General features: G+C 40.7%; 1 protein-coding gene and 2 pseudogenes across 2 annotated transcripts; 2 read left to right on the forward strand and 1 right to left on the reverse strand.

The window, feature by feature from the left end:
• Window positions 1-18,670: 18,670 nt before the first annotated feature.
• On the reverse strand, window positions 18,671-19,977 carry LOC138435945 (large ribosomal subunit protein eL28-like; annotated as a pseudogene).
• A 17,153-nt stretch (window positions 19,978-37,130) lies between these two features.
• ST8SIA1 (ST8 alpha-N-acetyl-neuraminide alpha-2,8-sialyltransferase 1) lies at window positions 37,131-224,483 on the forward strand. Of its 2 annotated transcripts, XM_069585585.1 has the most exons (6): window positions 37,131-38,041; window positions 104,635-104,779; window positions 150,955-151,064; window positions 159,182-159,274; window positions 209,771-210,023; window positions 223,788-224,483. In XM_069585585.1, the coding sequence occupies exons 1-6, from the start codon at window positions 37,806-37,808 to the stop codon at window positions 223,848-223,850; spliced, it is 900 nt and encodes a 299-aa protein (XP_069441686.1). In that variant the 5' UTR covers window positions 37,131-37,805; the 3' UTR covers window positions 223,851-224,483. The 2 variants fall into 2 exon arrangements, with proteins under 2 accessions (XP_069441686.1, XP_069441685.1); XM_069585584.1 differs by lacking the exon at window positions 223,788-224,483 and having other exon boundaries at window positions 209,771-212,698.
• LOC138435230 (large ribosomal subunit protein uL16-like) lies at window positions 116,995-117,550 on the forward strand (annotated as a pseudogene).
• Window positions 224,484-254,658: the final 30,175 nt, after the last annotated feature.

Consider the following 254,658-nt stretch of genomic DNA (forward strand, 5'->3'; position numbering starts at 1 on the left):
ACATGTGTGGAAAGCTGCTCAGAAAATGCAGTAAGCTAAGATGACTGGGATGCTGTTATAGTCTTGGCTAATACTTTCTTTACTGTCCCAGTCTTAGAAGCAAGTCACGCAAAATTCTCCTTTTTCATAAAAATCGCTGATATACATTCACCATCCTCTCCCAAGGGTTATTGAATTTTCCAGTGCCTTTTGACAACCTGGGGAAGTTTAGCCCAACCACAGTCAAAGGCTAAGTGAATATGTGCATTAAAGATCATGTAAAGGTTTCCCTCTCAGAGAAGGAAGACTCCAGGATTTGAAAACAGCACTGGTACATATGACTAGTTGAAGATGGTTAATATGTGTGGCTAAGACACAGAGCTGAGCTCATCAGCTAAATGACGCAGAGCTGAGTTCCTCACCTAAATGCTTGGGAATTCCTTGGGTTGGAGACCATGACAGGCCACCCAAGGCAGGGAATAAACTGATATATTTGCCAAGCCCTGCTAATAAGGTAGTCTTCGCTGGTGGCTCTAGTGGTAAAGAACCCACCTGCATTGCAGGTTAGACGTAAAAGACACAAGTTCAGTCCCTGGGTTGGGAAGATCCCCTGGAGGAGGAAACAGCAACCCACTCCAGTATTCTTGCCTGGAGAATCTCATGGACAGAGGAGCTAATAAGATACAGAACTTGTGGGGCACTTTGGGTTTGGGGGGACACCATTGACTGTTCCTAAGCATCTTGCAAGCATAAATATATTAAATGACAAGAAAGAAATGTGAATGAGATCCAAAACAAAACCAGGCTTTGAGAGATTTGCAGAGAAGGGTTGTGGCCTCAAATAGTATCATTTGGGTTACCCTAATGCACAGATTATTGTGGAGGCTTTTACTATCTAAATACACACAGAATAGTCTCTTGCAGAAGTCTTTAACACTACCTTTCCCTGCCCAAGTGGTAGTTGCTGAAATATTAGATTCAAGGTTCCCTGATGCTGAAAAGAGATATGACTCTTGAGAGATAATTATCAGCCTTTTCCTGGGCATTAATGGATATTGTTCCTGCCACTCAGGGATTTAAAATAATTCTGAGATCCAAAATACCTTCATGTCTTGGGCAATGTCAGAATCATGCCATTCAGGAACAAGCAGCTCAGAAGAGCTTGGTGTTAAAATGGAAATGATATAAATAGGAATATCCCACAGGCCATGGCCCTGGGGATGTATTAAGACATTGCATCCATAATTATATCACCACCCTGCTCTTAGAGCCAACCACAGGAGCCTCCCAAATTGGCAGCTCTTAGTGCTAAATGGTTTGAATCACTGGTTTCTCTTCTTGTTAAAGCAAAGTTGATTTCCTGATTTACTGATAGAAGTTCTCAAACTGGAGAATGCTTTGCAGTCTTGAAATTTGCCCCATTTGATCAGTGGGTCTGAAAACCTGGGCTGCAAAAAGCAAGGATGAGTTTGAACAGTGGTCAAAATTGAGGGTAATATATCTGTGGTACAGCAAGATCTTGGTCTTACCAAGATCTTAATGTATAGTCAGGCAATGCTTTGAGGAGAATGTAGTTATGAAAATTCCTATAGGAATTCCAAGGATGAATTGAAGTGGCCTACGTAGATGCCAATGAGGGAAGCCCAGTGGGTGCCTCAGAAGGGGACTGGAATGTAGACCTGTCTTTGTCCAGCCCCTGGAAAAGCGACCCAGATACATGACCTGAGCTACATGATAGATGCTCAAGTTATGAAATGTCAATGGAAACATGACAAATTCCTTTGCCTCCTCCTGAAGCTGCTAATGAACTAAAAGATTGTAGAAAACGTCAAGAAGAAAAGATGGCTGAAGACGGCTTTGGATAACAGTCTCCGAGTTCAAGAGCCAGCATTTAGCCGACAGGTGGATAGTAGGACTCTCATGAGTAGCCCTAGCTGGCTTCCAGTGGGTCCTCCCTGGAATAGAATGTGGTTTTCTTTGGCCTGTGCTTCCCCAGTGACCTCAGCAATGGCTGAGAAGCTCATCTAAGGTATGGGGCACCAGTTATGCATTAGCTGGTCCCCTGGACCAGAGTTCATTGGACTCTGTAGTTAGCTGCTGGTTATGTACAGAACTGGACTAAAGAAAGTAATAACATGTGGACAGATGTCCCTGACCACACGCAGAGTAGAAGTTTGGTTGAGAGCTAGAATGAGCAATTAAAGCACCTAATAACTGGGGGTGATTAGGCAAGAAAAGGTGGCTGACTCGTAAGATGAATGTGTGTTTCATCTGATTATATGGGTAGTAAAGGGGAGACACCTTTGGACAAGTTTCTGGAATGCGGATTGGGAAGAAAGGAGCAGAGTTTGATGCACTCACAGCAATTCTGCTTTCTTCCTGTCTCACAACATTTTTTTCTTGTTTTCCCTCATTCAAATGGGCTGGTTCTGAGACTGCTCTTGTGGGTCTGGAAAAGGAAATTAGTATTCAGAACACTATTTTTTAAAAAAGAAATGTTTTTAAAAATTATTTACTTATTTACTACTGGCTGCACTAGATCTTCGTTGCTCTGTGCGGACTTTCTCTAGTTAGAGCAAGCGGGGGCTACTCTCTAGTTGTGGTGTGCTGGCTTCTCATTGTGGTGGCTTCCTTGCCGCAGAGCACAGGCTTGAGGCGTGTAGGCTTCAGTAGTTGCGCCTCCCAGGCTCTGGAGCTCAGGCTCAGTAGTTGTGGCACATGCAGTTTGTTGTCCTGCAACATGTGGGATCTTCCTGGACCAGGGATCAAACTCATGTCTCCTGCCCTGGCAGGCTGATTCTTAACCACTGCACCACGAGGGAAGTTCCAGAACACTGTTTTAATTGCTTTGAATTTGACTCAGTGTACTCTTAAGGGAACAGTGAGTTGAGTAGCATTTCATGTGCTTAAACCAGGCTGTCTCACTGCCTAGTGGTGGAAACAGGCTCATCACGCTTACTCTTTCTAACTCTAGTCCTGTTTCCTCAGCATGGACAGAAGAGGAAACTCTGGCAAGACTGTGCCTGCAGCCTGCTCTATGGTTAGGCTGGGAATCTCAGCTAGGAAGGCTGAAAAAAAGGTAATAAATGAAAGCAAATGGAAACTGCAGAGGATGGAGAGGAGTTAGGTAGCTGGGCGATGATGCTAGGAATAAGCCTCATCACATTTTTCCTGGGAGAACAATCTCAGAACAAGAGAATCAATACTTGTAGCTGTTTCAGATGTACTGTTGAGTCATGGCCAAGGCTAGGCAAAGCCCCCAGATTTGTTTTCCCCTGAGAAGGAGAACTGGACTGAAGCCATACTATAAGATTCATCTGGAAAATGTACTTGGGAAACTTGGAGAAAAGCTTAATCAACAGCATCTTATGATGAATCACTTGAGTGAGAGCAGGTTGCAAGTGCCATTTGGGTGATGTTCTATTGATTGTGTTTATTGTATTGAATCTTTTGTGGTTTTAAAAGGAACCTATCTTTGAACTGGAAGAGGAATCACAGGTGTAGCATCTATAGCTGATACCATGGCCTGCTGTGAACCAAGATGACAGCCTGCTGAGGCAGCTGGGTGTGATGGGAGATGATTTGCTGCCTGCCTTAGATATCAGGATCTACTTTACTCTTTCAACAATACCAGATGTGAATGCAGATAGAGTGCTTTACAAGCCTGTCTTGATGGAATCAGGATGATCCTCCAAAGGGCGAATCCTGGTTTGATATGATTATCATATATCATTGGTAATTTATGCCTGGAACTTCAAAAAGAAAAATTATGGAGAGTTTTATGATTTACTTAAAATTAACTGTATCTAGGAGTTTCATAGGCTCAATGAACACAGCTTCTGAATGTCACTCAAACCACAATCATATGGTGGGAAACATCTGTTGTGCCTTAATCAATATTAGCCACAATCTACTAAGAGGAACTTTTGGGTTTGGGGCGTTGGATTTGGTACATGAAGACAAGCGGAGATAGGGGGTGGCATCATGATAGTAAAGATCTGTTAAGCTGGAAAATGACAACTAGTGAGATAGCTACAGGCTTGGCATTGGGTCTGGAAAGATGATGAGGCAACAAGAGAATGGGCTTTTCTTATTTCTAATCTGATGGAGGGCCAGGCTTGATAATATCTCTGGGGGAAGGCATGAGCCTTGGCACGTTGCTTACAACAGAATCTGATATAATTAAAAGGGCAGTGCCCGAGGATACAATAGAGATTCAGTCTAGGAGGGGTCATTTGCAGAAAAACTGAACCCAGCCTAAGCTATGGCAAGATATCACCAGAAAGTAGGTTCAGTTTTTTGGTTCCATTACACCATGGTGCCATTAATTAAAAATATACTTATATTTCCTGTGGCATATGTTGGTTAGATTTTGACAAGTTAAGGATCATTGTTGACCACATGGAATAGCAGGCCTGGACTTCAAACCTTACGAAATTGAATCTGCATTTTAACAAGACCCCCAGGTGAACAGTATGTGCATTTAAGTTTGGGAGACACTGAAATAAGCTTTTTAAAATCCTTCTTATGATATAGGATTGCTTCTATTTCTGTCAGTGGATCTGAAAGAATAACTAGGGACCTTGCCTGGTTTTGATATTTGTGTATGTGTGTACTCAGTTGTTCAGTCGTGTCTGACTCTTTTGCAATCCCATGGTCTGTAGTCTGCCAGGCTCCTCTGTCCGTGGAACTTTTTAGGGAAGAATACTGGAGTGGGTTGCCACGCCCTCCTCCAGAGGATCTTCCCAACCCAGGGATCAAACACATGTTTTTTGTGCCTCCTGTATTGGTAGGTGTATTCTTTACCAATAGCGCCACTTGGGTCAAGTGCCAAATGTTTATCCCTTCCCTTGTTTATCAGCTTCCCTTGTGGCTCAGCTGATAAAGAATCCACCTGCAATACAGGAGACCTGGGTTAAGTCCCTGGGTTGGGAAGATCCCCTGGAGAAGGAAAAGGCTGCCCACTCCAGTTCTCTAGCCTGGAGAATTCCATGGACTGTATAGTCCATGGTGTTGCAAAGAGTCGGACACGACTGAATGATTTTCACTCATTCACTCAAATGTTTATCCACAACACCCAGGTTAAGTTTTTCTTGCTTCATTTCACCCAAACATCTCTATTGGTAGATGGTTGGGGACAGCTCTAAGTTTCACTCAGACCACAAATACATGGTAGGAATATCTGTTGTGCCCAAATCAATACTGGCCACTATATACTAAGAGGGACTTGTGGGTTTGTGGAGTTGGACATGGCTACATCTAAATCCTCTCCTGGCTCCTTTGACTTCATCTTCCCTTTCATTTAATCTTACAACTTGTATTAGAGTTCTCCTGAAACACGGAACCAATGGAAAATGCATTCATGCATATATATATATATGCATATATATATGCATATATATATATGCATCATGCATATATATATATGTATATATATATATATATATTCCTATATATAGGAATTGTCTTGCAAGATTATGGAGGCTGAGAAGTGCTGTGATCTTCCATCTATCTGCAAGCTGGGGACACAGGAAAAAAGTTGGTGGTGTAATTCCAGTCTGAAGGCTGGAGAATCAGGGTAGTTGATGGTATAAATTCCAGTGCAAGATCAAAAGACGAATAATCCAGCTTGAGCAAGTAGGCATAAAGATAAAAGGGAAAAATTCCTCCTTTCTCTGCTTTTTGTTCTGTTTTGGCCCTAAATGGATTGTATAATGCTTATCCATATTGCAGAGGCCAGTATATACTTTACTTAGTCCACTGATTTTGAAGGAGGAAACAGAACAGGCTCTATCTTGAAAGCAGGACTCCATCTTGGGTTGGACTGTAGACTTTGAGCTATATGCCCAGTATCTATGGAAACGACATACCAACTGAAAAACCAGGCCCCCAGAAGGAAGAGCCCCAGGGCTCTCCATCACCTAAAAGAATACCCTAATTATTTGTTTAACTGAATAGAATCATTTATTCTATTATGCTTATTGAGGTATGAGCACAGTTCAGTTCAGTTCAGTCGATCAGTTCTGTCTGACTCTTTGCAACTTTGCATGGTTGCAACTCTTTGCAACCATGAACTGCAGTAAGCCAGGCCTCCCTGTCCATCACCAACTCCTGGAGTCCACCCAAACCCACGTCCATTATGTCAGTGATGCTATCCAACCTCATCCTCATCTCATCCTCTGTCGTGCCCTTCTCCTCCTGCCCTCAATCTTTCCCAGTATAAGGGTCTTTTCAAACTAGTCAGCTCTCTGCATCAGGTGGCCAAAGTATTGGAGTTTCAGCTTCAGCATCAGTCCTTCCAATGAACACCCTGGACCGATACCCTTTAGGATGGACTGGTTGGATCTCCTTGCAGTCCAAGGGACTCTCAAGAGTCTTCTCCAACACCACAGTTCAAAAGCATCAATTCTTCAGCACTCATCTTGCTTTATAGTCCAACTCTCACATCCATACATGACTACTGGAAAAACCATAGCCTTGACTAGACAGACCTTTGTTGGCAAAGTAATGTTTCTGCTCTTTAATATGCTGTCTAGGTTGGTCATAACTTTTCTTCCAAGGAGCAAGCATCTTTTAATTTCATGGCTGCAGTCACCATCTGCAACGATTTGGGAGCCCAGAAAAATAAAGTCTGACACTGTTTCCACTGTTTCCCCATCTATTTGCCATGAAGTGATGGGGCCAGATGCCATGATCTTCGTTTTCTGAATGTTGAGCTTTAAGCCAACTTTTTCACTCTCCTCTTTCACTTTCATCAAGAGGCTCTTTAGTTCTTCTTCACTTTTTGCCATAAGGGTGGTGTCATCTGCATATCTGAGGTTATTGATATTTCTTCTGGCAATCTTGATTCCAGCTTGTGTTTCTTTCAGTCCAGCGTTTCTCATGATGTACTCTGCATATAAGTTAAATAAGCAGGGTGACAATATACAGCCTTGACATACTCCTTTTCCTACTTGGAACCAGTCTGTTGTTCCATGTCCAGTTCTAACTGTTGCTTCCTGACCTGCATACAGATTTCTCAAGAGGCAGGTCAGGTGGCCTGGTATTACCATCTCTTTCAGAATTTTCCGGTTTATTGTGATCCACACAGTCAAAGGCTTTAGCATAGTCAATAAAGCAGAAATAGATGTTTTTCTGGAACTCTCTTGCTTTTTCAATGATCCACCAGATGTTGGCAATTTGATGACCACAGGCCTATTGATAATTGTCCACTGTTAACTACCTAGGCTTAAAGGCCTATGATCACAGGTTAGCTTTGATTGTATCTTGTTTTTTTCCTTTGTTCAGACTAGTTTCAAGGAACCTTACACACTTAGGGTTAAGGTTTTCACAAAAACTGGTCAGGGTCTTTGGCTAAGAGAAGATTCTGCCTTGGGCCCACTGGTGTAATAATCTGCATTCCACTATCTGCATTGTCCTTCTGAGTGAGTTTGTTTCCTGGAACACATGGCTACAACAATTTCAATGCTAATCTCATGAAGAAACACATAGACACACCCAGAAATAAGGCTTAATTCTGGGCACCCTGTTGGTACAGTCAGGTTGACAAAGAAAATTAACCATCACACAAAGAAATTTTTTTGTTCTCCACCTTTTCTATGTTTATCACTCCAATTTTAACTCTAGGTGGTGTGAATGTAAGAATAATTGTAGAATTATTATAGATTATCATTCCAATTGTATTATTATAGAATTATTATTATAATTGTAGAATTGTAGAATAATTTATAACTAGAGGCACATTCAAGATAAGCAGGCATAATTTCCTAATTTTAGAAGAGAGAACTATGTGGCCTAGAAAAATTAAGTGACTTTGTAATCTATTTTGGGTGAAATTTCATATAGTGTACATATTGACATTTAGGAAAAATAAATTATGCCAGATGGAGTGGGCAATAGTCTCCAATGGGTCTTATAAAATAGATTATCTTACAAGGTACACAAAGAATCTATTTGAAAAAGGCCCTGTGATAAAAATCACCATAGGCCACTGAAACAGCATTCAATACAAGCTTCCCTCTGGATGTTTTTACTGACAGGAGCAAAGGTATTGGACTGTGGAAGGCGGCTAGACTCACCACTATACCATCAATGCCCTAAGGTATTTGACTCTGAAAGAAAGGAAATGTCTTTGCTTTAGGCTGTGAATTTGGGAATACAAACTTGTCTTGATAAACACATTTTTTCCTGTTTCACAAGCACTTTGTATAACAAAATTCTGTCTTAGGTTATTTCAGCGGAATTACGGGTAGGTAAAGTCACTGAATACCTGTTTTATCTCCATTAATACACAAAAGAAAATTAGTGCCCAAAAGGATGGGATTTAAGCAGTGTGTGAACTGGGACTGTGTCTGTTTTGTTCATAGTTGTATTTTTATACCTACGTAGTGGTTTGGCCTTAAAAGATAGCCTTTTATTTGTATTTGATGTTACCTAAGTCATTTAAAATTTAACTGAGAAGGCAAATCATGTAAATTTAATATATAGGTAGGAAGCATAAGGTATAGTTTGGGCCAAGGCAGAAAAGAAAGAGACGTTCTCAATGGAAGCAAGTTACCTTTATTTAGGCAAGGAGGGGTGACAGTCGGCCTAACAACCAGACTGAGAGCAAGAGGGATCAGGGAGGCTTCATATGTTAGGACCAAACTGAAGCCAGGACAGGCTCTAAGGGGCAGGCTAGGCCTGAGGTTTAGTCTCTAGGAAAGCTGAGGCACTGGGAACTCCTGCAGGCAGTGTAGCTAGACCAATCAGAAAAATCCCCGTAGCCCCCCCCCACCCCCCCCACCCCGCCTGCGCCAGACCCGAGCCAATCCAGATAGGGATGCGAGGTTTAAAAGTCCCGCGCGCGCATACGGTTTAACCAATCAGCTATGCTGTTACAGAAACAAAGAACCGTCTGTATAAAAGTATATGTGATTCAGGGCTCGGGCCTCTTGTCGGATTCCACTGTGCCGGATAAGACTTGGGCCCCAACTCGAGCTAGCAATAAACCCCTTTATGCTTTTGCATTGCTGTGGACGTCTTATTCTCTCAGTTTTGGGGACTCAGACTCTGGGCATAACACATATTTAAAGGGAGGTTTGTGGAAGCAATAAGGGAAACTTTAGTCAGGCGGGATGTTTTGGGTATTCTTTAGTTAAGATGGCATTTGTAGTTGGGCAGAGGGGTGATAAGCCCTCTGGGCAGGGGGTGATAAGTCCCTGGCAGATGTAGGGGGTGGAAGGTTTCTGAACAGGGAGTGATAAGTCCCTGGTAGATACAACTGGTCTGGAGCATCAGGGCGGGACCTAAAGTTCAGTTTTGTTTTCTCAGAAGTTAGATGATTCAGCAAGGGCCTTTGAGACTGTTGTTTTCTTTTCTGGGCCCAAAAACTCCTTCAGGAAGACAAAGTGAAAATTCAAACCGTGTTGAAATTGTTCTAGAAGCACTACTAAAAGAGGTTTATAGATACTGGCATGAAATCAAGTAGGGGAGATATGATCATGGCTTAGAATATTGTGGGGTGAATGAACATTCATGAAAAAGATGGGATTTGAAGACGGGCAAGATCTACACAGGCAGAATGTTAAATGAAACATGTATAAACAAAGTAAGCACAGGAAAAGTAGGAACATGAATAGAATGACTTGGTTGGAGGCAGAGTCTTGCATGGGAATACAAGTCTGAGAATAATGATTGGTGAGATTATGGTGCATGCAGCCTGCTTGACTATGGATTTATACACACATACTTGGAAACTGGGAGTCCTTGTTTAATGGCAGGATGACAGAATTGAGAGTTTCTTAGAAAGATAAGCATGTCAATAGTCCCCAAGATGGAGGAGCAAAAGGACTGCAGGCAAGGGTTAGTTTAGGAGATAAAATCAGAAGCAGACTCTTGGGAACAACTCAGGAAGATTGGATTCTAAAGACACACAAAGAATTAGCTGAACTTAGTACCCATTAGATGAGCTACATTCACTAATGCTTCATTCTTTCTACCTGTAACCTAGGGACTTAGAATTTTCTTAAAGAAAGATGAATATCATATGTAGAGTTAATCAATAATATAGTCTTTTCAGTGTGAACAGATTAACACACTTTTATTAGCAATCTCTGAAGGTATGGGGGAAGAATAATATCCCAATACCCTTCAGTTCTGCTGCTTAGGGTTACTCCATGAGGGAACTACCCCTTTTTAAAAAGTTTTTCTCAAGATATTTCTAGGCAGATCTTGAAAAAGAATAAAATGTTGTAAATTATTGAGCCTCTATATGCCTCAGATTGCTCCTTTGAAAAATGGGGATAACAACATATAAGCACCCCAGGAGCTGTCCTGAGGATTAAATGAGTTAAAACATGTGAAATGTCCCACAAAGTATCTCAGGAAGTCTTAGCTCTCCTCCCCTGCTCTTCCTCCTTTTTATATTTACTGCACCTGAAGTAGCCGTTTTTGAAATCATGCAACTGTTATACCGAAATGGCATTTCATCCCAAGTATAGTTTCTTAAAATTGTATAGTATCAAAATGATTAACTGTCAGTTCACCAAATTTTGATGTTCCATGACCAGATTTCTCAGACCACCTCAAAAGTACGTACCACTCAAAGGAAAATGTGTTCTTTTTTATACACCATGGGTCAGGCCTTCCTCTGTTCTCATACTCTCAGTTCAGTTGCTCAGTCGTGTCTGACTCTTTGTAACCTCCATGGACTGCAGCACGCCAGGCTTCCCTGTCCATCACCAACTTCTGGAGCTTGCTCAAACTCATGTCCATTGACTTGGTGGTGCCATCCAACCATCTCATCCTCTGTTGTTCCCTTCTCCTCCTGCTTTCAATCTTTTCCAGCATCAGGGTCTTTTCCAATGAGTCAGTTCTTCACATCAGGTGGCCAAAGTATTGGAGTTTCATGCGTTATCCTTTATTTATTGGAGTCTCATACTTTATTCTCTTATATTCTGTGGCACTAGACCCTCTGGGGTTTCATTCCACCTCTTGGACCAATCCATTTATAATTCTTCTACAGACTCACTCTCTTCTATCTGGCTGCCTGAATGCAAAGTATTCATCTCTCAATCCTGGACACTGTTTTCTCCTCTGTGTTTTCCTTCACTAAACAGTTTCATCTATGCCAACCTCTGCATGCATGCATGCTAAGTCACTTCAGGCTGTAGCCCATAATGCTCCTTGTCCATGGGATTCTCCAGGCAAAAAGGGGATCTTCCTGATCCGGGATTGAACCTGCATTCTTACAGCTCCTGCATTGGCAGGCGGATTGTTTATCACTAGCACCACCTGGGAAGCCCCATACAGGTCTACAATTCCCAAGTATATATTATGCCCAAACCTCTCCTCTGAGTTCCACATACAAATGAGTCCCTGCCTAGAAGATATTTCTCCTTGGATTTCTCAAAGGCACCACAAATCCACATGTCCAAAACAAAACTTAAGTCCTCAGATCCAACTTGCTCCTTTTCTAGTATTTGCTGTCTTTAAAAATAGCACCTTTTATTATTTAGCCAGAAAACTATGAGTTATTCTCAACACATATCACTCTCATGTCTGTTACCAAATTCATCACCAGCTGCCATCAATTTTACCTCCTAAATGTTTCTCTAATCAACCCTCCTTTTAAAAAAAATATCTGTTTATTTGGCTGCGCCACATCTCAGCCACAGCATGGGGGATCTTCAATCTTTGTTGTGGCGTGCAGCATCTTTCAGGTGTGGTATGTGAAATCTGGTTCCCTGACCAGGGAACAAACCTGTGCCCCCTGCATTGGGAGGGAAGTGCCCCTTGCAATGGGCCACCAGGGAAGTCCCAGTTCTCTTTTCTTAATTTCCACTGCAAACATCCCAGACTCAACGATCTCCCTGAACATCCTTTGGTTTCTCTACTGTTTATTAATATTTTCTTTCTTTTAAGAATTTATTTTCTATTTTACAAAATGAATATACACATCAGGTAGTAGCTTAAAACAGTAAATGAATTCAAAAAACAAACACACAAATAAATAAGTGCTCCCTGCTCCATCCATTATTCCTTACTCCACAGTGTAAATCAGTTTCAGCTTTTTTGTTGTTGTTTCATTAGATAATACTCCATATTTCTAAATAATGTGCTTATGTTGCCTTTTCTTGGTCTTAAAAAACAGATTATGGATTATATTCTTTCTGAGGATTTTGTTATTTTACACCCCCATTATACCTTACCCTTAATACCTTCGTAGCCCCCCCTTTTTTTGGTTAAATTAGTATTTATTATTTATGTTATTAAGATTATGGATTGAGTGGATGAAAATGTTTCTTTTCTTGCATAACTTTTTGCTTTGATCAGGAGTTAGTTATTACATTATTTTCACATTGGTTTAATTTTTTATGTACCTATTCGTATTTTAACTCCAAACTAGTTAACATAAGTGTCTAATCTCAACACATTCAAACAGAACAGGAGGTCACTCAGGTTCTTTTTCTTTCCTTTCTTCCTTATTTTTCTTCTTCTTCTGTTTTTTTGAGAACTCCTTTCTCAGACCCTCTGTATTCTGGGTCCAGTTTAGATTGGCTACTCTCTTTCCTTCTCTTTTCCAGTTCTCTATGGTTTTAATTGAGCATTCTTCTCCTCTCTTAACATATTATTAATAGTTATACTTCTTTCTAAAAATTCTTTGTTACCGCAGAGATTACAATACACATTTTTAGTTCATCTCAGTCCATCTTTCAACAATGCTATGGTGATTCATGTGCAGTGCAGGTACCTTAGAGCAGTGTTTCCAGTTCCTCCCTCCTGATCCTTCCTATGACATTGCTGGCATTCATTTTACTTACACATCTGCTATAAATACCCTGTAAACTGATACTGCTATTACTTTTAGCAATTATCTTTAGCTAAAATCAGAATAAGAAAGATAAAACATTTTCATTGTACCTTCATTTATTCCTTCTCTGATGCTCTTCTTTCCTTTCTGTAGCTCTGAGTTTCTGACCTATAACATTTCCTTCTCTCAAAGAACTTCTAACAATATGTTCTGCAGGGTAGATCTACTGGTGATGAATTCCCTCATTTTTTGTCTGGGAAAGTCTCTTTGATTTTTTTTTTTTTTCACTTTTGAAGAATACTTTCACTGACTAGGTGAGTGACTTTTTTTTCCTCAACACCTTAAATATTTCACTACATTATCTTCTTGCTTGTATAGTTTCTGATGAGGAACTGTTTGTAATTCTTATTGTATTTTCTCTGTATGTAAGGCAATTTTTCTCCTTGTTGACTTATTTCAAGATTTTATGAGAAAGTGTCTTTGATTTCTATAGTATATGATAAGTTTATATGCAGTTTTTTTTGTGTGTATATTTTTCTGGCTTGGTGTTTGCTGAGCTTTCTGGATCTGTGGTTTGGTGTCTATTATTACTTTTGGAACATTTAAACTATTATTACTTCAAGTATTTCTTCTGTTCCTTTCTCTCTTAGTTTTCTTTCTGGTATTGCAATTAAACGTATTTAACACCTTTAAAAAAGTTGTTTTTGGTTGTTTGGTTTTTCTTCTAGTTTTATTGAGATATAATTGACATACTTCACTGTATAAGTTTAAGGTGTACAATGTAATGATTTGACATATGCATCATGAAATGATTATCAAAATAAGCTTAGTGAACATTCATTATCTCATATAGAAACAAAATTAAAGATAAAGAAAAAATTTTCCTTGTGATAAGAACTCTTAGGATTTACTCTTTAAATCACATTCATGTATAACATATAGCATTGTTAATTAAATTTATCATGTTGTATGGTATATCGCCAGTATACTTATTAATCTAATAGCCACAAGTTTGCACATTTTAACCACCTTCATCCAATTCTTCTCTCCCATATTCCAGAACTGGTAACCAAAAATCTGATCTCATTTTATATAAGTCTGTTTGTTTTCGAGGTGTAACTGATCTATAACATTATGCTAGTTCCTGTTACAAAGCATAGTGATTTGATACTTCTATACATTTCTATACAAAATGATCACCTTGATAAATCTAGTTACAATATGTTTCCATACAAAGATATTGCATAATTATCGACTATGATCACCACAGTGTACATTTCATATGCATGACTCATATATTTTGTAACAAAGTTGTATCTCTTAATCTCCCTCACCTATTTCTTTCCTCCCTTGACCCCCTCCCCTCTGGAAACCAATCACCTGTTCATTCTTCATGTCTATGACTCTGTTTCTATTTTGTATTTATTCATTTGTTTTTTAGGTTCCACATGTAAGCAAAATAATATAGTATTTGTCTTTCTTTTATGATTGATTTCAGTTAGCATAATACTCTCTAGGTCCATCATGTTATTGCAAATGGCAAGATTTCCTTCTTTTTTTATTCCATAGCATATATGCATATATATTACATCTTCTTTATTTATTCATCTATCAGTTGACACTTAGGTTCGTCCATATCTTACCTTTGTAAATAATGCTGCAGTGAACATAAGGGTGCATATAGCTTGTTTAATTAGTGTTTTGGTTTTCTTCAGATATATACCCAGATGTGGATTTGCTGTATCAGATTGTAGGTAAATTTTTAATTGTTTGAGGAATCTCCATACTGTTTTCCATTGTGATTGCATCAGTTTATATTTTCACCAGTGGTGCATGAGGGTTCTCTTTTCTCTGCATCCTTGCCAACACTTGTGATATGTAGACTTTTTAACAATAGCAATTTGACAGGTATAAGTTGATATCTCATTGTGGTTTTGAGTTGCATTTCCCTGTGGTGTTGGAGAAGACTCTTGAGAGTCCCTTGGACTGCAAGGAGATCCAACCAGTCCTTTCTGAAGGAGATCAGCCCTGAGATTTCTTTGGAAGGAATGATGCTAAAGCTGAAGATTCAGTACTTTGGCCACCTCATGCAAAGAGTTGACTTATTGGAAAAGACTCAGATGCTGGGAGGGATTGGGGCAGGAGGAGAAGGGGACGACAGAGGATGAGATGGCTGGATGGCATCACGGACTCGATGGACGTGAGTCTGAGTGAACTCCCGGAGTTGGTGGTGGACAGGGAGGCCTGGCGTCGGGGATTCATGGGGTCGCAGAGTCGGACACGACTGAGCAACTGAACTGAACTGAAGTGAACTGATGACTAGTGATGTTGAGCATCTTTTCATATACTCATGGGCCATCTCTATGTCTTCTTTGGAAGAAAAGTTTATTCAGATCCTCTTCCCATTTTTTTAAATTGAATTACTTATTTGTTTGGTGTTGGGTTATATGAGTCTTTGTATATTTTGGATATTAATTCATTGTCTGATACATTGTTTGCAAATATCTTCTCCAACTCAGTAGACTGCCTTTTCATTTTGTTGATAGTTTCCTTTGCTGTGCAAAGCTTTTTAGTTTGTTGTAATCCCATTTGCTTATTTTTGTTTTTGTTTCCCTTGCGTGAGGAAACATCCAAATATATATTGCTTAAGACTAATGTGAAGGAGAGTACTGCCTATATTTTATTCCAGAAGTTTTCTGTTTGGGTCTTAGATTTCAAGACTTTAATCCATTTTGAGTTTACCTTGCATATAGTGTGAAATGGTAGTGCAGTTTGATTCTTTTGCATATAGCTCTCCAGTTTTCTCAACCCCATTTATCGAAGATACTGTCTTTTCTTCATTGTATATTCTTGCCTCATTTCTCATAGATTAATTGCTAAAAAATGGATTATTTAAAATATGAATTTATTTTTTTTAATTGGAGGTTAATTACTTTACAATTAATTGCCCATATAAGTGTAGGTCCACTTCTGGTCTCTCTATTCTGTTCCAATTAGTCCTTGTGTCTGTTTTTGTGCCAGTACCATGCTGTTTTGATTATTGTAGCTTTGTAGGATATTTTGAAATCAGGTTGCATTATACTTCCATCTTTCTCAAGATTGTTTTGGCTCTTTGGGGTCTTTGGGCTTCCATACATATTAGAATTAGTTGTTCTAGTTCTGTGAAAAATGCCATTGATATTTTGATAGGGAATATGGTCATTTTAATATTATTAATTATTCAAATCCAAGGAAACAGTATATCTTTCCATATGTTTGTATCATCTTCAATTTCTTTCATCAGTGTCTTTTGGTTTTCTGAGGACAGGTCTTTTGCCTCCTTAGTTAGATTTATTCCTATGTATATTATTATTTTTTATGTGATCATAAATGGGATTGTTTACTTGGTTTCTTTCTGATAGTTTGTTGTTAGTGTATAGAAATGCAACAGATTGCTCAATTAATTGTAATTGCAACTTTACTGAATTTACTGAACCCTCATAGTTTTTTGGTGGCATCTTTAGAATTTTCTATGTATAGTAGCATGTCATTTGCAAACAGTAACAGTTTTACTTCTTTCCTTCCATTTTGTCTTCCTTTAACTTTTTTTATTTTTTCACTCCAATATCTGTGGCTAGGACTTCCAATACTATGTTGAATAAAGTTTGAAAGAAAGGACATCCTTGTCCTGTTTACTCTTAGGGCAAATGCTTTCAGCTTTTCACCACTGAGGATGATGTGAGCTGTGGGCTTATCAAATATGGCCCTTATTATGTTGTGGTATGTTCCCTTCATGCCCACTTTATGGAAAGTTGTTTGTTTTTTTTTTAATCATAAACAGATGCTGAATTTTGTCTAAAGCTTTTTCTGCATCTATTGAAAAACATTTGACTTTTAGTTTTCAGTTGGTTTGTGTGGTGTATTACATGGGTTGATTTGCAGATATTGAGCCATTCTTTGATCCCTAACATAAAACCTACTTTAACATGCTGTTTGTTCCTTTATTGTATTGTTGAATTCAGTTTGCTGATATTTTGTTGAGGATTTTCCACGTATGTTCATCAGTGATATTGGCCTGTAATTCTCTTTTATATGGAATCTTTGTCTGGTTTAAAAAGTGATTTCACTTTAAAAAGTGAAATTCACTCAGTCGTGTCCGACTCTTTGTGACCCCACAGATGGACAGAATACCAGACCACCTTACCTGCTTCCTGAGAAATCTGTGTGCAGGTCAAAAAGCAGCAGTTAGAACTGGAGATGGAACAACGGACTGGTTCCAAATTGGGAAAGGAGTACATCAGGGTGGGATATTGTTGCCCCGCTTATTTAGCTTATATGTAGAGTACCTCATGTGAAATGCCAGGTTGGATGAAGCACAAGCTGGAATCAAGATTGATGGGAGAAATATCAATAACCTCAGATATGTAGATGACACCCTTATGGCAGAACATGAAGAAGAACTAAAAGGCCTCTTGATGAAAGTGAGAAACGAAAGTGAAAAAGTTGCCTTAAAAGTCAACATTCAGAAAATTAAGATCTGGTCCCATCATTTCATGGGAAATAGATGGGGAAACAATGGAAACAGTGACAGCCTTTATTTTGGGGGGCTCCAAAATCACTGCAGATGGTGACTGTAGCCATGAAATGAAAAGACGCTTGCTCCTTAGAAGAAATCTATGATCTCTATGACAAATCTACACAGTGCATTAAAAAGCAGAGATACGACTTTGCCAAAGAAAGGCCCATTTAGTCAAGGCTATGGTTTTTCCAGTAGTCGTGTATGGATGTGAGAGCTGAACTATAAGAAAAGCTAAGTGCTGAAAAATGGATTTTTAAAAATATAAATTTATTTATTTTAATTGGAGGTTAATTACTTTACAATATTGTATTGGTTTTGCCATAGTTCAACATGTATCCACTACAGGTATACACGTGTTCCCCATCCTGAACCTCCATCCCTCCTCCCTCCCCATACCATCCCTCTGGGTCGTCCCAGTGAACCAGCCCCAAGCATCCAGTATCATGCATTGAACCTGGGCTGGTGACTCATTTCATATGTGATATTATACATGTTTCAATGCCATTCTCCCAAACCAGCCCACCCTCTCCCTCTCCCGCAGAGTCCAGAAGACTGTTTTATACATCTGTGTCTCTTTTGCTGTCTCGCATACAGGGTTATCATTTCCATCTTTCTAAATTCCATATATATGTGTTAGTACACTGTATTGGTATTTTTCTTTCTGGCTTACTTCACTCTGTATAATAGGTTCCAGTTTCATCCACCTCATTAGAACTGATTCAAATGTATTTTTTTTAATGGCTGAGTAATACTCCATTGTGTATATGTACCACAGCTTTCTTATCCCTTTGTCTGCTGATGGACATCTGGGTTGCTTCCATGTCCTGGCTATTATAAACAGTGCTGTGATGAACATTGGGGTTACACGTGTCTCTTTCAATTCTGGTTTCCTCGGTGCATATGCCCAGCAGTGGAATTGCTGGGTGATAATGCAGTTCTATTTCCAGTTTTTTAAGGAATCTCCACACTGTTCTCCATAGTGCCTGTACTAGTTTGCATTCCCACCAACAGTGTTAGAGGGTTCCCTTTTCTCCACACCCTCTCCAGCATTTATTGCTTGTAGACTTTCAGATCAAAGCCATTCTGACTGGTGTGAAATGGTACCTCATCGTGGTTTTGATTTGCATTTCTCTGATAATGAGTGATGTTGAGCATCTTTTCATGTGTTTGTTAGCCATCTGTATGTCTTCTTTGGAGAAATGTCTATTTAGTTCTTTGGCCCATTTTTTGAAAGGGTCGTTTATTTCTCTGGAATTGAGCTGTAGGAGTTGCTTGTATATTTTTGAGATTAATTATTTGTCAGTTGCTTCATTTGCTATTATTTTCTCCCATTCTGAAGGCTGTCTTTTCACCTTGCTTATAGTTTCCTTTGTTGTGCAGAAGCTGTTAAGTTTAATTAGGTCCCATTTGTTTATTTTTGCTTTTATTTCCAATATTCTTGGAGGTGGGTCATAGAGGATCCTGCTGTGATTTATGTCAGAGAGTGTTTTACCTATGCTCTCCTCTAGGTGTTTTATAGTTTCTGGTCTTAGGTTTAGATCTTTAATCCATTTTGAGTTTATTTTTGTGTATGGTGTTAGAAAGTGTTCTAGTTTCATTCTTTTACAAGTGGTTGACCAGTTTTCCCAGCACCACTTGTTAAACAGATTGTCTTTAATCCACTGTATATTCTTGCCTCCTTTGTCAAAGATAAGGTGTCCATAGGTGTGTGGATTTATCTCTGGGCTTTCTATTTTGTTCCATTGATCTATATTTCTGTCTTTGTGCCAGTACCATACTGTCTTGATGACTGTGGCTTTGTAGTAGAGCCTGAAGTCAGGCAAGTTGATTCCTCCAGTTCCATTCTTCTTTCTCAAGATTGCTTTGGCTATTTGAGTTTTTTTTGTATTTCCATACAAATTGTGAAATTATTTGTTCTAGCTCTGTGAAAAATACCATTGGCAGCTTGATAGGGATTGCATTGAATCTATAGATTGCTTTGGGTAGTATACTCATTTTCACTATATTGATTCTTCTGATCCATGAACATGGTATATTTCTCCATCTATTAGTGTCCTCTTTGATTTCTTTCATCAGTGTTTTATAGTTTTCTATATATAGGTCTTTAGTTTCTTTAGGTAGATATATTTCTGTGGGTTTTTTTTTTGTTGTTGTTGTTGTTGTTTTGTTTTGTTTTTTTTTTTTTTTTTGACGCTGTAAGGCAGTGGCTGACAGCTTTATTGCTCTGGGGAGGGGAGGCCAGAGGCTCAGGAGCTCTTGGTGGTGTGGCTTCACCATCACAGGCTTCTGGCTGCGCAGGATGGTGGATGTGGCTGTGGATGGTGGCCATGTGCAAATCCAGGTGGTACTTGTTCTTCCGGATCATGTGCTGGATGCTGCTGAGGGTGGCCTGGGCGTTCTTGTTGATGGTGGTCCACACGTAGGAAGTGGCCAGCTTGCACTGGCCGATCTCCTCTTCATCACCACCATGACTCCTTTGCTGTCCGCCCCCGGCTCCACCCACAGTCTTGCAGTGAATGAGCCCATTATAGCGGAAGGAGTTGCGCGCTTTTAGGTTATTCAGCTCGGCCCTATACATCTGCTTGTTCCCCTTGATCAAGAAGCTGGAGCAGTTCCGCATGACCATCAATTGAAGATGCGCGGACATGGTGGTGACTCCTCTCGGTGCAGTGGCAGGAGATGGAAAGAGGAAAAATGGATGTTTTTGAACTGTGGTGTTGGAGAAGACTCTTGAGAGTCCCTTGGACTGCAAGGAGATCCAATCAGTCCATCCTAAAGGAGATCAGTTTTGAATATTCATTGGAAGGACTGATGTTGAAGCTGAAACACCATCTGGCCACCTGATGCGAAAAGCTGACTCATTGGAAGAGACCCTGATGCTGGGAAAGATTGAGGGCAGGAGGAGAAGGGGACGACAGAGGATAACATGGTTGGATGGCATCACCAACTCAATGGACATGGGTTTGGGTGAACTCCAGGAGTTGGTGATGGACAGAGAGGCCTGGCATGCTGCGGTTCATGGTGTCGCAAAGAGTCGGACACGACTGAGCGACTGAACTGAACCAAACAGATAATTTGTTTCTTCATATTTTCTATTTCTTCCTGGTTCAGACTTGGGAGAGTGTACATTTCTAAGTATTTGTCCATTTCTTCCAGATTTTCCATTTTATTAGTATATAGTTCTATGCAGTAATCTCTTATGATCCTTAGTTATATTTCTGTGGTATTGGTTCTAACTTCTTTCATTTTTGATTTTATTTCTTCAGGCCTTCTTTTTCTTTTCTTGATGAGTCTAGGCTAAAAGTTTATAATTTTATCTTTTCAAAGAAGAAGCATTTGGTTTCATTGATCTTTTCTATTTCTTTGGTCTCTATTTCACCATTTCTTTTCTGATCTTTATGCTTTATTTCCATTTACTAACTTTGGATTTTGTTTGTTCTTTTTCCAGTTCCTTTAAGTATATGATTTGATTTTATTTGACATTTTTCTTATTTCCTGAGGTAAGCTTGCATTGCTATAAACTTTCCTGTTAAAACTTCTTTTGCTGCATGTCATATTTTGCATCATTGTGTTTTAATTTTCATTTGCCCCCAGAATGTTCTTTCATCTTTGGTTTCTTCAGTAATCCATTTGTTGTTTAGTTGTATATTGTTCAGCCTCCATATACTTGTGTTTTCTACATTTCTTTGTCCCTTGTAGGTAATTTCTTGTGGCATAAAATTGTCAGAATTTTTTTTCCTTTTTTTTTTTTTTTTTGCCATACAGCACGTGGAATATAAGCTCCCTGACCAGGATTGAACCCATTTCCCTTGTGTTAGAAGCACTGAATCTTGACCACTGAACCACCAATATTCTTGATATGATTTCAATTTCCTTCCTTTCACTGAGACCTGTTTAGTGTCATAGCATATGATCTATACTGGAGAATACTTCATGTACACTTGAAATTATCGTGTGCTCTGCTGCTTTTTGGATGGAATGTTTTATATATATGTAGAATTCTTCTGGTCTAAAGTGTCATTTAAGCCTTGTGTTTCCTTATTATTTTCTGTTTGAATGATCTGCCCATTAATGGAGTGGTAACGTCCTCCACTATTGTTGTGTTACTGTTGATTTCTCTGTTTATGCTTGTTAATATTTGCTTTATATATTTAGATGCTTCAATGTTGAGTGCCTATATATTTATAATTCTAATATCTTCTTGGGTTGATCCTTTGATCATTACACAATGGCCTTCTTATTACAGTGTTTGCTTTATGGTCCATTTTGTCTTATATAAGATTGCTACCCCAGGTTTCTTTTGATTTCTATTCGCATGATATAATTTTTCCCATTGCCTCACTGTCAGTCTCTGTTTGTCTTTAGGTCTGAAGTAAATCTCTTTTAGGCAGCATACATATGGGTGTATCTTGTCTTTGTATCTATTCATCCATTCTATATCTTCTGATTAGAACATCTAGCCTATTAAAATTTAAAGAAATTATTGAAAGGTGCATACTTTTGCTATTTTTTATTTGCTTTTGCTTTGTTTTTGTAGCTCTTTTTTTATTCATTTCTTTTTCTTTTCCTGTCTTCCCTTGTGATTTGATGACTAGCTTTAGTATTATGTTCAAGTTCCTTCCTTTCTATTTGTGTGTGTGTGTGTGTATCTAATATAGATTTTTGGTTTGCGGTGGTTACCATGAGGTTTATATACAGCAGTCCCTACATATGTGTGATTAAGTTCCTGATCTTTTAAGTTCAAATGCATTTTTAAAATCCCGTATTTTTATTTCCTCCCCCACTTTCACTGTTTTTGACATATTTTACATCTTGTTGTTCTGTGTATCCCTTAACTACTTGCTGTGGGGATAGAAACTTTGACTACTTTTGCCTTTTGATCTTCCTACCAGGTTTATAGGTGGTTGATTTACTACCTTTCCTACATATTTGCCTTTACAAGTGAGTTTTTTCTTCTTGCAATTTTTGTATTTCTAATTTTGGCTTTCTCTTCTTTTGCTTAGAGAAGTCTCTTGTAACATTTCCTGTAAAGCTGGTTTGGTGGTGCTGAACTCTTTTAACTTTTGCTTGTTTGTAAAACCTGTGATCTCACCATCAAATCTGAGTGAAAGCCTTGCCAACCAGAGTATTCTTAGTTGTAGGTTTTTCCCTTTCATCATTTTAAATATATCCTGTCACTCCCTTATCGCCTGCAATTTTCTGTTGATAAGTCAGCTGATAGCCTTATCAAAGTTCCTTGTATATAACTTACTATTTTTACCTGGCTGCTTTTAATATTGTCCCTTAGCTTTAACTTTTGTGATTTTAATTACAATATGCCTTGGTGCAGTCCTCTTTGCATTGATCCTGTTTGGGACTCTCTGTGCTTATTGGACCTGTATATTTCTTTCCCATGTTAGGAAAATTTTCAGTTATTATGTCTTCAAATATATTCTCACCCCCTTTATCTACGCCAATAATATGAATGTTAGACTGCTTTATGTTGTCCTTGAGTTCTCTTAAACTGTCCTTGTTTCTTTTTTATTCTTTTTTCTGTTCAGCTTCAGTGATTTCCACTACTCTCTTCCATCTATTTGATACATTCTTCTGTATCATCTAGTCTACTGTTGATTCCTTCTAGTGTACTTTTTATTTCAGTTATTATATTCTTTAGCTTCCCTGGTGGCTCAGAGGTTAAAGCATCTGCCTGCAATGCAGGAGACCTGGGTTTGGTCCCTGGGTTGGGAAGATCCCCTGGAGAAGGAAATGGCAAGCCACTCCAGTATTCTTGCCTGAAGAATCCCATGGACAGAGGAGCCTGGTGGGCTACAGTCCACGGGGTTGCAAAGAGTCGGACAAGACTGAGCTACTTCTCTCAGATTATATTCTTTATCTCTCTTTGTTTTCTCTTTATATTTTTAACTGTTAAAAACTTTCAACTTCTCTGTTTGTCTAATTTTCTTTCAGGTTCTTTGAACAGCTTCAGTGGCTCAGTGGTAAAGAATCTGCCTGTCAGTGCAGGAGACATGGGTTCAATACCTGATGTGGGAAGATCCCTTGGAGAAGGAAATGCAATCCACTCCAGTATTTTTGCCTGGAAATCTCCATGGGCAGAGGAACCTGGCATGCTGTAGTCCATGGGGTTGCAAAGAGTTGGACACAATTTAGTGACTGAACAACCAACTACCAACAGTGATTATTACCTTATGCTCTTTATTGGGTAGATTTCTTACCGTCATCATCACTTTACTTAATTCTCCAGGGATTTTATCTTGTTCCTTATTTTGGAACATATTCTTATGTTGCCTCATTTTGCCTACTTTGCTGTATTTATTTCTATGTGTATGGTAGGTTGGCTGTTTCCCAACCTAGGAGAAGATGCTTTTTTGGGGGAGAGCGTGAGACATGCTATGCATCCAACAGTGTACTCCTCTCCGATCATCAGAACTATATGCCCCAGTGGTGCTCTCTATGTGGTCTGTGTGTGTCCCTCTGCTGTAATGGGCTCACTACTGTGAGCAGTCTGCTAAGTGAGGCTGGCCCTTGGTCCACTTGATTGCCAGGCCTTGTCTTGTGTAGAGGCTGGTGCCAGATCACAAGATGGCTAGCTACAGAGCCCTATCAGGTCTCAGAACTAATGCTGGCCCACTAGTGGTTGGAGCTGGGTTCTGTGGCAGAAGCTGTGGGACCAAGGATCCTGGATTTAATTTTGTCCTGGTGGTGGATGGGTCCAGTTCTTGATACAGCTGGATGTGGTGTTAGAGATGTCCCAAAGCTGTTGGATCCCAAGGCAGCTGGCTAAGGAGTTCAAGGTGTCTTGGAGCCACTGTTGGTCTGCTTGTAGGCAGAGCCAGGTTCTGGGGTCTCTGGTTGCAAGGCTGTGAGCTTCCTGGAGCTGGTGCTGGCCCTCTAGTCAGTGTGGCTAGTTCCTAACTCTTCTTGCTGTGAGATCAGGAGTGTCTCAAAGCTTGTGCTGCCTTTCTGGTGGGTGAGGTCAGATCCCAGGGTGAGTGGCTGAGGTGTCCATGGTGTCCCAGAGCTGGTGTTGGCCTAGTGGTGGATGGGTTGTATCTTTACATGGCAGGCTGCAGGGCTCCCACAGTCCTGAGGCTGGTGTCTGCCTGTTGGTGGTGGGTCTGTGTCCCTACCTGCCTAGTCTCTTGGCCATAGGAGGTCCAGTGCTGGTGCCAAGAGTGCAATAGGTGGGGCCAGGTTCTGGCATGAAAAAGCTAAAGGGAATATTTCAAAATGGGGATTTCCAGCAACATTTTTCTCATGGTAGAACAAGCTTCTGCAAATTACGGTCCCCAGTGTCCTTGTCCCCAAGGTGAGCTCCAGTTTCTTCCTGCCTCTCTGGGAGGCTCTCCAAAAGCAAAGGTGAGTCTGTCCCAGTCTCCATTCACACTATTGCCTCTGACCTGTGTCCTCAACCATTTGAGACATTGTGTGCATTCTTTAAAGGTGAAGTCTCTTTCCCACATCCCTCTGGATCTCCCTTCCCAAGAGTAAGACCCATTGACTTTCAAAGCCAAATATGCTGGGGCCTCATCTTCCCAGTGCAGGACCCCCAGGGTAGTGAGGTCTTCTCCTTGTTCCTAGGGAAGAACCCCTGAAATTATAATTATCCTTTCATTTGTGGGTTACCCATTTAGAAGTATGGGTCTTGGCTATATCATGTCTCCATCCTTTCTGCCCACCCTTTTCCAGTTCCCTCATTATATCTTTAGTTGTAGAATATCTTTTCTGCTAGTCTTCTTGGCTTTCTCATCAAAAGTGTATTGTATACAATGGTTCAGTTCAGTTCAATTCAGTCACTCAGTCGTGTCCGATTCTTTGCGACCCCATGAATCACAGCACGCCAGGCCTCCCTGTCCATCACCATCTCTGGAGTTCACTCAGACTCACGTCCATCAAGTCCGTGATGCCATCCAGCCATCTCATCCTGGGTTGTCCCCTTCTCCTCCTGCACCCAATCCCTCCCAGCATCAGAGTCTTTTCCAATGAGTCAACCCTTCTCATGAGGTGGCCAAAGTACTGAATCTTCAGCTTTAGCATCATTCCTTCCAAAGAAATCCCAGGGTTGATCTCTTTCAGAATGGACTGGTTGGATCTCCTTGCAGTCCAAGGGACTCTCAAGAGTCTTCTCCAACACCACAGTTTAAAAGCATCAATTCTTTGGCGCTCAGCCTTCTTCACAGTCCAACTTTCACATCCGTACGTGACCACAGGAAAACCGTAGCCTTGACTAGATGGACTTTAGTCAGCAAAGTAATGTCTCTGCTTTTGAATATACTATCTAGGTTGGTCATGACTTTTCTTCCAAGGAGTAAGTGTCTTTTAATTTCATGGCTACAGTCACCATCTGCAGTGATTTGGGAGCCCATAAAAATAAAGTCTGACACTGTTTCCACTGTTTCCCCATCCATTTCCCATGAAGGGATGGGACAGATGCCATGATCTTCGTTTTCTGAATGTTGAGCTTTAAGCCAACTTTTTCACTCTCCTCTTTCACTTTCATCAAGAGGCTTTTGAGTTCCTCTTCACTGTCTGCCATGAGGGTGGTGTCATCTGCATATCTGAGGTTATTGATATTTCTCCTGGCAATCTTGATTCCAGCTTGTGTTTCTTCCAGTCCAGCATTTCTCATGATGTTCTCAGCATATAAGTTAAATAAGCTGGGTGACAATATACAGCCTTGATGTACTCCTTTTCCTATTTGGAATGAGTCTGTTGTTCCATGTCCAGTTCTAACTGTTGCTTCCTGACCTGCATAGAGATTTCTGAAGAGGCAGGTTAGGTGGTCTAGTATTCCCATCTCTTGAAGAATTTTCCACAGTTTATTGTGATCCACACAGTCAAAGGCTTTGGCATAGTCAATAAAGCAGAAATAGATGTTTTTCTGGAACTCTCTTGATTTTTCCATGATCCAGCCAATGTTGGAAATTTGATCTCTGGTTCCTCTGCCTTCTCTAAAACCAGCTTGAACATCAGGGAGTTCACGGTTCACGTATTGCTGAAGCCTGGCTTGGAGAATTTTGAGCATTGCTTTACTAGCATGTGAGATGAGTGCAATTGTGAGGTAGTTTGAGCATTCTTTGGCATTGCCTTTCTTTGGGATTGGAATGAAAACCGACCTTTTCCAGTCCTGTGGCCGCTGCTGAGTTTTCCACATTTGCTGGCATATTGAGTGCAGCACTTTCATAGCATCATCTTTCAGGATTTGAAATAGCTCAAATGGAATTCCATCACCTCCACTAGCTTTGTTCATAGTGATGCTTTCTAAGGCCCACTTGACTTCACATTCCAAGATGTCTGGCTCTAGATTAGTGATCACATCATCATGATTATCTGGGTCGTGAAGATCTTTTTTGTACAGTTCTTCCATGTATTCTTGCCACCTCTTCTTAATATCTTCTGCTTCTGTTAGGTCCATACCATTTCTGTCCTTTATTGAGCCCATCTTTGCATGAAATGTTCCCTTGGTATCTCTGATTTTCTTGAAGTGATCTCTAGTCTTTCCCATTCTGTTGTTTTCCTCTATTTCTTTGCACTGATCGCTGAAGAAGGCTTTCTTATCTCTTCTTGCTATTCTTTGGAACCCTGCATTCAGATGCTTATATCTTTCCTTTTCTCCTTGGCTTTTTGCCTCTCTTCTTTTCACAGCTATTTGTAAGGCCTCCCCAGACAGCCATTTTGCTTTCCTGTGTTTCTTTTCCATGGGGATGGTCTTGATCCCTGTCTCCTGTACAATGTCACGAACCTCATTGCATATTTCATCAGGCACTCTATCTATCAGATCTAGTTCCTTAAATCTATTTCTCACTTCCACTGTATAATCATAAGGGATTTGATTTAGGTCAAACCTGAATGGTCTAGTGGTTTTCCCTACTTTCTTCAATTTAAGTCTGAATTTGGTAATAAGGAGTTCATGGTCTGAGCCACAGTCAGACATGACTGAGTGACTGAACCGAACTAAAAAATATATTGTACATAGTTTTAATTTTGGTATGCCTGTGGAAGATGAACTCAATCTTCCTACTCCTCAATCTTGGTCATCCTCCAGGAAATGCCTATTTAATATGTTTTGAATCAACTATTTTCTGTTGCAGCCGTGAAATTAAAAGACACTTACTCCTTGGAAGAAAAGTTATGACCAACCTAGATAGCATATTAAAAAGCAGAGACATTACTTTGCCAACAAAGGTCCGTCTAGTCAAGGCTATGGTTTTTCCTGTGGTCATGTATAGATGTGACAGTTGGACCGTGAAGAAAGCTGAGTGCTGAAGAATCAATGCTTTTGAACTGTGGTGTTGGAGAAGACTCTTGAGAGTCCCTTGGACTGCTAGGAGATCCAACCAGTCCATTCTAAAGGAGATCAACCCTGGGTGTTCATTGGAAGGACTGATGCTGAAGCTGAAACTCCAATACTTTGGCCACCTCATGCAAAGAGTTGACTCATTGGAAAAGACTCTGATGCTGGGAGGGATTGGGGGCAGGAGGAGAAGGGGACAACAGAGGATGAGATGGCTGGATGGCATCACTGACTCGATGGACATGAGTCTGAGTGAACTCCAGGAGTTGGTGATGGACAGGGAGGCCTGGTATGCTACGATTCTTGGGGTTGCAAAGAGCCAGACACAACTGAGTGACTGAACTGAACTGAACTGATCCCACATTTAGTTTGAGAATTTATTTAGGCCTGTCTTCTGGCTTGCTGATTCTCTCCTCAGCTATATGCAGTACTGATAAGCTCATCAAATATATTTTTTATTTCCATGATAGTGTTTTTGTTTTCCAGCATTTTCATTTGATCCTTGCTTAGAGGTTCTATTGCTCATCTTACATTAGCCACTGGTCTTGTGTGTTATTTACCTTTTTCATTAAAGCTTTTAACATCTTAATCACAATGATTTTAAATTCTCTGTCTGATAATTCCTACACATGGGTCATATGTTCTTTGCTGGGTCTGGTTCTGATGCTTGCTCTTTTTTTTCATGCTATTTTTTGTTTTCTTGTTTTGTAATATATAATGTATAATTATCTAGCCTTATTATTTTTGGTGAAAGCCAGACATGATGTACTGAGTAATAAGAACAGATGTAATTAGGCCTTTAGTGTAAAGTTTTGTGATAATTTGGCTGAATTTTTGCCCATGTTTAATGTTTGTAGTAGCTCCAAAGTGCCATAGACTTCAAATTGCTCCAACATCACTTGTTTTAACTCATCTATTGACTTGGGGCTTCTTCTAAGTGCTTTCCTCAGGGAGAATTTGCATCTTGTAACTTTTCAGCTATATCCTCTGCTTAAAAACTTGTTAGTCTGGTTGTAAGGGGTAGAAGCGGCTTCCCTGGTAGCTTGGCTGGTAAAGAATCGGCCCATAGTGCAGGAGCCTGCTGTTCAATTCCTGGGTCGGGAAGATCTCCTGGAGAAGGGATAGGCTCTCACTTCAGTATTCTTGGGCTTCCCTGGTGGCTCAGATGGTAAAGAATCTGCCTGGAGTGCAGGAGACCTGGATTTAATCCCTGGGTTGGGAAGATCCCCTGGAGAAGGGCATCACAACCCACTCCAGTATTCTTGCCAGGGGAATCCCCATAGACAGAGGCACCTGGTACGTTACAATCCATGGGGTCGCAAAGAGTTGGATACGACTGAGTAACTAAGCGCAGCATAGCACAAGGTGTGGAAGAAGGCAAACCTTTCATGATATTATGATCAAAGACCTGTGTCCCTGGGCTGTGAACTTCACGAATGTTACATAGTTTTGTTTTCTCAGCTTAATTGAGGTAGGAAGATAACTGTTAAAATGGGAGAAGTGCTATTCCTCTAGATGGGATAGAGATATGATAGGACTTTGCTATCAAGAATCTTCTGAGCATATTTTACATATTTTACAATAGTTACTCTTCTCTACCCCTACCAGAGTCTTAGAAGGATCTTTCTCAGTTTTTTACCCTGAGAGCCTGGTGGGATTCCTGGAGTTAAATTTTACAAAATAGGGACCCACCTCATTATTATTCCTAGGAGTTTCTGACTCTTGCTAGTCCACATTCAACTTTCAGAAATTCCATTTTTACCAACTCCAAGTTAGGATGCTTTGCTCCTACCAGTTTTTGGCTCCATATCTTCTACTTCAAATAAACAGGTCTCAGCTCTGGCTTTGAATCTGCCTATGTCTCCAGACTAGTGGTTTGCCTTGTGACCTCAGTTCTCTGATGGTGCAACAGAAGTTGATTTACAGCTTGTTCAGCTTTCTGGGAAGGATGGGAGTTACAACTTCCAAGTTACTTTTGAGCTAAAACCAGGAGTTGTTACTTGTTCTTCTGATCCGAGGCTATTTCCCTAGGAATTCCCTTTGTTCCCGTTTTGTATGGAACCTTTGATCCCTAATTCATTTTTTTCTTTGTAAACTTATTTTAGTGGACTCTTTCCCGTATCTTCCCAGGAAAGAGTGCCCAGGAGTAAAATTTTTATGACTTTTGAAAGTTTGAAATCTGCATTTGAAAATTCTATTCTATCTTCAGGTTTGAGTCACATGTTGACTCTACAGAGAACTTGAGGCTATAAAAAAATTCCTTAAGAATTTTGATAACCTATCTCCATTTCCTTCTGGTTTCTAATGCTTTTTTTTTTTTTAATAAATCTAATGCCTTCATTATTTCCAGTCTTTTGTGTTAAAAAAAAATCTTTCACAAATTTTTCTTCCTTGCTTTCTAAAATTTCACTGTCATATATCCTTTGTTGTGGGTCTTTTTTATTCCTTATGTTGAGTCCTTGATGGACTCTAATTTTAGGACTTTTAAAGTAGGTCTTTGAAAATTTTTTCCTAGTTTTTTTTCTCTTCCATTCCTATTATTTTGGTTGTTTATTTTTCTGCTTGAGTCTGTTCTTTTTGCTCTTTTTTATGATTTTGATCTACTTTCTGGGAGACTTCTTCAAATTTGTTTTTCAACTCTTCTACGAATTTTGTATATTTGTGTGTGTGTGTTTACCATGCTTTTAATCTGGTCATTTGAATATGACGTTTTTTATCTTGCTTCATGGATTATCTCTTAACCCTGTGAAGATTTTATTATAGTTTTTATTGGAGATTTACCCACTCTGGGTTGATTTTTTTTTTTTTTTTGCATTTTTTTAGATCCTTGACTCTCCACTGTTATTTAAGATTGAAGCCTAACAAAGAAGCCAGTGGGTCTGTGTGAGTTGACTTTATCTACTGATGGGATTCACCACACATGTGAGGTAGGGATATGGCTACTTGGAAGGAGACCTCCTGCGTATATCACAATCTGTAGGTTTTCTTTTTTGTTTGTGCTGGTCAGTCTCTCTGGAAAGTTGATCTCATATGTTAAGCCAGGCTACAGGACACAACTGTTCCTAGAGACATTACTTCCTTCTATAGACTTTCAAACCTCTTATTTTCTTTCATCCATTACTTCCATCTTCAGAGGTAACAGGTACTTCTATTTTCTGAGCCTTTGAAGAACTCCTTCGTGCCAATTAGTTTGACTCCTGTTGGCTTCAATCTATACTGCTTCATCCTGTGTGCCTACACACACACACACACACACACACACACACACACACACAATATCACTTGAAGGCCTAGAGTTTTCTCCATTCTGATAAATCAGTTATCACTCTTCAATTGCTTACCCACTTGTGAACTTCTTGACATCATTTTTCTGCTTATACATCTTTTCCTTTTCTCTCTCTCTCTCTTTTTTTTTTTTTGTTTGAGTTTATGCCTCTTTTATTGCTTTACTGTCCTTTTAGTGGTGTCACAAGAGGGAGTGAAGATAAGCAAATGCATTTATTTGATCTTTCTCACACTACAACCCTATTTACTTCGGTATTATAACTGGTTGTAAAAAGGGTGTGTTTTTGGCTATCTCTTCATTCCAAGTCATTCTGACAACAAGAACTTGAGAGGAGACTGAAGAAAGGATGACATTTTTGAATTTTTAATCTTCTAATGAGATACTTCTATGTGACTATTAATATTTCTCTATACACCATTAGTGTCCAAGCTAACTTGTAAATTGCACCTGACCCATTCACTCTGATCATTTTTCTGCATTTTGGTCTCTTTTGACTGTTCAATGAGAGGGGCTCTTTTTCTCTCTCTTCTCCATGGCTTCAGTTCTGTGATGGATGTATCTTAGACCAGCTTTCACAACTCCAATGTCACAAAAGTGCTGCCCATCAAGTTTACTTATGATATCAGGTAGTTTTGCCCATGGTGTTTACTGGTCCAGTAAAAGACATTTATTGAGCAAACCCCGCTTGTGTGTACTCAGATGCAGAACTATAAAACAACACCTAAACTGCCTACTAAAAGTCATACAAGCCAAAGAGCTAAATATCAGGTAAAATATTTTATTTAAAACATTAAACATAGGGCTTTATACCTTTCCTTAAACAGTGCTGCCTTAGCAACAGCTGGAATAAATTAGAGATGCTCAGATTTATCAAGAAAGTAATCAAGCAACAATTGTTGAGTATGTGTGTGTTCAAGCCTGAGATGGCACCTGGAGGAATATGAAAAAAGTGTAAAATATTGTTCCTGCTCTTCCTCAGACATTGATCCTCCTTTGGATGAAAAGTATAGGCTTGTCATTTGATACATGAGGCCCAATATTCTTACTGCCCCCTTGCTGAGACAAAGTTACATATGAAAAATGCTAGCAATAAGAACAGGACACATCTAAAAGTTTAATCACCTGTCAGAGACAGGTAACGCTACAGACATTCAGATCAGGAGGTCAAAGGGAATAGAAGCAGAAATCAGAAACGTTTAATGAGTTCCTACTCACGAAGTCTGTGTTTTAGGTAATCTGGGGACACACAGGGGGAGAAATCCCTAGTACCTTGGATTGGCCTTTAATGATGCACTGTATTTGTATGGAGGGAGAAAAAAAGATATCCCATACAAGAAGTACATGGACAACAAAACACAGTGACAAAAGAAATGCCTGTGTGACTTGGAAAGGGGACAGGCAATGGTCTGCCTAGATTCAAGTGTTCATGCTCCAGAGAAGCAGGTAATGAGGCTGGATTGCAGGGAAATAGAATCTTAATTTTCAGAAGAAGGAAAAACAGCACACTGCATCACAGAAGCCCCTCAGTTTAAGGCAGAACTTTGCTGCATTTTTAAATGATGTTAAATAGGGAAACATTCACACAGACCCTTCATAACCATACCATATTTGTGGTTTCTGTCCTATTGATTTGTAGCCCTTAAATTGAAATAAGTGTATCCCTTGGACTGAGGGGGGAAGAGAGAAATTGGGATAGTCTGGGTTCGATTTAAATCACTGGAACAAAGGAGGTATATGATTTATCCAATCTGGCAACTATGGGACATGTTTCCTTGTCCCCTTGGACCGCTCCCGTTCCCCGAATTCCCTTCCCAGAGCAGACGAAGGTGGGTTGGGTATTTTGCCAGACTTCAGGTAATCATCATTTCAAAGACTCTGGATTAGGTTCCACTGTGTAAGATTTAACTTTGGGATTTCACGCTTTTTCATCTCTCTTGATTTGCCTAAAGTAAGTAGGAGGGATTTCTGGGGCATGCTTGTAGGCAGAGAGCAGTGATTTTTGATAAATAACTTTCCATCACCTTCTCAAGTCCCATCTCTCAGTAGATAAAGATGCATCAGCCCACCTAACAGGCACTGTAGATTTGAGGGACGTGGCAGCCAAAGTGGGCTTGAGCAGCTGAAGCTATGGCCTTAAATTGTGATCTCCTGACAACGAAGGCGACCCCGTTAGCAGGCTGCGGGATTTCTTTGTCCCTGCACACTTCATGCTTGATGCGGTGCCTAAGCAAACAGTACAGGCAACCACTACGAGGAGCCGCGCTGTTTGCCCGGCCGCCAGTGATAGCAGACACTATGGGTCTCTGGACTCTGCCCTGCCGGGGTCCAGCCCGGGTGGATCCAGGGAATTCGAAGCGGATACGGAGTTGGCATCCTAGGAAAAAGCTATTTAATTAGAAGTATAAAGAGAGATTAGAAAAGGATAGTGTAGTAGGAAATATTAGTGGAGAAAAAGAGGTTGAATAACTTGGTTTACGTGGAATACCAACAAAGTTCCAAGACAAGGAACTTGCACCACCTACACAGGCCTCAGGCTTTTTTCCGTTCTCCCGAAGGAGAGGAGACACTGAGGCCTCCCCGATCAGATCTTAGAAGCCCAGGCAAAATTAGCAGGCTTGGCGAGTACCCACACTCCAGATGGGAATTCAACCAGAAAAATGGAGAACAAGAAAGAAACTACTCGGGGGAATCAGTCTTTCCAGGAAATGATCTGTTTTCTTTATTGTCAGGTCCACTTTTATACTTTTAAGTTATGCATAGAGATAAATGTAAGAAACAGTCACACAGGGTCAGCTGCTCCGACCCTTATCAGCATATCTTTGTTCCTACAAGGGTCTTACATTTGTTTACAATATCTTCTGATCTGGTGACATTTTATGGCCCCGTCTTACTTTCTATTGATAAAGGTTAGTCAATCAGAAAACTTGTTTTCCCTTAAGATCTACTTAGTCTTAAGATAGTGATATCCTTACATTCCTCCTGGAGAAGAAGATGGCAATCCACTCCAGTACTATTGCCTGGAAAATCCCATGGACAGAGGAGCTTGGTAGGTTACAGTCCATGGGGCCGCAAGAGTCGGACACGACTGAGCGACTTCACTACTCACTACTTACATTCTTACATTGCAAGGATACAGTTTATAACAAAGAAAGAGAAAATTCAGAAACTCAAAACATACTCCCAGGTGCTTAAGGGTATAGAGGCCTGACTCAACAGTCTGACTCAACAATGAGAAAAGCCCTATGCTAATTCAGTTCAGTTCAGTTCAGTTCAGTCACTCAGTCGAGTCTGACTCTTTGCGACCTCATGAATCCCAGCACGCCAGGCCTCCCTGTCCATCAACATCTCCCGGAGTTCACTCAGACTCATGTCCATCGAGTCCGTGATGCCATCCAACCATCTCATCCTCAGTCGTCCCCTTCTCCTCCTGCTCCCAATCCTTCCCATCATCAGAGTCTTTTCCAATGAGTCAACTCTTCGCATGAGGTGGCCAAAGTACTGGAGCTTCAGCTTTAGCATCATTCCTTCCAAAGAAATCCCAGGGTTGATCTCTTTCAGAATGGACTGGTTGGATCTCCTTGCAGTCCAAGGGACTCTCAAGAGTCTTCTCCAACACCACAGTTCAAAAGCATCAATTCTTCAGTGCTCTGCCTTCTTCACAGTCCAACTCTCACATCCATACATGACCACTGGAAAAACCATAGCCTTGACTAGACGGACCTTTGTTGGCAAAGTAATGTCTCTGCTTTTGAATACACTATCTAGGTTGGTCATAACTTTTCTTCCAAGGAGTAAGCGTCTTTTAATTTCATGGCTGCAGTCACCATCTGCAGTGATTTTGGAGCCCCAAAAAACAAAGTCTGACACTGTTTCCACTGTTTCCCCATCTATTTGCCATGAAGTGATGGGATCAGATCCCATGATCTTCGTTTTCTGAATGTTGAGCTTTAAGCCAACTTTTTCACTCTCCTCTTTCACTTTCATCAAGAGGCTTTTGAGTTCCCCTTCAGTTTCTGCCATAAGGGTGGTGTCATCTGCATATCTGAGGTTATTGATATTTCTCCTGGCAATCTTGATTCCAGCTAATGTTTCTTCCAACCCAGCGTTTCTCATGATGTACTCTGCATATTAGTTAAATAAGCAGGGTGACAATATACAGCCTTGACATACTCCTTTTCCTATTTGGAACCAGTCTGTTGTTCCATGTCCAGTTGTAACTGTTGCTTCTTGACCTGCATACAGATTTCTCAAGAGGCAGGTCAGGTGGTCTGGTATTCCCATCTCTTGAAGAATTTTCCACAGTTTATTGTGATCCACACAGTCAAAGGCTTTGGATAGTCAATAAAGCAGAAATAGATGTTTTTCTGGAACTCTCTTGCTTTTTCCATGATCCAGCCACTGTTAGAAATTTGATCTCTGGTTCCTCTGCCTTTTCGAAAACCAGCTTGAACATCAGGGAGTTCACAGTTCACGTATTGCTGAAGCCTGGCTTGGAGAATTTTGAGCATTACTTTACTAGCATGTGAGATGAGTGCAATTGTGCAGTAGTTTGAGCATTCTTTTGCATCCTTTCTTTGGAATTGGAATGAAAACTGACCTTTTCCAGTCCTGTGGCCACTGCTGAGTTTTCCAAATTTGCTGGCATATTGAGTGCAGCACTTTCATAGCATCATCTTTCAGGATTTGAAATAGCTCAACTGGAATTCCATCCCCTCCACTAGCTTTGTTCATAGTGATGCTTTCTAAGGCCCACTTGACTTCACATTCCAAGATGTCTGGCTCTAGATTAGTGATCACATCATCATGATTATCCCGGTCGTGAAGATCTTTTTTGTACAGTTATTCCGTGTATTCTTGCCACCTCTTCTTAATAGCTTCTGCTTCTGTTAGGTCCATACCATTTCTGTCCTTTATTGCATGAAATGTTCCCTTGGTATCTCTAATTTTCTTGAAGGGATCTCTAGTCTTTCCCATTCTGTTTTCCTCTATTTTTTTGCATTGATCGCTGAAGAAGGCTTTCTTATCTCTTCTTGGTATTCTTGCTAGGCTAATTAAGACTTTCAAAATACTCCAGACTCTCTGTGCTGTTTATGGTTGAGAGGTAGTAAACCATCATGTGCATAGTGGCAGGTCTGTGGATAATCCTGTCACACAAGCTATTCTGCTAACAGAGAGGTTTGACCTGAGACACCCTTGTCACGCCCAGGAATGTTTATTGACTGGAGCTGCAAGTTAACTCCTTCTCCGAGAGAGGTGGTGGGGGGGACAGCCCGCGGTAAAGTTAGAGGTGTAGGTGAGAGCATGAAACAGTAAAGTAGGCAGACTCTGATTTTGGGGGTAGATCCTTGGGAACAGGGGGTTTCCTGAGGCTCAATCTTGCCTTTGCGTATGAGGAAGCCTCCTTCCTCACGACCTTTGCCATAGGGGGAGTTCCTCAGGCTGGCTCCTGGAACCACCCACCCAGGCGGGTGGCGCTTTTCCAAGGTTAGGGTTGCCATAAGCTGGTCGATTGAACTAGAAAGACGTCGAGGAACAGACGGCCCTGTCGTCTAACAGGGAAAGAAGGCGACAGCGCCTCCAAGGCATTGTCACGTCCCAAGGTCGGCTTGCTTGGCTACCAGCTGACCTCACATCTGAATGCGGCAGTGCCTTTCCCCGCAGGGCGGAGGCGAGGCAGAGGACCCCGGGGTGCAAGCACCTCTTCGTGGGCGCGCGCGCGCGCGCGCGGTCCCGCGAGCCCGCGAGCGTGTGTGCCTGCCTGTGCGCGCGCACCGGGACCGCTGGAGCCGCGGCTTTGGGACCGGGGAATGGGGGTGGGGGCCCAGCAAGGATTCAGTCTCCGCCGGCCTCCTCGCGCCTCACTGCGGGTTAATAACCAACCAGTTAGAGAGAGCCGAGGGTGACGGCGGCGGGGTGACAGCCCCGGCGAGCCGGCTGTGTGTCGGAGAGTCAGGCTATCCGCCAGCCTCGGCCACGCTCAGGGATTTGAATATATACATTTTGGGGGAGGGGGATTATTATTTATTGTTTTTATCTTATTGTTTGCCTCTACCTCCGGAGGGACCAGAGCGGGAGAGGGGAGTTCGCTCTCCAGCCGAGCGTCGCGGATCTGAACGGGTCAAAGGAGGCAATTTTGCGGGTGGGGGAAGGAGGGGAGACCTTGATTTCCACCAATCCCCGGGCGTGTGTCTGCGAAGTCCCGGGCGCCGCGGAAGGCTGCGGCGCGCCGCTGAATTCACTGATGAGAGCGAGTTCTTTTCTTCTGCGGGAGGGGTGGGGAGCGGGGGTCCTGGCAAGCCAGGAGGAGAAGCCCGGGGCGGGCTAGCGGTCCCGGCCGCCGTGGAAATTTCCAAGGACTTGGCGCGTCTAGGGGGCGGCGTGGGGCGGGCGGGGGGGCTGCCTGGCGGCTCAGCAGAGCGGGAGGCGGGGAGAGGCGGTGAAGGGCGCAGGAGCATCGCTCGGAAGGGGACGCCGCGGGCCAGATGTCTGGGAGGGAGCCGAGCCTCTCCCCGGACCCACGCCGAGGGCGACGGTGATGCTGCAGAACAGGCGGGAGCAACACCTCGCCGCCGCCCCCCGCCTTCCCCGCGCTCTCGGAACCCAGGCGCCCGCCTTCTGCAGGGAGAAACGACCATGGCCGTAGCTCGTGACTTGCTCCCCGGCCACTTACCCTAGCAAGACATCCTTGGAAAAGTTGCATTGGAAAAAAATATCTTTGCGCTGACCTTTGGGGTTCTGGGCGCCCAAGGAGCGGGCGTCCCAGTGCGTGCAAGAAAGCGGAAGGTGTGTGTGCATGGGGGGCCGGCGGTGGAGGAACCCTCCGCTGCCGCTGCGCCTAGCCTGGTGCTGAGGCTCCGGCCCTCGCCCCCAACCCCCACCCCGGGACCCCGGGGCTGCGATGAGCCCCTGCGGGCGGGCCCGGCGACACACATCCAGAGGGGCTATGGCCGTCCTGGCGTGGAAGTTCCCGCGGACCCGGCTGCCCGTGGGAGCCAGTGCCCTCTGCGTTGTGGTCCTCTGTTGGCTCTACGTCTTCCCTGTCTATCGGCTGCCGGACGAGAAGGAGATCGTGCAGGGAGTCCTGCAACAGGGCACTGCGTGGAGGAGGAACCGGACGGCCGCCGGAATCTTCAGGTACTCTTGCCCTCGCGGCTCCACCCCACTCGTGTCCTTTTCTCCCCGGGGCGCCGAGGACAGGGTCACCGGCGAGGACTGCCTCGCAGCGGCCCTTTCATCCGGATCTTCTTCTCCTCCTCCCTTCTTTCTTTGTCGTTCCCCAACCTGGAGACTGTAGTCAGGGGGCCTTTCCCCAGCCCTTAACCCCGAGAGATGTGCGGACACCTGTCCTGGCCATGGAAAGAAAGTCTTTTCGCCTTTCTTCCCAAGCTTGAGTGGTGGTCAGCGATTTGCCGATGACCGAGGGGAAGAAGAAGCTAGGCTAACTTTGTCCCTTGAACTTAATGAGAATGTATCTTAGGCTATGTAGAAGTTCAGAGCAGTGGAGAACTAGAAGCAGGTACCAGGCATCTTCCTGAGGTTTGGTGAATGCTTGGTAAGAGAAGTCGCTAACGAGGGAGTCGTGGACAATGAAAACACGGACACCCAGCCTGGCTCCGCTGCTTTGTGCGGTGAGCCCGTAATAAACACAGGACACTCGTTGATAACCCTAGCTGCTAAAGAGTCAGGGACTAGGTGATTTTTATTGGGGCTTTATCAGCTTTCTAATAATGGATATTATATCCTCATTGTACCCCCCGCCCCCCAAACTAAATCTTCAGAAGGAGGAGTTAATTTCCCCCAAGGTCATGTACCCTTGCGGGATCAGAGCTGGAATTTTTGTCACATAAAGCAATTTTGCTCGGCTTACACGGTGGCTGTCTTCTGGTGACCGGGAGATTGCTTTAGGCAGGGGGTTGAAATCAGAAAACATACAAAACTAAAATCAGCCTGGAAATCAGAACTCTGAGGATCACTCAGAGGTTGAAGTTTCCCTTCCTTTCTGGGACGTTCAGGTTAAGGGTCTAAAAATGAGTTCTTGGCAGGAGGGACTGTGCGGGAAGACTGGAGGTGAGGCAGACCGCTTTCCCTCTGCTTCTTCTCGGTCCTCCTGGCCATGTTGAAGGGACACCCTGGTGCTTCTCTCACTGTCAGGGGCCCCTTTCACCTTCAGTCCCTTCAGCTGAAGATGCTGCGCTTGGCTCTTCCAGGGATGGTGCGGTCTAGGGATATGGAGGGAGTAGACAGTGCTTTCCTATGCGGAGCAAAGGAGTATAGGGCCAGGTGAGAACCAACTGAAACAGTTTCACGGCTGTTACAAATGCTCAGAAACATCTGTAAATTAAAAAAGGAAACAAACAAACTTTGGAAACATATGGTTGCCCTCCCTTTCTCAGGCCTGCTCCTGGAAAGAAGGTCAAAGAGGTAACAGCCAATCCTTGCAGGGAAAGGCAGCGGAATTCTCTAAACTGGGAATTTCCTTTGCTCTCTTTAGAATTCTGCTATCATTAAGTTTAAAAATAACTCCACTCCCCTTAAAAATATATAAGAGCTCATTTTCTCTCACCTTCATGGTATTGATTGTTCTACTCAAAGGGCATAGCATGCAGCAGTTCTTTGCTCTAAAGACAGAAAGCACTTTCATTTCAAGTAATATAAGGAAATGAGTTCAGAACTTCCCATTCGTTTGCAATGAATGAGCCCATTTTTTTTGCATAGAAGGAGCAAGAATGAAGCTCTGTTAGAGACTGGATTTCTTTCGGAGGACATCATCAAGAGGAAAATGCTTCATTTTCTGAGAAGCCCAGGCAGGTTGTTCCTGAGACACACTTGCCTCTTGCTGTCTGTAACCTGGGGTGATGTTCAGTGTGCTTGGCTGGCATGTGGGCTATTCTCTCTGTGCAGAGAATTACTTATGAAAATCCACATGAATTTGATCAGACTTAGGGAGACAGTGGAGGACAGGGAAGTCTTGCGTGCTACAGTCCATGGGGTCGCAAAAAGTTGGACACGACTTAGCGGCTGAACAAGGACAACAAATAAAAACTGCATGAACACATATCCCTCAAAGTTAGTGTTTAGAAAACTGTGTAAGAGGTACCGTTGAATGCATGCTGCTTGACTCAGGCAGTAAAGAATCTACCTGCAGGGTAGACCCAGGTTCGATCCCTGGATCAGGAAGATCCCCTGGATAAGGGAATGGCAACTCACTCCAATATTCTTGCCTGGAGAATCCCATGGATAGAAGAGCCTGGCGAGCTGGAAAAGAGTTTGGGCTTCAGAGTTGAATCCTGAGTTTATAGACTGCCATGACTAGGTAAACAGCAGAGTATCTTTAGCAAATTACTCTATCTTTTTGAGTTTTAGTTTTATTATGAATAAATGGAGATAATAACATCTACCTTGCAGAGTTGGTGTAAAGTTTAGATAGGAAAAAAACAAAACACTGACTGCCAGTATCTGGCACTTATAACCAGTCAATAGTATCATTCCAGTTGTTATAAATTGTAAATTGTAAGTTATATATGTTACAACTTAAATAAGGACACTTGGCCAGGCCAAAAGAACTTGGAATGTTTCACCTGGCAGATTTGCAAATAATCGTTGTTAGTCCTTATATGCTCTACTGCTCTCCCCGCCTTTACACTGAAGCTAATAAACAGGGAGGAGGATTTTGAAAGATAGTCCAAGTATCATTGTTTGTTAAGTCTTTTCTTTTTTTTTACTCTAAATGATTGATTTTTTAACATCTGGATCGTTAGTATGTAGATAATAGTGTTGTTCAGTCGCTCAGTTGTGTCTGACTCTTTGTGACCCCCACAGACTGCAGCACGACAGGCCTCTCTGTCTATCACCATCTCCCGGAGTTTGCTCAAATTCATTTCTATTGAGTCGGTGATGCCATCCAACCATCTCATCCTCTGTTGTACCCTTTTCCTCCTGCCCTCAATCTTTCCCAGCATCAGGGTCTTTTCTAATGAGTCAGCTCTTCGCATCAGGTGGTCAAAGTATTGGAGTTTCAGCTTCAGCATCAGTCCTTCCAATGAATATTCAGGATTTATTTCCTTTAGGATCGACTGGTTTGATCTCCTTGCCATCCAGGGACTCTCAAGAGTCTTCTCCAACACCACAGTTCAAAAGCATCAATTCCTTGGCGCTCATCCTTCTTTGTGTCCAGCTCTCACATCCATACATGATTACTGGAAAAACCATAGCTTTGGCTAGACAGACCTTTGTTGGCAGAGTGATGTCTCTACTTCTTAATATACTGTCTACGTTTGCCATGTGATGATGGTTTAGTTGCTAAGTCGTGTCCAACTCTTGCAACCACATGGACTGTAGCCTGCCAGGCTCCTCTGTTCATGGGATTCTCTAGGCAAGAATGCTGGAATGGATTGCCATTTCCTTCTCCAGGGTATCTTCCCGACCCTGAAATCAAACCGGGGTCTCCTGCACTGCAGGCAGATTCTTTACCGACTGAGCTGTGACGGAAGCCCTGTGAGCTATGACATTTGTCGTATGTTTGTTGAATATGAAACAACTCAGGCAGAAGCCTTTGTTGTGTTAAGGAGACACAACTTTGGCAAACAGGTATCTGTGTTTTCCAGTCTGACAAATCTTCTGCACACATACAAACACATGTACATAAATGTACAATGTACACTTATGTGTGGGGATATACACATTTATCCATAAACCGTGGAATGATGTATGTATATGTATTGACATAAATACATATATTCATATATGTATGCATGCACTCTAAGTCTTTGTGACGCTATGAACTGTAGCCCACCAGGCTCCTCTGCCCATGGGTTTCTCTGGGTGAGAATACTGGAGTGGGTTGCCATGCCCTCCTCCAGGGGATCTTGCTGATCCATGGATCGAATCCCCAGCTCCTGTGGCTTGTGCATTGCAGGCGACTCTTTACCACTGAGCCACCGGGGAAGCCCATATTCATGTATACACACATGCAAATAATTGCAGCCAGTCAGTCGACCCATATATGAGTGACTACAGTGCACCAGATGTGAATTAGGATAGCAGTGGACAGTATGGACAGCTGCCTTCTCCGAGACAGATTACCTCCTCCTGGGTGGTGACTGACAAAAACATATGAGGAAAGAATGTGATGGTTTAAAGTCTTGTAAAATACTGTGAGGACAAAAGAAAGTGTGTGCTTAGGTTTATAAGCATCGAACTTCAGATTCCATTTTGCCTTTTGTGCTTCCACTTACTTTTGTGATTTTCTTCTCCAAGCTTAGAGTTTGTTAAGTGCTGATCCCTCAAGGGGGAACTTTGACAAATCCCCTGGGAGGATGGGGAGCAGCAAGAAAGCAACCAAGCTTTAGGAGTGTTGCTAAACACAAAGTTTGCCTCTCATCCACATTGTGGTAGAAAGATACGTAAATCAGTTCACCCTATCATAGAAACTTAAACTTTCTAGGCAGCTCTTGCTGCTTCTGATTAAACAGTCAGGTGGTATGTTCTGTGTTGTGTGCTCAGATGTGTCCTACTCTTTGGGACCCCATGGACTGCACCCCACCAGGCTCCTTTGTCCAGGGGATTTCCCAGACCAGAATAGCGGAGTGGGTTGCCATTCCCTTCTCCAGCGAATCTTCCCTGATCCAGGAATTGAACCCGCGTTTTCTGCATCTCTGGCATTGGCAAGTGGATTCTTTACCACTGAGCCACTTGGAAGGTCCTTAAGTAGCGTGAGGAGAGTGGCATTTGTGTCTTCTGTCAGGTCCTTACCCATTGTGTTTGTTCCTCAGAAATAAGCTTCTGTTCAGGGTTTATGTGCAAGGCTTTATTCTTGGCACCTGACTTGGCAACAGTGACAACAAAGCCAAAGAATTATCAGGCCCTTGTTACGTGTGTGGCACTATGTTCAGTTCAGTTCAGTTGCTCAGTCCTGTCCGACTCTTTGTGACCCCACGGACTGCAGGATGCCAGGCCTCCCTGTCCATCACCAGCTCCTGAAGTTTACTCAGACTTATGTCCACTGAGTCGGTGATGCCATTGAGCCATCTCCATCCTCTGTCGTCTCCTTCTCCTCTGGCCCAAATCTTTCCCAGCATCAGGGTCTTTTCAAATGAGTCACCTTGTTGCATCAGTGGCCACAGTATTGGAGTTTCAGCTTCAGCATCAGTCCTTCCAGTGAATATTCAGGACTGATTTCCCTTAGGATGGGATGGTTGGATCTCCTTGCAGTCCAAGGGACTCTCAAGAGTCTTCTCCAACACCTCAGTTCAAAAGCATCAATTCTTCGATGCTCAGCTTTCCTTATGGTCCAACTCTCACATCCATACATGACTACTGGGAAAACCATAGCCTTGACTAGATGGACTTTAGTTGGCAAAGTACTATCTCTGCTTTTTAATATGCTGTCTAGGTTAGTCGTAACTTTCCTTCCAAGGAGTAAGTGTCTTTTAATTTCATGGCTGCAACCAATCATCTGTAGTGATTTTGGAGCCCAGAAAAATAAAGTCTGACACTGTTTCCACTGTTTCTCCATCTATTTGCCATGAAGTGATGGGACTGGATGCCATGATCTTCGTTTTCTGAATGTTGAGCTTTAAACCAACTTTTTCACTCTCCTCTTTCACTTCATCAAGAGGCTGTTTAGTTCTTCACTTTTTGCCATAAGGGTGGTATCATCTGCATATCTGAGGTTATTGATATTTCTCCAGGCAGTCTTGATTCTAGCTTGTGCTTCATCCAGTCCAGCATTTCTCATGATGTACTCTGCATAGAAGTTAAATAAGCAGGGTGACATTTGACGATTTGGAACCAGTCTGTTGTTCCATGTCCAGTTCTAACTGTTGCTTCCTGACCTGCATACAGATTTCTCAAGAGGCAGGTTAGGTGGTCTGGTATTCCCATCTCTTGAAGAATTTTCCACAGTTTATTGTGATCCACACAGTCAAAGGCTTTGGCATAGTCAATAAAGCAGAAGTAGCTGTTTTTCTGGAATTCTGTTGCTTTTTCGATGATCCAGCGGATATTGGCAATTTGATCTCTGGTTCCTCTGCTTTATCTAAAACGAAGTTGAACATCTGGAAGTTCATAGTTCACATATTGTTGAAGCCTGGCTTGGAGAATTTTGAGCATTACTTTACTAGCATGTGAGATGAGTGCAATTGTGCAGTAGTTTGAGCATTCTTTGGCATTGCCTTTCTTTGGGATTGGAATGAAAACTGACCTTTTCCAGTCCTGTGGCCACTGCTGAGTTTTCCAAATTTGCTGGCATATTGAGTGCAGCACTTTCACAGCATCATCTTTCAGGATTTGAAATAGCTCAACTGGAATTCCATCACTTCTACTAGCTTTGTTCATAGTGATGCTTCCTAAGGCAGTATGTTAAGTGTTTTAAATATCCTGTCTAATTTAATTCTCCTAAGAATGTTATATAAATGGGTACAGTACTATCCATGGTTTACAAAGATGAATGTACCCTGGTCCCTGCCATCAAAGGACTTGCTGTCATCCTGTGGGACAGGCATATATGTATATAATCAAGCAATGTCTTGGCAATAGAGCTGTTAAAGAGAGACAGCATAACAGAGTGAAAAAGTTTCAGATTGTGGAGCTATCAGCACATGCTTGGAGCTCCCTGTCTGGTTGTATGACCGCTGGTAAGTTCAACTCTCAGAGCTTCAAAATGGGGCTTGTAGTCATTTCTTACAGGTTTATTGTGAAAATTACCTGATAGCATACAGATAGCACTTAAAAGCATGTTACTTGCTTCATACCTCTGTTTAATAAGTGATCCTTACAACAGTCAAAATACAAAGCAAAGGGCTGGGGAAATTCACAGAATTTGGTGCTTGATTCTGGGGAAGGAGGGAAGCTGAAAGGGAGTGGTATTTGTACTCAGGCTTGAAGGTTGTTAGGATGGGGAAGTAGTGAGAGAGGGCAAAGGATGTTCCAGGCAGAGAGGACACCAGTAGTGAGAGCGGGCAGATGGCGAAGTTGTCGGATATGTGCTTCCTGGCTGGAAAGTCTATAAGTTGCTAGTCTTTAAGTCTTCAAGCAGTTATAGCTTTCTGCACTTTCCTTTCTGTCCTTGGTTTTAATCTATGGTTTCTAGAAGCTTTGGGTGTTTCCACAGCTGCCCTGGTGGGTGCAGAAGGGCATTGGGTGGTGGTAGTGAGGGGATGAGAGGCGGGGTGCAGACGTCTGTGCATATGGAATGTAGGTTCATGTTTGTTAAGTGTGGAATTTGTGGAATTCACTGCAAAGGTCATTTAGGAAGAAGATGGTTTAATAAATTTGGTGCTTAATGAAAATGAGCTGTCATTACATTGCAGATTCACACGTGAAAAAACTTGACCAGCAATGACCGTGGTGGGGTCAGTTTAGTCAGTAAGTTGTGTCTGACTCTTTTGACCCCATGGACTGTAGCCCTGCAGGCTCCTCTGTCCATGGAATTTCCCAGGCAAGAATAATGAAGTGGGTAGCCATTTCCTTCTCCAAAACAGCAAAAATAAGTCATTAACATTGCTTGGACTCATGATATATATCAGCTCCTGTTCTTAGTGCTTGTATGGGTTATCTTGTTTTTCCATAGCTATTGTATAAAGTTCCCATTTTATATTTGTACGTTCTTTGTTTTACAGTTGAGGAAATGGAGGTTCAGAGAGAACCACTAACGAAGTGATAGGGTTGGGATTCCACCTAGAGCTGTTAGACTCTAAGCATATGCTTGCTCCCTGATAATCTTGGGGAAATGAAGCATTGCTGATGTCTCTTACGATCTGGCCATGATTACTTTTCTGCCATCATCTTTCATCAGTATTCCCCTTTATGATTTAGTCAGATTGATAAAGGATATAGTCCCTGAAACAAGCCAGGCTGTGTTGGTTTTGCTTGTACCGTACCTTCTACCTGAAATCTTTTCTTTCAAGACCACAAGGTCCAGCCTTCACGGGGCCAATCCTTACTCCTATCTCCGTAGTGCCTAATAGTGGTTAAGAACAAAGTTTCCGAAGTTGGCTGTGTTCAAATCCTGATTCCACCGTTTGTTTTGTTCTTGAGCTAATCAGCCTTCATGGTCCATTTCTTCACACGTACAGGCTGGCTTTTTGTAGAAGTGTTATGAGCTTTAAAATAGATAGTGCGTTGATCATGCTGAGAACTGTTTCTGGCATATAGGGTTGGCCCTTTATGTCCACAGTTTCCATATCTGTGGGTTCCACCTCAACGGGTTGAACCAGCTTCGGGTCGAAATTCAAGACCTGCAGTTGGCTGAATCCTTGGATGCAGAACCTGCAAATACGGAGGGCAGACTCTACTAGCCATTGTACATAAGGGACTTTGGCATTGGGGAATTTTGGGAGCCAGGTGGGGTTGGGAGGGGAGGGAGTTGGGATGGAGTCCTGCAACCAATCCCTCGAGGGTACTGAGAGCCCAGCGTGATAAGTGCTTAGTTCACATTAACTTCCCTCAAGGTAGCTTTCCTTCCTTCTCCCCCAGGCTGTGTTAGACTCTTCTCCTTTAAAACAAACCAAAGAAAACCAACAAGGAGAAAACATTATGCCTATTATTGCATTTTTTCCCGCTGACCCAGAATATCTGCTACTGTTTCTACCACTATTACCATAGAAGGTGCTGGAACCACAAAAGTGAATTTAACAGAATCCTTACTTTCTTGGAGATTTATAGGCTGATGAGGGGAGACATAAACAGATAATCTGGTAATTTCTCAAGCTGTATTAAAAATACCAGTTTATTTGTCTGCCTTTTCTGCCAGCTCCTTCATATTTGCGTACCTGGAGCTGAGCATGGTTACTGTCACACTCGTTTTTCTGGGTTCCTGAGGGAGTGAACATTTTATAAAGGAGTGGGCCCAGTTAGCCAGTCAGTTCACCAGCAAGGATTTATTGAGGTTCGACACTCTGCTTGGCTGTGTGGGGTCAAAGGAGTAAACAGCATCCTCTGTAATTTCTAAGCGTTCTTCCTCTAGAACAGTTCCCTAGTCTTAGCACTACTAACACCCGTATGTGTGTGTTTGTGTGTGTGTTTGTGTTGTGTGTGTGTGCTCAGTAGTGTCTGACTCTTGGCGATCCCATGGACTGTAGCCCACCAGGCTCTTCTGCCCTTGAGATTCTCCAGGCAGGAATACTGGAGTGGATTGCCATGCCCTACGGCAGGGGATCTTCCCCACCCAGGGATCAAACCTGTGTCTCCTGTCTCTCCTGCAATGGCAGGCGATTCTTTACCAACTGTGCCGCCTGGGAAGCCACTAACATCCTGGGCTGGATAATTCACTGTTCTGGCGGGTTGTCCGGTACATTGTAGAATGTTCAGCAACACCCATGTCTTTTGTCCACTGAATGAAACAACCAGATGTGTCTGCAGACTTAGTAAAATGTCTCCTGTGGGGGGCAGAACGGCCCCTGGTTAGGAATCACTACTTTAGAGAAACAAAACCAATCCAGTTGACAGGATTTAAGAAATCCAGAAAACATCATGCAATTAACAGTGAAATGAAAACTGCAAACTGTGGATACTCTGACTACCAAAAGACGAGTGAATGAATGGTACTTTGATAGATGGCCAGGTCTTGGTTAGGGAAGGGTAGGGAACCCTGGGACACATGTGGGGAGATTTATGATAAGTATCTGTGTCTTTTGAAAGCTTGTATGTGAGCTTGTCAGTCGCCCCCTTAGACCTTGGTGAGAGCAGCCCATGCTTCATGTCCTATGTTTTGGGGAAGCTCGCTTGGCTCTTTTCTAGTCTCACCCCTTCTCAGTCAGGCAAGGCTCAATGGGGTCACTGTAGCCTGCCTGCCGTCAGGGAGCGTTTCCCCCTTCTCCATCCCAAGGGTGGCTTGCCCCACTGCTGTGTGCACTCCTGGACCCCCAGACAAGGAACAGCTCTTTGCAAGAATGGGAGGCTGTGAGAACAACTTGCCTATGGGGCTAGGGGGATTCATGTGTACACATGTGGGGAGAAGGTCTCCTTGTGTTGCCATGTTTCAATATGAAATGCCCTGGGATTTGAGAGGCCTCAGTTTGAATCTGGCATTCCAGGTTGTCTTATAGGTATGTTTATCCAGGGAAAAGATTAGGAGAGAATATATATTTTATTTGTTTGTTAATGTGATTATAACTTTTAATTAAATATTAGACTCATTTGTAATACCTTTGTGTTCTGCCTTGCAAGTAGGGTCTTTTTTTTTTTTTTTTTTTTTTTTTGCAGTGTGAGAGCCTATTCGTCTTCATTTTGCAGAGGCGTGTTTAGGAAGCTAGTTGGATCAACTGGATAATTGTATATGTTAGTCTAGAGCATGGCCAGTTTGTCTTCTGACAAAGTTCTGTTTGGAAGCCAGAGCTGTTGTATCAAACTAAGAACATGCAGGTTGGAACCTGCTAAAGGAGGCAACATAAGCTTCCCACTGGGAGGGCAGGTACCTCCCTCAGCATCCAGTTCCCATTTTGGGGAGGTGAAACCTATGGTTGAATTGATTTAGGACAAGGCTTTAATAACACTCAAAGGAGAGTCCAAGATATGTTACTTACAGATCTAAGAAGCCAGGGGGCGCTGTGAGCTGGGGGAGGGGCTGCCCTCCATCCCAGGCTTGGAGCGGGAGATGGAGAGCAGTGTTGTTGCTATTGTTCAGTGGCTTAGTCGTGTCCGATTCTTTCCGACCCCATGGACTGCAGCACTCCAGGCTCCCTTGTTCTCCACCGTCTCCCTGAGTTTGCTCAAACTCATGTCTGTTGAGTTGGTGATGCCATCCAACCATCTCATCTTCTGCTGCCCCCTTTTGCTTTCAGTCTTTCGCAGCATCAGGGTCTTTTCCAATGAGTGGGCTCTTCGCATCAGGCGGCCAGAGTATTAGAGCAGGGTAACAAGCATCTATTACTTATAAGGTGGTTGCGAGTGGGGGGTGTCTGGAACTTTTCGTGGGCTTAAACTCTTAAGTGGTTATTTTAAAAGGTGCCTGGGAAAAAGCAAAGAGGGAACTTACGGCAGGCATCCTAAACTTGAGTCCTCATCAGAATGTCCGTACTCTTAAATGTGAGCAGGGTTATCATACTGTAAAATGCCTAGGCAGCAACTCAGTAAAACAGTTTTGTTTTTTTTCCCTCAAGGGTCATTTTTCTCATCACAGCTGCGAATCATTTTGGAAGTGACGCTGACTGTGTCTGTATCATCAATGCAGTCCTTAACAATGAAGTTGATCTATTTACAGGAAAATCCTTTTTAACTTTTTCTTTCTATTTTGGCTGTTCTGGGAGCTGTGTGACCTTGGGCAAGCTGCTTAACCTCTCAGTTCCTTTGTTATGTCATCTGAAAAATGGTGTACTTTGCTAACCCACTTCCTAGGTTTATGATGTTAATTAAGGGAGATAATGAGTGTATGGTCTGTAGCCATCCTCAACCTGGCTTGGTGGGCTGACAAAATGATTGTTCCCACCTGGAAAGAATCTGGACTTCAGAGCCCCAGAGAATCAGGTTTTAATCCCAATTCTGTCTTTTATTAACTTTGTGACCTTGAAAAATTTATCTGGCTTTTCTGAGCCTTAGCTGTGGGTGGCAGTTTTTACTGTGAGAGTATTAGGTGCTGAATAATTGCTAATTATTAAGCCATAATGATGAGAAATGCTGCTTCCTGAGACACATCCTATGCCTATGATTACACTTTTAGTAATAGAATAGATGACAACAAAATGTGACCTTATATCGTTCTTCCATAGTGTTAGAATGAAGGCTGCTGTAAAATGGCTAGGAGACTTTTAAGGGAGAGAGCAGGCCCCTGGCATAAATCACCAGATCATTCATCCATTTAGTTATTCCTTTATCTACGTTTAGTAAATGCCTCCTGCGTGCCACTTAGGTGCTGGGATACATGATGAAAGTTAGACATGGTTTATGATTTTATAGAATTTACAGTTGCATCAAGTGTCATTAGTTAAGTCAGTAAGAAATTGAGTCATGTGTTCCAAGGGTGAGAGTTTGTTGTAAGTAATCATGCTGGGTTTTGAAGCAACCAATTTTCTCCCCTTTCTGTTGGACTGTCTTCTGGCTATGGCACTGCATGAGAGGGAATCAGCCAAGACCGTAAGAGCTGTGTCACTCCTTTAATTAGGTGCCAGGAGGAAGCCGAAATGAATTCAGAGCTACAGTTCTCCATTAGTCAAGGCTTAAGTAACAGACTGCAAGCCAGAGATTTATTTCCAAGTGAATGTAATGAGAAAGGGCTTGTTTTAAACAAAGTGCTTGTTTCAATTATTGATAAGACAAATGTATACACGATTTTTATATCCCTCATGCTTATTTAAAGAATTTATAATGTTTATTATTGGTCTGATTTATAAGTCAGAGATACCGACTGTAGGAAAATTTTAAATGTAGGAAAAAGAAGTACTCATTGTGAACAGCTTTTTGTGTTTGCATGTGAATGTATAATTAAATTGTATGTATTTTGTGTATTTGGTTTTCTATCCTTTTAAAATCATTCAGTGTTATATCTGTAACATTTTCTCATATAATTAACTTTTAACTTACAACCCGTGATAGTTCAGTGATTTTCATTTTGGAAAAAGATTATTTACCTATGTTTTTAAAAAAATGTTATTGGAACAAATTACTTTCTTCAAAAAGATACTTAAAAAGGATATTGACAGGATATGTTAGATTCTTTTAAAATTTCTTCATATATATGGTGAATAATGAATGTGTTAATTGCTTACTCGTGTCTGACTCTTTGAACTATAGCCCACCAGACTCCTCCTGTCCGTGGAATCCTCCAAGCAAGAATACTGGAGTGGGTTGCCATTCCCTTCTCCAGGGGATCTTCCCAACCCAGGAAATGAACTGGGGTCTTCTGCGTGGCAGGCAGATTCTTTACCGTCCGAGCCACAAGGGAAATACTGAATATGGAAAATCAAAAAGCCTCTTTAAAGAGTTCTTCTTTGCAAAGTTGACACTTAATGATAAGAGCAGTACTGTTTTTATTTGTGAAAGTGACTGACATGTATACACCCAAAGAGAAACATTTCTAATATTTTGGTATATGTTCTTCTAGACTATTCATTCTATGCCTGTGTGTATACAATGAATTTGGACAGTACATTGTGAATATTCTTGTAGTAACAGTATATGTAGGTCTTCATCATCCCCTTTTAATGGCTGCAAGATTTTCCTTTTTTGGGAGAGTTTAAGTAACCACTGTTATTGGATATCCATGTTGCAATTTCTCACCTATGTAAATAATGCTTCTATGAACATCCTTGTATAATTTCAAGTATTTATTTATTTTCTAAGTATAAATTTCTGAAAGTGGTTTCTTGATAGTTATTCCCCACTACCATCAGTTTTTTATAACTGGTTTGTTTGGTTGTTCACAGGAAATTTGACTTCGGCTAAGGGCAGATTTGACTTTTCCTCCATTTCAGTGTGGATAGCAATTGTGTAAATAGTCAGGCATACAATGATTGTTAACATTAAATGATGAAATTCCCCTTAGGGAGTTTTCAAGAAGCCAAAACAGCTAAGAAAGATTCCCACAAAACAGGATACTTACAGAGGCAGTTTTCCCTTACTGAGCATTGCAGGCCTATTAATAGCTATGAGGAATTTATTTAGTGCAGTGGAGCATGTACCTTTATCTGCCATGGTTATCCTTCCCATTAGCATGGTCTGTCACGTACTTTTAAGAAGCAGGGCCTTATTTTGTAAATAAGTTCATTTGTATTGTTTTTTCAGATTCCCCATATAAGTCATATCATATACTATTTGTCTTTACTTAGTATGATCATCTCTAAGTCCATACATGTTCCTGAAAATAGCAATATTTCACTCTTTTCTATGGCTGAGTAATATTTCATCATAGAAATATGTGTGTGTGTATATACATATATATATTATATATGTATCTATATCATATCTTCTTTACCCATTCATCTATTGATGGACACTTAGGTTCTACATCTTGGCTATTGTAAACAGTGCTGGTGTGAACATTGGGTTTCATGCATCTTTTTGAATTTGAGTTTTCATACTTTCTGGCAGAAAACAAACTTATGATTGTGAAAGGGAAAGGAGTGGAGGGATAAATTAGGTGGATGGGATTAAGATTAAGATACATGCTGCTATTTATAAAATAGATAACCAACAAGGGCCTACTATATAGCACAGGGAACCATATTCAATATCTAGTAATAACATAAATAGAAAAGAGTCTGACAAGAATATATATGTGTGTGTGTGTGTGTGTGTGTGTGTATACATACACACACACACAACTGAAACACTTTGCTGTATATCTGAAACTAACACAATATTGTAAATCAAGTATAGGTTTTTTTTTTAAAGCAGTGCCTTAATGAGATCATTTGTATCGTTTTCCCAGGACTTAAGCAGTTAAATAAAGCTGTGATTTAAAAGGAAAAATGGAATTCCCTGGCAGTCCAGTGGTTAGAACTCTGCGCTTTCACTGCCAAGGGCTCAGGTTCAGTCCCTGGTCAGGGAAATAAGATCCCACATGCTGCATGATGTGGCTAAATAAGTAATAAATGGAAAGAAAAGGAAAATGAACTTTTGCTTCATTATAGAGATTTCAAGGAAAATTGCAACTGTGTTAAATAAAGCAATTGTATTTTCTGACTCTGTTAGGAGTTTTTTTTCTTGCTCTTGTGCCTGAATCTGGAGCAGATTATAACCACATGAGTGGGGGCTGAAGGTGCAGTAAAAAGGCACAAAACCCTCATGATGATATTTGGCCAGGTTGGGCTTTTGGAGGTTGAGTGATGATGACTGAGTTGACATTACCTGTCATTCCTGTCCATGTCCTTGTCCACTTGCACCTTTGTGAAGCAACTTACACATTGTTGCTTTGGTGTTTCAGGGTCAGAGATTGAGTCTTGTTTTAATTTGTTTTAGATCCCTCATCACAGTCATTACAAATTTAAGAAGTATTTGTTGTCTGAATAAAGATACTAGATTGTCCACAGCTGTCTGAATACCTTTCAAGGGTAGTTTCTTTTGTGGCCTAAGATTCCCTGTCATATATATTCACTCCCAATTCATTCATTCACTCCTCCACTCATTCCTTCCTTCAGCAAATATTTCTTCAGTACTTTCTATGTGCTGGGCGCTGTTGCTAGGCCCTGGAAATAAAGAAGTTAGTCAGAAGGACATGGGCCTTCCTGCAGAGAACATAGAAGCACACAGTATTTATAGGAACAGCTATGGTCTCCAAAAACCCTCTCAATTCCTTTTGTGGAGGAAAGCCAAATGCAGGTTGACCTTCACTTTCAGAACTGAGCTGTATATGTCTGTATTCAGTGGAGTCCAGAGAGGGCCCAAGTTCCTCCTCTGGCCCACTGAGGTTTTGACCTGAATGGAGAGATACACCCAGAGGTCTCCACACAGTTCAGTGGTATAATATCTTTTGACTCTGGGTAAACTATGCAACATACGAGACGTCAGAAGGGAAAAGCTCTTTAAAGCATTGCTAAAAGATACATGAGCGAAAAGCACAACAATCACTATGCAATAAAAGAGATGGAGTAGCCAGCTGGGTTGGATGAGCAGCTGATCTGCCCTCCTCCGACCAGGCTGCCATAGTGAGAGGGAGCTCAACAGGACTCAGAGAGGCAGGAAGCAAGAGGAGTCCACTGGGATTGGGAAGCCTCAATTTGGGGGTAAAAACATGGTCATTTTATTCTTTTCCTACTCCGACTATGCCTTGTCAAATCTATCACTTGATCCTCACCCTTAATCCCCTTTAGGATGCCAGTGGATCTGTGACCAACCTGGCCAGATTTTATCAATTTTATCCCACCTTGATTATTGGGATAGTCTTATTCTGGTATTTAGCTCAGTTATGTTGCTTTTAAAGCACAATGAAAACTCTCGTGTGTCTACCACCTCTGCTAGCTTTGAGGGCTTTCCAGGTGGCACTTGTGGTAAAGAATCCACCTGCCCATGTGGGAGATGGAAGAGACTTGGGTTTGACTCCTGGGTCCAGAAGATCCCCTGGAGGAGGGCATGGCAACCCAGTCCAGTATTCTTGCCTGGAGAATCCTATGGACAGAGGAGCCTGGAAGGCTACAATCCATAGCGTTGCAAAGAGTTGGACATGACTGAGTGAGTGAGCACATATGCACGCATCTGGAGTGGGAGTGTGCAGGGCACCCTCTGCTGCAGAGCCCCAGTCCGTCCCCTGCCTGAGAGCTACTCCGTTCCCACTGTGCAGGGAGGACGAGACTGTTTCACAGTCCTTCTCTTGGTGACTGCTGCTTTTCATGTGAACCCTGATGGGCTGCCCACATCTTTTTTTTTTTTTTTTGGCTACACACCACCATTCAGTTCAGTTCAGTTGCTCAGTCGTGTCCGACTCTTTGTGACCCCAGGGATGCAACACGACAGGGTTCCCTGTCCATCACCAATTCCTGGAGCCTATTCAAACTCATGTCTGGCGCGTCAGTGATGCCGTCCAACCATCTCATCCTCTGTTGTCCCCTTCTCTTCCCGCCTTCAACCTTTCCCAGCATCAGGGTCTTTTCCAGTGACTCAGCTGTTTGCATCAGGTGGCCAAAGTATTGGAGTTTCAGCTTTAGCAACAATCAGTCCTTCCAGTGAATATTCAGGACTGATTTCCTTTAGGATTGACTGGTTGGAGCTCCTTGCAGTCCAAGGGACTCTCAAGAGTCTTCTCCAATACCACAGTTCAAAAGCATCAATTCTTCGGTGCTCAGCTTTCTTTATAGTCCAACTCTCACATCCATACACAACTACTAGAAAAACCATAGCTTTGACTAGACGGACAGTAATGTCTCTGCTTTTGAATATGCTATCTAGGTAGGTCATAGCTTTTCTTCCAAGGAGCGCCATACGCAGGCTCAGATGCCTGACTAGGGATCGAACTTGTGCACCTTGCAGTGGAAGTGTGATTCTTAATCCCTGGACCACCAGGGAAGTCCTTGTCCATATCTTTTAAGAGCAAATTGTCCCTGTTCCTTTGCTTGCTGGGAAGTCTTCTAAGGTGGAAGAAAGATGCTGTCCTTGCCATACCAAAGGGAATTTCACCACCTTTCAGCCTCAGCCTCACCATATCTTTCCATGTCTGTTTCTTCTTCCCAGACAGCTCAGGACCAGCACATCAAAGCATCTGGGATGAAGTGACAGTTTCTTTTTTAGTGCAGACCCTCAGGGCCTTGATAAGTGGTTCTTTTGTTCCCCCACCCCTCTTCTTCCCTAGTTGGCAGGGAAGGAGAGGGATGTCTAGCCTCTCTGTAGAGTGGGGAAGCAGGGGCATCATGGCAGAAATGGGACTGCTCATTCCCCCTATGCCTTCCAAGTGTGACTCAGTGGCATGGTGCCAGTGCTGCTCCTCTGACAGGTACCGTCACTTCCAAGACTTGTAGAGAGGTGGCTGCTCTGACTTCTGGCAGCTTCTTGAACTTAAAAGATGGGGAACGTACTGCCCATTTTGGTCTAAGTTTTGGGCAATGATCATAATTCCCAGACAGAAGAAAAACCTTCATGTTTTGTTCTACCTGTGCCCTGGATGAGTTTGTGCATCTTTCTAAAACTCAGTTACTGTGTATTGTTTCTTAAAGGATCCTCATGGCCTCAGGAACAGTGAAATGTTCAACCTAGTTGATTCACTTTCATCCTGAGCAGGTGATCAAGGTCTCACATCACAAAAGGCACCCATGCTCCCCTCCCTCTCATTTTGGGGGTTTACCACGAGTGTTTCCAACTGTTGCCTCATAGTTTAGGGTCACTGTCTGCTGCCAGTTGGTTCTCATTTCCTTTTCCTTTCACTTTATAAGCTTTATTGTTGTTGTTTAAAAGCTCTGTTGTTCAGTCACTCAGTCATGTCCAATTCTTTGAGACCCCATGGACTGCAGCACACCAGGTTTCTCTGTCCTTTACTATCTCCTGGAGCTTGTTCAAACTCATGTCCATTGAGTCGGTGATGCCATCCAACCATTTCATACTCTGTTATCCCCTTCTCCTCCTGCTTTCAATCTTTCCTACAATCAGGGTCTTTTCTAATGAGTCAGCTCTTTGCATCAGGTGGCCGAAGTATTGGGACTTCAGCTTCAGCATCAGTCCTTCCAATGAATATTCAAGGTTTATTTCCTTTAGGATGGACTGGTTGGATCTCCTTGCAGTCCAAGGGGCTTTCAGTAGTCTTCTCCAACACCACAGTTCAAAAGCTTCAATTCTTCAGCACTCAGCCTTCTTCATGGTCCAACTCTCACATCCATACATGATTATTGGAAAAACCATAGCTTTGACTAGATGGACCTTTGTTGGCAAAGTAATGTCTCTGCTTTTTAATAAGCTGTCTAGGTTTGTCATAGCTTTTCTTCCAAGGAGCAAGCGTCTTTTGATTTCACAGCTGCAGTCATGAAATAAAAGCTTGGGGAGTGTGAAATGAAAATATCTCCTGCCATATCAATAAATAAGAAATGTCACAGCCATGGTCGAATTCTGGACTCCTAATGTGAATGAGGGCTCCCTAAATTACGACCCAGTGGATGCTGCCACCCACCAGGGTGATTGCTGAGGAGCTGAAGGAATGCAAGAAGCAAGATGAACAAGGAAACAGAGTTGGCCCCAGATAACTGAAGTGCATATGAAAGTAATGAATTCAGTGAGCCCAGAGACTTGACTCTTCCCATACATGGAATGCTAAATTCCTTAACTTGATACCTGATCTTGTATGTTCAGACTGCCCCGCTCCCTTAGTTGTAAACTGGAATATAGCCTGACTTCCTCTTCTGCCTCCTTGGAGCAGTTTTTTGAGAGCTACTGACATGCTGTCTCCCTGGCTGGGAGTCCTAAACATTCCTACCAAATAAAATAACTGTACGTTCAAGTTGTGACTCTATTTTTTAATCGAAAGGGGACAGACCAACAAGTGTGTTGGCTTAAGCCAATCCTATGGAAGGATACCCCTCTGGCCAGTTACCCCCAGTCTTGATTATCCTGGGTGCTCCCTCTTCATCAGGGTAGGGGAGAATCTCCACTAGTGCCTCAGCAGGGTTCTCTGACTCCAAGTTTTCTCCTTTTCTGTCTTTTTCATAGACATATAGTTGATTTACAGTGTTGTTACAGATGTGCAGCAAAGTGATTTATATATGTATATATCTACTATGTATCTATATATTTATCTCTCTATATATATCTACTCCCAGGTGGTGCTAGTGGTAAAGAATCCGCCTTTCAGTGCAGGAGACATGAGACATGAGTTCAATCCCTGGGTCAGGAAGATCCCCTGGAGGAGGGAATGGCAACCCACCCCAGTATTCTTGCTTGGAGAATCCATGGACAGAGGAGCCTGGCAAGCTACAGTTCATGGGGTCGCACAGGGTCAGACATGACTGAAGCAACTTAACATATATATGTAGACACACACACACACACACACACACACATATTATTTTTCAGATTCATTTCCCTTAAAATATCATTAGAAAATACAGCATATAGTTCCCTGTGCTATACAGTAGATCCTTGTTGGTTATCTATTTTGTGTATAAATAAGAGCTGACTCATTGGAAAAGACTCTGATGCTGGGAGGGATTGGGGGCAGGAGGAGAAGGGGACGACAGAGGATGAGATGGCTGGATGGCATCACTGACTCAATAGACGTGAGTTTGAGTGAACTTCAGGAGTTGGTGATGGACAGGGAGGCCTGGCATGCTGCAATTCATGAGGTCGCAAAGAGTTGGACATGACTGAGCTACTGAACTGAACTGAACTGAACTGAATGTGTGTATGTTAACCCCAAACTTCTAATTGGTCCCTTCCCCTTCCCAGTTTTTTCTGTTCTTTTTTTCTGATGAGGCTGTGGTGTGGTAATAGTGGGCCCTTGATTGCTAATGAACATGCCTCAAGCCCTCCTGGGGGACTGACCGCATGTCCAGTGTCACTCTTGATTCAGAATATGGGTTACTTAGCATCTGTGTCACCAGCTTTGGACTTCAACCTTAATTCCAGCATAAAATCCCACTGAAAATCTTGTTATGGAAAAAAGAGAACTTGTAGATAAGCCAGAAGATAGCTCCTGGTGTATCAGATTTCAAGATTTAGAACTTTAAGCAGTCTGAAAGATTCTCTTTACATTTTAAAAATAGAAATGCAATATGGAAAATTAAGTCTATATTAATTAGCATTTATTGAGCACCAGTTACATGCAAGCACTGTGTTAGATGCTCTCATATGCAATATATCCATCTAACCCTGAATTTTAAAATCAGCTCCATTTTTCAAACAGTAATGCTGATATTTTTAGAGTATTGTCATTATTTATTTTGTGTCTGCCATATGCCAAGCCCTGCTTTAAGTACTTTACACAGTGTTATCATTTAACATTCACAAATGCTCTGGGAGGGAGATATTATTGTCCTTATTTTATAAAGAAACAGGCTATGAGTAATTACTTGCCTAAGTCCATTTAGATTGTAGGTGGTGAGAGCTAGCATTTAATGAATGCTTACTATGTGTCAGATCCTCTTTTAAATACTTTTATGTGTGTTACCATCATCATAGGAGCTTTGTAAATTAGTCCTTCCTCACTCTGGAACAACACGAATTTATTGTTTTACATTTCTACAGAAGAGAAGTCTAACACGGGCCTCCTCTCAGTGGGCTTAGACCAAACTGTCCACAGGCTTCAGCTCTCTTTGAAGGTTCTAGAGGAGGAGCCATTTATTTCCTCTTTCAGGTGGCTGGCAGCATTCACTTCCATGTGGTTGAAGGATGGAGGTCACCATTTCTTTGCTGGCTGCCAGTTGAAGACTGTCTTCAACTTCCAGAGTCTGTGTGCTCTTGCTTAGTCACTTGGTTGGGTCTGATTCTTTGTATTCCACCAGACTCCTCTGTCCATGGGATTCTCCAGGAAAGACTACTGGAGTGGGTTGCCATTCCCTTCTCCAGGGAATCTTCCCGATCCAGGGATCGAACCCAGGGCTTCTGCATTGCAGACTGATTCTTTACCACCAGAGGCACCAGGGAAGCCCTAAAGGGTGGCCCTCATTCCTTGGCCTATGTTTCCCTTCTTTCTCCTTAAAAACTCCCAGGGACTTCCCTGGGGACGCAGTGGATGGGAATCCACCTGACAACACAGGTAACTTGGGTTTGATTCCTGGTCCAGGAAGATCCGACATGCCGAGGGGCAGCTAAGCCATGAGACACAACTACTGAAACCTGCACCCCTAGAGCCTATGCAAGAGAAACCACAGTGATGAGAAGCCTGAGCACCCCAAGGAAGAGGAATCCCTGACTGCTGCAACTAGAGAAAGCCTGTGTGCAACAACAAAGGCCCAGTGCAAGCAAGTAAATAAGTAAACTAAGAAAAAGGAAAAACTCCCAAGAGCTGGTTGGGTTCCCCATCCCACCTCTCACCTCCTGCCCATGCCTTTTTTTAAGGTGATATTTTTAAAGAGCAGTTTTAGGTTCACAGCAAAATGGAGAAGGTTATAGAGATTTCCTATATATCCCCTCCCCCACATATGAATAACATCCCTCATTATCACCATCCCCCACCAGAGTGGGACATTTGTTGCAATTGATGAATTGACTTAATTACCCAAAGTCCATAGTTTAAAATTCACTCTTGGTGTTGTAGATCCTACAGGTTTAAATAAATGCATTATGACATGTATCCATCATTATAGGATCATACAGTGTACTTTCACTGCCCTATTAATGCTCTGTCTGTTCACCCCTGTCCTTTCCTCCCAACCCCTGGCAACCACTAATTTTTTACTGACTCCAGTTTTGCCTTTTCCAGAGTGTCCTATAGTTGTGTATATACATATATATATATGTATATATACACACACACATATATATATAACATCATATAGTATACGAGCTCTTCAGATTGGCTACTGTCTTTTAGTAATGTACATTAATGTTTTTCCATATCTTTTCACAGCTTGACAGCTCATTTCCTTTTAGCCCTGAGTAATATTCCATTGTGTGAATCTATCACAGTTTGTTTATCCATTCACCTACTGAAGGGCCTCTTGGTTGCTTCCAAGTTTTGGCAGTTAGCAATAAAGCTTCTATAAACATGTGTGTGCAGATTTTTATGTGAACATCAGTTTTTAAATTCTGTGGGGTAAATATCAAGGAGTTTGGTTGCCAGATTGTATGGGGTGTGTGAGTGTGTGTGTGTGTGTGTGTATGTATGTACTCAGTTGCATAAGAGTATGTTTAGTTTTGTAAGAAACTGTCCAGTTGCCTTGCAGGGTGGCTGTACCATTTTGCATTCCCACCGGCAACAAATGAGAGTTCCTGTTGCTCCACACCCTCACCATCGTTTGGTGCTATCAGCATTCCAGGTTTTGGCCCTTCTAATAGATGTGCAATGATATTTCATTGTTGTTTTAATTTGCATTTTCCCTATTACATATGATATGGAGCATAATCATCTGTTTATTTGCCATTTGGTAAGGTGTCTGTTAAGGTCTTAGGATTTTTTTCAATGTTAGATCTGATTGACATGTAACATTATGTTAATTTCAGGTATACAAAATAACGATTCAGTATTTGAATGTATTGTGAAATGATTACCACTCTAAGTCTAGCTAAAACCCACCACTGTACATAGTTACAGAGTTTTTTTCTTCTTGTGATGAGAACTTTTAAGCTCTACTCTCTTAGCAACTTTCAGATATACAATATAGTATTACTAACTGTAAATACTGACTTCCCAAGTGGCTCAGCCGGTAAAGAATCAGCCTTCAATGTAGGAGACACAGGAGACTTGGGATTGATCCCTAGGTTGAGACGATTCCCTGGAGGAGGGCATGGTAACCCTCTCCAGTACTTTTGCCTGGCAAATCCCATGTACAGAGGAGACTGGCAGGCTATAGTCCATGGGGTCACAAAGAATCAGACACAACTGAGGTGACTGAGCTCAGCACCTTACTCCCTGCAGTGACCGTGCCACATATTATATACCCAGAATTTATTCATTTTAAAACTGGGAATTTGTACCTTTTGGCCTCCTTCACTCATTTTACCCACTTCCACCCTCAGCCTTTGGCAAATAGCAATCAGTTCTCTGTATCTATGAGGGTTTTTTTTTTTTTCCATTTAAAATTTGAGTTATTATTTTCTTATTGATATATTTTGGATAAGTCATTTATCAGCTGTGCTTTGCAGATATTTTTTCCCAGTTTGTGGCTTATCTTTTCATTCTCTTGACACTGTCTTTCACAGAGCAGGAATTTTTAATTTAATGGAGTCTAGTCAATTATTTGAAAATAATTATCAATTATTTCTGTCATGGATTGCACCTTTGGTATTGGATCTAAAACATCATTACTACATCTAAGGTCATCTAGGTCTTTTTCTATGTTATCTTCTAGGAGTTTTATAGTTTTGCATTTTACATTTAGGTCTGTGATCTATTTTGAGTTATTTTTTGTGGCGAGTGTAAGTATGTGTCTAGATTAATTTCCTTTGCATGTGGATGTCCAATTATTTCAGTACCAGTTGTTAAAAAAAAACCTGATAGTCCTATTTTATTGATGGAGAAACTGAAGCAAAGAGTTTAAGGACTTTGCTCGGGCTTATGCAGTTAGTAAGAAGCCTGTCTGACCCTAGAACTTACGGGATCTAGGGTTCTGGGGCTCCTTACTATACTGGATGCCCCCTTTGCTGTAGAACCAAAACCAACATTGAGGGCTTTCAGTTAAAGCCTACTATATCTTTGTGTGTGTGTGTGTGAAAGTGTTAGTTGCTCAGTTGTGTCCGACTCCTTGCAACCCTATGGACTGTAGCCCGCCAGCCTCCTCTGTCCATGGGATTCTCCAGGCAAGAATACTGGAGTGGGTTGTCATGCCCTCCTCCAGGGGATCCTCCTGACCCAGGGATCAAACCTGGGTCTCCTGCATTGCAGGCAGATTCTTTGCTCTCTGAGCCAGCAGGGAAGCCCGTATCTCCTTTTGTTGCAGTTTTAACAATGGAAAGAATCTCAAATGGTAAAATTTCAGTCTGTGAAGGTGAATTACCATTTGCTGTATCTTTACTTTTATTAGTATCCAAGACTGTTATGACCAACCTAGATAGCATATTCAAAAGCAGAGACATTACTTTGCCAACAAAGGTCCATCTAGTCAAGGCTATGGTTCTTCCTGTGGTCATGTATGGATGTGAGAGTTGGACTGTGAGGAAAACTGAGCGCCAAAGAATTGATGCGTTTGAACTGTGGTGTTGGAGAAGACTCTTGAGAGTCCCTTGGACTGCAAGGAGATCCAATCAGTCCATTCTGAAGATCAGCCCTGGGATTTCTTTGGAAGGAATGATGCTAAAGCTGAAACTCCAGTACTTTGGCCATCTCATATGAAGAGTTGACTCACTGGAAAAGACTCTGATGCTGGGAGGGATTGGGGGCAAGAGGAGAAGGGGACAACAGAGGATGAGATGGCTGGATGGCATCATTGATTCGATGGACATGAGTCTAAGTGAACTCTGGGAGTTGGTGATGGACAAGGAGGCCTGGCGTGCTGCGATTCATGGGGTCGCAAAGAGTTGGACACGACTGAGTAACTGAACTGAACTGAACTGAACTGAAAGACTGTTTTTACCTGCCCACTTTTCAAGGATCCTGCAAGTCAAGCAAAGATCTTGGGTTCAAGTCAGTGGGAAGGTGCCTCCTTCCTTCTTTCTCTGCCTAACATCTCTTATTCATCCCAATGGGTTAGTTTTAGGATTGGTTTTATTTTTTTCTTTCTTATCTTGTCGTAGCTTATTTTCTTGATTCTCATTCATATCTGAGATGTATGCTAAGAAATGATACCAACTATACCATGGTCAGGGAACTGAAATGTATAAAACTGAGACACTGAAGTGGGACAGCCAGCCACGTGGAGACCTTTTCTGTGTCACCTGGAAAGGGAAGTTACCGTCTCTCTTTTATCCATTGCTGAAATCCCCAGGGGCTTCTTTTTTGGTGTCAGTCTCTGTGCCTGAAATGAAAGCCATGTTATAAGATTTTGAGTTATTCTAAAAGATAATGCATCAATCCAATGTGTAATTGCTGTTTTTTGAGAATTCTTTAGTAAGCTAATGCGTTTTTATTGTAAAAGTTAAAACTCACGAGTGTGCACTGAGCAAAGTCTTCTCAGTCTCATTCCCTGTAGGTAAACAATGTTGATGTTCTGATGTATATCTTTTCTGCTGTTTCTTCTATTTAGACTATAATATAGTATCCAAACTGGATACCTGTGGTAAAGTACCATCACTATTCCATGACAACCGCAGTAAAATAGGACTATTTCAAACAAGCTGGAATGTATTGAGACAACTCCTCTACTTTATATAAGTGTTTTTATTCACATCTCTGTAAACATCTAGATAAACTCCATATACATTATATAGTGATGGCTTCTAAGATGGCTTCCAGCGCTCCCTACATCCTGGTATTCATGTGTCATCCCCTCCTTTTGAGTGTAGGCTGGGTTTAGTGACTCACTTCTAGAATAGAATAGATTACTGTGGAAATGATGGCATGTCATTTCCAAGATTAGGGTATTCTTTTTTCCTCTCTCCATTGGGTCACTTGCTCTGGGAGAAACCAGCTGCCATGTTGTAAGGACACTCAGGCCGTTCACGGAACTGGGGTAAGAAATTGGCAAAGGGTGCATGGCAGGCGACTGAGGTGTCTTGTCAGCAGCCAGTGAGAAACCAAGCCCCGCAACAACCACAGGAATGAGCCAGGAAATGGATCCTCTAGTTTTCAGTGACCGCAGCCAACATCTTGACCTGAGAAACCCTGAGCCAGACTCACGTAACTCAGACACTCCTGACCCTCAGAAACTGTGTGAGAAGTATGTCGTTATTGTTTGAAGTTGCTGAGTTTTTGAGTAACTTATTAATGTAATAATAAATAGCTAACACATTTATAAAGTAATTATCAGATCACATAAAAATTATTTTTAATAGCATCCATCCTTTCCTGTCCACAAAGTATCAATCAGTTGATGCCTCATTTAGTTTGTGTAGCACAAAGCAGTACTATCTCATTAAACAAAAAGATGGAGAGAATATAAAATTGCATGTTAGAATTGACCATGGTGGGTTTTTTTCCTTCTTTTTAAAACCAGGAGCTACTGGAAATAGGTGTTTCTGCTCCCCACAGGATAGTGCCTTTTTTTTTTTTTTGATTGATTGAAAAGATTTATACTGTAAAGATACCAGTTTTCTCCAAATCTAAGGCATATGTGTAATGCAATTACAACCATGATATCAATGCTATTATCTTTCTTTTGTAACTTTATGAAACTATTCCAGTGTTTTGGAAAAAGAGTAAGTAATAATGAAATTATTGGGGAGGAGAGAAATAGGTATGACTGGGGGCAAAGGGTGAAAGCGTACTTGCCCCAGCCTGTAGCACAGGCATGTGAGAGCTACCCTGGTCTTAAGGGTGTGTGGTGCATATGAGCAGATGGACCAGACTGGAAACAGAGCCAAGGATGTATAAGAAAGACATGGCAAGACTGACACCCAGTCATTGTGGCATAGTTGTGGCTTTAGTCTTCCTTTAGAGACAAATCTTCAGGGTTACTCTCTGGTCTGTGGGGTCGCGGTGGGGGCTGTGCATGATTCTTGAAGGCTGAGGCAATATTAATTGTCCATATCAAATTTAGGCTGGGGAGGGCCGGTTAATAGATATTATAGGTGCTCAAGTCCCTAAGCCACCCTTTCTCTCCAACCCAGATGGAGAAATGATGACGTTTCACAAACAGATTAAACAGGAAACTACAGCTAATCCTGAGCCTAAGTGTTAAACCCAGTTCAATTCTGGACAGATTAAAAATTTACATGTTAACTAGCGTTAGTTGCTCAGTCGTGTCCGGCTTTTTGCAACCCCATGGACTGTAACCCACTAAGCCCCTCTGTCCTTGGGATTTTCCAGGCAAGAATACTGGAGTGGGTTGCTATTTTCTTCTCCAGGGATCTTCCTGACCCAGGGATTGAACCTGGGTCTCCTGCATTGCAGGCAGACTCTTCTGACTCCAATACCTATTGCTTTCTTATTTTAACAATGCTATGGTGGGCTCACTGGTAGGAAAACATAAAAATGGTGACAAGAGTCAGTTTTTGTTTAGATGTTGAGGATAGAGAAGGCCTTGTTTGCAAGCATGAAAGCAGAAGAAGAAGATGGTCAGTTGCCAGGGACGTTTGTACCACTGAGGCCACCACAGTGTTGTTTACAATGGGAAGAAAGTAGTAGGAATTGGAATCAGAAAGAAGTGGGAAATAAAGAAACCTTGGTTCAGTCATATGCTGTCTGGGGTGGCAAAGAACTGCTCACGAGGTCATGTTCAGTTCAGTTGCTCAGTCGTGTCCGACTCTTTGTGACCCCATGAATAACAGCATGCCAGCCCTCCCTGTCCATCACCATCTGCTGGAGTCCAATCAAACCCATGTCCATCGAGTCAGTGATGCCATCCAACCGTCTCATCCTCTGTTGTCCCCTTCTCCTCCTGCCCTTAATCTTTCCCAGGATCAGGGTCTTTTCAAATGAGTCAGCTTGTTGCACCAGGTGGCCACAGTATTGGAGTTTCAGCTTCAGCATCAGTCCTTCCAATGAATATTCAGGACTGATCTCCTTTAGGATGGACTGGTTGTGTCTCCTTGCAGTCAAAGGGACTCTCAAGAGTCTTCTCCAACACCACAGTTCAAAAGCATCAATTCTTCGGCACTCAGCTTTCTTTACAGTCCAACTCTCATATCAATACATGACCACTGAAAAAACCATAGCGTTGACTAGATGGACTTTTGTTGACAACGTAATGCCTCTGCTTTTTAATATGCTGTCTATGTTGGTTATAACGTTCCTTCCAAGCAGTAAGCGTCTTTTAATTTCATGGCTGCAATCCCCATCTGCAGTGATTTTGGAGCCTGGAAAAATAAAGTCAGCCACTGTTTCCACTGTTCCCCATCTATTTGCCATGAAGTGATGGGACTGGATGCCATGATCTTCGTTTTCTGAATGTTGAGCTTTAAGCCAACTTTTTCTCTCTCCACTTTCACTTTCATCAAGAGGCTCTTTAGTTCTTCCTCACTTTCTGCCATTAGGATGGTGTCATCTGCATATCTGAGGTTATTGATGTTTCTCCCGGCAATCTTGATTCCAGCTTGCGCTTCTTCCAGCCCAGCATTTCTCATGATGTACCCTGCATATAAGTTAAATAAGCAGGGTGACAATATACAGTTTGATGTATTCCTTTTCCTATTTGGAACCAACCTGTTGTTCCACTTCCAGTTCTAACTGTTGCTTCCTGACCTGCATACAGGTTTCTCAAGAGGCAGGTCAGGTGGTCTGGTATTCCCATCTCTTTCAGAATTTTCCACAGTTTATTGTGATCCACGCAGTCAGAGGCTTTGGCACAGTCAATAAAGCAGAAATAGATGTTTTTCTGGAACTCTCTTGCTTTTTCCATGATCAGCAGATGCTGGCAATTTGATCTCTGGTTCCTCTGCCTTTTCTAAAACCAGCTTGAACATCTGGAAGTTCACGGTTCATGTATTGCTGAAGCCTGGCTTGGAGAATTTTGAGCATTACTTTACTAGCATGTGAGATGAGTGCAATTGTGCTGTAGTTTGAGCATTCTTTGGCATTGCCTTTCTTTGGGATTGGAATGAAAACTGACCTTTTCCAGTCCTGTGGCCACTGCTGAGTTTTCCAAATTTGCTGGCGTATTGAGTGCAGCACTTTCACAGCATTATCTTTCAGGATTTGAAATAGCTCAACTGGAATTCCATCCCCTCCACTAGCTTTGTTCGTAGTGATGCTTTCTAAGGCCCACTTGACTTCACATTCCAGGATGTCTGGCTGTAGGTGAGTGATCACACCATTGTGATTATCTGGGTCGTGAAGATCTTTTTTGTACAGTTCTTCTGTGTATTATTGCCATCTCTTCTTAATATCTTCTGTTCTGTTAGGTCCATATCATTTCTGTCCTTTATAGAGCCCATCCTTGCATGAAATGTTCCCTTGGTATCTCTAATTTTCTTGAAGAGATCTCTAGTCTTTCCCATTCTATTGTTTTCCTCTATTTCTTTGCATTGATCGCTGAGGAAGGCTTTCTTATCTCTCCTAGCTTTTCTTTGGAACTTTGCATTCAAATGGGTATATGTTTCCTTTTCTCCTTTGCTTTTTGCTTGCCTTCTTTTCAGAGCTATTTGTAAGGCCTCCCCAGACAGCCATTTTGCTTTTTTGCATTTGTTTTTCTTAGGGATGGTCTTGATTCCTGTCTCCTATACAGTGTCATGAACCTCCATCCATAGTTCATTAGGCACTCTGTCTATCAGATCTAGTCCCTTAAATCTGTTTCTGTTCCACTGTATAGTCTTAAGGGATTTGATTTAGGTCATACCTGAATGGTCTAGTGGTTTTCTCCACTTTTTTTAAATTTCAGTCTGAATTTGGCAATAAGGAGTTCATGATCTAAGCCACAGTCAGCTCCCGGTCTTGTTTTTGCTGACTTTATAGAGCTTCTCCAGCTCTGGCTGCAAAGAATATAATCAATCTGATTTTGGTGTCGACCATCTGGTGATGTCCATTTGTAGAGTCTTCTCTTATGTTGTTGGAAGAGGGTGTTTGCTATGACCAGTACGTTCTCTTGGCAGAACTCTATTAGCCTTTGCCCTCTTCATTCTGTACTCCAAGGCCAAATTTGCCTGTTACTCCAGGTGTTTCTTGACTTCCTGCTTTTGTATTCCAGTCCCCTATAATGAAAAGGACATCTTTTTCAGGTGTTAGTTCTAGAAGGTCTTGTAGGTCTTATAGAACTGTTCAACTTCAGCTTCTTCAGCATTACTGGTCGGGGCATAGACTTGGATTACTGTGATATTGAATAGTTTGCCTTGGAAATGAACAGAGATCATTCTGTCGTTTTTGAGATTGCATCCAAGTACCGCATTTTGGACTCTTTTGTTGACTATGATGGCTACTCCATTTCTTCTAAGGGATTCCTGCCCACAGTAGTAGATACAATGGTCATCTGAGTTAAATTCACCCATTCCAGTCCATTTTAGTTCACTGATTTCTAGAATGTCAATGTTCACTCTTGCCATCTCCTGTTTGACCAGTTCCAATTTGCCTTGATTCATGGACCTATCTTTCCAGGTTCCTATGCAATACTGCTTTTTATAGCATCAGATCTTGCCTCTATCACCAGTCCCATTAACACCAGTCCCATTCACAAGGTCATGAGATCTTGTTAAAAGGAAAGCACGTGGAAGAAAGCGTTGACGTTGGTAAGTCACTACATTGTGTCTGACTCATTCTGACCCCGTGGATTGTAGCCACTAGGCTCCTCTGTCCATGGGATTCTCCAGGCAAGAATACTGGAGCAGGTTGCCATTCCCTTCCTCAGGGGATATTCCTGATGTAGGGATTGAACCCCCATCTCCTGTGTCTCCTGCATTGGCAGGCAGATTCTTTACCACTGAGCCACCAGGGAAGCCCAAGAAAAGTCTGGTTTTTGAAAAAAAAAAAAAAGAATTAAAAAGAAAGGGTTTGTTTTCTTTCTTTCTGTAAACACAAGAATTGGGCAATCAACTTCACCAGTGTTTTTTTTTTTGTTTTTTCTTTTATGGTTTTTAAACCTTCTTATCATGATTCCAGCAGCCTAGGATATTTTCATCTGGTATTTTTCTGATTTAACTTTTTGCATTTAAATTTTAGATCTGTCTGTGACTTATTTTAGTATAATGAGGTAGAGATCCAGTATTTTCCCCATATGTTCTAGCATCATTACTTAAAAACAAAACAGAAAACTTAACCTCCCTGCTCTGATTTGAAATGTCAAGTGTATCCATGCTAAATAATTCTATATGTGTGGGTCTGTTTTGGAAGTTTCACTTTCCTTGCAAAACTCTGTCTCAGTAGTTCTGTTTTACAATCCTGCTGTCTCAATTACTGTAGCTTTATAGTAAAGGCTAGTCATCATTTCTTTGTCAGAGTTTTCTTTGTAGTTCTTTCATATTTTTCTCTTACGTACACTTGAGATTGCTTTTGAAGTTCAAGTGATTCCTGTTGATATTTTCATTTGCATTTCATTAATTGATATGTTACAAAATTGATGTTTTCTACCCAAGCATAAGATATGTTTACTTACATATTCAATCCTTCTTTTATTTCCCAAAACAGAGTAGTGTTTTGTGTTAGATTCTATACATTTCTTATTGAGATTGCTCCTAGTTATTTTGGTTTTTTTGATGCTTCTTTTTTTATACCCACTAATATCTTCTTTTCATAATTATTTCTGTGATTATTTTTTGATTACAGGAAAGTTATTAATTTTTATTTATAACAGTCTACCTTATTTAAGTTTCTCAAGTGTTTTTGTTTCCAGTTTATCTTCTTTGGGTTTCCATATATGCACTTGTATTTTTATATGTAATAAAAATACTTTATAAATAATGATGATTTGTTTTCTAATGTTTACCATTTCTGTCCTGTTCTTTCATGGGCTTGCTTTTGGTGTTTCTTCAGTGGATTTGGTGCTGGATTTCTTTCTTCTTCTTCTGTCTTTCTCTTCAGTTGAATCTTGTCCCTAATCAGTTTCTAACTCTGGGACCTGGGGCAAGTTAATGACTCACGAAGAAAGTGGAGCTCAGAGAGGTAGTGAATGGCTGAGCCAGGATGCAAAACTCTGACTCAGGACTCACTCTCTAAGCACCATTTGTAAATATGGCCTCAAAAATGATTTTGGAAGCTTGTTTGCTCCCTGTCTCCCTCTTCTCTTCCCCATCCCTCCTGCCTGCCTCTCTGTCTCCCTCTCCCACACCCTTGTCCACTCTCCCACTGCCCCGCCCACCCCTCCCCTTCCTCCTCCTCCTTATGCTTCCTTTTCCTCCTGGCTCCTTCCTTCTTCTCCTCCTCTCATTCTCCCTTTTCCTCTCTCCTTCCCTTCCTCTCTTCCCCTCCCCACCCCTGCTCCTTTTCATCCCCCTCCTCCTTCCTTCCTCATCCTCCTCACATTCCTCCCAGTCTTTCCCACTCCTTCCCTTTCTCTCTCTTTTTCCACTCTCCCCTTCTTTTCCCACTCTCTCCCCCTCCCCACTGCTTATTGCCTATAGATCCTCTAAATCTAGTCACCACACCTCATCCCAGATTGCATCCTGTTGGAATAGTGGTGGTGGGATTCCACAGTTGATATAATAAACATCCAGACAAAGCATTATGGTGACTGGAAACAAGATAAGATGGACCTCTGACTTGAAGAAACAGCAGATTTCATTATACAGCATCTCCTGTTTTCGAGGGCCTTTGGGAGGAGAGATCTGAGTGGGTTAGTTGGTTTGCCCTAACCATTTTCATCTTCTCCAGATTATTCGAAGTCATTATTTCTTCACTCCTTCAAGGACTCTTGCTGCATATTCTCCCCTTAGCCTTCACTACTGTAAGGCCCTCAGTTGGAGAGGGAAACACAGCTCACTGTGAGAGGCTTACATGAATCTGGTTTCTGGAAATGTCATTATTTTAGGAGGGAGCACAGGAGGGAGGGCAGGAAAATAGTTTAGATTTTTGTGGGGAAATGGAAAGCAAGAGGCAAAATAGAAGTTCTGTTCAGAAGAGAGGAAATTGGTGATAGGTTTGAAACATTGGTATGTGTTAATTTTGTGTTTTTTTTTCTCTGCACGTGTCTTACTTCAGAGAGAGATTGGCTGCTCTGAACGAAGTTTTTTTGTTAATGAAGCACTGGTTTTTCATTAGTTCTTGGGATGGGGCTGGATAAGGAGTAGGAAAAATGAGAAAAATAGCAACTTCTTACTTGCAAGTGATAGAATTCCAGCTCTGCTTAGTGCATCTTTACTCAGCAAATTATTGTTGCTCTCCTACTATGATGATGACTTTGAGGAGGGATACAGAGAAAGGGTAAGGCATAGTCCCTGATCTCCAAGTGCTTGTAGGCAGTGGGTCAGACAACTCAGTGATGGTAGTTGGTGATAGAGAAGACCACTGAACCTAGGCCTGAAAGACGAGTGGGATTTGAATTGGCAGAAAAATAGTAATAGCACACTCTGCAACTAAGAAATGCTTTCTGGTTGTGAGCTAGCGCTGAATGGTTGGTCTCAACAGAATTATGTGAGAATGAGAGAAAAGCTCAAGCAGTTCGGATGGGGTTCAATAGGCATTAAAGAGCCACTGTAAGATCCTGGATGTGGAAATTACTCAGTAACTGTGATTAGGAGCAGACGTCTGGTAGTGGCGTGGGGGCAGATTGGCAGAGGCAGGAATGTGAGTTAAGAGGCTGGCATGCCAAGAGCTCAATGTCAAGTGCAGAGATGGAATTGGCATAGAGTGGAGATCCAAGAGACCTAGGAGATGCTCAACACATACACACTATTGATACTATGTATAAAATAAATAACTAACGAGAACGTACTGTATGGCACAGGAAACTCTGCTTAATGCACTCTGGTGATCTGAATGGGAAGGAAGTCCAAAAGGGGGGGGGATACATGTGTATTATGTCTGACTCCTTTTGCTGTACAGTAGAAACTAATACAACCTTGTAAGTCAACTATACTTCAATAAAAATTAATTACAAAAATAAAAGACCTGATGTCCTCTGCCAGCAATCTCCAATTAAAATATATAAATTTTAAAAAATAAATAAAAGACCTAGAAGAAAACCCTCTGGACTGAAAAATGATTTGGTAGGGTTAATGGAAGAAAAGGAAGATACAGTATAATTTAGATTTGAGCCTCAGGTGCTACTATACAAATCTGGACCAATGGACCAATTTGGCATTATCTGCATCCTCTCCTCCTGAGTCATGGAGCCTGCACTGGAGTCGAATTTTCTTCTGCTTGTTGAGCCAGTTATCATTCCATCTTTCTTCTTTAAATCTTTGCCCCATTTTAGATGGGATTCTCAGTGCATTCCCTTAACTCTTTCTTCGGTTATGTGTTGACTTGTCTTTAAGCGATCCTCCAGAAAATGCTCCAAAGAGTGGAAAGTCAAAGCTCTCACCATGATGGCATAAATAGAGGGGCAGTTAGGAACCTCTGTTAGGAGACACACGGGCTGGCTTCCTTTTCTGTCTTTCATACTGTGTTTGAGAGCTCTTGGAGGAGTGAAGATCTACAGTGAATCCTGGGACCAGTGATCATGGGCTTCCCTGGTGGCTCAGTGATAAAGAATCCACCTGCCAATGCAGGGAACACGGGTTCGATCCCTGGGTCAGGAGGATCCCCTGGAGAAGGAAATAGCAACCCACTCCAGTATTCTTGCCTGGGAAGTCCTGTGGATAGAGGGGCCAGGCAGGCTACAGTCTGTGAGACTGCAAAGAGTCAGACACAACTGAGAGACCAAACAACTACCACCAGTGATCATGGAGGAGGGAAGGAGAGAGTGTCAGGCTAGCCCAGTTCCATGTTAGTCACTTGGTCATTTGCTCTGTTCTGGCCCATGAGCTCTGGGTGTTTGTGCACCAGGTGGGCCTGAGCTAGTAGAGTCTGGATGGATGGCAGAGGCAGACATCTTGGCATATTTATGCCCTTCCTTTATCCATCTTCTGATAAAACCAACTCAGTGCTCTAAGGATCACAGGACACTTATTCCAAACGCACACCTTTCCCTTCAACACACTCAGAGATAGACACATACACACACACACGCACATGCCCACATGAAGCAAATACTTTTTCACTAGACAAACATTTGATAAAAATGAAAGTCACTAAATTTGCATTATCAGTGCATTCCAAGGCATAATCAGAGCAGGTCTGCTGATGCCAGGTAGCTGACCACTAATTGGTAGCCCATATGGCCTAGGACCTTCCTGCTGGCAACACATGCCCTTGGCTTCATGGACATCCCTAGCATATTCCAGATATAAAAGTACCTAGTGAGAAGTTTAAAGTACTTTCCACTATAATTGGGAAATTGAGCTTAGGCACACGTTCATCAATTTTGGTACAAATGAATTTACATTTCAGTAATTCTCTTTTGCTGTTGGTCATCAGGGCTGTCTGGCTTACTAGTCCATTTCCCTGAAATAGGGTGACGTTTGTGGACAAGTGGTTACCCAAGTCCTTTGGCACAGGCTGAAATTCTCTTCTCATTTTCTGCTCCCTTGGATCTTGTCCCATCTTCTCTTCCTGATGGTTTCTGTGTGGAAATAAGTCCTCCATCATTTGTTCTGCATTTTTCCTATTTTCTTGTTGGCAGAACTCAAGTGTGTTTATTTGGTAGCTTTAATCCATGAATTCTTCTTGTCCTTCTTTGTAACCTAGTGTACTTTATGTTTAAAAATGAATTAACATTGTAATAGTAATAATGGTTAATTAGTTTGAGCAATGTGATAGGTTCCCAAAAGGAATTTCTATGACTGATCTTGTTTCGTTTTCTCTACTTAGCTATGCGGTAGATACTGTTTTATTTATATTTCCAGTTGAGAAAACAAACACAGGCTTAGACAGCTTCAGGAACATGCCCAAGGTCTCCTATGTATTAAGAGTAGGACCAGCATTCAAATTCAGGGCCACGAGCTATAACTATACAGCATACTTATGGATGGTTCACATTTGAGCTGTAAATAATAGAGGTATGTCTCAAATTAGTTATTTGAAAATTAATAGCATATGACACTGTCAGTGTAACTCCTCATCTCTACCTGCCAAAGAGTTAGTCTAATAATGAACGAGAGACTAAAGTTGTTGGCTAAATTAATCAAAAGTTCTGCTTAAAATTTTAAAAGACCTAAAAATTGAAAAGAATATAAGATCCTTGGTTTAGCAAAGTTTTTTGAATTTGCGCATGATTATTTCAATGCTTTTTAAGGAATTCAAGTATTAAGTTATTAAAACAAATTTTTTTTTTCCCATTTCTGTCATGCCCTACTTGGTTGGCACCCCATATACACACATCATCTGCCTTTCGGTTAATCCAGCAAACACTAAAGTAATTTATATTTACAAACAAGAGCAGTAGCCATTGAAAATCACAGCCAGTTCCCCACAAGACTGATGATGCCCGGATACGACACGTCTTTTCTAGCAATTGTGGGAATCTCAATACTGCCTGTGTCAGGCACAAAGGAAGCATTGTTCTGCAGCCAAGTGTGGCATAGCAGCCAGGCTTCTCTGTAGAATGTGGAGTGGGAATTCTCGATACACTCTAAAAGTGTCATAATTCTAGTATTTGAAGATGATATTTTTCATAGCTCTCAAAAGTTAACTTGGTAGATTGTTGGGAGGTGGTGCTTTGTCATATAGTAACATCAGACCCTGGTAGAGAGACTTGTTATTCATCAATTGGAATTCAAGAAGTGTCTCACTGTTTATGTCGCTTCGTGTCCTGTCAGTAAGACCTGTTGGTCTAGTATCTTGGCCAAAAGGATGGGGAAGGAGGTAGGAGTTTAAAGCTGATTTGTTTAAATATTTATGTAGAGAAGAGTGAGGATCCTATTAATATTAACCCTTTACCTTTGTAATAAGCAGTAGAATTTAAGAAATATTTCATCAACTTGAGTTTGATTTAAGCACCCATAAGTCTAGTAGATGTGGTGTGGTTACCAGCATCAGTATTTTCCAAATAGTTCAGTTCAGTCACTCAGTCATGTCTGTCTCTTTGCAGCTCCGTGGACTGCAGCACGCCAGGCTTCCCTGTCCATTACCAACTCTCAGCTTGCTCAAACTCATGTCCATTGAGTCGGTTATACCATCCAACCATCTTATTCCTCTGTCATCCCCTTCTCCTCCTGCCTTCAACCTTTCCCAGCATCAGGGTCTTTTCCAGTGAGTCAGTTCTTTGCATCAGGGGGCCAAGTATTGGAGTTTCAGCTTCAGCATCAGTCCTTCCAATGAATACTCAGCACCAATTTCCTTTAGGATTGACTGCTTTGATCTCCTTGCAGTCCAAGGGACTCTCAAGAGTCTTCTCCAACACCACAGATCAAAAGCATCAATTCTTCAACAGAATGAAAACCACAATCACAGAATACTAATCAAACTGATTACATGGACCCAGCCTTGTTTAACTCAATGAAACTATGAGCCATGCCGTGTAGGGCCACTCAAGACGGGTCATGGTGGAGAGTTCTGACAAAATGTGGTCCACTGGAGAAGGGAATGGCAAACATTCAGTAGTCTTGCCTTGAGAACCCCATGAACAGTATTTGCCAAATAGTGAAGTGAAAGTCACTCAGTTTTGTCTGACTCTTTGCGACCCATGGACTATACAGTCCATGGAATTTTCTAGGCCAGAATACTGGAGTGGGTGGCCTTTCCCATCTCCAGGGAATGTTCCCAAGCCAGGGATTGAACTGAGGTCTCCCGCATTGCAGGCGGATTCTTTACCAGCTGAGCCGCAAAGGAAGCCCATTTGCCAAATAAGCAGCAGAGAAAGAGAGTAAGCAACTTGTCCAGCATCATACTTGCTAATTACTCTCCCTTTTGAATGTCACTCCTCTTCTTTTTGTTGTCGTTATTTAGTCGCCCAGTTGTGTCCGATTCTTTGCGACCTTATGGACTGTAGCCCCAGGCTCCCCTGTCCGTGGGATTTCTGAGGCAAGGATACTGGAATGGGTTGCCATTCCCTTCTCTAGAGGATCTTCCTGACCCAGGGATCGAACCTGCATCTCCTGTGTCGGCAGGTGGATTCTTTACTACTGAGCCACCACAGAAGCCCTCTCTCCTTTTTGCTGGTGGGATAAAGTTTAAACTTATTAACTAGCCATATAAAGTCCTTCATAATTTAATCTGGTCCTCACCTACTTTTTAAGTTCATTCTCCTGTGTAAACTAACGTGTGCTTATTTGCCATGTATATTTTGCCTTCTCAGAGTACCTGAGGCTCTGTTCATTGTGTATAGGGTTACTCAAATTTAAAACTTAATAGACTAGAAAATTACCAAAGAAATTAAGCAGTGGATATTAATAAAGGGGATAATTTTGTATTCTGGCAAGTAAGGAAATTATAAAATACCACCATTTCATTGAAGACTTTACACATTACCATAAAAATGTACAAAGGACAGGGATGTCCCTGGGTGTCCAGTGGTTAAAACTCCATACTCCCAATGCAGGGATGGAGTGGGCACGGGTTCAATCCCTGGTTGGGGAACTAAGGTCACACATGTATGGTGCGGCCAAAAAAATAAAAATAAAAAATAAAATTTGAAGTAGAAAGAACATGATCTCAGGAAAAAAGACTGCTAATTAAAGTAATATATGAAAGCCTCATTCATTGACTGTATTTTCCTCATTTTACCGGAGATGGTTGAAAAAAATGTTCTGGATTGGCCCTGGCCTGTGAAATTTAGGAGCTTGGTGCTTTTGTACATGCTGTTTTCTTGGTCAGAAAATCTCTATTTTTCTCATGCCTCAAGCCTTTGGTCTGTCTGGCTGAATCCTCTTAGTCCTTCTATTCTCAGCTTATGTGTTGACCTTAGAAAATCTTTTTCCATCTTCCTCTACCTATTCTTTCCCACACAACCCAGCCCCCCAGTTATCTCTCCTCGGTGGTGCATCCTCCTCCAGACACTGATAAATGGTGCTGAGGTTGTTTATTTGCTGCTGTCTCTTGAAAAAAACTGTGAGATTTCAGGAGACAGAGACCCATCTTATTCACCTTCATTCATAAGGTTTAGCATATAGTCTTTGCACACACTCAGTGTGAAATAAGCATTTAATCAATGAATAAGTGAATGAATGAATGCATGGCTCTCTGGGTGCCCTTTATGCCCTTGGCTTGTGTCTTGTTCATCTTTTGTGACCTGCAATTTCAAGCACAGAGGATTTATTCAAACAAACACAAGCACTCATTGAACTGAATTAATTTATGGATTTTTGACCTCATCAGTTCTCCTGTTTTTCTTTGTCAAGGAAAACTAATTACACTCTCCATTATCAGAGTGTCTGGGAAAAGTCTGCAGCTGCTGTCTAGAGTACTTCCACAGGCCATAATGCTTCTGTCAGCTTTTCTGGTCAGTTTGTCTTTCCCTTGTAATCTGTTCAGTTTTGGTTCACTATGTCAGTGATCACATTTTTATGTATTTTTATGGCAAAGGAATGTTAAGACATGCTATAAAGGAGGTATGGAGAATATTTAACATTTGTTGTAGTCTGATCTTTCTAAATCCTCATGGGCTTATGATACTTTTCCTTTTTGTTATTATTCCTTCAAAAATACATACCTTTTTTTGCCTTTTAAAATTTTTGTCAAAATAATTTATCCAGAAAGGATAGCCACAGCTTGTCTCAAGATTCAGTAGTGATGCAAGCCCCCTCTTTTGGGGACATACAGTCTCTAGGCAGTAGGAGGTCCTGGGCTGAGCACTTTCCCCGCTCACAAGATGACTTTGGCTCATGTTATTTCACTGACTTGCTCACAGTGGGACCTATTCATTGACCCTTCTCACAGAGACACTCCATGTAAACAGCAAATTACCGAGAGCTCTTCTCTGAAGTTGTGTAGCCACAGGAAGGCCGGCTTCAGTCTGGGCTTGGGCCTATGCCTTGGAAGAAACATTTACTCTTCTTCTTGAAACTCTCTTCCTTTGCTTCCCATGGCATGCCCTTTTGTTATGAAAATACCCCTACTTTATATTGTCAGAATAATAATAACCACAACAACTTATGAGCATGTCCTACGTACTAAGTACTTTATATGTCTTATTTACAATCTTTTCAGTACTTATCAACTAAATTTTCCCCATTTTATAAGTGAGAAAATCGAAAACAAAGAGTGTAAATTAGCTTGGCTAAACTCTGCAGTAAGTGGCAGAGTTAAAGCCGTGCGATCCCAAAGCCTCTGTTTTTTTCCAGCACTGTGCCTCCTTCTTCATCAGGTGACCTGGGTTTTCTGCTTCTGCTTAATTCTTGTAAAGAGAGATAAAGTACCTGACTATAGGATTGTGTCGGGAACTAAATGAGGCAGCATGTATTTGAAAGGACTTGGCATAGTGTCTTGTGCATCTTAAGAACTGAATGCTTTTCTTGTGGTGGTTCAGTAGCTAAGTCGTGTCCTACTCTTGCGACCCCATGGAATGTAGCCTGCCAGGCTCCTCTGTCCATGGGATTCTCTAGGCAAGAATACTGGAGTGGGTTGCCATTTTCTTCTCCAGGGGATCTTCCCGATCCAGGGATTAAACCCGGGTCTCCTGCATTGCAGACTGACTCCTGTATTGCAGGTGGATTCTTTACTGACAGAGCTACATAGGAATGCTTTTCTTAATTCTTTCTTTTTTCTCTATGTCTCCCTTTCTCCATTAGCCCAACCTTGCCCCCCAGTTTTAGATATCTCCTGATGGTCCATTCTGGTTTGTTCTCTTTTGTAGCTCTTGACATGATATTGTTAGTTTTCTCGGGTTCAGTGTAAGGAATGTGACTGTGATTCATTCCTTCATTATTATTAGAATCAAATAAAAGTACTAGGAACCAAAGTTCAAGCCTTGGGACATAACCACATTTAGGTGATGGGAGGAACAAGTGCTGTTTTGTCAGGAAAGAGAGAAAAAGCAAATAGGAGGTGGTTATGTGGGTTGATACACTGTTTTGGATATCCAGGGCAGAGAAACATATAAGAAGAAAGCAGGTGGTCAACAGTGCTAAATGCTAAAGTGGCCAGAATGAGTAAGGAATGAGGAAGGGCTCTTTGATTTGGTTTGGTCATTTGGATATATTTGAAGACATTAGAGAGGGGTAGTTTCAGTCAAGTTGATGCACTGGAGGCAAGTGGAAAGGTTAATGACGAAATAGAAGCAATGAGTGCATTGAGATGTTTTGTTTGTAAAAAAGACCTCAGAGAAATTTTAGCATATCTTAAAGAAGGAGGCATTTTGGGGGCAATTTTTCTTCTGTTAAGGACAAATATAAATATTTTTATGGTCGAAAGCTAAGGACTTAGATAAGAAGGAGCCTTGGAAGAAGCTGGAGGTAAGTGATTAGTCAATCTAAATTTTAAAGAAAATCTGAGAATATGGCCTTAAGATCACAGGGAGAAAAAAATATTACAGTTTTCTCAGTGTGGATGTATTGCTTTTTAAATTTAAATTTCCTATTTGTCCTTTTAAATATTTTTCAGATTTTCTATAACAAGCATTTATTACTTTAAATTTATAAAAGCTCTAAAAATTAATCAAATTTAATCTGATAAAGTAACAAAATGGTAAATATAAATACATAATGTGAATGAATAAAAATAAATATGACTAATGTGATAAACTGATAAAATAATAAAAAATGATAACTTTCAGAGCACTACAAAGGCATAGAAACATATAAGATAAATAATAAAAGTCCCTACATATCCTAAAATAGCCCATTTCCATTTTTTTAAAGCAGCCATCATCAGAATGATTTTCCCTGGCAGCCTTTTAGTTTTATACACATATGTTTTCAAATCAGAAAACATTATTGACAATCACCAGTAAAGAAGCTAAACTGGAAAAAGTGAATACCACCTGGCTTCTGGTTTTTGGACCTATCTTGAAAGACTAATAAATAATAAGAGAAGAATATAAATATGAATAAACTTGTAAGACTGGAGAAAATGGAAGAGACAATAGCAGACAAAAGACATCAACACGATTTTTGGAGATAAGAAGCAGATGGCCCAATCATGTCTGACAACATGTAGAGTACAGAAATTTGAAATACAACAGGGTAACCCAGCAAGAAGGGAACCAGTTGATGTTGCAGAATTCCTGGTAGACTCAGCAGTTAGAGGTGAGTGCCAATGACACTGAAAGCAGGGAGGCTGATTGAGAGTGTTCCTGATCTCCCCTTGCCCACAGACACAAGGAGCTGCCTCTGTCCATGTGTCAGACGGCTAGAGATGAGACAGAGAGGCTCTGCACCTGGGACATCAGCTGAGAACAGGCGAATTGAGAGAAAGGCTGTATTCTGGAGTGAGATATCAGCCTTCTCTTTTCACTTAGCTCTTAGAATGTTATCAACCAGGCTTATGGTGACTGGCCAAAAAGTTCATTCTGGTTTTCCATAGTATCTTTTTGGCCAGTGAACCTTTTGGCCAGTCCAATAACATCAAGAAATTGGAAGATCCCTCAATGGGAAAACTGATGAGTAAAAGAGAAAAAGATGTGGATACTGACATTTAGGGATCCTCTCATGAAATGACTGGGTCTCTATTGGATCATACTCTGATGAGGCTCAGCAGTTGGTAATTATACCCAAATGTCTTTTATTTATCACTTTAGTACATTATTTTTAACTGTAAACACATATAAATCTGTAAATATTTTTAGAAAATCTCTAACATGAAAGAGACCAGTGTAAACCAACAGAAAAAAACATACATGAAACAAACGATAAGGAAGCAGAAGAATGTATAACAAATGATATGGTTATGAGTCTCACGAATTACGTTGCATTAACAAAGGTTAGGAAGCTATGAACAAAACTTTTTGAAGACCAGAAAGAACTTTTTGATATTAAAAATGTGGTAGTGGAAATTAAAAGTTGAGTAGGTAGATTTGTAAAATAATGTTTAGAAAATAATTCCATCTCAAAATAGGAAAGAAAAATAAGAGAGTGAAAAAATGGGGAAAAGGTGAGAAGTTTGACATGGAAAGAGAGGTATAGAAGAAAGGGGAGGTAAAAGTTATTAAAGACATAATATAAAGTTGTTTCCAGAACTGAAGGACATGTTTCCTGATTGCAAGGGAATACCAAGTGTCTAGCACAGTGAATGCAGAAGACCTATCCAAGCCATATTATTGTGAAATTTCATAATCCCTAATTTAGGATCTTAAGATGAAAAATGATTAAAATCAAATCATTAGAAATAAGAATGATCCCACATTTCTCAACAAAAACACTGGAAGCTAGAAAACATAGATAATGCCTTCACATTTTGAAAAAAACTTCTAAATTGTAATTTTACACCCAGCCAAACTAAGGAGAAGAGTGTTTTCAACATTCAGAGAGTCAAAAATGTACTTTGCTGCACCATTTCTTGAGAAAGAAATAGAATATATGCTATACCCAAACAAGAAAGTACTAAAAAAGAGAAAATATGGATAAAGGAACTGAATGATACAATACAGAAAAGAGGTGAAGGCAGTTTTCAAGATGACAGGTGTTAATCAGAGCTAGAAAGAAAGCAGCCCAGGTTGGAACTAGAGGGCAAAGGGCTCCAGAAGAGATGTTCCCAAGAAAAAAAATCAAACTGACTGATTTCTTGATGTGTTTGACAACATTGACAAAAATTTATAGTTCCTTGAAGAATTAGAAGGGGAATTATTGGAAGGTGCATGTTATTGATAAATGAAGCTAATGAAAAAAGTTAGGCAATAGTTAACTCCAGGAAGAGCAAATTTTAGAAAGCCTTCAAGACAGGAAATACAGTGATAGTACTCAGCTATTAAATCATACTTAGAGACTCATTATACTGTAATAATGTTGGTTAAGTTAAATATTTTATGTAATTCTTTAGGGAATGTGGAATGAAGAGAAGTCTGTGCATGGGTTTATTTGGAGTGGGACTGGAAAGTGACATCTTCATCTTCCATAGTTCAGTCAGTTGATAGTACAAATAATTAGAAAATAAAAATGGCATTATTTGAATGGTAGTCAGAAATAGGAATACCTATTGCTTTTAAATCTAATCTAATTGCTTTTTAATCTAGATGTTTTTGTGAAGAATATGAAAGGGAACATTTGTGTTTGTTGCCTTATAGTAACTTAAGCTCTGTAAATATTTTGTGTAGCAATATTTTTTTGAATCAAGAGGAACCTCATTAGTATAGAATTAAAAGTAAATACTTTAAAATTTATCCCAGGAAAACAATCATGTATATGTTTACAGATCTAATAATGTGAATGTTTTTTTACCACAGTGTTGTATATAGCATCAATAAATTATAAACAGACTAAATTCCCATTTCTAGAGGGCAACTACTGAGAATTTTGTTTACTGCTGTGTCTGAAATCTTTGATGCATGGTATTGCACTCATCTCACACACTAGTAAAGTAACGCTCAAAATTCTCCAAGCCAGGCTTCAGCAATACGTGAACCGTGAACTTCCTGATGTTCAAGCTGGTTTTAGAAAAGGCAGAGGAACCAGAGATCAAATTGCCAACATCTGCTGGATCATGGAAAAAGCAAGAGAGTTCCAGAAAAACATCTACTTCTGCTTTATTGACTATGCCAAAGCCTTTGACTGTGTGGATCACAATAAACTGTGGAAAGTTCTGAAAGAGATGGGAATACCAGACCACCTGACCTGCCGCTTGAGAAATCTGTATGCAGGTGAGGAAGCAACAGTTAGAACTGGACATGGAACAACAGACTGGTTCCAAATAGAAAAAGGAATACATCAAGCTGTATATTGTCACCCTGCTTATTTAACTTATATGCAGAATACATCATGAGAAACGCTGGACTGGAAGAAATACAAGCTGGAATCAAGATTGCCGGGAGGAACATCAATAACCTCAGAAATGCAGATGACACCACCCTTATGGCAGAAAGTGAAGAGGAACTCAAAAGCCTCTTGATGAAAGTGAAAGAGGAGAGTGAAAAAGTTGGCTTAAAGCTCAACATTCAGAAAAGGAAGATCATGGCATCTGGTCCCATCACTTCATGGGAAATAGATGGGGAAACAGTGGAAACAGTGTCAGGCATTATTTTTCTGGGCTCCAAAATCACTGCAGATGGTGACTGCAGCCATGAAAGTAAAAGACGCTTACTCCTTGGAAGAAAAGTTATGACCAACCTAGATAGCATATTCAAAAGCAGAGACATTACTTTGCTGACTAAGGTCCGGCTAGTCAAGGCTATGGTTTTTCCTGTGGTCATGTATGGATGTGAGAGTTGGACTGTGAAGAAGGCTGAGCGCTGAAGAATTGATGCTTTTGAACTGAGGTGTTGGAGAAGACTCTTGAGAGTCCCTTGGACTGCAAGGAGATCCAACCAGTCCATTCTGAAGGAGATCAACCTTGGGATTTCTTTGGAAGGAATGATGCTAAAGCTGAAGCTCCAGTACTTTGGCCACCTCATTCAAAGAGTTGACTCATTGGAAAAGACTCTGATGCTGGGAGGGATTGGGGGCAGGAGGAGAAGGGGACGACAGAGGATGAGATGGCTGGATGGCATCACTGACTCGATGGGCATGAATCTGAGTGAACTCCGGGAGTTGGTGATGGACAGGGAGGCCTGGTGTGCTGCAATTCATGGGGTTGCAAAGAGTTGGACACGACTGAGTGACTGAACTGACTGACTGACTGACTGACTGAAGTACTCAATAAATATTTGTTGAGTATTTACTGACTAAGGGAGTAATTGACTTAATGCATAGGAAAAATGCGCATAAAAATCTATTAATAGTGATTCTCTCTCCCTGGAGGGATAATGTTTTTTTGTGTTTCCTTCAGTTGAATGCAGTCTTGTTCACCTCTAAGCATTGAGAGTAGGCTTATCTAGTCTCTAGTTTTCAGCTTCTTTTTGTCTTTTACTGACAAACTAAAAAAATTTTTTTCCTTTAATCTGTCATTTTTCCTTCTCTTTTTTCAATTGTTTCTTTATCCACTGTATCAAAGGCCTCATTCCATCTGCACTTGTAATATCTTTTATTTTCTCAGTGCTTTTAGCTTTTAAAAGTCATCTCCACTTTTGTTTCCATTTTTAAGCATATGCTTCTCCTTAACTGTTGCTGTCAACTCTCTCAATACTTTTCTATGTAGATAGGGTCAATGATATCCACAAAACAATTCAAAATTGAGTATGAATGTAGCGAACCTAGCAACAAGAAGAAGGATGATAGATGAAATGAAAATGCCTGCCTGATTGTTTTCACAACATATTGCAGGTAAACTGAGTTTATACATTTGACCTGAACAAAAGGTGTATTCTCATCTGTGGAAGTTTATAGAGTGGACAGTTAAAAATAGATACTAGTTATGCAAATAGCTGACTTGTTTGTGGCTTGATTTGATATAAAGAAAGAAAATGTAACTCTAACTCCAAGGAGAAATCACACATCCTTATGTCTCTCCCAAATACTTGTTCCTTTAACCATACATTTAATGGAAACTAGATGATGGTCGATTGAAGGTTGTTGACAACCTGAACGGCTGATATTCTGTGCTGAGTAAAGAGAGACCCATATGCTTTAGGCAAGCAGGTGGCACAGTTAATAGTCTAGTAAGAAAACTGAGAATCCCTGGTTTGTGTTGTTGCACAGAGTTCCATCCTGTGAAAGTGGGTCATAATGCAAAAAGCCAAAATTTTCCTCAGAAAATAATTTTGAACATGTTCAAATACCAGAATGATTATGCACTGAAATGCCAGGTGTGTGTGCCATAAACCATAGAAGAGACAGCCCTGGTCTGGAAGAATTTTAGGACTAATGCTCCAGTCCTGCACTGAAGGCAAAGCTGAGGTGAATCCAACAAATTTGACTCCTGGGCTTGAACTGCTAAAACTTACCACTTAGGTCATCTCATGTTTGTTGGTTCAGTTTCCTAGTTTAGACAAATCTGTATAGTTTGGAAGACTTACGTGGTTTCTATTACATTTGTCTCCTTTTCTACTAACTTCTTGCCATCTACATTTGTAATATCCTTTATTTTCTCACTTCTTATCTTTCACAGAAAATAATCTCAGACCTAGGTGTTATTGAAATAAGAAAATAGTGGTTCTGAAGAGAGATGTTTTTATTTTATTTTCAGCATAATGACTTACATGCATCATGAAACGATTATCACAATAAGTTTAGTGAGCATCCATCATCTCATAGCTACAACATTAAAGAAATAGAAAAAATTTTTGTCCTTATGATGAGAACTCTTAGGATTTAATCTTTTAACCTCTATATATAAACCTCTCTCTATATATGTGTTAATTATATTTATCGTGTTGTACATTATATTCCTTATATTTATTTATCTTGTAACTGGGATTTTGTACATTTTGAAGAACCTTCATCCAATTGCCCTTTCCCCACTCTGTCACCTCTGGAAATGAAAATCTGATCTCTTTTTCTGTGAGTTTTGTTTTTGAAGTATAATTGACCTACAACACTATGTTAGTTCCTGTTATACAACATAGTAATGTGATATTTCTATACATTTCAAATGCTCACCATGGTAAGTCTAGTTACCATCTGTCACTATACAAAGATATTACATAATTACCATCTTCCCCATACTGTACATTATTTTTAAAATTTTAGCTTTTATTGAAATATAGTTGATTTACAGTATTGTTTTACTTTCAGGTGTACAGCAAACTCAGCTACATATATATATACACGTATACACACACACTCACACACACATATATATATACACACACACACTCACACACACATATATATACACACACACTCACGCACACATATATATACACACACACACGTGTGTGTGCGTGCTCAGTTGCTTCAGTTGTGTCCAGCTCTCTGTGGCCCTATGGACTGTCTCCAGGCAAGAATTCTGGAGTGGGTGAAGTAGGTTGCCTCCAGGGGTCTTCCTGACCTAGGAATTGAACTCACACCTCTTATGTCTCCTGCATTGGTAGGAGGGTTCTTACCCTTTGTACCACCTTGGAAGCCCATATATATACATAAGTACATATACTTAAGATTCTTTTCCCTTATAGGTTATTATAAAATATTGAGTATAGTTTCCTGTGCTGTACAGTAGACCCTTATTGATAATCTGTTATATGTATAGCAGCCCCACACTGTACATTTCATACTGGTGGCATTTATTTTGTAACTATGAATCTGTACATCTTAATCTCCCTCACCTATTTCTCTCCTTTGCTGACCCCCTTTCCCTCTGGCAACCACCTGTTTGTTCTCCATATCTAGGAGTCTCTTTCTATTTAGTTACATTTGTTCATTTGTTTTTATATTCCATATATAATTGAAGTAATACAATATTTGTCTTTCTCTGTCTGACTGATTTCACTTTTTAGCATAATACATTCTAGGTCCATCCGTGTTCTCACTAATGACAAAATTTCATTTTTTATGGTGGAGTAATATTCCATTGTTGGAGAAGGAAATGGCAACCAGCTCTGGTATTATTATTGCCTGGTAAATCCCATGGACAGAGGGGCCTCATGGGCTATAGTCCATGAGGTTGCAAAAGAGCTGGATGTGACTTAGCCACTACACAACAATAATATTCTGTTATATATACACACTACATCTTCTTCATCCATTTATCCATCAATGAGCACTTAGTTGCTTCCATATCTTGGCTAAACCCTTGGCACCACTGGGCTCTGGGTATGAGAAACACTTCCTGCCCACACCTGAGGAGCTGGGCCTTCTGGGCCCCACTGCAGGCTCCAGGCTACGGCCTGAACCGACCTCAGGAGGGGAGAGGGGAGCTCCTTTGACAGATGAAGACATAGAGGCTCAGAGCTGAGTCACTTGCCTGAGGACACCCAGCCAAGGAAGAGCTGAGACTAAAGGACCGCTACAGAGAAGGGCCTGGCCCTACAGGGAAAATGTGGATGGATGAGGGAGCAAAGGAAAAATACATGATACCCAGAGTGGCAGCTACTCCCCAGATCTGTCCTGCCGCTATAACAGAACTGTAGTCGGATGCCACTCCCAGCCTCCCTTGCAGCTAGGTGTAACCATGGACTGAGTTCTCACTGGTGAAACCTAAGCAGAGGTGACATGTGCCAATACTGGGTCTGGGTGGGGGCTCTTCCACATTCCCTTCCCTTTCCCATGAGCTGGAGCATTGATCTGTGATACAGCTTTGGCCGCACCCAAGGTGAAGGCAGCGTAAGAAACAGAAAGAAAACAGAGTTTCCAAGTGATCCCATAGAAGTATCCAAAGAAATAAATTGTTTTCTCTTTTTAGATAGCTACTGTAGCTTGAGATCTTTTTGTTACAGCAACCACATCTATTTAACTCTCACTGACTCAAACTTTGCTTCTAGGAGAGCCAAGCCCTCCACTTTCCACCAGGAGACACTGTCCCCCCAGACAGTGGTTCTGGGCCAACAACACACACACTCACACTGTCTGAATGCTTAACATTTATAGCTTTCAGAATTAGTGTTTCCATTTTTCAGATAAACACCCAGGAGTGGAATTGCTGGATCATATAGTAGTTCAGGTTTTAACTTTTTGAGGAATCTCCATACTGTTTTCCATCGTAGCTGCGTCAGTTTACTTTCTCACCAACAGTGTACGAGGGATCCATTTTCTTCATATCATTGCCAACGCTTGTTATTTGTTGTCTCTTTGATGATAACCATTCTGACAGATGTGAGGTGATGTTTTATTGCAGTTTTGATTTGCATTTCTCTGATGATTAGTGACGTGGAGCATCTTTTCATGTGCTTGTTGGACATCTGTATGTCTTCTTTGGAAAAATGTCTGTTTAGGTCCTTTGCCTGTTTTTTAACTGGAATTTTTAATGTTGAGTTGTATGTGTCCTTTGTGTACTCTGGAATTCAACCCCTTATCAAATATATTTCTTGCAAATATTTTCTCCTCTTTAGTAGGCTGCCTTTTTGTTTCACTGTTAGTTTCCTTTGCTATGTAAAACATTTTTTTTTTAGTGTGATGAAGTTTCATTTCCTTAGTTTGGCTTTTGTTTCCTTTGTTTAAGGAAATATTGCTTAAGACTGAGACCGAAGTGCTTAGTGCCTGTGTTTTCCTCTAGTCATTTTTTGGTTTCAGGTATATATTTAAGTCTTTAATCCATTTGTAGCTTATTTTTTATATAGTGTGAGCAAATAGTCCAGTTTGATTCTTGTGCATGTAGCTGTTCAGTTTTCCCAACACCATTTAATGAAGAGGCTGTCTTTTTCCCATGGTTTATGCTTACCATCTTTGCCATAGACTAACTGACCAACCTAGATAGCATATTAAAAAGCAGAGACATTACTTTGCCAACAAAGGTCCTTCTAGTCAAGGCTATGGTTTTTCCAGTAGTCATGTATGGATGTGAGAGTTGGACTGAGAAGAAAGCTGAGTGCTGAAGAATTGATGCTTTTGAAGTGTGGTGTTGGAGAAGACTCTTGAGAGTCCCTTGGACTGCAAGGAGATCCAACCAGTCCATCTTAAAGGAGATCAGTCCTGGGTGTTCACTGGAAGGACTGATGCTGAAGCTGAAACTCCAATACTTTGGCTACCTCATGCAGAGTTAACTCATTGGAAAAGACCCTGCTGCTGGGAAAGATTGGAGGCAGGAGGAGAAGGGGACGACAGAGGATGAGATGGCTGGACGGCATCACCTACTCAAAGGATGTGAGTTTGGGTAAACTCTGGGAGTTGGTGATGGACAGGGAGGCCTGGCATGCTGCGATTCATGGGGTTGCAGAGTCGGACATGACTAGTGACTGAACTGAACTGAACTGAATTGATCATTTAAGTGTGGGTTTGTTTCTGAACTCTCTGTTCTGTTCCATAGATCTGTGTATCTGTTTTTCATCAATGTTATACTGTTTTGATTACTGTAGCTTTGTAGTATAGTTTGAAATCAGAGATACCTCCAGCTTTGTTCTCTTTTATCAAGACTGCTTTGCTATGTGGGGTCTTTTTTGTATTCCATGCAAATTTTATAATTGTTTGTTCTAGTTCTGTGAAAAACACCATTGGTGTTTTGATAGTGATTACATTGAGTCTGCAGATTGCATTCGGGTATATAGTCACTTTAGCATTATTAATTCTTCCAGTCCATGAACACAGTATATCTGTTACTTTGTGTCTTCAACTTCTTTTCATCAGTGTCTTACAGTTTTCCAAGTAAGTCTTTTATCTCCTTAGTTAGATTTATTCTCAAGTATTTTATTGTTTTTGATATGATTGTACATGGAATTTTTTCTTGATTTCTCGTTATGATAATTTATTTTAGTTATTAGAAATGCAATAAATTTTTGTTTATTGATTTTTTATCTTGCAACTTTGCTGAATTCCTTGATGAGTTCTATGAATTTTTTGGTGATGTCTTTAGGATTTTCTGTGTATAGTGTCATGTTATCTGCAAGCAGTGACAGTTGTACTTCTTCCTTTTTGATTTGGATTCCTGTGATTTTTTTCCCCTTGTCTAACTGTTGTAGCTAGGAACAAAAAGAGGGGGAAAATCAGAAAAAAAGTTTGTATAATAGATCTTCTCATACCTAAGTTTGATGTTAAATGATTACGAAAGGAGTCAAAGTTAGAGGGATTAATCAAGTGAAATTTCTCTGGATAAGAGAGAGAGAGGTGATGGAGAAAAGGCCAGTTTTTGGGTTCATTTCAGTTCAGTCGCTCAGTCATGTCTGGCTCTTCACAACCCCATGGACTGCAGCATGCCAGGCCTCCCTGTCTATCACTAACTCCCAGAATTTACTCAAACTCATTTCCATTGAGTTGGTGATGCCATCCAACCATCTCATCCTCTGTCGTCCCCTTCTCCTCTGGCCTTCAATCTTTCCCAGCATTGGGGTCTTTTCCAATGAGTCAGCTCTTTGCATCAGGTGGCCAAAGTATTGGAATTTCAGCTTCAACATCAGTCCTTCCAATAGTCTAGAGGAAATGATAGAATTGTATCCAGGGGAGAGATAGATATTGAAGTTTCTGTTGTGTGGCGACCCAGCCCCCTCCATTACAACTTCAGTAAAATCCAAATATTTATATGATTTTGGAGTTGCATTTATTCTTGACCATCTGTGGATGATGCCACAAGAAGTTTGGTGGTGAGGACAGATTCTGCTCCTTTCACTGGAGTAAAAGCCACATACACAATCTGACCTGATCCTCCTTCTCTGAACTCCTCTCCCCAACCCACAGTCTAGCTTCGTTGGTTTCCTTCATGTTCTTTGAACATATCAGGGTCACTCCTGCCTTGAGACTTTTGTACTTGTTTGTTCTTCCCAAGTGCTCTCCCTGGGATATCCTGGATATCTATATGACTTACTTTCCTCACCTCCGTCTGAGTAAACTCAGTTACCCAGTGAGGACTTACTTAGCCCCCTGCTGAAAATTACACCCCACCCCTTACCCACATACTTTATTTATCATTTGTTTATCTGCTCTGTTAGAATTTACAAGGGCAAAGTATTCCCACCTCTCCTTTTCCTAGCTCCCATTCTGGCTGTAGTGCCTGGAATAGCACTGGGCACATAGAAAATGCTCCATAAATATTTATTGAATGAATCAAATAATGAATGCTGGTCAAAGGAGTCTAGTCAGTTTCAGTTACCAAAAAAGCAAACATGTGATTCTCAGAGGATAATATTAGAGTTTTTCTAGTTGTATAGATATATAAGCATAAGTAAGAAGATTGCAGGTAAGCGCTTATTGAGATTCTTCCTGGAAAAATTTATGCTCTTCAGTTCAAATAATCATATATACTTGTTAAGCACATTACAGAACAAATATGTATTTGGGAAAACCAGATTATCTTTGAAATACTTGTTTTCCAAAAGTTCCTTTCTTAAAGTCTGCTCTGCCTGTGGTAGAGAAATGCAACTTACACGTGGCATAAATTGATTTCTCTTTGGAGTACTTTTTCCTTATTATGCAGTCATTTCAAATGTGAAGAATAAAATGCCGCTAAATAAAAGATTGCTTGCCATCTCAAGTAGTATGCAAGAGTTGTTTTTCCCTGTTTTTGTAGTCCTGGCAAATTATACAGAATATTAATCTTTGAGAAGCTGTTTTATTATAACTGTAGAAAAGATTACTGTAAGCAATAATCTCATGAAAGTAATTCTCCTCCACACCGTTCAAGAGCATTTTGCAGAGAAATAAGATGAATACAGATCTCTCCCCTATACTGAGGGGGAATTTTGAATCTCTTAGGTCAGGGATCTAAGCCATCTATGGGGCCGTGGTGTGGACAGAAGATGTGGTCTTTGCCACAGAGATGGTATTGTCACCACCTGCTCCCACATCTGCTGCAGGCAGGGCCCTGCTGTTCATTCACTTCAGAGCAACTTCTAGTGCTTATTCCAGATCCTGGACTCTCAGCAGTGACTCCTGATTTTTAAACTCACTCCAGAATGGGTAGTTTTAAGACACAGATTTCTTTATGTTAGGGCAGGAAAAAAAAAACTTCAGAGTGGTCCAAACTCTACCTGCCATAATCTCTGTGAAATCTGTGATTTACATATATAAAAAAACTTGTCTGATGTCTCTTAGGCCATTAGATTCTGCACTTAAAGAAAGGCCTTCTTTTATAGGAGTCTCTGTTTATCTTCTACTCTTAATGGAGTGAATATATAATTTATCATCCAAATAGGGACATGTTTGGGAATGGAAGGGGGATAACTATTAATATTTATATCTAGGAAGCAATCATAACCTCAGATCATGGGAAACAAGCAGAATGGTATGGTCCCTGACTGTTAAGGAGAATGAATACTTATGGAAAGCATATAATGTGCTAAGCATTTTATATGTATTACCCCACTTTCAAAACCATCCTCTGATGTGGTTATGTGCGCACATTTTTAGCAATGAAAATGTTAACCCAAGGAGTTAACATATACTAATCTAAAAGGAATTTTGTGAACTCAGTACAGTTTACAATAAGAACCATTGATTGAACAGAGGAAATGCATTAGATACACATTATGGCCAAAAGCCAAATGTTACAATCAATACTTGACTGAAGTCAGATAGCGTTAGAATAGAAGGAACTTTTTGGAGGCAAGATTAAAATCTGAAAACTAATCTAACATTTTAGAAGTCAAATTTTGAAAGTTTGACAGTGGTGAAGGAAACAGAATTTATTGGCACCATTCACTGATGGAGCAGTCCTGTGGACCCTGTGCTGCAGGCCTGCAATCCCAAAGACATGCTCACTTTGATCAGAGTAATGTTTGTTAGTGCACAGTGTAAGGAACTTTGGATTCACCCATCATCGAACCTTAAAAATCCTGGATCTGCTGCTAATGAAAATGTTTACTCACCTGTCAGTTCAGTTCAGTTCAGTTCGGTTCAGTCACTCAGTCGTGACCGACTCTTTGCGACCCCATGAATTGCAGCATGCCAGGCCTCCCTGTCCGTCACCATCTCCCAGAGTTCACTCAGACTCACCTTCATCGAGTCTGTGATGCCATCCAGCCATCTCATCCTCTGTCGTCCCCTTCTTCTCCTGCCCCCAATCCCTCCCAGCTGTAGCAACTATTTTGTCAGGCTTTTGTTTTTTGGTCTCCATAGACTAAAACTGGAAAGAATTGACTTCCTCAATTTGAATTTTGACAAGTGGTAACAAAATGTGCATTGAGGTGCTCTTGATTCTCTTATTTTTTTTTCTTTTCTTCCACTTGTAATTTATTCATCCAGTTGATCAACATATATTAAGCACTTATTTGGTGTAAGACAAAAGTCTTTGCCCTCAAGGAGTTTAAATTGTGGGACTTGTGGAGACAGACAATAAGTAAAACTATAGATAAAACGTATAATGTATAGGGACTTCCCTGGTGGTCCAGTGGCTAAGACACCATGCTCCAAGTGCAGAGGGGGCCTGGGTTCAATCCCTGTTCAGGAAACTAGATCCCACATGCTGCAACTAAGACCCAGTGCATATGTGCCACAGCTTTCCAATGGAGTATTACTCAGCCATTAAAAAGAATACATTTGAATCAGTTCTAATGAGGTGGATGAAACTGGAGCCTATTATACAGAGTGAAGTAAGTCAGAAAGAAAAACACCAATACAGTATACTAACGCATATATATGGAATTTAGAAAGATGGTAACGATAACCCTGTATGCAAGACAGCAAAAGAGACACAGATGTATAGAACAGTCTTTTGGACTCTGTGGGAGAGGGAGAGTGTGGGATGACTTGGGAGAATGGCATTGAAACATGTATAATATATAAGAAATGAATCGCCAGTCTAGGTTCAATGCAGGATACAGGATGCTTGGGGCTGGTACACTGGGATGACTCAGAGGGATGGTACGGGGAGGGAGGCTGGAGTGGGGTTCAGGATTGGGAACACGTGTACACCCGTGGTGGATTCATGTTGATGTATGGCAAAACCAATACAATATTGTAAAGTAATTAACCTCCAATTAAAATAAATAAATTTAAATAAAAAAAAAGACCCGGTGCAGCTAAGCACATAAATATTTTTTAAAAAGCATATAAATAGTATTAAGTGCTTTTAAGAAGAATAAAGCAATTAAGAAGGATATGAGGAATTCTCTATTATGACTGGGTCGTGATGATTTCTCATGATGTTTGTGGGGGTTTTTATTTTCATGAAATTTTTAGGGGCAGATTTGGCATTTAACAATCTTGCATATGAAGAGTTCCCAACTAGGGATTTTTTTCCCTGAACAACTCACTATCTAAATGTAATTTAAAAACTAAAAATCAAATATAGTTCTTAAAGGTTATTTTGTTTAATATTTTGAATGCTAGTATACCAACTAATTATACAAAGATTTGGATTTTCATGACATTTCAACTCTGTTATATTGTCTTATATTATGTAGAATTTTATAAATATTTATTGGCCAAAAAAATGCAATATTTTCTTTAAAGTTACCTTCTAGGCACACTTAATATTTCCTTTAACTGACAGTTTATTCGCTTCTGTAATCAATAATCCTTCATATGTATGTAAAATTAATCACTTTTGCAGTAAATTTATTATTGCAGCATTTTCCTCTTACAGTATTAAAGATACATTTATTTATACTTCGCCTGATGGATGGAATTTCAATATAGAAAGCACATAAGGAAATCCTCATTCCATTTACTCCTAGGTTGCTTATAGAATTTTAAATTACACACTCAGTTATAAACAGTCAACTTTTATGATATTTCCTGTTTGGGTTACTTCAATACCCTGTTTAGATATGATAATGAAGGGCATGATCACGCAAGCCTTTGTCACATACCTGTTCAGGAAGTCCAGAGATGGCATCAAATCAGATGTTTAGCTGAGTCTAAAGCTGAACTCTTTAGAGGTAGAACTCTTCTTCAAGTTTGCTTTCTCAAGTTCACTTCTTCCTCCGGAGGGGCACAATAGTGTCAGTCACTGGAGTGGGAGCCTCCCAACCTTCATCGTGTCCGGTGCCTAGAGCAATGAACATGGCATCTAAGAGATCTTAGCGGGGTTCATGTTGCTTTGTTGTTCAGTTGCTCAGCCGTGTCCGACTCTTTGCAACCGCATGGACTACAGTACACTAGGCTTCCCTGTCCTTCAGCTTCTCCTGGAGTTAGCTCAAACTCAAATCCATTGAGTTGATGATGCCATCCAGCCATCTCATCCTCTGTCGCCCCCTTCTCCTTTTGCCTTCAGTCTTTCCCAGCATCAAGGTATTTTCCAATCAGTTGGCTCTTCGCATCAGGTGGCCAAAGTATTGTAGCCTCAGCTTCAGCATTTGTCCTTCTAATGAATATCCAGAGTTGGTTTCTTTAGGATTGACTGGCTTAATCTCCTTGCTGTCCAAGGGACTCTCAAGAGGCTTCTCCAACACCACAGTTCAAAAGCATCAATTTGGTGCTCAGCTTTCTTTATGGTCCACCTCTCACGTCCATACATGACTTCTGGAAAAATCATACCTTTGTCAGTGAAGTGATGGCTCTTCTTTTAAATATGCTGTCTAGGTTTGTCATAACTTTTCTTCCAAGAAGCAAGCATGTTTTAATTTCATGGCTGCAGTGACTGGCTGCAGAGATTTTGGAGACCAAGAAAATAAAGTCTGTCACTGTTTCCATTTTTCCCCCATCTATTTGCCATGAAGGGATGCGATAGATGTCATGATCTTAGTTTTTTGAATGTTGAGTTTTAAGCCAGATTTTTCACTTTCCTCTTTCACCTTCATCAAGAGGCTCTTTAGTTCCTCTTCACTTTCTGCTATCAGTTCAGTTCAGTTGCTCAGTCATGTCTAACTATTTGCGACCCGATGAAGTACAGCACGCCAGGCCTCCCTGTCCATCACCATCTCCCGGAGTTCACTCAGACTCACGTCCTTTGAGTTGGTGATGCCATCCAGCCATCTCATCCTCTGTCGTCCCCTTCTCCTCCTGTCCCCAATCCCTCACAGCATCAGGGTCTTTTCCAATGAGTCAGCTCTTTGCATGAGGTGACCAAAGTACTGGAGTTGCAGCTTTAGCATCGGTCCTTCCAAAGAACACCTAGGACTGATCTCCTTTAGAATGGACTGGTTGGATCTTGCAGTCCAAGGGACTCTCAAGAGTCTTCTCCAGCACCACAGTCCACAAACATCAATTCTTCGGCGCTCAGCCTTCTTCACAGTCCAGCTCTCACATCCATACATGAATACTGGAAAAACCATAGCCTTGACTAGATGGACCTTTGTTGGCAAAGTAATGTCTCTGCTTTTCAATATGCTATCTAGGTTGGTCATAACATTCCATCCAAGGAGTAAGTGTCTTTTATTTTTTATTTTATTTTATTTTATTTTTTTGAGTTTAAAATAAAATTTATTTTTTATTTTATTTTATTTTTTAGTTTTTTATTTTTTAAATTTTAAAATCTTTAATTCGTACATGCGTTCCCAAACATGAACCCCCCTCCCACCTCCCTCCCCATAACATCTCTGGGTCATCCCCATGCACCAGCCCCAAGCATGCTGTATCCTGCGTCAGACATAGACTGGCAATTCAATTCTTACATGATAGTATACATGTTAGAATGCCATTCTCCCAAATCATCCCGCCCTCTCCCTCTCCCTCTGAGTCCAAAAGTCTGTTATACACATCTGTGTCTTTTTTCCTGTCTTGCATACAGGGTCGTCATTGCCATCTTCCTAAATTCCATATATATGTGTTAGTATACTGTATTGGTGTTTTTCTTTCTGGCTTACTTCACTCTGTATAATCGGCTCCAGTTTCATCCATCTCATCAGAACTGATTCAAATGAATTCTTTTTAATGGCTGAGTAATATTCCATTGTGTATATGTACCACAGCTTTCTTATCCATTCATCTGCTGATGGACATCTAGGTTGTTTCCATGTCCTGGCTATTATAAACAGTGCTGCGATGAACATTGGGGTACATGTGTCTCTTTCCATTCTGGTTTCCTTGGTGTGTATGCCCAGCAGTGGGATTGCTGGGTCATAAGGTAGTTCTATTTGCAATTTTTAAAGGAATCTCCACACTGTTCTCCATAGTGGCTGTACTAGTTTGCATTCCCACCAACAGTGTAGGAGGGTTCCCTTTTCTCCACACCCTCTCCAGCATTTATTGCTTGCAGATTTTTGGATCGCAGCCATTCTGACTGGTGTGAAGTGGTACCTCATTGTGGTTTTGATTTGCATTTCTCTAATAATCAGTGATGTTGAGCATCTTTTCATGTGTTTGTTAGCCATTCGTATGTCTTCTTTGGAGAAATGTCTATTTAGCGTCTTTTAATTTCATGCTGCAATCACCATCTGCAGTGATTTTGGAGCTCCCCAAAATAAAGTCTGACAGTTTCCCCTGTTTCCCCATCTATTTCCCATGAAGTGATGGGACCAGATTCCATGATCTTCGTTTTCTGAATGTTGAGCTTTAAGCCAACTTTTTCACTCTCCTCTTTCACTTTCATCAAGAGGCTTTTTAGTTCCCCTTCACTTTCTGCCATAAGGGTGGTGTCACCTGCATATCTGAGGTTATTGATATTTCCCCTGGCAGTCTTGATTCCAGCTTGTGTTTCTTCCAGTCCAGCGTTTCTCATGATGTACTCTGCATATAAGTTAAATAAGCAGGGTGACAATATAAAGCCTTGACTTACACCCTTTTCTATTTGGAACCAGTCTGTTGTTCCATGTCCAATTCTAACTGTTGCTTCCTGACCTGCATATAGGTTTCACAAGAGGCAGGTCATGTGGTCTGGTATTCCCTTCTCTTGAAGAATTTTCCACAGTTTATTGTGATCCACACAGTCAAATGCTTTGGCATAGTCAATAAAGCAGAAATAGATGTTTTTCTGGAACTCTCTTGCTTTTTCCATGATCCAGCAGATGTTGGCAATTTGATCTCTGGTTCCTTTGCCTTTTCTAAAACCAGCTTGAACATCTGGAAGTTCACGGTTCATATATTGCTGAAGCCCGGCTTGGAGAATTTTGAGCATTACTTTACTAGTGTGTGAGATGAGTGCAGTTGTGCGGTACTTTGAGCATTCTTTGGCATTGCCTTTCTTTGGGATTGGAATGAAAGCTGACCTTTTCCAGTCCTGTGGCCACTGCTGAGTTTTCCACATTTGCTGGCATATTGAGTGCAGCACTTTCACAGCATCATCTTCCAGGATTTGAAATAGCTCAATAGGAATTCCATCCCCTCCACTAGCTTTGTTCGTAGTGATGCTTTCTAAGGCCCACTTGACTTCATACTCCAGGATGTCTGGCTCTAGGTGAGTGACCACACTATTGTGATTATCTTGGTCACGAAGCTCTTTTTTGTACAGTTCTTCTGTGTATTCTTGCCACCTCTTCTTAATATCTTCTGCTTCTGTTAGGTCCATACCATTTCTGTCCTTTATCGAGCCCATCTTTGTGTGAAATGTTCCCTTGGTAGCTCTAATTTTCTTGAAGAGATCTCTAGTCTTTCCCATTCTATTGTTTTGCATTGTTTTGTATTGCTCTATTTCTTTGCATTGATCGCTGAGGAAGGCTTTCTTATCTCTTCTTACTATTCTTTGGAACTCTCCATTCAGATGCTTATATCTCCTTTTCTCCTTTGCTTTTCACTTCACTTCATCTCACAGCTATTTGTAAGGCCTTCCCAGACAGCCATTTCGCTTTTTTGCATTTCTTTTCCATGGGGATGGTCTTGATCCCTGTCTCCTGTACAGTGTCATGAACCTCCATCCATAGTTCATCAGGCACTCTATCTATCAGATCTAGTCCCTTAAATTTACTTCTCACTTCCACTGTATAATCATAAGGGATTTGATTTAGGTCATACCTGAATGGTCTAGTGGTTTTCCCTACTTTCTTCAATTTCAGTCTGAATTTGGCAATAAGGAGTTCATGATCTGAGCCACAGTCAGCTCTCGGTCTTGTTTTTGCTAACTCTGTAGAGCTTCTCCACCTATGGCTGCAAAGAATATAATCAATCTGATTTCGGTGTTGACCATCTGGTGATGTCCATGTGTAGAGTCTTCTCTTATGTTGTTGGAAGAGGGTGTTTGCTATGACCAGTGCGTTCTCTTGGCAGAACTCTATTAGCCTTTGCCCTGCTTCATTCCGTATTCCAAGGCCAAATCTGCCTGTTACTCCAGGTGTTTCTTGACTTCCTACTTTTGCATTCCAGTCCCCTATAATGAAAAAGACATCTTTTTTGGGTATTAGTTCTAAAAGGTCTTGTAGGTCTTCATAGAACCATTCAACTTCAGCTGCTTCAGCGTTACTGGTTGGGGCATAGACTTGGATTACTGTGATATTGAATGGTTTGCCTTGGAAATGAACAGAGATCATTCTGTCATTTTTGAGATTGCATCTAAGTACTGCATTTCGGACTCTTTTGTTGACCATGATGGCTACTCCATTTCTTCTAAGAGATTCTTGCCCACAGTAGTAGATATAATGGTCATCTGAGTTAAATTCACCCATTCCAGTCCATTTTAGTTCGCTGATTCCTAGAATGTCGACGTTCACTCTTGCCATCTCCTATTTGACCACTTCCAATTTGCCTTGATTCATGGACCTATCTTTCCAGGTTCCTATGCAATATTGCTCTTTACAGCATTGGATCTTGCTTCTATCTCCAGTCACATCCACAACCGGGTATTGTTTTTGCCTTGGCTCCATCCCTTCATTCCTTCTGGAGTTATTTCTCCACTGATCTCCAGTAGCATACTGGGGACCTACCGACCTGGGGAGTTCCTCTTTCAGTATCCTATCATTTTGCCTTTTCATACTGTTCTTGGGGTTCTCAAGGCAAGAATACTGAATTGGTTTGCCATTCCCTTCTCCAGTGGACCACATTCTGTCAGACCTCTCCACCATGACCCGCCCGTCTTGGGTGGCCCCATAGGGCATAGCTTAGTTTCACAGAGTTAGACCAGGCTGTGGTCCGTGTGATTAGATTGACTAGTTTTCTGTGATTATGGTTTCAGTGTGTCTGCCCTCTGATGTCCTTGCGACAGTTACCGTCTTACTTGGGTTTCTCTTACCTTGGACATGGAATATCTCTTCACGGCTGCTCCAGCAAAGCGCACCCGCTGCTCCTTACCTTGGACGAGGGGCATCTCCTCACCGCTGCCCCTCCTGACCTCTCGGCCCTCCTGCACCCATGCAGCCACCGCTCTTTGGACGTGGGGTTGCTCCTCTCGGGCGCTGCCCCTGACCTCTGTCATGGGGTAGCTCCTCCTGGCTGCCGCCCCTGGCCTCGGGTCGGGGGTAGGTCCTCTCAGCCACACTTCTGCAAGGTCCGTCGCAGGTGGTGTGCTTCTGCCGTGTGGTCCGTCGCAGTTTCTGCTATAACTGGGTGTTATTCACTGAGTGATTGGGTTTTCCCTCTTATTTGTCTGTTAGTCGCTCAGTCTTTCTGGCACAGTAAGCCAGTATGGTCCTTTTGGCTTTGTTGATATGCATGGCTTTCACTGGTAGGCGATGAGAACCCTAGTGAGTTTTTAGCATGTGGCTCCTAATTACTTAGCTTCACAAAGCAGCTATAGTGTCATGGGTAGGAGCTCTGCTGAAGCTTAAATTCAAATAATAAAAACCACTTGCGCTTTAACTCCAGTACTCACCTTACACTCAACTGGTAAAAATTAATAATCTGAAGATTTAAACTTGAACATTAAAATGGATTTACTTTTACCATTTTAACCCTGCGATTTTATTGCCTGCCATAAAAATTGGGCTTCCTAGGTGGCACTAGTGGTAAAGAACCGGCTTGCCAATGCAGGGGACATAAGAGACATAGGTTTGGTCCCTGGGTTATGAAGATCCCCTGGAGGAGGGCATGGCAACTCACTCCAGTATTCTTGCCTGGAGAATCCCATGGACAGAGGAGCCTGGTGGGCTATAGTCCAGAGAGTCGCAAAGAGTTGGACACGACTGAAGCAACTTTGCTTGTAGGCATAAGAGAAGCAAAGAATAGGCAGCATCAGTGCCAAGGATGAAAAAGGGGGTGGGAATAAAAATTGCTAAACATTCTAAAAGCTGGTATGTGTCTTCTCTCCAGGATCACCTGTAGGATGGCAGGAGGTGAAGCTCAACTTTCTTTTCCTCCAAACCTAGCAGTGTTAAGCAAGAGCTCAGTAAAAGTCGTTGCTACCACTACCCTGATTCCCAGTCCTGCTGCCGGGAGAACCCTCTCCACTTCTGCTTTTGCTTCTGTGGTTATATAGCCATATGGCTGGTGAGCTCGTGGGGCCCTTCTCAGGATTGGGGGAGTGAGCACACTTTTACGTTGTAGTCTCTTTTCAGTCACCCTCTAGACAAAGGGCCTGACAGACAGAAGATGCAGAGGCACTCGGGATGGAGGATAGAGGGAAAAGTTCATAAGTTTCTAGGAAAAACACTCCCATACTGCAAATGGTGCTATGATTATTATGAATTTGAATTCATAATTCTTTGTTGAATTTTTAAAAGTATTTATATGCATGTGATGCTTTCTATTTTTGTCCAGTGTTTGGTTTCCCTCCTCAAGGTATAGTTGCCCTGAGCATGATGATGCTGTAGGAAAAGGTGTGAATTTGAGTCCATCTAAACACACAATTTGATCGATAATTAAGCAAACATTTATTTACCTCATGAACTTGACTTGAGCAAATCTCTTGGACCAAGCTTCAGTTTCATCGTCTGTGAATTTAGGATAATGTAATCATCTCTATCTTAGTTTTTTATGAGGATGAAAAGAGGAAGTCAGTATAAAGTGATATGTAAGTGGCTGGGACACTTACATATCACTCTCTACTAATAAAGATTAAATGGGGTCTTATTATGTAGCTGGGACAAATTTTTCTTCTGAATTTTCTGTAGCACTTTGTGCTAAATGGCAAATTTAGCTTGGTTTGGAGGCTAGAGCTATGGTCTGGCTGAAAGTAAGTACCAGACATGAAGTGAAAAGACCTGGGAGCAAAGCCACACTCCACCTTGCTTTGCTAGTTATGTGCCCCAAGTTAAATTACTGAAAAAAAAAAAAATCCTAAAGCTTTGTAGCTCCAAGGTCACTCACTGTGAGAATTAAGTAGAGAAAGATCTAGGAAGGCACCTGGCATGTTTGGCTGGTGTTTAGAAAGCATTTCTTCAGGGAAGAGAAAGGTAAGGGTGAGTCAGAATGGTCCTGATAGGCAGCCTTGCAGAGAGGAAAAAGCATGTCCTGCAATCGCCCTAATACCGTTTTCTCAGATGTAAATTGGGACTAATAATAGTTAGTGATAGTTAGTCATGTCTGACTCTTTGAGACCGCATGGACTGTAGCCTGCCAGGCTCCTCTGTCCATGGAATTCTCCAGGCAAGAACACTGGAGTGGATTGCCATTTCCTTCTCCAGGGCATCTTCCTGACCCAGGGATTGAACCCAGGTCTCCTACATTGCAGGCAGAAACTTTACCTTCTGAGACACCAGGAAAGCCCATGTATTCCCTTAATTATCTCTTAGGAGCACTCTAAGAACTAAAAGGTATTCCATTTCTCATTATTTCCATTTAACCAGAAGAGGATTAAGGGCTCAAAACTTTCCTCACCTCACAGAGCTCAGTCATGCCTAAGATAATGCTCCTAATTTTTGTTTGTTATTTTAGTTTGTCATTGGCTGTGCTGGGTCTCGTTGCTGCGCGAGGGCTTTCTCTAGTTGCCCCTCTGCGGTGAGTGGGTGGCTACTCTAGCTGTGCATGGGCTTCTCTTGTTGGAGGGCACAGGCTCACTTTCCCCGAGGCATGTGGGATCTTACTTCCCAGATCAGGGATTGAACCCGTGTCCCTCGCATTGGCAGCTGGACTCTCAACTGCTGGACCACCAGGGAAGTCCGCAGTTCTCATTTTTAAAGACAGTCTTAAGCCATGTCTTGTTCTATGTTGACTGATGATCGTACCCAGGATGCTCTTTTGAGAAAATGAAGGCAGTTCACTGTAAAACTTTCCTGCCTCTGTTCAGGCTGCCTTTTGGGTAATGGAACACAGTAAGAATTATTGAACATGGGAGAGGCAAGAGAAGAGGGGCACTTGGGGGAAATGGGATGATGATGTAGGAGCAAGAGGGACACAGATGCTAGCAAATGTGAAAGAAGAAGGCCAGCTTCCCCAGACCCCAGTCCTGTCCTTTCTGTTGAAACCTTTGTGAAGTTCCCCTGGCGCCAACCAAAAAGCACCAGAGAAAGCACCAGGTGGCGGGAAGAACCCCGGACTATGATTCGGTTTATCTGTCTCCGCGTTGAGCTTGAACTTGGTCTACGTGCTGCACCTGTATGTCCTCGGGGGAATTCCCAAGAATAGTTTCTGAGACCATTTCTGAAGCCCAGTAACATTCCTGGGTTGTAGAGTTAGTAAGTTGCAGAACCAGGTTTTGAACCCAAGTACAGTTGCCCGCAAATCCTCATCCTCAGATTTTGCATCCAAGGATTCAACTGATGGGTGGATAGAAAGTTATCTGGAAAAATTAAAAATGCCAAAAGATCTAAAAAGCCAACTTGAATTTGCTGCACTCTGGTCACTATTTAATGGCATTTAATTGTCTTTATAACTATTTTCATAATGCTTGTATTGAATTAGGTATGATAAGTAATCTAGAGATGATTTAGGGTACAGGGCAAGAAGTGTGTAGGTTATCTGCAAACACTGTGCCATTGTATATAAGGAACTTGAGCATCCTTGGGGTTTGGTATTTAGGTTGGTTGTGGAACCGACCCTGTGAGACCAAGTATGATTTTATTATCTGCCATTTTTCAGCTCCAAGCTCGGGTACCCCTGGTGGCTAAAGATGTCTGAGCCAGCAAGTCTACTTGGGGGTGCCATTCAGAAGTGGTTTATGTCATCAGTTTATTTTATTGGTCCTTCTAGAAGTGGGACTGGGGAATAAGCTCTTTTATCCCTGAAAGCTCAGTGAGGAAACAGAGTTGGTTTCTGACAGGCTTTGAATTTGAGGAGAGGGTGAAGACTGGCTTGTAGAATAGTAGCCTCCATGTGAGGGACCAGCAGAGGAACAGCTGTGAGCCATCCCAGGAGGGTGGGTGGGGGAGATCCAGAAGACCCTGGTGTTTCAGAGAGAAAGGGGGTAAGGAAGGAGTGGGACTTCTCAGCTCCTTCCTGTGCTCAGCTGTGTCCCACCCTACTGAGAGGTCAGACAAAACAAGAACAGGAAAAGCTCACGAGATTTACCAGCTGGAATGCAGGTTGCTTCGTCAGTGCCTGAAATCACATCCCTCATCTCATTCAGTTTCTGTTTCCAGAGATTTCCCAGGGCTCGTTCTTGGATCATATCCTCAGTTTTTGGGGGGTTTACCCTTTTTAGGGTCGATATGTGTATTTCCTACTCTGTACAGTTCTCCTAAAGTCCCTGATCTCTGAAAGTCACCACTTGATGGTACATTACCATGAAGAGATGTTAGCCATCCAAGCCTTGGATATTTAAATCCATCAGTCTGCAATTACAATGACTATTTTTGCTTTCAGACACATTTCAGCTACATGTGAGAGCTGATATGTTTCTTTGTTTCTGTTTAGTTATATCAGTTTCAGGTGTAAGGTGTACAGCCTTATACTTCCGCATCTGTATACACTACAAATTGATCACCACCTCAAATCTAGTTACCATCCATCACCAGAGAGGTGACCGCCTTCACTCGTTTCACCCATCCCCCAGCCTCTTTTCCTTCTGGTAACCACTAATCTGATCTCTGTAACTCTGAGTTTGTTTTTGTTTTATTTTGGTTTTTCGTTTGTTTTTGTAGATTCCGCCTATGAATGAAATCAGTCTTTCTCTGTCTGACTTATGTCACTAAGCATAATACCTTCAAGGGTCATCCGTGTTGTTGCAGATGGCAGGATTTCGTTCTTTTTTATGACTGAGTAGTATTCTATGGTGTTCCACAACTTCTTTATCCATTCGTCCATCGATGGACACTTAAGTTGTTTTTATATCTTGGCTATTGTAAATACTGGAGAAGGAAATGACAACCCACTCCAATATTCTTGTCTGGGAAATCCCATGAACGGGGAACCTGGGGGGCTACAGTCCTGCAGTCCGTGGACCCACAAAGAATCGAACACGACTGAGCACGCACATGATTACATGATCGTTAATTCAGTTGACCCTTGAACAGTATGGGTTCGAACTGCCGTAAGGTTCACTTCTACATGGTTTTTTTTCCCAATAAACAATACATATAGTACCACACAATGTGAGGTTGGTTGAATCCATGGATGCAGAACTTCAGATATGGAGGGCTGACTGTGGGACTTCAGCATCTGTGGGTTTTAGTATCAGAGGCAGATCTTGGAACCAGTTCCCTGCAGATACCAAGGGACAACTTTAATGCTGTAGTGAACATCAGGAGTGCATATATCTTCTTTTCAAATTAGTGTTTTTGTGCACATGTGATAAATACCCAGAAGTGGAATAGCTGGGTCACATGGTAGTTCTAGTCTTAATTTTCTGAGGCATCGACATACTGTTTTCCAAAGTGGTTGCACCAATTTACAATCCTACCACCTGATGTCTGTTCTTCTGAAACTTTTTAAAACTTGAAATACTCCAGTCATGCATTCCGATGGCTGGAAGGGTGAATGAATAGTTGTCTAATCACCCTGGAGACACAGATGCTTTTGTGAGCTGGTGCTGAGGTAAGGCTGCACGTCTCTGTGGGAATGACAAGTGAATGAGTCTGCTGTTCACTTAACCTGCTGTTCTTTTCTCTCTCCATTTTCTCTCCTAGGAAACAGATGGAAGACTGCTGCGACCCCGCCCATCTCTTTGCTATGACTAAAATGAATTCCCCCATGGGGAAAAGCCTGTGGTACGATGGGGAGTTTTTATACTCATTCACCATTGACAATTCAACTTATTCTCTCTTCCCCCAGGTTAGTAAAGAGTTTACTGCCTTTCAATATAGTTTCTTACATGTCTTGATATCATAGCAAAGGGATCACTGACCTTTTCTTACTAATCAGATCTACTTCATCTTCTTTCTTCTAAAAAAAATTATTTATTTACTTAAGACTATGCTGGGCTTTTGTTGCTTTCTCTTGTTGCACATCACCAGCTCTAGGCATGCAGGCTTCAGCAGTTGTGGCTCACAGGCTTAGTTGCCCTGTGGCATCTTCCTGGACCAGGGATCAAACTTGTGTCCCCTGCCTTAGCAGGTGTATTCTTAACCACTGGACCATCAGAGAAGTCTGTATTCTCTTCTTAATTATAAATTCTTCCCTTTATAACTGTCATTTGTGTGTGTATGTGTGGGAAGAAGTCAAATGGTGTTTTGATACAGGGGCAGCAGTAGGATAGAATAGAATAACAGATTTCCTAGCACTTCTGATTTGAGTCATATGAGACTGAAGGAGGCAAGCAGAGAAGGAGGCGAGGTCAGGGAATTGTGAGGTTGGCTGTGGAATGATCTTGAAGATTTGCAATACTGGAATGTTTTCTTAAGGCTGGTATTGCTCTCGGGGAGCGGACCATATGGGACCATATGGTCAAAAGTTGCTTCTTAGAGCTTGTGAATCTTAACCCTGTGGTTAGATTACTGCTCTGAAGTGGAGGAGTGGTGGTGATGGAGAAAGAGTATCTGACCACTTTTGAAGTGGTCTAAATTAAGCTTTGCTCCCTTAATGTTTTCCTCTGTGGTTTTCCAAGCACTGAAATCAAATGTTTTTATTAAAATAGATCTGTGTAACAGTGGACTTTCTCAGTTGCTTAGTGGTAAAGAATCTGCCTGCAATGCAGAAGGCACAGGAGATACAGGTTTGCTACCTGGGTTGGGAAGATCCCCTGGAGGAGGGCATGACAACCCACTCTAGTATTCTTGCCTGGAAAATCCCATGGACAGAGAAGCCTGGTGGGCTACAGTCTATGGGGCTGCAGAGTTAGACACAACTGAGGCAACTTCTTGAGAAACCTATATGCAGGTCAGGAAGCAACAGTTAGAACTGGACATGGAACAACAAACTGGTTCCAAATAGGAAAAGGAGTACGTCAAGGGTGTATATTGTCACCCTGCTATTTAACTTCTATGCAGAGTACATCATGAGAAATGCTGGGCTGGAAGAAGCACAAGCTGGAATCAAGATTGCCAGGAGAAATATCAGTAACCTCAGATATGCAGATGACACCATCCTTATGGCAGAAAGCAAAGAAGAACTAAAGAGCCTCTTGATGAAAATGAAAGAGGAGAGTGAAAAAGTTGGCTTAAAGCTCAACATTCAGAAAACTAAGATCATGGCATCCAGTCCCATCACTTCATGGGAAATAGATGGGGAAACAGTGGAAACAGTCTCAGACTTTATTTTTCTGGGCTCCAAAATCACTGCAGATGGTGACTGCAGCCATGAAATTAAAAGACGCTTGCTCCTTGGAAGGAAAGTTATAACCAATCTAGATAGCATATTGAAAAGCAGAGACATTACTTTGCCAACAAAGGTCTGTCTAGTCAAGGCTATGGTTTTTCCTGTGGTCATGTATGGATGTGAGAGTTGGACTGTGAAGAAAGCTGAGCACCGAAGAATTGATGCTTTTGAACTGTGGTGTTGGAGAAGACTCTTGAGAGTCCCTTGGACTGCAAGGAGATCCAACCAGTCCATTCTGAAGGAGATAAGCCCTGGGATTTCTTTGGAAGGAATGATGCTAAAGCTGAAACTCCAGTACTTTGGCCACCTCATGAGAAGAGTTGACTCATTAGAAAAGACTCTGATGCTGTGAGGGATTGGGGGCAGGATGAGAAGGGGACAACATAGGATGAGATGGCTGGATGGCATCACCAACTCGATGGGCATGAGTTTGAGTGAACTCCAGGAGTTGGTGATGGACAGGGAGGCCTGGCATGCTGCAATTCATGGGGTTGCAAAGAGTCGGACACGACTGAGCGACTGAACTGAACTGAACTGAAGCAACTTAGCACAGCACAGAGCATCTATAGGCAAGTGAAGGGGAAAGAAAGGAAATCCTTATTTCTAGGGAGCCCTAGAAATCATTAGGTGAATGGTGGAGTAGGAGTCGTAGGTGGCTCCTGAAATTACTTAGAACAAGAAGTTACTGCCATAATCGTGGTTTAGAGATTAGAAAAACACAGTGGCCACTGCCATTAGCAGAAACTGGCCTCAGGAAGTTGTTTCAACTCACCTCCTCCCTCCAGACCTTCCTCCAGTGCATCTAATGGGTAAGATTAATTTGCATCCAGAACACTAGTTGCAGAGAATCCAAGAGGGGCAGTTTTCTTTAAAGCAGTGCAGCTTTAGCAGGAAGCTAGAAAAAGAGTGGAATTGAGGATGAGTAAGCCAATCTGCAGTATCTTCTTTGTGCAAAAACTGATACCAACTTGCTATGAAATAAAGATGAGATAAGGAAGCAATCTCCTTTAACAGCTCATCAAATAGAAAAATATTTGAAGAAATCCAAAGTAGAATTTTATAGATGAAGGCTTTCAGTCATACTGACTGACCCTGTGCTAGGAAATAGATTTGAAGAAAAGAAATGATTAAAGAAATACAAACTAACCTCCCATCTTATCTGTAAGTTGCAGCAGTCAGATAGCAGGAAATATTGTCCTTTTCAAGTGCATGTGCATGAATTCTGTGTCTCTCCCTGCCAGCTGGGAGATCAAGGAACCGTCCCTGAATAATAAAGGAAAAGTGCTTTTTTTCTTAGAAAGCATTAAGCCATTTTGTCACTGTGTGTGCGCAGTCATTCCAAAGGCCTGAACCAGTTCAATGGGTGGACTTGGAAAAAAAAAAAAGTTACATATATATTCTTCTGATGAGATTCTGAAATGACTAATTAATTTATAGAAACCCTGGAAAATCAGTTTGCAGCAACACAAAAGGTATATATCCCTGGGCCCTCTTATTTCTTAGTGAAAGAGTTCTAGTTTGTTATCAGGAAGCTAAATTGTCAGTTAATTGTTAGGCTTCATTCATGCTCCTGGTGGGAAGAAAGTGGCATGTGCTCATTAGGCAGAAATGCAGGTGAGTGAGCTGGGCTCCATGTTGTCAATTGAGTATAACATCTCTCCTTTCCCTGTATTTCAGCAAAATAATGCTAAATCACTCCTTCTCTAACTGAGATGTATAGCTTTATATTACACTTTTAATTATATATTTTAATGTATTTATTTTAATTATGTATTATACATCTCCCCTAAAGGCTCAATATAAGTTAGCCATCGTTATTATTGGTATTATTCCTTTGCCCATTTTTATCCACTGCTTTTATTGTTGTTGCCGAGATGCAATCCAAGATTATGTGTTTGATGTGGAAAGTAATAGGTCCTGAATCAAGGTTGGAGGGTCCACAGAGGCCCTGTGTATTTTGTAATTACAGTTAGTGGCTTCTTACTTGTACATCTTACAACATCCCACGGCTCTATTATCTGCTGCTGCTGCTGCTGTTTAGTCGCCAGGTCATGTCCGACTCTTTTGCGACCCCATGGACTATAGCTCACCAGGCTTCTCTGTCCATAGGATTTCCCAGGCAAGAATAGTGGAGTGGCCATTTCCTCCGCCAGGGGGTCTTCTTGATTCAGGGTTCAAACCTGCGTCTTCAGCGTCTCCTGCTTGGCACGCAGATTCTTTACCACTGAGCCACCTGGGAAGCCTGGCTTTAATTTATTCAGTTTCACCTCCTATGCAATTATCTGCATAACTGTCTATCACAGTTTTCTAAAATTCTTTCTTGGCTGATCTCAATACTGTCTTGTGAGGTTTTGTGGGAACTCATGTTTGTGCCTCGTACAGTGCTTTGCGCTCAGTGTAGATGTTCATCTAGCTGCTCACGGTTGCCAAGATCTCCTTGGAAACATCCCACCTGGGCTGGACCACTGCTCTGCCCTGGCTTGAACTACAGGAGACCAAGCAGGATAGTTTGATGTAGTTGTTTCCAAATGGCTCTATCAATGTATTTTGATGAGATACTTCTTGATTATTATTAGGTATGAAGTGGTGCAGTGATAAAGAATCCACCTGCCGATGCAGGAGCTTCAGGAGATGTGGATTCAATCCTTAGGTCAAGAAGATCCCCTGGAGTAGGAGCTGGCAACCCACTCCAGTATTCTTGACTGGGAAATTCCATGGACAGAGGAGCCTGGCAGGCTATAGTCCATGGGGTGGCAGAGAGTTGGACACAGCTGAGCGTGCACGCATGCACCGTTTAGACATGAAGGGCTGAATTATAATCTTTATGTGGGTTTTCTAGAATGTATTGTGTGTGTGTGTTTGGAGGGCAAGGTGTGTTTGTAGGTGTTCCCACTTTGAGAATACTTTAGGATCCCTCCATCCCCTGGGTTGGAATCAACTCCTTGCTCTGCCTGTCTCTTTGTAGCCTGCATGGTCCATATTTGTAGATAATGCTGAATAAATACTATTTTGGGGCTTCCCTAGTAGCTCAGCTGGTTAAGAATCCATCTGCAGTGCAGGAGACCCCGGTTCGATTCCTGAGTCCGGAATATCCACTGAAGAAAGGACAAGCTACCCAGTCCAGAATTCTTGGGCTTCCCTGGTGGCTCAGCTGGTAAAGAACCCACCTGCAATGTGGGAGACCTGGGTTCAATCCCTGATTTGGGAAGATACCCTGGAGAAGGGAATGGCTACCCACTCCAGTACTGTGGTATTCTGGGCTAGAGAATTCCATGGACTATACAGTCCATGGGGGTCGCAAAGAGTTGGACATGACTGAGCTACTTTCACTTTCACTTGGCTTAAAACATATTTTTTCCCAGAAAGAGCATAAATTCCTTTGGAAATGAGTGAGGAAGTAGCAGGAATGTTAGAAACCACACCTGTGCTAATATAATCTGAGAAATATCTTTCTGTGGTGTAATAAAAACATGGTCAGCCTACCGTTCTCTTACATTGTGCTGGATACTCACGTGATATACATCACAAAGTAGATGAGTCATTTTTCCTCAAAATATCCACCCAAGGCCATATGTAAAGAATCACATAATTAATGCACCTCAAACAGACACTCATTTCCAGTTTCTCTGGTTGCCATAGACTTCCACTTGGCCTAGATCCACCATACCCTTGGCCCGTGGGAAACCCAGCAGGACGTGTTGAAGCAGTTTTGTCAAAATGACTTTGTTAAAATGGAAATACACATTTTTATTTTCCTTCTGAGTAATGTGCTTAATAGAATCCTCTGAGCTTCTGGACATTCACACAGCAATTTTTTTTTTTTCTCTTAACAAAATTTAGATTCAACTGTACAATATATGGCTTTCGGTAATTCAGCTTTTTTACTTACCAGTATGATGGTAGTCATTTTCCAAACACATACCATTTCAACTGAAGGAAACTAAGGAGACTAATGTTTGGTGGGCATAGATCTTTGCCAAGCCAGTGTTGGTTCATGCTGTCGGACTTGTTTTGGCTAAACTTTGAACCTCTTATGATTCCCCATGGCTTTATTATCAAATTTCTCTAATTCTGACACAGGGGCTTAACCAAATAGGTACTTATTTATCTCAAGCAGTAATTCAAAATTAGGTGAGTAGTTTAAGGCTGGGTGGTGGCCACACAGTGCCATCTGGTTCTTAGGCTCCTGCTTGAACAGCCTTAGCTGATGGCCAAGTAACCCAGTTTTGATCCAGGATCCCTGTAGGGTGGAGAGGAAACAAAAGAGGAAAATATGGATAGACTCCTGCTGATGTGCCAGTGATCAGAACTGAGTCTCATGGCTGTGTCTAACCAAAAGAGAGGCTAGGCAATTTTAGTATTTCAGCTCTGGACAGACTCCCTCCATGTGCTGACCTGTGCATGCATGCTAAGCCGTTTCAGGACTCTTTGTGACCCCATGGACTGTAGCCCACCGGGCTTCTCTGTCCATGGGATTCTCCAGGCAAAATCATTGGAGTGGGTTGTCATGCCCTCCTCCAGGGGATCTTCCTGATCCAGGGATCAAACCCATGTCTCTTATGTCTTCTATATTGGCAGGCAGATTCTTTACCACTAGTGCCACCTGAGAAGCCGTGTGTTGACCTGTACTATCTGCCTTAGTTTTTTTCACATGTTAGCTCGCTTTATCCTCATAGCAACCCTGTGTGATGGTTACTGTGGTCTTCATTTCATAGGTGAAACTGAAAACTGAGGCAGGCATGATTCTAGAGATTGCATGATTCTAGAGATTGCATGATTCTAAAGATTGATTCTAACACATGAGTCTAGAGATTGCAAGTGGAGGGCTGACGTGTAGAACCTGGCCCATCTGATTTCCAGTGTATTATTGTTTATTCTCTTTTTTTTCTTCTTGAAAAATTATGGGTTCTGGTGATTTATTGTTAATTTATATCAGTTACCTTGAAACCATTTTAAGTTTTTTACTTCCCTTAGATGAATATTCTTAAAAGAAATGAGACATTTCTTTTTGTAGCTATCTGAGAGAAAATAAAAAGCAGAGTACAGACATGCAGGCTCTAGGATCTCCTGCCACACTGTGGTTTCCCTTTGACTTTGAGTGCCTTTATGGCCCACTTAGGAAGGAGAAATAAGACTAGTCCCTTTATTTTGGTTTCTATTAAATGGGTTCTTGAACCCAATTCCAATGTGTGTGACTGGAGACTTCGCCACACCACCAAGCAATTCTCAGACATCAACTGGTGGTCTTACAATTCAGCTCAATTCTGACACTACATACCTGGAATTAGCATCAGATTCCAAGGACTAAGAGATGCAGGTTTGATCCCTGAGTCAGGAAGATGCCCTGGAGGAAGGCATGGCAACCCACTCTAGTATTCTTGCCTAGTATTCATGGACACAGGAGCCTGGTGGGCTACAGTTCATGGGGTTACAAAGAGAGGACACAACTGAAGTGACTTAGCACACACACCAAGGACTCAGTCCAATAAGATTGCCCTCCACTTCAGACATCAGTGGCAAGCCCAGGTTATGGCTTGTGCTTTTAACTGGCTGACTATGCATTGGAGGTTCCAGTGACTCCTTCCAACTCAGGCTGCCAGTTGCAAGTCCAGGTCTTATCCTGATTGACTTCTGACTGCTGCTGCTGCTGCTAAGTCGCTTCAGTCGTGTCCGACTCTGTGCGGCCCCATAGACGTCTGACTGACCTTCTATAAGTCAGAGGTTCCTATGACCTCCTTCTTGCGTTCTGTGAGTTTGCTTGAACTGCTCACAGAACTCAAGGAATCCGTTTACTTGTTCCATTACCGATTTATTACAAAGGCTATTAGAGGATACAGATCAACAGCCTGATGAAGAGTTACATAGAGCAATGTCCCCGACAAAGGAGCTTCTGTTCTTGGGGCTTTGCTTGGTGGCAAGTGGAAGCACCCTGTTCCCACAATCTGGAAGATCTCTGAACCTCATCCTTGGGGTGTTTTATGATGGTTTTATTATGTCAGCATGATTGACTAGCACATTGGCCATTAGTATTTGATTCAACCGTTAGCCACTCTCCTCTCCCTGGAGATCCAGGGAGTGAGACTGAAACTTCCAATCCTCTGTTCGTGATGAGTTCCCTTGACAACCAGCCCCCATCCTTAGGTGGTTTCCAAAAGTGACCTTCATTAGCATAAACCCAGTTGTGGTGTGAAGGGGCTTGTGATGAATAACAAAACACCCATTTCACCTTTGTGGCTCTGAAGGAGTTTCAGGAACTGGGGAAGGGAAGGGAAGTGAAGTGAAGTCACTCAGTCGTGTCTGACTCTTTGCGACCCTGTGGACTGTAGCCCTCCAGGCTCCTCTGTCCATGGGATTCTCCAGGCAAGAATACTGGAGTGGGTTGCCATTTCCTTCTCCAGGGGATCTTCCCAACCCAGGTCTCCTGCATTGGAGGCAGATGCTTTATCCTCTGAGCCACCAGGGAAGCCCCCAGGAACTGGTGACAAGAGACCAAATATTATAAAAGATGCTCCCTTCACTCATATTACTCAGGAAATTCCAAGGGTTTGGGGAGCCATAAGGCAAGAACTGTGGATGAAGACCAAATATCTTTCAGAAACATATCTTGGTCATCTGAATGACCAAATATATTTGTTCCTTATAAATCACATCACATCTGTCATAGCGAAGTCCAGGTTCTCAGAGGGAAGCACTTTATTCTCTGTACATTGCTTCTTTATTATAGGAATCCACAACACGATTCCACTGCCATTAACTACCTCAGGGCATTTATTCTGTCATCATTGATTGAATGCCAGTGATAGAGAAAAAATATGTAGGGAATGGAATCTAAAGATCTGGGTTTTAGACCTGGCCTTTCTATGATGCTATTTGTCATCTCAGGAAAGTCATAAGTGGTTGTAACTATTTTCAGCCTGAATTTTAGAATTTTCAGCTCAGGATTGATAATACCTGGTGTTCATACTTCAGTGTTCTTATGAGAAACAAAGTTAAAATGAGAATAGGGATGTAAAAGTACTTTGTAATGAATGCATGATGCAAACATATAATGATGTTACTTTTATTGTCTTTTTAAGCATTTATGGTATGTAAGCATTTCTTAGGAATTTTGGTAATAAAAGAACTGATGGGGAAGTGGAAGCACTAGAAAAGGGGTCAGTTTTCCATGCTGGTGAGTAGTGAGGAGATAAATCTGGTGAGTCTTGGGTTTGGGAAAATAGAAAGAAGTGATGGAGAATGCCTCAGACTCTGGCAGTCAGACATTTGTATCATTATAGTTGGCTAATAATGATGATATGCTGAAATGTGATGTGAGAAATATGCAATGTGAGAAACATTATTAATTTCTAGTGAATTAAGATGCTGTGTCCAAACAGTGGATTAACTATTGTTCCTCATACTGTTCTATAATTGAGAAGATAAGGAGAGTGGGTCATCCTAGGATTTCCACATGTCTGTTATCCTCAGAGGAGAGGAAAGTGCAAGATGAGAAGTGAGTTGTGGATGAATCTAGAGTCTGTCATTCAGCATGAAGTAAGTCAGAAAGAGGAAAACAGATATAGAATATAGCATGTATATTGGGGTTTTCCCTGGTGGCTCGGTGCTAAAGAATCTGGCTGCCAATGCAGTTAATGCGGGTTTTATCCCTTGGTTGAGAAGATCCCCTGGAGCAGAAAATGGTGACAGATTCCAGTATTCTTGCCTGAGAAATCCCATGGACAGAGAAACCTGATGGGCTACAGTTCATGGGGTCACAAAAAAGTCAGACATCACTTAGTGACTAAACAACAACACATATATGTGGAATCTGGAAAAATGGTACTGATGAACCTATTTGCAGGACAGGAATAGAGACACAGAGTAGAAAACAGATGTGTGGACGCAATGAGGGGAGACGTGGGACTAATTGAAGATTAGGATTGATATATATACACTACACTACCATTGTAAGACAGATAGCTAGTGGGAGCCTGCTGTATAGCACAGAGGGCTTGGCTTGGTGCTCTGTGATAACCTAGAGGGGTGGGATCGGGGTGGGGGTGGGGGTCTCAAGAGAGGAGATATATGTATACATATAGCCGATTCACATTGTGGTACAGCAAAAACTAACACAACATTGTAAAGCAATTATACTCCAATTAAAATAAACATAAAAGGAAAAAAAAAATGAGTTGCCCCACAGAGTAGTTGAAGGTAAACTGAAAGATGTGTTTGTCTTTCAAACTTAAAAATAATTATAAATTAAGATCTTTCTCTAATGAAAATTGGGCTTGCCTGGTAGCTCAGATGGTAAAGACTCTGCCTGCAATGCTAGGAGATCTGGGCTGGATCCCTGGGTTGGGAAGATCGCCTGGAGGAGGAAATGGCAACCCACTCCAGTATTCTTGCCTGGGGAATTCTATGGACAGAGGAACCTGGCAGGCTACAGTCCAGGGAGTTGCAAAGAGTTGGACATGACTGAGCAACAAACACTTTCTCTTTTCTAATAAAATTATCACAGGTTGTCTATGGTTGAAAATAAAATGGAAATGAGATGTAATGAGTGGTCTATCTTGCCATGGTATGGACCTTTTTAAAATGTTTGACAGTGTATAAAATTTAGTGCAAAGACTGATCATGGCTCAGACATACAACTTCCTGGAAACAATTGAAAAGCCTGCATGGCACCAGTTACCACTGAGTCAGATCTCATCCGCAGGTGTGATGGGAGCGATAACTCTTTTCAGGAGGTTTGCGTGTTCCATAGAACATTTTCTTCTTTGATTTGGTTGACATGACAGGATATTTTCCTGCAGAGAAAGCTGGTATATCTTTGTTTTTCTTCAGCTGTTGTCTTTATCTTGGTCCTTCTTACGGGCCAATGTCCAGCTGTAGAGAGGCATTTCTGATTTTGATTTCATTTTGAGCTTTTGTTTTCATACCAGGAAGCCTCAGTTTCTTTTATGCTCTTGATGTACTCATTTGCATTTCTTAACTCTATTAGCGATCTCTTAACTGCATAACGGAGAAGGCAATAGCAGCCCACTCCAGGACTCTTGCCTGGCAAATCCCATGGACAGAGGAGCCTGGTAGGCTGCAGTCCATGGGGTTGCTAAGAATTGGGCACGACTGAGTGACTTCATTTTCACTTTTCACTTTCCTGCATTGGAGAAGGAAATGGCAACCCACTTCAGTGTTCTTGCCTGGAGAATCCCAGGGATGGGGGAGCCTGATGGGCTGCCATCTATGGGATCGCACAGAGCTGGACACAACTGAAGCGACTTAGCAGCAGCAGCAGCAGCAGTAACTGCATAAAGAACAATTTGATTAACTTAGAGCATATCAACACTGAATTTTCTCTGACTTAATTAATTTGGTCAGGGAATAAAAAGATACAAAGTGAGTATGGAGAACATTATCTTAATGTTTGTATCTGTTCAAATCAATTTACTCTCTTTCTTCTGCTAATTGGCCTGTAGTCTTTAGGTCCCTTGGGAGCTGACCCAATGTTCTTGTCATTGTTCATGGCCTGACACACCTTCTTATCTGCAGGTCAGAACTTCAGGGTAGACTTGCCCGACAGGGTGAAGAAGGGGCAGTGAGGGGATAGAACAGAGAAGTGAATTTAGCTATGGAGACAAAAAGGAGGTCCAGCCAGTAGTAGCTAAGTAGATTAAGATTCTCAATCTAGGTAACTGTTGTCAGTAACCAGGAGATAATAAGAAGCAAAAGAAAGACAAGTACCATATATCACTTATATGTCTGGAGTCAAAAAGATGATACAAATAAACTTATCTGTCAAACAGAAACAGACATAGAAAATAGGCTTGTGGTTGCCAAGGCGGAGGGGGATGGTGAAGGGATAGAGTGGGAGTTTGGGCTTAGCAGATACAAACTATTATACAGAGAATGTGTAAACAAGGTCTTACTGTATAGCACAGGGAAATATATATTCAATATCTGTGATAAATCACAATGAAAAATATGAAAAAGAATGTGTATATAACCAAATCACTTTGCTATATGGTAGAAATTAATATTATAAATCAACTATACTTTAATAAACTAAAAAGGAAATAAACGAATGGTTACCAAAGGGGAAAGGGAGGAGAGGGAAGGTTAAATTAAGAGTTTTGGATTAACATACACACAGTTCTATATATAAAAATATAAACAATAAGGACCTATTGTATAGCACAGGGAACTATATTCAGTATCTTGTAATAACCTGTAATGAAAAGAATCTGAGGAAGAATAGATGTATATGTGTACCTACATCAATTTGTTGTACACTTGAAAGTAACACAACATTGCAAATCAGTTATACTTCAATTTGAAAAAGAAGAAAAACATAATGTTCCACTAGTGTGAAGCTCTATCCAGAGAGCCAGATTCAACTGTCATTGATTTCAAGTTTCCAGCCACTAGGCTAGACATTTTGGCAACTGGCAGCTTCAGGGAGGTACAGACCAGAGGAGAGCAGGGTCCCATCCTTCTAGAGACTTGGGAGCTGATTCTTTAATCCAGGCAGGGACCCAGGGGAACAGGATGGACGTTTCCAGCATGGAGATCGTTAGGACTTGGCCAAGTCATAATGTCCCTCCACACCAAGCTGCAAAAGCAAGAAGCACGTGATTGAGGCCCTCTCCGGGGCCAAGTTCGAGTTTCCTGGCCACCAGAAGCTCCACAGCTCCAAAAAGTAGAGAATTACTGGCTCTTTCCCTTTGCCACACCACCGAAGTTTCTGGTGTCCCATGGGCTGCTGCCCTGCACGGTGTTATGGGTACTGTAAGAAAAAGCCGTACCCAAAGTCTCCCTTTTGCCAAGGTGTCTCAGATGCTAAGATCTACATCTTTGACCTGGGGCGGAAGAAGGCAAAAGTGGATGAGTTGCCACTCTGTGGCCCCATGGTGTGAGGTAAGCATGAGTAGCTTTCCTCTGAAGCTCTGGAGGCTTCCCTTATTTGTCAGGCAATCACATGGTGAAAAGCTTGGCAAAGGTGGTTTTCACATCCTTGTGTGGCTCCACCCCATCATGTCATCTGTATGAATAAGATGTTGTTCTGTGCTGGAGCTGATAGGCTCCAGACAGGTATGTGTGGTGCCTTTGGAAAGCCCTAGGGCACAGTGGCCAGGGTCCACATTGGCCAAGTCATAATGTCCATCCCCACAAGCTGAAGAAGGACAAGGAGCATGTGAGGCCCTCTGCAGGGCCAAGTTCAAGTTTCCTGGCAGCCAGAAGATCCACATGTCCAGGAAGTGGAGATTTGCTAAGTCTAATGTGGATGAATTTGAAAACATGGGGGCATGAAACACTATCCTTAACGGTTGCAGGTTCAAATGCATCCCTATTGTTCAGTCGCTCAGTCATGTTTGACTCTTTGCGACCCCAGGGACTTTGTGACCCCAGCACACCAGGTCTCCCTGTCCCTCATCATCTCCCAAAGCTTGCCCAAGTTCATGTCCATTGCATCAGTGATTCCATCCAGCCATCTCATCCTCTGACGCCCTCTTCTTCTGCCCTCAGTCTTTCCAGCATCAGGGACTTTTCCAATGAGTCGTCTGTTCCCATCAAATGACTTCAGCATCAGTCCTTCCAAGGAGTGTTTGAAGTCAACGATGTTAATTTCATCCCTAATCCTGGCCTAATAGGGACAGTTTTTGAGAACAAGGCAGAGGTACATTTCTAGAACTGAGTCTGAGCTGGGCACCAGGAATCTGGAAGAACAATGTGGGACTGTGTTTTGAAAATAAGACAGAAGCCAAGTTACCAGCGTCATACTACAAGGCCAGAGGCAGAAGACCGTGGGTAACTTGATGGTGGTTCCCACAGCTTTGGGTGGCTACTTTCCCAGATCATTTCCCTGAAGCCAGGGCTGGTCCACATTTCCCAGGGCTCAGGCCAAGTCTGCAGTGACCTGAGTGTGGGTTCAGGCTGAGAATTAGGCCTGATAAAGAAGAATTTTCTAGACAAAATATTAAGTTCTTACCCTCTCTTGGGTCACCTCTGTGGAGGACACAGATGCTCAGTGAAGGAGAGAATCTGGGCAAATTGTTAACCAAGGCAATGTATTAGCAGTTTGTCTGAAAAAATATGGGACGTCCCTGGTGACTCAGAGAGTAAAGAATCCACCTCCAATGCAGGAGACCTGAGTTCGATTCCTGGGTGGGGAAAACCCCTTGGAAAAGGAAATGGTTCCCCACTCCAATATTCTTGCGTGGAGAATTCCATGGACAGAGGAGTCTGGCGGGATAGGTGACAGGCTAAGTGTGGTGAAATTTAGGATGGATAGGGTGTGGATCAAGATTTGCTGACTGTAATGGAAATAGAAGTGCTTTCTGAGGATAACCAATATTTTATACTCTGAAAACTATTACACATAAAATTTTTCTGCTACATTTTATTTTTCCTGTCTGCTGAGACTCAGACTTTTAACTCTTTGCTAAGGAAAATAAAAAGGTGCTGAGCAAAATGACAATAGCAAATTAAATTAATTCGAGAATTTTTACTCTGGGCGATCTGCTGTTAATGCACTGGCTAGCAGCTCCTTATAAGTATATGACAATTTTGCTTAAATTTTGCTCTTCTTAGGGTTCGGTCTACTCTGATGAGTTGGCCAGAAGTTTCATTTGGGTTTTTCCGTACCATCTTACAGAAAAACCCGAATGAACCTTTAGGCCGATCCAATACAATTTGGGGTCTTATCTACTATTCAGATGATAGCACATTCACAAAGTATTGTTATTCTGGAACCATAAAACGTATACATTTCCAAATTGTTTTTTTTCTTGTTAAAGTCTGACATAGATGTTGACTGTTACACACAAGGTCATTAAGAAATGACGTAACTGCAGTTGGCAGGTGCTTCCAGATGAGATGGAGATTGTTGGAGTTCTTCAAACCTGAAGGCCAGTGATATGTATGGACTCCAGGGAAAAGTATAGTATTTCTTTTCCAGTAAAATAAGCCTTAATCTTAATTTTCGGAGAAGGCAATGGCATCCTACTCCAGTACCCTTGCCTGGAAAATCCCATGGATGGGGGAGCCTGGAAGGCTGCGGTCCATGGGGTCACTGAGGGTCAGACATGACTGAGCGACTTCCCTTTCACTTTTCACTTTCATGCACTGGAGAAGGAAATGGCAACCCACTTCAGTGTTCTTGCCTGGAGAATCCCCTGGATGGGGGAGCCTCGTGGGCTGCCGTCTATGGGGTCGCACAGAGTTGGACACACCTGAAGCGACTTAGCAGCAGCAGCAGCAGCAATCTTAATTTTATTTGTATTTACTTATTTATTTACAAATATCTATTAGTCCTGTTCAAGTGTCATTTTTTTAAAGAAGTATGGCTGATTTACAATATCATGTTAGTTATGGGTATACAGCACAGTTGTATGTGTATATACATCTATATATGTATGTATTTTTTTTCATATTCTTTTCCCTTATTACAAAGAACTGAGTATAGTTTCCTGTGCTTTCCAGTAGGTCCTTGTTGATTATATAAAAGCTATAGTACTTCTATGTGATCCATAAAATTTAGTACAAATCGAAAATCAACAACATATAATCAGAGTTGAGTTACATTTTAAAATAAGGCTTTGCTGCCCCAGAAATTCCCTTTCACGTGTATTGAACTTGCCACCAAAATGAATATGCGCTGTGCCAGCAAAACTATGCTTTCCTAAAATTTAGGTAATTCTGCATAAAATAGAGACTTGACACGTTCATTCATCAGGCATTTATTAAGCAACTTCTGTTGTGTACTAGGGACTGGACGCACTCCTGGGGAGGTGGTGGTGAGTGAAAAGAGACCCTTTCTCTCCCCTTATTTGGGTCCTGTCTTCAGTGTCCCAGAGACTCCTTACCTTCCACATGTTCAAAATTTAACTCTCTCCCTCCCCATCAGCTTCTCTTTATTCCCTGCTGCAGGAAATGATACCATAACCCACTCAATCACCTGAGTTGTACTTACGTTTGAGTCCATCCTCTGTACCAACCACTTTTCCAGTGCTGTTTCCTTTTGTAAATATCTCTTGATTCCACCCCCTCTTTCAAGACCTCTCTGCCACTGCAGCAGGTCAGGGTTTGTCATCTGTTACATAGGTTCATTTGAGAACTTTCTGACAAGTTTCACTGTTAACGAACTTGCCTCCCTGCAATGCCCTGCACCCTAATGCCAATGGCTGTCGTTACAAAATGTAAATGGTTAGGCTGCTCCTCTCTGCTTGCCATGCAAGCAAACAAAAGCAAGTGGCCAGACTGAACACTCGCCAAGCCTTCTGGAGCAGGGTCAGTGCAGGAAACTCATGGAGAAGGACAAGTAGCAGCTGGCAGATACTCTGTTGCCTTTGCATGATTAAAAATGATGAGATTCTAGATGTTCAAGACTCCAGGAGAGGGACCCTTAAGCTAGGCTGGCGTATTAATCATCTAATTAGGAGTGCTAACTCTTCCCCTCATGTGATCAAAAAACTGTGGTATTTTTGTACTAAGATACAGATGCGAAGAGTTGACTCATTGGAAAAGACTCTGATGCTGGGAGGGATTGGGGGCAGGAGGAAAAGAGGATGACAAAGGATTAAATGGCTGGATGGCATCTCCGACTTGATGGATGTGAGTCTGAGGGAACTCCGGGAGATGGTGATGGACAGGGAGGCCTGGCGTACTGCAGTTCATGGGGTCGCAAAGAGTCAGACACGACTGAGCGACTGAACTGAACTGAACTGAACTGAACTGACAGCAGAGCTTGGCTTTGTCTTGGTTTATCATCTCAGAGTTTGTGGCTGATGGAGAGCCCTCTGTAGTCATCACTGGCAGCCAGAGGACACGCCTTGCACCCATGGGTGAACGACATAGCTTGCCAGAAAAGGGATTTGTCAATTGGCTCAGGGATGGGTAAGAGTTGCCCTCTTGCCTGGCATGATGGGAGGGCTGGGATCCTGCCTTGCTGTTGGCCTGGATTGAGGGCCTTCAGTGACAGACCACTGCTGGCCTCGATGGTGCTTTTACCAGAGGCCACTTCCTTTTTTAGACTGCAGGCACTCAGTCTTAGACAAGTTAATCCTGCCTGATTACCACCTATAGACAAAGGTCAGACTTCATTCAGTGGCACACAGGCCTTCAATATCTGAACTCTCGGAGAATATACGATGGTATCAGTTTAGTAATAGCCATCCACCTTCTTTCCCCTGCTGCTTATTACTTTATACAATTGATTCTCAAACAACACGGGTTTGAAGTGCACGGGACCACTTATATGCCGATTTTTTTCAATAGTAAATACTAAAGTACTACTTCATCTCCTGTGGGTTGAAACTCAGATTCAGAACCGTGACTACAGAGGAACCATGTATAAGAAGGGCTGACTATAAATTAACATGAGAACTTTTTTGACCGTGCAGACGATTGGGCTCCCTAACCACCCTTCCCCCTACATTCAAGAATCAGCTGTACTCTGTGATTACCACGTAACTTGCATTTCCCCTCAAAAGTTGTGCTTTTCTATTCCCTCTGCCCAGTATACTCTTTCTTTCATTGTCTGATAATTCTTCTTTACCTTTCAAGATCCAGCTAAAGCATCCCAGTTTCCTCTCCAAAATCTCTGTTGCCTGCCATGTCAACTAAAAATCTGCTCTCCCCCTCCTCTGCCCTGCCCAAATTTGTGTATATCTCTGTCACTGCACTACTGAATAGCAGTGATTTGTTCACATGCTTTCTGCACACCAGAAAGCTTCTGAGGGCAGTATCTAGATAGGGCCTGGCACGTAGCATGGCAGATGGGAAGTGAAAACAAGCTGAATTAACAATAGGAGAGAGAGTTGTTCTTCCAGAGCTTTTGCAACAACATGACTGCAGCTTCATTCTTTTGGAAGGAGATGCTGCCTGTGCTGGAAGGACCCAGGATCAGTCCTGTGAAGGCCGCAATACTGGGAGGAGGAAAGGGAGTGGGTGTTAACAATGACCCACGTTGTATGGGATGTGGCATGCCCGAGATCACTTAGGGTTTCATTCTAGTTTTTAGACGAACACGATCATACAGTTTTAAAGTTAAGCCACAGTTTTGGTGCTGGACATGTAGTTGTTATAATAAGTCCCCTACATATGAATGAGTTTTGTTTCAAGGATGCATTCATAAATCCAATATTTTTTAAATCCAACAAAGTTAGCCTAGGTACCTAAACTAACAATCTATTATATAGTACAGTACTATAATAGATTTATAATACTTTCACCCAAATAATACATAAAAATACAAAAATAAAAGCATTTTTAGTCTTATAGTACAGTACCTTGAAAAGTGCAGTAGTACAGTCCAAGGCATATGGGGGCTGGCATCGAGTGAACAGGCAAGAAGAGTTACTGACCGGAGGAGGGAGAAGAGGTAGGAGATGGTAGAGCTGATGGATAGTCAAAATAGGAGACAGAAGGCAAACTGCAATTTCACTGATGCCTGACATTGATGAAACACACATTCACATCTTTGAAAGTTTGCAACTTGAAGGTTTGTATATAAGGGAATTACTGTATTTTATTTTAGTTTGTTTTGCTATTATTAAACCAGTTTTCAAATATATTATTCTTGAGAAGTTGTTATTGGATAGAGCTGAAGGTCATTTGAATGTTTGAGAAGATATTTGTCTTTCCCATCTCTCTTCCTTATTTTCCACCATTGCCTCTCCCCCACTGTTCCAGGTGACAGTGGCCTCTTGCCCAGGATTTTATAATAGTCCCTTATTGGCTGTCTTCTATCTAATCTGGCCTCCTCTCCAGTCGATTTCCAAATTGCAGCCTGAGTTACTATTTTAGAATGCAAATCAGATTGTGTCATCCCATTGTTTAAAATCCTTGATCAGCTATCCCATTGATTTCAGGATAAGACAGACTTCTTAGGCCCACAAAGCTCTGCCTACTCTGTTCCCTGCCCGGGGCTCTGGCATCCGTTTGCACGGTGCTCCCACTCACCCTTGACTCTTCACCTTTCTGGCCTGCTTTCAGTCCCTAATAAATACTGTGTCTGTGTGCTCTCTTTCTATACAGCTTTTTGACACTCTGTCTCTTTCCCTGGAAAGCTCTTATGTTCTCTTATCTGGTTCACTCATGTTAATCCCTTGGATCCTGTTTGAATATCAGTTCCTCCAGGTACCTTTCTTCAGATACCTCTCATTTATCACTTCAGATTCAGTTGTTTTAAGTATTTGATTCAAGGTTCTCTCTCATTTGAGACAGTATTCACTGTCCCAGGGACAGTATTTAGTTTGGGAGGATAGGGAGCTCTGTAGTACTTTCTATTACTGAGTCTCAGCTCGTATTGCTTGCCACACAACAGGCCAGTCAGTCAGTGAAGAGATGAGATGTTTGGACAAGGAATCATGACTTTATCCAGAAAACCCTCAGACTGAGAAGATGACAGACTAGTGTCCCAAAGATCCATCTTACCCAAATTCGGATTCAGGCTTCTGTACTAAAAGGGGAAGAGGTATGGCTGGTTTTTGCAAACTTCTTGGTGCAGAATCCTTTTGTTCTTGTAGTTGTCTCCATAGATCAGGTAAATATACAAGAAGACAAATGTTATTCTCTTGGACATCCTGTAAACATCAGGAAGACAAATGTTATTCTCTGTTCTGCAACTTTTTATCTCGATATGAATGAAAGTGTTATAGCTTTAAAAGTTAAGCCTGGGAGGCAGAGCTTTGAGAAAGGGCTGTTAAATATATTTCAGGTTTGTTCTCTGTTACAGTATCTCAGTTATTACCCTGAAGCTTGGGATGCGATAGAGGTTCAGTAAATTTAGTGGAAGGAATGAAGCAGCTTGATTATACTATGTAAAATCACCAACTGTAATCCTGGTAGACCTCCCAGCTAGGTGTGGCATATATATATACACACATATACATATATATACACACACACATATATATATACACACGCATATATATATTTTTATGTAAGAAACTTGGAGTTCATTATCACAGAGCAGAGGGGGAAAGCCCCACATTGGATGCAGTCACTTGGGAAACCTCTAAATGATTGTCTGAGACTGAAGCCTGTAAGAGAAGCCTGGTGGTGATGCTCAAGTAGGGTTGAACAGCCCAAATAGACATTGAACTCCTATTGGTGCTGCAACTATTATTGCCCTTAGGTGGTTATTTATCAATACAGGGTCTCAGGTGTTGCAGTGAAATCAATCTTGCAAGATACCACAATGAAGAAATTGCTCCTCCTTCCAAAGATTTAAAATCACTGTCAGTGATGTCAGTTCAGCCAGGCTTTGCCCTCTGCCCAAGCAGAACTAAAGGGCAGGAGCAGTGATGGAGCTAGAAGAGTCGGTGTCCCCTGGGTCTCCTCCCTGCCTGGAGCTGGCATCCCCAGGCTCTAGGCCCCCGTGTTGAGGCCATCACGCTCTCTTCTTTAATCTTCCAGCCATCAGATATCCCAGCACCAATTTTCTTGCAAAACAAACATGTGGGATTTGTATTTTGAAATGACGGCTCTTACAATACCACCATCTTTTCAATTAACATACTCCTTCCCTGCTTGTTTTAGGTATCTTGCCTCAGCTGCTGGAGGGAAACATTTTTTAGTCTTTGTAGCACTGCAGAGCCAAGATGTTTAGGAAACAAACCAATCAATATAGCTCCCAAACAACCTCTTGCCAGAGACTGTAATAATATTTTAGCCCCTTGGAACTCTAATAAGGAAAAATATTTCAGCCAGATTATAGACACTAAACTAGTATGTTAGAAAAATCATCTTTTGACTTGAAAAGTTCATGACTTTTCTGGGAAGTAGTAAAAGCCATCAATTAAGTAATCCTCTTAAGACTTCTTTTTCAGATTGTAATCCCATTTCATGAAAAAGACCTTGCAGCTAAAGTAGTGGAATGCTCTATAATATTCAGAAGGAAGAAGATAGAACAGGTCAAAAATTAAAAGTCAATGACAGGCATTAAGTTCTTAAGGCATTTTATCACTTCATTGCTGACCTTTCCCTTAAGGAACAAACAGAGGCAAGGAAAGGTTTAGGACTTGAAGATTTAGGTCCAGAAAATTTAATCATGGTGAGGATTTGTCAGCTGTGAAGTGGATTAAGTGAGGACTAGGAGACCTTGGGGGCAGGAAAGGCAAACTGTTATCGTACTAGTAAAACAAAAATAGTGGCATTAAAATGTAATGGATAATGTCATGTCTTTAAAAAGAGAGTGCCTGAAGGAAACTCGGGTTTTATGTTTTAGTTTGTAAAAACCACTGGAATCTTGGTGAATCACGCTTGCAGATAGTTGAGAGAAGTTGTAAGCTGAATAAGGCAGGAGTATGTAAGCTATGGGGATAGGCAGAGCAGATATGGGGAAGCGGGCACTGGAAAAACGATGGAAAACGGAGGAGATCAAAGCAATGTGGCTATTGGTTACGACCAGTCCATCCTAAAGGAAATCAGTCCTGAATATTCATTGGAAGAACTAATGCTAAAGCTGAAACTCCAATACTTTGGCCACCTGATGCGAAGAGCTGACTCATTTGAAAAGACCCTGATGCTGGGAAAGATTGAAGGCAGGAGGAGAAGACGATGACAGAGGATGAGATGGTTGGATGGCATCACCGACTCAATGCACATGGGTTTGGGTGGACTCCGGGAGTTGGTGATGGACAGGGAGGCCTGGCGTGCTGTAGTCCATGGGGTCCCAAAGAGTCGGACACAACTGAGCGACTGAACTGAGCTGAAGTGGTTAATTAAGGTTAGTAATCGCTAATATTTACTGAGTAATTTTGAAGTGCCAGGCTCGGCACGTTTTTTAATTATCATCCTATCTAATTCTCTTAATACCTCTCAGAAGGTCCTTTTATTTTCGTTTTATAGAAGAGAAAACTGAGACTCAGGTTCAGTAAAAATCTCAAGGTCACACAGTGGGTTGGAGAACCTCTGACTCTGTCATTGGTTTCTGTGTTACATCCTCCGTGACTTTTGAGTCCTTTCCATGACCTGGGCACTCAGAGAATCATTGCCAAATCATATGGATGCATTATGTTACCTGTATAAATACGCAGTCTGTGTATGTTATTCTTCTATCTGTCTGCAAAGTTTTCTTCAGTTAGGATGTGTTTGAGAAGTGCTGAGGGTTAAATTGGCCAACCTCGAACTTTCTATTGCCAGTGCTGCTATGGGGTTGGCATTATGTTTAGTACACTTGAAAAGAAATCATTCTAGCCTTGAAAATCACCCTGTCAATGCACATTTTTTCTCACTAAGTCAGTTAAGGGTTATGTGAGCCAAATGGTCCATCAAAGCTGCTGCTGACAAAACAATGAAGCTTCATTTACTTGAGAATCTTATTGGTAAGTGCAAAAAAGAAAAAAGAAATCTGTGTGTCTCTGGGAAATGAAAGACATCATGGAACTATCCTACAGCACATGAAAGGCTGCCATAAATGCAGGAGAGACAGGGTAGCAGTGAGGAGTGTATGCAAACGAAGATGGCCAAATAAATAGAAAAAAGACATAATGGAGTTTCAAATATGTTTCAATTTACTAATTATGACTCTACAATAAGCATATATGCAAATAAAGCAATGAGTGTAAGTTGCTTATAACTCCTCTACAAGTTCCTTAATTGCAATACTTCTATTTAGAAGAAGAATAATGTTGAACATATTTTTGTTTTAATTCACTGTTCTTATTTTAAATTAGAAACAATAGGTACATTTATTTAAATAATGTATTATTTCTGCTGCTGCTGCTAAGTCGCTTCAGTTGTGTCTGACTCTGTGTGACCCCATAGATGGCAACCCACTAGGCTCCTCTGTCCCTGGGATTCTCCAGGCAAGAATACTGGAGTGGGTTGCCATTTCCTTCTCCAGTGCATGAAAGTGAAAAGTGAAAGTGAAGTAAATAAATTTATAAAACTGTTACCTTTTAAGTAAAATGTCTAATAAATATTCGTGAAAATCAAATATGTTAAATAAAATCTATGAAAGAGTGAGTTAATTATATTTTTGTAATTGGTGCCTCAGAGGGTAAGGTGTCTGCCTGCAATGTGGGAAAACTGGGTTCAGTCCCTGGATCAGGCAGATCTCCTGGAAGAAGGCCTGGCAACCCATTCCAGTATTCTTGCCTGGCGAATTCCATGGACAGAGGAGTCTAGCGGGCTATAGTCCATGGGGTCTCAAAGAGTCAGACACAACCGTGCAACTAACACACATAGAGTGAAGTGTAGATATACTGTACAGCTATAGCTGGCTGAGAACTTACTATGTGCTAGGCTTTTTGCTAAACGTTTCATCTGATAAAGGTTTTATCATTTCCATTTTACATGTAGAAATTAAGGCTGAGAGATGTTCATGTGACCCAGGTCTCCCAGCTAGAAACTGGTTCCAGGCTGAGTCTGGATTTGAACTTAGGCCCATTGATGCCAAACCTGGAATATATCCATTTAAACTACACTGCCTTTCTTCAGATTAAGTAACTGCCATAGAATGATTACAACACAATAAAGTCTCTCCTTTAGTATGTCTGGGAGAGATAGCTAAAGGAAATTTCCATTGTGCTTTTCTTATGGAAATGGACGAATACTTGCTCAGTTGCTAACTTCTATTAATATGACCCAAGTTATTTTCGATGCAGGGTACACTGGTGTCAGTGAACCTGGTACAGTTTTTTTCTGGTGGGAAATTTCACAGTGTATGTCAAAAGCCTTAAATATATGCTTGTTATCTGACCCAGTAATTCCATATAGGAAGGATTTACTTTAAAATAACTGATCAAGTTCTCAAGGTTATATGTATCAGGTCAATATATATATATTTCTCATGTGAAATTCTGGTGTATGGGTTAGGGATGACAATCCATGAGGAATTCTGTGTGGAATGGGTCAGGGATGACAATCTTTCTGGTGCTTTGCATAAAATTAAGCCAACTTGATAGTTTATACAAAAGGAGAAAGAAGAATGGATCCATCTGTTCTTCCTCATCCACCTTCCTGGATTTGCCACAATCTGAAGATGTTTATAGCAGTGTTATTTAACACAAGTGAAAAATTAGGAACCACTTAAATATTCATGGGACTTTCCAGGTCGCCCTAGTTGTAAACAACCCACGTGCCAGTGCAGCAGACGCCGGAGACTCCAGTTCCATCCCTGGGTTGGGAAAACCCCAATGGGATGAAATGGCTACCCACTCCAGTATGCTTGCCTGGAGAATCCCATGGACAGAGGAGCCTGGCAAGCTATGATCCATAGAGTTGTGAAGAAAGCTGAGCGCCGAAGAGTTGATGCTTTTGAACTGTGGTGTTGGAGAAGACTCTTGAGGGTCCCTTGGACTGCAAGGAGATCCAACCAGTCCATTCTGAAGGAGATCAGCCCTGGGATTTCTTTGGAGGGAATGATGCTAAAGCTGAAACTCCAGTACTTTGGCCACCTCATGCAAAGAGTTGACTCATTGGAAAAGACTCTGATGCTGGGAGGGATTGGGGGCAGGAGGAGAAGGGGACGACAGAGGATGAGATGGCTGGGTGGCATCACTGACTCAGTGAATGTGAGTCTGGGTGAACTCTGGGAGTTGGTGATGGACGGGGAGGCCTGCCGTGCTGCGATTCATGGGGTCGCAAAGAGTCGGACACGACTGAGCGACTGAACTGAACTGAAGCAACTTAGCACTAAAATACTCACAGTAAGGAATTGGTTAAATTATGAGCCACCTATCCAGTCAAATAATATCCTGGCATTATAATAATGCCCATCGTATCTTGTTAAATAAGATATGCTCATATCTTTAAATAAAGATATGGTATGGGCCCATGCCATTAAATAAGTTATGCCCATCATATCTTGTTAAATAAGCTTGCACATTGCAATAGCAGGGATAAGATGATCCCATTTTGGTTAGAAAACAAACAACTCTTTGGAATGAGAGGCTTCAGCCACTAAGGGTTGAGAAATCACAGTGGGTAATATCTGAATATGACAATATTATTTTAAAGTAAGGCTTAGGGAGACTTCTCAAAAAACCTTCCATCTGTTGTCTCTTCATATCCTGAATTCTTCCACAGACTGCCTTCTGAAAGGACCTGTTTCTTCTCTGGGCCTGAAAAGGGAAAGAGAGTCTTCCTCATTTTTTGGCTAAAGATTCTCTAACACATGTCTTTTCCTATGTATTTCTGAATAACTTAAGATTTACTCTCATCTGTAGCTTCCTGTGCTGTGTGCTGTGCTTAGTTGCTCAGTCGTGTCTGACTCTGCGACCTCAGGGACTATAGCCCACCACGATCCTCTGTCCATTGGATTCTCCACCCAGGAATACTGGAGTGGGTTTCCATGCCCTTCCCCTCTAGCTTCCTGCTCTTTGAATAAATGTAAATCTGCTAGGGCCCTCCCTGGGTTCTAGAGGAAAAATTGCTACCAGCAAGCCAAAACTGTCCCTCGAATATATTTTGTTTGGCTTTTACAGTTTTTTCTTTTTTAAGCCATGTGAACTATATGATCAATATTAAAGACTAGATTTCATATAAAAATATGGATTTTTAGTTTTCCTTAGGAAAAACATCAGTATATCTGGCAGCACTGGGTCCCAGTGCCCATCAGCAGAGTATGGATCAGTTCCTGATCATTTCAGTTTGATCAGGTGTCCTCTGTTTACCTCAGTCCTCAGCACTCCCTGTTGTTTTCCTTCCATTCTGCTTGTGCTTCCAACCTGGATTCTGTAGATGTGTGATTTTGCAACTTCTCTATGCTAGACTCTTTTTTTAGCTCAGCTGCTAACCTTTATACCAGTGGTCTGAGAAAGTTAACAGATTTGCTTCATTTGCTTATATTCTTGGCATTTCTGGGTAGGTAAATCAATCATCTCAATGGACATGGGTTTGAGCAAGCTTGGGAGTTGGTAAAAGACAGGGAAGCCTGGCCTGCTGCAGTCCATGGAGTCGCAAAGAGTCGGACACGACTGAGCAACTAAACTGAACTGAAATCAATCAATCAAATGAAAACATCTATATACACTGACCACTGTAAGTATGCAGATGCTTTCATCGTACTTATTGTGGTCAGTGTGTAATGTCTGAGGACATTAAGAGTTACAAGACATGCTTTATACTCTTGGTTGGCTTATTCTCCATTTGTGGAAGATGATTGTATTCATACAATGGAGGATAGCAATTGGTACCAAATGCCTAGTGTCTAGATTGGTTACAGGGTGTAGGTTTTTTGGTGGCAGTGGGCAGGACTGTGGATGACAATCCCAGAAAATGAGCTTTGTCAGGGGAAGTTCTAAGGAAGGAAGACCTTAGCCTGTATTTGAAAGTTGGCAGAATCTGGTGACTCACAATCTTTATTGTGCACGTGAATTTTATAGAACTTCAGCTTTTCATGGGCTTCCCTTGTGTCTCAGCTGGTAAAGAAGCCGCCTGCAATGCGGGAGACCTGGGTTCGATCCCTGGATTGGGAAGATCCCCTGGAGAAGGAAAAGGGTACCCGCTCCAGAATTCTGGCCTTGAAAAGAGTCAGACACGCCTGAGTGCACTTTCAGCTTTTCATGCTGTACTCAGAGATAGTGATTCAAGAGGGCTGAGGTGGGACCAAGAATATTGTTGTTATTTAGTCGATTCATTGTGTCTGACTCTTTTGTGACCCTATGGACTGTAGCCCACCAGACTCCTCTGTCCATGGGATTTCCCAGGCAACAGTACTGGAGTGGGGTTGCCATTTCCTATTCCAGGGGATCTTCCCAACCCAGGGATCGAACCAGCATCTCCCGAAATGGCAGGTGTATTCTTTACCTCTGATCCACCAGCAAAGCCAGGACCAAGAATCAGTTCAGTTCAGTTCAGTCACTCAGTTGTATCTGGCCAAGAATACTCATCTCAACTATGCGTGGCAGGGTGATTCTGATTTCCCAGACAACAATTCTGGAGTGAGTTGCCATGCCGTCCTTCAGGGGATTTTCCCAGCCCGAGGATTGAACCCACATCTCCTGCAGCTCCTGCATTGCTGGCAGATTCTTTGCTCACTGAGCCATCTTTTATATACAGTAGTGTGTATGTTTCAGGGCTTCCCAAGTGGCTCAGTTAATAAAGAATCCGCCTGCAATACAGGAGACACAGGCAGACACCAGTAGGATCTGTGGGTCGGGAAGATCCCACAGAGGAGGAGGGCACAGCAACCCACTCCAGTATTCTTGCCTGGAGAATCCCATGGACAGAGGAGCCCAGCAGAGCTATAATCCAAAGGGTCACAGAGAATCAGACGTGACTGAGCATGCATGCATTCCTGTATAAAAGATAAATAATAAGATAAATATATTATTTATCTATATAAACAGATAAATAATAACCTATTGCATAGCACAGAGAACTCTCTTCGAAGAGAGTAATAGGTTATTATCTCTGTAATAACCTATATGGGAAAAGAATCTTAAAAAGCATAGAGACATGTACATGTATAACTGATTCAGTTTGCTGTACACATGAAACTAATGAAGCATTGCCAATCGACTATACTTCAATAAAAAATTAATAAAAACATTTTTTTAAATGAGGAAATCAAGTGGGGGAATATTCTCTTCCAGAGTTACTGGCTTCTGAGCTTCCTACCTCCCCCAACTGCATTTTTTAAAAAAAATCTGTCATCCTTACTTGTGAGAAAAAAAGGAAAAGTTGTTTCCAGAGCACCCCTTTTCCCAGTTTTGCTCCCTTAGTCATCTCCCAGGAATGCTCCCCACCAATGAACCTCCAATCAGCTACATTTTACAGCCTCTAAATTCCATACTCACATCCTTACCTCTGTTTATTTCACCCTCCCACCCTCCCCAGTTCCTTCAGTGTGGCCCATGTATGTCAGAATCACCCTGCCATGCTTATTAGAGATGCTTATTCTTGGTCCTGGGCTTCCCTAGTGGATCAGCAGTAAAGAATCCACCTGCCATTGCGGGAGATGCTGGTTCGATCCCTGGGTTAGGAAGATCCCCTGGAATAGGAAATGGCAACCCCACTCCAGTATTGTTGCCGAGGAAATCCCGTGGACAGAGGAGTCTAGTGGGCTACAGTCCATAGGGTTGCAAAGAGCAGAACATGACTGCAGCGACTGGGTATGTGTACATGTCAATCCCAGTCTCCCAATTTCCCCTCCTTTTTCATTTTTAATGGAGATAGTTATGTATGGGACAATACTGATTTTTTTAAAATTTAATAATTAATAGTTAACTAGCAGGCAGTTGCTAGTTCAAGTTTAATCAGTTAAATTGGATTAACCGTTTAACAGTCTGCTGCATTACTGAGTAACTATGCATAGTTGAACTATGAGTAACTATTTATAGTTGAAAACAAAACAGATGTCTTAATTCCCACCATATTTTAGTGGAATAAACGTTGAACTGGGGGTCGGGGTTTTTTCCCCAACACATCATATGGTAACTGGTTTATGATTGGTTGGCACTCAGTAAATACTTGCCACATTTTCTTGGCTGAAAGATGTTTGATGCTTATGGGTCTTCATTCCTGGGGGGAAAAAGGAATTTGATTAGGTTAGTAGTTTTCTGAAGTATCAAATTCCTTGCTGTGTCTCAGGGTCACTTTCAAAACTGAGAGAGACCAAGAGGTCAGTTGGAGAAGGAAATGGCATCCCACTCCAGTTTTCCTGCCCAGAGAATCCCATGGACAGAGGAGCCTGGTGAACTATAGTCCATGGAATCTCGAAGAATCAGACACAACTGAGCAACTAACACAAAAGGTCAGTGTGGAAGGATGCCCACCTTGACCTCAAAACAACATCTTCTCATTTGTTTTTCTATTTCTTTTTCTTTTTATGGAATTTTTCTTCATACAATCTTGTTTGAAAAACAGGAGACTTCCATTTCAAAGCAAACAGAATAACAACATCAACAGTGGTAAGTTTTAAAGTCTCTGAAGTATTGAAGAAGTGATTTGATTCAATTCTACACATAGTTACAAGCCTCTGTGCAGAGCTTTGATACCTAATTCTCATGACTCATTGAGCATAAATGAATTACAATGTTTTTCTCTTCTGCTTTAGTTTCTGGAGTATTTCCTTGAATTTGTGGGGGGTCTTAGTGGACATAAACCTGCAGACACTTCATTATTAATAGTAAAATATTAACAGTAAAAAATAATTTGTTTGGTAGATAATAGAGGAGGGAAGTTGTGAGGAGGGGAGAGGAGGAGGCACTGGAGCAGCCTCAAACGTGTGTGCTAAGTCACTTCAGTCATGTCTGACTCTTTGCAACTCCACGGACTGTAGCCCACCAGGCTCCTCTGTCCATAGGATTTTCCAGGCAAGAATACTGGAGTGGGTTGCCATTTTCTTCTCCAGGGGATCTTCCCAACTCAGGGATCAAACCCACGTCTCTTATGTCTCCTGCATTGCATTGGCAGGCAGGTTCTTAACCACTTGGGCGACCTGGAAAGTCCCCAACAAAAGTACAGAGAGACAAGAAATTCAGGCTGTATTGAAGGTCAGCAGTTGTAAATAAAATGGTGTGGAGATAACTTGGGGTATGAGCATAGATGATGTGGTTTGAGTAAAGGATGAACAGGGACTTCGGCATATTGACGGGTCCTGAGTGTCTCAATGAAGATCTCAAACGTTTTCGCCTATGAATAAAGAGCAAACATATTTTGTACTTTTTTCTTTTGATAGGGAAATGATTCACACTAGCCTTTGTTTATATGAAGATTTACTGTGGGATAATTGCTACACACATTTAATGAGCATTATTTGACACACTGTGAACACCTGTGATACCATCACCTTTGTCTTCGAAGAGTAAGTCGTGTATGAGAGTGAAGGAGGAATGGTAGACAAGAGCCAGAAGCTGACTAATAGTAACCAGCCACTGTAAAAGTATTTATGAGGGTGGAAAGAGAAGAAGCATAGAAGAGCTTTTGCAGAGTTACATGTTAGGTGATATTGAGAGATGTGCAAACATTACTCCCAGGGTTTCTGGGCTGTGCTGCTGAGAAAATCTGAGTTGATTAAAAATAACTTAGCAATCATTTACTGTGTGCTAGCTAGACATAACTCATTTAATCCTTACAACTATACAAGGTGGGTACCATTATTACAAATGAAAAGACGAAGACACTGATGTTAGGTAACTTGCCAGCAGTCACAGAAGAAACATTAAGCCAAACTTGGATGCAGGCAGGCAGGCAGGCAGGCTCTAGGGTAAGGCTCATCAACAGGGCGATGTGCTGCCTGTATTTGTAGAAAAAGCTTTTGGTGGGACTTTCACCTTGTGAGTGGAGAAGACAGAAGTCTCACCATGATACAGGGTGTAGCTTCTTCTGTGGCACCTGCCACTTTCTGCTCCATCACTAAGCATCACTGGCCACAACCTTTGTAATGTGCATGACCTTCATATTTCCTTTCGCCTTGATTTTGAGAATTTTTGAAGTGTGGTCAACCTCTGGCTTATAGGGACAGCCTTCCTTACATCTTTAGCATCCTTCCGTCAGAAACTACATCATTAACAAACTTAAGTTAACCAGGAATTGAGTATGAGATGTTCAATAAATCTAACATCTTATTACCTACAGTGAGTTTGTGTGCCTGACACACAGTGAGTCCCAACAAACCCAAACGATGCAGTTTGAAATAGAGAAAGTTTTATTTCGGGGCCGTGCAAGGAGACAGTTTGCTTATGCCCCCACCCTCCCAAACTGGAACTCCTCAAAGAGTTTCAGCAAAGTGGTCATGTATGGATGTTGCTGCTGCTGCTACTGCTAAGTCGCTTCAGTCATGTCCAACTCTGTGCGATCCCATAGACGGCAGCCCACCAGGCTCTGCTATCCCTGGGATTCTCGAGGCAAGAACACTAGGCAAGAACACCATCCTTCTCCAATGGATGAAAGTGAAAAGTGAGAGTGAAGTCATTCAGTCATGTCTGACTCTTTGCGACCCCATGGACTGCAGCCTACCAGGCTCCTCCATCCATGGGATTTACCAGGCAAGAGTACTGGAGTGGGTTGCCATTGCCTTCTCCGATATGGATGTTAGAGTTGGACTATAAACAGGGCTGAGCGCAGAAGAAGAGATGCTTTTGAACTGTGGTGTTGGAGAAGGCTCTTGAGAGTCCCTTGGACTGCAAGGAGATCCAACCAGTCCATCCTAAGGAAAATCGATCCTGGGTGGTCATTGGAAGGACTGGTGTTAAAGCTGAAACTCCAGTATTTTGGCCATCTGATGCAAAGAGCTGACTCATTTGAAAAGACCCTGATGTTGGGAAAGATTGAAGGCAGGAGGAGAAGGGGACAACAGAGGATGAGATGGTTGGATGGCATTGCCTATTCAATGGACATGAGTTTGGGTAAACTCCGGGAGTTGATGATGGACAGGGAGGTCTGGCATACTGCGGTTCATGGGGTCACAAAGAGTCGGACACAACTGAGTGACTGAACTGAACTGAACTGAACTGAACTGAACTTTTAAAGCAAGTTGAGGGAGGGATGTGATTAGTTTGCTGCAAACTTCTGTCAGAATTCTTTGTTCTTGCAATGTTTACATAGGTCAGCTTCAATGAAACAAAAGTTATTCTCTGTTCTGCAACATTTTATCTCCATATGAATGGACACTTTAAAGGTCAGAACCCTGAGAATAAGCCATTCTGTAACATTCTTTTACAAAAGATGCAAAGCCAGAATGACTAAGCGCAAGAAAAGGAACAGATCTAATATGGAGTCAGATTTGTTCTTTTCTATTATAATCTAAACTGATGTTTTATAGTTGGCTTCCAAAAGTTATATCCAGATATGTGAAAAATACATAATACAACAATTGAAACCTAAACTGATGTTTTATTTTGTAGTTGGCTTCCAGAAGTTATATCCAGAATAATGGATATGTGAAAATACATAATACTCCATAGAATGATTAAGTGTTATTTTTAAATAATGAATTGAGTCTAATAGTTTAATAGGAAGTTCATTTCAGTTCATTCGCTCAGTCGTGTCCGACTCTTTGCAACCCCATGAACTGCAGCACGCCAGGCCTCCCTGTCCATCACCAACTACTGGAGCTTACTCAAACTCATGTCCATTGAGTTGGTGATGCCATCCAACCATCTCAGCCTCTGTTATCCCATTCTCCTCCCGCCCTCAATCTTTCCCAGCATCAGGGTCTTTTCAAATGAGTCAGCTCTTCTCATCAGGTGGCCAAAGAATTGGAGTTTCAGCTTCAGCATCAGTCCTTCCAGTGAATATTCAGGATTGATTTCCTTTAGAATGGACTGGTTGGATCTCCTTGCAGTCCAAGGGACTCTCAAGAGTCTTCTCCAACACCGCAGTTCAAAAGCATCAGTTCTTCAGCACTCAGCTTTCTTTATAGTCCAACTCTCACATCCATACATGACCACTGGAAAAACCATAGCCTTGACTACATAGACCTTTGTTGACAAAGTAGTGTCTCTGCTTTTTACTATGCTGTCTAGGTTGGTCATAGCTTTTCTTCCAAGAATCAAGCGTCTTTTAATTTCATGACGGCAGTTACCATTTGCAATGATTTTGGAGCCCCCCAAAATAAAGTCTGACACTGTTTCCCCTGTGTCCCCATCTATTTGCCATGAAGTGATGGGACCAGATGCCATGATCTTTGTTTTCTGAATGTTGAGCTTTTAGCCAACTTTTACACTCTCCTCTTTTACTTTCATTAAGAGGCTTTTGAGTTTCTCTTCACTTTTTGCCATAAGGGTGGTGACATCTGCATATCTGAGGTTATTGATATTTCTTCCAGCAAACTTAATTCCAGCTTGTGCTTTATCCAGTCTAGCATTTCTCATGATGTACTCTGCGTACAAGTTAAATAAGCTGGGTGACAATATACAGCCTTGACGTACTCCTTTTCCTATTTGGAACCAGTCTGTTGTTCCATGTCCAGTTCTAACTATTGCTTCCTGACCTGCATACAGATTTAGCAAGAGGCAGGTCAAGTGGTCTGGTATTTTCATCTTTCACAGTTTTCCACAGTTTATTGTGATCCACACAGTCAAAGGCTTTGGCATAGCCAACCAAGCAGAAATAGATATTTTTCTGGAACTCTCTTGCTTTTTCAATGATCCAACAGATGTTGGCAATTTGATCTCTGGTTCCTCTGCCTTTTCTAAAACCAGCTTGAACATCTGGAAGTTCATTGTTCATGTATTGCTGAAGCCTGGCTTGGAGGATTTTGAGCATTACTTTACTAGAGTGTGAGATGAGTGCAATTGTGCGGTAGTTTGAGCATTCTTTGGCATTGTCTTTCTTTGGGATTGGAATGAAAGCTGACCTTTTCCAGTCCTGTGGCCACTGCTGAGTTTTCCAAATTTGCTGGCATATTGAGTGCAGCCCTTTCACAGCATCATCTTTTAGGATTTGAAATAGCTCCTCTGGAATTCCATCACCTCCACTAGCTTTGTTCGTAGTGATGCTTCCTAAGGCCCACTTGACTTCACAGTCCAGGATGTCTGGCTCTAGAGGAGTGTGAGTGATCACACCATTGTGATTATCTGGGTTGTGAGATCTTTTTTGTATAGTTTTTATGTGTATTCTTCCCACCGCTTCTTAATATCTTCTGCTTCTGTTAGGTCCATACCATTTCTGTTCTTTATTGAGCCCATCTTTGCATGAAATGTTCCCTTGGTATCTCTAATTTTCTTGAAGAGATCTCTAGTCTTTCCCATTCTGTTGTTTTCCTCTATTTCTTTGCACTAATCACTGAGGAAGGCTTTCTTGTCTCTCTTTGCTATTCTTTGGAACGCTGCATTCAAATGGGTATATCTTTCCTTTTCTCCTTTGCCTTTTGCTTCTCTTTCTTTCACAGCTATTTGTAAGGCCTCCTCAGACAGCCATTTTTCTTTTTTGCATTTCTTTTTCTTGGCGATGGTCTTGTTCCCTGTCTCCTGTACAGTGTCACGAACCTCCATCCATAGTTCATCAGGCACTCTATCAGACCTAGTCCCTTAAATCTATTGCTCACTTCCACTATATAATCATTAGGGATTTGATTTAGGTCATACCTAAATGGTCTAGTGGTTTTCCTTACTTTCTTCAGTTTAAGTCTGAATTTGGCAATAAGGATCTGAGCCACAGTCAGCTCTCGGTCTTGTTTTTGCTGACTGTATAGAGCTTCTCCATCTTTTGCTGCAAAGAATATAATCAATCTGATTTCGGTGTTGGCCGTCTGGTGACGTCCATGTGTAGAGTCTTCTCCTGTGTTGTTGGAAGAGGGTGTTTGCTATGACCAGTGCGTTCTCTTGGCAGAACTCTTTTAGCCTTTGCCCTGCTTCATTCTGTACTCTAAGGCCAAATTTACCTGTTACTCCAGGTGTTTCTGGAGAAGGCGATAGCACCCCTCTCCAGTACTCTTGCCTGGAAAATCCCATGGACGGAGGAGCCTGGTGGGCTGCAGTCCATGGGGTCACAAAGAGTCTAACATGACTGAGCGACTTTGCTTTCACTTTTCACTTTCATGCACTGGAGAAGGAAATGGCAACCCACTCCAGTGTTCTTGCCTCGAGAATCCCAGGGACAGAGGAGCCTGGTGGGCTGCCGTCTATGGGGTCGCACAGAGTCGGATACAACTGAAGCAACTTAGCAGCAGCAGCAGCTGGGTGTTCCTTGACTTCCTACTTTTGCATATATAAATACTCGGGCTTCCCTGGTGACTCAGAAGGTAAAGTATCTGCCTGCAGTGTGGGAACTGGGTTTGATCCCTGGGTTGGGAAGATCCCCTGGAAGAGGGCATCACAACCCACTCCAGTATTCTTGCCTGGAAAATCCCATGGTCAGAGGTGGTGGGCTACAGTCCATGGGCTCACAGAGTCAGACTGAGCGACTCAGCAGAGCACAGCACATATGAATACTCAACATCTTTCAGTTTCCAGAGATGCATCCTGTGTAGCAGAACTATTAATAGTGAACTAGTCTTTTTATAATCATAATTTTATTAGTGGAATGGGGAATACAGATCTTAGCAACAGCTTTCTGGAAATTCGTTTTGTGTAATTGAAGAACAGTTAACCTTTTTCAAATGGAAGGGATGTGCAAATATTCTATCATTAGTATTTATAAATATATATCCCCAGGCAAAGTTTTGGGTAATGCTTTTTTTAAAGGGTTCAATAATTAAATATCTGTAATGAGAAGCATTTGTCTCTGAAATAAATTAACTAATTACTAGATCTTTTCATCACAAAAATGCTTAAGCATGCAAAGTTTAAAAAAAAAAAAACAGCTGAAATTTTAATTTTTACTTCCAAGGGCCTGGTTAAATAAAACTGAAAAAACACATACCGGAAAAGCTTCTTTACTTGAAAGCACCAAAGCTGCTTTTGATTCAGCTGCATCTGAACATGCATCATTATTTTGCATGTTTATCTGGGTGCCATACTTGCTAAGAATTAGCTTGTGGGAAGTTGGCAGCCTCTAGTTGAAATAATAAAGTGGGGTACAGAGATAAAGAGATGTGCATCTGAAGAATATGGTTGGAGGGTTGGGGGCTTAATTGATGGACTGGTTAGAATGTAATTAGGTCCTTGAGCAGGGCAGTGCAATTAAATACGTCAAGGAGGGCATAATTAGATGGGTGGCTGAATGGTATAATTACATTCATAAGGGGGGGCTGTAATTAGATGTGAGGCAGGGGGTGTATTTAGATGCTTAGGCTGAGGATATAATTAACATAGGGATGAGAAATTAAATTATGTGTGTGGGTGAAGCATAATTATATGTGGGAGTCCATGTGGATATGTGGGTGAAGGTACATAGAAATGAATGGGTTGGACTGCAAATAGGTGTGAGTTCATGTTCTTTTGGACAAAAACTTGATATTTTCATCAAGTAAGGGCAAGCATATGTTTTGACTTCATGAATAATAGTAGCTGACATCTGGTGACAGCCTTTCAGGCCATTCTAAAGGGCTGCAAATCAACCCCCCCTGTTTTTCTATTAGGACTTGAGACTCACATCCAACAATGACATTGATTATTCTTCTTAATCATGGCACTTTACAGTGTTGTAAGTACTGAAAGAGTTGGTAAATTCTCCAGCTTGAAAACACAACTGCATGACAAGGAAGACTTACTTTTCCTTCCTATCAAAGAGGAGTTTGGAAGGTAACAAAAAAAGATTTCCCTTGAATTGTGAAAATAGAAATGCCAACTCTTCTAGCTAAAAGTATCAGCATAAAGTTACGTGCATAACAAAACCAACAAAATTTAGCTTGACAGCCTCATCTTTTTTGTTTGTTTATGAAACCATGTTTATTCAGAAATATTTATGGCATTTCTCCCCTTCCCTCCAAGTATAAAAGCAACAAGGTGAGGAATAGAGGTTATAGATACAATAGGGATGGAAGAAAGAGGGATAGAAGAGGGAAAGAAGAAAGCTAGAGGAAGAAGAATCTAGAGCAGTGGGTAAGTGAAAATCACTCAGTGAGTCTGAGAAACTTATATTGAATCAGTGAAGTATTGTGAGAATGATAATAACCTAAGTATCCTATATTAAACTTGAAACAGTGGTGTCTTTTGTTGCCATCTTCAAAAGCAAGAGAGCATTGCAAAATACAAGTTCAGAAGCTGGCTTGCTTAAGTATAAAGCCATAAGTAAAAGCACAAAATATGCCCCAGGCCTTTAGGTGGAAGAAAAATGTCACAACGCCCAGCACTATGGTAATTCTAGTTTGACCTCATAGGGTCAAACACTCTCCTGTTCAATACAAAGGAGGACCTAGTGATGTAAGCCTGACATCTCCTCAAAGAAGGTGGTCTTTTCCCCCTCTCTCACTTCCCTTTGATTATAAAATTGTAGTCCATTTAATCCTGGGGACAGAGCCCCCTTGCCTGCCCATTTGCATCTCTCACAAGCATCCTATATTAATACATCTACTTCTTGTCTATCAAAAACATACAAGTTTATTGCTTACAGAAATTTCTTAATATTAAAGTGTTTTAATTGGCCACTAGTCTGCTTAATCTGATTCAGTCTGTTACTTAATTTTCCTAATGCTGGGCACCCCAGAGCTGCTTCTCACCCATTGAGGGCCTAAGTTATTTCTGGTCGAACTTCACTGTGGAAAGAATCTAAGTGGGACACTTACAGGATTTCAGACTTTTTGACTTCCTGGTGTTCCTTCCACTGCTGCTGCTGCTGCTAAGTTGCTTCAGTCATGTCCGACTCTGTGTGACCCCGCAGATGGCACCCTACCAGGCTCCGCTGTTCCTGGGCTTCTCCAGGCAAGAACACTGGAGTGGGTTGCCATTTCCTTCTCCAGTGTGTGAAAGTGAAGTCACTCAGTCATGTCCGACTCTTCTCAACCCCATGGACTGCAGCCTACCAGGCTCCTCCATCCATGGGATTTTCCAGGCAAGAGTACTGAAGCCTAGATCGAAGGTTGTGCTAGTATACTCAGTCCCTTCAATCGTGTCCGAGTCTTTGTGACCCTATGGACTATAGCCCACCTGGTTCCTCTGTCCGCGGGATTCTCCAGGTAAGAACACTGGAGTAGATTGCTAGGCCCTCCTCCAGGGGATATTCTGGACCCAGGGATTGAACCCATGTCTGGTGCCACTCCTGCATTGGCAGGCGAGTTCTTTACCATAGTGCCACCTGGGAAACCCCTGGCCTTAGAGTTAGTTATATTTATTACTTCGATCTAGAGACATTACAGCCTGCACCCTAGTCCTCAGTTTTGTCCTACCATGGTTCTGTAGAAGACTTTTTATTCTTTGATTCTGAGTTTACATCAGTGTGTGATGCTAGTTTTTTACACTGAATGCCTAAAAGTTACTCCCTCTCCTCAAGACTGTTGTAACTTAATTTTCAATCAGAGGCACTCTTACTAAAATGTTCTATATTCCCATGAGAATAGTTACAGCAACATTTTTTAGCCCAGTTCTTTCTGTATTAAATGGTTTGCATGTTTCTTTTTTCCCACGCCTGTCCTTCCTCCCCTCATCCCAAGGCCAGCTCAAACTCCTAAGAGTTTTAGAGATCGATGGTGGTTAACTCAGTCCTTCACAGAGGCAGTGTAATTGTCATTCCGGGCATCTAGTTAGGTCTGTGAGATGGAAGAGGGGTAGGTGATCATGGTTACTGCGTCTGACTACTTTGTTGTCTTGCGTGGATTGCTCATGAGGAGGAGGGAGAAGTCAGGCATTTGGCTTTGGAAATGAAGTGTTAAATAAGGCTTTTAAGGGCTTCTCTGGTGGCTCAGCTGGTAAAGAATCCACCTGCAATGCAGGAGACCCCAGTTCAATTGCTGGGTCAGGAAGATCTTCTGGAGAAGGGATAGGTTACCCACTCCAGTATTCTTGGACTTCCCTTGTGGCTCAGCTGGTAAAGAATCTGCCTGCAATGCAGGAGACCTGGGTTAGACCCCTGGGTTGGGATGATCTCCTGAGAAGGGAAGGACTACCCACTCTGTATGTTGAGAATTCCATGGGGTCACAAAGAGGTGGACATGACTGAGCAACTTTCACTTTTCAAATAAAGCTTTTATTCACTTAATTATAAAATCCATTCCTGGATCCTCTGGAGCTATTTATGTAAGGCAGAAAGAACCGGGTTTAAGTTCTTTAGTTTTTAATAGCCTTTGTCAAAAGTCATATTCTCAGCCAGGAATATTTTCGCAGTTGGCATTTGTGGTTTTTATCTGAAAAAGTCTTCCAGCCTGTAACAAGTATTCTACTTTCATTCATTCCATAAGACATCAGTGACTCTAATTTTTGTCTTTATTTTTTTTAATCTTAGCATCTGGTCCCAACACTTCATGGGAAATAGATGGTGAAACAGTGGAAACAGTGTCAGACTTTATTTTGGGGGGCTCCAAAATCACTGCAGATGGTGATTGCAGCCATGCAATTAAAAGACGCTTACTCCTTGGAAGGAAAGTTATAACCAACCTAGATAGCATATTGAAAATCAGAGACATTACTTTGCCAACAAAGGTCCATCTAGTCAAGGCTATGGTTTTTCCAGTGGTCATGTATGGATGTGAGAGTTGGACTGTGAAGAAAGCTGAGCGCTGAAGAATTGATGCTTTTGAAGTGTGGTGTTGGAGAAGACTCTTGAGAGTCCCTTGGACTGCAAGGAGATCCAACCAGTCCATTCTGAAGGAGATCAACCCTGGGATTTCTTTGGAAGGTCTGATGCTAAAGCTGAAGCTCCAGTACTTTGGCCACCTCATGCGAAGAGTTGACTCATTGGAAAAGACTCTGATGCTGAGAGGGATTGGGGGCAGGAGGAGAAGGGGATGACAGAGGATGAGATGGCTGGATGGCATCACTGACTCGATGGACATGAGTTTGGGTGAACTCCAGGAGTTGGTGATGGACAGGGAGGCCTGGCGTGCTGCAATTCATGAGGTCGCAGAGTTGGACACAACTGAGTGACTGAACTGAACTGAACTGAACTGAAGATTATCTAATAGGCCAGAGATCTCAACTGTCTTTCTTATGCCTAAAAACTGCAGTCCTCAGGTCCCAGCGTCATTTCCTCAGAAAGATTTTTTTCTTAACCTTATATAGCACTCTGTACTTTCCTATTTGTTAAATTTTGTTTCCTGTTTCCATGAGCAAGATATATGTCTGTTTGTTCATCAGTCCCTTTTCAGAATTCATAACAGCTCCTGCTCCTTAACAGGGCTGGACAAATAATTGTTGAATTGAAGGCAAATCAGGCATCAGAGCTATTTAAAAGAGACACAGAGAGTATAGGCTATGGACTGTGATGAGGATAAGGTAATCTCAGAAGCAAGATTCTGAATAGCTTCATTAATTGACTCTTATTTAGAGAGTGGTGGAATTTGTGTTTGTTCTTAAAGTTCGGAGATTAAATTGTATATCCATTATGGAGGAAGATTTAAATAGACATTTTTCCCAGGGAAAACATACAGATGGCCAGTGGTCACATGAAAAGATATTCAACATTGCTAATTATTAGGGAAGTACAAGTCAAAACTATGGTGAGGTACCACCTCACGGTGGTCAGAGTAACCACCATTTAAAAAATCTACAAACAGTAAGTGCTGAAGAGGATGTGGAAAAAAGGTAACCATCCTACACTGTTGGTTGGAATGCACATTGGTGCAGCCACTGTGAAAAGCAGTGTGGAGATTCCTCAAAAAACTAAAAATGGAGTTGTCATATGATCCAGTAATTCCATTCCTGGGCATATGTCTCGGCAAAGTGATAATTCAAAAAGATACTTGCACCCCTAAATTCATAGCAGCACTGTTCACAATAACCAAGACATGGAAACAACCTAAATGTTCATCAAAAGACAGTGGATAAAGAAGATGGAATACTGCTCATCCATAAAAAAAAAAAGAATGAAATAATACAATCTGCAGCAATATGGATGGACCTAGAGATAATCATATTAAGTGAAGTAAGTCAGACAGAGAAGAACAAATGTATGATATTACTTATACGTGGAGTCTCAATATGACACAAGTGAGCTTAATCTACGAAACAGAGACAGACTCACAGATGTGAGAACAGATTTGTGGTTGCCAAGGGGAAGGGGGGATGGGGAAGGAATGAAGTAGGAGTTTGGGATTAGCAGATGCAAACTATTATACACAGTATGGATAAAGAACAAAATCCAACTGTATAGCACAGGGAACTATATTCAATATCTTGTGATAGACCATAAGGAAAAAGAATATAAGTAAAGAATGTATATATATGTGTAACTGAATCACTTTGCTGTACAGCAGATGTTAACATTGTAAATCAACTGTATTTCAATAGAATATATTTTAAAAATAAATAAAATAATATATCCATTATGATGTTAAGAAAATGCCACTGTTTAGGTCAGACACTGTTTAGAGTAGATTGGATGCTCAACGGAACTCTTCAGATTAAATATAAATAATTAGCTTATTGAGCAAGTTGTTGATCATCTCATCTATTCTTAATTTGTGTGTAGAGAAGGGAGCAAAAAAAAAAATGGTTATGGTACTTGGAATGATTCATACAAATATGTGCATTTAAAAACTCATTGACTGGGCTCCCTGGTGATCCAGTAGTTGAGTCCACCTTGCAATGCAGGGGACACCAGTTCAGTCCTTGGTCCAGGAAGATCCCACATGCTGCAGGACAGGTAAGCCTGTGCAGCACAGCTGCTGAGCCCGTGCTCTAGAGCCCGGGAGCCACAACTACTGAGCTCATGTGCTGTAACTGCTGAAATCTGTGCGTGCTGGAGCCATGCTCTGCAACAAGAGGAGCCACTGCAATGAGAAGCTGGTGCACTGCAACTAGAGAGTAGTCCCTGCTCTCCAAAACTAGAGAAAACTCGTGCACAGCGACAAAGACCCAGCGCAGCCAAAAGCAAAAATAATACATAAATAAGATAAATGATTATATATTAAAAAAAAACCTCTTTGGTCAAAGTAGTAGATACACCCTCAAAGGGCCAATGATAAAAAGTGCTTTGATTAAAATCTATATAAAACCTTTGAAATTGAAAGCCTTTCACACAAGGATAAACTACATGTAATAGTAGTGGTACAGCAATGTAATGATATTTTTTCTCCAGTTTTAGTGTTTAGTAATGTACTAATCTCATTTATATAGGATTTCAGAGTTTTCTGATAATTTTCAACACCTCAGTTCATTTTTAGTTTGCATAATCATACTGAGAGACAGATGGGATGGTTATTATCATGCCTGACTTCCAGTGAAGCACGGAGAGTTTGAGGGGCCTGGCAAACCATAATCTGAATCCAGATGGTTAATATAATATAGTCATTAAGAAGATGGCCATTAACAGATGGAAGAGTGAAGATGAAAAATCCTGGACAAAGATTTATAAGGTGAATTGGTGGTCATGCAATATTTTGAGCCCATGGCTATAATCAATTTACCTAATCCAGTCTTTCCTTTGGAGTAGTATTTTTAAGGTTAGCACGAGGAGTGTTGTAGCATAATACTATGTTCTCAGATCTAGTAGATATTTTCTTACATGGATGCAAGGAGATACTTTTGAAAAGAAAGAATGAAGTTAGTACCTTAATAAAAATACTCCTTAACAGAATTGTAATCTTTATGTGGAAATGGATTATCCAAAACATTATCCGTTCTTTCTCTGTGGATGCGTATGTGCTAAGTTGCTTCAGTTGTGTCTGACTCTTTGTGACCCTATGAACTGTAGCCCACCAGGTTCCTCTGTCCATGGGATTCTCCAGGCAAGAATACGGGAGCAGGTTGCCATGCCCTCCTCCAGGGGATCTTCCCAACCCAGGGATTGAAACCACATCTCTTTTAGTTTCCTGCGTTGGCAGGTGGGTTCTTTACCACCAGCACCAACTGGGAAGCCCCCCTTTCTGTGTAATAAACACCAAACGGAGAACATCTTGTTCACACATCACTCTAATAAGCATTGATCATTGCCAAGTTGAGATATTCTACGTCTTAAATAGAATAATGATAGTATTATCTCAATTAGTTAAAAACATTTCACAGTATTTTCCCTATTAAGTTTTTCCTTTTTGAACTTTGGTGAGCTGTTCTGTTTGCTGCTGCCAGTGCCCTGAAGAGTGCACTCAGGGCACTGGAGAAATAGTTATTGAAATGAAATTGCTGTGTGAGGGCCAGTATTGACCAAATGAAGAGGAAGTAAGCAAATATTACCAGCTCCAACTCATAAATGGCTTCCTCCTCAACTAGGCTTCAGTTCAAAGTCTTTGAAAAGTATATACATTTATATACATACATACATTCAGAAGGGGCTCCCCTGGTAGCTCAGATGGTAAAGTGTTTGCCTGCAATGCAGGAGACCTGGGTTCAATCCCTGAGTCAGGAAGATCCCCTGGAGAAGGAAATGACAACTCACTCCAGTATTCTTGCTTGGAAAATCTGATGGACAGAGGAGCCTAGTAGGTTACCGTCCATGGGGTCACAAAGAGTCAGACACGACTAAGTGGCTTTACTTTATACTTACAGAAAGATTACATACGTATGTGTGTGTGTTCACTCTTGTCCGCCTCATTTGCAACCCTGCAGACTGTAGCCCACCAGGCTCCTCTGTCCATCGGATTCCCAGGCAAAATGGAGTGGGTGGCTGTTTCCTCCTCCAGGGGCTCTTCTCGATCCAAGAGTCAGACCGACATCTCTTGAGTCTCTTGCGTTGGCAGGCAGATTCTTTATCACTAGTGTCACCCCAAATAGGTAAACACCGTAGAAAATAGGCAAATTTTCTGCCATAAAATCTTCTATGTTAAGATAGATTTTGAGAATCACTCTTTTACCATATATTCCCCCAAACTCATGGAATCTGAGTATTCTGTGCTTTAACAAGTCAGTAGACCTTGCTAAGAGAAGGAAAAAGGTGAAAGAAGAGGGGGAAGGATAATGGGGGAACCCCATGCTAGTAGCTTGGTGAAATGCTTTACTCTGTCGTTTCATGTAATCCTATGCAGCACGTTCCCTCTTTAGAGACAGAAAGTGAAATGTCAAGGGGTCCCACAATCTGGAAGTTAGGAGGTAGTGTTTGTACCCAGGTTTATGCTGCTACTACTGCTTTCCAGATTTGCATGTTCTGTGCCCAGATTCTTGTTCAGAAAACTGAGATTGCCAGTTGATCTGGTCCAGGGACTTTTCCTTAACAACGGGGGTGGGGCAGCGGTCGGAAAGTGGGGCTTAAGTTGGCTTTTACAAAGCAAACTAAATATTAGTTGAGCATGAGTGAAACCACACTTTTCAAATAAACTACATACAAATAGTTGCAAATATCCACGTATTACTCACTGTACTCAGACCAGGCTTCCATCCTCACTTCTGAACCAGATCTGTCCTGGTCAAGGTTACCATTGACCTCTGTGTTCAAAATCCCTTGGCAATTTTCAGCTCTTATTTTATATAATCTATCAATAGCATTTGCTGCAGTTTTCTCCTGTTCTTCTTGAGTATCTTTAGATACTTAAAAAAAAAAAAAAAAAAGAAAAAACTTACTTCCCAGACACGTTACTTTCCTGTTTTTCCCTCCCATTCCATTGCCCACTCCTCCATCTCTTTTACCTATTTCTTCTCAGTCTCCTAGCTTCTTTCTTGGAGCATCCGGAGATTCAGGTCTAAGACTTCCTCTCTTTCCTGTCTAAACTCGCTCACCAGGTAGTCCTCTGATTTTAAATGCCAACTGTATGCTTATCACCCCCAGCTTTCTATCTTCAGGAGAAATCAGTTCCCTGACTGTATTCTCATATATTCAACTGCTTATTTGACATCACCACTTAAGTGGCTAATGGAGATTTCATATTTTACGTACTTAAAAGTGAACTTCAAATCATCTCACCCAAACTTGCTTCTCTGTTATTGTCCATGTCACAGTAAATGGCAAGTCCATCTTTACAGCTGTCTGAGCCCCGACCTTGGCATTGTTCTTGATTCTTCTCTTATGCTATTTTCATTGCAACTCCAGTCAGCTGTTCCTCCAAAACATCTCCAGAATCTGCTTTCTTCCGGCCATCCCCGCTGCTGTGACTCTAGCCCAGGCCACCATAATTTCTAGCCTGTCATTTCAGGAGACTGGTCTCTCTTTCTGTGCATGATATCTTGCAGCCTAGTCACCCAGCAGCAGAGTGATTGTTCTAGAATATGACAGAATGCCACTCCTTTGCTCACCCTACCTTGACTTGATTCTCATCTGAGAATAAAACTTAGAGTCTTTACAGTATCCTCCAAAGCCCATAGAATTTGTTCCCCAACCTTCCTACCAGCTAAGTCTCCGATCTCTTCTCCTCTGTCCCTTGCTTACTCATCTCCAGACACAATGACCTCTTTCTCTTCATTTAAAACCCAGGAGTGTCCCTCTTCCATGTCTGCCCCAGCGACTCCCCCAGGTGCCTGAAAGGCTCACTACCCCCTCACCTTTGGGGATTTGTTTTCATATCTCCTGACCACCCTAGCTCAATGGCAGGTTTTCTTCAAAAGTATTTCCTGATTTTCTCATGCCAGTGATTTCTTTCCCTCCACCATATGATATTTTGTTTATTTTATTCATTTGTCTTTATCATCTATTTCCCACTAGAATCTGACCTCCTTGTGAACAGGGATTATTATCTCCTGGTCACCCAGGACAGTGCTTGGAACATAGTAGGCACCCAGTAAATATTTGTGGAATAAAAGGGCAGTTAACTTGAGCATAAATACCTTAATCTACATCTAGCAAATTACAGATCTTACTTGTGTATTTCTGGTATTGATTCAAATCTTCCTCCCAGGAGTGACTGAGAAAAATGCCATGTATCATCCTGGCTCATCAAGGAGAGTTGGAGTGCAGCCCTTTTCCTGACCCTCCTTCTCTGTATCCTGCTCTGGAGGTCACTGGACAGTCTCCGGAAAGTCTTTCCATCTGCAGGCATATGCTTAGACACTGCAGTTTCAGTGCTGTATCTTCATCACCTTTATTGTCAGAGCTCTGGCTGTTCCTTTTACAAATTAGAAATCAAGGAAGTTAAATTTCCTCCTTGGGCTTTGCTGAGTGCCCCTCAGCTCCCAGTGACTATGTACACTCCTGGAATTTCATTTTTCTGCTTTAATTTTTTATACCTATGTGCATATGGTCATATAATCATTTATTCTTTTGGTGTAATCCATATGATGCCCTCAGATTCATCAACAATGATGACTTAATGTGGGCATGGTTGTTTTATACAGATGTAAGGTCTTCCGCCAGAGACTGCGAGCCACTGTGCCTGGTTTCAGCAAGCAAGAAATGCTATGCTGGTGGTTCTTGCTGACCCAGCTAAAAAAGACTGAATGTCGCATTTCACTTCCAGGGGCTGTTGCTGGGTTTTGATAGTCCCTGGTACTATAAATAGCACTCCAGGGAACATTCAGGTACATGGGACATTTTCTTTGCAGTCCAGGTCAATGTCTGCAGAAAGTCACATGCTGCCTGGTTAGACACAAGTCACTTGCCCCTGAGTTGCTCCTAAGTTCTAAACAGACCCAGAGTGTGCATTTGCTCATAAACACTACGCTCGCTCTCAGCATACTTCTGCACCTCTGCTGATGCTGCTCTCCCTGCCTGCAAAATCCTACTCATCCTTAAAGATTCATCTCAAGTAAGAAAGCTCTCCCTGAGTCGGCTTCACAGATGTGCCTTCTCGTCCCTCTCTGGCTTCTCTGTCCTTCTCGTCCCTCTCTGGCTTCTCCACAGCATGTGAAATATTCCTGTTGTACAGCAAGGTCACCTTCACAATACGGTCTGTTACATAAGCTTATATATTCACACTCTCCTCACATCCCAAACTGTGAATCCTGAGACCTGTGACTTCGCTGTCTTTGTGTTTATCCCCAACAGTTAGCATAGGAAACTCTCAGCAACATTTGTTGAGTGAAATGACTGATTGTATGAATGAATGAAAGTGCATATAAATAGGGGAGTAGAATTCATTTGAGTTTGTTCCCAGCTTAATGCCTTTGAAAAGAATCCAGTGTCTAGTGGGGATTTTTCCATTTTCCTTAGCAGTTACTCCCTATTATATGCATGGCCAGTTTGATACCCAAAATGTGGTTGTATTGAAATCCACTTCAGGGAGTTAAAAAAGAAATGTTTCTATTTCAAAGGAATTGGCTAGTTTGCTCCTTGCAGGCTTCCTGGCATCTTTCTTTCTATGCACTCTTTTCACTCTGCCCAGTCTTCAATCAAATTCTCCGGCAGGGTCTGCTGTAAACAATGATTTGGTGAGCGGTTGTATGTTCTCTGCAGTGAAAACCCGCCTTGTTTTCTGTTGCTAGGCAACCCCATTCCAGCTGCCCTTGAAGAAATGCGCGGTGGTGGGAAATGGTGGGATTCTGAAGAAGAGTGGCTGTGGCCGTCAAATAGATGAAGCAGATTTTGTCATGCGGTAAGAGAGAGCTCCCACAGCGCGGCCTCCGCCTTCTCTCCTCTCCCTCACCCCTCCCGCCAGCCCTGGGGCCTTTGGAGACCAGTCACTGGTGATTAATCAGCTGTAGCTTCTCTTCAACTTCCGTCCAAGTTCACATACAAGTGAGTTGAGGAGAGGGCCAGGGGAACCAGCGAACGGGCCCCAAGAAAGCACAAAGAAAAGAAACGCTCAGAGGTCAAGGGGAGATACCCAAAGTGGAAACACTCATCTTATTTTAGATGATACAGTTGGGTGACTCCAACTTTAAAACTTGTCCTTAAGACGAATTCTCAATGAATAAACGATTTCATGAGTTCATTTCATTCTGCACATTTTGCTGCTTTGTTTTTCTCAAAAGCATTTGGAAGTAGTGAGTGGAATTCGAAGAGGCAGTGGATCTGTGCAGGACTAGGGAAACTGGAAGGAAGGAGGGGGAATACGTTTTGAGCAAGGCGGCAGCTTAGTAAGGGGACTGAGTGGAGTGGTGACATGATGTCGCTTGTGCTGGAAAACAGGAAGTTCCTGCAGGAGTGTGTAAAGGGGCTGCTAGGACACACCCAGCCAAGGATAGAGACCGTGACCCTGAAATGGTGCCAACCTGCACCATGGGGTGATTTTGACCAGAAGGAAAGACAGTGAGTGATTAGATGGACACAGGCTTAGGATTGTCTGGGGGAGAGGGGAGAAGGGTGAGGAGGGACAGCATGGCTGGAGAGCGTGTGAAGGACACACTTTGGAATCTGAGCCGGAAGGAAGTTGGCCCTGAGAGGCATGGAGAAAGGAAGGGGGGCAATGGGGCCATATGACAGGGCCATTCAGAGCTGAGGGAGTGGAAGTGGGAAAGATAAAAGAAGATGGGAAAATGAGAGTTAGTGTCAAAGAGTGGCCCGCTGGAGCATGTGACTTCTTAGGACTCTGATGTCACCTTCTCTGGGAGGAGCAGATACGGTGTAGACAAAGAGGACACTTGCTACTGAAGAAATGTAGCTTGGAGGCTACTCTGGGGAGGGTCTTACACGATGGCCCCAAAGTCTCCTTGAAGTGGGAATAAGTGAGGCACTGAGGCTTTGTGTTGATCCCTCAGCTGTGTCTGACTGTGGCCCGCCAGACTCCTCTGCCCATGGACTTCTTTAGGCAAGAATAGTGGAGTGGGTTGCCACTTCCTTCTCCAGAGGGTCATCTCGACCCAGGGATCGAACCTGGGTCTCCTGCATTGCAGGCAGATTCTTTACCTTCTGAGAAGGCTCTGGGGCCAGGACGACTGACTCCTCAAGCAACACAGGGGGCAGAAAGCTGAAGTGGGGTGGAGGTTGGGGTTTTGTGTTCATTTTTAAGGGTAATAAGGATAAATAAATAATGGTTTAAAGTGACAAAACAAACAAAAAATAGGTAGCTGAGGAAACACTTAGCCACCTCTGGGCTAAGCGGAGTAGGGGAGAGTTAAGCTTGTCTGAGAGTGTTTCAAGGAAGCCATTTCAAGGGGAGGGTCAGATTCCTTCTGAGAGAGCAAGGGTTGGGCTCCTAAGAGGGCTTCATCTCACTGGTGAAGCCTGCGGCAGAGGGGGAATCCTTTTCTCTCTTTCCTTTATGGAGGTGCCCTGCCCTAGTTTTTCCAGTGTGAGAATGTGTTTTCCTCTCCACTGTAATGATTAATTTTTCAATAAAAATAGAAGACAAGAAAGATAATGAAAATAGAAGAGAGGAGAAGAAAAAAATGTAGTTCTCTTAATTCAGGTTAACATCTGCTTAGCGAGTACCTGATCTGTATTGGGTCTTCACTGGGATTGGAAATGGTATTTTGGACAGTTCCATCATGGACTTAGAATCTGGAGCTGTGTCATTGCCGAGGTCAGGGTGGCTCAGAGGTAAACGATGAGTGAGTGGGGTCCTTCTGTGGGGAAAGGGTGTCTGGATGGAGCCCTCTGTCCATTCCACTCTGGGCACAGGCCAGCCTTTCCAAGCTCTGATGTGGGGGATACCAAGGCTCCACAGGATTGTGAGCCGTGGATTGAGCATGGTGAGATGGTAGCTATAGAAGCGGAGACGATCACCTGGAGAGCAGAGTGGAGGAGGAGAGCAGAGGCACTCCCTCCATGACACTGGCGTTAGGTGGGGTCTGAGGGCAAAGAAAACTCGGAAGAAGGACCAGCCCTTGCCACAGACTCACTCTGTGACCCAGAGCGCACTATGGTACGTTTGCTGCAGCTCAGCTTTCTGATAATCTTGCAGAGGTGGCTGCAGACAATTCCCTGAGCCTTTCCATTGTGGAAACTCTGATTATGTGATCATGTGACTATCACACAACTGTAACACATTCACGTAGTCTAGTTTGATTTTTCATATTGCTCTCGAGTATAAGTTGACTTTCTTTTTCCAGAAACTATGTAAGGAAGAAGTGGAAATATTATATTCACAGATTCAGGAAAGTTAAGTGATTTTAAGATGTCTGAGTACAATGTAGAAGGAAGCAGTATAATAAATGTGTTTTCTTAAATTATTCCTGAGCATACATGTGTGTGTCACCACATTTAGGAAGATGGATCTTTTTTAAACTTAATGCGCAGAAGATCAGTATTAAGCATCTTATGGGGTTATCCATATTTATTTATTACAAATACAAAAGACTGCATTTGCACTGTATACAATCAATGTTGATATATTCACATTCAAAATTAATAAGTGCCTGTGATTAGGGTGCACAGCGCAGGATTAAATAATGTTCATGAGACGTTCATGGGATGATGAGAGAGGTGAGGATTGAAAAGAATTCAAAGACGGCAGCGTCAAGACTAGAGGTATGTGTGCATGTGCCTTTGATTCAGTTTCAAGAATGGTGCCGTTGTCCTAACACATTTGAATCTTTAAAAAGCTTTATTTATAGTTCATGGCAAATAGATGGGGAAACAATGGAAACAGTGACACTTTATTATTTTGGTCTCCAAAATCACTGCAGATGGTGACTGTAGCAGTGAAATTAAAAGACACTTGCTCCTTGGAAGGAAAGCTATGACCAACCTAGAAAGCATATTAAAAAGCAGAGGCATTACTTTGCCAACAAAGGTCCATCTAGTCAAAGCTGTGGTTTTTCCAGTAGTCACGTATGGATGTGAGAATTGGACTATAAAGAAAGCTGAGCACTGAAGAATTGATGCTTTTGAACTGTGGTGTTGGAGAAGACTCTTGAGAGTCCCTTGGATGGCAAGGAGATCCAACCAGTCCATCCTAAAGGAGATCAGTCCTGAATACTCATTGGAAGGACTGATGCTAAAACTGAAGCTCCACTACTTCGGCTGCCTGATGGGAAGAACTGACTTATTGGAAAGAGCCTGATGCTGGGAAAGATTGAAGGCAGGAGGAGAAGGGGACAACAGAGGATGAGATGGTTGGATGACATCACCGACTCGATGGACATGAGTTTGAGTAAGCTCGTTGGTGATGGACAGGGAAGCCTGGCATGCTCAATCCGTGAGGTCACAAAGAGTTGGACACGACTGAGTGACTGAACTGAATTGATAGTTTATGGGGCTTCCCCAGTGGCTCAGCAGGAAAGAATCTGCTTGCGATGCAGGAGATGTGGGAGACATGGGTTTAATCCCTGGGTCAGGAAGATCCTCTGGAGAAGGAAATGGCAATCCCCTCCAGTATTCTTGCCTGGGAAGTCCCAAAGACAGTGGAGCCTGGTAGGCTACAGTCCATATGGTCACAAAGAATCAGACACAACTGAGCGTGCGCGTGCACACACACACACACACACACACACACACATAAAGAATTTATAATATGGGAGTAATTAAATGTTGATTAATTGTAAATTATTCTTATTTGACCACTTATGGATCTATTTATACATGGTTGATTAATACACATTTTGGGGGCATCTTGTAAAAGTTGAGGTAATAGCATATGTTCAAAATGAAACATTTAGTGAATATGATTAGAAACATGTATGTCTGATCCTAGACTATAGGTTACATGGACCGTTATAGTGAAAGATGAGATCCCAAAATAGCCTTACCTATGTACAATGGTGCATTACAGTTCAAGATGTTTTCCAGAACTGTAACAATGCCATAATTTCCTTTGCTTGGACATTTTCAAACACATCTTCTAATGCTAAAATATACCTTCCCATATTTCAAAATAAACATTTGCTCTGTAACCAAAAGTGACACTTAAAAAAATAATATTGTTAAATATCATTTATCTTGAAGTTCTGAAAGACAGAGGTAACAGTGATTATATCCTGGTGAAAAATTGGGTGGCTCAGGAGTATGAGTGAAGACAATATAATTTTGGTGCCTGTGAATTATACTCAATTATATGTGTTTTATGTATAGAAGTATACATATAATTTAAAAAGGAATTTTAAATGTATTCTATTCCATTCTACCCAAATCCCACCCATCTCCACTCCCCACTTAAAAGAATTTTCATTTGTCATCAATTCTGTGGCCACATCCTCTATGATCCCAGGCACAGTTACTAAGATGCTTCAGCCAGTAATATCCGTTCATTGTGCCAATAAGCAATAAAGCAAAGTTTGAAACAATTTTACACAATTATGCCTTATAAGAAACAATTTGACTGTATTAAATGTGCCTTTCATGTAAATCTGTGTAATTATCAATTTAGGAGTTGAGCTAAAATTACAGTGTGCTTTTTTTTCCCTGAGAGCTGCAGGGAAGTATCACAAGCATTCGTACTTGAAGAGAAAGTTTACCCAGAAGAACAGTTATTTATACCAGAGTACAATGGCATTATTTTCCAGAAATGAATGTATAAAATATTATCCTTATTGTTTTAAACATTTCACTATGTTGCAGAATTTGGCATTTAGTCTCTGGAAGTGTATTTCTGAGGTTTTGCTTTGTAATAGGAGGTGTCTGTATAGTCAAAGGTGTGATTTTTCCAGTAGTCATGTACGAATGTGAAAGTTGGACCATAAAGAAGGCCGAGCGCTAAAGAGTTGATGGTTTCAAACTATGGTGTTGGAGAAGACTCCTGAGAGTCCCTTGGACAGCAGAGAGATCAAACTAGTCAATCCTAAAGGAAATCAACCCTGAATATTCATTGGAAGAATGGATTGGCCACCTGATGCAAAGAGCTGACTGATTGGAAAAGACCCTGATGCTGGACAAGATTGAAGGCGGGGAAGGGGATGACGGAGGATGAGATGGCTGGATGGCATCACCGACTCAACAGATATGAGTGTGAGCAACCTCTGGGAGATGGTGAAAGACAGGGAAGCCTGGTGTGCCATAGTCCATGGGGTCACAAAGAGTCTGACATGACTGAGCGACTGGACAACAAAGGAGGTATGAAGGGATCCAGACATATAAGCCATGGATCAACCTACAAGGAACACACAGAAAAACAAAGTTGTTATTCATGAACACCAACATTTGCTGATGACAGAATAGGTTGACTGCACTTTCTAGCAATAGAGTTTACAGTTTTAATATAGTGAGATTGATTCTCAAATGTTATGAAGGGCCATCAAGATCGAAGGGGAAGTGATAAATTAGGAGTTTGGAATTAACATACACACTACTATATATAAAATAGTTAACTAAGAAGGACCTACTGTATAGCACAGGGAATTATACTCAATATTCTGTCATAACCTAAGAATTTGAAAAAGAATGGAAATATGTCAGTATATAGGTATAACTGATTCACTTTGCTGTAAACACTTGAAATTAACAGAACATTGTAAATCAACTATATTCCAATAAAAACTAAAGAAACTAAGTAAATATATTCATCCAAGAAAAGAGAGGAAAAGGTGCTCGCATTCTAGCCTGTGTTTTATCCTGGGAGTCCTGTTCATCTTGGCAGAGGTCAGTTGGATCCCAAGGTCAGCACCATGGTCAGATGAGCCTGGCCACTATGAGTAAGCTCATTCCCCAGCACAGCCCGCAGAAACCACATGGATGTGATGGGACCGTTGGACTGTGGATGCCTCAAGTGGGCGCTGAGACTCGGCTTCCCCCAGGCTTCTCACAATGCCCACTGTGTTTGTTTTCAATGGGCACTCAGCAAAAGTCACCAACTGGCTGACTCATTGCTCTGTGGGGAGCTGTCAGAAGAATCAGGGTCTTATTACCAAAGAGCAGATGAAAGGAAGATTCCAAATCAAGTGAGACAAATTTCTACCTTAGATGCCCTGATGTGGTGGGAGTCACAGGGGCAAACACAAGAAAACATCAAGGAACTTGTGCTAATCAGCTGAGTCGATTCTCAGACAACCGCATATCCTGGAGGAAATTTGTCCGGGAAATTTTAATAGTTTGGAAATGGCTGAGGCCTTGATATTTGTAAGATCTCTAACAACAAGTAAATGATGCTTTACTTTGCTGAAATAATACAAAGTTAGAGGTGCTCTGATGGTTGGAGTCAACTTAGAGATATGGCCGGAGAGGAGAAATCAGGACTCAGTAATGAAAGAAAAATCCAGTGGAAGCTATAGACTCATTTGGGGTGGTCATAAATAATAAATATGTATTTAGTTATATTTATATGTCATTGGAAAAGACTCATGCTGGGAGGGATTGGGGGCAGGAGGAGAAGGGGACGACCGAGGATGAGATGGCTGGATGGCATCACGGACTCGATGAACGTGAGTCTGAGTGAACTCCTGGAGATGGTGATGGACAGGGAGGCCTGGCGTGCTGCGATTCATGGGGTCGCAAAGAGTCAGACACAACTGAGCGACTGAACTGAACTGAGCTGAACTGATATGATCATGGCACCCACTCCAGTATTTTGGGGGCTTCCCTGGTGGCTCAGTGATAAAGAATCTGCCTGCCTATAGTGCAGGAGACTCGAGTTCCATCCTTGGGTTGGGAAGATACCCTGGAGGAGGTAATGGCTACACACTCCAGTATTGTTGTCTAGAGAATTTCATGGATGGAAGAGCCTGGCAGGCTATAGCTCATGGGGTTGCAAAGAGTCAGACATGACCGAATGACTAACTGAGTTACCAAGATATGATATTTCTGATATGGAATATTTTTGAGCTTTTGCTATGTGTGAGGCTTCAAGGTAGGGACTTTTTAATACATTTCTTACTTTAATCCTTATACACAGCTTATTGGAGAGGAAAAGTCATTATCTTCATTTTGTAATGGGGAAACTGAGGCAGATGTCATAACTTGGGTAACAGCCCACTTGTAGAAAGCCATGAGATTGGATTTGCAGCTGCAGCATTTTCCATTGTAAGCATTCATAAGACATTGCAGTCAAGGAGAGCACCCAAGGCAGGGTGGTGTGTGTGGGAGGGAGGAGGGGCTATTTCTGTCACCTGTACTCTGTCCCTTCTCTAGACTGGGATGGTGGAGAATCACTGCATGTTTTTTGGATGACAAAACATCTTCACTGGAAGTCAACCATACGTTGGTCATACATGCACTGATTTAGGTGGCAGTGTTTGCCTCAAATGTACTCTTATAATTTAGAATTTGGGAAAAGAATGAAAAACACAAGTGAATACAGTTCTTCCGTTTCTCTTGAGGCTTGTTGGTATCCACAGAGAGGACTATAGGTCCTGTATCTTCTAGGACAGGGATCCCCAACCTCTGGGATCTAATGTCTCATGACCTGAGGTAAAGCTGATGTAATAATAATAGAAATAAAGTGCACAAAGTGTAATGCTCTTGAACCATCTTGAGACCATCCCTCCCACCCAGTTTGTGAGAAAGTTGTCTTCCATGAAAATCAGTCCCTGGAGCCAAAAAGGTTGGGGACCACTACCCAGGAGCCACACCCCCCAAATGCTCATTTCAAGTCTAACGCACCCTGACTTACCACCTCAAAAATATTTTGAATGGAATAAATTCACTCTAGTTGTATCTCTTTCCTTTAGTAGATCCCTTACCTCTCTCGCTGACATTTTCTTTCTTCTAACACAGAGATAGTTTTTATGACAACATTCTGAAGATGCTGTAATAGTCCTCTAACATCTATTAAAAGGAAGAGGTGACAGAAGTCATTTATTTGTGAATTGAGCTAGACTTGGTAAATTCCTATTCGCCAGGATGGTTGACTTGTTTTAAAAGTATGTAAATCATTCTGAAGAGCTTGTTTTGTTTTTCTAGATGCAATCTTCCTCCTTTGTCAAGTGAATACACTAAGGATGTTGGATCCAAAAGTCATTTAGTGACAGCTAACCCCAGCATAATTCGACAAAGGTAAGAATTTATGACTTCTGCTTGTGAGGAATTAGAAAGAAGGCCTTCAGGGTATTTAACATCTTAAAAACAGTGAACATAAATCAGTTTGGGAAACAAAGACAAAAACCATCTGGACAGGCAGGAAGGATGAAGGACGGAATTGTAAATAAACTAGGCAGGATTAAGGGAATCCAAACACTGTTTCATGCTTCCTCTGGGTTTCTGTTTTTTGCCTTTAGAGATGGTAAAAAATAACATGCGAATCCACCGTTTTTGCTCCAAGAAGTAATAGTATGTCATGTTTACTCATTACTACTACTTTCCAACTTGTTTGCTTCAGTCCCAACTCATTGATTGGCATTGATTGGTGAACTGAAATCAGATCAGTTTTATTAAATACAAAGAAATGACCACTTTGAGGCATCTGCATGCATGAAAACAGCAATATTGTGGGAGTGTATAGGAATGTGTGATTATATGATATTACAATATAGTACATCATATGATATCCAGTCAGATTTGGGGGAAGAGATGGGAAATTCCTGCTCTAGTATCAATTCCAGAAATCTTGGCAGCTGCTGTGGGAGCTTTTGAGGGTCAGTCTCTATCTGATGAAGCCCAGTGGTGAGCTGTGAGCTGTTTTTCCAAGGACTGCTCACATGGAGAAACTTGATCTCTGTGAAAAGAAGACTTGAGCATCACCTTTATGCTGTCTCATGTACACCAGCAATTAAGGGTAAAATATCCAGACAGTCTGGGTGCAGGCACTTGTCACCTAAGGAAGTCTTATCCGAGTGGATAGCACTTGTGTGTCACTTGTTAAACAATGCTGTGCTCCTTGTTTCGGTTCTGAAGTAAGTATTCTCATAAAATAGATGTTCAGAAACACAACCAAACAACTTTTAATTTGACAGATACCATGAAATTACACTTCCAAAATGTACCATTTACTTCCTCTTCGATAATGCATCAGACTGCATGTTTTTCAGTATTGAAAACATTATGTGCTATTCATCTTTTAAATTTTTGTTGGTTTGTTGAGTTTAAAATGATACATTATTTTTTACTTAATATGCATTGTTTTCTGAATACAAGAAAGCTGAGTGGGTGTTGACTCTGTATTTTTTATTCTGTAAATTACCTGTATTTTTTGCTAATTTTGTGCTTTTTTTCTTTTTAAAAACTATTTTCCTGTTGATTTATAGGAACATTTTATATTATGTATGTAGCAAATATTAATGTTTTCTTCTAACCTGACACATATCGTTTAACTTATGTTCTGTCAGAATTCAACATTTCTATACAGTGAAATTTATTAGTCTTTTCCTTTAAAAAATTTTTCTGTAGACAGTCTTCCTTACCACATCCGCTTTGGAAATGACGTGTTAAATAAGGCTTTTAAGGGTTTCACTGGTGGCTCAGCTGGTAAAGAATCTGCCTGCAATGCAGGTGACCCCGGTTTGATTATCCTAGTATTTTTTAACTTATTAATTATTGCTAATATTTTAGTGCATTTATAGTTTCATTTTTTTATTAAGAAATTTAATCCATTTGAATCTTTATTTTTATAACAATGATCTTAATTTTCTCCACAAAAATATATGATCAATATAAGAAATTAAAAGAGAAAAATAAGAAAAAGATGGTAACAAAAAATTTACCCCAAACCTCACCATTTGTAGATAACTATAATTAACATGAGGTGAACTTTTTTCAGATATTTCTTATATTCTTCAGGACTTTGAGTGTACTGTTTCATTATCTTCTGGTACTCAAAGTTGCCAGTCAGAAACCTAATAGAAATGTATTCATTTTTTGTTTGAGGGAAATCTTTCTTTACCTCCTCCACTAAAGTTTTTATACATTTCTTTTTATCATTGAAATTCAGAAAGTTTACCAAGACATATTTTATCTTAGAGTGGGTCTTTTTTCATTAATGTTGCTTGGCACATTAATGGAGTTCCTTTGAGCTGGAAGACGTGGGATGTAGTGGTTGGGATGTAGTGGTTAGGAGTCTGTCCACTAAAGCTTGATGACTCAGGTTCCACTTCCCTCTCACCCACTCACAGCTCTGTGAGCCTGACTGAGTTACTTAACACTTTCTCCTTCAGTTTTCTCATCTATAAAGCAAGGATAATAATTCTTACATAATAGATATAGTGACTTAAACTATGTATATATGTATATGGTAAATATGTGAGTATATCTGTATCAATATATTATAATTATATATGCTTATTTATGCCTGCTATATGTAAGCAATATATAAATGCTAGTTACCATTAGCATTGTTTTTCATGTTTGCGAGCATTCTTTCAGATGCCTGATAGTTTCTTCGTCTCCATTATGTTTGCTCTTTCTAGTCCTCCTATTAGGTGGATATTAGAACTTCCAGGCATATTACCATTATTTGTAACTCTTTCCTTGTACTGTGTCGCTTTGTGTGTGCATACGTGTGTGTGTGTGTGTGTGTGTGTGTGTGTGTGTGTGTTATGTCCCAAGTATTTCAGTTGGGTTCATTCTACTCTGTAGTCTACTACTTCCATTTTTTAATTATGTTTGTTTCCCATTAGCCAAATTATTTTTCCATAGCATTTTTTATGGCTATAATGTCCTCTTAGGCATCATCAAGACAGGTTTTGTGTTTTTGTTCTTTCTATATGCAGATTATTCCTCCTATGTTTTTGGACTTAATGCTGCATGGGTGATTTGACATTTTCTAAAATTTGTACTTTAATTTTCTGTTCATTTTTATATGGGAAGCCTTTTTGCTGTTGGTGTATATAGATGTATTATTTTCATAATAAATAGTTGGTTTTAAAAATGTCACTGAAAACCAAAAGTGCCAGTCAAATTTATGAGTTAGTAACTTAACTGAATGACCCAAAATTAGTGCTCTGTATTATTTTTAGTGTGATTTGTTTGTTGACATAGCTAATATTGCATAGCAAGCAATTAGTAAGAGTAAGAAAATGAAACATTTCTCTTTTATAGTTTAGTTACTGACCCTCACTCAGTCTTGGTTTTTTGTGGTTATTTTATTTTTGAGGGGAATGGGAGGTCTGATCAGGAAAATATTAGAAAATCACCAGTGATGATGGTGATGTCTCTTTAATTCAATTAAGTGGATTGAGGTTCTGGGAAAATTGAGAGGGATTCATATCAGATACAAGAGAATGAGCAAAAGATCATGAGAATACTTGCAGAATTACTTTTCTTTGCTTATTTAAATTTTTAAAAATAATTTCAGATTCACAAGAAGTTGTAAAACAAACAAACAAAAAATATGTAGGCAAGTCCTTTGTACTCTTCAACCAGTTTACCCCAGTGGTAGTGTCTTGTATAACCGCAGTATAATACTTTAACTCCCATTTTGAGTAGGAAATAAAATCACTTTTAAGAACAAATAAATGTTCTTATGAAGGAGAAGGAAACATTCAGTACATTACATTGAAGGATAAAAGATTCTATTTTTCTACCTGAATATGTGGAATTGGTGATAAGATTTTTAAAAGCATGTGAAAAAGAGTATTTATCTAGAACAAGACTTAGAGCAAGATGAGAGATTGAGATGGTGATTTTGAGAAATGTTTTAACTACAGCAGGAGAAAGCAAACTATTTCTTTGCTTTAAACACAATAATTAAGTGTTTAAAAGGAAAAAATTTAATATAAAAAATTAATACCAGGCAAGCAAGAGTTGTTATGATTTATTTCAGGTCAACATTTAGTCAGTGTTTTGGCATGCCAGGTTCTGTGTTCTTTATGTGCTTTGCCTCATTTGATCCTCAGAATAATCCTAATAAGGAAGTATTTTAATGTGTGCTTTTACAGAAAACAAGATGTAAACTTTGTCATCTGCTCATGTGCACAGCTGCTGCTCATCAGTCTGGGACCTCACCCAGACTTGTCTCAATCCAAAGTCACTCTTAACCAGAGACCATTGCATACCTGATCTTTCCAGATGGGCCATATATTGCACAAGGAGACAACTGAGTTTTCACAAGTGATGTCATTTTGGAAAAGGGAGTGAAAGTTTTTCACTTAACAAAATGTATTCAATGTTGCATGGTTTTTGAAGACAAAATCAAAATGCACACAGCAGTTCCATTTTGTGAAATAAGGAAAAACATACCACTTACAATAATATTAGAGAACTTTATATACTTAACAACTAGCCAATAGGCATTCCTTGATGGTCCAGTGGCTGGGAGTTGGCACTTTCACTGTCGGTGCCTGAGTTCAATCCCTTCTCAGGGAACTAAGATCCTATATGCTGCAACTAAGAGTTTGCATGCTGCAACTAAAGATCCTGCATGCCACAACCAAGACGGAAGACCCCCTGTGACCCAGCTAAGACCCAGCACAGCCAAATAAATAAATACATATTTTTTAGGAATAGAAATTTTCACTCAGTAAGAAGGAGTTCTGCTATAGCCTTTGTCAGGATATCTTGTTTAGCATACATTCTCATTTTTAAAAAACATCTTTATTGAGGCACAGTTGATATACCCCCAAAACTGCATATGTTTATTGTGTACAATTTGATGAGTCTAGCATATGCAAACACCCGTGATACTATCACCATCATTAAGGTAATAAACATAGACATCACCTCTTAAAAAAAAATTTTTTTTGAGTGTGGTGTAAAAATAAGAATACTTAATGTGAAATCTGTTCTGTTAACAAATTGTTGTTCAATGGGTAGAAAGTGAACTCCTTTTGACAGCACCCAGAATGCAAGAATTAGTTAAGGTGTCTGGGACACAGATTAGAAAAGGCTCTGCAGTTGTAGTCACCCTCTGTATTGCACCTTCATAGCCTAGAAGTGAGGGTATTCTAATGTGGCAGCGGAGTCTGTTGGATTTTTAGACCCATTGCTGTCATTGTCTTCTTTGCTTTGCTGGGTCTTGCAGGTAGAGGCAGTAAGGATCTTTTCATGAATTTACTCTTCATTAACATATACCGGCTCTAACCCGTTGGTCTGCAAACATTTTCGTTCCAATACTCTTTAAAAGAACTAAGGGAGGTTCTAGAGGGAGGGTGCATTACATATATCTATGGTTGATTCATGTTGATATATAGCAGAAACAGCATTAATACAGCATTAATATTGTAAAGCTATTATCCTCCAACTAAAAATAAATAAGTTTTTAAAAATATAATTTTTAAAATCCAACATTATTTCCTTCATGTTTTAAAAGTTACCTAATATTTTCAGCATAAAGTTAACTGGTTGCCAAGTATGTACTTTTTTTTTTTCATTGCAGTCTTTCTTTTTTTTTTTTATGTTATGAAAAGGATTTAATTTGAATGAAATGTGAAAGCTATATTTTCTTTTCTTTTTTTTTACATTTTTTTTAATTTTAAAATCTTTAATTCTTACATGTACTTTTAGTGCATGCTGCATTGTGCATATTTAAATATATGCTTACAAAATCTCAGAAGTGTGGATTTAACTTTTTGTATGCTACATGTCCTCAAAGCAAAGCCAAAGCTCTTTGTCAAATTGATTCATTAAGTTGAGTTGGCTTTCTGTCAGAAAAAAAAACTGACTGCCTTCTATTCAGTTAAGTGTTAACATATAACACTTATATGGTTATATGTTAACCTTGTATGGTTGTGTGTAACCTTATATGCTTACAAGGTTAGCATATACCTCACTTCTGAATTCTAGTTATTCAACATATAAATAAGGTATAGAAATTGCCAAGGATTGTCCCCCAGATAAAATAAGGCTCAGCCTCTTTCTATTTCTTATAAAGATCTTTTTGCCTTTTCTCAGAGGACACTCTTTCAGAAGCTATGTACCTTACAAATATTTCTTTCCTAGGTGACCAGCTGGTGTTTGCACTCTGGGGCAATGCATCATTATAATATTTGGGATAATAGGAGGTATGTCTCTCTTTTGTGAAGTGGAAAAGGGAAAATTATGAAAGTGGAGTTTGGAAAATAGTGTTTAGACCCATCAGATTAGTCTTGAGTAAATGTTTTCAAAAAACATGTATGTAGAGGTTGAGGATTTGAAAATTCATGGGGGCAAGGGGGTGTTAATATGGGAGCTTCACAGGAACAGAGTTGCTGAGGTGCTCATTCAACAAATATAGTTTGAAATCTACTCTGGGACAGAATATACAGAGTTGAAGAAGATGGACAGCTTATACCCTGAAGTTACTCCCAATTAAGAGATATTCTGTGGTCTAAGTGTCCATAACGGGTATAAGGGGATCTCTGAACACCTTTTGAAGTTTATTTTAAAAATTTATATGTATGTATTATATATTATTTATCAGATTTTTCAAGGTTTCCATTACTCTTAATTGGTTTAAAATTCACTGGCCTAAACTAAGTCATTCTATCCTAACATGATATAAAAAGGAGAGATTATAGTTCTCAAAGCTTGTTTCTCAGTTTCTGAATAGAATTGAAAACTCAGCCATTTTGCCCATAACAGAAGGTCAATACATATTTGGGCCAGTGATGGTTAAACAAATAAAAACTGGAACTTCATTGATTGCTTTATTATGATATTAAGAATTCACTTTCGAACTTTGAGACTTCAACTTGGGAAGTTATTGTTTGCAGCGACAAAAAAGAGCAGCGATTTTCTGTGTGTGTGTTTCCATGTAGGCATATTAGAGACAGTAGTATCAGGGTGAACAGCTTGGGGTCAATAATTGTTTATCTTTGCTTTTGAGATCTCAGCAAATATATATGGGCTTCCCTGGTGGCTCAATGATAAAAAAAAAAAAAAAATGGTAAAAAAATCTCCTGCCTGCCAATGCAGGAGATGCAGGTTTGATCCCTGGGCCAGGAAGATCCCTTGGAGAAGAGAATGACAACCCACTCCAGTATTCTTGCCTGGAGAATCCCATGGACAGAGGAGTCTGGAGGGCTACAGTCCATGGGATCCAGTGGTTATCACCTCTAATTTTACTCAGAGCAGTTGGGATTATGGAGATATTATCTGGGAGAACAATTATTTGTTTTATTGATGTACTTTTAAAAAATAATTTGAGCTTTGAGGAAAATGACTTGGGTCCAAAAAAGCTTATAGCAACTTCTGTTTAATATTTTATATGACTCATGCCCCAGACTGTGTTCCTAAAACGTCCTCATCTCTTCTGCCAGCTCACTTCTTTTTCTTTTTCTCTCCAAACTTAGAACAGCTTATCAGTTTGCACCAAGTTTTGGCAGTCACTGATAGCCATTCTGTCTTAACATCTGCCATGATGTAAGGGAATTTAAAAGACAGATGCTAGAACTGGAATAGAGAGAACAAACAGAAGACAGAGAAGAAATCCCTTCAAAAGGGTGTAGATCTGTATGGAGTTTCAAACAGATATAGCTCTTAAGAAAACATTAAAATTAGCAATATTGAGAGTCCTCAGAGATTAAAAAAATAAATAAAAATTGTGGATAAACATGCCTGAGAACTTACTGAAATTTTCAGATGCAGTATATTACTAAGTATGAAATTCTTATAGAAAAAAAAAAAACGTGAATCAAAAGTCAATAGTAAAACATGAAAATTACATAGAGAGCTTTAAAAAAACCAAATAAGAATTTTAGAAGTGAAAATACAATTGTAGAGATGAACAGACATCAGATTAGACATACCTGAAGAGAGTATCAGTGAACTGGGAGATAGAGCAGTTAATTTGCTAGATAGGAGATATGCTAGAAAATATGATAGGTTTGCTAGAAAATATGAAGATAAGACAAAGAAACTTGGATGATGGAATAGAAGTTGCTCAGTCATGTCCGACTCTTTGGGACCCCATGGACTGCAGCCTGACAGGCTCCTCCATCCCTGGGATTTTCCAGGCAAGCTTACTGTAGTGGATTGCCATTTCCTTTTCCAGGGTGTCTTCCTGACCCAGGGATTGAACCCCGGTCTCCTGCATTGTAGGCAGACTCTACCGTCTAAGCCGCCAGGGAGGATGGAATGAGAAGGACTAAAATCCACTCTTTATTTAAATGGAATTGTGGAATTATAAAATAGAGATGCAATGCAATAGACCAGAATTCAATCCCTGGGTCAGGAAGATCCCCTGAAGAAGCGAGTGACTATCCATTCCAGTATTCTTGTGTGGAAAATTCCACGGACAGAAGAGTCTGGCTGTCTACAGTCATGGGGTCTCAAAGAGTTGGACATGACTAAGCAACTAACACTTTCACTACTTTCGATGGCTGAGACATCCTCAGAATTAAAGAATAATATACTCCGTAAAAAGCAAGGTATCAAACATGAGTGAAATTAAAAATAAAAATGCAATTCAGTAAAATTGAACTAAAGATAATAAGAAGCTTTTAAAAACAGCTAGAGGAAAAAGGACATTATCTGCAAAAGAATGATCATTAGACTGAAAACAGACTTCTTCCAACAGTCAATGGAAGTCAGAAGACAGTGGGACAAGATCTTCCAAGTGCTGAGAGAAGGACGCTATCAACATAGAAGTGTGTACAGATTATGTTTCAAATAATATAAAACATTTTCTAGAAAAACAGTAAAATTAGTTATCATCAGCAGACCTTCACTGAAAGAAATTCTAAAGATTGTATCTCAGGAAGAAGGAATGTTACTTCAAAAGGAAAATTTGAGATGCAAAGAAGTTGGTAAACATATAAACAGATCTAAACAAACCTCACCTGCATGAAGTAATAATTATGTGTTATCATTACATATGATATGTAGAAGCCACTGACATGGAGAGCCTACTTTAAGGGATGTGAGCATCCATGGACTGGGTCCTGGAACCAAGTCCTCGCATATACCAAGGGATGACTATCCTGGAAAATAGCATCACTTAAATTGAGAAGGAGAGACTGAAGTTTTTTAAAGCTCTTGTTTCAGTTTTTGTTGTTCAATAGCAAGTCATTCTCCATGGCTTAAACAACAGTGGTTTTATTGTCTTTCACAGTTTCTGTGGGTCAGGAATTCAGGAAGGACCAGGCTCGGGAGATCTGATGCATCAAATCAACTTCAGTGGGTGGCTGGAGTTGAAATGGAGAAGAATTGGAGCAGCTGGGGTAGGCTGGGCATCTCTCTTTCTCCTTATGGTCTCAGGAACCTCTCTGTGGTCACTCACAGCATGCTAGCTCAGGACAGTTGGACTGTTTGTATGGTAGTTGGCTTCCACCAAAGCTGGTATCCAGAGAGAATATGGCAGGCAGAAGTCATGGCGTTCTTATGACCTCACACTGGAATGACATACAGGTCAGTTCCATCACACTTTTGTAGGCTGAGGCAACCACAAAGACCCACCCAGGGTTAAGGGGAGAGAGTCCTGGCACAGATCCTCCTGATATTAGGAGAAGTGTCAAAGTCACATTGTTAAAACAATATAACTTCCTTCGTCGTCCCGTGGTTAGGGGTCTGTCTGCCAAAGCAGGGCATGCTCAGGTCTGGTAGGATCCCACATTCTGCATGGAGCAACTCAGACCTTGTGCTGCACCTACTGAGCCTGTCCTCTAGAGCCTATGCTCCTGAACAAGAGAAACCGCTGCGACGAGAAACTCACGCACTGCAGCTAGAGAAAGCCCATGTGTGGCAACAAAGACCCAGTGCAGCACCCCCCCCCCCCAAAAAAAAAGAATATGTATGCTGCTGTGCTTAGCCACTCAGTCATGTCTGACCCTCTGTGACCCCATGACTGTAGCCTTCCAGGCTCCTCTGTCCATGGGGATTCTCCAGACAAGAATACTAAAGTGGGTTGCCATGGCCTCCTCCTGGGGATGTTCCCAACTCAAGGATCGAACCCAGGTATCCTGCATTGCAGGCAGATTCTTTACCAGCTGAGCCACAAGGGGATCCTGTGTATGCTAGGTTATCTTTGGACAACATAATCTGCTACTGTCTGCCTTACGTCACAACAGTTCATATCCCTCGACCATTCAGAGTAAACTTAATTCCTCCACGAAGACTACCAAGACTGACTTCATCACAGCATCAATTTCAAGTCCCAGGATCTCCAAAGAGCTGAAAAAAGGAGCAGCAACAATAACAGAAACCCAAAAAAGAATAACTTGAAAACAAAAGTACAATAAGGGGATGCAAAAAGCTAAAATCGATTCTCTAAAAAGTTGACAAAAATTACTTAAAATAGAGACATTTTATCACTTTTCTATAAATCTATCCTAAAAACAAAGAGAAAAATCTCTAGTGTGTGCAAGCACACATATCATGTTGTAAATAATTTGAAAACAGTTGCACTCTTTAGCTATCCAAAAATATAGCAGTGGTTTTGTAACTTGTGTCCATGTTGATGGAGTATTATGCAGTGATGTTATGGAATAATGTTCATGAATAATTTTAGCAAATGGTGAAATGCTTATTTAAGTGAAAAGTAAATATATAATTGCATGGGCTTCAATTATATAAAATTACATGCCTAAGGAGATAAATCAACATTTTATAATAGGAAAAAATCATTAAAAAGCAAGCCTAGTTATTTTACATTATCTCCTAATATTAACTCATTTTGATGATATAGAAGCTCCTCCAACAATAGAGGAGCAAGCAATAGAATGAAGCCCCGATTGTGTGTGTGTGTGTGTGTGTGTGTGTGTTTGTGTGTGTTCCTGCTTTTCCAGATCTAAGTGGGGTTGGCTTGATCCCCAAATCTTATATACCAAATTCAGAAAGTTAGAACATTCTGTGCATCATTTTGGGAACATTGTACCAGGAGCAGTAGAAGTGAGCCTGGCAGGAAGAACCCAGCTCCTGACATGGAGCAGTTATCACATTAATGTCCATTTGTTCCTTCCCTTTCTCTTTCCCTCTAATTATTGTTGTTCAGTCACTAAGTCGTGTCCAACTTTTCGTAACCCCATGGACTGCAGCATTCTTTCCATCTATGAAGTTCTGATCCTCAGAATTAAGTAGCTGGTCAGATCAAATGTAACTGTAAAAAGAATAATTAGTACTTAATTAGTAAATAAATATTGAAATAGCCTGAATTCTCATGATACTTTCATGCAGGTCCATTGAGAGTATGTTACACTCCAGTGAGAAAGCTTAAGGGGTTGACCCAGCAGGGTTACTAAGTTTATATTTACTTGCAACACATTGAATTATAAGAACATGCCTCAGCAAGTTTTTATTACTAAATTGCTTTAATTTGTTTAGTAGAACTTTAAGAAAATAAGAGATCTATTCTTTGATTGACCCTATAAATTGTGATATGCATTTTAACTTAAATGATATCTGGATATGCTCTCATATCCAGATCTCTGTGTGACTCACACCTGACACACAACCACAGCCCATGAGGACAGGCATCTTAAGGATCAGAGTAATGATGTAAATTATTGACGCAGGAAGAATGTACACTTGTGAGAGAGAGAACATGTTTGATAAACATGATCCCTGGTGGCTCAGACGGTAAAGAATCCGCCTGCAATGCAGGAGACACAATCCCTGGGTTGGGAAGATCCTCTGAAGAAGGGAATGGCAACCCACTCCAGGATTCTTGCCTGAAGAATTCCATGGACAGAGGAGCCTGGTGGGGCTATAGTCCATGGGGTCGCAGAGAGTTGGATACAACTGAGCTACTAACATGCATGTGGGCACGTGCACACACACACATGCACAGACTGCAAGTACTAATAAAGGGAAGGGCAAAAAGAAGGGACTACGCACAAGATAAAATAATTGATCAGAGGAGTCCAATTTTATATGATACCATCAGTGAAACTGAGCTGCCTTTTACAGTCTCTGGTGACCAGTTAGAAGCTGAGGCAGAGCTGACACTCCCTAAGTAGGGTTTGTGCATTGTGGGTCCTGCACATGTTAAGATTGGTTGACATTTAAAATATAACCAAAATGTTGGAATATCTGTTGTGTATAAAGGAAGGCATGGAAACAGCAATGAGTTGCCAATTTGATTTATAAACAAGTTATTTCAGAGAAATGCTGAAAGCAACTCTATATTTTCTTGTAAGGCAGCAAAATAAAGCAAAGGAAGAAAATACCCATGAGTAGATGCAGCTGTATTATAAATAGTTACCAAGATGGGTGCAAAATGATTGTCTCCGTATCAAATGTCAAACAGTGCAAAGTGAAAATAGGAAAAATTGCTGGTTCCTCTCTGTGTTGCCTGTGTATGGTCAGTTGTTTCCCACTCTTTGCGACCCTATGGACTGTAGCCACCAGGCTCCCCAGTTTCTTAGAATGGATGAGAGAAATGTCTAAATGAGGAAGAGGCTAGTGGCAACTTCTGCAGTGATCCAGTGGTTAAGACTCCACGCTGTCAATGCAGCGGGTACATGTTTGATCCCTGATCAGGGAGCTAAGATCCCACCTGCTGTGTGCCTAAAAGATTAAAAAAAAAAAATGAGGCTAATACAGGGCTATCTGTAGCACTGGTGTAAAATCACTGAGTTGTAGTTTCATTGCAGTATTCTTTGTTTCGTGTATTATTGTTAAATAATATAATAACATCTCAGATCTGATGAAATATGATTTCTTTTATATAAATAATACCTGCTAATTACTGAGAAATAAAAATGATTAGTAGAAGGAAAGAATGAATGGAGGAAGAGTGACCCATACCAGAAAGAAACATTAACCATTGCATAACGATTAGGTATATAGGACTGACCCATGGAGAGGCTGGTAAGACAAGTATTAGCATTATCCTGATTTTTCAATGACAGGCAAGTGAAGAGATTGGCTTCAATCAAGTACTGTGTCGAATTGGCTTGAACCTAGGACTTTGGACTCCTTTCTTTTCCTGGAGAGTAGTTGGAGAACTGTCACCTAGGGGTTTATAGTTGCTATCACAGCTTATATTTAATTGTTATCTCTGGGAGAGGAGGGAAGAGAAAACTCTAAGAGGCCAGGAAGGAGTTTACTATTTAAAAGGGAAAGTGAGAATTTTTGATCAGGAAACAATTGGGTGAAACTCCTGAGGAGATTAAAAAGAAAGTGATTTATGCATTTGTAATACTACATACTGCAGCCGAGAAATTAAAAGATGCTTTCTCCTTGGAAGAAAAGCTATGACAAACCTCGAGTGAGTGAGTGAAGTCGCTCAGTCGTGTCTGACTCTTTGTGACCCCATGGATTGTAGCCTATCAGGTTTATCCGTCCATGGGATTTTTCAGGCAAGTGGGTTGCCTGGAAGTGGGTTGCCATTTCCTTCTCCAGGGGATCTTCAGGCAAGGGGGTTGCCTGGAAGTGGGTTGCCATTTCCTTCTCCAGGGGATCTTCCCAACCCAGGTGTAGAACCTAGATAACATATTAAAAAGTAGAGACATCATTTTGCTGACAAAGGTCCATCTACTCAAAGCTATGGTTTTTCCGGTAGTCATGTATAGATGTGGGAGTTGGATCATAAAGAAAGTTGAGTGCCGAAGAATTGATGCTTTTGAACTGTGGTGTTGGAGAAGACTCTTGAGAGTCCCGTGGACTCCAAAGAGATCAAACCAGTCAGTCTTAAAGGAGATCAACCGTGAATATCCATTGGAATGACTAACACTGAAGCTGAAGCTCTGATACTTTGACCACCTGATGGGAAGAGTTGACTTATTGGACAAGACCCTTGATGCTGTGACAGATTGAGGGCAGGGGGAGAAGGAGGCAACAGAGGATGAGATGGTTGGATGGCATCATCGACTCAATGGACATGAATTTGGGCAAACCCTGAGAGATATGAAGGACAGGGAAGCCTGGCATGTTGCAGTCCATGGGGTTGCAAAGAGTTGGACATGAGTGAGTAGCTGAACAACAGCAAAAATACTGTAGTAGCAAGATTCTGACAGCAGCAGGAAATACAGAAGAAAGAAAGAACACAATCTCAATAAATGTTAAAAGAATAGAAAAGAAAAACAGAAGAAACCACAGGATTACTACTGAGACATGAAGAGTCAGAAAGAAAAAGGCCCCGGCCACTGCAAGTTAATACAGAAAACTTTTGTATTAAGGCTGAATTTACCATCTCTCCTATTTCAAGTTGTTTTGTTGGGGGCTGTTTCAAAGAGAAGCACCCCATCACTAAATATTTGCTTTTCTTCTTTGTAGCTTTAAACTCACCCCTAAGCATTTCCCAGGCTTCACCTGTGGCTCAGCAGTAAAAGAATCGGCCTGCGAATGTAGGAGACTTGGGTTCCATCCCTGGGTTGGGAAGATCCCCTGGAGAAGGAAATGGCAACCCACGCCAGTATTCCTTGCCTGGGAAATCCCATGGACAGAGGAGCCTGGTGGGCTACAGTCCATGGAGTCGCAAAAGAGTTAGATGTAACTTAGCAACTAAACAGCAGCAAGAATCTCCCACCTGCACAAAAGGAAATTGATTACTCCTTTTCAGGATAAAGTGTGATTACCCCTCACTGTGTTCTCTTCTTCCATTATGATTCACCTTTTTACAATCAATTCTCACAGCCAGATTATCTTGTGATATTTTAACTGAGATCTTCTTTGAAGTGAAGTGAAGTGAAGTCACTCAGTCGTGTCCGACTCTTTGCGACCCCATGGACTGTAGCCTACCAGGCTGCTCCCTCCATGGGATTCTCCAGGCAAGAGTACTGGAGTGGGTTGCCATTCCCTTCTCCAGGGGATCTTCCCGACCCAGGGATCAAACCCAGGTCTCCTGCATTGCAGGCAGACGCTTTACCCTCTGAGCCACAATTGCTTTCCTTCAGATGAGGCCCTTGTCATCACCTTCTAGTTCAACGTGCACTGTTGTGGGCATACTCTTCCATGGGCTACCTCCTCTTCCAGACCACTCCTGCCATTTCTCCACTGGAGCTGACTTCTGCTCTTCTTTGTGACCACTCAGGCTTGTGAGCCACACTCTCTGCTTAGTGTCCTTTTTTCTCATATGGGAGTAGTTTCTCTTTCTTACTGCTTGCACCTTCCATTAGCAGTATTCATCAGTCCAAAGAAACCAGCTTTCCTATGTGCCACTAAGAACTGGTAGGCAGTTCCACAGCATTTTTCAAGTCCATTCACTCTTCCACTTCTAGATGAATATACGCTGTCTTCTCTCTCAGACTTCCAGCATCTCCTGCTCATCCCACTTCTTCAAGGTGATAACCTTGCTTTCTACTTTCCAGAGAAAATAAAAGAGATGAGAAGGAAACCTCCCTGCTCCCCCTCCACAATCCCAGTCCTTCTTGCCTGGAGTTAATCCACCTCTGATTCCTTCTCTTTTTTTAAAGTACCTGTTTATGGTACAGCTTCCCAAATCCTAACCATTTGTTTAAGTCAGCAGTCCCCAACCATTTTGGCACCAGGGACCAGTTTCATGGAAGACAATTTTTCCATGGACCAAGGATGGCTGGTAGCTTCAGGATAATTCAAGCTCATTTCATTTATTATGCTGCCATTGGTCTGACAGGAGACAGGAGGCAGAGCTCAGGCAGTAAGTAGTGCGAACAGTGGGGAGTGGCTGTAAATACTAATGAAGCTTCGCTCACTTGCCCACCTCTTACCTCCTGCTGTGTAGCCCAATTCCTAACAGGCCTCAGGTTGGGGACCCCTAGTTTAAATGACATTTAGCTGTATCAGCAATTTCAGCTTTTTTAAAGAATGAGTCCTGGAATCTTTTCACGTGTTCCAATGTGTGTGTGTGCTGCGTGCTTCATGTCCAACTCTTTTGCAACCCCATGGACTGAAGCCCCCCACGCCCCTCAGTCCATGGAATTTTCCAGGTAAGAACACTGGAGTGGGTTACCATGCCCTTCTCCAGGGGATCTTCCCAACCTAGGGATGGAACCCACGTCTCTTGTGTCTCCTACATTGGCAGGTGGATTCTTTACCACTGCACCCCTTGGCAAGCATCATTCTAATCTACTAGATGCAAGTTGGTAGTCTAGAATCTTCCCGTGTGTGTCTGTATGTGTGTGTGTGTGTCTCTGTGTGTGTGTAATCTTCCTTTACTATCATCCTAAAGATTCCCTTCACCTTTTGTATATTGATCGCTGAGTTCCTGTAATCTGTATCATCTTGCTTGGATTATCTCTTCAGTTTGCTGGTGCGTAGTCTCCAATAGCTTAACAAGAATTAAGTACAAGGGAATTAAAGGTTTTGAGACCCTGTGTGTCTGAAATTATCTTTATTCTACTCTCACACTTGATTGACATTATTGTTAGAATTTTACTTCTTGTTTGGAAGTCCTTTTAGCATTTAGAAGGCATTTCTCCAGTATTTTCTAGATTCCAGAGTTGCTTTGAGAAAAGTGATGTCATTCTGATTCCTTACTTTCGTATATGACCCGGAGTTCTGTTTTGCCTTGCATTCCAAGCTGGTCTGATCTTTAACTCCTCGTCTTCCTGCACCCCCAGTATTTTGAAATTTCACAATGATGGGCCTTGTTATTATTGGCCTACTTTCATTTATCATGTTAGAACTCTGTGGACCTTTTTAATCTGAAAGCTCATGTCCTCCCAGTTTAGGACATTTTCTTGGCTTATTTCTTTAATTCCATGTTGTTACTTGTTAGTTCTCATCTTACTTTTCCTAGTAGTACCATGTGATACATTTGATCCTTCCTCTTAATGCGTCTTCAGTTAGCTTCCTGAAGCTTCCTTCACTTAGCTAGATTCACTTAGCTTCACACTCTTGATTTCATGCTGTTTCAAAAGCCGCTGCTTCTTGGGAGCTTTTTCTGGCTTATCTTCTAAATCTATAAACATTGGAGTGGCCCAGGAATCTATCCTCTAACATTTCTTTTTCACTATTTGTTCATTCTCTACAGGATTTCTCCCAGTTTCATGGCTTTAAATACTATATGCACTCTGATGACTCCTAAATTTGTACTGTAGCCAGGACCTAATTCTATAATCTCCAGGCTCATATACCCAACTCCCAGCTTGGCTAATCTATTTGGATATTGAATATGAATTTCAAACTTAAAATTATCTGTGCAGAACTCTTTTATTCTCCCTTTTTTTCTGTCATCTTCTTCGTCAGAAAAAAAACAAAGAAAAATTTTCAGTTGTTCAATTCAGAAGATTCCACTCATTCAGCTCATAAACCTTTGAGTCTATCTTGGTTTGTCTCTTTCTTGCATACCTTGCATTTGATTAACTCCACTGACAGTGCTGATGAACCTTCTCTTAAACGCTGTAACCATTTTTCACCTTTTCCACAGCTACTACCTGGTCCAGGCCACCACGGTCTCTTTTCTGGTATATGCAACAGTCTTCCAACAAATTTTTATGCTTCTACTCTTACCACGTGTGCCATTCAGTAAGCTATTGTTTCTTAGCTACAGACACAATTTCCTATACAGTGTTTTGAGATGTTGGAACCAGGACTCTACAAATCATATTTTTCCTTTGCCAGCTGGTTCCCTATGAGGCTTTCCAATAGGGGGCAATAGATAGAGACTGGAGGAAGAGGGCCTTCCTTCTTCCTATTGGCATCCTGTGGATTTCCTGTCTGCATCCTTGAGTTTCCTATCTCCTTATGATTCTTATAGCATCACCCTAGCAACTGTCCCTTTCCATAGCAGTAGCTGAATCCAGTTGACAGTTTTTCCAACACTTTTAAGCCAGTCACCACACAGATAAGAAATTCTTATTCTTGTCTTTTTGTAAACCCACAACAACTCAATCTAAGCAATAAAGCCTGTTGTATTAGCATAAAATGGAAGAGTTAGTCTTGGCCATCCCAAATTCTTTTGTTTCCTTATTCTCTTTTCAGGCACTTTCTTCCCACATGAACTGGGTTTTCTGCTTTAAATTTTTGCCTTAGCCTTAAAACAATTATTTTCTGTGATGTTCTTCAGCTGAAGGGTGGAAAAATGGCTAGTATTTGTTAATCTGATCAGTTGCTTGCCTCTTACCTGTCTGGGAGTGCAGGTGTTACTGACAGGGGTAGCGATGGTAGCCCTGATGGTATTTCATATCAGGATCTCCAACAGGACATGGGTCTTTGGAAAAACATATGCAGGATTATAATATAATTGTATATTTAAATATTTACATTTGGAAAATTTAAAAAACGTTTTTGTTGTTTTCACAATTCAAATTAAATGAAATCATGTTCAGCAACATTTTCTTTTGGTTGTTTGGGATTTACAGATTTGTGATTCTTAGTAGAGGTCACAGCTGCCTTGGGAAGTACAGTGTGGGGACAGTGATCCAAGAGATCTTAATGTTTATGTATTTATTTTTGGCTACATTGGGTCTTTGTTTCTGTGCGAGGGCTTTCTCTAGTTTTGGCACATGGGCTTCTCATTGTGGTGGCTTCCCTTGTCATGGAGTGTGGGCTCTAGGGATCTGAGGCATATGGAATTTTTCTGGACCAGGGATGGAACCAGTGTGCCCTGCATTGGGAGGTGGATTCTTTACCACAGCCCACCAGGGAAATCCATAATGTTTATTAAGGAGAAATTTGGTTTGAGAAACTCTGCTTTATATTGTCTCTTTCTCATATTTCAGCATCCTATCTCCCATTCCAGTGATGGGGAGTTCCTTCTTTACAAGAGCCCTGTCCCAGAGGCAGAATGACATTCTAACATGTATACTATCATGTGAATTGAATCGCCAGTCTATGTCTGACGCAGGATGCAGCATGCTTGGTGCTGGTGCATGGGGATGACCCAGAAAGTTGTTATGGGGAGGGTGGTGGGAGGGGGGTTCATGTTTGGGAATGCATGTAAGAATTAAAGATTTTAAAATTTAAAAAATAAAAAACTAAAATGTTAAAAAGAAAAAAAAATAATAAAATGATTATAAAAAAAAAAAAAGAACCCTTTGATTCAGATCTTTTCAATGCCCAGTCCCTACTCTTTTTTCCCTAAGACAGTAACAAGTCATTTGATGAATAGATCTTTATCGACATATTAATGACTGATAATGGGTTAGTGTTTTATTCTTCTCAGTGTCTTTATGGAACCACCTGGAGGAATCTAAGTGCTTTAGCAAATGAGAATAATTCTCTAACTCTGGAAATGGCAGACACCTCCACTATCTTAGGAGTGGGAGCTGGGGAGGTATTTTCTGTGAAGGATTGGAAAGGAGTCAACTTTAGGGCTGTTTATGTCACAACAGGTATACAGCTGGTTATTCCTAGAGCTGACCCTGCTGCCACACGATTAATGATGTTTTTTGGAGAACTAATGGGAAACAGACTCTGCTTTTTTTCTACGTCACAGAGCCTGTGGTCTGCTGCTGTCTTCTAAGACCAGAAGCTCCTGAAAGGTTGTCTTCTTCCTGGGTTACATCTCAGCTCATCACTGCAACAAATTATGTGAAACAAAAAGGCTGCCTTTTTCAAATCTTTGCTATATAATAACCTGTGCCAGATATCAATAAAAAGTCCAGAAGGCATAGGCTTCCTAACAAATTCTCATTAGATACTTGTTTTCTGATTATAAACACTTGTGTTATTGTTCAGGAGCTTTCAGTTATTATTTGTTTGAACATTTTTCTCCTCCCTTGAGATGCTTTTCTTTCTTTTTAAATTGAAGTATAATTGATTTGGGCTTCCGAGGTGGCTCAGTGGTAAGGAATCCACCTGTCAATGCTGGAGATGTAGGTTCGATCCCTGGGTCAGGAAGATTTCCTGGAGAAGAAAATGGCAATCCATTCCAGTATTCTTGCCTGGGAAATCCTATGGACAGAGGAGCCTGGTGGGCTACAGTCCATGGCATCACAAGAGTCGGACACACCTGAAAGATTATACCGTCACCACTACCACCATGGTGTAAGAATGGCCATGGTGGCCAATTTTAAGCTACAAGTGTGATGTCTGATTGGAATTGAGAAGTGCAAATGACTCACGTGCCTTTAGGAGCTAACTTCAGCTGGATCTGTTATTCACAATTTGAGAAAAAAAAATAGTTTAAACATTCTCTCTGAGCTCACATACCAAAATCCTTGGTATGTATTGTATACTCCTTATATTAGTTTTTGCGCTGCCATAAGAAACTGGGTGGCTGAAACCAACAGTTGTGTTGTCTCGCAGCTCTAGAGGCTGGCAGTCTGAAATCCAGGTATCGACTTATAGATTGATTATTCCAGTCTCTGCCTTTGCCATCACATGGCCTTCTCCCTGTGTGCTTCTGCGTGGCACGTGTCTTCTCGTCTTACAAGAATATCAGTCATTGGATTAGGGCCCATCCTAATCTGTTGTGACCTAATTTGACATAACTGATTACATCATGAAGGCCCTATTTCCGAATAAGGTTGCATTCTGAGTTTCTGGGTGGACAAAGATTTTGGGAAGGACTCTATTCAACCCAGTGTAAGGATTAATACATGAAATGTAAGAAAACAGGGACTTGCCTGGTAGTCCATTGGTTAAGAATCCACCTTTCAATGAGAGAGACTCAGGTTTGACCCCTGCTCAGGGATCTGGGCTCCCACGTGCCTCAGGGCAACTAAGCCCACGTGCCACAACTGGAGGAAGCCTGCACTCTGCAACCAGAGAAAGGAAAGATCCCTCATGCCACAGTGAAGCTCCTGCATGCTGCAACTAAGGGCGGATGCAGCCAAATGAATAAATAAATGAAATCTTAGAATAAGAATCAGTCTTTTTAGAAAAAGACACCAACCACACAAAAATAACATTAATGTTACTATTTATTTGTTCTGAAGATGGAATGCTTTCTGCTGGTAGAAATCACAGGTGGATGATTATTTGACTCCAGAACTTTTAAATTTCTTCATTCCCAGAACATGAATAAAGTAGAAAATCCATCAATAATTTGAGGGAGAATTTACATCAGCTATGAAAAGAAAAAAGGGTAAAACTCTTCCATATTTAAAGATAGCGTGTAAATAGACACCAAAAATATTACAGCCTAGGAGATAATTGGATATAAAGGTGGAAGAGTCACAAAGAAGTGCAGAGGGCTCATGAGATGAATAAGTATTCACAGTATTGATAGTTAAATACAATTACATCAAAATAGCAAGCTATCTATTTTTAACCATCAGAACAGCGAAAATAAAGAGAAACAATGATGATGTTCATTCTCAGGGGAGAACAATGGGGGACTAAATTAGTGCAATCTTTTCTGTTAGAAAAAGACAAAAGAATTGACATGAATTAAGAAACTTAAAAATGCTCTTACCTTTTGAATTAGTAATAACACTTCTGAAAGTCAATCCTACAATGATAGTCTTGAAATCTGTATAACAAACAACAACAAAAAAAAAAAATAGAAGGGAAGGAATCAAAGAATTAAGTCTTTTTTTTTTGAATAATTAGAAACACTCTATTGTTGAAGATTTATTGTGGAAAATGTAATCCATTCTAGGTAGTCTAAGCATAAAGGGACTTTTAAAAATGGATTTTAAAATCACTGGGAGGCTGATGAGGCTTTGAGGAAACAGAGAACAACTCCCAAAGCTACACTGCAGAGCAAGTGTGATCAGTAGGGTGCAGAGCAGGAAGCCTGCCACAGTGAGAAACAGCACCAGCAGCTGCTAGCTCCAGACTCCAGCTTCTATAGTCAGAATCTGACTTGCAAATAAAGACAGTTGTTTCCAGATTTGTTCTGCACTCCCGAGACTGAAGTTGTTCATTTGGCTGAATTTCCATAGGAAATGACCGAGCAAAGACACCCAATTGGAGTTAGTTGAGTTTCCGCAGCCTCGGTAAGGTCCTTCTGGTCTTTCTTTCCCCACTTCTGTAGAATTTCCTGCAGCCAATACTTCTTTCTCCTCGCTTGCCTCAGCTATGATGTTCAGATCAGAAATGGCAATCGGAGAATATCTGTCTCTTAAAAGAAGCTAAACACTTGGAAAAAGAACCTAGAATCTTCAACTGAACAGTCACTGTGAAAATTGTTAGAGTTGGACCACAAAGCCGAGTGCCAAAGAATTGGTGCTTTTGAACTGTGGTGTTGGAGAAGACTCTTGAGAGTCCCTTGGACTGCAAGGAGATCAAACTAGTCAATTCTAAAGGAAATCATTCCTAGATATTCATTGGAAAGACTGACGCTGAAGCTGAAGCTCCAATATTTTGGCCACCTGATGCGAAGAACTAACTCACTGGAAAAGATCCTGTTACTGAGAAAGATTGAAGGCAGGAGAAGAAGGGGACGACAGAGGATGAGATGGTTGGATGGCATCACCAACTCAATGGACATGAGTTTGAGCAAGCTCCGGGAGTTGGTGATGGACAGAGAAACCTTGCATACTGCAGTTTATGGGGTTGCAAAGAGTTGGACATGACTAAGTGACTGAACTGACTGAATATTACTCACTTTTCCTCACATTGACTTCTTATTTAATTAATATTCCTTTGGTATTTTGAATGAGTAATTTTTACCAACTATGACAAAGACATAAACTCTCTAGTGTCTTTTCTCTCTTCCTTAAATGTTGGAGATTTTCTTTTTGGAAAATTAGGGGTTTTCTCATGTACCTTGATTCCTGGAATAAAACTACTCAAGAAGAGCAAAAAGGTTGTTTGTTTGTTTTTTTTTTCCTATGACTCCTTCTTGTGAGTCAGCTTCTCTTGCTGAACATTTCTCTGGACCATGCTTTTCCAACTCACATATGACCTAACAAGACTTTTCTCAGAGATTCTAAGGAGCAGTTAACTAACTGCTCTACCAAGTTGCAGGAAACCCTTACAGGATGATGCTAAATGGTATTGACTAATGTGTTAAAAATAAAATTAACCCAAAAGCAGATACAATAAATCAATGCATTTTCCCCCAAAGTCATCCTTCATACAAATACATTTGGTCTATCATCCTAAAACACTGTGATTATAGAGCATGAGATTAAGACGATTTCAGCATATGTGCTGTTCTCTTTTTTTAACCTTTCTTTCCCAGTTTTGAACAGTGGGAGAAATTGATATTAGCCATGTTTTCAAGAAATAGGAGAATGACTTTTGTGTATATATAAAATACGAAATTTGTTATAAAATACTTTCTAGCTTAGGTAGGCAGTGACTCAGGACAGATAGAAATGGAAGAAATTGCTATTTGCCCCATATCTATGTGTAGGTGCCAAAGATGGTTAACTTTAAAAGCTGATGTAATCCACTAAAACTTGAATCACAACATTAAAATAGATGTTCTGTTTTCAACAACTGTAATATAATTAACTCTTAGCCTCTGTTCCTACCTAGCCATAGAATCAACTGTTTTGCAGCCTGCTGAGGTTTGTTTGGGGCTGTTTGCAGTTCATGATGAGAAAGAATTAGAGGTGAGAGGAATGGGTGTATAATTAGTCCTTGAAGTTGAGGAGAGCAAGTGGGACAGACCTTTTCACCTCCTCTTCTTTGTTATTTTCTTCCCTTTGCTGTTTCTCTCTAGATTGTTGTTCATTGTGGCAGATAAAGAATGGAGTCAGTGATAGGGAAAGAAGTTAAGTGATATTTGTTCCTTTTCTCTATTTATTTCTCTAATTCTGTAGCACACAAGCTTTTGATCCCCTGATTTTATCTTCCCATTTGTTTTTGGTAGCATTTTTCATTCACCTCTTCTTCTTGTCCCTTTGTTTCCTGTTCTTCTGTTCTCTCTCTTTTTTTCCTTTCTTTTCCATCTGTCCTCATGCGTCCTTTTCGTTTTTCCAGGTGATGGTATACATTGGACAGTTTGGGTATTAAGAGAGTGTATGAGCAGGGTGTGTGTCTGAAAGGACCACATGTCTCTCCAAGGCAACTGGTAGCCCAAGTGGATTCCATGTTGGTGCTGGGAGGTGAATTAAAAATGACTGAAGAGTGTGTCCAAAGGTGGGTTTGAGATAATATCTCCAGATCTCCATAGCCTCCCTGGATATTTTGAGAATTATGACATTGCCATATTTCCAGTAGAAAGATACAAAAACATTAGAAACACCAATGGAGGGGGAACTCTCTGGCAGTTTAGTGGTTAGGACTTTGCCCTTCCACTTCAGGCGCATGGATTTGATCCCTGGCTGGGGAACTAAGATCCCGTATGCGGTGCTCCCTGGCTGGAAAAAAAAGTGCCAGTGGAGAAGAATAGGCTCCAGATTGGGGCAAGGCAGGCAGCCATGGATTACAGAATAGCAGAGGGGACCATGACTTGAGTAGAAGTCAGCTTGGTGTCCAAAAAAACCAGAGATACTAGCCACATCTCAGAAACACTAGAGCTAAACCCTAAGAATCCGATAACACAACCTCACCAAGTTAGAGATGACCAGAGAATCCATTATTTCTGTGAGACTCAAGAAGGGAGAAGAGCAGGAGAGACTTCCTGAAAGAGGAAAAATAGCTCTGATGGAGTTTTGCATTTTATCTTTTTTATCTTATTTTATTAAAGATTTTTAAAATTTGGGCCATTTTTAAATTCTTTATTGAATTTGTTACAATATTGCTTCTGTTTTATGTTTTGCTTTTTTGACCATGAGGCATGAGGGATTTTAGTTCTCCTACCAGGAACTGAGCCCAAGCCCTGCATTGGAAGCACAGAGTCTTAACCACTGGACCTCCAAGAAAGCCCCAAGTTTTGCATTTTAAATGGATTAAATATTTACCCCAAAGACTGTTTTACTTCAAAAGACACTGAATTACTTTAAACTGACAATTGAAGATTTTCTTCTGTCATTAGTAAGAATCTAACAAGATGAAGGCAACTGTAAAGGGTAAAAAGTGAGTGAGACTTTTCAGAGTAGTATGTAAATTTCAGTCCTGCTTTTAGGTATGTGTGCGTGTGTGTGTGTGTGTGTGTGTGTGTGTGTGTGTGCTGAAAGATGGAAATCAGTGTGTTAATAGAGGTCAACTCTGAATGGGGAAATTGTTATGTGATTATTATTTTATTTTTCCTTCTCATCATTCAACATGTATTTACTGAACATTTACCATATGCCAAACATGCTTCTTTATGCTTATCTATATTTCTTAATTTCTCTACAATTATACAATTACTATGTTTCACTTTCATAAAGAGAAAAACATCATTTAATGCTACTTAAAAATGAATATATCCAGTTTACTCATAGATGTGGTGTTTCAATGATCTGTATCCCACCATGTGAGTTGTAAACAAGCCTTGAAGTTGGATTCTTCTCTTCCCGAGTATATGTTTATGAGTTTCAGTTCAGTTCAGTTCAGTCGCTCAGTCATGTCCGACTCTTTGTAACCCCATGAATCACAGCACGCCAGGCCTCCTTGTCCATCACCAACTCCTGGAGTTCACTCAGACTCATGTCCATCGAGTTGGTGATGCCATCCAGCCATCTCATCCTCTGTTGTCCCCTTCTCCTCCTGCCCCCAATCCCTCTCAGCATCAGGATCTTTTCCAACGAGTCAACTCTTCTCATGAGGTGACCAAAGTATTGGAGTTTCAGCTTCAACATCAGTCCTTCCAATGAACACCCAGGACTGATCTCCTTTAGAACGGACTGGTTGGATCTCCTTGCAGTCCAAGGGACTCTCAAGAGTCTTCGCCAACACCACAGTTCAAAAGCATCAATTCTTTGGCGCACAGCTTTCTTCACAGTCCAACTCACACATCCATACATGACCACTGGAAAAACCATAGCCTTGACTAGATGAACCTTTGTTGGGAAAGTAATATCTCTGCCTTTTACTATGCTATCTAGGTTGGTCATGACTTTTCTTCCAAGGAGTAAACGTCTTTTAGTTTCATGGCTGCAATCACCATCTGCAGTGATTTTGGAGCCCCCAAAATAAAGTCTGACACTGTTTCCACTGTTTCCCCATCTATTTTCCATGAAGTGATGGGACCAGATGTCATGATATTAGTTTTCTGAATGTTTATGAGTTTAGTTAATTGTAAATTCCAAGCTTCTCAGTAATCATTTTGTAGAGTTTATACCAGAGCTTACTTCCTACACAGACCTTTTCATTCACAATTTTAGACCTACCATGTTGTGATTATATACAAACCAGCATTCTGTCTTGATTTTCAGAAGTAGAGCAAGCTTGCTGAGTAGCACGAAACCCTAGTGATCAAATGATCATACACAAGAATGGATTAGAAAGGTTCAGTGGAAGTTAAGTCTGGTAGTTGATTATGTTTTAGAGATAATGACCTTTCTATGTAATGACCACATCAAATACAATGAGTATTCTTTGCAGATCAGTCATGGACACCCTGACATGTCTTGTGGCTGCCTGTATAAGTAATCTTTGCAAGGTACAGGTGGCACAGCTAGTGGGATATTTCCATTAGCTCTCCCACGACTATTAAATACACTCTCTGGTGGCTTTTGGGATTTGTAAATGATTAGTTGATAATAATTTCATTTTAAAAAGTTCTCATGAAGAAATATCTCCAAATTAGTCCTATCTTTTGGTGGTAGTATGTAGCATTCAACCTGCAAAGTCTTCCAAAGTCGAGGAGAACATGAAGTCTTTGTTTCTTTGGATCAGTCAGTGGACAGCACAGTGATATCAAGTGCCCCTGCCCTCAACTATTTCTTGACTCTTAAGTTCAACTGATTATCCTCCTCTATGCCCTCGCCCCCAGATACCTACAGGGAAAAGGTCCCTTTCTTCAGACTCTTCCCAGATTTTCAGTTTGAGTTGTGTTTATATGACAAAAGAAAAATACAAGGTATCTTCTAACTTTTTGAATGAGAAGTAATCAAAGAAATAGCTCTCTACCCACTCCAATATTCTTGGCTGGAAAATTCCATGGACAGAGGAGCCTGGCGGGATCACAAAGAGTTGGACTAATGTGTGAGCGACTAACACATTCACATTCAATAACATTAAGACATTATTTACTTTAGATTTATGACAGTGATTTTATTGACAGATTTTTAAATTAAATAATCAAATAATGAAGTGTTCGTACAAGTGGTTCCATTAACTGTTTTAAATTACATTTTTGAGGGCACAAATACATTCTTTGTGATAAATAGAGATGCTACATTTTATGGTATTTTGGAGACATCTCATTCTTTCATAAAACTTTGATGATATTTAGCTTTTCTCTTTTTGATTATAGAAAAGATTCTTTGATATTCCTTTTTTGCTCTCAGTAAATCTCTGACAAATTGCCTGACGTTGACCATTTTCACTGTCCGTTAGGCTTATTCATTTCTTGTTATTTCCAAATGTTCATTGACAGTTTGAATATCAGTCGTGTATTTAATTTTTTCCACAAAATATTAAAAATTGACAAATGTACAGTTAATACTCACTTCAGTATTTTAGTAATACCTATATAAACATGTGCCAGCCATATCCTGCCTAGGAAGTAGCTTTTCTGTTCGTTTATAACTTGTTCCTTTGGCAGTAATATTTGCTTTCTCTGAGTTCTTTAAGAGTCAGTTTCTCATCACTTGTTCTTGCAGAGAGAAGAGGTAGAAAGATGATGACAGTGATGATGATGATAATGCTGGTGATGATGTTGATGGTGGTGACAGTGTTAATAGTGATGATGATGGTGGTGATGAATATGATAATGGTGATTATGATGATGGTGATGATGGTGGTGATGATGGTGGTGATGTTGATGGTGATTACGGTGTTAATAGTGATGATGATGGTGATTGTGGTGATGATGGTGGTGATGGTGATGATGTTGATAGTAATGATGATGATGGTGGTGATGATGAAAGAGAAAAAATTGTAAGAATTCTTATGTGCCAGACATTTTTCATATCATACATATGAACTCAGCTAGCCCTCACAGTGACCCTATAACTATGTGCTCTTGTCATCTCCATCTTTTTTCAGAGAAGGAAAACTGAGGCATAAAGAGATGAAGTAACTTGCTTGAGGTTGCATAGTTTGCATTAAGCAAGGAAGAGACTGAGTGTGTATGTAGTCTTCTCAAAGTACCCTCTCTATATTTGGAAGGCCATCACTGTATTAAAATCTTCGTGAGATAAAAATATGGCAAAATCTGTTGGCTTTTAAAATGGAATCTATTTTTAAAAATACAGTATTACTGTTTTGTGCCAACATTGCCATATATTGTTACTTATATGGTCGCATTCCACAGATTAGAATATACCTCACTTAATTTTATATCTTAAAAGAAATCAATATCTGTTTTTAAAGTTTACTGTGGCGTTAAATTCCCACAAAGATGGAAAGTAGTGAAGCAAGTAAAGTGTTTATTGCATGCATGCTAAGTCCCTTCAGTTGTGTCCAACTCTTTGTGACCCCCGTGGACCGTAGTCTGCTAGGCTCCTTTGTCCATGGGATTTTCCAGGCAAGAATGCTGGAGTGGGTTGCCGTTTCCTTCTCCAGGGGATCTTCCTTACCCAGGGATCAAACCTGTGTCTCGTATGTCTCCTGCATTGGCAGATCGGTTCTTTATCACTAGGGCCACCTGGGAAGCCCAGGCTTTAAATATGGAAATTTAGAGAAATGAATATCACTGCTATTCTGAGGACTACAAAAGAAGCCACCAAAGAACACCTTTGATCAGAAAAATAAGCACAATTTTATTTGTCCTGGAAAACAATGAAATTTTTCTAAATGGTTCCTGAGATTGAAAAATGATTATTTGATTCTTAGAGAGTTTGATGTTTGTCAAGAATTATCATATTCTTTTTACAGGAAAATGAACCAGCTTCTAATGAGAGATCTGTATTTAAGTGCGTTATTCAGTTTCTAATTACCCATTTTCTGGTAAGGCAGGGTAATAGTTTGCATAAAACCTAGTGAAATAAAATGTTGCTTGACAAATGTGAAAGCAATCAGAAGTATCTCTTGTATTTTCTCAGTATTCTGGAAAAAAAAAGACATTTTGTTCTGCAGCATATTTTAAAATGGATTAAATACATTCTGTGACAAAGATGCAAACATGCTTAGAAATTCATTGATTCCTGTATGCATTTATTCACAAGGAATGCCTGCACTGTGTCAGGCACAGTATTTGGCTTACGGAACACAGAGATAAAGGATATTAGCCTTTTCTGAAGGAATTCAGTAAAGGAATCATAAAGAGAAGATTACATGACAAGGTAATTCAGTTCAGTTCAGTTCAGTCGCTCAGTCGTGTCCGACTCTTTGCAACCCCATGAATCGCAGCACACCAGGCCTCCCTGTCCATCACCAACTCCCGGAGTTCACTCAGACTCACGTCCATCGAGTCAATGATGCCATCCAGCCATCTCATCCTCTGTCGTCCCCTTCTCCTCCTGCCCCCAATCCCTCCCAGCATCAAAATCTTTTCCAATGAGTCAACTCTTCACATGAGGTGGCCAAAGTTCTGGAGTTTCAGCTTCAGCATCATTCCTTCCAAAGAAATCCCAGGGCTGATCTCCTTCAGAATGGACTGGTTGGATCTCCTTGCAGTCCAAGGGACTCTCAAGAGTCTTCTCCAACACCACAGTTCAAAAGCATCAATTCTTCAGCACTCAGCTTTCTTCACAGTCCAACTCTCACATCCATACATGACCACTGGAAAAACCATAGCCTTGACTAGACGGACCTTTGTTGGCAAAGTAATGTCTCTGCTTTTCAATATGCTATCTAGATTGGTCATAACTTTTCTTCCAAGGAGTAAGCGTCTTTTAATTTCATGGCTGCAATCACCATCTGCAGTGATTTTGGAGCCCCCCCAAATAAAGTCTGACACTGTTTCCACTGTTTCCCCATCTATTTTCCCATGAAGTGATGGGACCGGATGCCATGGTCTTTGTTTACTGAATGTTGAGCTTTAAGCCAACTTTTTCACTCTCCTCTTTCACTTTCATCAAGAGGCTTTTGAGTTCCTCTTCACTTTCTGCCATAAGGGTGGTGTCATCTGCATATCTGAGGTTATTGATATTTCTCCTGGCAATCTTGACCTTAATAAAACTAAGTGCCAAAAGAGTGCTAAAAGTTAGCTACCTAATTGAGGCTTGATGTCATGGAAAACTTTCTCTAGCAGATGCTATGAGTTGAGTCCTGAAAAATTAGTAGAAATTAGCAGGGCAATAGGGGCGTTCACTTCAGACACAAAGCTAGCATGTGTAATGGCTTGGAGTCATGAGTGTGTGTGGACCGCTTGAGCAAAATCAGGTAATTGGCCTGAGCAAAAGCAGAGAGTGCTGATGATGATAGCAAAAAGAGATGCTGGAGAAGTAGACAGGGATTATATCATGAAAGGTGTTGAATATCCAGATTGGTTGGACAAGCTAAGGACAAACCATTGAAGAATTCCTCCTTGATAATGAGTGATATGGTCACACTGGGACTTGGGACAGTGACTTGGGGAGTCTTGAGAAGGATGGACTGGAAACTGAGAGATCAGTTTGGATGTTGTGGCTATGATACAGAGGAGGATTTATGATGATCTGAAATAAAACTCTGGCATTGAGGATATACATTAGTTCAGTTCAGTTCAGTTCAGTCGCTCAGTCATGTCCAACTCTTTGCAACCCCATGAATCACAGCACACCAGGCCTCCCTGTCCATCACCAACTCCTGGAGTTCACTCAGACTCACGTCCATCGAGTCCGTGATGCCATCCAGCCATCTCATCCTCGGTCGTCCCCTTCTCCTCCTGCCCCCAATCCCTCCCAGCATCAGAGTCTTTTCCAATGAGTCAACTCTTCGCATGAGGTGGCCAAAGTACTGGAGTTTCAGCTTCAGCATCATTCCTTCCAAAGAAATCCCAGGGCTGATCTCCTTCAGAATGGACTGGTTAGATCTCCTTGCAGTCCAAGGGACTCTCAAGAGTCTTCTCCAACACCACAGTTCAAAAGCATCAATTCTTTGGCGCTCAGCCTTCTTCACAGTCCAACTCTATTAGTTAGGGTGTGCTAATTGTTCTAATGAACTAACTCCAAATCTTTATTAATACCATAATATAACCTTTCCCATCCAAATATAATTTGAGGTCATTTGAGGAAGGGGAAGGGATGAGTTCCATGCTGTCATTTATGAACCTAAACTTCTCTGCAGTGGTTCCACTGTTTTCCTAGAGCCATAGAGTCCTTGGCGATGTCTACTTTATTCTGTCTTACTGACAAAAGAAAGACTAGGGCAGCAAATATTGAGTATTAGCGAGAGATTTGAGGGTCCTTGCTGAAGTGTCATATAGCAGTTCTGTCCAGAACACATTCTGTGGCTCTACCCAGCCACAAGGGATTGTGGGATGTAGTCCTTCTGTGTGCTCTGGAGCTTGGTGAGCATTGTTCTGTTGCTTAAGCCATGTCTGACTCTTTGTGACCCCATGATTGCAGCACACCAGACTTACCTGTCCCTCACTATCTCTTAGAGTTTGCTTAAACTAATGTCAATTGAGTCAGTGATGCCATCTAACCATCTCATCCTCTGCTGCCCTCTTCTTCTTTTGCCTTCAATCTTCCCCAGCATCAGGGCCTTTTCCAGTGAGTTGGTTCTTCACATCAGGTAGCCAAAGTATTAGAGCTTCAGCTTCAGTGTCAGTCCTTCCAGTGAATATTCAGGGTTGATTTCCATTAGGATTGACTGATTTGATCTCCTTTCTGTCCAAGTTCTCAAGAGTCTTTGATAGCACCACAGTTCAAATGCATCAATTCTTTGGCACAGACTTCTTTATGGTCCATCTCTCATATCTGTACCTGGCTACTGGAAAAACCATAGCTTTGACTATACCTATATATATATGTGTGTAAGTATGTAAGTAATGGGTGAGCACATACCCATATTCAACTATTTTTAATCTATAAAAAGGCCATTTCATGTGGCTCAATCTGTATGTAACAGAGACAAGAAAGTAGACTCAAAGGATGTTATAAAAAGGAAAATAGTGAACAACTGGGTACAGAAGCTTCGAGAAGGAGAAGAATGTATGTTTTATGGCTGGGTTGAGTCATTGATAGTTGGTTGTACAATTTGTTCACATAAGTAACATGGTCATTGCAAAAGATAATGAAGGGAAGATGCTGAGTTTGTGATGCTTCCTGTAGATCTCCATAGGACATGCTGTCTCATTTTTTCAGACCTCTGCTAAAATGTCACTAAATAAAATAGCAGCACGCCACCCTCTCTTTCGCTATGATCCTTTATTTTCTTTATGGAACTCCCCACATAGTGTTCATTTTTTACTTATTAGTTGTCTCTTCTCACTCAAGTACAGGCTCCTAGAGAGCAAAAATGACTATCTATATTCACCACTCTCTCCCATATTACATAGAACAATGCCTGGCACATAACAGGTACTCAAAAAATAAGTGTTGAGTGTGTAAATGAATCAAAATGGAAGTTGCCAGCAGTCTATTGGTTGTAGTAATAAACGCTAATGTTTATTGAATATTGACAATGGGACAGATACTGCTCTAAATACATTGCAAATATTAACTCATGTAATAAAGCATCCCTATAAGCTAGATACAACTAGTATCTCTGTTTTACAGATGAAGAAGCTGTAGTACATACTTAAGAGACTTGGCCAAGTTCACAGTGCTAGATATGAGATTCAAATGTAGGTGTTAGGGTTTCAGAGTTTACACTCTTAACCATTATGCTATTCTGACACTTAATTTTGAAATGTTTGAGAGTTGGACTGGAGCCTGAGATTAGGAAGCTAACAGTACATGTGTGCTCAGTTGTATTCAACTTTGTGTGACCCTTTGGACTGCAGCCCACCAGGCTCCTCTGTCCATGGGATTTTCCAGGCGAGAATACTGAAGTGGGTTGCCATTTCCTCTTTCAGGGGATGAAGTCATCAGATGAATTTAAATGTGAGTAGAGGTCAACTATGCATTGAAATTTTTTTCAGATTGACCTGGAACCCCTACCCTGAATTTGCCAGAGTTCACTGCTCTCCCCATTATTTTGGGAATTTCCATAGGCTTAAATTTACAAGACCATTGTTTATTGCAATTACCTATTTCCTTTAGTTACTTTCAGTTTACTTGTCTCCTCATAGGATTTCCTGTGACTGTTCCTCTCTTTCTGCTTCACATCAGTGTAGACATGGATGAAAGCTTTCTTTCCCTAGCTTTTCCAGAATAACTGTTCCCAAAGGCATTATGCAATGTAGCAAAATTTATAGAAGGTTAGAGGTAAGAGAGCAGAAACACTGAAAAACTCTCAAGCAAAGAATATAAAGAGGAAACATCTGACGTTTCTGTTTGTAAAAGTATTTGAAGGACAATTCTTCTCAATACCTGTCACTGAGAAGGTCCCACTGGGTGTATTACAGCTACTCAATAGGCTCTGAGGGTGTTGTTACTCTTTATTCTTTTCTTAAGGTCTCCCTTCATCTCACCCTTTGGCTCTCTCCACCCCCAAATTCCCCTTAATTATGTATGAGGAGAGGTTAGTTACTTATTTTCCTTTCTGTTTCCAGAACATATTCTTAAAATATAACCTAACACCCAAAAGCACCCTCTAAACTTGTTGTTCAGTTGCTAAGTCATGTCCGACTCTTTGTGACCCCATGAACTGCAGCATGCCAAGCTTCCCTGTCCTTCACTATCTCCCTGAGTTTCCACAAACTCCTGGGCCCATTGAGTCAGTGATGCCATCCAACCATCTAATCCTCTGCTGTCCCTCAATCTTTCCCAGTATCAGGATCTTTTCCAGTGAGTCAGCTCTTTGCATTAGGTGGCCAGAATATTAGAGCTTTAGCTTTAGCATCAGTCTTTCCGATGATATTCAAGGTTGATATTCTTGAAGATTAACTAGTTTGATCTCCTTATTGTCCAAGCGACTCTCAAGAGTCCTCTCTAGCACCACTTAAACAAAGGGAATTATCTTTCCAAAAGAGACTCTGGTGTCTGTTGTTAAGATGGTATTTTCCACCCTATTACAATCCTAGTTTGGGAAATGAAAGTGAATGAATATTCCCAGAGAGTATGAGTGACTTGAGATAAGAAGAAATCAGTTATGGATGGAAGGAAAGAGATCAGGAAGCAGCTAGAAAAAGATATACTTTTGAGAAAATGTTTGTTTGTTATTAGTTGGTTTTCAGTGAGGAAGACTTGGTCAAGAGCTCATATGGGTGAAATGGGTCAGTGGGAGGAAATGGATGAAGAAAAGGGCAAAAAAGAGAGTAACATGGACCAAATCCATGAGAACGTGAGAAGGAGTATATGCTAGATCATGGGAATGAATTCCATTCAGTGCAGGAAGGATCTGTGTTCCCATCAGAGAAAAGCTACACAGTGTAATTGAAAGAATGTTAAATCAAGAGTCAGACTGAGCTGAACTGAAATCTGGAGCCTACTGTACACATTCCATCTATGAAACTTCACTAGAATACTTAACCACTCGCTCCTTAGTTTCCTCCACAGCAGGAAACAGGCAATGCCCTTTTCATAGAGTTACTACAAGGCTTAAGTAGGATAACACATGTTAAATAAGCATCTTATGATAGAATTTATTATTGCTGTAATTTGATTATAGGTCTTCCTGTTTCTTATCTGAGGCTATCACTAACGTCATAAAAAAGAGACCATATCTACTATATTTGTTCTTTCATCTGCCTCAAAAAGATTGTGGTTCCATGGTTTCATTGTCATTCAGAATTTTGAATAAGTTTTGAGGGTTGAGCTGTTATCATTGGGTCAGACCTGGTCTGCATGACATTTACTTAGCCATTACTTTTTATTTTTAGTTAGAAATCCTTTTAGATTGGACATGTACATTCCATTTTCAGATCCACTCCCTCTTGTCTGATTCTTTGTCCTTTTCCATATTTTCCTAATTAGCTTGGCTCTGGACGTGTGAGTTTTCAACCCATGATCTAGATTGATTTCTACTAAAATAGCTGATGCTGCCGAAAATGGGTATGTTGTTGAATCTCCAGGTAGCATTTTCTATCTTCATTTCACATGATCTCTCCTCAGCATCAACCACTGTTGACAAACTTCTGAAACTCATTTCTCTTCTGTTATTGATCTCATTCCTGGTGTCCCCTTACCTCACTGCCTATCATACCTTTTGTTATAATTTCTACCCACATTGCACAGCATTTGAAAGCTATGATTTGTCAATATTTTCTGGGGTTGGCACATTGTTCTTCTGGGTGATCCTGTGCCCAGAGTTCAACAGGTTCAAAACTGGGTAATAATCTTTCCCCTCAGACAACCTTCTCCTCTTGTGTTACATATCATTATAAGAGCCATAAGAACCAAAACCACTGACACACCTTAGAGGGACAGAAGTCTAATAAATGATACAGAATTCACACTAAATCAGCGTGGACACCGCACCATAGACCTCACCGCTGCTTTCCAGTGACCAGCGTTTTTCAGTGTTCCTTTCAGTCAGCAAGGGCAGCTTCTCCTTCCTCTCCTGTAGCTCTGGGGGTGACACCCCCATCATCTTCCTCACAGAGTGATGACTACTAATTAGTCTCCATTTTTCCTTAGGAGTAAAGTCTCAACCTTGATTGGCAGTGAAGAGGAACTAAAAAGCTTCTTGATAAGGGTGAAAGAGGAGAATGAAAAAGCTGGCTTAAAACTCAACTAAAAAAAACCTAAGAGCATGGCATCTAGTCCTGTCACTTCATGGCAAATGGAAGGGTAAAAACTGGAAACAGTGACAGACTTTATTTTCTTGGGCTCCAAATCACTGCAGACAGTGACTATAGCTATGAGATTAAAAGCTGCTTGGAAGAAAAGCTATGACCAAACTAGACAGCATATTAAAAAGCAGAGACATCACTTTTCTGACAAAGGCTGGTATAGTCAAAGCTATGGTTTTTCCAATAGTCATATACAGATGTGAGAGTTGGACCATAAAGAAGCCTGAGCACCAAAGAATTGATGCTTTTGAAGTGTGGTGCTGAAGAAGATTCTTGAGAGTCCCTTGGACTGCAAGGAGATCAAGCCAGTTAATCCTAAAGGAAATCAACCCTGAATAGTCATTGGAAGGACTGATGCTAAAGCTGAAGCTCCAATACTTTGGCCACCTGATGGGAAGAGCTGACTCATTGAAAAGATTGGAAAGATGCTTGGAAAGATTGAGGGCAGGGGGAGAAGGGGACAACAGAGGATGAGATGGTTGAATGGCATCACTGACTCAATGGACATGAATCTGGGCAAACTTCAAGAGACAGTGAAGGACAGGGAAGCCTGGAGTGCTGCAGTCCATGGGGTGGCACAGAGTCGGCCACAACTGAAGTGGCTTAGCCTGCACACATGTGCACCACGCTAGCTTCAACTCTACCTACTCCCAAGGTGCTAAAACTCCATCATATTAAATTGTTTGCACTTCCCAGAACCCCCTCTCTCCCTCTGTTCCTTTGCCCATGCTTCTCTCTCAGGAAGAAATGCTCTTTTTTTTTTTTTTTCAATTTCATATACATAGCTAACTTCTGCTCACTCTTCAAAATTCAGTTCAAATATATCCATCTCTTAAAGGCCTGTCCTAAATTTCTCTCTAAGAGGAACATCCTCTAGCAACATCCTCAGTTTAGGTTTGAAAGCTTCACCCTGCAAATATTTTTAAAGTTTGCCTTCTTAGTGCATATTTTAATATGTACTGTATATGAAGAGAATAGCTTCTTATGATGGGTTGTTTGCCATCTGGTAAAAAATATTTCTTGTGGAAGAGGCAACCCTGTAGGTTGAGAAGGTCCAGAGGAGGAAGGTAATATAAATTAACAGAAAAATCAGACAGAGAAATTGACAGAGAAAAAGGAAGCAACAGCTGGTAAACAGCTGCACAGAGATAGAAAAATGACAGCAACTATGAACATGGTAATTGCTCCAAAATATTAAGAAGCCAAGTAAATAACACAAGATCTCTTCAAGAAAATTAGTTACCAAGGGAACATCTCATGCAAAAATGGGCACAATAAAGGACAGAAATGTTAGGGACCTAACAGAAGCAGAAGATATTAAGAAGTGGCAAGAATACACAGAAGCACTGTACAGAAAAGATCTTCACGACCCAGATAATCACAATGGTGTGATCACTCACCAGGAGCCAGACATCCTGGAATGTGAAGTCAAGTGGGCCTTAGGAAGCATCACTATGAACAAAGCTAGTGGAGGTGATGGAATTCCAGTTGAGCTATTTCAAATCCTGAAAGATGAAGCTGTGAAAGTGCTTCACTCAATATGCCAGCAAATTTGGAAAACTCAGCAGTGGCCACAAGACTGGAAAAGGTCAGTTTTCATTCCAATCCTAAAGAAAGGCAAACCAAAAAATGCTCAAACTACCACACAATTGCACTCATCTCATTTCAGTTCAGTTCAGTCACTCAGTCGTGTCCAACTCTTTGTGACCCCATGAATTTCAGCATGCCAGGCCTGCCTGCCCGTCACCAACTCCCAGAGTTCACTCAAACTCACATCCATCGAGTCAGTGTTGCCATCCAGCCATCTCATCCTCTGTCGTCCCCTTTTCTCCTGCCCTCAATCCCTCCCAGCATCAGAGTCTTTTCCAATGAGTCAACTCTTCGCATGAGGTGGCCAAAGTACTGGAGTTTCAGCTTCAGCATCATTCCTTCCAAAGAAATCCCAGGGCTGATCTCCTTCAGAATGGACTGGTTGGATCTCCTTGCAGTCCAAGGGACTCTCAAGAGTCTTCTCCAGCACCACAGTTCAAAAGCATCAGTGCTTCAGCGCTCAGCTTTCTTCACAGTCCAACTCTCACATCCATACATGACCACTGGAAAAACCATAACCTTAAGTAGATGGGCCTTTGTTGGCAAAGTAATGTCTCTGCTTTTCAATATGCTATCTAGGTTGGCACTCATCTCACATGCTAGTAAAGTAAATGCTTGAAATTCTCCAAGCCAGGCTTCAGCAATACATGAACTGTGAACTTCCAGATGTTCAAGCTGGTTTTAGAAAAGGCAGAGGAACCAGAGAACAAATTGCCAACATCTGCTGGATCATGGAAAAAGCAAGAGAGTTCCAGAAAAACATCTATTTCTGCTTTATTGACTATGCCAAAGCCTTTGACTGTGTGGATCATAATAAACTTTGGAAAATTCTGAAAGAGATGGGAATACCAGACCACCTGACCTGCCTCTTGAGAAGCCTGTATGCAGGTCAGGAAGCAGCAGTCAGAACTGGACATGGAACAACAGACTGGTTCCAAATAGGAAAAGGAGTACATCAAGGCTGTATATTGTCACCCTGCTTATTTAACTTCTATGTAGAATACATCATGAGAAACACTGGTCTGGGTGAAGCACAAGCTAGAATCGAGATTGCCGGAGAAATATCAATAACCTCAGATATACAGATGACACCACCCTTATGGCAGAAAGTGAAGAAGAACTAAAGCGCCTCTTGATGAAAGTGAAAGAAGAGAGTGAAAAAGTTGGCTTAAAGCTCAACATTCAGAAAACTAAGACCATGGCATCCAGTCCCATCACTTCATGGCAAATAGATGGGGAAACAGTGTTAGACTTTATTTTGGGGGGCTCCAAAATCACTGCAGATGGTGATTGCAGCCATGAAATTAAAACACACTTACTCCTTGGAAGGAAAGTTATGAGCAACCTAGACAGCATATTTAAAAGCAGAGATATTACTTTACCAACAAAGGTCCATCTAGTCAAGGCTATGGTTTTTCCTGTGGTCATGTATGGATGTGAGAGTTGGACTGTGAAGAAAGCTGAGTGCCGAAGAATTGATGCTTTTGAACTGTGGTGTTGGAGAAGACTCTTGAGAGTCCCTTGGACTGCAAGGAGATCCAACCAGTCTATCCTAAAGGAAATCAGTCCTGGGTGTTCATTGGAAGGACTGATGTTGAAGCTGAAACTCCAATACTTTGGCCACCTGATGCAAAGAACTGACTCATTTGAAAAGACCCTTGTGCTGGGAAAGATTGAGGGCAGGATGAGAAGGGGATGACAGAGGATGAGATGGTTGGATAGCATCACCAACTCGATGGACATGAGTTTGAGTAAGCTCCGGGAGTTGATGATGGACAGGGAGGCCTGGAGTGCTGCAGTCCATGGGGTCACGAAAGAATTGGACACGACTTAGCAACTGAATAACAACACTGCGTATAATGGACATAACGCTATTTGTTTTGCCTATTCCCTGAATGATGGACACCTAGGTGGTTTCTGATTTTCTGCATACTTCAGGAGACATTCATGAATATTAATTTGGTGCCATGTGTCAGGTTGCTTTCTTAGTGTTATGGATTTAGCAGTAAACAAAATCAAGTCTTTTTTTCAATACATCCAAGAGGATACAAACAATAAAGAAAGATATGTATATATATCAAAACGTCATGTAGTGATATCATGTAGCCTGCTGCCTACAGTCCATGGGGTTGCAAACAGTCAGATACAACTTGGTGACTGATCATGAATGCCATGTTCTGGATTTTGGCCTCCCCAGAAATAATGTAGTGATGTCTCATTGTTGTTTTAATTTGAATATCCCACTGCAAGGAGATCCAACCAGTCCATCCTAAAGGAGCTCAGACCTAGGTGTTCATTGAAAAGACTGATGTTGAAGCTGAAACTCCAATACTTTGGCCACCTGATGCCAAAAGCTGACTTATTTGAAAAGACCCTGATGCTGGGAAAGATTGAGGGCAGGAGGAGAAGGGGATGGCAGAGGATGAGATGGTTGGATGGCATCACTGATTCAATGGACATGAGTTTGGATGAACTGCGGGAGTGGTGATGGACAGGGAGGCCTGACATGCTGCAGTTCTGGGGTCGCAAAGAGTCGGACACGGCTGAGTGACTGAACTGAACTGAACTGAATAATGTATGATGTGGAACATCTTTTCCTGTGCTCATTTGCCATCTGGTGAACTGTCAAAGTCTTTGGCCTATTTTTTAATTGAGTTGTTTTCTTCTTGTTGTGTTTTAAGAGTTCTTTGTATATCTTAGATAATAGCTCTTTATCAGCTGTCTCTTTTGCATATATTTTCTCCCAAGCCATAGCTTGTCTTCTCGTTCTCATGACATTGTCTTTCACAGAGCAAAAGTTCTTAATTTTTATGAAGTCAAGCTTATCAATGATTTCTTTCATGGATTGTGCCTTTGGTGTTTTATTTAAAAAGTCATTGCCATATCTAAGGTCATCTAGATTTTCTGTTCTATTATCTTCTAGGAGTTTTCTAGATTTTCATTTTACATTTAGACTTATATTGCATTTTGAGTGAATTTTTGTGAAAGATGTAAAGTCCGTGTCTAGATTCCTTTTTTTTTTCTTTTTTTGGCATGTAAACGTCCACTTGCTCCAGCACCATTTGTTAAAAAGACTGTCTCAGCTCCACTACCTTTGTTCCTTTGTCAAAGACCTGCTGTATTTTTGTGTCTCTTTCTCGGTTCCCTCTTCTGTTGCACTGATCTATTTATTCTTTTGCCAATTCCACACTATCTTGATTCCTATAGCTTTATAGTAAGACTTGAAGTCAGATAGTGTCAGTCCCCCAACTTCATTCTTTTCTTTCCATATTGTATTTGCTATTCTCAGGCTTTTAGGGAAGGGAAGGGAAAGTTGCTCAGTCGTGTCCAACTCTTTGCGACCCCATGGACTGTAGCCTATCAGTCTTCTCAGTCCATGGGATTTTCCAGGCAAGAGTACTGGAGTGGGTTGCCATTTCCTTCTCCAGGGGATCTTCCCGACCCAGGGATTGAACCCGGGTCTCCCGCATTGTAGGCAAACGCTTTACCCACTGAGCCACAAGGGAAGCCCAACTTCTGCCTCTCCATATAAGCTTTAGAAATGATTTGTTGATAGCCACAAGAGAACTTGCTGGACTTTTGATTTGAGTTGCATTGAAAGTTGGGAGGAATTGACGTCTTGAGAATATTGAGTCTTCTTATTTGTGAACATGTAGTGTCTCTCCATTTACTTGTTGCTTTATTTTTATTTAGCTCATTAGAGTTTTACAGTTTTCCTCACATAGATTTTGTACATATTTTGGTAGGTTTCTGGCTAAGTATTTCATTTTGGGGGTTGCTAGTATAAATTGTATTGTGTTTTTTATTTCAAATTCCATTTGTTATTACTGGTGCATAGGAAAGCAATCCTGCAACCTTGCTATAATCACTTATTAGTCCCACCAGCTTCCGTTCTTTCAGATTTTCTATATGTGTCATCTGCGAAGACAGTTTTGCTTATTTCTTCCACATCTGTGTACTTTTTACTTACTTTTCATATATAATCGTATTAGCAGTGACTTCCAGGATGATGTTGAAAAGTAGTGGTGAGATCCTTGACTTGAAGTATCTTTGACTTGTTCCTGATGATAGTGGGGGAGCTTCGTGTCTCACCATAAAGTATGATGTTAGGTGTAAGGTTTTTTGTAGACATTCTTTATAAAGCTGATGAATTTCACCTCTATCCATGAAGTTTAACTATGGATTTTTAGAAGTTTATCTAGTCTTTTTTGTTTAAATAAATAAATTTTCAGTTGGTTCTCATATATATTCTAATAGGTAATTATGTTATCTGTAAAAGTTGACAAATTTCCTCTTAAAATATGTTTTCTATGGCATCTGGTCCCATCACTTCATGGCAAATAGATGCGGAAACAATGGCAACAGTGAGAGACTTTATTTTGGGGGGCTCCAAAATCACTGCAAATGGTGACTGCAGCCATGAAATTAAAAGATGCCTGTTCCTTGGAAGAAAAGCTATGACCAACCTAGACAGCATATTAAAAATCAGATTGCCAACAAAGGTCCATCTAGTCAAAGGTATGGTTTTCCCAGTAGTCATGTATGGATATGAGAATTGGACTATAAAGAAAGACAAGTGCTGAAGAGTTGATGCTTCTGAACTGTGGTGTTGGAGAAGACTCTTGAGAGTCCCTTGAACTGCAAGAAGATCCAACCTGTCCGTCCTAAAGGAAATCAGTCCTGAATGTTCATTGGAAGGACTGATGCTGAAGCTGAAACTCCAATACTTTGGCCACCTGATGTGAAGAACTGACTCATTGGAAAAGATCCTGATGCTGGGGAAGATAGAATGCAGGAGAAGGGGAAAGCAGAGGATGAGATGGTTGGATGGCATCACTGACTCGATGGACATGAGTTTGAGTAAGCTCTGGGAGTTGGTATTGGACAGGGAAGCCTGGCATGTTGTAGTCCATGGTGTCGCAAAGATTCGGACAAAACTGATCAACTGAACTGACTGAACTGATGTGTATTTTTATTGTTGACTTCTCATTTTATTACATTTTTGATCAGATGATCTGGACTGAATGGTGGTAATTATTTTAATATATTTGTGTATACATATATATCATACTATATGTTTTCTTTTCTGACATAATATCTGATCATTTTAGAAAGTTTCTGTTCATGTTTAAAAATAATAGTTTAAAATGAAAGACTTAATCATGATCGTGAATTTGTGAATATCTATCTGAATTTTAATTAGTTTTGCTATGTGTATTTTGAAACTATCTGGTTAGGTGCACGACGTTTCTTGACTATTACTTTTTTGGGTGGTATTATTCTTTGGATTAATATACATTCATTTACGGTTTTAAACTTTGTTTTGTTGGAGTACAGTTGATTTACAGCGTTGTGTTAATTTTTGCTGTACAGCAGAGTGATTCAGTTGCACACATACATATTCTTTACTTCATATTTTCATGATTTAGAAACTCTAGATTCTAATTTTACCAAAATGTGCACAGTTTTCAAGACCAAATGATATGACAAAGCTTCATACAGAAAGCAGCAGTCTCCTGTCATATACTCCCTCAAGAAATGTTCCAAAGCCTTCAGCTTCTCTAGCTGATATTTCTCTTCTCACATTTAAAAGCCGCATGATTAATTGCAATTTACAATTTTTTCATTTATCTATTGATTTCTTATAGAAAATTAAGATTTTTCTCTCTTAAAGTGCTCCTCACAGCACTGGTCCCCACCATACACTTATCCTTTCCTGATCTCTCAATCCAGATATATCACAATCAAATCAGTGGTCAGTGCTTACCTTAGTGTCTATGTCCTCTTCGCATCTGAGACCAAAAAAAAAAAAATCTGTTACAAATATTTAATACGTGGTTCAATGTTTAATGATACTTCCCTGATAGCTCAGTTGGTATAAAATCCACCTACAATGCAGGAGACCCCAGTTCGATTCCTGGGTCAGGAAGATCTGCTGGAGAAGGGATAGGCTACCCACTCCAGCATTCTTGGGCTTCCCTTGTGGCTCATCTGGTAAAGAATCTGCCTACACTGCTCTAGACCAGGGCTTGATCCCTGGGTTGGGAAGATCCCCTGAAGAAGGGAAAGACTACCCACTCCAGTATTCTAGCCTGGAGAATTCCATGGACTGTATAGTCAATGGGGTCACAAAGTGTCTGACATGACTGAGTGACTTTCACTTTCAACTTTTTTAATATTTCCCCAAAGTGAATAAAGACTTTTGATGCAATAGTCACTAATTCGTCTCCAGACTCTCATTAGAGCTGCAAATCTTTCATTACTGCCAGCATGTAATCTATCAGGGGCTCTTTTTTGTTGTCGAGACATCCTTTTAGAAACTTTTTCTCTCACTAGAATCTGATTGATGGCTTTCTCAGCCTGCTGTGTAAGCTGACTTTCTGGGGCTTTCCTTTACCAGAATCCATCTGTTGTTATGTATGTTAATTACCAGTAGTTCTTTCTTGCTACCTAAATGTTCTGTTTCATTTTATAGCATCCCAGTCTTAGTTCATGGGTGTGATAATTATTGCCATTTCTAAACAAATTATAGACCTCCAAGAGTCTTCTGATCTTGGCCTTTTCTGAGTTCTTTTGTTCTTCCATTCTGTTCTCTAACCCTCATGTTGAAGACTTACCTTCAGCATCTTCTCATCCTGAGTATCTGTTCTTGTTTGGAGCTCTGTGAGAGACTGGACCTGTTGACAGATGGGCTTCACTCTCAGTTGAAGAAAAAGTGGCAAGGTGGCTTTCTCTTGGGTGACTCTCAGATATCATAATATGTAGGTCTCTCTCTTGACCCATCAGTGTCAAGCCTGGTATAAGCCTGGCTACCAATACTGTATGAGTTGTAAAGAAGCCTCAGTTTCCCATAGGCTGGGCCAGCTATCATCTATGCATGCAGCCACTGCCCCTCCATAGAGATCGACACTCCCTCCTCACTACACACAGTGATGATTGGCCAGTGCAGGATTTTAGGGTTCAGTGCACCTGTGTGTTCCTGCTGCTCCATAATCTGAATGCTGTGTGTTGATTGTACCAAGACACATACCTTCTCCAGGGTCTCCTGCCTTAAGGCTTAGGGCACAGCTAACTTTTAGAGCAATGCTTGGCAGATTAGTTTACATTCTGCTTTTTTTAATGTAAGCTTTCTGTTTTCAGAAGTGTTCCAGATGTGGAAATTCACTGAAGGTTTGCTTTCTTTTTTCTTTTTTTTTTTTCCAGAATAGATAACAGATTTTTTTAAATATCCTTTCTCTTGTTTCTAGAGATATGCTGTAGGAGAGGAGAGCTGGACCTTTCATCTTCCCTGATTCTGTTCAGTTTGCATCTTGACTGGCAACCTGAAGCTGAACATTTTATGAATTTCAGTTCCCTCTAATTTTCTGTTTTTGTCCATTTTCATGTTGGTGGCTTCCCTGGTGGCTTCAGACAGTAAAAAAAAAAAAAAAAAAATCTACTTGCAATGCTGGAAACCCAGGTTTGATCCCTGGGTCAGAAGGTTCCCCTAGAGAAGGGGATGGCTATCCAATTCAGTATTCTTGCCTGGAGATTCCATGGGCAGAGGAGACTGGTGGTCTATAGTTCTTGGGGTCGCAAAGAGTTGGACATGACTGAGCTACTTTCTTTCTTAATGTTTCACACTTTCTTTCATACTTTCTTTCATGTTATCAACATTAACATTCTGTTTGTCATGTTGGCTGAACATATTTTTTGGAGTCATTCCCTTTTTTATTTCAGTTATCTTATTTTTCATGGCAATGAAATTTCACATCTCAACATAATTTTGTCACTATTTTTCTTTGGAAAAAGTACTTTGTAAATGATAAGATTTTAATTTCTTTTCTTTAGTTTTTCTTGTATTCTTTAATGTGGACTTTAAATATTTATCCTTTTTTTAAAAATTTTCTTGTCAAGTACAAATATGTTTCCCCTCAAATTTCCAAACTGTTAACTATTTATCTTGACATAATAAAGAGAAGGAAATGGCAACCCACTCCAGTATTCTGGCCTGGAGAATCCCATGGACAGAAGAGCCTCGCAAGCCATAGTCCTTGGGATTGCAAAGAGTTGAACATGACCGAGTGACTAACACTTTATCTTGACATTGTCTATTAACTGATTTTAAACATTTCATCAACTTTCTACTACCACATATTAAATTCATTTGTCAAATGTGCTGTATTTCTGTGCTTTGTGCTGTGTTTTTCTACTACATGTCCATATTCATGATATTTAATCATTTCTATGCTTAATGATTTATTGACTGGTCAGTTTCATTTTTCTTATTTTTCAGTTATTTAATAGTTTTCCATTCATACAGTATACAACAATTCTGAGCTATTCTGAAGAATTAGGTAGATAAAAATAATAAAAAAAAATAGGTTTTTTTTAACCACACCAATAAAATTGGTACTATAGTACATTCAAGATGTGTGTTTCTTTTCAAGGTTAAAACTCAAGGAAGGAAGACTGCCGTCTTCGAGAATAATCAGTCAGCTTTAAGACAGGGAACACAAACTCAATTGCCCTGATTTTATTGGAGCTGTCTGTTATTCTCTTTAGTATGTAGTCCACTACAAAAATAGGGATAAGTTCCAACTGCCAACAGAACCCTATGGAATACAAACCATTCTGTACAGCAGTGAGGAGGGAATGCAGAAGAAAGGGAACAAGAAGGAGTGTACTTACTGCTCTAGAATGTTGATGATGAAATGAGAGGACTAGAGGGTAGCTCTGGGAACAGCCCGGGCATACAATGAATTATCTTGTATTAAGTTAGAACCATGTTTAGTAGATAAAAGGGAATGATTCACTAGAGATGGAGAGTTTGACTGTTTTCACACCCCCACACTAGGGGGTGTAAAACAGCCTGTTTCACAGTTTCTGAGAGAAACTTCTTCCTCTTAGAAATGCAACAAGGATGAAATTAGAAGATGTAAAGAAAGAGATGCCCATAGATAGGTACAGAGAGTTAGATACCTTACATTGATGGTGTTGATTTTCTGAATAACTGTAGCCCCTGACACCTGCATCAGAATCAGCAGGGAGGGCTGGATAAAAATTCACCTCCCTGTGCAACTGTCATCAAAGTCTAGAAATCTGTGATACAAGTTATTCTAACTAAAGTTGGAGAAAGTGAAAGTGAAGTTGCTCAGTCGTGTCCGACTCTTGGCAACCCCATAGACTGTAGCCTTCCAGGCTCCTCTGTCCATGGGATTTTCCAGGCAATTGTCCTGGAGTGGATTGCCATTTCCTTCTCCAGGGGATCTTCCCAACCCAGGGATCGAACCCAGGTCTCCCGCATTGTAGAAAGACGCTTTACCGTCTGAGCCATAAGTAGGAGGTAATCTGCAGGATATGTCTACATGATCGGGAAAGCATTGGTGAGTAGCAGATATGGGCGGGCAATGGAGAGAAAAAAAGAATTATTAGGTGGAGCCTATTGAAGTTGGAAGTAGGTGTTTGTGTTGCAGAGGCTGGCCCAGCTCCACGATAGGGATCAGTGTTCTTCCATGGCTTCTTACAGGGTAAAGTAATCACACCTAAAAACCTGTTATCACTTCTCTATTTGTCAGGGCCCAGGAAAAGTTCCTAAGGCAGCCTGCTGAATCAAAGACATGAAGAAAACTTGAGCAATCTCCCTTCCTACAGGATTGAGAGACCCACCTTTCTTGGCAGGCAGAGTTCAGAACACTGATTGCAACATAAAATCCTGTGGATTTGTGTATTCAGAATTTCAGTTTCACATATTTCTGATGAGCTCTGCCAACCTGTCAGAACAGACTTTCCTCTGCTGATATGGCTCAGTTCCATTCTCAGATGCTGCTGCTTTTTTTTTGCTCTTTTATAATTTCATATATTTATTATACTTGACACCTTTTCTGCATATATATATATATATGTCTTGACTTCTGTATACATGTGCACTACCTCATTCTCTCTGATAGCTACATAGTATTCCCTAATTTGTTTTTCTTTTTATTAATTAATTTATTTCAGTTACAGGCTAATTACTTTACAGTATTGTGGTGGTTTTAGCCATACACTGACATGAATCTTTTTGCATTTCTTTTCCATGGGGATGGTCTTGATCCCTGTCTCTTGTACAATGTCATGAACCTCCATCCATAGATCATCAGGCACTCTATCAGATCTAGTCCCTTAAATCTATTTCTCACTTCCACTGTAAAATCATAAGGGATTTGATTTAGGTCATACCTGAATGGGCTAATGCTTTTCCCCACTTTCTTCAATTTAAGTCTGAGGAGGCCTTACAAATAGCTGTGAAAAGAAGAGAAGCGAAAGCAGAGAAGAAAGGGAAAGATATAAGCATCTGAATGCAGAGTTCCAAAGAATAGCAAGGAGAGATAAGAAAGCCTTCCACAGTGATCAGTGCAAAGAAATAGAGGAAAGCAACAGAATGAAGAAGACTAGAGATCTCATCAAGAAAATTAAGGATACCAAGGGAACATTTCATGCAAGGTGGGACTGATAAAGGACAGAAATGGTATGGACCTAACAGAAGCAGAAGATATTAAGAAGAGGTGGCAAGAATACACAGAAGAACTGTACAAAAAAGATCTTCACGACCAAGATAATCATGATGGTGTGATCACTCTCCTAGAGCCAGACATCCTGGAATGTGAAGTCAAGTGGGCCTTAGAAAGCATCACTACGAACAAAGCTAGTGGAGGTGATGGAATTCCAGTTGAGCTCTTTCAAATCCTGGAAGATGTTGCTGTGAAAGTGCTTCACTCAGTATGCCAGCAAATTTGGAAAACTCCGCAGTGGCCACAGGACTGGAAAAGGTCCGTTTTCATTCCAATCCCAAAGAAAGGCAATGCCAAAGAATGCTCAAACTATCGCACAATTGCACTCATCTCACACACTAGTAAAGCAATGCTCAAAATTCTCCAAGCCAGGCTTCAGCAATACATGAACTGTGAACTTCCAGAGATGTTCAAGCTGGCTTTAGAAAAGGCAGAGGAACCAGAGATCAAATTGCCACCATCCGCTGGATCATGGAAAAAGCAAGAGAGTTCCAGAAAAACATCTATTTCTGCTTTATTGACTATGCCAAATCCTTTGACTGTGTGGATCACAATAAACTGTGGAAAATTCTTCAAGAGATGGGAATACCAGACCACCTGACCTGCCTCTTGAGAAGCCTGTATGCAGGTCAGGAAGCAACAGTTAGAACTGGACATGGAACAAGAGACTGGTTCCAAATAGGTAAAGGAGTATGTCAAGGCTGTATATTGTCACCGTGCTTATTTAATTTATATGCAGAGAACATCATGAGAAACGCTGTTCTGGGTGAAGCACAAGCTGGAATCCAGATTGCCGGGAGAAATATCAATAACCTCAGATATGCAGATGACACCACCCTTATGGCAGAAAGTGAAGAGGAACTAAAGAGCCTCTTGATGAAAGTCAAAGAGGAGAGTGAAAAAGTTGGCTTAAAGCTCAACATTCAGAAAACGAAGGTCATGGCATCCAGTCCCATCACTTCATGGCAAATAGATGGGGAAACAGTGGAAACAGTGGCTAACTTTATTTTGGGGGGCTCTAAAATCACTGCAGATGGTGATTGCAGCCATGAAATTAAAAGACACTTACTCCTTGGATGGAATGTTATGACCAACCTAGATAGCATATTGAAAAGCAGAGACATTACTTTGCCAACAAAGGTCCATAGACTCAAGGCTATGGTTTTTCCAGTGGTCACGTATAGATGTGAGAGCTGGCCTGTGAAGAAAGCTGAGCACCGAAGAATTGATGCTTTTGAACTGTGGTGTTGGAGAAGACTCTTGAGAGTCCCTTGGACTGCAAGGAGATCCAACCAGTCCATCCTAAAGGAGGTCAGTCCTGGGTATTCATTGGAAGGACTGATGCTGAAGCTGAAACTCCAATACTTTGGCCACCTCATGTGAAGAGTTGGACTCATTGGAAAAGACCCTGATGCTGGGAGGGATTGGGGGCAGGAGGAGAAGGGGACGACAGAGGATGAGATGGCTGAATGGCAACACTGACTCAATGGACATGAGTTGAGTGAACTCCAGGAGTTGGTGATGGACAGGGGAGCCTAGCGTGCTGTGATTCATGGGGTCACAAAGAGTCATACACGACTGAGCAACTAAACTGACATGAATCAGCCATGGGTGTACATGTGTCCCCCAATCCTGGACCCCCTCCCACCTCCCTCTCCACCCCATCAGACGCTGCTTCTTTACCTGCATGTAACCTCAGGCAAATGACTTCCATGTGGAAGAAGAAGAAGTTGCAAGGCCCTCCTCTCACTCACTGTCTTTTTTCATTTGAACTACATCAGCAGTCTCTTAACTGGTCTCTAGGCCATCATCTTCTTTCCTCCCCAGATCACCAGAGTCACTTTTCTTGACAAAGGCTGAGAGCTAAACAAATGATGGAATATTTGTAATCCAAGTACTAAAGTGCTGTGCGTACTCACTTCTGTGAAGGTTCCCCATCATCAGAGTGCAGTCCAAACAAATGAGAGACACACAAGGGTTTCTGCAACACACCTCATCTTCCACCACTGCCTCCGCCAGTCATCCCTGCCTCACTCATTCCAGAGACACAGAATCTTTATCGCAGGATCTTTATCATTGCTTCAGGACCCTGTGCACCCTTGCAATCGGTGTCTTTTATAGTTTCATGGTTATTCTTCTTTTGTTCCCCTAAGGAAATGTATTTAAGTGCCATCCCCTCAATGTAGCTCTTTTTGGAACCCACTCTCCCAAGACAGAATTATTTTTTCATCTGTATTCCATAGTAATTTATACAACTGTCAACTGTTGTACTTAGAACATTAATGTTATTATATTAAGTGCTTAATATATAATGTTAATGTAATGTTATTATATTATATTAATGTTTTCAGTTATATTTTTGTTTCTACAACTGGACTTGAGTTTCTTGAGATCAAACATTTTACTTCCCCAATGCCTGACACACAGGATGTCCACCATAAGTCTTAACTGAATACATTTCAGTCAGAAATCCTCCTATGTAATCCAAATTGAAAGAACATAGAAAAGTAGAGTTCTCTGGAGCTAGCAATATGAGCAGCTCTCAGCAACCTTGTTTAATCAAAACAAGTCTTTCTTTTTCCATATATTATTATAATCGTAGCATTCATTGGTAAAGCTTCATTACCTGTAGAATCAGAGCATTTCAGTGGGAAGAATATCTCTGAAATGGTTCTTTTGATTTGCATATGAAGAAAAAAGTCCTGTGTTTATGTCTGCCCCACAGGTAGCTTTTATCAAGTCTATTCAACAACCAACGACCTTTGTGAATTCATGAGTATTAAATCATTTTTATATTCCAGGCAAGTAAATTCTAAAAGAGAACAGCCTGTGCAATGGATTTCAGTTCAAACAGAATCTCATTAAGAAATCTTAACCTGAGTGTAAGATGTTGGGGTGGGGGAAAGCCAGGCTACTTGATGAGAGATAATTGGTAAGTTCAAGGTGGGTTTTAAATCAAGAGAAGTGCTTTTTATGTTTTTTGCAGAGATGACATGCCTATCAGGGCATCAGAAGAACTGTAGAGTGGGTATTGATGAGTTACTTTTCCCTGGGTTTAATTGAGCCTCTTCTCTTTGATAGGTTTCAGAATCTGCTGTGGTCCAGAAAGACGTTTGTGGACCACATGAAGGTCTATAACCACAGTTACATCTACATGCCTGCCTTTTCTATGAAGACGGGAACAGAGCCATCCCTCCGGGTTTATTACACACTGTCAGATGTTGGTGCCAATCAAACAGTGCTCTTTGCCAACCCCAACTTTCTGCGTAGCATTGGGAAGTTCTGGAAAAGTAGGGGAATTCACGCCAAGCGCCTGTCCACAGGACTCTTTCTGGTGAGCGCAGCCCTGGGCCTCTGTGAAGAGGTGGCCATCTATGGCTTCTGGCCCTTCTCTGTGAATATGCATGAACAGCCCATCAGCCACCACTACTATGATAATGTCCTGCCCTTTTCTGGCTTTCATGCCATGCCAGAGGAATTTCTTCAACTCTGGTATCTTCATAAAATTGGTGCACTGAGAATGCAATTAGACCCATGTGAGGACACTTCACTGCAGCCCACTTCCTAGGGACTGTGGAAAAAGAAAGGACTGAGCCAGGGTATTTTTGTTAGGTTTTCTACATAACTTCAAAAGGAAATGATCAGGTCATTTCATGGATTTGCACGGACAACTTGGAAAAAAATGACAACAGAAACCCAAGGGAAACTCTACTTTCACTGTTGGCTTGGAAGACAAAAAAAAGAAGTGAACCATCCCATGAAATATTTGGCACATGGTGGATTTGCAACTAGTAACATGCTGATGAAGTGATGCTGGTAAAGCACATTTACATGAGAAGGTGCAGTTCACAAACTAGACAAAACTAGTTATTGAAGCTGAGGAATTAAGGTAGATTAAGTGAAATGCCAGAGTAGAAGTGTTAGTGGTTATCAACCTGAACTGACTTAGTTTAAAAAAAAAAGCTATCTTAATCAGACTAACATTAGAACTCTAGGTTTTTAAAAAATTCTTACTTAATTTTGCCCTATTTAAGGGCAGTGAGTAGGTGATGGGGTACATTTTTTAAAAATCCCTTACTGAGTAATATGGATACAAGACACTACAGCTGATATTGTAATTTGTTGAACCAAGTCTTTGTTAACTAGAGTTCCCCTCCCTTCCATTTAAAAAATTGTTAAATAAGAATTACTCCTTTCCCTTTTGTCAAGTCCACTTAGACAATGTGAAACATTGTTGAATTTAGATTGTGTTGGTTCATTGTCAGGAGGACGAATCACTTTCCCTCCTCAGAATGTAGGGCATAAACTCAATTTTAGGTCTGCTTTATGCAAGCCTATTTGCATTATTATTGTGTGTGCTCAGTTGCTCAGTTGTGTCCTACTCTCTGTGACCCCATGGACCATAGCCTGCCAGACTTCTCTGTCCATGGGATTTGGAGTGGGTTGTCATTTCCTATTTCACAGGATCTTCCTGACCCAGGGACTGAAACCCACATCTCTTGCTTATTATTTTAGTGCAAAAAACTACAAATGCAAGTGCATTATTTATTTGCAAAATGGCATAATTATCTTATAATTTAATGTTCAGAGATGAAGTAAAGCACAATGACATCAAGCTTAGTCTCTGGAAGACAGACCGAAAGACACTTCCTTTTCTTTCTGCCATGGTGAATAGGTCCTCTCCAAGATGAAGCGTATGCATGCACACGTAAAAGCATGCATAGACTCCTGTACACTCATACACACACTCAGACAAAGCTCACGCCTGTGCAGCTATGAAAGCGGAACCCATATGGCCTGGGACAGCAGAAATCTGTAACCCGTTGGAGAGCTATCAATGCATTATGTACTACCTACCATACCTTGCTATGAGACAAACCAGCTTACTGGTTGCTGCTCTAATGCTCATACCAGCATGAGATGTGAGCCTTACCCCCGAATCATTCCAAATGAACAGAACTGTTTTAGTGTATGTGACTCCCCCCCACCAACATGTCATGAGTAAATCCTGAGTTACATATGGTCATCAAAACATGGTTCACACCAGTAAAGGGATGTGAGTTAGTAGTTGTTGATTCCCTTAGTAAGAGATAGGACAGCTTAGAAGGCTTGTTACCTCAGCTTTGACACACTGCACACAAACTCTGTTGACAGTTTACGGGCAGCCAGATGCGTTTACATACAGAGAAAGGTAAAAGAAACCTCACATGGTCTTTGTGTTTGGGGATGTCTTCATCTAAAAGGAGACAGTACATATCACTAACTTGATTCTTTTAAGTGTCACCAAAATGTAGGTAAACTGTACCCAAAAGTTCTGCTTCATTTTCCATGGAAAAGACTTAGTATACAATACAGACTAAAGCAGGTGGCAGTTTTGGGGTGGGTTCATTTAAATAATCCCAAGATAACAAAGCCCTTGGAAAAATTCTGCCTCATTGGGATGTGGTGGTGCTCAGTCGCTCAGTCGTGTCTGACTTTTTGCAACCCCATGGACTGTAGGCCCACCAGCTTCTCTGTCCATGGACTTTTCCAGAAAAAAATACTGAAGTGGGTTGCCATTTCCTACTCCAGGGGATCTTCCTGTCTAGGCAATTTCTAAATAAGATTGAATATTAAGGTTACTATAGAGATCAACAGTTAAAATATAACTGGTGACAAAACAGATTCTATTGATACTTAGAAAGTTAAGAATTTAAGAGTATTGATTCTGTGCAGATCCGATTTGCTCTTTTGATCCTATTTGGCAGCAAAAATGTAATGAGAATGTGCTATGAGTGAGTTGTACTAAATATGCACTGTATGTGCAATCCTGAATATATTTCCTCTTTTGAGCTGTTATTACATAATAACTACCTGAAAAGGAATACATTTTTACCTCTACATTTCATCAAAATATAAAAGGCCTAACAAAAAACACACATAAAAGTTAAGAAAATAGATAATACTCAAATTAGTGCTTTAATTGTTGACATTGTTATAATCAATAATTAATAAACTCCATCGAACTCATGTGTCTTGGCTCCATTGAAGGTGTCTTCTGGAAATTTTGCATTTTGTAATTCCTGGGCTAGGTTTGTGCAAGAGATTTGTACAGTGGTTAGTTGTATATTTGGGGCTTCTGAAAGGCAAGCAAATGGATAGAGTATAATTAGATCATGGCTTCTTAACTGGGGTGATTCTCCCCCACTGTCTGGTGACATTTGCCAGTGTCTGCAGACTTTTTTGTGGGATCTTAGTTCCCCCACCAGAGATGGAACCCAGGCCCTCGGCAGTGAAAGCTCAGAGTCCTGACCACTGAATCACCAGGGAATTCTCAAGAGACATTTTTGATGGTCGTGGTTTGGAGGGTGCTGCCAGCATCTAGTGGATAGAGGCCAAGGGTCCTACGAAAGATCTATAATGCACAGAGCAGCCCCCTAACAAAGAATTACCCACATGAAAATCCCAGTAGTGCCAAGGTTGGGAAACCCCAGATTAGACCACAATGATATTTTGATTATTCAGTATTGTCTTCACTTCCGTGCTCATGTCATTCAAAGTATGACTACAATTTAATGAGAATGCTTTCTCAGAGTATATTACAGTTTGGCGTTATTTTATAGTGATAATTCACAAGTATGCCATATATATTTCCTTTTCTGTGGTTAGATAGATATATCTCAATGTAGGAGTTGTGAGTGTGTATGCTTGTGTGTGTGCACATGTGCTTATAGCATAAAGTTAGTATATCCATCCTTACTGGAATATATGTGTTCCTAAGTGAGGATCTTTCTAGCATTATCTTGCACAGTACTCTGGCATACTGTATTACTCTTAAGTTAAATTCTAAGCTCCCATTATTTTATTTTTTTGAAATTGAGACCTTCAGAATTGGACCTCATTATTTGCCAAATTTGGTTGATTACATTTTAATGTTACTGACCCTTAAGATTCAGCTCAGAAGAGATTTAGGTTGCAGTAGACACATTTCATAAGAAAGTATTTCATCACTTTTGATGCACCTGCAAGGAGAAAGCATCATCCTCTAACATATTAGTCTAATTTTTAAGTTATATTTCAGTGGCAAAAATTAGGTTGCTCCATGGGGATAAATGAGGGGATGAAGAGAATGAAAATGAGTACCTGATATGAATTTTTATTTTTATTAGCTCTGATTGGAGAACTGCACTGATATTATGGATCATGAGTAAGAAAGACTTCTGTTTGATTTTAATTAGACTTAGGTCAAATTAAGATGCCTGAAGGATTAAGTCTTTCTTAAAAGTGATTTTTATATGAAAGATTTTTTATGGAAGAAGACACTGGACACATGCTTTCTATAGAGTATTTGACCAACAGTTTATACAACATTGTGCATCTAAATTGAAAGTAATATAAGAAGTTAAGGAGTGCTTCCTGGATTTTGTTTCTGTATAGTTCACTTTTACCTATTTTAACAAGGGCAAATGATTCAAAATGATACAGAGATCCAGAATGACAGATGTTCAAACAGTACTCTGTGTTTGGCTTTGTGATATTTTATGCCCTTTACTGGACTAAAAACCTTGTTTAGGTTAAATATAATTTGTACCTGAAGCAATGGGCAACCTGGCTTAAAAATCTATATGGAAAATAACTGGGGAAATCCTTGGATTCTGAATTTGCCAAAAGTATTCTGAGATTAGTCCAAAGCTTTACAGTAGTGTTAGTGATAATTTCAAATAGAAATAATAACCCATAACATTGTCAGCAACTCAGGTAGGTTTGTCACTTTATTATATACCACCTCCTGTTTCTCAGTTTGGAAAATCAGTCACCTAGGGTTTTCATTTCTGTTTAAAAATACTGATTGTATGAAAATTTTAACTGATAAACCCTTGCTAGGAGGGACCTAAAGAGGAAAAAAAGTTACAGTCCACTGAAAACTTCAGGAAATGCTTATTGGGTTGTATAAAAACTTTCCCACCAAAATCAGGTAATATATGCTCTCTGTCAGTAGAGTTTCAAAGATCAAACTCTAAGAGGACTTTTATGGGAGCTTTAGGAAGGGCATGTGGAGGAATAAGGCTTGAGAACAATACTGTGCTTTTTATTTCTTCTTTTTCCCAGTGTAGAGGTCTCCTCTGAGATGATCTGATTTTGGTGGGCACACACCAGGGATGGGCATGGGCAGACATTACTGAGGCACCTGGAACGTTGGTCAAGCCTCTTACAAAATGAACAGTGTGTGTGTGTTAGTCACTCAGCTGTGTCTGATTCTTTGCATCCCCATGGACTATAGGCTGCCATGCTCCTCTGTCCATGGGATTCTCCAGGCAAGAATACTGGAGTGGGTTGCCATGCCCTTCTCCAGGGGATCTTCCCAACCCAAGGATTGAGCCCAAGTCTCCTGCATGGCAGGCAGATTCTTTACCCTTTGAGCCACCAGGGAAGCCCCATATGAACAGTAACTACAACTGAATATGACTAGCAGTTTAGGCAACTTCAGTGAGCAGCATGCCGGGGTGAAGAAGAGGCAAATGGAAAGGAAGAAAAACCCAGTCCCCAAGCTTTCCACGTACAAAGCGTCAGAGAAGTGCCTGCTCTTGGCCTTGGCCTTCCAGCACTCTCTGTCTACTACCACAGAAGATCTCCTAGCTCTGAGGTCAAGCTAGCAGTTTTGTGACTAGAGAGTTGGTGTGCAAATTTGCTGGGAAGCTTAAAATTTTACACTGCCTTAAACATTTTTTTTTTTAATACTTGTGCTCTTTAAATTTGGGTGTCCCATGATAGAATTCTGATCATCTTGACCTAATTATGGCCCTGCCAGCATTTATTAAAAATGAAACTTTTTTCCCCCCACTTTGATACATTTTTTCTAAGTTCTCGAAGCTGGGAAAATATCAAATATTCTACTAGTTCTCCAGTAGCCCAGAGAAAGCTCTGGAGATGCAGGCAAAGGCCTAGACTGCCTGTTTATAAATTCCTAAGAAGCCACTGTATTTAGGTTGAACACTGTAAAATTTCTATTTTGTAAGTGAAAGGAAATTTATGTGAATCTCCAATTGTATTGGCCATTTTTTTTCCTATCATAAGAAAATGGATACTACTGACTTTACTCCCAGCGTAGGCTGATCTAAATTTTTTACCTGAAATAAATACATGAGTGGAAAACTCATTCAAACATAACACAAAAATTCTGCTTGTCATTGCAATAAGAAAAAAATATGCACTTCCATTTCCTTCTGATTTTCTGGTGCCAGCATTTCTGATTTCTTCTGCTCTAATAGTTAAGGAGTAAATAACATTATAAATTAACTTATAATACGTGAGGTCACTTGTACGATAGCCAAAGCCCATAACTATAAATTCTAAAGCACAAAAGAGGAATTATATTTTGGCTATGGTCGCTCATTTACCTACCTCCTGTATTCATATTGATCTCTACATTGTGCTAAAATTCTTTCTGATTTGCTTTCTTGTTGAAGCTATGGGATATAATCAATAATGTGCAACTACCTAGAAGTTTTATAGAATACTGTCTAAATATATTGATCATGTCTCTTTCTGCTTCTATATAATTAGATTTTCTCCAGTTACTTGTCATTTTAAAAGCTCATGTTTCACATGATACGAATAAACATCTAAGAGATGTGATTTTATCCAGGGCAGAGAAAATGAGGAGATAGATATGTCTGTTTTTCTCTTTACCATAAGAGAAATGAAGAATTGTCATTAAAAAAAAAAAGAAGTTTAATGAAAATAATAGAACAAAAATCAGGGCTTTAATTGAGAGGGACCACTAGAAAGAATCTTTATTTTTTTAATCAAAGTACATCTGCTTACAATGTTGTGTTTCTACTGTACAGCAAAGTGAATCAACTATACATGTACATATATCCCCCCATTTTGCATTTCTGTCCCATTTAGTTCTCTGTGGAGGATTGGGTAGATAGAGTTGCCTAAGCTATACAGTAGGTTCTCATTAGTTATCTATTTTATACACAGTGTGTGTATGTCAGTGGGAGGGATCTCAGTGTGCAGTGAAGAGGAAGCATGGAGGTGGTTGTCCTTGTTGTCAGCCCCAAGAACCTTTTCAAAACATTTTAAAGGAAATACATTGTCATGCAACTGTTATTTCTAATGATGGAAACATGCTAGAGGAAGCAGCCTGAGACTGTGCAGCGCTTGGGGAAAAAAGCAGAAGTGGTACCTCTTTACCTACTTGGACCCTCAGGGTCTAAACTCATCCCCACTTCCTGTCCTCTCCACGTTGGGTTTTCCTTGGTGTTTGAGCCTGAATATGCAAACACTCCCATTCTCACACCCCTTGTCCATCTCTACCTTGATGCATACTCGCAAAATAAGGTGATTTTGATCTTTTGTCATGATGAAACAGCAATATAGCAGCAAATGTCACCTTGAACTTGACCCTTTGAAACATGATCACCATGTGCTATGCATAAAGTTAGCTTTAGTTACTGCTCCCACAATTATACCTCAGTAAAAGGCTTTTATATTCATTATTACTTAGGCAGACTAGAAGTGTTTCCTCTCCTATGTGCTAGTGCAAACACACACATACACACACCCCTTACATTAGTTAGGCCCTTTGAAAGAGAAAGATGGCTGACCTGGCTGGGGGTGGCAGAGGGTGCCTTAACTTTTTCTGGCTTGGCTCCCACTTCCTTATGTATTTCCTTCATGTACCCCTGTCACTCTAGAAGTGTAACCATGTCTGTTCCAAGTTGTATCTTTATCATCAGCAAGAACTCTTACAAGGGTAGTGAATGTGACTATTTTATATAAATGCACAATAGTATCTAGGCCTTGGAGACGTCTGATAACAGTATGTAAATATCCTTTGTTGAAGTAGTAGAACCTGCTCATAGGGAATGCCTTAGGTGATAGCCGCAGAAGGACACGGACTGAAAATGCTTGTTTTTTCAGCAAATTCTAGCATTCGTGGAAGCAAGAAAACAATATTTTTCCCGTTTCCCATTTATTCTTTAGCACCAATCCATTGGGCTTTCTTGCTGAAAGGTTTCTAGAGACATCTCTTTCATAATGTGTATTGTTGTTTAGTCGCTAAGTCATGTCAGACTCTTTGTGACCCCATGGAAAGTAGCTTGCCAGCCTCCTCTATCTGTGGGATTTTCCAGGCAAATATACTGGAGTGGGTAGCTATTTCCTTCTGCAGGGGATCTTCCTGACCCAGGGATGGAATGCCTGTCTTCTGCATTGGCAGGAGGATTCGTTACCACTTAGCCACCAGGGAAGCCCTCATAATAATGTGTATAGGATTCACAATTTGCGATGATTGATGACCACTGGGTTACATCAGAGACACTAAAAAGGGTGAGAACAGACAACACTGAAGCTCCACTGAACAGAGCTCCGCTGAAGAGCTAGCCTTGGGGCTTCCCTTGTGGTCCAGTGGTTAAGAATCTGCACTTCCACAGCAGAGGGCATGGGTTCCATCCCTAGTCCGGGAATTGAGATGCCTCCTGCCAAGCGGCACAGCCCAAAAATTAAAAGGAAAATTAAAAAGGAAAAAAGAAAAAGATTAACTAAATTTTTTAAAAGTCTGGAACATGACTAGAACTTCAGTTACCATACAACACAGTTGGTCTGAAAAGCTTTGAAAAAGAAAATTTCTCTTTAACTTGATGATTGAACATTATATATTATTCCACATATGTGAAGGCTATTTTTCAAGAGTAAATTTGCAGAGACTAGAGCTCAGAAAAAAATAGAAAAATTCAAATAGACTTTCTCATGCAGTGTAGTCTGCAAGTCTCCAAGTTGATAGATGCAGTAATTCTGGAAAAGATGTTAGATTAGACCATAAAATTGAAATCACTTTTGTACTGTATGTGAAATTACTTCTTCCTAATAAAGCCAAACTCCACTGGCAGTAGGTATGGGAAAAATCAGTGCTCTTCATTTCTTCTTTTTTTTTTTTTTTTTTTCAGTTTCATAGAAAATGTAGCAGGTAAGAAAAAAACTTTAATTGGTACTTTTTATAGTGTGACTTGAAAACAACAGTATCTCTGTTGGTTCTGCTGAGTTGTTCTTTCCACAGAATTTAAATGCAATGTCATAGGAGGAGGTTTGCTGTTAAAACATGTCTTTTTCTTTGCTATGTTCATTGTAATTATGGCTGGTACTGAGAAGTTTCAGTAAGTTTCAATTTCTCTACCTCCCTTACTTGGAGAAATTTTGGAAATGTACTCTGTGAATAAAATGTTTTTTTTGTATAGCTTGTGAAGTCTTTTTATTTCCCAGAAGCATTTGGGTAATTCTATTTTCTTTTCTTCCTTTATTTTTGTATGCATATCAGCTACACTGTTTTTTTGTTGTTTTTTTTTTTCCTTCTGGCTACAAACTCAATGCTATTTAGTGAGAAAATTACTTTAGAAATACAGAATTACAAATGCTGTGTCTAGGATACAAGGGCATTATTCGTACTTCTTATGCCAGTGAAAGTTACTATCTACTGGGCAACATAAAGTAGAAAGAAAACTGAGTATTTATTTAACATGGTGTGTGTACATGAGCCTAGTTTTTCCAGGGATAACATTTTTCTTTAATGCAATAATTCAGTATCAGTATGTGTGTCCTTGTGATACATTAAAAAATTTCCAACAAGGTTCAAAATAATTAAGTGACTTGGACAAGCCTAAGTATGCCTTCTTGCCTGAATTATTTAGGTAACTGCTTCAAATTCCCATTTTCCCTTGAGCTCTGGTGCCCCCGTTCTGCCACTTTTTCAAGAGGGAAAGATACCAGGAAAAATGACCTTGGTCCATCCATTACCGTGCACTTCGCCTCAGAAATGACCAGGTGCTTTGTGCAGTTCTCCTTATTAATTCTCTGACTTCATTCTCACATAACAGCTTTTTGGACTGTAGCTATTTTAGGAAAGGACAATCTATTACCTAATGTTAAATCTTCATGCGGTTTAGCTGAATCATTTGGGAGAAAAGGACAGAGCTCCAGCATAAATGTGGGTTACTCTAATCTATTCTCAGATCACATGAGAAAAATAGATCTTGCTTGTTTTCACCAACTATCATTAAGTAAAAAAATCTAGGTATTACTGAACCCTGCTGTTCTACATTATTTCGATTTAAGCCTTCAAAAGCAGATATTAAGAGTCCAAAGGCATTAATTACTCAAGAATTCCTAAACCGAAGTGAAGGGTAATTACATGTCACAGACTGTATTTTTGCTTGAAAAATTATTATTTGGATATACGGTTAGATTCTTGATGCTGCTGCTGCTGCTGCTACTAAGTCGCTTCAGTCGTATCCGACTCTGTGTGACTCCATAGATGGCAGCCCATGAGGCTCCCCCGTCCCTGGGATTCTCCAGGCAAGAACACTGGAGTGGGTTGCCATTTCCTTCTCCAATGCATGAAAGTGAAAAGTGAAAGTAAAGTCACTCAGTCGTGTCCAACTCTTAGTGACCCCTTGGACTGCAGCCCACCAGGCTCCTCCATCCATGGGATTTTCCAGGCAAGAGTGCTGGAGTGGGGTGCCATTGCCTTCTCCAGATTCTTGATGATAAAGGTCTAAACACATAGGATGATTAAATTAAATCTGTGAAGTTCATTGTGAGTGATCAGGAAACCATAGAAAGAAATTGAGGCCATATCTCCTAATGCTTAATGTGTGATTCTGAGACTTATTAAGTAGTTTCTAGGATTTTGAAAATATAGGAAAACAAATACTTTGTTAACTCTTTCATGTGAATAGAAAGTTAATTTCTGTCCTCCACAAGAGTCATGGTTTCCAGGCATGAATTAAAAAATAAGCCTCAATATTTGGTAACTTTTTCATCATAAACAATGAAATAAAAAATTATGTTACAAAACAATCAAGAGTTTATTGGTCTCAAGATATCCTTCGAACAAGAGGATTCTGACCTTTGTGTATGGAGGAAGAGGGCACAGTAAGAATGGAGCATGAGTGTTCCTTTGGTGAGTCTGCTGTAATTAACATCACACCAGGTGAATTACTGATCTGTTTGGAAATGGTTTTATATTGGCCTATGCTGTTAATGTTTGGGCACCCAGCAGTGGTGAAAGTCAGATAATTGATTGTATGTAAACTCCATACCTGTCACTAAAAGAACTTAGTATATAGAAGACTATCAAGAACTGAGAAAAGAGAGTCATGATATCTGTGCAACATACTGTTTTGTCTCGATCTCTTATAAAGGTTAAGACTGATGTGGGGGCAGTTAATGCCTTAAAAGGTTGAGTGCTTTCAGTGCTTTCCATCATGGAGGTGCAGCAGTTTGTTCTCATTGAAGTAGACATTCATTCTGGATTTGTCTTTACTGTCCTCAGTGCTCCTGCTATCACCACCATCTATCTATGGCTTATGCATATATTACATACATCACCATCTACAGAACGACTTATGTACCATATTGGTATATATAACACACAGCGTCCTTTGACCATGGACATATTTTACGGTAACTGCAGCCACAAAATTAAAAGACACTTACTCCTTGGAAGAATAGCTATGACAAAGCTAGACAATGTATTAAAAAGCAGAGACCTTCCTTTCTTGACAAAGGTCCATATAGTTAAAGCTATGGTTTTTCCAGTAGTCATGTATGTATGTGAGAGTTGGACTATAAAGAAGGCTGAGCACCAAAGAATTGATGCTTTTGAACTGTGGTGCTGGAGAAGACTCTCTTGAGAGTCTCTTGGACAGCAAAGAGATTAAACCAGTCAATCCTAAAGGAAATCAACCCAGAATATTCATTGGAAGGATTGATGCTGAAGCTGAAGCTCCAATACTTTGGGCACCTGATGTGAAGAGCCAGGTCATTAGGAGAGACCTGGTTGCTGGGAAGGATTGAAGGCAGGAGGAGAAGGGGATGACAGAGGACAAGATGGTTGGATGGCATCACTGAATCAATGGACATGAGTTTGAGCAAATTCTGGGAGATAGTGAAGGACAGGGAAGCCTGGCATGCTGCAGTTCATGGGGTCGCAGAGTCAGACGCAACTTAGTGACTGAGCAACAACAATATTTTACAGCAAAATAAGTGCAGAAAGGAGCTTATGTCTATGGAATTAACAAGTATTACTCTTTATCACAGGCTTTCCAGGTGGCACTAGTGGTAAAGAACCTGCCTGCCAATGCATTAGACATAGACATGGGTTCAGCCTCTGGGTTGGGAAGATTCCCTGGAGAAGGGCATTGCAACCCACTCCAGTATTCTTACATGGAAAATTCCATGGACAGGGGAGCCTGGCATGCTGTAGTCGATGGAGTTGCAAAGAGATGGACATGACTGGGCAACTGAATAACAACAACTACATGCTTGTATTACCATTTAATTCAGAATATTTTCTAATTACCTTGTGACTCTTCTTTAGTTCATGGGTTTTAGACATGTACATTTCAATTTCCAAATATATGAAAGGTTTACTAGTATGTTTTTGCTATCTCTTTCTAATTTAATTCTCTCATGATCAGGAAATATGCTGTGCATGATTTAAATTTTTTGCAGTTTATTGAATCTGGTTTGATAGCCCAATGTGCATGAGCACAGTTGTTGGCAGGAGTATACTAAAACTGTTTACTCAGTCAAGTGTATCCTTACTCACACTTTACCTATTTGCTCTTTCAGTTACAGAAAAAAGAAGTTTTAAAGTTTCCAAGTGTATCCCATTTATTTTTAGTTCTATAAAACTTATCCTTATATACTTTGCAATTCTTTTCTAAACTACGTACACTGAGGAATCTGAGTCCAGGCCAAACAATTGTCTAATCGTTTATGCCCCAACCATAGGTAATTCAAGGCCTTGCCTGGCAGGCCTCATGAGGAGAAACTGTCCCGGCCTCACCAGGTTGGTACAGAGCCAAAGCATTGATTTTCTGGAGTCCTTTGACCTGCAAACCAGTCAAACCTAAAGGAAATCAACCCTGAATATTCACTGGAAGGACTGATGCTAAAGCTGAAGCTCCAATACTTTGGCCACCTTATGTGAAGAGCTGACTCATTAGGAAAGACCCTGATGCTGGGAAAGATTGAAGGAAGGAGGAGAAGGGGATGACAGAGGACGAGATGGTCAGATGGCGTTGGCAACTCAATGGACTTGAGTTTGAGCAAGCTCTTGGAGATAGTGAAGGACAGGGAAGCCTGTCATGCTGAAGTCCATGGGGTTGCAAAGAGTTGGACACAACTGAGCTACTGAACAACAACAAAGTCACTTTACTCTCTCTCCTGTCTTTTTATTCATATTTTCATGTGTTTTGAAATACGTGTTTATGTCCCCCCCAAATTCAAACATTGAAATTCGATCCCACAATGTGATGGTATTAGGATGTAAGGCTTTTGATTTAGGGCTTGAATTAGGGTTCAGTGAGGTCATGACTGTGGAGTCCTCATAAATGAAATTAGTGTATATAGAAGAACCACCAAAGAATTTGCTTCCTTTCTCTGTTCTCTATCATTTGAGGACACAACTAGAAATCAGAAATTTGAAACCTCAAAGAGAGGCCTCGCAAGAACTTGATCATGCTGGCACCCTGATCTGAGACTTCTAGCTTACAGAAATATGAGAAATAAATTTTTGTTGTTTATAAGCCACCCAGATGTAGTACTTTGTTTTAGCTGCTCAGACTGACATGAAGACAATATGTATATTTTTACCATGTATTTTATGCAATACAATTACAAAACCTTGTGATGCAATATTGTTGTTTCACTTTGTCTTTCAAAGAAATTGGCATATTAAAATATACTTTGCATATTTACCCCCATTTACTAATTTCATGGTTTATTATTCTTCCTGTAGAACTGGTATCATTTCTCACAGCTTGACGAAAATTCCTTTAGCTTTTCTAATAGTGCTGGCAGTAAAATCTCTCAGCTTTTGTTTATCTGAAAATGTCTGTAGTTCATCTTCATTTTTGAAATATGTTTCACTGGATATAGAAATATAGCTTTTTAGTTTTTAACGTTTAAAATATGTTATTCCATTGTCTTCTAGTTTACTTTGTGTTTGATGAGGATTTTGCTAACATTATTGTCATATTATGTATGATTTTAGTTTGTTTTATACTTTCTAGCTTCTTTTAGAATATTTTTCTTTATCTTTGTGTTTCAGCACCATGACACAGATTTTACATTTGGATTTAACAACAAAGTCTCCAGTTCTAGATATCACTAGAATGTGCTAAACTATGTAAGTTCTTATATTTTTCAGGCCCAATTTAACTAACCTTTTCACATCAATAAGGTTGTTGTTAGTAGTTTAGTAGGGCAGGAAGTGTCAGGCCAAGTAAATTGTTGTTGCACATGAGGACATCTCCAGTCCTCTTTGCTCTAATTGTTAATAGCTTGACAGGCTTATTATTGCTATTGCTATTTAATAGACAAGCCACCTAAGGTCTTTGTGGGAGATGAATATTACACTTCATCTTAAAGGTTAAAACAGAATTGGGTTGCTAATATATTTTTAACAGTTATATTTTGGGCTACTTTATGTACCACACTATTTACCCATTGTAAATGTACAGTTCAATGAATTTTAGTAAAATTTATTGTTGTGAAACCATTAACAAAGTCCAGTTTTATAATATTTTTATAGATCCCCCAAATTTCCTACTTCCGGGAGTCAACCTTGGCTCTCAGTCTTAACCCCAGACAACCATGAATCTGCTTTCAGTCTCTATAGTTCAGCCTTTTATGGAAACTTTATTTAAATGATGTTTATATAAATGAAATAGTAACGTTTATGTAAATAAAGTTTAAATAAATGCATTTGTATTTTATGTAAATGAAATAATACAATATTCAGTTATTTATGTCTGGTTTCTTTCATTTAGTAAATATTTTTGAGACATCTGTTATTGCATGTATCAGTAGTTTGCTCCTTTTTATTGCTGAATAACATTCCATTGCATGTATTTAACACATTTTGATTATTAATTCATTAATTTATTAATGTATATTTGGGTTGGTCTAGGATGGAGGAGCCTGGTAGGCTGCAGTCCATGGGATTGCTAAGTGTCAGACACGACTGAGCAACTTCACTTTCACTTTTCACTTTCATGCATTGGAGAAGGAAATGGCAACCCACTCCAGTGTTCTTGCCTTGAGAATCCCAGGGACGGGGGAACCTCATGGGCTGCCATCTATGGGGTCGCACAGAGTTGGACACGACTGAAGCGACTTAGCAGCAGCAGCAGCAGCAGCAGCAGCAGGCCCTTAGCTATTTTGAATAATGACTCTATAAACATTTCTGTGCAGATTGCTGATTCACATGGTAATATTTTCCTTTTAAGAAACTACTAAAACTATTTTGCAAAGTAGCTATACCATTTTACAAACCCAACATAATTATGTGATTGTTTCTTCACATACTCCATGACAATTAGTATTGTTAATCTTTTTAAAAGTATCCCTCTTCTCAATGGGTATGAAGTTAAAAAGTTCTAGAGAACTTTCATACAACATTGCATCTATAGTTAGCAATATTATACCATATACTTAAAACTTTGTGAAGAGGGTATAGCTCATGTGATATGGTTTTTACCACAATAAAAAATGATATAAAAAGAAATAAACAAAAATATCCCTCTTAGAGAATGTATAATAATATCTCTATGGAGTTTTCATTTCCCTAATGACTAAGTAAGTATATTTTCAGTGTTTGTTAGTCTCTTATATATCTCCTTTGGTGAAATGTCTATTAAAATCTTTTGCATTGTACATTTGGAGTGAGGAATGTTTCCTCTAATTATTGAGTTCTTAGATTTTAAAAAAATTATTTTTTATGCATATCCTTTCTCGGATTTGCAAATATTTTTCCTTGTCTGAATTATTTTTTCATTTTATTAATGATGTCTCTTGAAAATAAAGGAATTTTAACTTTTATGAAGTTCATTTTGTTTTTCCATAAAGATAACAGTTTAGTGTCATCTGAAAATAAAGACACATGTATTTATTTTTTTCAATACACTTTTAATTTTAAAGAATTCAATTAAAAGAATGCCTTTAATTTTATTCTTGCCTTATTGAGTTGGCTTCAACTACAAGCATAGTGTTGAATAGAAATGCAGAGAATAGATGTATTTGCCTTATTCCTGGCCTTAAATAAAAACATGTCATCCTTCAGGATTAATATGATGCTAGCTCTAGTCTGTTTGTTTGGTATATGCCACTTACCAGAATGAAAAATTTGAATTCTATTGCTAGATTTTTTTGAGAATTGTTACCATGGGTGACTGTTGCTACTTACAAATGCATTTATGTGTACCTATTGAGATGTCAGTCAGTTCATCCACTCAGTTGTGTCCAATTCTTTGCGACCCCATGGACTGTGGCACTCCAGGCCTACATGTCCCTCACCAACTCCCAAAGTTTATGCAAACTCATGTCCATTGAGTTGGTGATGCTTTTCAACCATCTCATCCTCTGTCATCCCCTTCTCTTCCTGCCCTCAATCTTTCCCAGTATCAGCGTCTTTTCAAATGAGTGATTTCTTTGCATCAGGTGGCCAAAGTATTGGAGTTTCAGCTTTAGCATCAGTCCTTCCAGTGAACACCAGGGCTGATCTCCTTTAGGATGGACTGGTTGGATCTCCTTGCAGTCCAAGGGACTCTCAAGAGTCTTCTCCAACACCACAGTTCAAAGCATCAATTCTTCAGCACTCGGCTTTCTTTACAGTCCAACTCTCACATCCATACATGACTACTGGAAAAACCATAGCCTTGACTAGACAGACCTTTGTTGGCAAACTACCGTCTCTTCATTTTTAATTTGCTGTCTAGGTTGGTCATAACTTTCCTTCCAAGGAGTAAGTGTCTTTTAATTTCATGGCTGCAGTCACCATCTGCAGTGATTTTGGGACCTCCCAAAATAAGGTCAGCCACCGATTCCACTATTTCCCCATCTATTTGCCATGAAGTGGTGGAACCAGATGCCATGATCATAGTTTTCTGAATGTTGAGCTTTAAGCCAACTTTCTCACTCTCTTTTACTTTCACCAGGAGGCTCTTTAGTTATTCTTCACTTTCTGCCATGGGTGGTGTCATCTGCATATCTGAGGTTATTGATATTTCTCCCAGCAATCTTGATTCCAGCTTGTGCTTCATCCAGCCCAGTGTTTCTCATGTTGTACTCTGCATTCAGTTCAGTTCAGTTGCTCAATCATGTCCGACTCTTTGTGACCCCATGAATCACAGCACACCAAGCCCTTCTGTCCATCACCAACCTCCAGAGTTCACTCAGACTCATGTCCATTGAGTCAGTGATGCCATCCAGCCATCTCATCCTCTGTCATCCCCTTCTCCTCCTGCCCCTAGTCCCTTCCAGCATCAGGGTCTTTTCCAATAAATCAACTCTTCACAAGAGGTGCCCAAAGTATTGGAGTTTCAGCTTTAGCATCAGTCCCTCCAAAGAACACCCAGGACTGATCTCCTTTAGGATGGACTGGTTGGATCTCCTTGCAGTCCAAGGGACTCTCAAGAGTCTTCTCCAACACCACAGTTCAAAAGCATCAATTCTTCAGCGCTCAGCTTTCTTCACAGTCCAACTCTCATATAAGTTAAATAAGCAGGGTGACAACATACAGCCTTGACATACCCCTTTCCCTATTTGGAAGCGGTCTGAAACTGCCACACAATTGCACTCATCTCACATGCTAGTAAAGTAATGCTCAAAATTCTCCAAGTCAGGCTTCAGCAATACATGAACTGTGAACTTCCAGATGTTCAAGCTGGATTTAGAAAAGGCAGAGGAACCAGAGATCATATTGCCAACATCTGCTGGATCATCAACAAAGCAATAGAGTTCCAGAAAAACATCTATTTCTGCTTATTGACTATGCCAAAGCCTTTGACTGTGTGGATCACAATAAACTGTGGAAAATTCTGAAAGAGATGGGAATACCAGACCACTTGACCTGCCTCTTGAGAAACCTGTATGCAGGTCAGGAAGCAACAATTAGAATTGGACATGGAACAACAGACTGGTCACAAATAGGAAAAGGAATACATCAAGGCTGTATTGAGATGTACTTGGATGCAATCTCAAAAACGACAGAAGGAATATATCTATCTAAAGAAACAAAAAACCTATATGTAGAAAACTATAAAACACTGGTGAAAGAAATCAAAGAGGACACTAATAGATGGAGAAATATACCATGTTCATGGATCAGAAGAATCAATATAGTGAAAATGAGTATACTACCCAAAGTTATCTATAGATTCAACGCAATCCTTATCAAGCTACCAACAGTATTTTTCACAGAGCTAGAGCAAATGATTTCACAGTTTGTATGGAAATACAAAAACCTCGAATAGCCAAAGCAATCTTGAGAAAGAAGAATGGAACTGGAGGAATAAACCTGCCTGATTTCAGGTTCTACTACAAAGCCACAGTCATCAAGACAGTATGGTCCCAGCACAAAGACAGGAATATAGATCAACAGAACAAAACAGAAAGCCCAGAGATGAATCCACCCACCTATGGACACCTGATTTTGACAAAGGAGGCAAGAATATACAATGGAGAAAAGACAATCTCTTTAACAAGTGGTGCTGGGAAAACTGGTCAACCACTTGTAAAAGAATGAAACTAGAACACTTTCTAACACCATACACAAAAATAAACTCAAAATGGATTAAAGATCTAAACCTAAGACCAGAAACTATAAAACGCCTAGAGAAGAGCATAGGTAAAACACTCTCTGACATAAATCACAGCAGGATCCTCTATGACCCACCTCCCAGAATATTGGAAATAAAAGCAAAAATAAACAAATGGGACCTAGTTAAACTTAAAAGCTTCTGCACAACAAAGGAAACTATAAGCAAAGTGAAAAGACAGCTTTCAGAATGGGAGAAAATAATAGCAAATGAAGCAACTGACAAATAATTAATCTCAAAAATATACAAGCAACTGCTACAGCTCAATTCCAAAAAATAAATGTCCCAATCAAAAAATGGGCCAAAGAATCAAACAGACATTTTTCCAAAGAAGACATACAGATGGCTAACAAACACGTGAAAAGATGCTCAACCTCACTCATTATCAGAGAAATGCAAATCAAAACCACAATGAGGTACCATTTCACGCCAGTCAGAATGGCTGTGATCCAAAAGTCTACAAGCAATAAATGCTGGAGAGGGTGTGGAGAAAAGGGAATCCTCTTACACTGTTGGTGGGAATGCAAACTAGTACAGCCACTATGGAGAACAATGTGGAGAGTCCTTAAAGACTGGAAATAGAACTGCCTTATGACCCAGCAATCCCACTGCTGGGCATACACACTGAGGAATCCAGAACTGAAAGAGACACATGTACCCCAGTGTTCATCGCAGCACTGTTTATAATAGACAGGACATGGAAGCAACCTAGATGTCCATCAGCAGATGAATGGATAAGAAAGCTGTGGTACATACACACAATGGAGTATTACTCAGCCATTAAAAGAATACATTTGAATCAGTTCTAATGAGGTGGATGAAACTGGAGCTTATTACACAGTGTGAAGCAAGCCAGAAAGAAAAACACCAGCACAGTATACTGATGCATATATTGAATTTAGAAAGATGGTCACAATAACCCTGTATGCGAGACAGCATAAGAGACACAGATATATAGAACAGTCTTTTGGACTCTGTGGGAGAGGGAGAGGGTGGGATGATTTGGGAGAATGGCATTGAAACATGTATATCATCATATGTGAAGTGAATTGCCAGTCCAGGTTCGATGCATGATACAGGATGCTTGGGGCTGGTGCACTGGGATGACCCAGAGTGATGGTATGGGGAGGGAGGTGGGAGGGGTGTTCAGAATGGGGAACACATGTACAGCCATGAATATTCATGTCAATATATGGCAAAACCAATACAATACTGTAATTAGCCTCCAGTTAAAATAAATAAATTTATATTAAAAAAGAAAACTGACCGAATGACCTCTGTACATTTCCAAGGCAAACTATTCAATATCACAGTAATCCAAGTCTATTCCCTGACCAGTAATCCTGAAGAAGCTGACGTTGAATGGTTCTATGAAGACCTCCAAGACCTTCTAGAAGTAACACCCCAAAAAGATGTCCTTTTCATTATAGGGGACTGGAATGCAAAAGTAGGAAGTCAAGAATCACTTGAAGTAACAGGCAAATTTGGCTTTGGAGTACAGAATGAAGTAGGGCAAAGGCTAATAGAGTTTTGCCAAGAGAACGCACATAGCAAACACCTTCTTCCAACAACACAAGAGAAGACTTTACACATGGACATAAGCAGATGGTCAACACAGAAATCAGACTGATTATATTCTTTGCAGCCAAAGATGGAGAAGCTCTATACAGCCAGCAAAAACAAGGCCAGGAGCTAACTGTGGCTCAGATCATGAACTCCTTATTGCCAGATCTGGACTTAAATTGAAGAAAGTAAGGAAAACCACTAGGCTATTCAGGTATGACCTAAATCAAATCCCTTATGATTATACAGTGGAAGTGAGAAATAGATTTAAGGGACTAGATCTGATAGAGTGCCTGATAAACTATGGATGGAGGTTCGTGACATTGTACAGGAGTCAGGGAACAAGACCATCCGCAAGAAAAAGAAATGCAAAAAAGCAAAATGGCTGCCGGAGGAGACCTTACAAATAGCTGTGAAAAGAAGAGAAGTGAAAAGCAAAAGAGAAAAGGAAAGATATAAGCATCTGAATGTAGAGTTCCAAAGAATAGCAAGGAGAGATAAGAAAGCCTTCCTCAGTGATCAATATTATTTTCGCAAATAAATAGTGAAAAACAATAGAATGGGAAAGACTAGAGATCTCTTCAAGAAAATGAGAGATACCAAGGGAACATTTCATGCAAAGATGGGCTCAATAAAGGACAGAAATCGTATGGACATAACAGAAGCAGAATATATTAAGAAGAGATGATAAGAATACACAGAAAAACTGTACAAAAAAGACCTTCATGACCCAGATAATCATGATGGTGTGATCACCTAGTGCCAGACATTCTGGAATGTGAAGTCAAGTGGGCCTTAGAAAACATCACTACAAACAAAGCTAGTGGAGGTGATGGAATTCCAGTTGAGCTATCTCAAATCCTGAAAGATGATGCTGTGAAAGTGTTGCACTCAATATGCCAGCAAGTTTGGAAACCTCAGCAGTGGCCACTGGACTGGAAAAGATCAGCTTTCATTTCAATCCCAAAGAAAGGTAATGCCAAAGAATGCTCAAACTATCGCACAACTGCACTCATCTCACATAGTAAAGTAATGTTCAAAATTCTCCAAGCCAGGTTTCAACAGTACGTGAACTGTGAACTTCCAGATGTTCAAGCTGGTTTTAAAAAAGGCAGAGGAACCAGAGATCAAATTGCCACCATCCGCTGGATCATGGAAAAAGAAAGAGAGTTCCAGAAAAACATCTATTTCTGCTTTATTGACTATGCCAAAGCCTTTGACTGTGTGGATCACAACAAGCTATGGAAAATTCTGAAAGAGATGGGAATACCAGACAGCCGGACCTGCCTCTTGAGAAATCTGTATGCAGGTCAGGAAGCAACAGTTAGAACTGGACATGGAACAACAGATTGGTTCCAAATAAGAAAACGAGTATGTTAAGGCTGTATATTGTCACCCTGCTTATTTAACTTAAATGCAGAGTACATCATGAGAAACGCTGGGCTGGAAGAAGCACAAGCTGGAATCAAGATTGCCAGGGAGAAATATCAATAACCTCAGATATGCAGATGACACCACCCTTATGGAAGAAAGTGAAGAACCAAAGAGCCTCTGGATAAAAATGAAAGAGGAGAGTGAAAAAGTTGGCTTAAAGCTCATCATTCAGAAAACTAAGATTATGGCATCCAGTCCCATCACTTCATGGCAAATAGATGGGGAACAGTGGAAACAGTGGCTGACTTTATTATTTTGAGGGGCTCCAAAGTCGCACAGAGTCGGACACAACTGAAGCAACTTAGCAGCAGCAGCAGCAGCAGCAAAGTCACTGCAGATGGTGACTGCAGCCATGAAATTAAAAGACACTTACTCCTTGGAAGGAAAGTTATGACCAACCTAGACAGCATATTAAAAAGCAGAGATATTACTTTGTCAACAAAGGTCTGTCTAGTCAAGGCAATGGTTTTTCCAGTGGTCATGTATGGATGTGAGAATTGGACTATGAAGAAGGCTGAGTGCTGAAGAATTGCTGCTTTTGAACTGTGGTGTTGGAGAAGACTCTTGAGAGTCCCTTGGACTGCAAAGAGATCCAACCAGTCCATCCTAAAGGAGATCAGCCCTGGTGTTCACTGGAAGGACTGATGGCTAAAGCTGAAACTCCAATACTTTGGCCACCTGATATGAAGAGCTGACTTATTCAAAAAGACACTGATGCTGAGAAAAATTGAGGGCAAGAAGAGAAAGGAACGACAGAGGACGAGATGGTTGGATGGCATCACCGTCTCAATGGACATGAGTTTGGGTAAACTCTGGGAGTTGGTGATATACAGGGAGGCCTGGTGTGCTGTGGTTCGTGAGGTCGCAAAGAGTCGGACACGACTGAGCGACTGAACTGAACTGAACCAGATATATCATCAACATATGGAAATCAATTTCATTTTTTATCACTAGTATTTTCTAACAGCTAGAAAATTCAATTTGGAAAAATAGTTGTTCTCTTTCATAGTGAGAAAGTAATAAAATGTCAGCCCATGACAAATACTACAAAAATTCACAGGTCTTTTACAAAGTAATTTGTAAAATACGTACATATATAGCACAACTTCTTTATCTGTTCATCCACTGATGAACACTAGGTTGTTTCTCTGTCTTGGCTATTGTAAATCAAGCTTCTATGAACATGGGAATACAGATGTCTTTTCAAGGTAGTCTTTTTTTTTTAACCTCTGGATATATTCCCAAAAGTGTAATGGTTAGATAATATGGTAGTTCTAATTTTAATTCTTTGAGAATCCACCACACTGTTTTCTATAGTGGCTGCAGTTAATGCTGATTTATTACTTGTGCTCATTATCTTGATCTTGTTAATGCTTTTATCATCGTCAATATGATTTTGAGAAATGTTTCTACCTTAGAGATTCATCAGGATGTTCAATGTACCATTATTACTGTTTCCATTTTTACTTCAAATGAATCATATATCTTTACAAGCGAACTCTTTCTGTTTCAAAAATTCAGGAATGTGATAAAAAATTTACATCTTATTGATAGCCCTACACAAAGTACAAATAGATCACATCGTCACTCATTACTCTGAAGTTTCTCTTATCTATTCAGAAGGAAAGTTGCCAAATTTCCTGCCTCTAGTTGCATTGCTCAGCACATAATAAGCAATCTTTTTGTATGTATCTCAGTAATAGATTGCAACACAGCTCCATTGATTCTGGTCTCTTCTCCCCTTTAGGCCTTGTAGGAAACTTTGTTGTTGTTGTGCAACACAATCATAATTCTTTCAAAAAATAATCAGCTTGCACTAATTGATTTTAGTGTAATTTTCCTGTGGTTTTTGCATATGCACTAGCTTTATGTTTTAGAGACAAGTGTGGCTCTATCTCTCTATGTATATGTATATGCGTGTGTATAAATATGGATGTGCAATTGTTAAGTGTATCTTAATATATATCTTTCAAAAGATATTCAAATGACAGATAAATTTAACAGACTTGATATAAACAGTGCTCATAACTCAACTGATGTGAGATGTACCATAACCAAGTGTGCCCACATGTAGACAATAGCAACTATGTTAGGAATACCACTCAGCTAAGAGTGATCATGAAAGGCATCTATTTTAAGATGCTATTTGACTTCAGAAATGTGAAAAGGTATATGTTAGAATCAATAACGTGTTTTATTTTCCATTAATGGGATGAATGAAAAGGCATTTGTGAAAGAGACTGAAGCAGTCAGTGCTGCTGTCGAGGAGAATTAATGAGTTCTAATATTCTAAAACCCATCTTTCCATCTCAGAAGAATAAATTAGAGAGATAAGAAAAATAGAAAGAAGGATCTTGAATTAAAGGAGTGAGTCTGAGATGGTTCCCTTGAAAACTCACTCAAATTGCCATTGACCTGAGTGGCTCAGACAGTAAAGCGTCTGTCTACAATGTGGGAGACCCAGGTTTGATCCCTGGGTTGGGAAGATCCCCTGGAGAGGGAAATGGAAATCCAGTCCAGGACTATTGCCTGGAAAATCCCATGGACAGAGGAGCCTGGTAGGCTACAGCCCATGGGGTTGCAAAGAGTCGGGACATGACTGAGCGATTTCACTTTGGGCTCTTTCACAAAGCTCTTTTTGCACACTAGGGGGCTCTCACACATAATGACATGTCAAATGAAAATATTGATAGCTTGGTTGTTTAGTTTTTATGTCATGTTAACTCAAGAAATATTTATTGAGAATCAGTTATTAGTACTACACTGATCTTTTTGAGGAATATAAAAATTACTATGTTCTGTACCCAGTCTGTAGGAAATTTACAGTTTGGATGGGGTTGCAAAGAGTTGGACATGACTGAGCGACTGAACTGAACTGAACTGAACTGAAGGGAGATAAAACATGCATAAAAATTAGAATAAATGAAGCCATGAGACAAATGTTGGCAAGCTAAAACAAAGAATTCTAAAAATTCAAAGAAGTAGTGAACGCTTGCCCAGTTTAAGTTTCACTGACTTGGGAAAAAGAGTGACATTTCCGTAGTGCAGTGGCCAGCCCCTGTATTTCACATGATTCTTCTCATTGGGGTTTGAGCAAGAATCAGCCACTTCTTACTAGTTCCTTCAAGGGACAGCTGAGGTAGTGGTGGCAACATATGCTTATTCTTGTCTTTCTCTCCCTTTTTCTCTTCTTTTCACAGACTTCCCTTCTATCTGTGTCTTCTTTCTTGGAGTATTTTTTCCAAACCACAATGGCCCAACAGTGACTGTAATATGCAGTCTTAATCTTAAGGGCCACATTGTGGACCTAAGAATTTGTCTACCCCAGTTTCAGGGTAATTTCTGGAACATATTTTTATCCCCAGGAAAAGATTGTGGCCATCAACACCTCTGATTAATAATACTAAGCTGTCCACTCCAGTTCCAAGGTAAATTCTACAACATTTTTCTCCCCAAGAAATTATGGCCATCAACACCTGTTACTAGTATTACTGTGTATGCATTTGCCAATGTTGCCAAAACTGCAATGAAATGTTCACTTCTCTCTGAATTAAAGAAACAAATTGGCAGAGCAGGTGCAAAAATAGAGCTGAAGAAATATTGACCTCTTTTCCATGACCATCATGCATACACATTTTTGTCCACTTCCTACCCCAGCTATACTCTGGCCTTACTTTCTGAGCTCTTAGACCTCCCAAAGCTATAGTCTTGGGACATTTTGAAATCTTTCCTGAGAATTCAAGAGGTCTACTCAATTCTAGCGGAGAAGGCAATGGCACCCCACTCCAGTACTCTTGCCTGGAAAATCCCATGGACAGGGGAGCCTGGAGGGCTGCAGTCCATGGGGTCACTGAGGGTCAGACACGACTGAGCGACTTCACTTTCACTTTTCACTTTCATCCATTGGAGAAAGAAATGGCAACCCACTCCAGTGTTCTTGCCTGGAGAATCCCAGGGACAGGGGAGCCTGGTGGGCGGCTGTCTATGGGTTCGCACAGAGTCGGACACAACTGAAATGACTTAGCAGCAGCAGTAGCACTCAATTCTAGGGGCCCAGAGTGAAAAAAAAAATCTCTGTTTTCTTATTTTGGCTTTCCTTTTTCATTGAGAAACTATAAAGATTCATTTAAATTATTTATTTAAAAATCCAAATTTAAAAGAACTATCAGATTTAAAATGTTCTGAAAATCCTGCTCTCATATAACCTTTACTCAGAGGCAACAATCATTAATGTTTGCCCATATTTATCTATCTTTCTAATCATTGCTACTGTTATTATTGATGAAACATCTCAGAGTAAATTCCAGACACCATAATCTTTTAATTCTTTAATTCTTCAGCATATATCGCCTAACAACAAGGACATTTTCCTACATAACCACAGTATAAAGATAATTTCAGAAACTTAGTATTGGTGTAATAGTATCATATAAGTATTTTTACTCATATTTTATTAATTGTCCCATTTATGGTCTTTAAAATTAGTTTTCTTTTTCCTGTTCCAAGATCCATTCTAGGATCACATATTGCATTTAGTTGTCATATCTTTTTAGTTTCCTTTAATTTGGAACTATGTCTTTAACATTGAAAGATTTTAAGAGTTCAGAGTCATCAGAAAGTCTCTGAGTTTGGGCTTATCTGACAGCCTCACCTGATTAGATTCTGTTAATGCATTTTTTGGCTGGAATGCTATACATTCTGAGAATATTATATAAACAGGCATATGATTCCTCTCCTTAGGGCTTGAAAGATTTTTTCCTCCCTAAGCTATATGATTATTCATTAAATCCAACCTCACCAAAAAAGCGTGCTGTCTAGCTTTTGAATTTTTTGCTAATGTGATAGGTTTTTTTAAAATGGTATCTTAATATAGTTTTAAAAAAATCTTTATTGAAGTAGAATTTAAAAGGAACAACATGAATACATTTTAAGTGCACAGTGTGATGAGTGTTTGGCAAATGATGTAAGAGATAGATATGTCCATCACTCTAAAAAGTTTCTTGTTCTCCTTTTCAGTAAATTCTCCCAATACTGGCCCCAGAAAACCACTTTCTGACACTTTAGATTAGGTTTTTGTACTGTACAATTTCACACAAATGGAATCATATGGACACATTTTTGTCTGTAAGGAAGAAAATACTGGTGGTATCCCTATGGTAGATTACATAAAGAAAATGAGATTTATTTTTAATATGATTGAATTCAGGCCAGATGACCTGAAATATATAGATTATAAGTAAAATTGAATTCCTCTAATTTTAAATAAAATACACTTTCTATTCTAAATGTTTTAGTTGGTCTTCCTACTATGCCAATATAATAAGCTACAAAGGATGGCAGAATTTTACTATCTGTAGGAATCGTAAGACATCATTTTTATAAATTCTACACTTACTCTGGAATAACTTTTTGTAAACCTTCTGTAACAAGAATTCTGTATCTTCCAAAGAAATTAATCTCCATTTAAAATAACCTTCTTTCTCCCTTGGGGTGCTATATTGAGATCAGTGGTTATTTCTGGAAAAAGAAAAAAAAGACTGGATTTAATTCTACCTTTCCAAATAAATGCATTCTGAACAAGTGTTGCAAGGGTTATATGAGAGAGGAGGGGAGATATAAGTGCTCTCATTTATAAAATTGTCTTTTCTCTAAAGGTCTGCGGTTTGCCAAGGGGCACTAATGACTTTATTGAAGCGTTGATTCCATATCATCTTAACTTTTCATTGTGTCATAGGTGTCTCTTCTGGGGTTTAGGAGAAAAAAAAGAACTTTGCATCTTTGATACTTCATTTAGCACTGACTTCACTGAGTGTTAGTGCTGCTTTTAGCAATCTTTGAAAGTACGTGGGTGAGCACGGTGATCAAACTGAGCTGATGCAATAAAGGAAGATCCAGTTGATTGAAATATCTAATAACCCCCTCACAAATCAATCCCTACCATACTTGTATTCATAACTAAGCTTCTTGGTAGCTATGAATCAGTATCTGTGTGAGATTCAAAAGAAGAAAAGCAATTAATCTGCAATACTAGTGAGAAATATGCACTGTTCTGGTATAAAATAGTTCCCCAAACTGAATCTCGTCTGCATAAAGTGTACCTCTGATTCAACAGCTAAATGAGGAAATAAAGCCCTGATATTTAAAGTCAATGATGCTTTGGTTTGCTTTGCTTTTCAGATGATACTTCTGGGGGGCCAGGAGGGAAGTTGATAGAAAATGACACACAAGGAGGAAGGGAGAGTGGCAGGCTGGGAGGGTGGAGAAAATAAGGGCTTGTAAAAAGCCTCTTGATGAAAGTGAAAGAAGAGTGAAAAAGTTGGCTTAAAGCTCAACATTCAGAAAACTAAGATCATGGCATCTGGTCCCATCACTTCATGGAAAATAGGTGGGGAAACAGTGGAAACAGTGGCAGACTTTATTTTGGGGGGGGGGGGAGGTGCTCCAAAATCATTGCAGTTGGTGACTGCAGCCATGAAATTAAAAGACACTTACTCCTTGGAAGGAAAGTTATGACCAACCTAGACAACATATTCAAAAGCAGAGATATTACTTTGCCGACTAAGGTCCGTCTAGTCAAGGCTATGGTTTCTCCAGTGGTCATGTATGGATGTGAGAGTCGGACTGTGAAGAAAGCTGAGTGCCAAAGAATTGATGCTTTTGAACTATGTTGTTGGAGAAGACTCTTGAGAATCCCTTGGACTGCAAAGAGATCCAACCAGTCCATTGTAAAGGAGATCAGTCCTGTGTCTTCTTTGGAGGGACTGATGCTGAAGCTCAAATTCCAATACTTTGTCCACCTCATGCGAAGAGTTAACTCACTGGAAAAGACTCTGATGCTGGGAGGGATTGGGGGCAGGAGGAGAAGGGGACGACAGAGGATGAGATGGCTGGATGGCATCATCGATTCGATGGACATGAGTTTGAGTGAACTCCGGGAGTTGGTGATGGACAGGGAGGCCTGGTGTGCTGTGATTCATGGGGTCGCAAAGACTTGGACACGACTGAGCGACTGAACTGAGCTGAACTGAAACCACTGAAAATACAAACATAAAAAAAATCAGTAACTTTAAGGCCCAAGATGGCAGCGTCCATGTGTGTCCCGGAGGTGGAACCTGCAGTGTCTCTGGCCTGCCCTGCGCACCTGCATGTCTGGTGCCAAGAACCATGAGATGGCCTCTAGTGGGCGAGAGGGACAAGCTAGTGACCTGTGAGGAGTCACGCACCTCGCTACATCACCCACCATGAAAACTGGCCATCCCTGCACATAAATAACGTGGATGGGGAGGACCATACTGCAGAGTGAATGGTGGAAGATGTTTTCCTTTGCCAGTTTCTGATAGGCATCTTCCCAGCCTGCCTGGTCAATCAGCTTATTTTGAAGCTCAGGGCTAATCAGGTTTGCTCAGCTCTGGGAGATAGTGAACGACAGAGGAACGTGGCCGTGCTGCAGTCCATGGGGTGGCAAAGAGTCAGACAACGACCTAACCACTGAACAGCAACAACAAAATCAGGTGGAGATCCGTGACCTGCTCCCTGCCCCACAAGTTCTGCATCCTTGTGGGCTATGGTGAGACACTGTCTCACTTTTCCAAAAGTCCTGTGCCTCTCCAAACTGTGCCCGCAAAGGTTGTGTATATCTATGACAGCCGCCTGTTGGCGGGGTGAGGGGTGGGGAGAGGACAAGTGGTAGCTTGCAAAAGACAGAAACTTGTGGAAAGATGCAGAGTACATCATGAGAAACGCTGGTCTGGAAGAAGCACAAGCTGGAATCAAGATTTCCAGGAGAAATATCAATCACCTCAGATATGCAGATGACACCACCCTTATGGCAGAAAGTGAAGAGGAACTCAAAAGCCTCTTGATAAAAGTGAAAGAGGAGAGTGAAAAAGCTGGCCTAAAGCTCAACATTCAGAAAACGAAGATCATGGCATCTGGTCCCTTCACTTCATGGGAAATAGATGGGGAAACAGTAGAAACAGTGTCAGACTTTATTTTTTGGGGCTCCAAAATCACTGCAGATGGTGACTGCAGCCATGAAATTAAAAGACGCTTACTCCTTGGAAGAAAAGTTATGACCAATCTAGATAGTATATTCAAAAGCAGAGACATTACTTTGCCAACAAAGGTCCGTCTAGTCAAGGCTCTGGTTTTTCCTGTGGTCATGTATGGATGTGAGAGTTGGACTGTGAAGAAGGCTGAGCACCGAAGAATTGATGCTTTTGAACTGTGGTGTTGGAGAAGACTCTTGAGAGTCCCTTGGGCTTCAAGGAGATCCAACCAGTCCATTCTGAAGGAGACCAACCCTGGGATTTCTTTGGAAGGAATGATGCTAAAGCTGAAGCTCCAGTACTTTGGCCACCTCATGTGAAGATTTGACTCATTGGAAAAGACTCTGATGCTGGGAGCGATTGGGGGCAGGAGGAGAAGGGGACGACCCAGGATGAAATGGCTGGATGGCATCACGGACTCGATGGACGTGAGTCTGAGTGAACTCTGGGAGTTGGTGATGGACAGGGAGGCCTGGCGTGCTGCAATTCATGGGGTCACAAAGAGTTGGAAACGACTGAGTGACTGAACTGAACTGAACTGGTAAAGACCAACCTCATATTGACTACACACACACATTAAATAGGAAAGAGTCTGCAGTAATCTTTGATTGTCACGTTCTACATATTGAAATATTTTCCTTGACAATTTTAACAGCTTCATTAAGGTACAATTGGTATACAATAAATTGCACATATTTAAAGTATACAGTTGACATATGTACACACCTATGAAAAACATCACCACAATCAAAATAATGAGTATGTTAATCACACCCAAAAGATTCCTTGCACACCTTTTTACTTCTGCTTCCTGCCTATCCCCACCTCCTTCCAACCCTTGGCAAACACTGATCTATATTCTGTTATTATAGAAGAATTTGCATTTTTTACGATTTTCTATATATAAGATCACACAGTGTATCCTCTGTGTTTTCTGGCTTTTTATCTAGCAAAACTACTCTGAGATTTATCCATGTAGTTGCATGTATGAGTGCATGCTCAGTTGCTCAGTTGTATTCGATTCTTTGCAACCCCATGGACGGTAGCCCACCAGACTTCTCTGTCCATGGGATTTTGGCAGGCAAGAATACTGGAGCAGTTTACCATTTCCTACTTCAGGGGATCTTCCAGACCCAGAGATCAACCCATGTTTTCTGCATTAGCAGGCAGATTCCTTACCACTGAGCCACTGGGAAGCCCCATGTATCAATTGTTTATTCCTTCATATAGCTCTACCATGATTTGTTTTCCCATTTACTTCCTGATGGACATGTGTTGTGTTTTTTTTTTGTCTTGTTTCTCAGTTTTTGGCTATCAGAGACCAAATTGCTATGAGCTATATGTACACATCTTTGTGTGGATGTTTGTTTTCAATTCTTATATCTGCATGTGAAATGTCTGGGCTACGTGATAGCCCACATATGTTTAACTTTCTAAGAAACTACTAAACTGTTTACAACATGATAATAACAAAATTTTACATTCTCACTAGAAACCTAGTCCAGTTAATTAAATTTAGTCATTTAATAAGAAATATGTGGTAATATGGGCAGGATAAACTACTAATCCCCTGTTTCCAATGTCTTAAAAATCTATTGCTTCTTGATGTCCAACTCTTGTGACCGCATAGACTATAGCCCGCCAGGCTCCTTTGTCCATGAGACTTTCCATGCAAGAATACTGGATTGGGTTGCCATTTCCCTCCCCAGGGGATCTTCCTGACCCAGGGGTCAAACCCTGGTCTCCTTCATTGCAGACAGATTCTTACCAACTGAGCCACTAGGGAAGCCCTACTGCTTCTTAGATCTTCTATTTTGTTCTTTTGTGCCTGTTTTGTTTCAAGTTGGAAAGTAAACCAACTCCCAGGTACTCCATCTTTGCCAGAAACCTCTCTCAATTTATATTATAGGCAAGAAAACACTCCATGAGAGAAAAATAAAACAATGAAGTAAACAAATAAATTAAAAACCAATTTTCACTTGCCAATACTGCATTGGAATAATGGCTGTATCTGTGTTCAGCTGAGAACTTTCCCTACCAGTGAGCACAATTTAACAGTGTCAGGACTCTCTTAGCCAATTCCTCTGGCTCTGTCCTCCTTGGCTCAGGGTGATTTTCTTTCCACTTACTCATATATCAGTACACGTTTAGATTCTAGATGAGGACCTCCTCTTGAATGTAGAAAACGGAAACTGGCCCCCTCATAGAGAATCCTCTCCTGACCACCCAAATCAAAGTACCCCTAGTTATTCTGTACTGCATCACTATGGTTTTTTCTTTGTATTTTGCTTATCATAACTTAATATTTTCTATTTTTAAAAAAATTATCTGTCTCCTGAACTAGAATTCTTTTCATGAAAGTACAGACTTTACAATCATATTCAGATTCTATTTCCGGTAGTCAGAATAATGTCTAGTACACTAGAAGTGCTTGATAAAATATGTCAGAAGAGTATTTTGGGCCTCTGGCCTTGGAGCAACTGTTGCTTTGTTAATTTTTTAAAAAGTCTCCTTAAAGAAAAGGAAACATTCAAAAAAAGTTGGTATCACAAGGCAGCTCCGTATTCATTGACATCCAAACTCCTTTTTTATTTCATTTCTTGTATTACCTCTGAACCTTTCCTGAAATCTTCTTGTCTGATTTCTTTCTGCCTGTTACTGTTCCTGTTGCTTCACATTTCCTGTTCGGGAACACTTGAGGTCTTGAGGTCACTGTCATACCCTCCCTTGGTATCAACATCATGGGAGAAAGAAAAAGGAAATCCTTTTTTCTTTCTCCCCACATCCTGCTACCAAATCCTAACTCTTTTTCACAGTCCTATACCTGGAAACACCTTTCCATTTCCTTAGCATCCTACTCATTTCAAGCCAAGCTTTTTGAAAGATGCCTTAACTGGTCATCTGCTTTGAGTTCTCCTTTTGATTTAGTTCATTTCATATATGACCAGCAGATATGTTCCTAAAGTAAATTCTAAATGAGTTATCCTTCTATTCAAAAAGCATTATTTCCTAAGCAAAGGTGCACATTCGGAGCCTACAGTAGATGGAATATATATATTTTGTTTATTTGGCTTACTCAGCTTTTTAATTTTTTAGCCTTTGTTAAGCAATCAAATGACTTTATATCAAAACCAGAACTTCTGCTTTTTCATGAAAACCTAAAAGATCTGCAAGTCCTGGGCGCAGGCTGTCATGAGGCAATAAAGAGCTGAGTATTGAGTGCCTCCTAAAGACAAAAGTCCATGCCAGTTTGTCCAAGACCCCAACTGTCCCTTTTGATTCCTGATGCTGGGACCGATTTGTTACCTAAGTGTGTGCTTGTGCTGTTGTTCTTCTTAGAGTGGAGAAATATTCTCTTTCCTCATATCACTTTCAAAGATAAGAAGATGAAAGATAGCCTGAGAAGCTATATATTTAAGTTATAATTGAAAAGTAACATATTTGCTTAGGAAAGTAAAGATAATTTCTAAGTGTTTAATACAAATTAAGTGTATGCCTGTGTCTTATACTCGGCCCTCTTCACCCACTTACGTTACCTACCTGGCCTCTGTTGCGGTGAGAATTTGTGACCCTGTCCTATTTCAGATTGAGAACAGACTCCTCACTTGGAGGTCCAGTACTGTCACGGCAGAGATCTAGTCTGACTTTTTAACCTCATCTTCTGCTGCTTCTATTCTATCTCTAACTCAAGTTGTTGTACCTGCAGTTCTCAGCTACTGTCCTCTAGGCAGTAAATCTCCCTCCTTCAGTGCCCCTACAACTTTTTTCTAAATAAAATCCTTACCCACTTCAGTTCAGTTCAGTTCAGCTCAGCTCATTTGCTCAATCATGTCCAACTCTTTGCGACCTCATGGACTGCAGCACACCAGGACTCCCTGTCCATCACCAACTCCCGGAGCTTGCTCAAACTCATGTCCATCGAGTCAGTGATGCCATCTAGACATCTCCTCCTCTGTCGTCCCCTTCTCCTTCTGCCTTCAATCTTTCCCAGAATCAGGGTCTTTTCCAATGAATCAGTCCTTCACATCAGGTGGCCAAAGTATTGGAGTTTCAGCTTCAGCATCAGTCCTTCCAATGAATATTCAGGACTGATTTCCTTTAGGATGGACTGGTTGGATCTCCTTGCAGTCCAAGGGACTCTCAAGAGTCTTCTCCAACACCACAGTTCAAAAGCATCAATTCTTCGGTGCTCAGCTTCCTTTATAGTCCAACTCTCACATCCATACATGACTACTGGAAAAACAATAGCTTTGACTAGATGGACCTTTGTTGGCAAAGTAATGTCTCTGCTTTTTTTACCTATCTACACTTTGTGAAAATCTTCCCATCTTTGAGGCCCTGGTCAAAGCCCACCTTCTCCAGGACCCATTACTGACTGTTTATTAGATGCTCTCTCCCTTCACTCAGCTGCCAGAGCACCATGATTCTACTTCACAGAGCCTGGATCTGCTCTTGGGTTTAGTTCCCTACTGAGGATTATGCCTAGGCTTCTGGAAGGCAGCTCAGATGGTAAAGCATCTGCCTGCAATGTGGGAGACCCGGGTTCGATTCCTGGGTCAGGAAGATCCCCTGGAGAAGGAAATGGCAGTCCACTCCAGCACTCTTGCCTGGAAAATCCCATGGATGGAGGAGCCTGATAGGCTACAGTCCATGGGGTCTCAAAGAATCGGACACGACTGACCAACTCCACTTCACTTCACTTCCCTTCCCTTCTGGAAGTCCTCAGATATGCAAATCTTGCTTTTAGAAATGGAGGGAATGAACAGAGTTTATTTACAATAAGTCCCCTACATTAAAATGAGTTCTGAGAGCACATTCTTTAGGTCCACTTTGTTTGTAAGTCCAACAAGCTTAGCCTAGGTACCCAACAAATACTAATTAGCTATATAGTACTATACTGTAATAGGTTTATAGTACTTTTCATACAAATAATACATAAAAGCAAACAAACACAAATAAGACATTTTTAATCTTATAATACAGTAGCTGGAAAAGTATAGTAGTCCAGTACAATAGCTGGCATACAGGGGCCAGCATCCAGTGAACAGGCAAGAAGAGTTATTGACTGGAGAAGGGAGAGGAGGTGGGAGATGGTAGAGCTGAAGGATCATCAGCAATAGGAGATGAAAGGCAAACTTCTATTTCATTCATGCCTCATCTTGATGGCACAGGTTCTGGTTCCTTACTGAATTTAATTCTGTCTACCCTTTTGAAAAAATGATCCAGTGAAACCTGGGTAGTAGCTCTTTTTTTCTCATCATAGATATCATGGTAGCACTGGATTGCATTCTGAACAGCTGATGCAACCTTCGAGTACCATTCTTTGTTCAGGTCCTGTGATTCAAAACCTAACAGTGGAGGTTTAGTTGTCAAGTCGTGTCTGACTTGTTGCAACCTCATGGACTGTAGCCCACCAGGATTTACTAGGACGTTAAACATCAGATAAAAACTTCTAATATTTACAGACAAATGAAGACATTTTACTCATACATTAGTGCACACACACACAGGCACACGCTCTCGTGCAAGTGAGACCAGAAGGACTATTTCACATGGGTAAACACACACACACGTTCTGTGTGGTTAAGAGCAGATGTTTTCAAGCTAATATTTACCACTGACTGTGATATTCTAAGTGTATTCTTAAGTAAATTACTTAATTCCCTTGAGTCTGTTTCTTTTCACTAAAATACTTGAATTTAACAATATTTCTAGTATAATGTTGTTTTAAGGATATGCATATAGAACACTGCAGTGTCTGACATGTAATAAGTTCACTGTATATGGACCTTGTTGTGATGGGGTAACATTTTGATAATATTACCAAAATATTTGAAATATTTGGTAATTTTTAAAAATAATTACTATAATTTCCTCTTTTGAATTTCCAAGCACATGAACTTTACCTCAGTACTCTTCGGGGTAGGAAAAGGGAATTATGCAACGTTACAAAAGAAAGGAAATAAAAGATCACTTTCCACATTTGACATTGAAAACAGAATTATGCGTTAAGATGTATTCTAGTGAACAGTTTATCATTTTGAAAGAAGACTTAAATTTTTCCTTAATATCCTCCTCCCACCTTTTTTTTTAAAGCTTATCAAAGCTAGCATTTTCACTTTCCCAACGAGTCCTTCCAGGTGAGGGTCTTCCTTCAGGAGGTTCAGACAAAATGGCTACGGAAGACGGTCTGCCCCTTTCTGGCCCCAGGGGATTATGGGAGGAAGGAGAGGGAGTGAGGGCGGAGTTAAGGGTTTGCACAGGTGTTGTTGTTGGCAGTTGTCATTTCTTGGTAATCACTGTCACACACACTGGTACCCAGTTGTTACACCCACAAGGGCCCTGACCCTCTCTCAGGCAAGAGGAGAGCACTCCTATCTGTATGATGCTTGAAGGGGTTTTCCCTCCCACACTATTAGATCTCTTTTGGGCAACTTTCAGTTCTTGAGCTATCAAGGCTGTCTTGCAGGACCATTCAGTGCTACATCAATGCATATTTCTGGCTGAAGGTCAACCAGGCTTCCTTTCAGCCCTTTTCTATCTCAAGATGTGTTCATTAAAGTTTTATCCAGTCTTCTTCTCCACATTTTTGAGGATGTGAGGATATTATCTGTAAAAATAAAATTCAAATGATTATTAACATGTATGTAAGAAAATTATACTTGAAATTCCTCCAGCCTGAGGTAATTATCTCTAAAATTTAATGCATCTCCTTATATATATCTCTCTCTGCATATAGATACACATTTATTATTGTTGTTCAGTCACTATGTCTGACTCTTTGGTACCTCATGGACTACGGCATGCTAGGCATCCCTGTCTTCCACCATCTCCCGGAGTTTGCTCAAATTCAGGTCCATTGAGTCGGTGATGCTGTCTAACCATCTCATCCTCTGCTGCCCATGTCTCCTTTTGCCTTTGATCTTTCCCAGTATCAGGGTCTTAACATCATGTGGCCAAAGTGTATGTCTATGTAATTACATAATTTGTGTCATATCATGTTTGCTGTTTTTCTCAGAAACAATCTTTTTGATCTTTTTTATTACCTCTTTCTTCTTATGCAGTCATAACATCCATATATCATAAATTTTTGTGTCTTTCTCTGACTTGTATTATCATATACAGACAACTACATATGTGTACCCATAATACATGTATAGAAATGTAAGGCTTTGGGGAAACTGCTTGCTTTATAAAAATGGGATCATATTATGATATTTCATTTTTTTTTGGTGATTCGTTTCATATATTATATTATACATGTTTCAATGCCATTCTCCCAAATCATCCCACCCTCTCTGTCTCCCACAGTTATGATATTTCTTTTTATATTTATACCTTTGATGTATCTTTTTAATGGTACCATAATATTTTTACTGTATGACTATATCCAAATTAATATAGCCATTTCCCTTATTGATGAAAGTAAGGTTCCCATTATATATTTACTTTGATTTGGATCTGTAGTTTGTCTCATATTTTTATCAAGTTTTATTTTTCAAAATCAATTTTAAGTCTTTTTATTATAGATAAAAACACTATCTGCCATAGTGTTTGGAAATAGTTTGCATGCATGCATGCTGAGTCACTTCAGTCACATCCAACTCATTGGGACCCTATGGACTGTAACCCACCAGTCTCCTTTGTCCATAGGATTCTCCAGGCAAGAACACTGGAATGGGCTGTTGTGTCATCCTCCAGTTGGAAATAGTTTATATTATCTTAATTTCGTTTGTAATTTATGATATCTTTTCCCATTGTCATTGCTCATTTGCTAAGTTGTCTCCTACACTGTGACCCTACTGACTGCAGCATGCCAGGCTTCCCTGTTCTTCACTATCTCCTGGAGTTTTCTAAAGCTCATGTCCATTGAGGTAGTGATTCCATCCAACCATCTCATCCTCTGTCACCACCTTCTTCTCCTGCCCTCAATCTTTCCCAGCATCAAAGTCTTTTCCAATGAATTGGTTCTTTGCATCAGGTTGCCAAAGTATTGGAGTTTCAGCTTCAGCATTAGTCCTTCCAATGAATATTCAGGATTGATTTCCTATATGATTGATTTTTTATGATATCTTTTCTCATTAAACATTTATTTTCTACCTAGGCAAATATGTCTATTTTTTCTCTTATGTCTTGTAATAAAATGTTATGCCTCCTGGATCTGTCCTCCATTTATATTATTTTTGCTTTATTTCTTTTACGTTTTGCTCTTTGTTTTGTGATTTTCCTTTGAGTGGCTCTTATAGGTTACCTGTTGGGTATTCATCAAGAAACAATCTCTCCTTTGAATCACTTGCTAACTATTGTGATTGTGAATCATTTCTAAAGGTCTTTTAAAAAGGTTTTAATAGAATCTCCTTAAATGCTCTGATTATTTATTTTCTAAATTTGTCACTTATCTCTTCCAGCAATTGTAATCCACAAAGTTCTTCTAAGTCTGGGTATTCCATTTGTTTTTCTTCTTTCTAGCTATTTGCTGATGGATTATAATTACCCATCACTTCTTTGTGGTTTTACAGCATTAGGTCTCAAGCCAAGCTTTGGGGACCCCATGTAGCACAAACCTACTAGTGATGGGAGATGTACCATGCTCTGCACCTGTGGGCCAGAAACACATTTACTGACAAATTGTTGACATCTAGTCAAGACACAAAGATGAGGTCTCTCTCGTGTCAGTTTTCCTCACTGCAAAGACTAAAGCCTCAAAATATCAAATAGAAAGAAAGGAAAGAAAGAAGGAGGAAGGGAGAAAGAATGAAAGGAAGAAAGAAATAAAGAAAAAGAAGGAGAGAGAGAAAGAAAAGAGAGGCAGGAAATGGAAGGAAAGAGAGAAGAAATAAAGAGAAGCAAGAATAGGAAGGCAAGGGGGGAGGAGTTAAGTTTATCTGGTAGGCAGTCTGAGATGAGCTCCTAGCCAACAGACAACATTAATTATTACCCATGTGGGGGAGCCATCTTGGATGACCAACTCAGTGTTCATGTGACTCTAGTCCCAGCTTCCATGAAAGACTCTAAATCTGAGTTGCCCAGCTAAGCCCATAACATCATAAAACCCTGAGAGATTATACTGTTACTTTAAAATGCTGCATTTTGGTAGTTGTTTGTTAGTCAGTAAATATATAATGAAATAGAAGTTGATACCTGTATGTGAGGTGTTTTTGTACCAAAAACCTAAAGCTTGTAACATTGATTTGGGGGCTGGACAGTGAGAAGAAGCTTGACAGAGCATAAGGAAACTGTTATCAAACTTCTGTGAAGGACTGTGTGGAAGTTATTATTGGAGTCCAGATGAGAGAGGATATATGACAGAAAAATTAGGAACACCATCCACTGAATAAATTTGGAAAATAGGAGTTCTTAACAAACATGTAATTTTGCTAAGGAGAGTTTCAGGCAAAATTTGAAAGTGATAAGTGGCTTCTAGTGTCTATAATAAGAAGAGGAGAGAGTTGAATTAAAGAAGGAACTGTCCAGTTTTGTTTTTTCTAATCAGAATTTACGAAATAAGACCTATGACTGTTTCTAGCTAGCAAAAGGTTCTCAGCATGAGAAATGACCTTAGAACAAGATTTGGCGCTACCAGCAAAAGATGGTCTCAGGGTAAAGATGAAGTCTAGGATGTGACTGTAAGATCTTTTGCTGATAACTCAGAAAGATGGAATGTTTACATGCCCCAAAGACCTCATAAACAATAGACTTTTAAGAATCTTAAGAGCATGACTCTCAGGCCCTATCTGCTAGACAATAAGGCTTCTAAGAATCTCAAGAAAGAAATAGAGGAAAGGAACAGAATGGGAAAGACTAGAGACTCTTCAAGAAAATTAGAGATACCAAGGGAACATTTCATGCAAAGATGGGCTCGATAAAGGATAGAAATGGTATGGACCTAACAGAAGCAGAAGATATTAAGAAGACGTGGCAAGAATACAAGGAAGAACTGTACAAAAAAGATCTTCATGACCAAGATAATCATGATGATGTGATCACTAATCTAGAGCCAGACATCCTGGAATGTGAAGTCAAGTGGGTCTTAGGAAGCATCACTACGAACAAAGCTAGTGGAGGGGGTGGATTTCCAGTTGAGCTATTTCAAATCCTGAAAGATGATGCTATGAAAGTGCTACACTCAATATGCCAGCAAATTTGGAAAACTAAGCAGTGGCCACTGAACTGGAAAGGTCAGTTTTCATTCTAATTCCAAAGAAAGGCAATGCAAAAGAATGCTCAAACTACCGCACAATTGCACTCATCTCACATGCTAGTAAAGTAATGCTCAAAATTCTCCAAGCCAGGCTTCCGCAATACATGAACCGCGAACTCCCTGATGTTCAAGCTGGTTTTAGAAAAGGCAGAGGAATCAGAGATCAAATTGCCAACATCCACTGGATCATGGAAAAAGCAAGAGAGTTCCAGAAAAACATCTATTTCTTCTTTATTGACTATGCCAAAGCCTTTGACTGTGTGGATCACAATAAACTGGAAAATTCTGAAAGAGATGGGAATACCAGACCACCTAACCTGCCTCTTGAGAAATCTGTATACAAGTCAGGAAGCAACAGTTAGAACTGGACATGGAACAACAGACTGGTTCCAAATAGGAAAAGGAGTACGTCAAGGCTGTATATTGTCACCCTGCTTATTTAACTTCTATGCAGAGCACATAATGAGAAACGCTGGGTTGGAAGAAACACAAGCTGGAATCAAAATTGCCGAGAGAAATACCAATAACTTCAGATATGCAGATGACACCACCCTTATGGCAGAAAGTGAAGAGGAACTCAAAAGCCTCTTGATGAAAGTGAAAGAGGAGAGTGAAAAAGTTGGCTTAAAGCTCAACATTCAGAAAACTAAGATCATGGCATCTGCTCCCATCACTTCATGGGAAATAGATGGGGAAACAGTGGAAACAGTGTCAGACTTTATCTTTTTGGGCTCCAAAATCACTGCAGATGGTGACTGCAGCCATGAAATTAAAAGACGCTTACTCCTTGGAAGAAAAGTTATGACCAATCTAGATAGTATATTCAAAAGCAGAGACATTACTTTGCCGCCTAAGGTCCATCTAGTCAAGGCTCTGATTTTTCCTGTGGTCATGTATGGATGTGAGAGTTGGATTGTGAAGAAGGCTGAGTGCCGAAGAATTGATGCTTTTGAACTGTGGTGTTGGAGAAGATTCTTGAGAGTTCCTTAGACTGCAAGGAGATCCAACCAGTCCATTCTGAAGGAGATCAACCCTGGGATTTCTTTGGAAGGAATGATGCTAAAGCTGAAGCTCCAGTACTTTGGCCACCTCATGCGAAGTGTTGACTCATTGGAAAAGACCCTGATGCTGGGAGGAATTGGGGGCAGGAGGAGAAGGGGACGACCGAGGATGAGATGGCTGGATGGCATAATGGACTCGATGGACGTGAGTCTGAGTGAACTCCGGGAGATGGTGATGGACAGGGAGGCCTGGTGTGCTGCGATTCATGGGGTTGCAAAGAGTCGGACATGACTGAGCAACTGAAATGAACCAAACTGAACTGAAGAATCTCAAAGACATCATCTCAAAGCATTCTGTTCCTCATTCCAAAGAAGAATGTGACCTATCTGGGAAATATTTGGGGTGTGCCTTTTTGTCTCACAAGCAGAGCAACAATAATAATCACAGAAAGCTTACACCAGTTTCCAAGAACATTGCATTGGAAAAATAAAAAAAACAAACAAAAATAACCACCTACTAGGACTTCAGGGACAGATACAGTTCAAAAGAAAAAGAGCCTATATAACTCCAACTTTCTACAAGAATGAGTCAATCATGAGAATTGTGCTCAGCTCTTAGAGCTCAGAGTATAAAACCAAGAGCCCAGAACAACACAAGAGAAGACTCTACACATGGACATCACCAGATGGTCAACACCAAAATCAGACTGATTATATTCTTTGCAGCCAAAGATGGAGAAGCTAAAAACAGTCAGCAAAAACAAGACCAGGAACTGACTGTAACTAAGACCATGAACTCCTTATTGTCAAATTCAGACTTATATTGAAGAAAGTGGGGAAAACCCTTGACCATTCAGGTATGACCTAAATCAAATCCCTTATGACTATACAGTGGAAGTGAGAAATAGATTTACGGGACTAGATCTGATAGATAGAGTGGCTGATGAAATATGTATGGAGGTTCATGACATTGTACAGGGAACAAGACCATCCCCAAGAAAAGCAAAAAAGCAAAATGGCTGTCTGAGGAGGCCTTACAAATAGCTGTGAAAAGAAGATAAGTGAAAAGCAAAGGAGAAAAGGAAAGATATACCCATCTGAGTTCCAAAGAATAGCAAGGAGAGATAAGAAAGCCTTCCTCAGTGATCAATGCAAAGAAATAGAGGAAAACAACAGAATGGGAAAGACTAGCGATCTCTTCAAGAAAATTAGAGATACCAAGGGAACATTTCATGCAAAGATGGGCTCAATAAGCAGTCAGACATCCATAAAGAAAGCTGAGCACCAAAGAATTGATGCTTTTGAACTGTGGTGTTGGAGAAGACTCTTGAGAGTTCCTTGGACTGCAAGGAGATTCAATCAGTCCATCCTAAAGGAAATCAGTCCTGGGTGTTCATTGGAAGGACTGATGTTGAAGCTGAAACTCCAGTACTTTGGCCACTGGATGCAAAGAGCTGACTCATATGAAAAGACCCGGATGCTGGCAAAGATTGAGAGTAGGAGGAGAAGGGGATGACAGAGGATGAGATGGTTGGATGGCATCACTGACTCAATGGACATGGGTTTGGGTGGACTCTGGGAGTTTGTGATGGACAGGGAGGAGTGGCATGCTGTGGTTCATGAGGTCGCAAAGAGTCAGACACGACTAAACTGAACTGAAGAAGGCAGACCCTAGAGCCTCAGAGAATTGTAGAGAGGAGTACCAAACCCAACAGAATTTCTCTAACTCACTGACAGTTATGTGCTTTTAAAGTAGAAATGTCTCCTACAGGTACCTTCTGCCTGTCTTTCCATTGTATGTTGGGTGTGTATGAGGAAATAACCTATCTCTTTAATTCACATGTCTTCAGAATTGAGAGAATTGTGTTCTAGGTGCTATACCCAAGAACCTCCAAGGAGCTCCAGTTGTGTCTATACCTGATTTAGTTAATGAGATCACAGACTTCAAGCTTGACCCTGATGACTTGACACAATGAGGATTTGGCGATATTGAGAAGGTTTTGAGAGCATTTTGCTGCTTTCAAATGGACATGGAGGTCAGAGGAGGATGGTAAGAGCTCAGCTTCCAGTATTCAAGTGCCCAGAGGTCCTCTTCTCACTGAGTCTGGGCTGACCCTGTGTAGCTTATAGAATGTAGCTAAAGTGCTGCCGCATGACTCCTGAGAGTCCATCATAAGAAGCCTTGTAGTTACTGCTTTGATCTCTTGGAGGGCTCACTCTTGGGATGCTCTGTCTTCAGATCCAGCTGCCATGCTGTAAAAAGCCCAAAACATATGGAAAAGCCACATACAAGAACTCTGATAGAGAGCACCTGCTAAACTCCCAGCTGATAGCCAGAATCAACTGCCAGCCATGTGAACAAACTATTTTCTATGTCAAGCGCAGTCAGATATTCAGAAAAATCCAGTTCTTAACTACCATCTGAGAGTGACTACACCAAAGATCTGAAGCAAGAACCATCCAGCTGAACATGGTCAACCAATAGACCTAGGAAAGAACAGACATTTGCTTTTAAGTCACTACAATTCATGGTGGTTTGTTACCAGCAATAGACAAATGGAATACTACCAAAGACTTTGCCAATGTATTTGTAGGCAATTTATATACTCTTGCCAGTGAAGTATGACAATATCACATTCTGGCAAAGATTTGAATCAACTAGAAGAAATGCAACAAAGCAAAATGGCTGTCTGGGGAGGCCTTACAAATGGCTGTGAAAAGAAGAGAAGCGAAAAGCAAAGGAGAAAAGGAAAGATATAAGCATGTGAATGCAGAGTTCCAAAGAATAGCAAGGAGAGATAAGAAAGCCTTCCTCCGCGATCAATGCAAAGAAATAGAGGAAAACAATAGAATGGGAAAAACTAGAGATCTCCTTCAAGAAAATTAGAAATACCAAGGGAACATTTCATGCAAAGATGGGCTTGATAAAGGACAGAAATGGTAGGGACCTAACAGAAGCAGAAGATATTAAGAAGAGGTGGCAAGAATACACAGAACTGTACAAAAAAGATCTTCACAACCCAGATAATCACGATGGTGTGATCACTCTCCTAGAGCCAGACATCCTGGAATGTGAAGTCAAGTGGGTCTTAGAAAGCATCACTACGAACAAAGCTAGTGGAGGTGATGGAATTCCAGTTGAGCTGTTTCAAATCCTGAAAGATGATGCTGTGAAAGTGCTGCACTCAATATGCCAGCAAATTTGGAAAACTCAGCAGTGGCCATAGGTCTGGAAAAGGTTAGTTTTCATTCCAATCCTAAAGAAGGGAATGCCAAAGAATGCTCAAAGTACCACACAATTGTACTCATCTCACACGCTAGTAAAGTAATGCTCAAAATTCTCCAAGCCAGGCTTCAGCAATATGTGAACCGTGAACTTCCAGATGTTCAAGCTGGTTTTAGAAAAGGCAGAGGAACAAGAGATCAAATTGCCAACATAGGCTGGATCATGGAAAAAGCAAGAGAGTTCCAGAAAAACATCTATTTCTGCTTTATTGACTATCCAAAGCCTTTGACTGTGTGGATCACAATAAACTGTGGAAAATTCTGAAAGAGATGGGAATACCAGACCACGTGACCTGCCTCTGGAGAAACCTATATGCAAGTCATGAAGCAACAGTTAGAACTGGACATGGAACAACAGACTGATTCCAAATAGGAAAAGGAGTATGTCAAGGCTGTATATTGTCATCCTGCTTATTTAACTTATATGCAGAGTACATCATGAGAAACGCTGGGCTGGAAGAAGCACAAGCTGGAATCAAGATTGCCAGGAGAAATATCAATAACCTCAGATATGCAGATGACACCACCCTTATGGCAGAAAGTGAAGAGAAACTCAAAAGCTTCTTGATGAAAGTGAAAGAGGAGAGTGAAAAAGTTGGCCTAAAGCTCAACATTCAGAAAACTAAGATCATGGCATCTGCTCCCATCACTTCATGGGAAGTAGATGGGGAAACAGTGGAAACAGTGTCAGACTTTATCTTTTTGGGCTCCAAAATCACTGCAGATGGTGACTGCAGCCATGAAATTAAAAGACTTTTACTCTTTGGAAGGAAAGTTATGACCAACCTAG

Source organism: Ovis canadensis, chromosome 3 (assembly GCF_042477335.2).
Source record: "Ovis canadensis isolate MfBH-ARS-UI-01 breed Bighorn chromosome 3, ARS-UI_OviCan_v2, whole genome shotgun sequence".
Lineage (NCBI taxonomy): Eukaryota > Metazoa > Chordata > Mammalia > Artiodactyla > Bovidae > Ovis > Ovis canadensis.

Bases quoted from the DNA above. Each gene is read 5' to 3' on its own strand.
- ST8SIA1 (XM_069585584.1), top strand. From the start codon at position 37,806: ATGAGCCCCTGCGGGCGGGCCCGGCGACACACATCCAGAGGGGCTATG. The intron at 38,042-104,634 runs GTACTCTTGCCC...TTTCTCTCCTAG, and splicing joins ACGGCCGCCGGAATCTTCAG to GAAACAGATGGAAGACTGCT. The intron at 159,275-209,770 runs GTAAGAATTTAT...TCTCTTTGATAG, and splicing joins CCCAGCATAATTCGACAAAG to GTTTCAGAATCTGCTGTGGT.